Source organism: Patella vulgata, chromosome 5 (genome assembly GCF_932274485.2).
Source record: "Patella vulgata chromosome 5, xgPatVulg1.2, whole genome shotgun sequence".
Classification (NCBI taxonomy): domain Eukaryota; kingdom Metazoa; phylum Mollusca; class Gastropoda; family Patellidae; genus Patella; species Patella vulgata.
Genome location: NC_065883.2, coordinates 67,620,622 through 67,885,035, shown reverse-complemented (window position 1 = coordinate 67,885,035; position 264,414 = coordinate 67,620,622). Strand labels below are relative to the sequence as shown.

General features: G+C 35.7%; 11 protein-coding genes across 19 annotated transcripts; 6 read left to right on the top strand and 5 right to left on the bottom strand.

Annotated features, from left to right (window-relative positions):
* Positions 1-4,939: 4,939 nt before the first annotated feature.
* On the bottom strand, positions 4,940-10,358 carry LOC126821357 (heat shock protein HSP 90-beta). The gene is made up of 6 exons (XM_050549767.1): positions 10,128-10,358; positions 7,549-8,071; positions 6,843-7,057; positions 6,314-6,538; positions 5,578-5,934; positions 4,940-5,107 (listed from the first exon to the last, which is right to left on the bottom strand). Exons 2-6 carry the CDS (start codon positions 8,069-8,071, stop codon positions 4,940-4,942), a joined length of 1,488 nt encoding a protein of 495 aa, XP_050405724.1. The 5' UTR covers positions 10,128-10,358.
* A 3,888-nt stretch (positions 10,359-14,246) lies between these two features.
* LOC126822019 (cytochrome P450 2U1) lies at positions 14,247-19,871 on the bottom strand. The gene is made up of 7 exons (XM_050550735.2): positions 19,863-19,871; positions 19,538-19,664; positions 18,496-18,646; positions 17,546-17,688; positions 16,755-16,851; positions 16,128-16,334; positions 14,247-14,801 (listed from the first exon to the last, which is right to left on the bottom strand). Exons 3-7 carry the CDS (start codon positions 18,635-18,637, stop codon positions 14,620-14,622), a joined length of 771 nt encoding a protein of 256 aa, XP_050406692.1. The 5' UTR covers positions 18,638-18,646; positions 19,538-19,664; positions 19,863-19,871; the 3' UTR covers positions 14,247-14,619.
* Positions 19,872-33,414: 13,543 nt separating this feature from the next.
* Positions 33,415-43,916, top strand: LOC126822018 (proton-coupled folate transporter). The gene is made up of 4 exons (XM_050550734.2): positions 33,415-34,811; positions 38,666-38,749; positions 41,882-42,038; positions 43,572-43,916. Exons 1-4 carry the CDS (start codon positions 33,680-33,682, stop codon positions 43,753-43,755), a joined length of 1,557 nt encoding a protein of 518 aa, XP_050406691.1. The 5' UTR covers positions 33,415-33,679; the 3' UTR covers positions 43,756-43,916.
* Positions 43,917-62,620: 18,704 nt separating this feature from the next.
* Positions 62,621-120,085, top strand: LOC126821879 (E3 ubiquitin-protein ligase HECTD1). Of its 5 annotated transcripts, none has more exons than XM_050550462.2 (43): positions 62,621-63,212; positions 74,189-74,423; positions 75,244-75,471; positions 77,013-77,338; positions 77,777-77,988; positions 78,612-78,688; positions 79,427-79,525; positions 80,208-80,331; positions 80,783-80,981; positions 81,672-81,813; positions 82,101-82,271; positions 85,122-85,347; positions 85,677-85,852; positions 86,352-86,519; positions 87,487-87,624; positions 88,414-88,560; positions 89,587-89,681; positions 91,053-91,067; positions 93,030-93,141; positions 93,253-93,387; positions 93,693-93,835; positions 94,227-94,370; positions 94,905-94,985; positions 95,824-95,922; positions 96,615-96,778; positions 97,459-97,596; positions 98,394-98,578; positions 99,452-99,580; positions 100,868-101,354; positions 102,044-102,336; positions 104,346-104,508; positions 105,666-105,754; positions 106,287-106,417; positions 106,841-106,901; positions 107,284-107,449; positions 107,837-108,047; positions 109,077-109,275; positions 110,477-110,614; positions 111,380-111,969; positions 112,393-112,471; positions 114,545-114,638; positions 115,336-115,486; positions 116,277-120,085. In XM_050550462.2, the coding sequence occupies exons 1-43, from the start codon at positions 63,073-63,075 to the stop codon at positions 116,557-116,559; spliced, it is 7,383 nt and encodes a 2,460-aa protein (XP_050406419.1). In that variant the 5' UTR covers positions 62,621-63,072; the 3' UTR covers positions 116,560-120,085. The 5 variants fall into 5 exon arrangements, with proteins under 5 accessions (XP_050406419.1, XP_050406416.1, XP_050406415.1 ...); XM_050550459.2 differs by having other exon boundaries at positions 97,459-97,629; positions 104,358-104,508; XM_050550458.2 differs by having other exon boundaries at positions 97,459-97,629.
* A 3,187-nt stretch (positions 120,086-123,272) lies between these two features.
* On the bottom strand, positions 123,273-177,268 carry LOC126821881 (uncharacterized). 4 transcript variants are annotated; one of them, XM_050550466.2, is made up of 6 exons: positions 177,213-177,268; positions 159,493-159,719; positions 154,544-154,576; positions 139,647-139,949; positions 125,606-125,738; positions 123,273-124,763 (listed from the first exon to the last, which is right to left on the bottom strand). In XM_050550466.2, exons 2-6 carry the CDS (start codon positions 159,674-159,676, stop codon positions 124,244-124,246), a joined length of 1,173 nt encoding a protein of 390 aa, XP_050406423.1. In that variant the 5' UTR covers positions 159,677-159,719; positions 177,213-177,268; the 3' UTR covers positions 123,273-124,243. The 4 variants fall into 4 exon arrangements, with proteins under 4 accessions (XP_050406423.1, XP_050406421.1, XP_050406420.1 ...); XM_050550464.2 differs by lacking the exon at positions 177,213-177,268 and adding an exon at positions 174,503-174,822; XM_050550463.2 differs by lacking the exon at positions 177,213-177,268 and adding an exon at positions 166,767-167,111.
* Positions 177,269-179,203: 1,935 nt separating this feature from the next.
* Positions 179,204-192,325, bottom strand: LOC126821882 (retinol dehydrogenase 12). Its single transcript, XM_050550468.2, has 7 exons — positions 192,145-192,325; positions 190,275-190,393; positions 188,962-189,117; positions 186,531-186,635; positions 185,472-185,681; positions 184,133-184,340; positions 179,204-183,100 (listed from the first exon to the last, which is right to left on the bottom strand). The coding sequence occupies exons 1-7, from the start codon at positions 192,255-192,257 to the stop codon at positions 182,971-182,973; spliced, it is 1,041 nt and encodes a 346-aa protein (XP_050406425.1). The 5' UTR covers positions 192,258-192,325; the 3' UTR covers positions 179,204-182,970.
* Positions 192,326-195,900: 3,575 nt separating this feature from the next.
* On the top strand, positions 195,901-212,372 carry LOC130010291 (retinol dehydrogenase 13-like). Its single transcript, XM_050550479.2, has 8 exons — positions 195,901-196,003; positions 204,392-204,497; positions 205,058-205,176; positions 206,247-206,402; positions 207,582-207,686; positions 208,652-208,861; positions 209,440-209,647; positions 211,156-212,372. Exons 1-8 carry the CDS (start codon positions 195,964-195,966, stop codon positions 211,250-211,252), a joined length of 1,041 nt encoding a protein of 346 aa, XP_050406436.1. The 5' UTR covers positions 195,901-195,963; the 3' UTR covers positions 211,253-212,372.
* A 1,510-nt stretch (positions 212,373-213,882) lies between these two features.
* LOC126821886 (retinol dehydrogenase 13) lies at positions 213,883-224,057 on the top strand. 2 transcript variants are annotated; one of them, XM_056101394.1, is made up of 8 exons: positions 213,883-214,035; positions 216,945-217,050; positions 217,954-218,072; positions 219,236-219,391; positions 219,806-219,910; positions 220,515-220,724; positions 222,044-222,251; positions 222,800-224,057. In XM_056101394.1, exons 2-8 carry the CDS (start codon positions 216,977-216,979, stop codon positions 222,894-222,896), a joined length of 969 nt encoding a protein of 322 aa, XP_055957369.1. In that variant the 5' UTR covers positions 213,883-214,035; positions 216,945-216,976; the 3' UTR covers positions 222,897-224,057. The 2 variants fall into 2 exon arrangements, with proteins under 2 accessions (XP_055957369.1, XP_050406429.1); XM_050550472.2 differs by lacking the exon at positions 213,883-214,035 and adding an exon at positions 215,222-215,302.
* A 2,058-nt stretch (positions 224,058-226,115) lies between these two features.
* Positions 226,116-238,393, top strand: LOC126821885 (nonsense-mediated mRNA decay factor SMG9). The gene is made up of 13 exons (XM_050550470.2): positions 226,116-226,273; positions 227,025-227,111; positions 228,364-228,571; positions 229,343-229,437; positions 230,060-230,172; positions 230,959-231,070; positions 231,517-231,612; positions 232,222-232,307; positions 233,478-233,578; positions 233,918-234,025; positions 234,764-234,877; positions 235,528-235,660; positions 236,212-238,393. The coding sequence occupies exons 1-13, from the start codon at positions 226,202-226,204 to the stop codon at positions 236,288-236,290; spliced, it is 1,404 nt and encodes a 467-aa protein (XP_050406427.1). The 5' UTR covers positions 226,116-226,201; the 3' UTR covers positions 236,291-238,393.
* Positions 238,394-238,998: 605 nt separating this feature from the next.
* Positions 238,999-244,675, bottom strand: LOC126821887 (RRP15-like protein). The gene is made up of 5 exons (XM_050550482.2): positions 244,517-244,675; positions 241,418-241,641; positions 240,897-240,982; positions 240,135-240,330; positions 238,999-239,213 (listed from the first exon to the last, which is right to left on the bottom strand). Exons 1-5 carry the CDS (start codon positions 244,605-244,607, stop codon positions 239,061-239,063), a joined length of 750 nt encoding a protein of 249 aa, XP_050406439.1. The 5' UTR covers positions 244,608-244,675; the 3' UTR covers positions 238,999-239,060.
* A 2,908-nt stretch (positions 244,676-247,583) lies between these two features.
* LOC126821883 (DDB1- and CUL4-associated factor 4) lies at positions 247,584-253,322 on the top strand. Its single transcript, XM_050550469.2, has 4 exons — positions 247,584-248,407; positions 251,106-251,267; positions 252,327-252,441; positions 252,915-253,322. Exons 1-4 carry the CDS (start codon positions 247,649-247,651, stop codon positions 253,106-253,108), a joined length of 1,230 nt encoding a protein of 409 aa, XP_050406426.2. The 5' UTR covers positions 247,584-247,648; the 3' UTR covers positions 253,109-253,322.
* The last annotated feature ends 11,092 nt before the right edge of the window (positions 253,323-264,414 follow it).

Here is a 264,414-nt window from a genome sequence, read left to right as displayed (position 1 = left end):
CAGACACAAATTTAGGCTTTGTCAAACACAGACCCCCATGTATCTGTTATTTTGTCTGGCACAGTTTTGTGTCTTATTTCTTATATTGATATCTTTAATACATGTCCGACATAAAGTTATTTCCAGGCCTGCAAGGAAGCTAACTTAATATAAGTAAATTGAAAGGGTGGCTGAGATGCGATGATGATATAGGGCAAAAATGTTCCAATACTGCATTGAACTTTTTTTTGCAATGGCGGTATTTTTCTGTTACTGCTTTGGGGGTCGTCACCCTTAAATATAGTATTAAATTCTAGTATTATTCATCATTATATTGCTGTTGTCTGTGCCACATGGATTAAAAATAACAATTTTACTTACATTTAATATTCTAAAATTATATTAGAATTTCAAAAAGTATTAATATATCCCCATCCAGATCACACATCCCCACCCCCAAAAAAAAGAGTGATGGATTTATTTAATTTTCAGTGTATAATGCATGAGTGAAATTTTAGTCCAAGTATAAGTTAGACCAAACAAAAAGTTTTCCATTTGTAGTTTTAAAATGAAATTGGGTTGAACGTCCTACTTTTATGCACCAACTAGGCTAATGAAGTCAGGCATACACCATACAGTGTGATGTGAGGAAAATTTGCTCAGATAGCAGCATTTCTTACTCTTATTTTGAATTTTAACTGTCAAGGGATCTTTTACAAGCACTCCAATGTGCACACAGGACCCATTTGTAGTATTTAAAGTCTGAGCAAAATTTTGATTTTTAATCCATGTGGTGGAGATGGTATATTTATTGTACATTTTACATAATTATTTATAATTTATCTGTACATTTTTCATAAACTGTGTGAATAAAAGAAAGTCATTTGACAAGTAAAAAAAGTGATCCTTTAATTATTTTAGTAAAATGTGGTCCCAAGTTGAGATCTAAGTTGAGATGGATGGTGCAACTATCAAAGGATATGCCTAGATGTCCGGATGTTTGCAACTCAGATCTTTTAAAATTGTCTGACGATTTCAAGAACTTAGGGGTTTTTAATTCAAAGCATCAGGATTTTCTGGTGTTCCTCCTGTCAGTAGTGCAGGATTGAGGGCCTGGCAAGGGACAATGTATAGTCATTCAGATGGAACAATAACCAGATCCTGTGTACACATTGATGTGCATGTTAAAGATCCCTTGGCAGTTGGAATTCAATATAAGAGCAGGCTGCGGGCAAAATTTCCCCTCATAGCACACTGGCATATGCCAGTCTTCCTTAGCCCAGTTGGAGCAGAGGGACAATAGACACCCCCCCCCCCCATTTCATTTTTTTAATTCAATGGAGGGGGTGAAAACCCTATCCAAAGAAAAATCCTTAACATTAAATCCCATTCCATTTTGGCTCAGTAAAATGCTGCCTCGCTAACCAGGTTTCGGGTTTGCTCGCCTCCTGTTAGTGGTGCAGGACGGAGGAAAAAGAACCATGTCTTAATTGTATGGGTGGGACCAAAAAAAAAACAACCAAGGTCCTGTGTACACATTGGCATGCACATAAAAGAACAGTTGTAGGCTGTGGCTGTTCAGGCAAAGCTTCTCTCACACAGGGTCTTCATCAGATCAGTATTCGAGAGTGAAAAATAGGGTTTTAGTCCAATTGATAAACCAGGTCATTTTGGGACTAAAACAAATCAATTTTCAGGGACAGATTAAGGATGCATTGGAGACAACATCATGCCTTGTGTCAAATTTCCTCAGCAGGAACCTGGCGAACACTCCTGCAAAATATCCTGGATCCTCCCCCGATCTTATTTCAATAATTTGTTTGCACATAGTGCACATAGGGGATTGTAGCTAGAGAAAACCCCACGAGGTTGGACAGGCTACCTTACTCATGTACAAGCAGACAAGTGAAGCCACGCCACATGTCTGAAATGACAAACCTTATTTATGATCCAACCCTCTTTAAACCATGCGGCCACCCAAACTAAATATCCACCCAAACTAAATATCGAATATGCCCTTATCCCTTTGCTTTAACAGGGTCATGATACTGCATAATTTCCCTATTTTACCTTTTCCCCAGGAGCACGAACGGCAAATAAGTTACAGAGAAAATTTAATTTCTTGCCATTCCATCAATACCTTCATTAGTTTTAAAGGCCACACATCAATCCTAGTTGAGGAAAAAAACCCTCAAATTTCGTTTATTTCTTTGGAGAGCAGACTTAAGTACCACATTCTGAAACGCTTTGAAATTTAAATGGCAAGGTCTCCTTGATTATGTATAAAAAAAAAAAACCCTAACGAACTAAAAATTAATTCCATTTTGGCTTAATTCCGATTACGAAAAAATAAACACAAGATACAACTCTATATTTTACTATTTTTTATTCTTTTGTTATCTAGAACTTTTAAATATTACAGACAATATTGATTTGACTTTTGAAAACATTCAAAAAAGGAACTTGTACAAAAAAAAAAAATGAATTTTTCACATACAATGAATGTTAAGTTTTAACACAAGACTCATATGATTATGATCTTATATACAATGGATGGGTCTTATCCATATAGGGACAAAGATGAAGAAAGCAAATTGTTAAATAACGCTTGTTTCTGCGTAGAATTAATTTTTAATTTATATTAACAATATGTTTTAAATATTTAATCAACTTCTTCCATTCGTGAGGCATCATCATTGTCACCTTCTAATGGAGGCATGTCCTCGGTACCGGCTTCCATACCAACATCACCAGAACCATCTTCATCCATATCAATACCTGAAAAATAAAAATCACAACCATTTTAAAACCAGACCAGAGAAATTGGGCTTAAAGTCTTTTTGAGACTTTTGTAAAAATTCATTTTCATGCATAATCTTTAGAAATGTGAAGAACCCAGAGATTAAGCAGGCGGCCCTGACAAACCTGCCCAGGCTTACTTCATTTGTTGATTTTTAATTCAGAGCCCATGTTAACTTTAAACCATTTCCCCCTTCCCCATTTTACAATAATTATAACCTGACTTATTCAAAAAGTTATTTAGATAATAATTTATGACTGTGTAACTACGCCTACTGTATCAAGAGTTTATTAAAAGACATATGTTAATATCAACAGCAGGAGAGACTAAAGTTACGAACTTGGACGATATGATACAATAAATCAATTCTACTTACCTAAACCCAGTTTGACCATTCTGTGTATTCTGTTGGCATGAGATGTGGGATCCTCCAGTGTGAAACCAGAAGCCAATAGAGATGTTTCAAATAATAATAAACATAAGTCCTTTACACTTTTATCATTTTTATCAGCATCAGCCTTTTCTTTTAGTGTTTTGATAATGGGATGATCGGGGTTAATTTCTAAATGTTTCTTGGCGGCCATGTATCCCATGGTGCTCGTGTCTCGTAGTGCCTGTGCCTTCATGATTCGTTCCATGTTTGCCGACCAACCATATTGACTGGTTACAATACAACATGGTGATGATACCAAACGATTTGACACAACAACCTGTATAAATAGAAATACATTTTAAAATCAAAATCTTTAAAAAAACCAGGTTAAAGTCGAAGTGATATCCTAGCTGTTCAAAGGATGCAAAACTGAGGTCCACAGTGTACTCAAACAGTACTTTCAGACCTTGCAGGCAGACACTGACATTGCAACTCTCGACCATAGAAATGATTACAAGCTTGCTCTTTAAATATCCTAAGTAATCTGTTGGTGGGCCTATTCTATGTAAGCAAAAAGACCAAGGCAACATTTACTCATCTACATTCTATAAAATCTTGAAATTATTTAAATATCCTAAGTAATCTGTTGGTGGGCCTATTCCATTTAGAGAGAGAAATGGGGTTTAACGTCCACTCGACACAAACTAGGTCATTTTGGGACTAACATATGGTTTTTAATTATATTTCAATAATTTGCTTGCGCATAGGGGTCTTTAGCAGTGGGAGGAAACCGGGGGACCCGGAGAAAACCCACGAGGTTGGACAGGCGACCCTACTCCTTGTCACGTACAATCGGGGATTCGAAACCACGCCAGTCGACTCAATGACAGACTTCATGATACAGCGCATGCACGCTAACCATTCAGCCATCCACCCCACCCCCATTCCATTTAAGTAAAAAGACCAAGGCAATATTTACTCATCTACATTCTATAAAATCCTGAAATTATTTTATTCAGTCAAAAGTTTCTTGTAAAATCTTGAACTATTTGAACAAGTTTTTCTACATACCTTTTCAACCTTCTTGTCAAGAATTTCTTTGATAACTTTGCATAATCCTTCAAAGTTAGCCTTTGCTTCCTCAAATCGTTTCTTTTCCTCCTCATCTTCGGGTAGTTCAAGACCTTCCTTTGTGACACAGACCAATGTTTTACCATCATATTCTTTCAATTGTTGAATAGCGTACTCATCAATGGGATCAATCATGTAAATAACCTCGAATCCCCTCTTTCGTACTCGTTCAACAAACGCAGAGTTCTGTACAGCATCCTTGGTTTCACCTGTAAATCAACATTCATTTATCTTAATATCTTCACGTATAATAATTTGAGAGATATTTAACGCCCTCGCAAACTATATATAGTTATGTTGAATCTCTAGATAAGTATTAGTCCAAAAATAGTTAAATTCTGTTCTGTCTTAACATTCCGCTTAGTTTTGCAACAACAAATTTGGCTAATCATATTTTCTGCAATTAGGGTGCTACAAAATGTTTCCTTGACAGCAGGCTACAGTGTACTACATTATCAATTGAATGCCAATGTGAACATATGACCTTGTCTTTTTTGTCCCCTTCTAAATGGCTGTAGGCTGTTCCTTGCAAGGCCTATTGTTTACACAACTAAAGGGAAACCACACCAGAAAATCTTGAGAAACATTCACAGCATTTAGCAGAATCTAGGAACCTCCAGATTAGTGAGCCAACAGCATCTAAAAGTTAATTCGAATTAAGGACGAAGAGACTTACCAGTAATGTAGTAGATGGATTTTTGATTTTCTTTCATTCTGGAGACGTATTCTTTCAGAGAGGTCATTTCATCACCTGAGCTTGAAGTGTAATAACGTAATAAATCAGCTAACTTCTTCCTGTTTGTAGAATCTTCATGGATACCAAGCTGTAACACAAAAATAATTTGATCAGATTCTTCTTCATCAAAATTTAAAGAAACATTTATAAGAGTGAGCAAAAGGGAGATAACTTGTCTTTTCCTCAGAATACAAGGACCAAGACAATCACTTTGCCTATATTGGTTACCCATACACCACCCATTTTGTATGTCAAACCGTTGCTTTTGTGTTTAGAATCTCTGACAGTTGTTAGTACATGCATCTTTTGTCCAGTTTTGGTAAATATATTCAATTTAGTGAAAAGTCTACAGAATTGACTTCATACTAGACAGATATTACTTCAAGACATTACAATATGATCAGAACCGCCTACTGAACAGTTGGACGTTCTGCATGAACTGAGCCAATGAAGATAAAACACTGAAATCTCTCCACATAGTTAACATTTCAGATTAATGGAGACAGACTTATAGTCTCAAAATGGTATAGAATAAATATATTAAATATCACAACCTACCTTCAAGTTTTTGCTGAATTGTTCGTAGAATTTCTTGAAATTGTCTTGATCTGCAGCAATATCGTCAAACAGTTCCATGGCTTTTTTCACCAGATTTTTACGAATAACTTTCAGGATTTTACTTTGTTGCAACATTTCACGAGAAATATTTAGAGGTAAATCCTCAGAGTCTACAACACCACGGATAAAGTTCAAATATTCAGGAATAATTTCATCACAATTGTCCATAATAAAAACACGTCTAACGTATAACTTTATATTATTCTTCTTTTTCTTGTTCTCGAACATATCGAAGGGAGCTCGTTTAGGTAGATATAACAGAGCACGGAACTCAAGTTGACCCTCAACTGAAAAATGCTGAAAAATAGAAAAATTATTGTTAAGTCAATGGAAATGAAATTTAACATCCTACTGTTTTGCTCAGACTGGGCTAATTTAGACGGGCATACCCCATACAGTGTGCTATGAGGGAAATTTTGCCCAGACAGCCCCTACTGTTTTTCATACCATCCTAACGACCATACTTGTCCCTTGTAAGGCCCTCTATACTTCAATCACATCGGAAAACAGCGAGCCAACATCTTACTATGTCCTCAATTCAATTGATCTTTCCAACAAAAGGTTAACTGAGGAAGATTAACCAAACAGGCAACCCTACCCCTCGTCAGATACAAGCTCGGAATCAAAACCATGCAACTTAATTCAGACCATTAGGCAAAACAAAAAGACTAGATACCTTAACAGCTAAATGATCTTCCCAATCATTGGTCAATGATTTATAAAATTCTGCGTATTCTTCTTGAGTAATATCATCTGGGTTCCTTGTCCACAAGGGTTTAGTTTTGTTTAATTCTTCATCTTCGGTATATTTTTCCTTGATTTTCTTTTTCTTCTTGTCTTTTCCTGCTTTCTCCTCGTCATCTTCATCTAAATCTTCTACTTTTGGTTTATCTTCTTCATTCTAAAAATAAACAAGACACCAGGATCAATAATATGTTCAACTTTTGCTTTATCCCCTATTCAAATTGATATATTTTCAGTTATTATTCTACTTTTACTTTATTATTTTAGTTATCAGGAAGATACTCTTCATTTATTATCGATCCAATTTGATATTGGAGGTCATCAATGGTTTTGCATGGACAAATGGATAATGGATGTTTCAATGCAGCAGGGGGATTTGACACATTCTATCGCTATCGGAGGGTGGGGCGGAGGAATGCTAGTCCTGAAATATATAATGTAACCAATCAGAAGATTCTCACCTTTTCTTCATCTTTGTCATCTTCCTTTTTCTCTTCCTCCTCTTCGTCGTCACTGACTTCCTTTTCTCGCTCCTTCTCTACTAATAATGTGATTGGATAGCCAATAAACTGACTGTGTTTCTTAATGACCTCTTTAATTCTACGTTCTTCTAAATATTCAGTCTGATCTTCCTTTAAATATAGAGTAATTCTTGTTCCACGAGTCACCTCACTATCTGTAAACAAAAAAACAAAAAAAATTATAAATGGTTAAATACCCATATCTGTCCACTTCTAGCAACATACTTATGCCAGGGACCTCTTCAAAGATTACAGTATGGGTTAGGTATATCAAAGTCAGATTTACTACAACTCCAAAATTTCCAGATATTTTGTGGAGAGCTCAATAAATTTTGACCCAGATAAATGGATGGCACATTTAAAATTCCTTCTCAGAGCATTTTTTGTTTGAAATACTTAAACACATAGGCTATCTGCCATCAACTGGCACATGTCTACTCCCACCACATACAAGCTTAATAACCACTACCAAGACTTAAGACACTTATGAAAAGTTTTGCAATCTATAGCGCTCAAGTTGCACTATGTCATTCAAACTTTTAATAAACAATACAGAAAAGCTAAAAACAATTTGAATCTTTTATCTACTTTATCCTCGAAATATTTTAATTTTCAGTTTCCATGAATAATGTTATAGTTTACTTACTTTCAACATGTTTAACAGTAAAAGATCCACCAGCACAGGATTCCCATAAATAGGCTTCATCATCGTTATTCTTTGACAAAACTACTACTTTATCAGCTACCAGGTAGGCGGAGTAGAAACCTACACCAAATTGACCAATCATAGAAATATCAGCACCAGCTTGAAGAGCTTCCATGAAAGCCTTGGTTCCAGATTTGGCAATGGTACCCAAGTTGTTGACCAAGTCTGCTTTGGTCATACCAATACCAGTATCTTCAATTGTTAGAGTTTTGTTGTCTCGGTCAGGAATGATGCGGATTTTAAGATCTTTACCGCTGTCAAGCTTTGATGGATCAGTTAATCCTTCATATCTGATTTTATCCAGGGCATCAGAAGAATTGGAGATCAATTCTCTGAGGAAAATCTCTTTGTTCGAATAAAATGTGTTGATGATCAAGCTCATCAACTGAGCGATTTCAGCCTGGAAAGCGAATGTTTCCACCTCTCCCTCATCTGCCGCTGGTGGGGGCTGATTCTCCGGCATCTAAAAATCAGAAACAAATTGAAATGATAAAGGGTTTCATGTGCCTGTTCTGCACTAGCTGAACTAATAAAGACAGTAATCAAATAGAATTGTACGCCTTTGACATTATAAAGTTTCTGTCATTAAGTCACAAGAGCAAGAAGTTATTTTTATCTGGGAAAAAGATTCTCTATTAAAAATTGACTTGTCGAGGCAAATCACTTAAGTGGGCGTGACATCCAGATAGATAAGAGCTGAAATGGTTCTAGATGAGTGGACATATGGGATGGGAAGGGGCGTTTTTGTTGGTTATTTTAAAAATAATCAATGTCAAAACAACAAGGACAAACCCCTGTATAGCCTTATTTTCGAAAGTAAAATGTGAGAAATCCAACGATTGAATTGAAAATTTGTCTCGCTTTCAAATTAACTAAAATATAGGATTAACTGAAAGGAATTCTTGCTACAATATAAGAAAATTAAAATAACCATTATGGAGCATCATGGACATAAGAACCATTCGATTGCAATCAGCGTGAAAAATTATTCTCTAATGTCAACCTTGAGAGCCTAAAATTGCTACAACTTTTTGATTCCATGATCGATTTTGAGTATTCGGGTGTCGTTTTGTTTCTTTTTCCAGGATACACCCATTGTAGGGCGACCCACCATAAATAAATATCTCCAAATATCTCGACAATTACGCTACAATATTTATATATATGCCAAGCCTCAAATCAGTTTCACACAATTATAGTCACTAAATAAACGATCATGTTGTACTTAATAAGCTATGACCATTAATCATCTATAAATAATAGACTGAAAACTGGTTCCAAGTGTCGTCCATAACATCCAGACACTTTTGAGTAAAAGATAGGTTATGTGCCCTTGTTTTGAAATTAGTCTCGCTTAACCAGTCTATCGACCATTCTACGTCTGATTGACAGGTCGGGATAATCAAGACTACTTTTTTACGAAACATAACAGAAAGCTAGAACAAGAAATTGAATTTAGAAATAAGCACTTTAGACAACTCAACAATAGTTTTAAGAAACTTGTAAATGTAAAATGAAACTACTGCTAGTATCATGTTCCTGCTAAAGAAAGGATTCAGAGATAGTATTTGTACTAAACCAAAAGAAGCCGCTCTTAAAGGTACAGTTAATGATAAAGCAATTTAAAAAATAAAACAAACGTAATTTCTAAAGCTGCTGTAATAACCAAAAAGCTAAATTTTACTGCTATTCAAAATCGTCAATAGATTTTTTACGTCTGTAATAGTTGATATATTTGTAGAGAATTGCACTTGCCATGGCTATTTATCGACTCAAAGAGAGTGCAGGGTAGTCATAAATCGGTTCGAGACGCGCAACTGAAGCGTGCACATTTAGCCGTGTCGAGACCAACTTTCTGTAGAGTGCACGGGTCACCCTATCCATTGCAATGTTAAATAAAAACAAAAAAATTCCATCACAATTTTTTTTGTCTGGTACCTTACAGTACCTAATTCCTGCCATCCCGAACAAATTTACTACTACAGGACATTCAATAACGTATCACAGTTTTTTTTTTTTTTATTACAACATTCAAGTATGGAAAAGTCGGTTTGATAAATCTTGACAATGATCCCAATTTAAAACACGACACTCTTCGTCTTAGAAGTCATATATGCTCAACGTTAGAATAATCGAGAACCGGTTTCGCTTTCGGCTTGGGAACTTCCGTGATTTCAATTCGGGAACATTCTTGTCTGTAAAATAATCAATACGTGAATTTTGTCGCCTAGAATAAATTAACAAAGTCAATAACCACAATTCCTGGCGCAAACGAAGGAATGATTTGAAAAGCGAGCAAGATTTCTCTTAAATTGTGTTTTTCTCTAGCAGACGACGCATAAAATTGAAGCCAGACACGTCTCAGTCAGTCCACAAAGCACGTGTTTAGAAGAGCGAGTCAAATAAAACAAATTCAAACCATAAAAAAAACGATAGAATTTTTTGAACCTTCCTAAAACTTAAGAATGAAGACTAAAGATTTAATTGCTGGTTAATTTTAATTTGGAATCAATACATACCTTGTAAAAATTTAGGTTTTTAGTTGTTAGTCGCTGTTGCAAATGTTCTCAAAAGCCGCTTGTCTGAGGAGAGAAAGAGCGTAGGTATGAATTTAATAAGACGGTGTAGCGGAACTATTTTTGGAATAAAATTAAATAAACGAAAAGTCACAAATAATATCAACAACGTTTTCCAATATATGCGTCTGTGTCTCGCTTCGAGGTTGCTATCGGTTTGCAAATTACTTCGATGTAAGAAATGTACTTGAATTTATAGACCGAACTATTTCCAGAAGGAGGAGTGAGCCGCTATAAAATAAGAGTAAACTAGTTCCTTCCAGAACATTCTCCGGATGTGACGTCAGTTCTAGAACTCTCTGTCAGTAGTCCTCGTTGTCTAGTCATTTTGTTTTTGAACATTACAATGCGGGGATTCCCATTGCCCGCTTCCAATGGTGGAGGTTGAGGTTCATTTAGGGTACGACAACATATTCGGGATTCAGCGGATGAAGAATATGCCACTTTGTATTATTGCATGACCCACTTTCCAATATATACACAATATAACATACTATTTTATTATATAAATAATATTTTAGCTTAATCTCTAAAAATTATGTGCCTCTGTTTCACCCTGAGAGCTCCCACAGTTGCGAATAATTCAAATTCCGCTGGGTTTCTCCGAAATAGCTACGAACTACAAGTCGATATTTTGTTCTCGGGGTGAATAAACTAAATTCAATTGGATAGAACGTGTAAACAGGAACATGTTTATTCACATTCGTGCTTTGCTGTAAGTAGCGACACGTAATTTCTCGAATTCTCCAGTTAATAATAATGATATAGATCTCTATATGTACGGTAGTCTAAATTTAGGAAAATAAAGATTTGTTGTCGACCTAATTATTCTGCTCATAGTCCTTAATTAATAATCATGATGTATTTTAAGGCCAATTTTAAGGGCATTTTTTGGGCGAGTAAGTATAATAAATAAAGTAATTCGAACACAATGCGCTAGACGAAAATTTTTAAAAAATGAGCTCTTCATTTTTCGAGAATCTGAAAACTAATATATTCCCGTACAATCAAAGGTTATAATCATATGTTTGGTTAACCAGGGCCATGCAGGGAGTATTTTATAATTAATTACAGGATGTTTCAGTCTATTAGATGTGATGTATTAGGCCTATTGTCATATTTCTTTAATGTAACTCGATCAATGCTACATTGCATCTGTTCAGATGTAATACCCTTATAAGGATTTATATAGCCATAGATATGCAACAGTAGATTAATTAACGATAATTTGATTGATAGACATCTCATGATGTTTAGGCTACATCCCATCTGTAATACCCTTATCAGGATTTATAGCCATACATATACAATAGCTAGATTAATTAACGATATAAATTATCGTTAGACATCAAATCCCATTATCAATTCACAGCGTCTTCCTAACTTGTCGAAGCATGTTAATTGTGTGGGCAGTAATACCGGATATACTTGTATGTACACAAAATACAGTTTTATTGCATCGAAACGCCCTTTGAGGATACAAAATACCATGTATACGGTACAAAGGATATGAACAAACACATGTCAATTCAAACGTATATATAGTGGCCTATCGCTATCATTCATTATTTTATACAAAACAAATTAATTTAAATCAAATTTCTGTTAAAAGTAAAAACGAAATTAAATAAAAATCAAACTGAAAATTGAAATAATATTACAAAGTCAAAGTCAAATCCAATTGAAAAGTAAAACGAAATCAAAATCAAAATTAATTTCTTATTAAAAATGAAAAGAAATGGAAGTAGAATGTGAAATGAAAAGTAAAATGAAAATTCTTCGTATCCTATAAAGATAATCATGCATACAATACATATTGAGGGGAGCCACTGCGGCTTGCAGTGAGTAAGACGCTGGCTCCACAGTTTGAAAGTCTTGGATTCGCTCCCGATGGTGGCCGAGAAAGTTCCTCGGGATTTTCCGGCATGGTGTCTATGGTTTCAGTGGTGTAGGACGTAGGGCGTGTTGACAAGGACACCTGTCTAGACGTTCGAATGAGACCCTGTGAACACATTGGTCTACAGGTAAAAGAAACCTAGACAGTTGGAATTCTATATATACAGTAATATAGACCGTAGCACCACTGAGGGCGCATGTTCCTGAAGCGAGTTTTAAAAAAGTGATCAAACTTTCTATTGAAGATGCGGAGGGGGTGGGGTGGCCGAATAGTTAGCGCGTGCACCTTGTATCATTAGGTCTGTCATTGAGTCCACTGGCGTGGTTTGGATTCCCCGGCTGTACGTGACAAGGGGTATAATAGGGTCGCCTGTCCAACCTCTTGGGGTTTCTCCTGGCCCTCCGTTTTCCCCTCACTGCTAAAGACCCTTACGCGGAAACGAACTATTGAAATAAAATTGAACCATATGTTAGTCCCGAAATGACCTAGTGTGTGTGTCGAGTGGACGTACAACCCCATTTCTCCCCCCTCCCCCGTAGCACCAATGTGTGGACAAATTTTCCCTATCTCTTTTTCTATAATTTTTCACCCGTGTAACCCAAGTTACTCTCAAAAAGTAGTGTAGGTAGATAAGAAGATAAATTCAGATGGGACGAAAAACGATGTCCTGTGTACACGTTGGCGTGCATGTAAAAGAACTCTTTACAATTGGAATTCCGAATAAAGGTAGACTGTAGCGCCGCTGTCACGGCAACGTTTCCCTCATAGCATCCAAACGACTTGACATATTTTCCTTTTGAGACACGCTTTTGACGCGTGAACTTGAATTTCAGAAAATAAATTACCCCCCCCCCCACCAAAAAAAAGAAGAATAAAAAAGCACTACTTCACGACATACACGTTGAACCCCTGTATTAAGACCAATTGTATGGATTTGGCCTCAAAATTGTGGATGGTCTTTCTATTGAGTGACATTGTTAGGAGCAGATCGAGACAATCCATGTAGATTTGTTAAAGTAAAACGAGGGGAGAAATAGAGTTTAACGCCAATTCGACACATGAACTAGGTCATTTTGAAACTAACATGGTTCGATTTAATCTTGCGTGTATTAGTCTGGCTATCATTTGATTCAAATTGATTTCAATAATTCGATCACTTGCGGTTAGGGTTCTTTAGCAATGGGAGGAATCCGGAGAAAATCCACGATGTTGGACAATCGGAAAATCGAAACCACGCCACTTGACTCAATGACAGACCTTATGATTTAAAGCGTGCTAAACCAACCGTTCCCATCCGCCACCCTAAAGAAAAACAGAGCCAAATCTATTTGTGAAGGCCAGCTCAATTTTTGTCAAGGTCGCTGAAATGTAAATATAAGGTTAAAACTCGTGATTGTTGGCGAGATTGTAGGTTAGGTTTAGGGTAAGTATTGGAGCTAGGTCCATTATTAGGGTTAGGGTTGGAATTACCGCTAGTCCTGTTTACATCTCGTGACCTACGAAGAAAAATTGAATTGGCCTTATCATTTAGCACTAAACGAAAAACAGTGTTTATTACCGTTGTATTTTATATACAGCACTGGGTTTGCGATTTCTTATAAAACAACACGTTCCCATAAACCACCATATTAAAAACAGCGTATAAATATATCGTGTGACAACTATGAATGACAGTTAATACTAGACAGTGTTATAACTAATAGGTTATATAGTGTTACATCACTTATATACGGTTGACTGACGGATTGTCAAAAATTTACATTCTTTATCCATCAACGACAAACAGTAGGAGCGCAGGAGACTGTCTGACGGTTCTGACTTTCTGATTCACCAAAATAATGCACAATCCCATTGCAGCATGCACACCCTGCAGCCTAAAGATTGGGACATATTATTCAGTTACAACAAGAGTGGTATTGAGCCTTTAACAATTTCCCCTTCTTCTTCCAGGTTAGGAACCGAATTCAGATTTAAATCAAGTTGGTTCCTCGAAAAACTAAACGGTGACGCCATATTCTTATCTTGACAGCATGCGCAATAAATACATGTACCATCGGTGTAGACTGGAATAACCAGACGCTAGTGACTGTCATTCGATTGCGGAGACTTCGGACGTATTTCGCCGAACATAACTGATTCAAAATTATAGTAAAAAACAGAAACGATTGAACCTAAATAAGTTTATATACATTCGTATTACATTATTATATGCGTTGCGACCCATTTGTGTCCATTTCTAGGTCTCAAATATTCGAGATTTAATACATATTGATACTGCAGTTTATATTGATTTTTCTTAATGTCTTGCTCGAAACATCTAAATACATCTACACTCTCCCGCACAGACATGCATATTTATGAAATCATCACTCCATGGCTCTAGTCAAATATTATGCGCATTTAAATAATGAATGGTATGTCAACATCAAAGGGTGACGCCACACCTGTATTTCAAATAGATTGAATTACATACATTTCTATACAAGGGAAAATAATCAGAGCAGATTTTATAAACTCTGGCGACCACTCGAGTATCTTTTATCGAGGTACGGCAATGATGTCATATTGTTCTGGTTGCATTGTCACTCCCGTCTGCTTTCCTTCCAAAGACGGCGATTTTCGTCCGTCCGGAACTTTAAACTGGTAGCGTGGCAACAGATTGGCAGCAAACAGGAATAGCTCCATGTAGCTCAGAGATTCTCCCATGCACGCTCTTACACCTGCAATACAAAACATGATTACATTTTCTCATATATATATTTGAGTTTTGTTAAAATTGAGTGGCCTTACCGGTGCAGCTATATAGTCTTGAGGGTCCCCCCCCCCCACCACACACACACACACACGCCCTCCCACCATTTTCTCTTTTGTATTATGACCGCTTTACGTCAGTGTTCAGGATTCTGAATCCCTTGCAAAATGGAATACCGTGGAAGTTGGGAATCTCTATAACGAATAACAGTCCAAAAATGATTCAGTTTCGTTGTTCGTATTTACAAAGATACGGGGGAGCCGGTGTGGCTCAGTAAGTAAGGCGTTGGCTCGCTAACCAGGAACTGTCGGGTCCACTGACGTTATTGGTCTCGATAGTCCCTCGTAATTTTCCGGCGTGATTTCCCTCCACTAACCCCTGGGTCCATTCACGGGAGAGACACATAGTCAAATGACCAATCAAAAATAGAAAGCGAGTGGGCAAAGGGAAGTAATTCGAATTTTGTTGATACTAAGACGAACAAATCGTTGTTGTAAACTTTGTCAGAATACTTTAGGACATCTCTCCTTTGAATGGACCCTGGGGTTAGTGGAGTAGAACTGAACAATATCACCAGGGGATACGGAGGATGAAAGAACTATTGACAACTGGAATTCGAAACAAAAGTAGGCCGTTGCGCCACTGCCAGGTCAAAATTATAGCACACTGTATGGTGTATGCCCGTCTTCATCATACTAATTGCATGACAAACGAGGCTATCAACACGAATACAATGTAAACAATACTGTTTGAAAAAGAACAATATTTTCACCGTTTTTAATACCTTAAATCACTGTCCAAAGTTTTAGGGAAGACCCCAGATTAAACGAAGGGCTGCCATGTTGCTGTATTTGGGATAGATTCGATTAAACGGGAAGAATAGACACACCGCCTCAAAATCTCAAGTATCAGACGCCAACCCAGCAATGGCCAGAGAGGGATTCCTCGACCCATTGCTTCAGGAATATGGTCTTCATTAGCCGGCCTAAAACTCATTTCATTTCCTTTATCTACCACAATATCATGCGAAATCAGATTTAAAAAATGCCTATTTTGTACAGGTTAATATGAATGAGTATTATCCAACTCATTGGGGTCGAATGGTTCAACGCGTGCGTGTTAGATCATGAGTCAACTGGCTTGCAATCATCGCTTGTATGTGACAAGGAGTAGGGTCGTCTGTCCCACCTCGTGGGTTTTCTCCGGGTATTCCGGTTTCCTCCCACAGCTAAAGACCCTTACGCGCAAGTAATTTATCGAGATAAAAATTGAACCACCTCTCTCCAACTCTCACCTCCTCCAAACGGCATAAACGCCCGGTGTTTGATCATTTTACCATCCGGTCCAATCCATCGATCCGGATTAAATTCTTCCGGATTATCCCAGTAATCTGTATCAAAATGAGCTGATTTAATGTGGCACAGGACCATGGTATCCTTTTCCAGGGTGTAACCGTTTATCTTGAATTCTTCACTTACAGCTCGTGGTGGGGTTGTGGGTGCTGAAAATATATACAAATATCTTCTCTACTAATATTTGTGACTGTCGTTTGTCTGTTTGTCTGTCTGTCTGTCTGTTCGGGGTTCGCGGCTACACTAGGTCTGCCCCGAGTCTGAAATTTGGGGTATAGGGGTAGCTCGGACCGGGGAGTAACATAGGCCAGAGAGAGAGAGAGAGAGTAAAGTCCACTCAACACTAGCAACTAGGACATTCGGGACTAACATATGGTTCAATTTTATTTCAATAATTCGCCCAGAGGACCCGGAGAAAACCCACGAGATTGGACAAGCGACCGTACTCCTTGATGATCTTGAATGACTGAATGACAGACCTTATGACCTAAACCCCCATCTCTAAAATGAACATCAGATCAAAATGGTTTAATTCCGTGCAGTTTCATCCGAGTAAATTTATATTTTACCTATACAAACTACACGAAGTACTTCATTCAGGAATGCCATGAGATAGACCAGATCAACTTTATCCGTTAGATTAACCAGTCTTCCATCTCCGGCTACCTGCAAGACATAAAGAAATGGATCGGGTTAATTTCCTAGGGTTATAATGAACACGCGGCGCGAGAAATTTTGTTCGGATAGCGAAACTACGGCCTACTCCTATTTCGAGTTCCAACTACCAAGCGTTTTTTTAAGTGCACACCAACGTGTACACGGGACCTTCGTCCTGCATCGTTGACAAGTAGAAACCACGCTGAGGAATTCGGAGGTAGGTCTACTTTCTCGCCAACGCGGAATCGAACCCTGTACATCCTGGTTAGTGACCTAGGCTAGCATCTTTAGACACTGAGCCACCGCAGCTCCCCAGGAATAAAGGAAATACTGTTATATCTTGGTTCGCCGGGTTAATGCCGATCTGGATGAAGTAAGAAATATAACACCAATTGGAATAGATGCTGGAATATCTGGGTTAATGAAGTCGGGCATACGCCATATCGTGTGCTTTGAGAGAAACATTGTAGCACTATATACGGCTTACTCTTATATCAAACTGTCACGAGTTCTTTTACGTACATGCCAATGAGTACACGGGACTTCGGCATTTCGTACCATCTGAACGTCTAGAGTAAGTCCCTTGGTAAAGTCTTTGACCTTTTTTGAAGAACGTCGCCCAAAACAAGAAGATGAGTGGCGCTGGGCCCAGTTCCTGGTTTTAAGATTCGACCTATTTAACTAAAGTTATTTATAGACTGACCTGCATGATGTTCTGATAACACTTCTCTTGTATCTGAGGATAACGTATCCAGTATAACATTACCCACCATAGAGAGGTCGCAGTTGTTTCTGATCCAGCTAAAAACAGATCTACTGTTACCCGAAACACATCTTTCTCACTCACTGAAACAAAAAAATACATTTTTCAAATTCAACTGTAAGCAAATAGGCTGTGTAGGCCTATCTCATAGGCGCATCCCAGGCTATATAGGCCTATCTTACAGGAGCATCCCAGGTTGTGTAGGCCTATCTATAAGAGCTTCCCAGATTGTGTAAGCCTATCTTACAGAACATTCCACAATCTCTAGGCCGTTCTTAACAACCCTGCCGATATTCTGTATAATAAGGATTAAGGAACGTCTCCTTCAAATTGTAAATATAAACTGACAAGGACTGAATTAAATTAAACTGTTGATCAAAACTAGACTATGAATGGTCGTGAACTTTGCATTGTCTCCAACCAGGCGTGCAAACAATTTTCCGGAAACAGATCATAGTATCCTGTCACGGGAGGAAGCCATGGTCTCTGGATATCATTTTCACTAAACGCCAACGGAAGTCTTGTTGAGCTGATCGACTAGAAATCCACATGTACATAAATAATAGTAAAATCTAAAAGTTAAGGTCCCCTGCAGATCTCCGTAAATTGGATTAGGACGCGTGATTGTTGGCGAGATTGTGGGTTAAGGTTAGCGCTAGGCCTGTTAACATCTCAAGACCTTTGACCAAATCTGCAGGGGGCCTTAACATTTAGAACTAACCCCAATAAATAACACTTTGTAACAGTGATACTAATACTAATACTACTGCACTACTACTACTACTAATACTACTACACTACACTACTACTACTTACCACTACTTGCTAGATAGAGGTTCACTTCCATTTCATTTCAGTAGACAAGTTATAAATACACGCATTATACATACCTTTAAATGCTTGCGTTTCATCTTGACAAACTTTTAGATACATGTCAATAAAATCACGTGTTAATGTTGGATCAAAACTCTGGCGATGTTCTTCAATCTTTTTTAAAACAAATTTCTGGATTTCTTTATCATTATGAATCATTTTCTGAGCCTTTAAATACAGTGATATAATAAAAAATTGTTATCAAAATATAGTTACATCCACCCGTTCATACAATTCTATGGATAAACAGGTCCGGATCATTGCAAACAAAATGACGATGACAGTAAAGCGCTGGTGTCGAATTTTCAGTGTGGTTTCCAAAGTTAGTGGTGCAGCACGGATGGTTTGGGAAGGAAATGGCGTCTAGTAGCATTCTGCACACAGAGATCCATCTACTTCATACGTCGAGAATAGATCTCTGACCTAAATGGCCACCATATCCAAAAATTAGTAAACTGTTTTGTAATGCGGTTCTACCCTGTTTCACATCTGTCACACACACAAAGACTAAATAAAATTTTCCAATTTTATTAAATGGAAGTATAATAACTACTTAACAAAATTCTTGAATTATACATATAGTGTTTTCGACTAAAATCGTCAGAAGTGTGAATGCCATGCACTTGTATGAATGACATGCTGTGGAATGATACCATCTTTTGGAAGTGTCAATGAAATGAGCACCTCGGTGTTGTTGAAAGTGGTTCTAAAGTGAACACTTTGCTTGAAGTGTTCATAGAAAGAAGAAGTGTGTTAGAAATGAACACTTCAGAGGAAGTGAACACTTCATTTCGGTACGGGGTCGGGCTATCTTAATGATATGGAATGAACTTGTAATCTCCTCATCGGAACATATTATTTTCGTGAAATAGTTGAGACGTCTATACCATTCGATGTTAAACTATCTACCGGTTTGTTTCTCCGTAATTTGGCCATGAGCGGAAAAAAGTTCTCTGGATCGGAAACCCCACCATTTTCAAACAGGAAATTAAACTCGGGATGGCTATTTATAATCGAACCTGAAATACTATTCGATGTTATTAATGTTAAACCACCTACCGGTTTGTTGCTCCGTAAATTGGCGATAAATGGGAAGAAGTTCTCTGGAACGGCAACTCCGGCATTCTTGAACAGGAAATCGAGGTGATCCAACAGGAGATTGAACTCGGGATCGTCATGGTCGAACCTGAAAAAATTAAACCCTCTTTACAGTTTTCAGGGGCGAAGTGAAGGGGGCGTAACCACACCGAATATGATATAAGAAATGGACTTTTGTATTGCTTGTACCGAGAACAATTTAAGAAAATGGACTTAACTTGTACGGAACACAATTTAAGCGAATGCACTCACCAAACACTGAACATAATTGAAGAAATGTACTTACCTTGTACCGAACACAATTATGAAAACGAACCCACCTTGTGCGAAGCACATTTTAACAAGATGGGGTCACCTTGTATCGAACATAATTTAAGAAAATGAACTCAACACAATTCAAGAAAAAATGGAATTGTCTTGTACTGCACACAATTTAAAACAATGGACTCACCTTGCACAGAACACAATTTAATAAAATGGACTACTCACCTTGTACCGAACACTATGGTACAGATAATATTGGATACAGCTTTAGCTAAGAAAGGTTTCGGGTCAAAGGCCCGCCCTTTCATTTCGTCAATTTTTTCAGCCATAATTATACACTCCTCCTGAATCCTTTCCTCCAGACTTTTCTTTCCAACCCCAAAATCTCTTAAAGTCACCAAGGTAAATCGTCTCATGTTTTTCCATGTTTCTCCATTGCTCCAGAAGACACCTGGTAAAATTATTACGTTCGCTCGTTAGTTTGGGTTAAAGTTAACTTACGCCAATTTATTTATGATATAAAATCGCGTCCGGATAATGGTAATTACTATTTTTGGACACGAAAAGCTGACTTACGCTTTACTATTTACAGAAGTAATGAGAGTAGCTTTCAGGCGAGTAATTTGCACCTGAATTTGATTTGCATCTGAATTTGATTATCTCCCTTTATTCGAATATTTCTTAGGATCTTAAATAACGTTAAACGTTGCTGTTTGGGGACTTAACGATCAGATGTAGTAATGGGCCGCGGAGGTACCGGATAGCGCGGGGTCAATATGCTAATTTAGTAATGTACAGATGAGAAAGTAAAGATACTAATGTAGTAATGGACCGTGGAGGACAAGATACTATATATATATAATGTACAGACGGGGGAGGGGGGGGGGGGTAGTAGTAGTAATGGGCATAGGGGAGGTCGTGATGCTTTTGGTATGCGTTGTGACCCATTTGTGTCCATTTCTAGGTGCTGAAAAATAACAATTTAGCTCCTTTAACAGAACTCACCTGATTTATTGAAGATTTTATCGATGATATACAGCCAGTTTGGTCTGTTAGATACACAGTGTCCTTGATCTATCAAAACCTCTCTGATAGTCTTGTATCCACAAACAACCACCAACTTCACTGAACCAACAGAATACATAACAACATCCCCGTACTTCGCACGATTTTTCAAAAATACCTTCCATAAATCTACTACTCCAGCTAATTGGGGCATATTACCCAGGATAGGAAACGCAAAAGGCCCAGGAGGAAGCTTGATGTGTCTTCTGTTGAACTGTCGATATGCCCAGTAGATCCCCAAGAAAGAAGCACCAAACACAAGAGCTGTTCGCACATTGGCTTGCTGTTTGATATCGCTCATATCCAAATGAAAGTTCTTCAAACTTATGTCCAACGCCGGCATTTTCATTTTAATCTGCTGCCGTATTATTTTATAATACTAAATCTTATCAACTGAAAAAACAATTTTCATAAATCGTTTCCTTTAAAGGCTCAATACCACTCTTGTTGTAACCGAATAATATGTCCCAATCTTTATTCTGGTCAACAAATTGTACTATTTTAGAATATTTCAATTAATTGATGTTACAAATTTCATCTTAACACACCTTATTTAGAAATTTTGAAAGATTCAACATAATGGTTTGAAACGTCTAACGTAAACCTTTTCAAATGAAACTTCGATTTAAAAATATTTTCGAACCCTCTGGACAAGTAAAATAGGATGTAATGGATAATTTACACAACAAGGAAGGGACACAAGGCGTCTTGTCGTTTGGATGGGACACAAAACAGACGCCAATCCGTATACTCGTTGGCGCGCACGTAAAAGAACCCATATCATTGGGAATCCCACGACACAGCAGTGTACCATCTTTAACACACTCTTCGCAGTGCCACTTTAAATGAAATAATATGGGGAGAGGGGGAGAAATGGGGTTTAACGTCCACTCGACACAAACTAACTCATTTCGGGACTAACATATGGTTCAATTTTATTTCAATAAGTCGCTAATTGCGCGTAAGGGTCTTTGAGAATGGGAGGAAATCGGCGGACCCGGAGAAAACCCACGTACAAACGGGGGAATCAAAACCACGCCAGTAGTTGGCTCAAACACAGAACTTATGATACAGCGCGCACGCGCTAACCATTCGGCCATCCAATCCCCCAACCCAATAATAACTCCGCAATTTTCATTGTCCCTATAGCTCCCTCATCTTTACCTAAATTTTATACACTGGAACTCTACGTCTACTTAAATATCGTTTATGAGAAGTGGTAGAACTGTCAGGTGTTCTAATAAACGTAATAAACATACCTTGGCTTGTACATAACACCCGTCGTTGACAGGAGCAATAGTCTGGAATAATTACTAGAGAGAATATTTAAAGCTGTCCACCTTTGTCTGTGTGTTCTGCTATTTTACTAAAGCAACAATACATCAGCCGTGTTGCTCTCTCAGCGTGTGTGTTAAAACTGGCAAGCTGTGTTGTTATGTGTTTTATATATTTGACCTGTTAATCTGGTGTCCTATATAGTGACCCCTGTGTGTGTATGTATAGCCTATATCGGTACAGTTGTTGATCTAGTGTATTGCGTATGCACTAACGTTGATGTGTAATCTCTTTTTTAACCCTTGTGGGAACCGCGGTGGCTCGGTGAGTAATACACTAGCCCGGAGTAGCCTTGTTAGTGGTGCTGGACGGAAGACAGACCTGACAAGGACAGTTGTCTAGTCGTTCAGACTGCACGAAAAACTGTGGGCCTGTGTACACATTGGCGTGCACGTAAAAGAACCATTGACAGTTTAATACGATATACGATATAAGAGTAGGCTTTAACGCCGGTGTCCAGTCAAAATGCCCGTCTTCATTAGCCCAGTCGGCGCAGATATGTAGGACATTAAACACCATTTCTTTACCCATGCACACAGGACCCGCGACATAGCGAGGGTGAGTCCCCCCACTCCCAACCCCCGACACGGAAATGTTTGAAAGATACATGTTCTCTAGCGTCATTTTGGTGTATTTCTGGGGTAATTAAGGGTCACTTTTACTAAAACTGGATTCAAACGGATGTGGGCCCGAATAGTCTACCCTGACGGTGACGAGAGCCTCAGACGGATCGGGATCCACGACGTGAAGACACGAGAGGCTGGCTTATAGTTTTTGATTCACCAACTTTTCAATTTTTCCAAAAACAGTGGTCTCACAGAATTCGATTCTAATCCTGTAACCACCACGCCACTGTACCCACATTAAAACATTAAAAAAGTCACGGATTTTCTTCTTCTTTACGATTAAGTTAGCTGTATGTTTTTTTATATTAATTTATACCATTAATTACAAAAACAATTACTAGGCATACCTGCGGGCCCCTCTAGGCACCGAGCCCCTGGACAAGTGTCCCAGCTGCCCCCCCCCACTCTCTCTCACAGAACCTATTGTTATATGTATTGCTTTGTTGTTATTGCTATTGGTTAGTGTTTAACGTCTACTTCTACAATAAAATATATCGCAGTTACGTTACAGTTTACTTTTTTGCGGACATGCTACACTGTTAGAAATAAATGTTAATTTACCGTAAGAATGGGAAAAATATTTACGTAGTTGTATGTTATTTTACAAATGTATGTTTTATTACACCAAACAGGAGTGATAGTACAAATAGTCGTAAAAAAACATATTATACAGGTGATTTTACCGTGAAATAATATATTTTTACATACGTAACGTCAAAATACAGTAATGTTCAGTGTATTCAAACCATAGGAAGATGTACCGTAAACCACCAGGTAAACTGTCAGAAAAGTATGTAAAATTACAGTAGTACAAGGGTTTTTTGTACCTCAATTATCGGTATATTTTACAACATATACTACTTTTACCAAGTCTAATGTATTTTTACCGAGTTTCAAGTATGTTTATCGAGTTTCATGTCTTTTTGACAATAAGTGCCGATGGAATCAAGGACATATTCAAAATCCTGTAAAAATACATATAATGTAATAAAATTGAACTGAAAGTAACGCAGCAAGCGTGTAACTTTACAGATTTTACGTTTGTTCACATTATTATGTAATTTACTTTTAGGTAAGAAATATAAGTAAAATTACAGCAGTTAAAGAATTTGTTTTTACCTTAAAATATTGAACGGAAAATAACATAGCCAGCATGTCATTTTACAGACTTACGTTTATTCACGTTATTTTGTAAATTTACTTATTCGGTAAATTTACTATCTCTTATTGTATTTTAGTATTCCATAGAAACGAAACATTCCTAATAAGTATCTTCTTATGGTATTCATTTCAATTTATTAACCATAATATGGACAATCACATCTTGTAAATTTAGTATATTGCATGTCAGGTATATCTAGTTTCCATTATTTATAAGATCTATAAAGTGTATTGATATTTAGCGTACGTTAATCAGTTTGTAAGTATTTTCTTAAATGCATAAAAAAAAAATGTTTTGAATTTCTGGCCGTAGGTTGTATTATCTCGTTTTCAAGTTCACTTGAAGAAGGTAAATTAAACCGATTGGCCTGACTGTCTGTAAAGCAGAGTTATAATGCCTGCAAATAGATAGTACCGCGAGCTTACATCTGAAAGCCTGGAACCATGCTCTCGTCTACCAAACAGGATTATCGATATTCAATATATATTGAAGTGATATTAATACGAAATATTTTACACCGGGGCTATTGCTCGAATCTTGCATGTAAAATTACCAATATTAGTATTTTTAACAAAAGTGTAAATTAACAGTGTGATGTATTTTTACAAGAAATGTAAATTAACATTGTGATGTATTTTTACAAGAAATGTAAATTAACAGATATGTCCTTCTACAGTAAATTGTTAAATAACTAATGGTGTAATTTTACCTATGATTTAGGGGCAACTTTTGCTGCCCGTAATTTTACTGTAAAATAACCAAAATATTTCTAACAGTGTAATCCGGTGTCCTATATAATGACCCGTAGAGTTTTATTAAGTAATCTCTGTTTATGAGTAACGCGGTTCTCCTGCACTGTGCAATATGGTTGAAAAGACGTTATTATCTCTCTCCGTCCTAGGTTTTCATACTATTCTTTTAAAATTACATGACGTATAAATCAAACAAATGGAAAAACAAAAATTGTCACCATAAGACGCCAAAATATCAAAAATAATTTTTTTTCACCACTATATTCGTTTATTTTATCAAAAAACCCAAATCACGTTGAACTGGATTCCAACGGAACTTTTTGTGTACACTTGGAAGCTCACCATCACTGTAGCATTCTACAGGCCCTGAACAGGCCCTGCTTACCTGATAGGGACCGAATACCCTGGCGGTGATGAGAGTCTCAAACGGAACAAGGACGGATTGGGACCCCACAGCGAGAAGGTCCGGACAATTGACATAGATTTTAATTTACCAAAATGTAAACAGACAGAATCCTATACTCGCGTCACCAGGTACCCACATTGAGACAAGTTACCGGTTTTCTTCTACTTTACGATCAAGTGAAAGTGTATTATTTGGTATTAGATTATACCACAATTTTCTTTAAACATTATGGCATACCTCCAGAGCTCCTCTATAGCTACCGGGCCCCTGGACAAGTGTCCCGGCTGAAACAGGCCCTTCCATGGAATCAACAGAATACATTTTACAGAATGCAGTTGACAAAATACATTTTAACAGAATACATTTTACGGAACACATTTAACCAGAATACATTTTATAGAATACAGTTTACAGAAGGGATTTTTCAGAATACATTTTACGGAATGGATTTTACAGAATACATTTTACGGAATGGATTTTACAGAATACATTTTACGGAATGGATTTTTCAGAATACATTTTACGGAAAGGATTTTACAGAATACATTTTACGGAATGGATTTTACAGAATACTTTTTAAAGAACTGATTTTACAGAATACATTTTAACAACATACATTTTACAGAATACATTTTAACAACATACATTTTACAGAATACATTTTAACAACATACATTTTACAGAATACATTTTAACAACATACATTTTACAGAATACATTTTACGGAATGGATTTTACAGAATACATTTTAACAGCATACATTTTAAAGAATTCATTTTAACAAACAGGCTAAATAGGCTAAGATGGGTAAAATAAACAAAATAGAAATAATAAAATAGGCAGCTCAAGTTTGGATAATGTCAATCTTTAAAAAGCCTGGAATTTTTATGTTTAAAACTGGTGAAGGTCATGTGATCGTAAGTACAGCCTGTTTTAGTCTTCTGTTGTAAATACAGCAGACGAGCATCACAGAAGGAAACATACCGACAAGAATCAACTTGATTTATTTCAAGAAGATCGCGCAGCTTTTCTGTAATTTTCTGAAACGAATTGTAAAAGAAAAAATGACTAATTTTATTTATTAGTACTTGGGGCGGTAGTGAGTAAGTTGAATGTATACGTCTTCATTATAGAGTTATGTCTAAAAATTAAGGTCAACTGCAGATTTGGTCAAAGGTCACGAGATGTAAACAGGTTTAGCACTAGCACTTACCCCTAAACCTAGTCCTACCCCTTACCCAAACCCACAATCATGCCAACAACCACTTGTCCTAGCCCTGTTAACACTTGCGACCTTGACATATTATACAGTTAGCTCTAATGATTGGTGTAGAAAAAGAGGATGTTGCAATTGTCGGCGAATCAATTTGGAGACTGTTAAAGGACGATGACACATAAATCAGGTAGTTTTTATCTGACTGTTAAAGTCGCTGGTCGTCATTCGCATTTTTCGGAAAATATATACATACGGGCTTGATGTTAGGGGGAGGGGGCAGAACCTGAAATGCCTAAAAACTGAAAATAATTCGGGTTATAGACGGTGGCGCCGGTCGACTGCGAGAGGCGAAAGAGCGGAGCTTACCGTCTAGCCCCATTCCCCCCGCCAACAAAAGAAAATATTTTTGGTATTTCAGCCCGTACGTGAATACAGCAAGTGGCCTAGCTATTATAGCCTAACTTAGGTGGCTGATTCGAAATGTGATCAACCAATCAATCGTTTAATGTCTGCTATTTAACCCCAGCTTGTGAATACAGCAACTTCAATGTAGTCCAATATAGCCTACCTGACACGAGGAACTTTCTCGGCTAACACCGAGACCACATGGTTAACGAGTCAGCGTCTACTGGTGTATAAAACAAGATTTGTTTAAAATATACTTACCATGATATGCTTATAATCGTTTACCCCCATATTAGGCAAGGACGCACACGTGACAGTCAGCAACTTTCGACCATTGATAAAATTGGAAAGGAAACATTCCTGAAAAGGTAAAATTTAATGAACAAAATACTATAAATCTTTGTTAACTGTGAACTATTTTGCACTAAATATGTTCTTCGTCCAGGTCCGTCAGAATGAAATTTCATACGGAGGAGGGTGTGTGGGGCAAAAAGCCCCCCAAAAAACACGTATTTGCTTCAGTCCGCATCTCCCCTCCGGTTCCGACGCCCCTGTCACCATTTAATAGATGGGTGGCGTGACTTAAATAGAATACCATGTGCACTTCACTTGGAATATTCTGCAAGTAGGCCTATAGTTTGTGACAAAATATCAAATCCTATAAAAGTACACGTTAAAGGGACAATAACACTCTTGCTGGGTTGACAGCTCCAGAAAATAAAAAAAATAGCCTTATTCTAAGTATTAGATGTGTTAGTGTCCTACCTGTTGTGTAAATTATCCATTAAATCCTATTTTACTTGTCCAGAGGGTTCAAAAATATTTTTAAATCCAAGTCACATTTGAAAAGCTTTACGTCAGGCTTTTCAAATCATTTAGTTGAATTTTTTAAATTAGGCGTGTTAAGATGAAATTTGTATCATCAATTAATTGGAATATTGTAAAATAGTACAATTTGTTGATCAGAATAGAGATTGGGACATATTATTCAGTTACAACAAGAGTGGTATTGAGCCTTTAAGGTGACGTTTCGGCAGGTCTTAACGATCGCTGGTGCAAATTTTAGTCTTCTTTGCAAGTTGTTGTAGATAAACATGCTCCACTTAAGACGAGGTCCGTTGTTATGCGACCTGATACCATGTGGTTTGATGATTCACTTCAACAATTGAAACCTGAATGTAGATCCGCGGAGAAGTATTGGCGAAAATCTGGGCTGGAAGTTCATCACCAAATATTCAGGAAAACGAAGCCAGTATAGCAATGCTATGGCATATGCTTTAACTCCACTTTTAAAAGAGAAGATTAACAATGCTACCGGTAGTAAAGAAATATTCAACATCTGCAAAGGTCTCACTAAAAATTCATTTTCAGACACTATCATGCTATAAAACGAACCAACTGCCCGATATCTTTACCAGCTACTTTGCAGAGAAGATTGAGAAAATAAGACCGGGTTAAATCCAGAAAGCCCCGGCAAAATCATGGGAATTGGATGTATTACCTACATGGCTTTTCAGGAAATTTTCCTGTGCAAGTACAACATTTATGTCCTTGGCCAATGATACAATAAACAGCCCAGAATTTCCCGCAGTATTTAACACAGCTTATTTGAAACCACTCCTGAAAAAACCGAACCCTGATCGAGATATACTGAAAAATCAAATTTATCTTTCATTTCTAAAGTTATTGAAAATATCATTGTGGATTACCTAAAAGACCACATGAATCTACATAATCTACTAGAAACATACCAGTCTGCTTACAGAAATCTGCACTGTACAGAGACAGCAAAAACAAGGGTTCACAATGAATCCTTCGAGCGATGGGCAAAAACATGCTATTCTATTCGTATTACCGCATTCGACACCATAGATCACCAACGTCTCTTGCAGCGCTTCTTAAAGCAAAGGATAAAGCTATCTTGATTCGTCACTGGAGCTAAGCAGATCCTACCTAACTTGTAGGTCGCAATTAGAGTGTGTTGGGGGTGCAAAATCCCAACCAACCAGTACTATAGTATGGGGTTCCCCAAGGATCAGTCCTCGGTCCAATTCTTTTCACAATATACACGCTGATGTTATTATTGTTATCAGGGAATGTGATGCCAATTTTAACCTCTTTGCTGATGATACCCAGTTGTATCTTAGAGGCCCACTTTGCGACGTCCCAGAGAAAAAACACCAACTGGAAAACTGCATTGAAAAATTCAGCGTGTGGATGCATGAAAACTACTTTAAACTTAATTCAGACAAAAGAGAATTTCTTTCGATCTCTAGACCGAGCATACAAAACTCCACAGCAGATTCCAACAACAGTCAAATATCTATTGGAGATTGTGTAATTCCTGTTGTCGAATCAACTAGAAATATAGGTGTTATCTTCGATTCGTGCATGAACTTAAACATATTTCTTCTGTAACCAAATCCTGTTTCCTTCAGCTGCGCCAAATAAGTAAAATTCGAAAATATCTTGATGTGGATTCAACCAAAACTCTTGTCAATGCCTCCATAACTTCTCGTCTCAACTATTGTAACTCTCTACTTTACGGTCTCCCAACAACTTCATTAAATCGTCTACAGAAGATTCAAAACACAGCTGCCCGAATTATTACTAAACCCAAACTTCATGATCATATTTCACCAATTCTAAGGAAGCTTCATTGGCTACCTGTGAGGAAACGCGTAGAATTTAAGATTTTACTGTTGGCATACAAGTGTCTTCATGCCACAGCTCCGAGCTATCTCCAGGACTTAATTCAAATAAAATCCCATCAAAGAACAACCAAGTCGTCAAATATACAAGAACTTGATTTTCCGAGAACAAATCTCGTATCGTGTGGTGGTAAGGCTTTCTCTGTAGCAGCACCAGTCCCGTGGAACAAGCTACCTCAATATGTGAAACAAGAAAAACTATAATTACTACAATGGGCTTCTCTATACATTCACGAGGAGAGGGGGGGGGGGGTCAGGTGGTCTTGAAATCACAAGATCTGTCATTGAGTCAAGTGGTGTGGTCCCTTGTACATGACAAGAAGTAGAGTTACCTGTCGAACCTTGTGGGTTTTCTTCGAGTCCTCCGGTTTCCTCCCACAGCTAAAGGAGAGAGAGAGAGAGAGGGAGAGAGAGAGGGGTTTAACGTCTACTCGACACGAACTAGGTCATTTCGGGACTAATATATGATTCAATTTTATTTCAATAATTCGCATGCGCGTAGGGGTCTTTAGCAGTGGGAGGAAACCCAGAGAAAAACCACGAAGTTGGACACCCAACCCTACTCCTTGTCACGTACAACCGGGGAATCAATCGAAACCAGTTGACTCAATGACAGACATTATGATACAGCGCGCACGTGCTAACCATTCGGCCATCCAAACCCCTACCCCGTATGCACAAAGAAAAAAATGTTAGGTAATCTCCGTCTTATCTTTGGCACGTGGATGGTTTACCCGCTATTGACTATCTGTGTAATGAATGTCACCTGTGGAAGCAAAACGACATTTTTCATCTTCAATCACGATGTTGAATTGTGCTTCTGACTCTGCACCGCCATACTTATTGCAACTCCCTTTTGGCTGAAATACGGCCCATTGGAATTATTTTCAGAATCATGATTAAAATCTCAAAACTGGATAAAAATGAAACAATCTAATTAAAACACAGATCCTATTTCGTTTCGTTTTTATAGTTCCAAATTTCGTTTTACTTGTCTTTACTACACTTCATGTAGTGTAGGCCATCGAAAGTATAAAAAAACGAAACGAAATATAGATCTGTATTTTAATCAGATTGGAAATGAAATGAAATGATATGGGGTTTAACGTCCTACTGTTCTGCTCCTAACCTGAGCTAATGAAGACGGGCATACGCCATACAGTGTGCTATGGGGGAAATTTTGCCCGGGCAGCGGCGCTACGGCCTACTCTTATATCGAATTCCAACTGCCAAGGGATCTTTTACGTGCACGCCAATGTGTACACGGGACTGGATAAACTCCTTGTGTTTTCTTATTGTCAAAGACGAATCTGATTAAAACACAGATCATGTTTCATTTAGTTTTTCATTGTTAAAATTTGGATTTACTTGTCTTTATTGTACTAGGATCTGGAAGAGCCTGGAATTGTTGTTTTATAACCCGCGATCTGGTTCATGTGAGGGATTAGCCAATGAAACGGTCTATTACGGCGAGTCCTTGGCGTACGTGGAAAGGAACACTGAGTACCTCACTAGAAACATTAACGCAGATTGGTTAAAAGTTCAAAAGCCGTTCGTATGACCCCCCCCCCCCCCCCGACGTATTCTAGAAAACCACATTTGTTTTTCCGAGGTTATATTAGCCGTGTCTGAACTTCAAAACCGTAAAACATTGTGAAAAATGAAGTGGATACTTCGCGTTTTATCTTTGTGTATATATTGAGATATGCATAGGTCATTTCGAGACTAACAATTAATTGGTTCAATTTTATTTCAATAATTCACTTGCGGCTAGGGATCTTTAGCAGTGGGAGAAAACTGTGGGACCCGTAGAAAACACTAGGCCTACTCATTGTCGCGTACAAGCTGGGAATCGAAACCACGCCATTTGACTCAATAACCGACCTTAGATCTGCAGCGCAAGCGTTCGACCATTTGGAGGAGGGCACCAACATCAAATCCTTGCCTATTCTTACCTTGTATTGTGGAAAACCTATTTCTTCCACCCAGTTAGCCACATCTTTATAATCCCATTGAAGACATCCAGGTATATTAGCTATATGATCAGCTTCAATGGATGCCGCGTTCATTAATTAAAATAAGTTAATTCAATGTCTATTTAAAATGTATCTGACCAAAACTTGTACCTGGCATCGAGTTCCTTCACTCAATCACTGTAGTTCCTTTCGTTATGTAAATCTTCTATGACGTTTCCCAATTATTTATCTGCAAATGACGTCATTTATTTGTCAGTATATATATACGTTATCCTGATTGAAATTTTCTGATGCACACTTCCATGTCTGACATTCGTTTGAAGCAGGTGTTCAAAACTTCTTGACTAATTGAATTGTCTGCATTGATATGCAGTGCCGGGTATTAAGTAAATTATGGCAATGATGTCATTTGAATAGCTTTTTTTGGTTTTTGGTTTTTAAAGGCGTACGTAGCCTATTTCAATTTTTTTTATAACGTAGCCCATTTCAATGCCACGTTTCCTTCTTGGAGCCATTGTGGGTAAGGCGGGACAGTGTCTAAAATTTTATTTTAAAAACACAGGTCCTATGTGTACACATTAATTGTTGTGAACGTACAAGAACATTTTATCGTAAAAGGCGGAGGTGCCGTTATCCGGACAAGATTTCCCCCATGTCGCCTTCATTAGACCGGTTGGACGTTAAACCCCATTTCATTTCATATTTCCTTTGAAAATCGTGTTTCGATTTCGTGAACTTATTGACCAAGTCACAGTAGACTGATGCCTAGTTGATATACATAGTTGATAGGCTACAGCAATTAGGTTGCAGTTCTTTTACGTGCACGCCAACGTGTACATGGGACCTCGATTTTATGGTGAATTAAAAACTATAAGTCACCTGCCAAGGCCTTCGCGCCGTGGGGTCCCGATCTGTTCTTGATCGGTTTGAGGCTCTCATCACCGTCACGGTATCCCGTCCCTAGCAGGTAAGCAGGGCCAGGTCGGGGCCCGTAGAAAGCTACAGTGATGGTGAGCTATCAAGTGTGCACAAAAAGTTCCGTTGGAATCCAGTTCAACGTGATTTGGGGTATTGAAAAAATAAACGAATACTTATGTAAAAAAACAAAAACTGTTTGATATTTTGGCGTCTGATGGTCTTGCTTATTAGGCTACATCAGTGAAACTAAAACGTAGTTCATGTTTGTGGTATGCCATATGTTGTATTAAATCTCAGTGTCTGTGTTTTAGCAAAATGAAATCCAGTTTCCCCAAGATATATACGCCAAAATGAAGCTGGAGTTGCTTGTACCGGGGCCTTGATAGGGCTTTGTGCGTAGCACCCGGCCGTCTAAACGCTGTTCCTTCTCCGGTTCTGCTCCATGCACTGTTGCTAAAGGGAAACCACACATGAAAATTTTCGGGATTTTCCTCGGCCATCATCTGGATCGAATCATGGACGGCCGAGTGGCCTCAATGAGCTAGCGCCTTACTCGTTGTTCAACCGAATTTGAGGCTTTAATTTTATTGTTAAAATTATGGATGTGGTGTTTTATTTTCTTAAAGACGTGATTAGAATACGGACTATCCAGAGCTGGTGGCTTGGTGAGGTTCATGGTAAAATTCTTCGGATGGGACGAAAAACCAAGGTTCGCGTGCACGTTGGTGTAGGCACTTACAATAAAAAGAACGTTTGAAAGTGGGGATGGGATAACAGAAAAGTGGGCGAAAACGCCGTTATCTGGTCAAAGTTCCTTCACGGCACACTGCATGGTACATTTCCGTCAATAAGTTTCAGTTTAGTCTAGAAAGAGAGCTACTAATATTTAAAGGGAAGTAACTCCATTTAGTTGGACATGTGTCTGTAGAGTTATCTTCCCAGTGGCGCTGATATCAAAGGCAATCCCGTCGGTCAAAACAATCCGTTTTATTATCAATTGAAATGACCTAAGACTGATGCGATTTCGAGGGAAGATAAAATAAATATGACTCATAGCCAAATTCAAGGAGTTATAAATTAAAAGGGATAAATGTTTCCTGTCGACATTTTGGTGGAGTGAAATATCGTGGCCCCACAGAAGAAATTCGACAGTGAAAAGTGAACTTTTTTAGTTTTTACAGCGTGAGTTAGCGTCTCGCTTCTGACTTCTGTTTTCAGAAATTCAAGGCCAGGAACAACATTATTGACTTTTTATACCACCAACAGCATGGCGCAGGCAGGAGTAGAAACAGAGCCAAAGTGTCAAAAGTGTTGGCATTATTTTGACACGATCCAGAAATATTTTGTGGAGGTGGCACTATTTTTCTTCTTCTTGTCACGACACATGACACTTCCTCTTTTCCAGGAATATGTTTCAGAGGAAATCCACAAACAGCATCATGTAAAATTCCTGGAAATGGCTTTGGAAATGAACCAGGCGAATCTTAGTATGTCAATCAAAGAAGCGGAACATGACAGTGCATTGTCCATCTTGGGACTTCAAATTGCGGAAGGTCTGCCGGCTGTTATTACTGTGATTATACTTGGTGCCGTTAGTGATAGAACGGGTCGTCGACGAATCATGCTGTGGTTGCCATGTTTGGGGAGTGTCTTGTATTGTTTGATTTACGTTCTTTTAATGTACACTGGCTGGAACCTCGATGGATTGTTCATGGCTTCCGCGTTTAGGGGACTAAGTGGTAGTATGACAGCATTTTTAGCAGGTGCTACTTACTTCGGTATCAATTCAGTCAAACCCCACGAGAGAGTTTCACGCTTAGCCATCCAAGAATTTCTGAATGGAGGCGCGTATGCCATTGCTAATATCATGGTTGGGTTTTGGGTAAAGGACAGTGGATTTTTAGAGCCATATTGGTTTGCGTTGATCTGCAGCATGATTGCTTTGTTGATCTCGTATTTTCTCATCCAGGAAATTCCGCAAAATCGAGATTCTCCCAACAGACGACGTGACACTGGAAACTGTCTGAAGGACACATTTACTCCCATAATGAAATATTTCAAGTGTGGGCAAAATAAGCCTTTAATCAAAATATGGCTGGCTACGCTGGCCTTCCAGTCCTACGCACTTGTGCATATTGGGCAAGAGAACACAATGGTTATGTTTTTGGGTGGTCAGAAATATTTACACCAAACTCATTTGGAAGTAACTGGATTAAGCGTATCAATAGGGGTGTTCCTTTCCGTCATTATGGTTGTAGCTGCCTTGGCGACGGCATTGACACCAGCTCTGTTTAAAAGATTCCTCTCGGACACAACCATCATCATTCTTGGTTTCCTGTCAAAAGCACTTGGAACACTGTGGATTGCTGTTGTTCAAAATGAGACAGTTTTATACTTTGGTAAGATTTTATTTTCTCGAAACCGTTTTACCTGTTTGTACTTGACAAAATGACAGTCCCTAATAAACTAATCTATTATGTAATATTTATGACCGACTAATCCATATCAATATTTATGACTGTCATTTGTTTGTTTGTTTAGGGTTGGCGGGTACACTAGGGCTGTTCCAAGTTGGCAAGGCTGAAATTTGATGTATAGGGGTAGCTCGGACCGGGGAGTAACATACATTTAGGGTGGCGTTGACCTACCGCTTTCGGCTTCGGAGGTTATAGACACAAAAAGTGCAGCGGCAGCTCCATGTCATCTACTAGTACCCTGATACATGTATTTTAAACTTTGTGCCGGACATGTAGGCCTACATGTAGTAGGCTAATTTAATAAAATCAGTAAAAAAGACAAATCAATGTCGGACAAAATGACAAGCACCATAGGTTTTGTGTCTTGACAAAGTCTCAATTTGTGCCTGACATTATCTGTGACAGGTACCTTATTTCCAGACTTAAATATGTAGACGAATATCTGGTATGATTATAGTTTCATGTACAGTACATACACCCATTGCCACACTAAGCAAGCTCATAAAACATATTCAATTGAAATGGGGGGGGGGATGTCCGAATGGTTAGCACGCGCACGCTGTATCATACGGTGGGTTTTCTCTGGGTCCTCCGGTTTCCTCCCACTGCAAAAGACCCCTACGAGCATGCAAATTATTGAAGTAAAAGTGAACCATGTGTTAGTCCCGAAATGACCTAGTTTATGTCGAGTGGACGTTAAACCCTCTCTCTCCCTCTCTCTCAATTGCAATGATGTTTAATCCTGGAGAAATTGTCATTGAAATAAGCACACACTGTATTCTACTGTCTGTCACTGTGTGACAACAGATACCTGTAGTAGAATTAACTGTGCCAAATTTTTATTTACTTATTTCTGCTGGTAGCGGGCAGTGTAAATGACATTAGTATGTTTATTTCTATAAGTCCAGGTCAGTCACAAGTCAACATGTACCGGTACATGTGAAACAAAAGCAGGAGTTACATGTACATGTAAATGTATTACTATTAGGCAATACATCTCCTCCTATTTCCAGGTAATATTGTCACTCCTGCACAGATATAAATACATTCATATCACATAATATCACACCTGTTAAATTATGACAATTCTAAGGAGGGGGCCACAGGATGTTTAGCCTTAAAGGAGAATAACAATGACTATACTTTTTTATATTTTTTATTCATTACCTAATTTTAATTTGATTCAAACATGCATCCTGATTTGTTAATTTAAGATCAATAAAATTGCATTTCATGTTTTACATTGTTCTAATTAATTCACACTAAAGCGAGAATTTCAAATTTTCTAAGAAAGTCAAAACATAATTATTTCTATGTCTTTTGCTCAATAGGTTATCAAATCACTATTATACGATCATGGGCATTATTCCCACCCTTAAAAATCTATGACACAGGAAATAACAACACAATTACCTCCCCTGTTTTGCTATTGACAACATTGGGCAGCCATTTTTCAACGTTGGAATTTGAAGTTAAAAATGATATTTTTGCCAATTTCTCAGCTGGCTATAGCGAATTATAGGATTAAGGATTATTCTTTAACAAGGTAGGACTGTTTATGGATACCATCTATTTTAAGGCTTTATTTTAATACATTTTAAAAATATAACTTGAAAATTTGCAATTTCCGCTTTAAAATAAAAAATAAAACAGTAATAGTTAAAATTCTCCTTTAATTCTTGTCTTTACTAAATCCTCAAACTCAGATCATTTTACTTACCTGTGCATGCATACCTGGAGTGTTACAAATTACCTTTTCTTTTGTTAAAGGAAATTTACATAAACCAGACATCGCCTATTAAATTAACAAAAATCTTTTTAACTAGATGAATAAGTACAAGTATATGTAGGTACACTGTCTTGGTTAAATAAAAATCTTCCTGACCTACATTTATTTGCTGATTAAAAATAAACAGATATTAAATACTGTTGCTCTCTGCTCAAAATGTTACATGGCATGTGGAGAGAGAGAAATGGGGTTTAACGTTCACTGACGTCACTCAACACAAACTAGGTCATTTTGGGACTGATCTATGGTTCCATTTTATATCAAGAATTCATTTGCGTGTATAGAAAACAGGAGTGTGCGGAGAAAACCCACAAGGTTGGACATGCGACCCTACTCCTTGTCATGTACACCACTAGACTCCATGTCAGTGGAAGAATGTTAGTTTGATATAAATTAGACCAACCTCACTAACCAGGAGGTCTTAGGATTTTGCAGCCAGGTTTCCCCTTGTCAGTGCTTGGTGTAGGAGGAGGGCCTATCAAGGAATAGTGTCTGGTCATTTAGATGAGGTCCTGTGTACGCTTATGTTTTCATTTGATTTGAAAGGTACATGTACATGTAGCTGGGAACAATTTCCCACATACCACACTGTATGGCAATGACTGTCTTGATTAGCCCAATCTGATTAAAACACAAATCCTATTTGGTTTTTTGGTTTTTATAGTTCAAAATTTCGTTTTACTACTAGTCTTTACTACACTAGGATCTGGAAGAGATGTTATACAGAACTGTGGGTATCCTATTAGAAACATCCACGATGATAGGTTAATGAAATGTCTGACATAAAGAGTCAAAAGCCGCTTATATGACCCCTGACTCAACCTTCAATACAACTGGTCAGATCTTAATGTACATGTGGTAGAGGCCATGAAAAGTATAAAAAAGCGAAATGAAATATAGATCTGTATTTTAATCAGATTGTGATTAGCCCAGTTGGAGCAGAAAAGCATGATGTTAATCCTCCCGATTTTATTATTCTTCTACCATCATGTATTCCGGGACTATTCAGTTTGGTTTGTCTGCATGGCTTTCCAACCTTTTAGAACAGCTACAGCTATTAATTCAGATAGACTGTTCAAACTTGGTTTAGACATTTGTTAGGTGAGTTTTCTGGTATGGCTAAGCAGAGATAAACAATTTGATTTGTCGATGCGTTAGAATATAATAACTTTTGTTCTAATGGAGAGTGATGGAACTTGGCATATAGTTTCATGACAGTTATCCGCTCAGCGACCACCGCTACAATAGTACAAGGTTGGAGACTATGGGGGGAAATAAAATATGCATAATAAAAAATACCTTATACTGTACCTACGTGTACATGTAAGATGCAAAATACAAATAGAAACATAAACATGATAACGTTAATGTTAAAGTCAAATGTTTTTTAAAATAAATTCCACTTTTACAAACAACATACACATGATGTACAATGTAGGCTAACCTACATGTATTCACATACATTTCAACAAAGCAACCTTGACAATGGGCTAACCTATTCACATATACACTATAACAAAGTAACCTTGACAATTTACATTTCTTGAGGTCAATGGTCATAAGGTTACATGCAAAATTATTAAAATGAATGCTCCCAAGAAGGAATGGTTGAGGAAATTCTTTCATATTTTCACAGAACTGGAAGAATTCAAAATTTATGTCATAAATTCGAAACTTGACCATCAATTAACGACATGAAAGTGACATCCTCTTGAGGTTGTACGTCTTGCCGTCGCCCCTTTGTGTCGTAGTCAATACGATGTTTGCGGAGACCAAAAAGATGAGTAGCGCTTGGGGTCCAGTTCTTGGACAAAAAATAACATTGATAATTCTACAGTGCACAAGCAGCACTGGACTGGTGAGAAAATTGACAGACATTGGTGATGACAATATGACCACTACAGTGTTTGTAAGGGGTTATATAAAATATATATTATTTTGTGATGTTTTTGTATATTTCTGAGATTTTATATTTATGATTTTTCAGCTATTCTACTGTTGGCATTTGAACTTCTACCATTTCCAATGTTACGATCGTTGGTATCACGTGATATAGCTCCCGCTGATCAAGGTAAAGTATACTGATCTCTTAAGCATGATCATCCTGATTTTTTTTGATCGGGAAATTACTTTTCACTGTAGGAGGAGAAATGACTAGAACTCTGTCAATTCCATTAAATCATGTACTTTGTATTTGTAGATGATAATCTGATAAAAGAGAGTGAGAGAAATGGGGTTTCACTTCCACTTGACCCAACCTATACCATTTCGGGACTAAGATATTGTTTGATTTTATTTCCATATTCTTTATAAAAAAACTCTTTTTGGCAGTGGGAGGAACCTGGAGGACCCAGAGAATACCCATGAGGTTGGACAGGTGACCCTTCTCCTTGTCACATTCATAGACACCAGTTGACTCAATGACATACCTTATCATCTAAAATGCACACATTAGACCATTTGCAGGGATGAGCCCGCGCCGGGCGCTTGCACCTGGCACTATTTTTTGCTGCCAATCACATAGAAAAAATCGAAGAAAGCCGCCCAGTCGTATTTAAACCCCTTCGTCCTTCTCTGTACACAAACTCAGTGCTCGAAATTTACCACTGCAAACGGCAAAGCCATGGTAAAAGCCGACGTAAATCATGTCTGCCATGGCATAATTTATTTTTGTGTGCCGTAGTAGACCCTATCATCCCAAATTAGTTTAAAGAAAGAAGTATTGGTATTTTGTTTATTTATATTTAGAAGTTGTGTAGGTCTATTTATTTTACAATTCTACAGTCTTTAAATTTGTGTACTTGCCGTAAAAAGGTCACCTAGACCAATTTACGGCACTCCAATGTTAAAGGTTTGGATGTCGTAAATGGTGTCATACTTTCAGATTTACGATCAATTTTTAATGTACTCATGCTACAGTCCATTTTATTTACACTTACCACAAAAAAATAAATTAGGCGGCAGATGCTCTGAAAATACACCAAGAAGGGTTTAATTTTCATAAAAGACCACGGCCCCCAGCCCCTTCCCCTCCCCAATTTTTTTTTTCCTTGCACTGCTCGCAAGCTATTTTTTCCCCCACTCAGAAAATCCTGGGGACATCCCTGCATTTAGTCACCCAGTTCTATAGATAAAGGCCAGGTCTATACATATAGATAAAGTCAGAATTGAAATGACACATTCAGCCAAAAATAAAACTAAAATCAGTAAACAAGCTGACTATCACTTAATCTTTCAAAAAAAAAAAATCGAAACTGAAGATCTTGTCCTATTCACAACACAGCATATAAAATGAATTCACTACTTTATTCAATTGTTGTCATATATTTGGCACAGTAAAGCCCACAAAGGGCCTGACAAACACATCTGTCTAGTCGTTTGGATGGGACAAAAAACTGAGGCCAGTGTACACATTGGCGTGCACGTAAAAGATCCCTTGACATTTGGAATTCAATATAAGAGCAGGCCGTAGTGCCGCTGTCCGGGCAAAATTTACCTCATAGCGCACTGTATGGCGTATGCCCGTCTTCATTAGCCCAGTTCGCAGCAGAACTGTAAGATGTTAAACCCTATTTCATTTCCATTTGGTGCTGGCATTCCATTTCATTTTAATACTTTGTTTTGACCACATTTAAAGATTGAACTCCTATAATATTAATAATATTCTTGGTTTTGAAATGCTGTGTTTTGTCATACTGTACATGTATATTACCGGTCTTTATACATGTCTATTCCATGTTTGATTAATATACAATGAATACACTTAATGCTGATATAACATAAAATACCTTATGACCTTATTCAGAGATTTAACTCCTTTAATAATAATGATATTTATTAATATTCTTGGTTTTGAAATGTTGTGTGTAGTATATTACTGGTGGTTATACGTATATTGCATGTTTTGTTATATACAATGTATAGATATTACTGTGATCTATTATATAAATAACTCATGTATATTGATTATATAAGCCAGGTGGATCATGTCAATGCCAGTAATCAGATCAGTAATGGCTGATTAAACTATTGATTTTTATTTCTTTCTTCCCAAGTGGAGAAAAATGTCTGTTTGCACTACTATTTTGATCATTAATAGTTTTAATATTTATTTTGTTTTATCAGTGTATAAAGTCTACAGTATAGATTCTATACTATAATATTACAATTGATGTAGAAATGAAATAAAATGGGCTTTAACAATCAGATAGGAAATGTTGGAAATTTTGTCCATACAGTCGTGTTTCTACCGTTAGATCTATTTGATAAGGCCAACTTCAAGTTTGGTCATCAAAGGTCACGAGATGTAAACGTGCTTGCTCTGATCCCAACCCTAACACTAACCCTGGACCTAGCCATAATGCTTAGTAGTTACCCTAATCCTAACCCACATGTACAATCTTGCCAGCAATCACGTGCCCTAACCTTATTTACATCTCAGTGGATGGTCTGGTGGTTTAACGCATGCGTATGAAAACACAAGGTCTCTCATTGAGTCAAGTGGCATGGTTGTGATAAGGAGTAGGGTCGCCTGAAATAAAATTTAACTGTATGTTAGTCCTGAAATGACCTGGTTTGTGTGAGTGGACGTTAAACCACATTTCTCTCTAGAGCTCTAGAGCTCTCTATTCAACTCTCACCTCCTCCAAATAGCATAAATGCCTGATGTTCAATCATTTTACCATCCAGTCCAATCCATCGATCCCATTTCTCACTCTCTCTTAGTCAAATTCTAACTGCCGAGGGTTCTTTACACAGGACTTTAGTTTTTTGTGGTACCGTGCTAGACACTGATCCTTGTTGAACCCTCCATCCTGCACCACTGGCACTTTCAAGGGAATAGAGGTCACGGTGGCTGAGTGACGAAAAAAACGAGGTCCCGTGTACATGTACATATTGGCGTGCACATAAAAGATCCCTTGACAGTTGGAATTTGATGTAAAAGTAGGCCGTAGTGCTGCTGTCCTGGCAAAATTTCCCACATAGCACACTGCATAGCCTATGCCCGTCTTCATTAGCCCAGTTCGGAGCAGAACAGTAGGACGTTAAACCCATTTCATTTCCTTTCATTTCTCAATGAAATAACAGGCTGGAATTTTCTCTGTGTTATGAATCCTGGTGTGGTAATATTGAGCCATATCTACAATAAAGACAATAATGGCATTTCACTGTCGGTCAAACTATTTTCTTATGTATTTTTCAGGTAGTTTATTTGCCCTGATGCACTGTGGTGAGAGTTTGATATTTTTTCTCGGACCATTGATGTTTACAGCGATATACGCTGGCACACTACATTATTATAGAGCGACGGTGTTAATAGTTTCTATTATACTACTAGTTTTACCAGTATCGTTTACATTGTAAGTATAAACTTTATAGATCTAGTCTTACCAGTATCGTTTACATTGTAAGTATAAATCTTATAGATATAGGGAGGGTAATGGAACAGTATCTATTATATTACTAGTCTTACATGTATCGTTTACATTGTCAGTATAAACTTAATAGATATAGGGAGGGTAATGGAACAGTATCTATTATATTAGTTTTACCTCTGTCATGTACATGGTAAGTATAAACTTAATAGATATAGGGAGGGTAATGGAACAGTATCTATTATATTAGTTTTACCTCTGTCATGTACATGGTAAGTATAAACTTAATAGATATAGGGAGGGTAATGGAACAGTATCTATTATATTAGTTTTACCTCTGTCATGTACATGGTAAGTATAAACTTAATAGATATAGGGAGGGCAATGGAGAACAGTATCTATTGTATTACTAGTTTTACCTCTGTCCTTTACATTGTAAGACTAAAACCACCCCTGGTTAATCAAGACAAAAGCATCATATGGTTGCAGACAAAAGTGTGGCCATTCCCATGAATGCAAAACCCACCCGATCGTTAAGGGAAATCCGCGCTTCAAGTTCGTGGCATCATGTGCGAGTCGTACCTCACTAAAAATCCTGATGTCATTGCTATTGATTTGTATGCCCACAAAGAAGACAAATGTTTTCACCGGAAAAGGATCAAACTGTTTAATTACATGTAGCTCTTCAAGTTTGACTTTAAAAAAAAATACTTACCGACCAGTATCCTTGATTGTGGCTTGGGTATGGTGAAACAAAGTTATTTTTAAGGTCAGCATAAGTATGAATGTGATGTAGATATATATAGATATCGGGAGGGTATTGGAACAACAGTCATTGTACAAATGGGATCTTAATAGTCAAGTGATAGGACACTTCCCTCTTGGGCTAGTATTCAGGTATGTGTCGAGAGGAACTTTCAAGATTCATCAAGCCCAGTTCTCACATGTCAAGGGTGGAGCCAACAAGGAAAGTATGTTAGCTGTCATTCGGATAGGGCAAAAACACTTCTAGTGTATTTTTTGGCGTGTACGTCAAAGACCCCTTTGATGAAGAGTGGGTAGAAATGGGCTGAACTAGGCAAACTTCCCTGACAGCACATTGCATGGCATGTGCCCTCCTTTATTATTAGCCAGGTTGGCACAGCAATAATATGCGTTAAATCCCCAGTTCATTTCTCTAGCCTTTCTTGATTGGCCGAGAAAGTTCATCCAGATTTTCCGGCGCTGTTCTCCCTTGTCAGTGATGCAGGACAGAGGACCTGACGAGGACAGTTATCTAGTCATTTGGATGAGATTATGGCATGCATGTAAAAGATCCTCTGGGAGTTGGAAGTCGATAAAAGAGTAGGCTGTAGCGCCGCTGTCCAGGCAAAATTTCCCTCATAGCACACTGTATGGTGTATGCCCATCTTCATTAGCCCAGTATAGGAGCAGATCAGTAGGACGTTATACCTGATTTAATTTCAGTTCTTGATTAACCTTATATAGGTTATAGATGGATATCTTTTATTTTATTAGGGGATTGAAGTTCCTGGCATACAAGAAACCCGAAGATTATGAACCAATGGAAGAATCGCAGGCTGAAAGCAACATAGGAGGTGAACAACGCCTTGAAACACGAGAACCGTCAGAAATTTCTAGTCTTGCAAACGAACCAATATCATTCATTCAACTAAGTGCCAATAATACCAGCACAGCCTAATCACAGCCTTTGATGTTTTTATAATTAATGTTCAAACTTTTATAAAATACCTTGGTGGTCATATCAAATGCTTATTCCAGTATTCTTAGTCATTATTCGAATTATCTATAAAATATCTTATTGGTCACATTGAATACTGAATCCAGTATTCTTAATCATTATTCGTATGCTATTGAAATATTAAATTAAATCGAAATAATCAGTTTATGAACCATTTTTGATTGAGATTTTTGAAAACTGCAGTTCTTTCAAATCCATATATTTTCTTGTATCTGTTTTAAACCTTAGTTGGAGACAAAAATAATACTAAAAAATATATTCAAAAAGACTTGAATATATATTCGAATTGACATTGAGTAACAAATACTAAAAATGTATTCGAATAGCCTTGAATAAATATTCAAATTGGAATATTCAAATGTTTGTGTGAGCACTCATATAACAAATTTGATGTAATGTACATGCATTGCACTCAAAATTGAACATAAATTGTAATTAATGTAAGTATCAAAATTTTTATGTAAAAAAAGGATATGGTAATAATGCACGGGTGTTGAAAAGTTTGAGTACGACTTGGATATTAATTTAATTCTGCACTACTGGCTCAATCTGTTACAACGAACCTCAGTTACAGAATGAACCAAAACTGTTGGCGACATGAACTGTCATAGAGCAAAATCCATCAGACTGGGTTGATATCTGGGAATTTATTTACTTATACTATTCACCGCTCCTGTGAGATTACTGTATAAATATCAAAATATAGATATATGGGCATGCTATCAAATTATTTTATAAAATTTTTTTTTTAATCCACAAGGCACCAAAACTACTTACATTTCACATCAGTCATAAAATCATTGTTAAGTTTTACATGAAATTCATGCTCAAGTTTTGAATACTATCCAAATGGTACAGCGGCATTCTACAGGCCACCTATCCTGCGTATTGTAGGCTGATCCTCGGTGCATCGTCTGTCAATCATTGTCAAGAATCATGATACACTGATAATCCACGGTCATTGTTTGTATTTTAGAGGAGAGCCGAAAAAAGCTCCCCTTAATCAACAAATTGAAAAAATCGCTCCCCTAAAAAAGCTCTCCCCGTTTCGATAAGAAATTAAGGAGAGTGATCTGATATTAAGGAGAGAGATTAGATGTATGTATGGGAAATTATTCTGAAGATCAATAACTGCATATTAGGGCGGTCATTCCTGGTGTCATAAATGATAATAAACCCCCCCATAACTTTGTAAAGGAGAGCGATTTTCAATTTTAAGGAGAGGGAGAAAAACCTCCTCTCAGTCAATGTTCAGGTGAGCGGCAAGTGCTCAAGAGCGATCGTTCGCCTTAAAAAATAATGACTGAATCCACAGATTATGTACAGAAAATGGTCGGCCTGTATGATTCGGTTGTACTTTACTGAATCTAGTCTTTTAATGACCAAAACATTTTACATACATTTAAATTTAAATTTTACAAATAATGACATTTTTATGGCATAATGTATTTTATTAACGTTAATTATAATACTTAAAAGAAATGGCTGTCTAGTCTCTAGCCATTGAATAAATATTGTCGGTTTGTTTTGATTTGGTGAGTGATTGAAAGGTTTAATGACACACCTATATCAAATAATTGTTGGAAAAATATCTCTTTTGAAAATCTATTGGAATCTGAAGTGAAGCCAATTTGAAAAATGTGTGTGGTAGTGTAAGTTTGTTTAACGTCTGCTTCCACTGAAATGATATCGCAGACAAAATATAACATTAAAACAAACCAGCCAATTATACACATGTACCCATGGTAACAGAACATCAAAGGGGAATAATTCAATTATTATATAAAGCATTTTGAATCTCCTGTGATATTCTAACAGTATTATATTCAATCAGAAGATTTATATTGATTTCTACAAATCCATTCCTTTTATATTCTGTACATTTTATAAATATATAATTATAAATTACAGTGGCGTGCAGAGAGTGGGATGACAGACAACTCCGAGCATCCATTTCAGGGGGACATCCAACTAAACAGTGAAATTACAGTTGTTAACATTGTTGTACCAGCTGCCCTACTTATTTGAACAAAAAGCTAATTTCATCAAACTGCCTTACTTAAATTGAACAAAAAGCTAATTTCACCAAACTGAGTGCCCTACTTAATTTGAATAAAAAGCAAATTTCGCCAGTTCTTAGATATTTAAAATGTCTTCCCTTCTCACATTTCTAAGTTCTAGGCTTTGTACTTAAATAATAGAGACTTCGTGAAAATATTCAAGAATTATTGTTAAAACATGACCGTTTAATTCAACACTAACAAAAAATATATATTTTATTACATCATTCCCCTAGTGACGTCATGAGCCTATGACTTCATGGGACTGACATGAATACTATACTAAAATGATTGATATACTGAAATAAATGAATTATAGGAAGAAATAAGGATTTCTGTCACGGGCAATGCAATCAAGGAGTTGGACCAGAACAGTACACTGTAACCCGGATATCATTTAATCTTGTGTATATAGGGTTATTTTAAAAGATTTGTACGAAAAATTAAACAAAGATTTGATAATAAATGAACATGAAAGATATTAGTGCTAGATACACAAGATTAAATGATACCCGGGTTACAGTGTCACCAAATCTCTGCGCGTCACTGATGAATTATAAATTGTAACCAATATATCCAGTTATTAGTCTAAAACTTGGCTTTCAATACAAATATATCCAATTATTATTAGTCTAAAACTTGGCTTTCAAAATGTTTGTGCTTGTTAAAAAATGTTTATTGTTTGATTAGTAAATGTTTTGTGCATGTTAAAAAATGTTTGCTGTTAGTTTTTGTGCCCGTTTACGTGTAAGTGAAATTTGGTGTGTGACGTTTTGTATTCACTGCCTTTATACATGTATATATATATTATATGTTTTTAACTTTTATTTATACATGTATTAATTATATATAATCCTAAACGTTTCAAACTTGATTGAAACAGTATTTTGATTACAGAAGAAACTTATTTTTCAGAGATACTTTTATTTTTTCTCTGAAGACATTTGTTGACATATGTCTGATATATTGGTGTAAATCTGTTGTGTTACCATGGCGCCCTGTCAGCATGGATTTATTTCATAAAGTATGATTATCTGTGCTGAAATAAACTTAAACTTAGTGTAATATTTTAGTGATCCGATGGTTGTACTTTGACTCAATTTGAGTCTCATACTATGATGAATTTGAGTAAAATTACTATGGTGAATTAGAGTCTCATATTATGATGAATTTGAGTATCATACTATGATGAATTTGAGTCTCACACTATGATGAATTTGAGGTCTCATATTTAACTGATGAATTTGAGTGTTAAACTGGGGGTGGTTTGAGTTTCATACATTGAATGATGAATTTGAGTCTTGTGCTTTGACTGATAGTTTTGAGTGTTAAGCTTGGATGATGGTTGTGAGTCTTTTACTCCGAGTGATGAATTTGAGTCTTGTACTTTGACTGATAGTTTTGAGTGTTATACTGGAGGTGATCTGAGTTTTTCGTACTTTAACTGATGAATTTGAGTCTTGTATTTTGACTGACGAATTTGAGTTTTGTACTTTGACTGATGAATTTTTGTCTTGCACTTTGATTGAAGAATTTGAGTCTTGTACTTCGACTGATGAATTTGAGTCTCATACTTTAAATGATTCAATTTGAGTCTCATACATTGATGAATTTGGATGTTAAACTGGGGATGGTTTGAATATCATACTCTTGTATGTATGTGAGTGTTGAATGTTTAACTATGCGAGTGTAGAGTTCTGAGTTAGAATGAAGTAATGGAATATTTTTAGTGCTAAACGTAGATAGAATGTTAAATTATTATCAATTTATGTGAATAAATCAAGTAACACATTATAAATAGCTGATAGAAGATGGAAAATACTCAGTTGAAAGCGTATTTATATCTCGGACTAGCTTGCCATACGAAACCAGTGGCTTTTAACATGAATATTGAGATTTTTATACATGTATATACCATCACTACTGTCTTCACCATGTGGATTACAAATCAGAATTTTTCAATTTGAAACTTCGAATATTGACAGCCTTAACTTATCTCTATATTCACTTCCCACCCAGAGTACCAGGTGTTCGTTGTAGTCTAGAAGAAACTTGAGCATTTAGAAAAAAATGGTCACAAGGAAAGCATGTCTAGTCCTTCGGATGGAATGAAAAACCATGTACACATTGTATACCAGTATTATTTTCTGATTTTGCTCGCCTTTCTCTATGGATAAGTTGAAGATAGTAGTGTATACAAGAAAAAATGAAATTTTCAATCCATGTGTTAGATGTGGACAGTAGAATTTTTTATGTAATTTAGCTGTTTATAGTTTATTTATAAATGTTTATTGTATAGTGGACTATAGTATAACTTCATTGATTGGCATTTAGTAACTGAACATATTAACACATGGTACAATTTTATGTATACACAATTACTGTACCTTGTGTTGGACTATAGTACTTTATGTATAAACTTTTATTTCATAGTGGACTCTAGTAATTTATGTTTAAATATTATTTGATGAATGCAATCTTATTAAAACACAGATCCTATTTCGTTTTGTTTTTTTATGGTTAAAAATTTTGTTTTATTTGTCTGTACTACACTAGGATCTAGAGGAGTTGTTATATAACCTGCGTTCTGGAAGGCGTGAAGGATTAGCCTATGAAACCATCTTTTATGGTGACTTCTTGGCTTCGATGCACGGAACTGTGAGTAAGCCACTAGAAACGTCACTGCTGATTGATTAATCAATGTCTGACGTCATAGGGTCAAAAGCAGTTCGTACAACCTCTGGCGCGACCTTTTACTACAACCGGTCAGATCTTCATGTAGTGTGGGCCATCGAAAGTATAAAAAAACGAAACGAAATATACATCTGTATATTAATCAGATTGATTTGATGACAGACTATAAAACTTTATTTATAAATATTATTGGATAATGGATTATAATAATTTGATGGTTTATTTTATTTACATATTATTTATTTATCTGTATGGATAAATAAAAATCATAATACCCACTCTATAATTATTCCTAGATTGTATTTATATTGTATATGTTATATCATTCAAAGACAATAATTGTGAATATGGAAGAAAATATTTATAAATATGGAAGAAAATATTTGTTTAATATGGAAGAAAATATTTGTGAATTTTGAAGAAATATTTGTGAATATGGAATAATTAGTTTATAAATATAGTTTAGCTCAATATTGATCTGAGAGAGAGGATAGTAACAATAGTGTTATGAGTGAAAATTTAAATTTTATGATCTGCAAATTAATGCTCAAAGCATACAGCAACCATGACTTATGATTGGTCAATTTATATTCATTAAGTTAGAAAAAGGAATATACGTATTATATACAGTAGCGTATCTATTGAGAGAGATTGCATTTTTCAGCGACGTTAAAACCCCATTTCTCTCTCTATCTCTTTGCATTTTTGAGCTGATTTTATGCTAAAGTTATTAAAAAGAAAATGGGTGTTACAGGGGGTGCAATTCAGCACTATTTTCCACAGATAACCGCTACTGGTATACAAAGTTTAAACTGATAATAATAACTATTTTATTTTATTTTTTTATTATAAGAAAATATAGGAACATATTATTTACCAAGAAAAATTTTATTTTTATTTTAAATAGCATTTGGTTGTGATTTTTCTTGTTGTTTTTTTTTTTTCTGCGTTAGTCCAATATGTGATGGCTCAGAGAATTTAATTTTAGAATCTTTATAGATAAATTTACTTGTTTTTGTATTGAGATCTTTCGTATTTATATATTTTGTCATTTGTTTCATATCGATGAAACCGAACTTTAATCAAATGTTTTTATGCTCAAAAGTGTTTTTGTCTCGTAGATATATTTTGGAGTTTATTTCATTTCCTCCGTTAGATATAGCTATCTATACTAATATATGTGACTGTCGTTTGTCTGTCTTTTTGTTCAGTGTTGGTGGCTACACTAGGGCTGCCCCGAGGATGAAATTTGGTGAATAGGGGTAGTTCAGACCGGGGAGTAATATGGACTAAGTGACGTTGGACTACCGCTTTTGGTTTTGGAGTAATATTACTTTCAACCTGTGCAGTGCAGGGTCATCCGCCAGTCATTTTAAAGTAACATTGTGGGATTCTTAACATTCTGCTCCTCTAAATTTTAATAGTCGATGTGTACAAATTTTATTCCTGTGAAAATAGTATGTGTGCAAAAGATATTTTTGCAAATGTCAGCTTGAATTTGTTTTTAAGGACTTTTTATCAGTCTTATTCTTTTGCCCAAACGGTATTGGCCCAAAAAAATGGGTCATGTGGCTTTTTTTCAAGGATGTAGCAGTAACCAAGAACCAGAACATTTTGTGTGCACATTTCATACAGGCAATTTTAATAGATTCCGGGTTTTAGTTAAAAAGAAAATGGCATGATACATGTGGACTCGAATCAAGGCTATGTAATGTTATAAAATGACCTATTGACTCCATGACCTATTTGGTTGATAGTTGTGACCTGTATAATTGTATAATATGATTAGTTCTTATATAAGAAGAATTAGAATTGATAAGTTAATGTGACTTGTAAACATACACAAGTTGACATATTACTACATACTACACAACTATTTTGAGGGAGGGTGGGAGGCGAGTTGGTTTGGGTTCCAGAAATTTTGTCTGAATATCCCCAGACACCAATTTAGCCAAATATACCCAAAATTAATCCTTGATTGGTCATTAGTGATTGAGCGCAATAGAAAAAAACACATAATGCAATATGTTACGAAAGAATTGTCCCTATTGAGTCCATGATCTGATATGTGCAGATACGTTTCGATATGTTCAACACAATTGCTACGACTGACCTCAATATATAATAAGACCTGAAAGGATCACCACCATTACTCCACGATTAAAACCACGATTTCAATGGTGGCGTGAATCATGATAGTGAGTTCCCAGCATAAGATTAAGAGAACACTTGTTGAAATGTTGTGCTATATATGTACAAACCACTGATTGGTTTCCATATAAATTGTGTTTTGTGTTGGGTTTTTTTTTACCTGAAATTAAGTTTTATAGTTTTTTCGTATGATGTGAATATGTTGATAATATTATTGAAGTTTTATAGATAGAAATACTAGTCTAGATTCTAGATGATTCCAGATTAAATTAAACCCATCGTTTTATAGATAGAAATACTAGTCTAGATTCTAGATGATTCTGGATTGAATTAAACCCATCGTTTTTTTTAAATCAACAGTAATAAAGAAGTGAAATAATTGCTCAAATTTTGATGACTAACTTATCCGAATATTAGATCTAATACTTATCATTTTCTTTGATAAACTGATTGACTATTTGACAGTAAGATGCCTGCTGAGTCAAACCTTGTCTTGTTGAACTTCAAAGGACCATGATGAACAAGGTTATTTTCAGATGTCATACTTAAAGATTATCTGAACACATGCAGCCTAATAGATTGAAAGTAGAAAAGATTGTTATTCTACAGTTATCTTTCAAGTTAAAAAAAATCAAAATTAGTATTTTCAGTTCTGAATTTAATCAAAAGTATTTTGCATTCTTAAATTTCTTGGACATTTTGTAATAAACACATAGTAAGTGGTGTGTGAATAGCATTAATGGCTTATTTAAAATTTGTTTAATTTAGATCAAAGTTTTACTCTGATGAAGCAAGTGCATAATATTGGGGAGTGGAAGCTACCTCATAAACCTTAACCTCAGCTTCATGTTGAGGGTTTGGATGGCCGAATGGTTAGCAACTGTGCATTGTATCATAAGTTCTGTCACTGTGTCAATTGGCGTGGTTTCGATTCCAATGTTGTAAGGAGTAGGGTCGCCTGTCCAATCTTGTGGGTTTTCTTCAGGTCCTTCAGTTTCCTCCAACTTTTAAAGATCCCTACATGCAACGAATTATTGAAACAAAATGGAACCATGTGGTAGTCCTGAAATGACCTAGTTTGTGTCAGTGGACTTAACCTCTCTCTCTCTCTATCTCTCTCTCTTTCAGCTTCATGTTAATTTTTGAAAGACTTTTTATATGTACAAGTCTTTATTAAGCTCAGTAATTTATTGAATTACATAGAATAATGTCTGGTCTATTTCCGTCTCAGTTCAATCTGATTAAAACACAGATCCTATTTCGTTTCATTTTTTATAGATTCAAAATTTCATTTTACTTGTATTTACTACACTAGGATCTAGAAAAGTTGTTATATAAGCTGCGTTCTGGTTGATGTCAGGGATGAGCCAATGACAGGGTCTGTTGCAGCGAGTTCTTGACATGTGTTGCTGGGTATCGCTTGATAATCCTAATCCAAAATGAGAAGTAGCTCGATATTAAACAATAATTGTATTCAATAGAATAGTGTCTAGTGTATATCCAATTCAATTCCTTTTGTTTGATCAAGACAAGAGAATCCTATTAACAGATTACAATTACTTTTGTTTGATCTATCCTATATACAGGTCACAATTCTATAGAATACAATTAATGTTATTACTGGGCGATGTTTCGACTAGACTTCTCTAGTCTTGATCAATCCTTGTGGAAACGTCACTATATTAGCATTCCATAAAACTGAGACCTGAGTATTTCAAGGATAATGTCGGTTATGACAATATTTACTTATATTATTGATGAAAACGATTATAAATTATTGTTAATGGGTGAGTTTCTCTCCAGGTAATTAGTACACGATTATTGATCTAGTATTTATTCTGTCACGAGCTATGTATCATCGTGTTATTATTAGTTGAAACACATATTGTGTCAAAGGTTATTTCAAATATTAATACCGACAAATTAGCATCATGAAATTAAGTATCTGTGGGTCATTTGTACTTTTTGGAAAATACAGTATTAAATTTTCACGGCTTAAAGTTACAATTTCATATTTTTAAGTTATATTTTTAAAATGTATTAAAATAAAGCCCTAAAATAGATGGTATCTATTATAAACAGTCCTACCTTGTTAAAGAATAATCCTATTAATCCTATAATTCACTATTGCCAGTTGAGAAATTGGCAAAAATATCATTTTTAACTTCAAATTCAAACGTTTGAAGATGGCTATTCCATGGTGGGGAATAGGAAATCAAGGGAGGTAATTGGGGGTAATTGTGTTATTATTTCCGGTGTAAAGATTTTTAAGTGTGAGAAAGATAACCTATGATCGTATAATAGTGAGTTGACAACTTATTGAGCAAAAGACATAGAAATAATTATGTTTTGACTTTCTTAGAAAATATGAAATTGTAACTTTAATCCACGCAATTATGTATTGAAATTGATGAAAATAACAAAATCAAAATATCAATGGTAGATAATCTCCCGGATTGGATTCTATTAGATTAAAAAGAGGCCAATCAAAAGATTTTAGCAAAGATTATAGGTAATATAAGGCTTGATCTCGCTTTAACTCTGTACATCTTATCAAGGCCTTCACGTAATACTCTGCATAACTCGGCACTAATTTCAATTGGATTAAAAGAGGCCAATCAAAAGATTTTAGCATAGATTATAGGTGATGGTATCTTCAAATGAAGGCTTCATCTTTCTTTAACTCCGTACATCTTATCAAGGTCTTCATGTAATACACTGCATATTTCGGCACTAATTTTGATTGGGTATTCACCCAGCTTGAGAGCCTATTAGCTTCCTCGATCATTGCAAATACCAAGTCTCGCACTTTCCAGCTAAAATGTCTACCTGTGATAATCCAGTTGCAAAGTTCAAAGTTTGTTCAATGTCAGGTTTCCATGGAGGTCGCTATATTTGATTTGAGGGTGTTAGTGTCACAACTTTTGATTTGACGCTACTGTTCACGTGTCTATAAAATGAAGCTATAAGTTCAGGAATTGCAAAGTAATCTAGCAACGTCCAGATGTTGTAAAACTCCAGTCGTTGTAAAACTCCAGTCGTTGCTTCAGGAACATGAGGTGATGGTGGATTTTGTTTATGTTCTGTTTAAATTGTCTGCAGTGAATGCCAAATATATTATTTCCAAGGAACCATTATCTAATTGAACCCCTTTTGGACTGATTAAACTTTGACAATATTATAGTTTGAAAAGGATTATCAATCGTTCGAATGACAAACCAGGATACTAAAATATTTCTGATTAATATCAATGTTTTGTTTTATATTTAGTCTGTTGACTGATATTGTGGACTGTTAAGAGTTATCTCCCACAGCATTCCTAGTTACCAAGGTGATAGTTTTATACTTTAGTTTGCCATATTTGTGTTTATATTTTGAATTTATTGTATCATAATGTTTAATTTTTATACCATAGTATATCTCTCTTCTCGTGAATCTGAATGGAAGGTGAAGGTGAATGGAAGCGAGAACAAGAATTGAAATCAATGTACCCTGTTTATGCCATATATATGTCATATATACTGTACCCTTACGAAATTAGAATTTCAAATTTAAAACACACTAAATAGAGTAAAATTTATATTTTTTTGGTGAAAAACACAGAGGTATATTTTAAAGATTGCATAATACTTAAACTTGTTGTATTCTTAGGTAAACAAAATACATCATGGATTAACCAGGAGGGAAGGGATTGAGTAAAGTAGAAGTGTATTTGAGGGGGTGGGTGAGGATGTCCTGTAATGCTCTGGGTAATTGTGTAGAAGGGTCAACATTTCTTTTTATGTTTTTCTTGTAAATCATGCATTGTTTTGTGTGAAACCTGTATCATTTCAGGCCCATCACTGTGGAAGCTTACGTCTGGCCTCTGGATCCATTTACTTGATTTAATATTTGTTTATTTCTTGCAATGTCTGTGTAGTTTGTCTTATCGGTTTTGTTTGTGTGTAGTGCTGTCCTCCTGCATTTACTATTATGTATGTATATATGGTTTTATATAGATGAAATAAAATGAAATGGGATTTAACATCCTACTGTTCTGCTCCGGTTGGACTTTATTTTATATTTTTGATGTATATAATTAAAATGGTTATATGTATATGTAGATTTAATATATTGTATTTATTTTGATATTTTTGTGAATATTAGTAATATATTATTATAGAGTATATTTTGTTTTATAATTTAGTATCATTTAATATTAAGGGGAGACAAGCCACATGGCTTCACAAATAAAAGATAATCTGATATCAACAATTTCCATTCATTCATCTGTTGATAATATTCTCCGAGTGTGAATAAATATCTGGATATTTTAGGAGCAGGAACTAATCACTGCTCATCTTGTTGTTATTTTTGGGGGACGAATCTTTTCGAAAAAATTATGATCATGCTTGTTCCTTGAACAATTGTGCATTGATTGACAATTCCAAGATGTCTGCTATGATGTCTTGCTCGGTCCTTGGTCCATATAGTACTTTTTAATTATCTGTATATTTTTAATCTTTAAGTTAACATTTAGTAACAGGATAGAGTACGTAATAAACTATAACACATCACATATTTATAGAAATCAGATAATAATATAGAGAAAATACTCCTCAAAATTATATGCTGTTTTCCATAAATATGTGTTGCAGTGTAGGCTATATCTTATATTTTTAGCTGTTTATATAATTTTTTTTTTTGATAATTCTTTGTTTTCTAAGTTCATCTTTATTTTACGCTTTGTAATAATTAAGCTTTCTCTTTAAACATTTTAAAAATACCAAGTTAACCCTTTAACACTTGAAATGTCTGAAACCTGCTGTAGCTACTGCTCCTAGTGACACAAAGTCTTTGGTTCACAGCTGTCAATTAATTAATGACTTTATAGTAAGGTCATAAACGACACACACACAGGCTAGAGAGAGTAGTAGTTTCACTCAGCTGGTTTCGAAAATGTGCCTACAAACTCAACTTTTCCCTAATTGTTTCAGGGAACCTGGGGAAAGTGGGTTAATGGGTTAAAAATAAAATAAAGAGCTTTCTAATTCTATTACCAGCTAAACTATTATTTAAAAGCTGCTTCTTTATTTAATTTTGCTTTCAAAAAATAATTTCTTAATTTGTTTTAAGATTATATTTCGTTATCAGATAGAGATTGAAAACCTAGGAAATGTTATAATAATTTAGGCTTAAGTGGTGCTGAGTGTCATGTGTGAGACAGAATATGCTTACTATTAGAACATCTTATAACATCTCTCAATTATTTGAAGAAAATTTCACATGGATACCTGTGTACTGTTGTGTTTGAATTTTGTGTACATCCTCAATATTTGTGCCAAGATATTTTTTGGAGAAGAATTCACTGTCAAAATGAAGCTTAATGTATATAATCTAACTCATAATAAACATAACACTCTTAAATTCTTGTATGTTCTTTATGAGTTTCCCAGGACCAATTATGAGTTTCCCAGGACCAATTATAACTTTCTCAGGACCAGTTATTAATGTCCCAGTGCCAACTATAACTTGGACAAACTTTCCCAGTGCCGATTATTACTTTCCCAGAACCAATTATTACTTTACTCAATGCCAGTTATTACTGTCTCAGGGCCAATTATAACATTCTCAATGCAAATTATTACTGTTCCAGGTCCAAATATAACTTTAATAATTTTAAATTTAAGACCATTACTTGGTGTAGGGGGGTTAGATGGTCGAATGGTTACAGTGTGCACGTTGTATCATAAGGTCTGTCATTAAGTCAACTGCCGTGGTTTCAATTTCCTGGTTGTATGTGAGTAGGGTCGCCTGTCCAACGCTGTGGGTTTTCTCCGGTTTCCTCTCACTGCTAAAGACCCCTACTCGCATGCGAATTATTGAAATAAAATTGAACCATAATTTAGTCCCGGAATTACCCAGATTGTGTTAAATGGAGGTTAAACTCCTCTCTCTCTCTCTTGGTTTGCCACTTATCACCTTGAGATTGAGATTAAGATTAATGTGTAACAGGGCTGTCTAATTGTCTTTTAATCTAACTGATTGATTGAATGCTAAAATAGAACTAATCTTTGATTACAATCTACATCTATTAGAAATTCTACATTGTCTATGAACGGTCCCTAAAAAAAAGTAATAACATAGTTATGTATTCTAGTTATCTATTTTTCAAAACAGATTTAAATCTTTTTTTTTTAAATTCCAATGTATCAGATTTGTGTTAGATGTAGTTCATTTACTTTTTTTATGCTAAAATTTCAGGCTTGTCCTAGTTTGAAATATTGATATGTACCATAAAATGTAATTGAAATGTAATGGCCATTACATGAATTTTGGAATGTAATTAATTACATTTCCATTACTCATTATTTTTTAATTTTCCATTACAAGACCATTAATTAAAAAATATAATAATTACATTCCATTACCATTACCCCAGTCCTGGGCAATATTTTCCTTGCCTGCCCTTTAGATGATAATCATGATATACTATTCGAAAAAAGTAGGGGATATTTGATTTTGGGGGCATAATACTAAAATATGCAAATGACTACGAAAAAAGTCACTATAGAACCTTAACAGAAGAAACATTTCCAGTTACATGTGACGCCCAAACGCACCAATAGCTACCGCATGGAATGCAGGTGATGCTTGGGATCATCATGGGGGTCCAACCCAAGATTTGCACGACTCTGACTTTGAATGTTATAGTCATTGTGGCATTGAATTCCAGGGTGGAAACATCAGTTTAATTGTTTTAGTGACCAGAAAACAAATGAAAGGTTACGTGCCCTTGGCATGCTACAGATCGCACAACACAGGCGGTTGTGGCGCGGACGATGAATGTTTCTCAGTCTGTCATAAGCAGGCTATGGTCCAGATACCGTGATACACAATCTGTACAGGACAGACCACGCTCAGGTCGATAACTCAAGCCCAGGATCGATTTATCCGTACCTTGGCCTTGAGAAATCGTGTCATCACAGCAAATCAGATCAGCGCTCGTCTTCAAACAGACACTGGTGTGAGAGTGAGTGGCCAGACGATTCGGAGTCGACTGCATAGGGGTCACCTTCGCGCCCGACGTCCTCGCATGATCCCTTGTTTGAGAGATCATCACATTCAGGCAAGACGTCGTTGGTGTAGGGATCGTCAACACTGGGATAATCGACGCTGGAGCAATGTGATGTTTTCAGATGAGTCAAGGTTCACTGTTGATTTTTTGGACAGACATAGGAGGGTGTGGCGTCGTCGAAACGAGCGCTTCCAAGACGTTAACGTCATCAGACATGATCGATTTGGGGGGGGTTCTGTTATGGTGTGGGGAGGCATCACTGTTGCTGGAAGAACGGCTTTACATGTTGTTGCAGGGCGTGTTACAGGCCAGCACTACCGGGACAACATCTTGGCAGTCCATGTTGTGCCGTTCGCACGACGTCATGGCCGCCGTTTCATCTTCCAGGATGACAACGCAAGATGTCACAGGGCCAGGATCGTTACAGGTTACCTCCAACAACAGAAAATCACCACATTACCTTGGCCAGCACTGAGTCCCAACCTCTCCCCCATCGAGCATGTCTGGGACATGCTTGGACAGAGGTTACGTCAACGTCAACAACGTCCTGCCAATGTCCAAGAACTTGCTGCTGCGTTGCAACAGGAATGGGACAATCTGGACCAAAATGACCTTAGACGTCTCATTAGGAGTATGCCACGTCGGATCAATGCTTGTTTGGCAAACAGAGGAGGATTTACCCGTTACTGACTTGGTTGTGATTCTGTGGTAACTTTGCTGTTTGACCCCAGGTATCATTTTACCCTTATAATGGTCAGTCTGCGCCTTACTTAGTCTAACGATCATTTGGAATAAATCGATGAATGTGAACTTCATTTCATTTTGTCATTTGTTTCTTCGTCAGTTTTATTAGGTGACTTTAATAACACTTAAAAATCAATATCCCCTACTTTTTTTGAATAGTATATATATGTGAACAAGGTTCTTCTTTGCTCATGCTGGGAATCAAATCCGGAAAATATCAACATATCAAATCCAATCATGGACCCTTAAATCTATTACAAGCTCCATGGTCCATTAAAAAACCATACGGTCTGTCATTTAGTCAACTGGCGGGGTTTCAATTCCCCAGTTGTACGTGACAAGGAGTAGGGTCGCCTGTACAACCTCGTGGGTTTTCTCAGGGTCCTCCGGTTTCCTCCCACTGCTAAAGACCCCTACGCGCAAGCGAATGATTGAAATAAAATTGAACCATGTGTTAGTCCTGAAATGACCTAGTTTGTGTCGAGTGGACGTTAAACCCCATTTCTCTCTCCAATAAAAAAACAACAAGAACTCAAAATCCAATCATGGACCCTAAAATCTATTACAAAGTGCATGATCGAATAAAAACAACAAGAACCCAAAATAGATCTACTAGTCACTTTAAACAAATTGACTGATTTATGCTGTCATCTTTGACAGGGGAATCTTGGAAAATAAATCAATGCCTACTTTCTACGTTGTGCATGGTTGATCGGTCAAATTGAGACAGTACATATTGTTTTTGTTTGTTTGAATAAAAAGGTCAGATTAAGTCCACCAATGATTTTAGTATGTTTCAGGTAAACATGTCCTGTGGATAAAAACATAAAATATTTCAGGTGACTGTACAGTCAGATGTTTATCATACAAACCATGACAATTCAACAATATCAAACATTCCAGTCTCATTCTTTCCTATTAATCACTTGATGGTAGAGATCACTCACGCTTTTAAGCGAAATGAAATGGGGTTTAACGTCCTACTGTTCTGCTCTGACTGATGGGCATATACGTCGTACACAGGGCCGTAACTAGCTTAGAGGAATGAGGGGGCGGGAAGTGTTTCCAGGGGTGCTTTAAAATTGCCAGACAATGTATATCTATTTTTATTATGGTCGACAATTTTTTTATGGGTCTGGTCATACAGTGTGCTATGAGGGAAATTTTGCCACACAGCAGCACCACAGCCTCTTATATCTAATTCTAATTGTCAAGGGGTCTTTTCCTTGCATGGGACCTCAGTTTTCTTTCCCATCTGAATGACTGACAGCTGTCCTCGTTAAGCCCTCTGTCCTGCACCACTGACAAGGGAAACCACACCAGAAAATCCTGATGAACTTTCCCGGCCAACACCGGGAGCGAACCCGCGACCCCCAGCCTAGTGAGCCAGCACCTTACTCACTAAGCCACCGTGGCTAACACTCTGTGTGTACCAAGTACTTTATAATATAAGCCAGCATTCTCCCATGTGGACATTACCTCACTCTGCAAGCATCAAATCTGATTGACTTGGAAACTTTAAAATTAATGTGTATACTTTTTCATTCTAAGCTAGCCATATCCAAACTCCATGAGCCAATATTCCTCCTTTGTGACTGATGCTAAGATTCTGTTATTTCTGTTGCTAGCCAGGACATACTCCAAATCACGTACTTCGCTACTTCCTACTCCAAATTCGCAGCGCCTGTCTTAGGACTTGGGACGGACTTCCTTTGAATCCAGTAAAAAACGAAAATATAAGATGGCATCGAGAGTTTTTCATGTTAATAAATGTCTAATTAATAGTTAACATTTCAGACCTAAAGAAAGACATGCAACAGGCAGATTTAGCTCTTGCATAATGTATGTTTAATACAGGTACAGGTTCTAAGTTGTTTTAATTGATTTCAAAGGGAACCACAGTGCTAGACAAAAGTCTACAATATTGCGGTTAGATACATATCTGGCCCCCGGTTTTACAAAGCATTCTCAGACTTAGGTGAAGAATCTACTCAACTATCAAGCACTGTTTATGTGAAATTCTTTAATCCAGAAACACAAAACTTTGCACATAGTTTCTTATTAATGTATTTGATACAAATGTACATTAAAACAACAAAAGTTTTATAAAGGGTATATTTTAGTAAAAATAAGGCCAACAATTTTGAGTAAATTCTTAAGTCTGAAAATGTTTTGTGAAACCCAGGCCAGTATTATAAACTGTTTCTTGGGTTAAAACCCTAACCCATTCATACCTGTATTATAAACCCCATCTCAGGTAAAAAGATACCTGTATAATAAACCGTTTCTCAGGTAAAATTGAGGTAAAATCAGAAATACATAATATATAAGCAGATCAATAATTAATATCTTATCTATGTACAGGTAGGCTCAATCCATGTAATCGCTGCAGCAGCAGCTGTTGTGTTAAATCTTAAAGGATATCATACAGACTAATTATCGTAATGTGATTAATTGAAGCTGTCAAAAATTTTAACGGCTTACAATTCTGATGGAAGATTTACTTTTTTCATCTCTTGGTGTAATATGTGATTACAAGTAAACTTCGTGGCAGACTTGTCTTAGGTCAATTAGTATGTGACATGCAAGGGTCAAAGGGTCAAAGGATATGGGTTTTCTGTAGACTGATGTAATACCTGAACAGTAAATATCCTTATATCATTCATATCACATGGGTTCAACATATAAGGATCGCTACAGATTTAGAAAGTATTTAATTTTCTGTTTTGATTTTATTACATCATCCTAAACCATATGTTGCCTATTTTAAATTCTCCTGTAGCCTATAGCAGGAAATTATTCTGAATAACTTGAAGAGTTCAATATGAAATGAAATGGGGTTTAACATCCTTCTTTTATGCTCCCCCGGGCTAATTCAAAGATATATTTCGATCCCTGCATTGGCCGAGAAAGTTCATCCAGATTTTCCGACGTGGTTTCCCCTTGTCAGTGATGCAGGACGGAGGACCTGACAAGGACAGCTGTCTAGTCTTTTGGATGAGACGAAAAAACGAGGTCCGGTGTATATATTGGAATGCATGTAAAAGATCCCCTGGCAGTTGGAATTCGATATAAGAGTAGGCGATAGTGCCGCTGCCCGGGCAAAATTTCCCTCATAGCACACTGTATGGTGTATGCCCGTCTTCATTAGCCCTGTATAGGAGCAGAACAGTAGGACATTAAACCCCATTTCAATTCATTTCATTTCGAAGATATATACGCTACGCCATGCATTGTGCTATGAGGGAAATTTCCCCGAAGAGCTGCACTACAGCTTACTCTTATTTCGAAATTGCAACTGTCTAGGGTTCTTTATCATGTGCGCCAGCCAGTGTGTACACTGTACACAGCACTTTCAGTTTCCGTTCCATCCGAAAGACTACACAGTTGCTTGCCAGACCCTCTGTCCTGCACCACTGTCTGACGAGGGGAAACCAGGTCAGAAAATCTTGAGAAACTTTCTCATCCAACACCAGGATCATAGCATTGTTGGGATGTAAAGTGTTGCACTTTGAGCTCTGGCAGGTTGCAGTCGTGAGTTCCACCTCTGTGGCTTGGAAATGGGGACACCTCCTCTAACCTTGTGGATTAAAATTACTCTGGGTACTCCAGTTTTCACTGCAGGAATAAACCCATGTGCATGCACTGAATTGACTCAAATAATGGTTCGTCTGCTATATCAACCAGAGTGCAAGCGGACGTTAAATCCCAAATTAATAAAAACAATCACTGAATTGTTGTCTGAAACTTCTGGCCCACCACAAGTCACTACATCAGCACTTATATTGTGACTTAACCAGTAAATCCATTGAGGTTTAAAGTTAATACAAGAGACTTCTATTATTTCTTTCTCGGTGCAGTTGGGGAAGAAAAAGTATACGATGTTGTTATATTCTATTGATACTGAAATATTTCATTTGCATTTCTGTTCATAGAGCTGATCTCATCGTCGGAATATCCCTACTTTCGTTTGCGTATTAACCTTGACCTTCAAGAGTTTAATGATCTCAATATCCGTGTCGAGGTTATCCAGCTGTAACTGTTTAATTGCGTTGCCATTATATTTCCAGACGGTCCGAGACTACAACGATAACGAGGCTTGATTGCTCGGCGAATCTATGGAAATCTAAGCAGCCACAAAACAGCTGCTTTTCTTTGTTATTTTTTAAACCAATTACTGTAGACGTGGAATCATAAATAAGAGGAATTCGCACCTTAGATTTCCTCGGGCCAGACCGTTGGGTCAGCTCTGTGCCCCAAAATATCCAGAGGAAGGTCGCAGTAACTGTGTGAACTTCCGACTTAGTACACGCAACAGAAATTATTGGATGACTTAGCCAACACACGAGACGAGGTGAATAATAGCAAAGATCAGTCGCGTTTAAAATAAGAATGTACTTTATTTATTTTATAAAAATGGTGTTTTTATGATGGGGTTAGAAATATAGGTCAAATTTACAAGGAATGATAAAATATTGGACATCAGAAAGAAGAAATATTGAGAGAAATTAGCTGTTGTTTTGGTTGGTTTGAGAAAACGGTAAATCCAACATGGCCGACGTTGATCCAGAAACACTTTTAGAATGGCTTCAGATGGGCCAAGGAGATGAAAGGGATATGCAATTGATTGCCCTTGAACAATTATGTATGTTGCTTCTGATGTCAGACAACGTGGACAGGTGTTTTGAGAGGTAATTATGTTTATCAATGATTTTACTGCGTATTATCTTAGACAAATCACATTCACAAATACTAGAAATTATAGATGATTTGATTAAGCTTTAGTAGAGCTATTATTTTATTCTAACAAAATAGGTTTTTGTTTCAGCATTTGACATGACAGTTGTTACATCATATCCAGTCAGTAGATAATTAGTCATACTTTCATTTTATAACTTAGTCACTACATGTATGTTCATCGTATCCACATGTTGGATGACATGTAAAAAAAAAAAAAAAAATAATGTCATGAGAGATGTACATTGTACTGTACAATGTACACTATGACTTGGATAATGGTGTAATACTAGCCCCAATGACGTCTTCACTGGAAGAAAACAAGGACTTATCTTCAGAATATAGTTCTATTAATATATTATAGTATTAGTATTACAACATCACAATCCTTAATTAGCATATCAGCTTTTTCATGGAACATAATGCTGTTATTGATATTACATAGATGTTAATATTAACAGGCCTACTGTAGTTATTATTATTAGTACATGTAGGCCTACATGTACATGTAGCATCGGTTGGTTTAAACCTGTTACTGTATTAATTAACATTATGAATTCAATGAAATAGTTCACAAACGATACTTGATTATAATACGTACATGTATGTAATTCATGTACATATCAGATTCATTACATGTACTGGTACAAGCAGCTTATCTGCACTCAGATATTCAATAGACAAATGGCATATCAACGAGCCAAATTTACAAATTGGCATTTATAGGCTAATTACATATATATACGAACACACGTCACCCAGCATGCCCCACGTTCTCTGTTTATGATCAACCGTTCTTCGACCAAGAATTGTAATACATGTACTTGAAGTTTAATAAGAAAACGAAACTATGGATTTGACCCTTTGTCGACTTCATTGATCGGCTGATGATGCACCTAACAGACATCTGCAATGTGTATTCCCAGGCTAATGGTAACTGCCAATTAACCATTCGATAGCAGCTATCCAGGCCTGGTAATATTTAATGATTTTACATGAACCTTTCCAAATTTTGAAATTATATAGCTGACATTTTGAGCTTTTGTGTTAGAGTCGGAAATGTATTAAAAAAATCACTAAAAAACACTAAAAATAAACAGATTTGTATCGTAATGTATAAATGAAATCTGTTTTAATAAACATCATACTTTTTTACACAAATCTGTACCACAAATAAAATGAAATGTGATTGTACATGTAACTGACAAAGTCTGATTCTGTGCCTGACTATATATGTCAGTGACATGTGCCGTACATGTATTTCCAGGCTTGGGAGTATCTATTTTGTTTTCCAACCGATATTTACATGTAAGAGGTTTTATACATGTAATTGTAGAAATGTTGAATGAATATAATTGATTATGCTTCTAACTAAAAGTGCAGATGTGTTATTGGAAAGTGAATGGTCTGGATTTGCATTTCATTAATTGTTTTTTCCTCTTAAATATTGAATGAGGAAATATTTTGATCTGTAATATGATAGACCTAGGATTATAATGTGTAACCAGAGTTTACAGTAGCTCGTTTAACTTTCATTATCTTTTTCCCTAAGAATTTAAAGTTACATGTACATGTACTTCATTACTTGTATTCAAAATGTCAGGTTCACTGAACATTGAAAATCAAATAAATGATAATGAAATGAAATGGGGTTTAAAGTCCTACTGGGCTAATAAAGAAAGGCATACACCATACAGTTTACTATGAGAGTAAATTTTGCCTGGACAGCGGCGGTGCAGCCTACTCTTATATCAAATTCCAACTCTCCAAGGATCTTTTACATGTACGTGCATATCAATGTGTACACAGGACCTCAGTTTTTCGTACCATCCAAACAACTTCAAATATACATGTTGTACAATGTACCTTGCCAGGTCCTGTGTCCAGAACCACGCCTGAAAAATCCTGATAAACGTTCTTGGCTGACACAGGGATCGAACATGGGACCTCCAGGATAGCGAGCTAACGTCCTACTCATGGAGTATATCAAATAGGAAATGAACAAGAGTACCTTAGAGGGTTCATAAGGAGGAAGCTTACTGATTATACTACTGTGTGTAAATAATCTAGCTCATTATTTGATCAATGTTATTCTAACTAATACACATTTTGATTTGGTTGAAATATCAAATTATGTTATTCCGAAATGGCTGGACACCTGTTTGAGATGTAAGTCTGGACATATCACAGTCTTTGTTAGACACAAATTATCACATGTTTTTATTATACATGTAAGATATACGTTGTGTAATAATTTATGCCTGACAGAGTCTGTGACAGATGCCTTGTGTCCAGGCATACATTGTGTGATAATTTGTACTGGACCAAGTCTGTGACATTTACCTTATGTCCAGACTTGTTCAATCAGATGGCACATGTAATTTTTATGAATTGCCTAGTAAACTGACTTGTACATATATTTAACTGCAGTTTCACGGTGACTCGGCATGTAAAGAGTTGGCTTACTAAACAGGTGTTCCGGGGTTTTTCTATCCCGCTGTTTAGGGAAAAGTTTATTAGAGTTTTTTGGTAGGGTTTCAGTTGTGATGGACAGTGGTCCTGGCAATGAATGATATTTAGTCGTTCAAATGGGACGAAAAACTGAGTTCCTGTGTGTACACGTATGCGTGTACATGTATGTAAACGTTATTGTCCATTCTAAATTTCCCTCATCGCACACAGCAAAGTGTAAGCCTGTATTCATTAGATTAGATCAGTTAATGTATTTAACTTAATTTGATGTGTGCTGTTTGAAACCATATTGAGTTCAGTGGGCCCAAATTAATCCTCTCTCTGTGAAACAGGAAATCAGGTGGTCTAAAGAACACACTTTAGATCATATACATGTACAGTCATTGATACAAGCCTTGTGGTTTCAGCCCCAGACATATCACATGGAGTAGTGTTGCCTCTCTAACCTCTTGGCTCTCTCTCTCTCTCTCTGTGAAAGAGTGGGTGTACATGTAGATTAATATGAAACTGAAAGAAGTAAATAAATGTGGCACTTGTACATGTATTTAATATCCATTGATGTTTTTCAGGTTACAAAAATGTATTTTTAGTCTTTCTGGTTAAATACCCCCTTAGCTGTTGTTAATGTTCATTAATATCCATTTCACCTACATTTATTCCTCTTATTGATGACATGTAGAATATGGATGGTTTGATAAAGAGGATGACCCAGAAATGTAAATATAGGTCACCATAAATAAACCTTATTAGTTAGAGACAGAGAGGATGACTTCAGGCCTTTGTTGTTTTATAGATCTAGTTACTATCTTTAGAGTCTTTCATAAAGAGTTTGGTTTCATGTTAAAAATAACATCTCTATGATTTCTTCTAGTGTATACAATTTATTAGTTAGTGTAATCAGGCCATTTGAAATATACATAAATAAATCAGTATTTGAAATAAATATCTCTGATAAATCAGTGTTTATAAATTATACAGAGATGAAAGTAATTAGAGAAAAATCAAAAATATCTTACAGATCAATGTATAATCAGATCGGAATTTACTGGTAATAACAGGTATTGGGTGCAGATAATTTCTTTCACATATATTTTGATTATGTATTTATGATGATTAATATTGAATATTAAATTAATTTTTTTTAACTACATGTACTTGTATTTATATCAAGATTTACCACATTATTTAAAAATAAAAGTATAGCCTTAGTCTACAAATAGATATGAGTCAGTCAGTTAAAATTTTAAAATTACATCTTTTAGAATACGGATCTATGTGTAATAACAATCATAAGGCTACAGTAATTTAATTTTTGGACCAGAAACTGGTTCCCTATTGCTACTCATCCTGTTGTTGATCTTCTTTGTGGGGGCAACGCTACATGTATTAAAAAACCCCACTAAAACTCTGCCAATTCATTTACGCTTGCCATAAAACTTGGCAGACTTGTTCCATGAATAATATAATTTTTGATTAGACATAACAATTCCAAAATGGCGGCAATGACGTACTATGTTAGTTCTTTTGGGTTTTGACCAATAAATGGTCCATTAAGTCCTTTTTTGTGTTTGAAATTTCAAAACCTAAAAACTAAAAATAGATTATTTTCCCCTCCAAAGAAATTGAAAAAGAAAAAATACATGTAAAATGTAGTTGAAACTGGTTTGGCCTGTGTATCACTTTGATGTATGTATGTTTAATTTTCAACTTTTATTTGATTTAAACGAATGAATGAGTTAGTATTGATTTTAATTAGTGGTTAATTATATATTTATTGTGTGTCAGGTGGTCGTCTATATTATTGTTGTGATACCATGTCAACCAGTGAACATAGACAACCATATATAGTTCATGTGGTCATGTTCAACAATCACGATTAAAATATATTTCCTCAACAGTAAAGAGAGGTAATACAGGCCTAGCTTGTTCCTCAATCCTTTTCTGAGAATTACAATGTAAATATTGTTAAATAAAAAAAAAAACAGTGGAGATCCTAAATGTACAGGACATACAAAATGAAATGTAGATTAATGTCCTATTTTTCTGAAACATCCAGGCTAATGAAGGTGGGCCTACATTCTACATGTACACAATGGAGTGTGCTACATGTAGGAATGAATTTTGCCCGAAGAGTGGGGGATACGGTCTATTCTTATATCAAATTCCAACTGTCGAGGCTTTTACTCCCACACCAACGAATACCAGGCACAGATCTATTGATAGAAAATCGGTTGAAGGGGGTTTGGGAATTAATTTAGTCATGTGACTTCTTTAATTCATTGTAGGCTTATTTTGAAATTGGAGTGTTTAAATACATTATGTATACTTTCAGAGTTTGATGTCTCAAATTTATAACCCAATTAAATCAATACAGAAAATAAAGCCATATTGCTAATGTTATTGTTTGTATTGTCCATTTATATCCTTTTCCTGGCCAGTCACACAATGTTAATTTATGTTTGGACAGATGTCTTTCAGGGTCATAAGCCACATAACACAGTACACAGTCAGAAAAATGTGAGGGTTATTCTCACTTGAACATTTATATTTACAGTACCCTACTTCACAGTAATACAATAAACTTATTCAAAAATACAAATCTGTAACAAAAATTCATTTACATCCTAAAAGTAGTAGTACCAGGTTTTCTAGAAAGGTACATGTACTAAGCATGAGTGTACATGTGCATGTGCCTTCTAAAGAATACTGCATGTACGTATACCACGAAATCAACTGATATGTTGCACTTAGATTTTAGAAACCCTAAGCTACTTGTATTTGATAATATAGAAGGCAAAATCAGGAAGTATGGCTCTTTGTTATGGTGTGGGATGTGTGTTGCTGAATAGTTTATGTAGATCATGAGTTTTCTCCGGCTTCTTATATTCCTCTCGCTACTAATAAAAAAAAAAAAAACTTGTGTGCTACTAGCAAATTATTGAAATAAGATTGTACATGTACCATGTTTAGTCCCACACTTACATACATGTATGTATCTATTTTGTGTGGAGTGGAATTAAAACCCCATCTTGATCCGTTCGGGGATCACGTGGCTAAGTGGGCAAGACGCTGGCTCGCTAGCCTGGAGGTCGGGTGTTCGATCCCTGTATTGGCCGAGAAAGTTTATCCAGATTTTCCGGCGTCGTTTCCCCATGTCAGTGATGCAGGACGTAGGGCCTGACAAGGACAGCTGTCTAGTCGTTCGGATGGTATGGAAAACTGAGGTCCCGTGTACATATTGGCGTGCACGTAAAAGATCCCTTGGCAGTTGGAATTCAATATAAGAGTAGGCCGTAGCGCTGCTGCCCGGGCAAAATTTCCCTCAGAGCACACTGTATGGCGTATGCCCGTCTTCATTAGCCCAGTTTAGGAGCAAAACAGTAGGACGTTAAACCCCATTTCATTTCATTTCATTTTCTGTGGAAGGATTGAGTGATTTTGAATCCTTCCCCATCCCTCTCCTGTAACACATAATCCATATTGATTGATTTATTATTAAAATGGTACTGCCATGGCAATATTCCCTGTGTAAACATACATATCTACATGTACCATGAAATGATCATATACCAAATGTTGACTATAGGCCTATACCTTATTTATGCATGGCAAGAAGGTTTGACTCCCTAACCTGCAATCATGCAAATTACAGTAGTTTCAAGATGACCTAGTTTGTGTTAAGTGGATGTTCGACCCCATCATCATCCACATTAATCTGCCATTGGGATGGTTGTAAAATTATAAACACTATCTAAGTTCATTAGGATCTACATGTATTGCTAATAATAACATCCATTATTATACAGACTACATGTAGGCCCTACCTGAATTAAATTACAGGTAAATGTAACAGGTAGTTAGTGGCATGTCTCTGATTGGTCATCATAATGTCAGGTCAGAATTTATTTCTTCTTGATAATGATCAGAGAATCCTAAACGAGATGTAAGCTCAGTTATAAATATAAACCGTAATTGTATTCCACAGAACTGTGTCTTACGTATTTCCTGTCGTAACAAATGAAATTAAAACAAGTTACATACATCTAATTACAATCTGATTAAAACACAGATCCTATTTTGTTTTGTTTTTTATAATTCAAAATTTCATTTTACTTGTCTTTACTACACAAGGATCTGGAAGAGTTTTTATACAATGTATAACCTGCATTCTGGATGATGTGAGGGATTAGCCAATGAAATGGTCTGTTAAGGCGAGTTTTTGGCGTGAGGTACACGGAACTGTGGGTAACCCACTAGAAACATCAGTGCTGATTGGTTAATCAAATGTCTGACATCATGGGGCCAAAAGCTGCTCATATTACCTCTCACGCAACCTTCCACTACAACCGACCTTTACGTAGTAGAGGCCATCAAAAGTATAAAAAAAATGAAACGAAATAAAGATCTGTATTTTTATCTGATTGTAATGGCAAAATTTCCGTAAAACATAACGATATGCGTATGCCCTGAGACACCTGGGTTGGCACTTTTAGCACAACCTGTTCAGACAACCAAGGTGGACCAGCTTTTTAAAAAGGCTTTTCTATAACACAGATTATACATGTATGGTTGGGTTTTTAAACTGGTTAATTTAGCTACCATATTAATTCAGTAACAACAATGGCAAATTTAATATAAATGTATGAATAGATCACCATTTACCACTATGATTCAGTTCTTTCATATGAAGTAAATAAAATTTAATGAATAAACCAGTTTTTAAAACGTCCCTGAGTTATGTATATATAATATAATAGATGGCCTATTAAAGTCTGTATTAAGGGGCTGTACATGTACTTTGCACTATGATACATGGTACAATGAACATGTACATCAAATCTGTATCCAGGAATGGGATGAAACGACCCTATATTAGGGGGATGAAATGACCCATGTAAATTTGGGATGAAACAGCCCGGATGAAACAGCTCAGGATGAAACGGTCGCATAGGCGTACGAGCTGGGGGGGCTGGGGGGGGGGCGGCCGCCCCCCCATTTTGGGCACCAAATGCTGGGAAAATTTGGGCACACAATTGTATTTTGTAAAAGTTGTATAAAAAAAGATATTGTGTTCTTGAATGTGTCCAATTTAACAGCGAATTTATTATTATTATGTAACATACTAAGAAGCTAACTACATTTTTGGGGCACCATCCACCACGGCCCCCCCCCCCCCCCCCAGTCAAAAATTTCCCCGTACGCCTATGAACGGTCGTGGGATGAAAAGACCTACTCCCTCCTGGGATTTCAACTCACTATTAAGACCACTTTATATCAGTCCAGTAACTGTACTTCAAAAACAATTCTGATGGATATACATGTACATGTGTAGTAACTAATTTTTATAATCTACATGTACAGTATTGAAAAGAAATTCACCGGGAAATATTCTGACATTTTAAATTACCTAATTGCCAAGAGATAACTTGTATGAAGTGAACTAATTCCCATGCACTTTTGTCTGCACACCATATTAAAGGTCAGATTCTTTACTGCATTGTTAGGCACTGGTTGCCGTGGTAATGGTTCGTTACTAAAAGTCTAAACAACTTGTTTTCATCATATAACATTTCTAGGAAGGTTGCCAATTAGAAGTTTAACTATAAATAAATATATCAAGTAAAAATGAATATACCTGTATTATAAATCATTTCTCAGGAAAAAAAAGTACCTGTATTATAAATCGTTTCTCAGGTAAAAATATACTTGTATAAAAATCGTTTCTCACTTAAAAACATAGCTGTATATAAATCGTTTCTCAGGTAAAAACATACCTGTATATAATTTAATATAAACTGTTCTCAGGTAAAAATATCCTGTACCTTGTGAACTTGTACCTATATATGTACATTGTATTTAAACCGTTTCTCCAGTTGATTGTTTTTTAATTTAGCGAAGTATATGATATGATGTATAAACTGAAAATTCGATAAATATACATACATACATGTACATATAAGCTATAACAAAGGTGTTATTATCTACTGTCTTCTCACATATACATGTACTTAGAGCATTGATCGCAAATTTCTGTTTTATTTTTGGGCTTTCCTAAGACCACCTCAAATTATATTTCATATTTTGTGAGAACATGAGGCTGTTGTTGTTTATATAGACTTAAGTACTTTTTTATGACTTAGTTTTATTGTCGTTGTTAAGTATGTTATATATGTTAATGGTTTATAGAGTATAAAACAGATGGGTTGTTTTCATACACACACTTATTGTAATCTAGATTTCAAGTGTCAGACATTACATTATTTTCATGCCAATCAATTGCTTTAAATGGTTATAAAAGTGACTGGAGTCGGATAGTCTGAGATTGGTACATGTACATGTACATGTGGGAGGGCATGTAACAGAACCCCAAACCAGGGCTTACACTTTAAAATCTTGCCAACCATTGAATATTGGTTGTATTTTATTTTTATCAGATTAGTAAGATATATTTCCAAAGATTATTTTTAGCATTATACAAGTGTTTTTCAACATAAAAACTATATAAAGGTTACATGTAAATTCTTTTAAATTCTAATTTTATGACATACAATGAGTAATTTAAAGTGACTGATATGTAAATTCTACAGCCATCTAATTCCACTGCCATTCAATCAAGACAGTTGAATATGGCTGAATTCTATGCCTAGTGCCTATTTCCTGTATCTTTCGCTAATTCTCAGACTGGCACATGCCTGTCCTTTCGACTCGCTTCGAGTAGCATCCTACTTTTCTGCAGTGACTGGACTAATGAAGACAGGCATACATGTACATGTTCACCACTTTTCATCCCATCCAAATGACTATAACACTGTCCTTTGCCAGACTCTCTGTCCTAAACCATTGACATGTAAAATATGTGTATATAGACTATACATGTATATAGTGGTGATGATTAAAGTATTAATATTTTATATAAAAGTTTCCTGGATGAATCACATCATTAAATTGATTATATAATTAAATTTTTAAAGGAAGTATTTATTATATAGCATAGCAGGATGTAAATATGTTTAATATTTAAAGTAGTAGCAATATTGTTATTAATTTATAAAAACAAATTTATAAAAACAGTCTTTGTTACATTTATAAAAACATAACCACATCCAGTCTTTGTTACATTTATAAAAACAAAACCACATCCAGTCTTTGTAAACCATGTCCAGTCTTTTGTTTAATTTATAAAAAACAAAGCACATCCAGTAAATTTTTAAAAAAAAACCCACATCCAGTAAATTTATAAAAACAAAACTACATTCAGTAAATTTATATAAAAAAACACATCCAGTAAATTTATGAAAAAAAACACATCCACTATCCAGTAAATTTATGAAAAAAAACACATTCACTATCCAGTAAATTTATGAAAAAAAACACATCCACTATCCAGTAAATTTATGAAAAAAACCACATCCAGTAAATTTATGAAAAAAAAAAACACCCAGTAAATTTATGAAAAAAACCACATCCAGTAAATTTATGAAAAAAAACCCACATCCAGTAAATTTATAAAAACAAAACCACATCCAGTAAATTTATAAAAACAAAACCACATTCAGTCTTTTCATAGAGCTGGAATGTACTTAATTAATGTCATCTACAAACATATTGAATCGTAACTAACCATCACATTTCTTATTACAAAATTTGAAAACTCTAAATCTTACATGTAAATTGATCAGCTAACAAAACAATGTTTGTTTATAGGAAGTGACATTACACAATATACAGAGAGAGATAAGGAATGGGTAATATTCAAGAACATTGCAAGTGCCGAAGTTTGAGCTTGAAATAAATATAGTACATTTTCAACAATTACATGTAGTAATATAATTTAAAGCTGATTAATGACAACAGATTATTCTGGTGAACATGTATATAGAATTATTTTACCTTTAATCTATTACTAGTTAGTTTTGATCCTACCTGTAAATTAATTATAAGCTTGGGATCTGATACACATAACTTGTTATACCACTACTGTTACTGTAGATAAAACACCTGGATCATTCATATACATGTACATATACATAAAAGACTTACAGTTACTTCATGTATAATAAATAATAGGCTGATTATTAATTACATACCTGCACATTCACAGACCTTTATTACAGGTACTGCACATCAGCTATTAATGTCTACTATGTACATCAAAGTTAAATAGCTGGTGATGGGAGTAACCCAGGGCTTTTGTTTCAGTTATATTTACAAGTCAAGAAAGACTGACAGTGAAATTGATCACTCAATAGTCAAGGTCATAAAGCATCTGTCATAGTCATTGTCAGGCCCCTGATCTGTTTTTAGTGTCCTGAAAATACTCCGATTACGTTAACGACAAAAAAGGAATAAAAACATTGTCTGACAACTTAGGTGTATGTTTGTTTTGTTGCCTGGCAACTTATGTTTAACATATTTAATAAAGAAATCAATATACAATTTGTATTTAATGTACTTTCAGTTGTCCACCAAGAACTTTTCTACCAGCTTTATGTCGGATATTTCTAGATGAATGTGCCCCAGATAATGTATTAGAAGTTACAGCTCGTGCCATTACATACTATCTTGATGTCTCGGCCGAATGTACCAGGCGTATTGTTGCCGTCGATGGCGCCATCAAAGCTCTGTGTAACAGATTGGTGGTGGCAGAAATGTCCTCTAGAACAAGCAAAGACTTAGCTGAACAATGCATCAAGGTAAACTCAATAATCGTATATTAGTTGCAGATAAATTACTGTTTTGAACTTTCATATAATTTGAGAGATCATCATCAGGGCTGGAAAATTTCTCCAATTTATAGCGATGTGAAAATTTTGAGGATATTTTTTGCAATAATCCCATTTAAAATTATTTAACTGTCAGATAAGCCGCGAGATTATATACGATTGATATTTCGATTCTGTTTTCTCAATTAAATGTTAAATATTGTAACCAATTTGAGTAGATTCTAGCATGGATAAAGCCCTGGAAAATATTTTTCAAAATGCAAACAACATTGTATATCTGATTTTCAAATCCTGATTCGCCATTTGCAATTTCACAAAAATATCAAATTTTTCAAGGCTTAATACATCATGTATTTGCTAAATATGTAAACAGATTGATTATTTAACATTTAATGAAGAAAGATTCATCTTTCACAATAATGTAGTTTGCAGTGGGCGTCCTTGATGAAGGAATTCCCAATCCATCGATAGTAAAAACTGTTCCATGTGACCTTATCGATGGTAAGAGAACCTTATTTTGACATATCGGGATTAAATTCCATTTCAACCACAAAAACTAACGTTTGTCAACACACTAGTTTGTAATGAATGAACAGGAAAACAATGCTGTAAGTAAAGTTAAACAATGAGGTCACATGAGACCGTCTGCTCTATGGTGCCACTTATAAATTTTGCCCCCATATCTCTAGCAAGGATGCCCATTGATCCCTATTATTTAAAATGGCGCATCTAGACTTTAATCCACACTCTGTATCATTCTTTTTGATCAAAGTTTTTTTTATTTGTGCAGGTGATGGAATTAATCTGTACAAGAGAATCAGGAGCTGTTTTTGAAGCAGGCGGATTAAACTGTGTTTTGACTTTCATACGAGAACATGGATCACAAGTCCATAAAGATACTCTTCATTCTTCCATGTCAGTTGTATCGAGATTATGTGGTAAAATGGAACCGCAGGATGCAGCGCTTGAGAATTGCGTGGAATCGCTTTCAACCCTTCTCGAACATGATGATTCATATGTAAGATTTTAATTTGCTTTCCCTTCACTTCTTTTTACACTTCGTAATCATAAATTGATGAATAATATATAGGAGAGAATTGTACATATCTATAATTAATGTAGTGGATTCTGTGAACTGACAAGATTAAAACTTGGATAATAGCCAAACATTTAGAATAAACATTGTTGCCAATGGAATCAATTTGAACTTAATATATTTAAAGAGAAATAGAAAGAGCGAAGGTATAACAAAACGAAACTAAATTTATCTATTTTACTCAGATTGTACTTCTATGATTCATTAGATAAATAACAACCCCAATCTTTATATTTTAATTTTCTATATCTACATCATATTTATTTAGACTTCTTTTAGACCCATGCTTAACTTTATTTTAATATTTTATCTTATTTCTGATGTAAAGTTCCATTTTAAATTACATATTTATGTATTTGATACTAATAATTATTTTATTGTAAAGCGCCTTGGAACATTTTATGAAAAGGGCACTATATAAATCTATGATAATAATAATTTATACTGTTGAATATCTTTGACATGATTCTACTACCAAATTATGAATAATAACTTTCGGAGTAGAACCAAACCAATTTGAATTTCTGTTATTCATGTACACCTGTAAAACTGTCCTTCTTATTTCCTTTGGGAGAAAGAGGAAGGTTGAATGGCCGAATAGTTAGCACATGCGCGTTGTATCATAAGGTCTGTCATTGAGTCAACTGGCAGGGTTTTGACGGGTCTTCCGGTTTCCTCCCACTACTAAAGACCCCTACACGAAAGCGAATTATTGAAATAAAATTGAACTGTGTTAGTCCCAAAATGACCTATTTTGTGTCGAGTGGAGGTTAAACCCGATTTCTCTCTCTCTATCCAACTCTCTATCTCTCTCTCTCTCACTTTTTTGAGGAAGACTTATTTAAAAACCATAATTACTTGGTTGTGCTGTTCAAAAGCTTTTTGTTTTTGAAGTTTTAAACAAGCTATCTTTTACGTGATTCAAGTGGTTATTTATTTACCAAGACCCTGAAGAACCGAAAATCAAATTGGCATGGCCTAATTTCCTTCTTTTAATAGAAACAAACAATTTAGATTCAAAGTAGATCAGTTGATGAATTTGATGACTTTTGCTTTTCAATCTGATTAAAATACAGATCTATATTTCGTTTCGTATTTTTATACTTTCGATGGCCTACACTACATGAAGATCTGACCTGTTGTAGCGATGGGTCGCGTCAAGAGGTCATACGAGCAGGTTTGGACCCTATGAAGTCAGACATTTGATTATCCAATCAGCATTGATGCTATTAGTGGATTACCCACAGTTCCGTGTTAAACATGCCTAAAGCTTGCCGTAACAGACCGTTCCATTGGCTAATTTCTCACACCATTCATAACACGTCAATGATATACATGTACTCTTCAAGTTCCTGGTTCAGTAAAGACAAATAAAACGAAATAGGATCTGTGTTTTAATCAGATTGTTTGCTTTTTAAAATGTATTGTTCTGAAATATGAAATCATTTTTATTTTCTTCCCAGGTATCTGACGGAGCTCTAAGATGTTTTGCATCTTTAGCTGATCGTTTTACACGAAGAGGAATCGATCCAGCCCCGCTAGCAAAACACGGTCTGATATTGGAATTAACGCAACGACTACATCAAGTTGGTGACGTGAGTCACAATGTTTCCATAACCAGTACCCCAGGATCATCCAGTATGTCGGCTGATTCTAAATCTAGTCCCAGTATCTCAACAGTTATAAGCCTATTGTCTACGTTATGTCGCGGATCACCTGGTATAACCCATGATTTGCTCCGGTCGGATTTACCCGATGCTATCGAGAGTGGATTACGAGGGGATGAAAGGTAAGTGAAATTGTTAGATGAGTCAGTAATGAATGAAATGAGGATTTAAATGTCTACTTTTCTCCACCAACCGTTCCATTACTAGTCCTGCTATAAAAGTGATTAATAAGTTGGTAGCCTCCTTTCATTTGAGAGGGGGGTTGGGTGGCAGAATGGTTAACATGTGAACATTTCATCATAAGGTCTTGCATTGAGTCAAGTGGTTTCGATTCCCCGGCAAGGAGTAGGGTTGTCTGTCCAACGTCTTGGGTTTTCTCTAGTCCCGAAATGAACTAGTTTGTGTCGAGTGGAGGTTAAACCCCCATTTCTCTCTCCCTTTGATTTGAGCTATTGGTTACATGAGTTATTCATTGGTGGTCAAAATTAGATAATTTTTATTTGTAGATGCTGCTTAGATACAATGAGACTGGTTGATCTATCATTATATTTTATTTGTAGATGTTGCTTGGATACAATGAGACTGGTTGATCTGCTGTTAGTTTTATTGTTTGAGGGACGTAAAGCTCTACCTAAGACAGGTGTGTGTAGTATAACCAGTCGTCTACCTGGATTACGACGAACAGATAGCGCTGGTGAACGTTCACACAGACAGTTGATAGACTGTATACGTAGTAAAGATACAGACGCACTTATAGATGCCATCGATAACGGTAGGTTTATTACTTGTTAAAACCATATTTAAGTATTTATTCGTTATTTTTATACGCCCACATTTTCATGTGGACGTACATTGTCGTCGCCCCGTTCAAACATCCGCCCACAATTTGTTTGTGGACACTCTACAGGTCACAATCTTTGTCCGATTTTTGATGAAACTTGTCTTTGCTGTTGCATCTCATGTGGTTGTCCTCACCTGCAATAGTCAGCTGGTTATTATTCAGCTGGCAATTACCCCTCTCGTAATAATCTTTTCTATTTTGGTAAAAAGCAAATCAAATTTCATAATTATGATGGTGAAATATAATTTTAGGGTTTGGTAAATATGGCAATCTGTAGCCAAGTTGGCAAATTAAATGTAAAGGGGTTTAACGTCCTACTTTTCTGCACCAGCTGGGTTGATGAAGACGGACATACACCATACTGTGTGCTACATGTATGAGAAAAACTTTGCCCAGATAAAGCCTATGCTTGTAATGATTACCAACCGTAGTAGGGATATCTTTCAACATACTACCAATAATATACACAAGACAAGACATTTTAATTTGATAGATGCTTGCCCATGTTAGGAATATGATTTGTTTGATTTATCTTATTTATTTGTTTTTTCTAGGATTTGAAGTCAATTTTATGGATGATGTAGGACAAACTTTATTAAACTGGGCTTCAGCTTTTGGTACCCAAGAAATGGTGAGTAACGAATGTTCTGTTTGAGATGAAATCTGCTGGAGTTCATCGATGATGAGTGTAGATGAAGTAAACGCGACTATATCTGTTGTTGGAAAAATAACACACTTCCATTGTACTAGCTACAACATTTTTCAAATAAGTTTTTACGAATTAGGCCAAGAATAAATAGAGTTGGTCGAAAAAATGTTTTTGTTTTTTTTCCTGTGGTGTTTTTGTTATCTTTTTCCTAGCTTATCTATCTATTTCCTAGTAGGCCTAAGGTTTTTGAAAATAATACCAAAATTCAGTATTGGAATTTGTCTAGAGAAAATCTGCCAAGAACGAGTTAAAGGACCTGGGGAAATGAAAGAGAAAAGTTTATGGTCGGCAATGGTCGTTTAGGTAACCTTAAACAGTGAAAGCTTTAACTTCTGCAGAAGAAGTATCTACTTATGGAGAGGTTGGATGGCTGATTGGTTAGCGTGCGAGCGCTGTATCATAAAGTCTGTCATTGAGTCAACTGGCGTGGTTTTCGAATCCCTGGTTGTACGTGACAAGGAGTAGGGTCGCCTGTCCAACCTCGTGGGTTCTCTCTGGGTCCTCCGGTTTCCTCCCACTGCTAAAGACCCCTATGCGGAAGTGAATTATTGAAATAAAATTAAAACCATATTAAACCCCATTTCTCTCTCTCTCTCTCTCTATCTACTTATGGTTATGAAACTATGGTTGCTGATTGGTTGTTTTTTTTATCTATCTTAGGTTGAGTTTTTATGTGAGAGGGGAGCCGATGTAAATCGTGGATTACGATCTTCATCGTTACATTATGCTGCTTGTTTTGGTCGACCACAGATTGTCAAGGTATAGTTATTATCTTTTCTTGAAAATTATTATAAGAACTTTTACAATTCCATTCCAAAGATGAAAAAACAGATTGAATTCCATTAGTCCATTACTTTTAATTGACATCGAATATCTATTATTATAAATCTGTTTTAAATGACCTTTACTATTATATATGGCAGATGCTTGCATATTACAGTATTTATGTGTCAATTAGTCAGTTGAGATTAAAGACCCCTTTATCTCTATTGGTAGCTGTGTGTTTAATTATAAATATGAAAACTTTCTTAATCAACACTTATATTATAGTGAGCAGGGTGGTCTAGTGGTTAAACTGTGCGCGGGAAAGCACTAGGTCTGTCATTGAGTCAAGTGGCATGGTTTCGATTCCCTTCTGGTTCATAAAAAGGATTAGGGTCTCCTGTACAACCTCATTGGTTTTCTCTGGATCCTCCAATTTCCTCTTACAGCTAAGGACCCCTTTGCGGAACCATATGTTAGTCCCAAAATGACCTAGTTTGTATCGAGTGGATGTTAAACTCTCTGTCTCTCTCTCTATGGTTAGTGAGCCAGTGCATTACTTACTGAGTCATGATGGGTCCCACATTAAAACAAAAATACTACCTTCAAGAATATATGTCATTTTGATGATCTACCTTTTTAAAGTGAATAACCATATGGCCCTTTCTTTCACTTTCAGACATTATTACGATATGGAGCTAACCCTGATTTACGTGACGAGGATGGTAAAACACCGTTAGATAAAGCAAGAGAACGGGGAGATGAAGGACATCGAGAAGTGATTCAGATTCTACAATCACCAGGTAATATTGTCATTTATACAGATAGAAAATAATATTAAATATGTTTACCGATTGGATAGCAGGGCTGTTTTAACAGCATTAAAGGCACTCGGGCATAGAGTGTACTGAGGCCCTACTTGGCGATTATAATGTCTGCATTGAGTCGTTGAGGTGGGTGGGGGAGGGAAGTTGATGGTTAGCGCGTGCGCGTAGTATCGTACGGTCTTCCATTGAGTCAACAGGTGTGGTTTCGATTCCCTGGTTGTATGTGACAGGGAGTAGGGTCGCCTGTCTAACGAAGTTTTTTCTGTGTCCTCCATTTCAGACCCACTGCTAAAAACCTCTATGCGCAAACGAATTATTAAAATTAAATTGAACTATGTGTTAGTCCTGAAATGTCATGGTTTGTGTTCAGTGCATGTTAAACTCCATTGCTCTGTGTATAATTATAATTTATGTTGTTATGATAAAGGTGAATGGATGGTACCTGTACACAGAGAAACATCAACAGCTGAAGTGGAAACTAAAGAGAAGAAAGAAGAAGTCAGTGAACCAGAAAAAGTAGAAGTTGTCGAAGCTAAAGGTGATCCAGAGGTAGCACCTCTCTATGTTAGAAGATTATTACCTACCTTTACACAGGTGTATCACAGTTCTATGTTGGCTTCAGTCAGGTAAATTTTTATTCTCACATTACAATTTAACCACGTTACTCTTTGAAATTTCTGACATGCGGATTTCCGATGGTCGAATTCAAAATGGTCTGCAGAGGATATTGATTTATCATGGAGGCATGACAATAGATAATCATCTGTATTTGCGATGGGATGTGCATATGAATATTCATTGTTGAACCAGCATTTGGTGATAGGTTGTCTCTATGACTACACTCATAACAACCCCCAAGTAAGTAGCTACACGTATGCATACATCCTAAGATATGTTGCGTCTCTATGACTACACTCATAACAACTCCAAGTAAGTAGCTACATGTATGCATACATCGTAGGATATGTTGCGTCTCTATGACTACACTCATAACAATCTCCAAGTAAGTAGCTACATGTATGCATACATCGTAAGATATGATGCACTGAAAGCTCAAACTCTTGCACTCGACAATGTTAGAATTAATGGGGTTGATTTCTTGGACATAACTAAAACTGGTTCCAGAAAATTCATTTTTATTCTTCAATAATCTTGGAAAGTTGCATAGATCAAAATTCACACTAAGTCATTCTTTTGGTCTTCAAAATACTTTCGGTGGGTCTTCTAAATTGACAAAATTGTAATTGAGTGAAATGGAAGGCTTATAAATACAGCTATCTTTTCCTGCAGAATTAAATATATGTTTTTATTTATAGGAAAGCTACCCTGTCATTGATGAGAAAGATGTTACATTATATGAGTGAACCTTTACTATATGATATGTGTAACCCAGAGTTTATTAGCCCAAACTTCGCCTCAAGTTTAACAGAAGTTTTATCAACAGTATTAGATACAGAGGTAAATATTATAAATATCACATTCGAAATCACATTTAAATTATTATAAATATCACATTCAAAATACATGTATTATAAATATTATATTCAAAATATTATAAATATTCATAATATTATAAATATCACATTCAAAATATTATAAATATCACATTCAAATATTATAAATATCTCATTCAAAATATTATAAATACATGTATCACATTCGAGTATTATAAATATCACATTCAAAATATTATAAATATCACATTCAAAATCAGAATCTAATCTTTAAATGTGTTTTTATTACAGGATGATGATGATGGCCATCATACCGTGTTGTTAATCATGCAAGATCTTATGATCAAAGGACAGAATATATTTTTAGAACATTTTGCTAGACTTGGATTATATGGCCGTGTCTTGTCTCTGGCAGGTCCTGTCATAGATGAGGAAGAAGGAGCAAAAGCCAAAGAAGAAAAGGTAAATATGCCAAGGAAATGTAAATGTTATGCAAAACATGTCTTTTAAATAGTCTTATGCAGACAGTCCTGAGACCATCTAGAAAAAAGAGCTAAATTTTGGATGTTTATGTTTGGCCCGGTTCACTGATTTTTAATTGCCTGGAATGCTAATCTAAACAATATGTCCAACTTGAGTGGCATTATTGCTGATATAAAAAGTCCAGTTAGATAAGTGTTGATAGCTATAAACCTGCCATTGTGAGTATCAAATGACAACATTTTAATTTCTAAAATAAAAAGCTCTTTTTTATATAAATCATATTTATTATCGATGATGAGGTTGATAGATAACAGCTTAACACTATTATATACAAATTACTCAATATAACACTTGAAGAATAGCCTAAAAGTATGTAATACAAGGTTGTGGTCTCTTTAGAGGTAAATTTAATATCTGATTGACTTTAAATTAATATCCGTGTTTACAAAGAATCCTATTGATTTTCACCAAATTCCGATAATTACTGCCAGAGTTACATATATCGCCCTATATCACTTTGAAAAATCTGGTGGACGCTCTAGGGGCTAAAGTTAATATCCGATTGACTTTAAATATATACACAGTCTTTAAGGTCATCAGACGAAGAAGCCTGTTGATTTTCAACGATTTCTGATAATGGCTGCCAGATAGTTATCAACTGATTGATTTTATATTCATACACCGTGTTTACGCCTATATATAATAGTTTCGATTGACTTTAGATTGATACACAGAGTTTAAGGTCTTGAGACGAACAAGTATATTGATTTTCAATGATTTTTGATAACTTGAACAGCTAAATACATGACATTAAGTGTTTTGTATATACGTTAGCATGGGCCAAACAAATTCCAATGATTTTCTGATAATTACATCACGAGTTATTACTCTTAATCAGATTTTAGTGTATTGTAAATATTTCATTACCGACAAATATCTCTGTTCCTTTTGATATCCACGCAAATCAGACCTAATTTCCCGTCTTATGACCCCCAATTTTACGAGAAATCACGTTTTTATCTTGTCCGATTATATGTTTATATCCCAAAGTTCTGGGTTCCAGTCGATACTTCGGACCGTGTCAGCCTGGATTATGATACCTGATTGTACGAAAAACTTGTTTTTAAAGCTTGTTCTCTGTCCATCTCTTGCAAAATGTTGGCGTCTCTTGCATGGCAACGCCTGTTTCCAAATATATTTCATATTCAAGCTGTATATTAAATAACAAATAGATTGTTTTGGGGTAACCTCTCCCTGTATTTAAAAAATCCGTAAATGTTCATATTTTTGAACGAACATAAGATATTTTTGGATAAAATTTTCTTTAATAATAATTGATAAGTTTGTAAATAGTATTGTACCTTGTAGTCACATATAATACATGTACGATGGCTCAATAGGCCCTTTTCTATGGAAATAAATATGCATAGATGAATGTAAAATGCCACTGGCAAGAGTTATACAAAGATAATGTGCTCAACAACGCTTATTTTACTTATGCATATTAATCTCCCCAGGAAAAAGGTCCAAAATCATTTAATTGGATAACATCAAATTGGTCAATGTCAAAGTATATGAGTAAAATAGTGTAAGATATTTTATAGCCTGGCTTAGAGAAGTTGCTGTAGATATTACATCTCATTAAATAAGCATATTATTACCGGTACTTTATGTAATATTTGAATCCATTTTTATACGCTGACATTTTCATGTGGACGTATATTGTCGTCGGCTCTGTCCTTCCGTCCGGACGTCCACAATTGTTTGTGAACACTCTTCAGGTCACAATTTTTATCCAATTTCAATGAAACTTGAAATATAGGTTAATCCCCCTAAGATCTCGGTTCCTTTCGATATTGGCATGTACCGGACTGTAACTTCATGGATTATGGCCCCCGATTGTACGAAATATTACGTTTTGAGCTCGTGAACAGTGCAGAGGTCACAATTTTTAGCCGATTTGGTTTAAATTTGAAATTTATGTTTGTATACCCTGGCTAAAACAAGATGCTACATCTAATTAAATAAGCTAATTATTACTTTATGTAATATTTGAATCAATTTTATTTTCATGATATAATTATTATATTAAATTGTTATTAAATTTGTTTATTTCTACATTCAATTTGATTATTTTCTTTTATTCTCTTATTCATTTTTAATTTTAATTTCAATTGAAAATCCCACAGAACCTGATTTCCAAATCATCTAGCTTTTATATTCTAAATATAGAGCAGTGTAATATGACACTTATACACTGCACCATCTAAATAGATAATAATTGGGTGACAATTAATTATCTTTGAGAAGTTGATGACAAGATTCTCTTCAACAAACTTCCATTATCTTTGAGGTCAAATTCCTAAACATGAAGAAATCAGGCTGATTTCTAGTTGGTCTTAAGAGTGCAGAGCAATTATGAGAGATTTTCTCCAAACATGGTATGGCAAGACTGACATCATAGATCCTTGGTAGTTGATCAGCTAGAAAATTGGCCCCTTATCTAAAATACCCTGGGTCAAGAAGCGCGATCATGAGTTTTCATGCACGATCTGTGTTTTTACCATAACTTCAGTAGGAAATATTGAAATAGATTTCTGTCCTCCCATCTTCTCCCAATTTTGTTTCTGAAGCATATCTCCTAAACTGTTCTCAAGATATTTTTACATAACTTTGTACACACATCAACCTATTATTGTAGTTGTTCTTTTCTCAGATTTGATCGTTTTTGTTGTTTTATGATACAATGACACATGAAATTGATGACTGAGACTTCTTTTTTGGATGTCATTAGATTATTCATTAATTCATTATTTTGATATTTAACAGAGTGAGGATTCCTCATTAGAAGATGGTAAAGATATCGTTCAGGGTCGTCCGTATCATTGGAGAGATTGGTGTATAGTACGGGGTAGAGATTGTCTATATTTATGGAGTGATGCTGCAGCGGTTGAATTATCTAACGGAAGTAATGGATGGTTTAGATTTATATTAGACAGTAAACTGGCCACTATGTATTCTAGTGGTAGCCCTGAAGGTGGATCTGATAGCTCAGGTATATGTAGCTTTCATTATTCTGGTTTTCTATTTAAAGACTCCGAAGGCCTCCACTACGAAGATCTGATTGGTTGTGGTGGGTGGCTTTTGACCTTATGACGTCAAACATTTGATTAACCAATCAGCATTGAAGTGTCTAGTGGGTAGACTCAGTTCCGCACACCAAGAACTCGCTGCAACAGAAATGAGCATGTCAGTGTCGATTAGCTGTGAATCCTCACTCTCTCTTAAAGGTTACAATCTATGATTTTGGAGTAAGTGTCAAAAAATCAGTATGTATGTTTGGTTGATGTAACGCTAAACTAGATATCTATCTTGTCTTTCTAGAAAATCGTGGAGAATTTTTAGAGAAATTGCAGCGAGCGAAATCCCAGATAAAAGTTGGTTTAGCGAGTCAGCCGATTTTATCTCATCCTAGTTCTACGAGATTAGTTATAGGTAACTGGTCGTTGTCGTGTAAAAAAGAAGGTGAATTACATATACATAACTCAGACGGACAACAGGTAAGAGGCTGTTTATTTTATATAAGTTACTAGCTGTGTCCATTTTTGTTTCCCCCCTTGTCAGTGGTGCCTAGCAAGGAACATCATCTAATTATTCAAATGAAAAACCAAGGTCTCCATTTACACGTTGGGGTGTATGTAAAAGCGAACCCTGGACTGCTGAAATTCGAAATATGTGTAGGCCATAGCACTGCTGCCTGGACAAAATTTCCTGACAAGGACAGCTGTCTAGTCGTTCGGATGGGATGAAAACCGAGGTCCTGTCTACATATTGGCGTGCACGTAAAAGATTCCTTGGCAGTTGGCATTCGATATAAGAGTAGAACATAGTGGCGCTGTCCAGGCAAAATTTCCCACATGGCACACTGCGTGGCATATGCCCGTCTTCATTAGCCCAGTCGGAGCAAAACAGTAAGACGTTAAACCCCATTTCATTGCATTTAAAGAGGTCTAGCCATCTTTTAATAATTGTCATATGATTTTCATTCTTGTTTTTCAGCAAGCGACCATATTAAAGGAAGATTTACCAGGTTTTATTTTCGAATCAAATCGTGGAACAAAACATTCCTTTACAGCTGAAACATCTCTAGGACCAGAATTTGCCGCTGGATGGGCTGGAAAAAAGAGTAAAAAATTAAAATCAAAAGTAGATGCTATACGAACGAAGGTAAGGAAATCTTACGTCAACCATTATGGTTTACACATTAAAGAATGTAGAGAGTTTCGTTTTTAAATCGGCGAGTAAAGCGTGGACTCACTAACCAAGATATCCAGGATTACTTAGAAAGCTTTGTTTCCCGTTATCATGGTGTATGCCCATCTTCAGCGGGTTGGGTGGCCAAATGGTTAACAACGGTGCGTTGCATCAGAAGGCCTGTCATGGTTTCGATTCCCCACTTGTACGTGACAAGGAGTAGGGTCACCTGTCTAACCTTGTGGGTTTTCTCCGGGTCCTACACACAGTGACTTATTGAAATAAAATTGAACCATGTTAGTCCCGAAATGACCTAGTTTGTGTGGATTGGACATTAAACCCCATCTCTCTCTCTCTCTCTCTCTCTCTCTCTCTCTCTCTCTCTTTGGATGCTCATCTTCATTGACCCATTTGTGATTACCATAAATATCAGCAGAAATCAGTGCACTAAAAATATCTCTTAAATACATAATAAGGGTTTTCTCTGGGGTCGAATATTGCCCACACTCTTTAATGAAAAGATGAAAACAAACCAATCATAAATAAGTTGAACGAGTGTTTTATATCAATTTATATCAACTGATCGTTTGAATGATAATCTCTTTTACATAATGTGTGGGAATGTACATACTTCCAACTCCTTGAAAAATAGGGGGGTTGGATGGCCGAATGGTTAGCATGTGTGCGCTGCACGCTGTATCATAAGGCCTGTCATTGAGTCAACTGGCGTGGTTTCGAATCCCCGGTTGTACGGAATAGGGTCGCCTGTCCAACCTGTAAGTCCCAAATGACCTAGTTTGTGTCGAGTGGACTTTAAACCCCATTTCTCTCTCTGTCACCCTTGAAAAATAAATGACAGAATGATAAAGATGTGAAATATAATTTGTAGGAAATATAATGGATGGAATAATACAGTGATGTGAAATATATTTTTTTTCAGGTACGAAGTGTAGCAAGAGATTTATATGAAGATTATTTCCGGGAAGCCGAGGCCAAACCACGAGGCGTAGTAGCGAAATTATTTACAATAGTCCAACAATTAGAAGCAGCTTGTGCTAAACATATCAGTCAGATCAAGGTAGAAACTTACATCATTGCCTTTAAAGATGCGCCTTGGACCTTTAAGATTCTAGCGAGATCATTTCTCTTGTGCCAGGAGTTGGTGAACAAGTAGTAGAGAAACTTGAGCCTTTTAGATTTTGGGATCAGGCCCAGGAACTGGTAACAGGATTTTAGATAAGTTCAAGCGAGCTTATTTAACTGGGGCTAGAGTTTGGTGAACAAGTAGTAGAGCAACTTGAGCCTTTCAGATTTTGGGATCAGGCCCAGGAACTGGTAACAGGATTTTAAATAAATAATTTTAAAGTTATTTTGTGAGGAGCTTTTGTGTTCTAGTAGTAGAGCAATTTGGGCCTTTGAGGATTTTGGGCCCAAGAACTAGTAATTCTATTTCATTAAGTTCTAGTAAGGTCATTTTTCGTGTGTACAGAGGTCTGGTGGAGCATGTTGTAGATTATAACTTTATAAGGCCTATCTTTTTACAAGGAGTAGGGTTGTCTGAACTACCTCATGGGCTTTTCATCCCACAGTCTGGTTCATCGAGATTTTCTGGTGTGGTTGGCATGCACGTAAAAGATCTCTTGGCAGTTGGGATTTGATATAAGAGTAGGCCGCTGCCCAGTCAAAATATCCCTCATAGCACACTGTGTGGCGTGTGCACGTCTTCATTAACCCAGTCGGTGCAGAACAGTAGGACGTTATACCCCATTTCATTTCCTTTGAGAGATCAGCTTTCACAGTAAGTGTTATTGGACATCTATGTGCCATTAATCCATTTATTTTTACACGATATTGATTTCTTCTTTAGGGTGCCGATGATGAAATGGTGTGGGCGCAGGAGATGAAGAATGCTTTAAATGAATTAGTGACTTTATTAAAAGACGAACATACGATATCATCATTTGAATTATACAGTAGCGGTCTTGTTCAAACTCTACTTAATATACTTAATAATGTAAGTACAGTAAGGCTATTGGTCAAATTGGGTTGATGTGTGCGCTTAAGGTCATATGGTTTGTGGGGGGATGGATGGCCAAGTGGTTAGCGTGTGCGCATTGCATCATAAGGTTTTTCATTGAGTCAAGTGGAGTGGTTTTTCGATTCCCCCGCTTGTACATGACTAGGAGTAGGGTCAACTGTCAAATCTCGTAGGTTTTCTACGGGTCCTCTGGTTTCCTCCCACTGCAAGCACATTATTGAAATAAAATTGAACCATATGTTAGTCCCGAAATGGTCTGCCATTGAGTCAAGTAGTATGGTTTGGATTCTCCGCTTGTACCTGTCAGGGGGGTTGGATGGCTGAATGGTTAGCGTGCACGCGATATATCATAAAGTCTGTCATTGAGTCGACTGGCGTGGTTTCGAATCCCCGGTTGTACGTGACAAGGAGTAGGGTCGCCTGTCCAACCTCATGGGTTTTCTCCGGGTCCTCAGGTTTCCTCCCACTGCCAAAGATCCCTACGCGCAAGCGAATTATTGAAATAAAATTAAACCATATGTTAGTCCCGAAATGACCTAGTTTGTGTCGAGTGGACGTTAAACCCCATTTCTCTCTCTCTCTGTGTACCTGTCAAGGGATATTGGTTGCTTGTCCAACCTTGTGTGTTTTCTCCAGTTTCCCCTCACTGCTAAAGGCCCCTATGAGCAAGCGAATTATTGAAAAAAAATTTAATGTCCACAATTGGGTCACTAGAAGTCGTGAACTTCTGAAAAAAAAAGAGTTAGTGAGCTGCCTTTGCTTTCAATATTAACAAACATCAACAAAAAATATTAATGATTTATTACATTGCAAAAGGAAAATTTATACAATTACCACTCTGAAGCACATGTCTAATCGTATGTGTTTGTTCTCCTTGGTTTTCTTCTACTGCTAATGTGTGTTATGTTAAATGGACTTTAAACCCCATTTCTCTCATACCAAACACTCCGTTAAACAGGAAATATAAATTTTACAGGAATATTTTTAAAATGTATTTTACAGAATATAAATACTGAAATTCCCTGTTCTAAAGAAAATAAAAGAAGATTACGTGAAAGAATTAATATTTTTAAATCTGTGTTTCAAGAAAAGGAGAGGTGAGTGAAATTAATAAGTTAAACATTTACATTTCATCCCAGATCTTATGTATACATCATTATAATTTTAGAAATGAACACTTTACAAAAGGAAGGATGGATTGAAAAATACTTTTCACAACTACAAACATACTAGGGGGTTGGATGGCCAAATGGTTAGTGCGTGTGGCATATGCGTTGTATCACAAGGTGTGTCATTGAGTCAACTGGCGTGGTTTTGATTTCCTAGTTTCCTCCCATTCCTAATAACCCGTATGCGCAAGAGAATTAATTAAATAAACTTGAACCATATGTTAGTCCCAAAATGACCTAGTTTTTGTCGAGTGGACGTTATACCCCATCTCTTTCTCTCTCTCACTACAATACTACTATGAACAGGTGTGGACATAATGTTACAGACTTTGTCAAGTACAAATTATCGCCAAACATATATTATAATAAAAACGCTGTGTGATAATTTATGTCTGACAAAGGCTGTAACAGGGGCCTTTTGTCCTGGCTTGGCTATGAACTTGGGGCCTGTTTCACGAAATCTTAGTAGATACTTCAATTTTGATTGGCTAAGCATTAAAATCAATCTAATATAATCCCATCAAATTACTAAAATTTGAATTTGATCTTAGTTAAAATTTCGAGAAACAGGACCGAGGATTGTGGAATTGTGACATACATCAATCAATGCACAATTTTCTAAAGAAAAAGCCTGTCAAGTTTCATGGCAGACGTTATAGCTTTTTGTCAAGATCATCATCGCAACAAGAAGACAACAATTGCTAAATGTATGTAATGTGATGGAAAAATGAATTAGAGTTGATGAATTTCTATTTGATTGAAGGGGAATTACTGTTTTGGATTTGGGCCCTTTTTTTTTAGAATTTTGGTTTTTAACTAAATGTAAGGCTTTTTAACATACATATACCACAGTACATAACTTTTGTTCTTGTGAAGGGGGGTCACGATGGCTAAGTGGGTAAGATGCTGGCATGCTAGCCTGGAGGTCGGGTCTTTGATCCCTGCATTCTCTGAGAAAGTTCATCCAGATTTTCTGGCGTGGTTCCTCCCTTGTCAGTGGTGCAAGACGGAGGGCCTGACAAGGACAGTCGCCTAGTCATTCAGATGGGATGAAAACTGAGGTCCCGTGTACACATTGGCATGTACGTAAAAGATCCCTTGACAGTTGGAATTCGTTATAAGAGTAGGCCGTAGCGCCGCTGTCCAGGCAAAATTTCCTGCATAGCACACTGTATGCCCGTCTTCATTAGCCCAATTCGGAGCAGAACAGTAGGACATTAAACCCCATTTCATTTCTTTTCATTTGTTTTTGTGAAATAGAAACCAGTTTATATTTTTTTTTTTTTTTTTTTTATTAAGTCTCTCTGAGGAGGGGTAAGTTGTCATAACTAATAAAATATCAATATTCATATTTCTGATTATCTTTTTTGAGAATGTTTTCTATGTAAAATGTGCCCTATATATCTAGTTCTTATTGAGTCCATATTATCTGTTTTAATATCTATAAGCTATAATTAATGCATAGTGTTAAACTAATTTCAAATTTGTATAGACAATGTTTATCTAACTCTGGGTTTTGCGGGATTAATTTGGTTTCTGCTCTTCACGTGAAATGGGTTTTAGTCATCTGGGGAAATCGTTTCAAAGACTGAAAACATTTTTTCAGGTGGGAAGATAAATATTTTGTCACTTCGAATAGATTTCAATGTCTTTCTGAGTAAACATCTAATTTTCTGTGTATTTCATTTTGATTGCTACGATAGAGATGGTTTCGATTCCCTGCTTGTACGTAACAAGGAGTAGGGTCACCTGTCCAACCTCATGAGTTTTCTCCAGGTCCTCCGGTTTCTACCCACTGCTAAAGACCCCTGCGCGCAAGCGAATTAATGAAATAAAATTGAACAATATGTTAGTCCCAAAATGACCTAGTTTTTGTTGAGTGGATGTTAAACCCCATATCTCTCTCCCTATAATGCCCTGGATCTCTCTCGCTCTCTCTCTCTCTCTTTCTGTGAGGGCAATGTACAAAACTCATTGTGAAAAAAATAGTTCTTCTCTTAAAGATGCATTATGTAAGAGTTAAATCTGCCTGTTACAGGTTTTTATTTTGGCTTCAAATGTTATATAAATCATTATTTAGACATTTATTCACATGACAAGCCTTACAATCAACTCTCTAGTTCATCGGATGGCACAGACATAAATGGATTAAAATACAATTGTCATTTAATTTTAAAATTGAGAAGCAAGACTGAGTATTGATTAACAAGTAATGTTGCTACTATAATAAACAATCTATGTAAAAACTTCCAAACAGTGATAATGTCGCTCAGAATAAAGTAATTTGAATAAAATTTTCAATGTATTGATTTTAAATTATCTATTTTTGAACTATTAATATTATAGCAAGAACGGCCAACTCTTTATCTAAATCTTACATAATGCATCTTTAATTTATGTCTGGGAACTGGTGTTGTCCGTATTTACAAGTACATGTACCCAAGTCCTAAAGGATTAAATCAGAATGCTTATCCATGGCAACTGAAATATATTTAAATCATAGACTTTAACAGATTTTTTATTATTATTTAGCTTTTTATAATATATTTACGGTTAAATACAGCTATAACAGTTAACTATCTATATCATACATCTTTATATTATATTTGCTATATAAATTTTAATATATTCTTATTTGATTAGTTTTTCAATACTTTTGTTAATCAAATTGATTTCTGGTATTCCTTAATACTTGATGTGAATTATAATTAATGGAATATGATCATTAAAATAATTTTCAGTGTTAATTTTAGAAATGATTTTATAAATGACTTTATAAATGACTTTATAAATGATTTTCAGTGTTAATTTTAGAAATGATTTTATTAATGAATTTATAAATGATTTTCAGTGTTAATTTTGGACATGATTTTAATGACAAAAAATTGATTTTAAAATTTGTTTACAAGTTGATGAAGATGTATGGCCTCTAAAAATTTGGTTATTTTATTTGGATGAAAATTGGTTTGGAAAAGATTACAGAAGGCCTACAAAATTTTCAAGATTTTAATTAATTAAAACTATGGTATCTAAGTGTATTAGAATATAGAAAGCCTTTTCATGATTTTAATTAAAACTGTTTTTTAAAAAGTGTATTTAAAGACAGATATTGACAAAAGGCCCTTTCTATGTTTTTAATCACAACTATGGTTTGAAATGTGTAATTTGGACAATAATGAGATTAGGATAGTATACATTTAAAGCTTTGTGTTCAGGTAGGATATATAGTTGTCTATCTTATTGTGGTATTAATGAAAAATATTTTCTATGTTATAGAGGTGTATCACCAGCGATACAGATGACTCGTAAACTAATAGCAGCATTAGAATCTATAGAGAAATTACCTGTACATAATTACGATCTACCTGGATCAGGCTATGGACTTCAGGTAAAATATCTTTTGTTTTTATACATGCATTGTTGGAATTAAATTCATCTGATAATTACTGGCGGATATAAAGAGACTGTTGTTTCAATTTTTACGAATTTTTTGTTATAGATATTAACAAGGAAACTGAGGTTCCGATTAGAACGTGCATCAGGGGAAAGCACTCTGATTGATAGAACAGGTAGAAGCTTGAAGATGGAACCATTAGCATCTGTAGCTGATCTTGAGAAATATTTACTTAAAATGGTAAGATGATTGTTTATTTCATAGTTTCTCCTGTTTTATTAAACTCATTTCAGAAAATATTTTAAAAAATCTATGGTTTAATTCACACTAATATGTACTCATGTTGATTATGTAACATTTCATTAAGAAAAGAAATATGTTGTGTACACACTGCCGTGCACGTAAAAGAACCCCTGACAGTTGAAATTTGTAGCACACTGTACGGCGTATGGCTATCTTCATTAGCCGGCTTGGTGTAGAAATGTAGGACTTTAAACCCCATTTCATTTCATTTTTAATATTTTGTAATTTTTTTTAAATTTTAGGTAGCTAAACAGTGGTATGATTATGAACGTAATACGTTTAACTTTGTAAAGCAATTGAAGGAACAAGATGCCACCATGACTTTCGCACATCAGAGTGATTTTGATGATAATGGTCTGATTTACTGGATAGGTACAAACGGCAGGTGGGTGTACCTTCAGTTTATTGTACCATTGGGCCATCATTAATGTCATTATGATGTATTGCTATTTTCACTTTATTTTACCTTTAGTTGTTTTGTATTGCTATTTTCACTTGATTATACCTTCAGTTGTTTAAGGCCCTCATTATTTTATATTGCTACTTTCACTTTATTATACCTTCAGTTGTTTAAGGCCATCAATATTTGTTATTGCTACTTTCAATTTGAATATCTGACTTTCTGGCCGAAACTTAGATCATTCTATTAAAAGGTGGACTTTAATATCAACTGACTGTATTTAAGCCAAAAAAGAAAGCAGACTTTCAAATATCTCTGTTATCATCTTGATTAACTGTCATGTTAGATTTTAATATAACTATGATTATTACTACAGGACTACGACAGATTGGGTAAATCCTGCCCAGTATGGTTTAGTGATGGTGACGTCATCAGAAGGTCGTAATCTGCCGTATGGTAAACTAGAAGATATACTGAGTCGAGAGAGTGCTGCGTTAAACTGTCATACAAACGATGATAAGTAAGTTATGCCTCACATTTTGTATTGCTGTATTAGTTTGATAATGTCGACGGAATACTTCTCCAAACGTCACACAAATATATTAGTAGCTGTTTGGTATAGTTTATTACTCTATACAGTTACTCAATACGTCCGTGCCTTAAAAGGATTAGAATTGTTATAGTAGTCGGGGCAGCAAGGGGACAAGACTCTTGACCACGAGAACCCAAGTTCCAAATACCTGCATGAACCCTGAAAAATCTTTGAAATTTTCAAGCCCTGCATCTCGATTCAGGGACAGTGACAAGTAAAGTGTAATGCCACTGTCAGCCCCCCCCCCCCAAGCTTTTTCACAATTCAATCTACACATGACTATAGGAAAAAAAATAAAGATGTCAGTCTGAATATGACCAAAGTATTTCGGTTGATTGAGAATAGTAATTGTTTAGAAGGATCAGTTATCAGTTGAACTTTGACTCCACAAATTTAGGTACATGTATGTGTTATATTCTCACATCTAGATTGAAATGTAACGATAATGTATTATGTTTTCAGGAAAGCGTGGTTTGCGATTGATCTCGGTGTATGGATTATACCCACAGCCTATACACTACGACATGCCAGAGGTTACGGAAAGTAAGTAAACCTTATTTTACATAGGGTCCTCTGTGGTTACCATGGTTATGACTCAGGACTAAATTCTTCCTGGTTCTCAGCAGAAGAACAATATTTAAGCCTTAGTGAAATAGTAAGGGCACTGGACTTTTGACTAGAATATCCAGGATTCTCCAGATTGTTCCAGACTGGTGCACTCTTGTCAGTGGTAGCATCTTAAACATACATTATGCAAGAGCTAAATCTGCCTATTGCAGGTCTTTCTTTAGGTCTGAAATGTTATCTAAATTATTAATTAGATATTAATTAATTTATCCAGGCCATAATCAACTCTCAATGGCAAAGGATTTCTCCGATATTAAATAGATTAGAACGGTTCGGCTATATTTTGATTTAATTTAAAAATGGAGGAATGAGACTTAGCTTCGAACAACCAGATGGTGGTTGAAATTATTGTACAAGTCTTGTAAAATCTTCAAAGGCTAATATCTTCGGTCGCAATAGAGTAATTTGAATGAAATTTTCAAATTATTCATTTTACATTATCTATTTTCGAACTATTATAGCAAGAATGACTAGCTCTTTATCTAAATCTTACATAATGTATCTTTAATGATTGAAAAATAGTGTTGCCTATTCGTTTAGACAAGTCGAAAAAAAAACAAACCTGAGATCCATCTATGTACATGGTGTCCATGTGAAAGAACACTTTTACGGTTGCAGTTGGATTTCGATGAAGTGGAGATAAACCTGTCCAGGCAAAATTTTCCTTATAGCACACTGTATGATGTTGCCAGTCTTATTATATCAATTGGTGCAGAAGAGTAGAATATTAAAGAATATGTCATTTCATTTTCAGATCTGCTTTAAGAAACTGGCAGTTTCAGGTATCTACTGATGGTTTAACATGGACAACTATTAAAGAACATTCAGATGATAGTTCTCTTAATGAACCAGGGTAGGTTGTCATCTTATATAATCTTGGGGGTGGATGGTGGTGGGGGATAGTGGTGTAATCTCGGGGGGTGGGGGGATGGGTGATCTAGTGATGTAATCTAGGGGTGGTTGGTGATATAGTGGTGTAATCTTGGGGGGTGGGTGGATTGGTGATCTAGTGATGTAATCTCGGGGTGGATGAGTGATCTAGTGATGTAATCTCGGGGTGGATGAGTGATCTAGTGATGTAATCTCGGGGTGGATGAGTGATCTAGTGATGTAATCTCGGGGTGGATGAGTGATCTAGTGATGTAATCTCGGGGTGGATGAGTGATCTAGTGATGTAATCACCGGATGGATGGGTGATCTAATGATGTAATCTCCAGCTGGATGGGTGATAGCTTGATAGGTCGTCTAGTTGAGAGATCTCTGGTTTGGTTGGATGGTAATCCAGTGGTGTAATCTCGGGGTGATCTTGTGTAATCTCAGCTGGGTGGGTGATCTTGTTCTGTTATCTCAACTGGGTGGGTGATCTATAGGTGTAATCTCATGGTGGGTGGGTGATTTAGTGGTGTAATCCCATTGTGGGTGTTGATTTGATGTTAAATCTCGTGTTAATAATTTTTCCAGTTTTCTAATAAAAGATAAAACTGAAATTTAACTATCTAATAGTTTTTTATAATAAAACATAATTTATTATTTTGTTTTTCTCAGATCTACGGCCACCTGGGTTTTAGATCCCTCTAAAGATGAGACACAGGGATGGAGACATATACGCTTACAACAGACGGGTAAAAACGCTAGTGGACAGACACATTATTTATCATTATCTGGTCTGGAGATTTATGGTACAGTTTCAGGTGTTTGTGATGATATAGGTGAGGACATGAAAATGATGTTCTGTTAGAATAATTCGATGTTTTGGTTATTTTAATTGTTGTTTTGTTATTACTCGAGAACCTCGTTGAGACCTTGGATAAAACTAACCCTAGTTCTACCTCATTGGCACTTGTCAAGAACAAAACAAAATTCTCATTAAAGATATTTTTCAGCATAAAATCTTAAGGAAAACTGCTTTTACACATAAGCTGTAAATAATTATATTTATTGGCATGTGGATTGTATTGACTGACAGGTTAAATTTATCTGCCAGTCAGTCAGCATTGGTACATTCGAGAGAGACAAACTAGGTCATTTCGGGACTAACATATGGTTCAATTTTATTTCAAAAATTTGCTTGCGCGTAGTGGCCGTTAGCAGTGGGAGGAAACCTGAGGACCCGGAGAAAGCCCAGGATGTTGGACAGGCGACCCTACTCCATGTCACGTAGAACAGGGGTATCAAAACTCCGCCAGTTGACTCAATGACAGACCTTATGATACAAAGTGCACGCGCTTACCATTCGACCATGGAACCCCCCTTCAAAACAAGAGCCCTGTTGCAGATGTAGCCATAAAACATAACCACATGTGAGTCTCAAAAATCACCAAAGTGTTGTGTTTACGGGATGACAAGTCCCATTCCTTTCCGTCAATTATTTTTCATGTTCTTTTTTTAGGCAAAGCTGCTCGTGAAGCAGAAGCAACAATCAGACGTCAGAGACGACTTTTACGAACACATGTGTTGAAACAGATGTTACCAGGAGCTCGTGTAGTTAGAGGAATGGATTGGAAATGGCGAGATCAGGACGGAAACGGTGAAGGTCTTGTTACTGGAGAATTACATAATGGTAGTGTATTAGTTGACATTATGGTATTTATATATATCATAGCGACAACTATCACTTCCTGCAGATAAATTCATTATCAGATAAATAACCGCTTCATTTATGCTAAATACACAAGATTAAATGATACCAGGTTTACAGTGCAATCAATCGCTTGCCATGGATAAATTTATTGTGTTATGAGAGAATTAAACAACCGCTTGCCATGGATAAAATAATTGAGTTATCAGAAAACTTATCTCTTTCTACGGATAAATTTATTGAGTTGTCAGATAAATACCCACTTCCCACGGATAAATTAATTGAATTATCAGTTGAACAGCCGCTTCCTGCGGATAAATTAATTGAGTTATCAGATGGACAGCCGCTTCTCAAGGATAAATTATCTCTTGTCTACAGATAAATACTCCTTTCTGACACTCTTTCAATCTCTTCCCTCCCTTTTTTTCCAAGTGGATGAAATTATCGTCAGTTTATGTTGTTTTTTTCGTGTGTTGTAGCTATTTCTTAAAATTGTGATTAATTTGCAGTCAAATTTAGAAACTTTTAAGTTTTCATTACTTGGATCACACTCCACCCCACTCAATGAATCTGTTGCTGTCTAGAATTTCTCAAACGGCCCATGTCACAGCGGTAGTTTCAGGCAGTCTTGGTAGTACATGATTTAAAAAAAATACTCATTTGGCAGGATTTTTCATTTTTACCTGTAATTTAAATGTAATGATAAGTTTTTAAAGTATAATTTAATATTAATTTTGATCTTACAGGTTGGGTTGATGTGACGTGGGATAATGGAGGATCTAACTCTTATCGCATGGGTGCGGAGGGAAAATACGACTTAGCTTTAGCCCCTTCTCACGACCCAGAGAAATTACGGTTTTATAAACCGGAGCAGGGAGCTGTTGGAGGTTTAAAGGGGAGAGCAGGAGCCTCGGTCTCTGATAAAGTCAAGGTTTGTAGTTTAAACAAATTTCTTTTTATTTACTTAAGCTGCTGATTGTCATTAGGATTTTGAATCATTTTCAAACTATAATATTGTGAAAGTTGAATATCTTTATGGAATATTACTCCCGAAATGTTTAATTTTTGCCGTATTTGCCAAAATATGATGAATTAAAAGGCTGAATAAAGTGAGGGTTAAAACTTATTAAATATTCAAGAAAAAGTAGGCGCTTTAAAATTGGAGTAGGATCGTTATGCTCGTACCTCATCTATTGTATTGGTTGGTAGTGATTGAAGTTATATTATAAGTGAGTGTATTCACCTCCCCCTTCCCTGTATCATAGGTCAGTGTATTCATATCCCCGTACTCAATATTATTGGTCAGTGTATCCCTTCTCTTTATTATAGGTCAGTGTTTTCTCCCCCCCCCCCCCTTCTATATCATAGGCCAGTGTTTTCTCCTCCCCCTTCTATATTATAGGCCATTGTTTTCTCCTCCCCCTTCTATATCATAGGCCAGTGTTTTCTCCTCCCCCTTCTATATTATAGGCCATTGTTTTCTCCTCCCCCTTCTATATTATAGGCCAGTGTTTTCTCCTCTATTATTCGACGGTATATTCACCTCCTACATCTCTGTATTATAGGTCAGTGTATTGACCCCAGCCCCTCCCATTTTCTGTATTATTTAACAGTTAATTCACCTCCTACATTTCTGTATTATAGGTCAGTGTATTGACCCCACCCCCTCCCGTCCTCTATATGTTCAGCAGTGTATTATCACTTCCCACATCTCTGTATTATAGGTCAGTGTATTGACCCCACCCCCTCCCGTCCTCTATATGTTCAGCAGTGTATTATCACTTCCCACATCTCTGTATTATAGGTCAGTGTATTGACAAGTCGTAAGAGCAGCTCAACACCTAGTCTAAGTGACGTCAGTGAAACTAAAGCATCGGTTGCCAGCACGGAACAAGCTTCGTCGGCTGAAAATCTCACCTCATCTATCAAAGCTGTAAGTTGTTTGTTTTGTCATTCAATTCTGTTTAATTGTTTGTTTTGTCATTCAATTATGTTTAATTGTTTTGTCCTTCAATACGTATTCAGTTTATTTGTTTTATCCTTCAATACAAATTTAGTTTAATTGTTTTGTCCTTCATTATGTGGAAGTTGGATGACCGAATGGTTAGCATGTGCACATTGTATCATAAGGTCTGTCATTGAGTCAACTGGTGTGGTGTTGATTCCCCGGTTGTACATGATAATAAGTAGGGTCGCCTGTTCAACCTCATGGGTCTTTTCCGCATCCTCCGGTTTCCTTCAACTGCTAAAGACCCCTACGCGCAAGCAAATTATTGAAATAAAATTAAACCATGTGTTAGTCCCAAAATTACCTAGTTTGTGTCGACTGGAGGTTAAAAAACCCAATCTCTCTCTCTCTCTCTCTCTCTCTCTCTCTCTCTCTCTCCCTCCCTTCATTATGCATTCAGTTTTGATGGTTTTGTCCTTCATTATGTATTCAGTTTGATTGAGGTAGATCATTTGATTACCAAGGTCAATCGGAAACTTGTTGATCAAAAAAGGGAATTTTGTCACATGCCCACATCCACTGCCCTCTAACTAAGATGAAATCATTTGTGTAAATTGTTCATTACGCTCAACATTTGTACTTGGCAGGTAGAAAACATAGCAAATGTTTACAGTGTAATTTGTGCAATTTGTCAAAGTACTAAAATTGATACCTTTGTTGGCCACGAAACCCATGTCAGTTGTTGTCCAGGCAAAGTTTCCCTCATAGCACACTGCATGGTGTATGCCTATCTTCATTAACCTGGTAGTTTCATTTCATTATCAGGGAAAACCCATATCAATATTGATCTAAAGTGCATGCGTTAACCCAGTAGCTCTCAACCTTTTTTTGCCATTGGGACACCTTATTTGGAACGCATGAAAAAATAGATGCACACCTGGCTAAATATATATGAAAAATATTTGAATTTTGCAAAATAAAAACATGGTAAGTCAGAATGCATACAACCATAGACAGAGACTACACATAGACGCATAGATTGAATGACTCAAATTAAATAAAGAAAAACACAGCTATGAACTTATCAATAGACACCAGTGGGATCACTAGGTTTTTCGCATTTTATAGTTCAAAATATCACGGCAAACTTAGGAAGATCTCACGGCACACCTGGTTGAGAATCACTGCATTAAACCATTAAATTCCCCAACCCAACTCTGATCAGCAGTTAGAGATAGGTTAATAAAGATATCTATGTTTGTTATTTTTTAGGCGGCGGAATCTGTAGCCGAAAGTATTTTAAATCGAGTGATGGTAACAGTTGATCCAGCTGATGATTCAGACGGAACAGTTACAAGTGGTAGTGAACCTGTTATAGTTCTGCATCGCGGTAACGAAGAATTATCACGAGACAGCCATTTTGGTTTGATGGATTTAGTTAGTGGTGTTGAAAACATGGATTTAGGATCCGTCCCAGAACCAATCCGAGGAGCCGAAGGTGGAGTCCGACCTCCTCATCTAGATAATAAAACAAGATCGGAAGCGAGGAAGAATGACGCCCAGACGAGAAGCTCCCCGACAAATTTAATGAGTGCTAGTGTGCCTAATTTACCTACCAGTATGGAACAGACAGTCAGTCTGCTGGATACATTCGCAGCGGCTGTAGCCAGACGTAATCTGGGAACTAATAACGGGAATAATATTGTACGGAATGCCAATGCTAGCAGTTTAGTGCGTTTAGCTTTATCCAATTCTCCTAGTAAGTAATAAATTATATATTAAATACAATCCCTGTCGTCAATTTTATAACTATGAAGTAGCAGATTATGTAATCTTTAATGATATGTTGATTGAAGGCTAGCCAGTTTAGCTGTCCATGTTGTTAACTCGGAGTGTGACAGTAAATAAACATTAAACACGGAGGGGATCGGGATATATACTGGCTCGAGGACAATTCGTCCCAAGACAATTCGTCCCTGAACAATTCATTCCCGGACAATTCTTATCAGGACCTTTAGTCCCATAGGACTATTCGGCCCCGGACAATTCGGCCCCATGGACAATTTGTCCCCCGGACTATTCTTCCCTTAGGACAATTCGTCCCTAAGGACGATTTGTCCCTGAACACCACTACTGGTAGTTCCATTATCAAAAAGACCCCTACTCGCAAGTGAATTGTTGAAATAAAATTGAATCATATGTTAGATTGAGTAGATGTTAAACTCTCTCTCTCTCTCTCTCTCTCTCTCTCTCTCTCACTCTCTCTCTCTCATTTGATGTGGCTATTAGATATTCATAAGGTCAGATCAAAGTAAGATCGAAGAAAATAAGAGTAATTTTGATTGTTGTTCTCTGGAGAACAAAAGATTAAATTTATTAAGTGCAGCACAGATAATTTTTCCAATGTTTTTTTTTTTTTTTTAATATTATCTATTTATTTTATTTTAGATAATTTATTAAGTGCTGCACAGAGTTATCCTAGTTTAACCAATTCAACAAATGCTACATCTAACACCCTGACCACCACTCAGACCATGGCTAATGTCACATCACTGAGTCAAGCCTTGACCAGAAGTCTCACCTCAACATCTAGTGAAAGCGACAATGAGTTTCTTGAAACGTGTCGTGCGTCGACTTTACTTGGTGAATTAGAAGATGATGAAGAATTACCTGAACCTGATGATGAAGATGATGAGAATGAGGATGAGAATGAAGATGATGAAGATTATGATAATGTGATGGTGAGTGGATGTTTATCTGATTTATCTAAACAAAGGGAGCCACGGTGGCTAAGGGGGTAAGATGCTGGCTCAATAGCCTGGAGGTCGTATGTTCGATCTCTGCATTGGCCAAGAAAGTTAATCGGGATTTTCCGACGTGGTTTCCGCTTGCCAGTGGTGCAGGATGGAGGGCCTGACAAGGACAGCTGTCTTGTCGTTCAGATGGGACGAAAAACCGAGGGCCTGTGTACATTGATGTGCATGTAAAAGATTCCTTGGCAAAATTTCCCTCATAGCACACTGTATGGCATGTATGCCTGTCTTCATTAGCCCAGTAGGAGAAGGACGTTAAACCCCATTTCATTTCATATCTAAACAACTTGGGGGGAGGGGGCATGGTGGATGGTCTAGTGGGTTAACACATGAAATCACAAGGTCTGTCATTGAGTCAAGTGGCATGGTTTCGATTCCCCAATTTAAACATGACAAGGGGTAGGGTCGTCTGTCCAACCTTGTGGGTTTTCTCCGGTTTTACTCCCACTGTTAAAAACCTGTATGTGCAAGTGAATTATTAAAATAAAATTAAACCATATGTTAGTCCCAAAATGACCTTTATTGTGACGAGTGGATGTTAAACCCCACTTCTCTCCCTCTCTTTAGCTGTAATTTTGCCAATCTAGATTGACTAGCAGTGAAATAGACAGGTGTAAATTTTACTTGTCAGTCAGCAATTCATATTTTGTGAAATAAGGAATTTATTTCTTACCTGTGAGAGAGCTGACTCACTAATCAGGAGTTCTGGGGTTTGATCCGGTGTTAGCTGAGAGAGTTTCTCAGATTTTTCAGTGTGGTTTACCCATCTTCATTAGCCCGGATAAAGCAGAAAGGCCGGATGTTAAACCCAGCTTTATTTCATTTTATACTTCTATTAGTTTTTAGCACCTTTATTTTAATCACCTTTACACCTTGTTAGTGTCATTTTTTTTCCTGAAACCCACATTCTATAATATGATCCCACAGTCACCATCTTACATAATGTATCTTAAACATACCTAATAATAACATCCCACCTCCAGCCACTATTAATTACAACTGTCGATCCTTTTCTTATTAGGCTGCAGTTTACCATAACCTAATTAAAACCATTTACATAAGGCAACGAAAAAAAAAATTCTGTTTCTCAGTAACTACTGCATCACTTAAAAAGATAACATGCCCCGTTTTTATTTTAGAAAATAAAGATTAAAACCAGTTTCATTCATTATTGCACATTCATTATGGCCCGCACACATTCATTATCGCATGCACAATCATTTTTCCCCAGTTTAAATGAAACTGGAAATGTACCGAAGGCTCAGTTATTAAGTACACACCTCTGCTACTGGCAATCACAAATGATACTGGATAATCATACGTTTCTACATGTGATGATTTGAAATGTGACATTTGTGATAAGTCAATTAGTCACATGATCCTGTAACAAAATAAAAACTCCCACATCAGATAGTGTTAAACATACATTATGCAAGAGCTAAATCTGCCAATTGCAGGTCTTTCTTTGGGCCTGAAATGTTATCTAAATTATTAATTAGACATTAATTAACTTAGCCAGACCATAATCAACTCTCGATGGCATCGCTAGCCTGTGATATTTACTGGATTAGAAACCGGTCTGCTGCTTCTGATTAAATCAAAAAATGGATAATTAAGACTTATGTTTTTTATCATACAGACTTTAGTAATGATGATTGAGGCTAGGCCGAAAATTCAATCGCTAAATACTTGGTTTAGGGTGGATCAATTTGACTGAAATTTCAGCAAATTCCCGTTAAATTATCTAGTTTTTAACTATTATAGTGAGAACTGCCAGCTCTTTATCTGATCTTCCATAATGTATCTTTAAGGATTGTCTAAGAACCAAATTATTTTTTTTTGTGTGGCCTGATAATAAGATCCTACCCGTTTGTTACCATTAGTTATCAGAGCATGTTATCGTGCATGATTTGATGTGAAACCTGATTTTATTCCAGATCTCGTTACAGGAGGAAGAAGAGATGGAGTCAAGAGATCGTCGAACCTGGGATGACGAACTTGTCTTGAAGCGACAATTCTCAGCCCTTATACCTGCCTTTGATCCCCGACCTGGTCGAACCAACGTAAATCAAACTCAAGATTTTGATATGCCCGCACCAGGTATGTTTATTTATCTTGTTACTAAGCACCATACCGAACTACAAGCTGCGAATCACGATATTTGACAATTCTGATTTGTTGAATTCTTTTTTATAATTCTTAAACATGCATTATGCAAGAGCTAAATCTGCCTATTCTAGGTCTTCTTTTAGGCCTGAAATGTTATATAAATTATTAATTAGACATTAATTAACTTATCAAGACCATAATCAACTCTCGATGGCATCGTTAGGCTGCAATATTTACTGGATTTGAATACATTTTGTGATGGATAATTTAAATGGATAATCAGGACCTTGTTTGTTATCATACCAACTTCAGTAATGAGGAACGAGACTAGCCTAGATTTCAATGGCTAATATCTCGGTTCAGAGTGAAGCAATTTGACTAAAAATTTCAGCATATTTTTTAACTGTAATTGGCTAGAACTCTCAGCTCTTTATGTAATCTTACCTAATGCCCCTATAAATTTGACAGATTTCTGATACAAAAGCTTTTATTACTGGATTATTAGTCTGATTAATAAATAGTCACTTTAGTCTTTTGAACAAAGCCTTGTTTGAAATTTTAAAACATACAAATTAAAATTAAAAGCTTTTGCGAAGAACAACAACGTCTATTTTATTTATTGTTTTATTTATTGTTTTTGTAATTTTAATTGAAATTGATTTTCTCAGAAAAACAAACATTCAAATTGGTATTGCTTAAGTGATGACTTACAATAAGACCACCATGTGGACCACTTTATAGTTATAAAGGGGCCATGGTGGCTCAGTGAATAAAGCGCTAGTTCGGTAACCAGGAGGTCAGGGATTCGATCCCTGTGTTGGCTGACAAAGGTCACCAGAATTTTCCAGCTTGGTTTCCCATTGTCAGTGGTGTAGAATGGAGGACGTAACAAGGACATCATCTAGCCCTCTGAATGGGACAAAAAAGGGAGTATACATTAGCGTGAATGAAAAAGAACCCTTGACAGTTGCAATTCGAAATCAAGAGTAGACTGTAGTGCCACTGTTCCTAAAGAATTTCCCAAACAGCACAGTTCATAACGTAGATCCATGTTCATTATCCCAGTTGGTGCAGAAAAGTAGGACGTTAATCCCGATTTCATTTCATTTATAGATTTAAATCTTTAATAATTGTTCTAACTGTTACAGGAAGTGAAGAATGTTCTTCACCAGAAGTAAAAGAAACAGTATCTCAACCAAGATTAATATTATCATTACGATCTCCATGTCTACCTGGGGTACGTACATTATATGTAAAAGTACATAGAAATATATTTAAGAATTGGGTTAATGGTAAAAATGTCATATTTGAAAAAGTGTCTTGCTAATCAGAGGTAACATAATACATCAACAATTGACCACCTAGAAAATTTTGAAATATATTTAAGAATTGGGAAATGTCGAAGCCTGGATATAAGGTAACTGTCACAGACTTTGTCAAGTACAAATTTTCACACAATGTATATATTGTAAAAAAAAAAATGGGGGAGTTGGGTGGCAGAGTTGTTAACATGTGCGCGTTGCATCATAAGGTATGTTATTGAGTCGAGTGGCGTGGTTTTTATTCCCCGCTTGTATGTGACAAGGAGTATGGTCGTCTGTCTAACTTCTTGGGTTTCCTCCCACTACTGAAGACCCCTATGCGCAAGCAATTGACTGAAACAAAATTGAACCATATGTTAGTCCCGAAATGACCTAGTTTGTGTCGCGTGAACGTTAAACCCCATTTCTCTCTCTCTCACTTACTTAATTCTGTGAATTATATTTTAGATGAATGATGAAGAATTCCAGTTAACAGATGGTAATGCTTGTATATTTAAATATATCCAGACTTTATTATTACAAGGTTCCAGTAGCGGACGAACAGAACGTTTACGTCGGGTCTGGGAACCTACTTATACGTAAGTTTTACTCATTTCAGACACAATCGAATTATTCACAACTTAGTCCTTGCTAATCCTCACCCATCAAAAGAAGTGGGGTTGGATGGCAATCAAAAGATTTTACCCAATAATAATAAATTGTATCTGCTCTGTGAGAAGCTTAGGTAAATTATTGTGATGTGCGAGTAGAAATGTTACGATACAAATAATTGAGTTTTTCAAGAGTGATCCCGACTGAGACATAAATGATATGTCACACATTGGATAACATTGGAACCATTTGAAATCAAAATGGAGGGGGAGGATTATCTTGGATGAGTTTAGATTTGAAGTATGCCTTCAATTGTAGAAAAATGTGTCATTTCTGATTCAGTGTACAGCTTTAATTTGTTTATTTATTATTTGAAGAATGATATTAAATGTCCGTTCCACATATTACAGGATTGTGTATAGAGAATTAAAGGAAGATGGTGAAAAAGATTCAGAAACTCAGAGCATTCGAGTAAGTATGACCATCATTTTATGTTAACATGATATTCATGACCTTAGTGGATATATGAGTTACAGATGTGTTCACTTCTGTTGTCATGGTAAAGAGTGCAGTCTGTCTTCTATTCATACAAAGCTATATAATGAGGATCCAACGTCGTGGGGTTTTCTCAGGGTCCTCTGATTTCCTCCCACTGCTAAAGACCCCTAAACGCAAGCATATTATTGCAATCAAATTGAACCATGTGTTAGTCCCAAAATGATAGTTTGTGTGGAGTGGAGTTAAACACCATTTCAATTCATCATATCTTTGTAAATACTGAACATTTCTAGACTGATATTTGTTTAAATCCCTTTTAGAGAATATTGTAGTTATTATACTTTATTTATTCTAGTCGTCCCAGAGCATGGAGAAATATGTGAATTGGCGAAATGCATTAGGTGATCGTGATGCTGCGAGGAGTATGGACCAATCAACCTGTAGTGTAGAGCATGTATTACAATTATTACAGAGATTATATGCTATAGCACAGGAACAAACAACACCTAGTAAACGTAATGGTTAGTATCTTAATCCTCTGTGAGCCCACTCCTATCTGATATTAGAATATACTGGAACCTCACTAATAGGTGGTTCCCAGTTTTAACAAAGTAATGGTTAGTATTTTAATGCTCTGTGGGCCCCCTCCTATCTGATATTAGAGTGGTATTACATTATATACTGGAAGCTCATTAATAGGTGGTTCCCAGTTTAAATAAAGCAATGTTTAGTAGCATAATCCTCTGTGGGCCCCCTCCTATCTGAGTTGTTTTACATAATACACCAGGACCTCACTAAAATGTAATTGTTAGTAGTATAATCCTCTATGGGCCCCCTCCTTTCAGATACTTGAGTGATAAAACATTACGCATAAGCAACCTATAATATTTTTGTAATGTTTATTTCAGATGGAAGTGATGTACTGTTGAACATTCCAATAGATGAATTTATCAGTAAAAAAATCACCAATAAGGTTGTTCAACAGATTCAAGATCCGTTAGTTTTAGCCAGTCATTCCCTACCTGAGTGGTGTGAACATCTAACACGATGGTGTCCGATGGTATTCCCATTCGATACACGACAGCTCTACTTTATCTGTACAGCTTTCGGAACATCAAGGTATTTATATTAAATCTTTTACCTGTACTGCTAAATAAGCATACATGTAATAAGTGAGCGTTTAGGGCTTTGTAATCTCACCCAGAATGTTCCCGATTTGAATCCCGATGTTGGACCAGGCCTCGAGTTCACAAAGCATTCTCAGACTTAAGTTATGAATTTACTCAAAATTGTTTGCCTTGTCTTAACTAAAATATAGTCCTTTATACAACTTTTGTTGTTTTAATGTATCAAATACATTAATAAGAAACTATGTACAAAGGTTTGTGTTTCTGGATCAAAAATGTTTCTCAAAGAGTTATTGAAAGTTGAGTAAATTCTTAACCTAAGCCTAAGAATGCTTTGCTAACTTGGGACCAGAATAACCTTCAGTATTTTTAAAGTCTGGCTTTTACTTATCATGTACCATATCTTAGTCCCCAAATGATCCATTTATTTCGCTAGAATCCCAGTCTACTTAATAGAACTTTTGCGAGATACGGTTACAGGTTCTATATAAAAAAAACGTTTGAAGCCAAAAGTGTGACAGGCTCATTTATCAAGTACGCAACCCTGATAAATGTTACTTACAATCTTAAATGATACTGGATAATCATACATTCCTATAAACAACACGATGAGACAACTGAAGAGCCTTGAAATGTGATGTTTGTGGCAAGGCAATTAGCCACATGATCCTTTTACAAAATAATTTAAAAAGTTAATAATTTCGGGACTAACATATGGTTCAATTTTATTTCAATAATTGCTTGCAGTAGAGCTCTTTAGCAGTGGGAGAAAACCCGAGGACCCATAGAAAACCCGAGGTTGGACAGGCGGCCCTACTCCTTGTCACATGCAACCGAGGAATTGAAACTACGCCAGTTGACTCAATGACAGACCTTATGATACAATTCGCACATGCCAACCAATCGGCCCCCCACCCCCTATAACATCAGATTTTTGTTCTGGATATTTTTCAGAAATCCAGCGTATTTTTTTTTTTTGTATGCCCTTATTTTTTATTTTTATTTATTTGTATATTACCAGGTCTATAGTATGGTTACAGAATAAACGTGATGCATCAATAGATCGTATCAGAAGTCCCGTACCACGTCGAGATGAAGGACATGAGTTCCGCGTGGGTCGATTAAAACATGAACGTGTTAAAGTACCACGAGGTGATGAGTTATTAGGTTGGGCTATGCAAGTCATGAAACATCATGGAAAGAGAAAGGCTGTACTTGAGGTTCGTAGTTTTATCACAGACATGGGGTTAATTACATTGCAATGCGACATTAGATTACAATTACATTTGTCATACTAAACTTAGGGTGCCTGTCTACAGTTAGATCCACTTGAGAACACACACTAAGCTAGTTGACCAACATTTTAAGTCCTAAATTGACGATTTTAGTCGATAATACTAAGTATTCTTTGAGAATTTAAAGATGTATTTATTCTGCTTGAATTTATTGGAATTGAATAGGTTTATTTAGTCTTTGTGTGTGAAATGGAGTAGTACCGCATTACAAAACAGTATGCTTATTTTTGGATATGGCAGCCATTCAGAACAGAGATTTATTCTCGAATTATGAAGTAGATGAATCTCTGTACAGGATGTTACTTTTATATTTGTATGATTACAATTACATTATGATATACACCATTCATTACATGCCATAGGAGAAGGTAGTACTAAGTAGATGTCTTCACCAGTGGCAGAGTGTACAGAACATGAAAAATGTGCTTAGTCGTAGGGATGGGAGAAAAAAATCAAGGTCCATCCATGTACATATTGGCATGCATGTCAAAGAACCCTTATCAGTTTGAATTCAAAGAAAAATAAACAGAAATACTGTTCTCTCCCTCGCATTGCACACATAAACATAAAAATTAATATTATTGTATATTCACTATGTAAGACTAGAGCTAAATCTGCCTATTGTAGATCTTTCTTTAGGCCTGAAATGTTATATAAACTATTAATTAGACATTTATTAACAAAACAAGACCATAATCGACTCTCGATGGCATCAGATACTCAAGATTTTAACTAGATTAAAACAGTTCGCCATTTAAAAATTTAATTTAAAAATGGGAAAGTGAGGCTAAGTCCCGATTATACCAATGCCCTGGTTACCACTGTGCACACATCTTGTAAAAACTACAAACAATGATAACTTGGCTGAGAATGAAGTAATTTGAATGAAATTTTCAATATTTTCTTTTTTTATCATCTATTTTTGAATTATGATAGCTAGAATGATCAACTCTTTATTAAACTCTTAAATAATGTATCTTTAATATGAATATTATTGTATGTTGCTATAAATATTATTGTATGTTAATACGACAATGCTTGAAGTATTGTGTTGTGAAGACATTAATAACCATTTCATTCCATTCACCATTAATTTCTGATGAAACATGTTTTTTTGTTATTCTAGATTGAGTTCCAGAGTGAAGAAGGAACAGGTTTAGGCCCAACTTTAGAATTTTACGCCCTTGTTGCAGCTGAATTACAGAAGAAATCTCTTGGTCTCTGGTTGTGTGATGACACCATTCCTGATAAATATGAACGAGAGGTACGAACAAATATGTCTTTCTCATAAAACAATTTGACTAGAACAGTTGACTAGAACAGTGTGTCGAGTTATTTGGATGTGATGAAAATTTAGTATTGCATGTATAAGGATCCATTGACAGTTTAAAGTTAGAGATGAATAGAGAGTTCTCTACCCATAGTGTGTAATATATAAGGTTTTCACTATATTAACATGGGTGTAGTCAGTAGATACCAACATCAGTTTTAGTGTATAATATATAAGTATAATAGTGTATATTATAAAAGGTTCTCTCTATAACATTTATATAGTCAATGGATACCAACATCAGTATTATATAAAAGGTTCTATCTATAATATGTGTGTAGTCAATGGATATCTACATCAGTATTATATTGGAGCTGTTTTTATACAAGATATTTAATGGTGCTATTTATGTTGTATTTAGTGCAGTATTTAATGATGACACTGACAATTAATTAAGGATATATAAGCGTCATGCCATATAATCATGAATGTAGATGGTGGATACATTGGTGTTATGCACACTTCAATATTATGACTTATTTACTGAGTGACGTTTCAACTTGTCTTCTGTAGCCTTTATCAAGCGAAATATTCAGACTAGAGAAGCCTAGTTTAAAACATCGCTCAGTAATAAGCAGTATGTATTCCAAAGAATTGTGACCTGTATATTCCAGTTCAATTACCAAATGCCATAGAAATGCTAAAGTAAAAATAATGACCTTTACTTGCCCACCTTATAATTTGTAAATTTTATTTCAGATTGATATTGGTCATGGTGTTAAACCACAAGGATATTACGTTCAGAGAATCGGGGGACTATTCCCAGCCCCGTTACAGCAGGAAAGTCCGGACATGGAACGTGTGGAAAGACATTTCCATTTCCTCGGAACTCTTCTAGCAAAATGTTTACAAGATAACCGCCTTATTGATCTGCCTCTGTCTCGTCCCTTTCTTAAATTACTGTGTCTTGGAGACGTTGGACAAAATATAACGAAACAGAACCGGGATCTTTCTCATCGCGGTCTGAGTGGCATGTTAGAATCGTGGCACAGCGAATCAAGCGATATGATCACAAGTATCGAGGAATCAGAGAAAGAGATGAGAATGGATCGATCTCGCATCAGCATGACTCAGGCGTGGTATCATGGCGTCCTCACAGACGAAGATTTTGAATTGGTGGATCAGCATAGAGCTACGTTTTTACGACAACTACGAGAATTGGCCGCTAAGAAACAGAGAATATTGAAAGACCGAAGTATATCCGAAGATCAGAAGAATATTTTATTAGAAGAATTATGTTTACCTGGTACGGATGATCACCCCATGCTCGTTAGATTGGAGGATTTGGGGTATGTTCATTTCTTATATATATACCAGTTAAATTAGAAATGAAATGAAATGGGGTTTAACTTCCTACTATTATGCTCCTATACTGGGCTAATGAAGACGGGCATACCCGATACAGTGTGCTATGAGGGAAATTTTGCCCGGTCAGCGGCACAATGGCCTACTCTTATATCAAATTCCAACTGCCAAGGGATCTTTTACATGGACGCCAATGTATACACAGGACCTCAGTTTTTCGATTCAACTGAACGACTAGACAGCTGTCCCTGTCAGGTCCTCCGTCCTGCACCACTGACATGGGGAAACCACAGCGGAAAATCCCAATGAACTTTCATTCATCCAATGATCTTTTTAAGATCTTTTTGTGTAGTGAAATGAATTTTCCCAATTTTATTTTAATCCATTTTTTTTTTCTTTTTGTATAGTTTAACATTCCAGTTTAACCCATCATCTAAAGTTTATGGTTTTATGTCACATGATCTCAAAATAAATGGAGAAAACGAGGTAATTATCAGTTTTATTATTATTATCACTAGATCTGCTGGTTCATTCATATTTACCAGTTGTGACTGACTGACACTGTTCATTGACCAGCTTTAGAAATTACAAAATGAAATGAAATGAAATGTGGTTTAACGTCCTACTGTTCTGCTCTGACTGGGCTAATGAAGACGATCATATGCCATACAGTGTACTGTGAGGGACGTTTTGCCCGGACAGCGGTGCTAAGGCCCACTCATATCGAATTCCAATTGCCAAAGGATCTTTTACGTGCACACCAATGTGTACACAGGACCTCGGTTTTTCGTCCCATCCAAAGGACTTGTCAGTCAATTAAAATGCCATAGAATTAGAATTGTAAAGAATCAATGCTTAAATCACAATAAATACTATTAAATTTATAGTTTCTATATGTAGAAAGACCTTTAAAACAAATAAACAAAAATGGAAAAATCCTAGAAATTAAAGTCACCTTATGAAACTGACGAAGAAACAAATGACAAAATGAAATGAAGTTTACATTCATCGTTTTATTCCAAATGATCGTTAGACTAAGTAAGGCACAGACTGACCATTATAAGGGTAAAATGATACCCGGGGTCAAACAGCAAAGTTACCACAGCATCACAACCAAGTCAGTAACGGGTAAATCCTCCTCTGTTTGCCAAACAAGCATTGATCCGACGTGGCATACTCCTAATGAGACGTCTAAGGTCATTTTGGTCCAGATTGTCCCATTCCTGTTGCAACGCAGCAGCAAGTTCTTGGACATTGGCAGGACGTTGTTGATGTTGACGTAACCTCTGTCCAAGCATGTCCCAGACATGCTCGATGGGGGAGAGGTCGGGACTCAGTGCTGGCCAAGGTAATGTGGTGATGTTCTGTTGTTGGAGGTAACCTGTAACGATCCTGGCCCTGTGACATCTTGCGTTGTCGATCATGTCTGATGACGTTAACGTCTTGGAAGCGCTCGTTTCGACGACGCCACACCCTCCTACGTCTGTCCAAAAAATCAACAGTGAACCTTGACTCATCTGAAAACATCACATTGCTCCAGCGTCGATTATCCCAGTGTTGACGATCCCTACACCAACGACGTCTTGCCTGAATGTGATGATCTCTCAAACAAGGGATCACGCGAGGACGTCGGGCGCGAAGGTGACCCCTATGCAGTCGATTCCGAATCGTCTGGCCACTCACTCTCACACCAGTGTCTGTTTGAAGACGAGCGCTGATCTGATTTGCTGTGATGACACGTTTTCTCAAGGCCAAGGTACGGATAAATCGATCCTGGGCTTGAGTTGTCGCCCTTGGTCGACCTGAGCGTGGTCTGTCCTGTACAGATTGTGTATCACGGTATCTGGACCATAGCCTGCTTATGACAGACTGAGAAACATTCATCGTCCGCGCCACAACCGCCTGTGTTGTGCCGATCTGTAGCATGCCAAGGGCACGTAACCTTTCATTTTGGGTAAGCCGACGCATATCAAAATTTGTTTTCTGGTCACTAAAACAATTAAACTGATGTTTCCACCCTGGAATTCAATGCCACAATGACTGTAACATTCAAAGTCAGAGTCGTGCAAATCTTGGGTTGGACCCCCATGATGATCCCAAGCATCACCTGCATTCCATGCGGTAGCTATTGGTGCGTTTGGGCGTCACATGTAACTGGAAATGTTTCTTCTGTTAGGTTCTAAAGTGACTTTTTTCGTAGTCATTTGCATATTTTAGTATTATGCCCCCAAAATCAAATATCCCCTACTTTTTTTGAATAGTATATTTTACTAATTATGTCAAAAAAAATTGACCAGCTGGTAAGATATTGAAATGAAACCTTGGTTTAAACTAAGAGGGAACTTGATTTCGAGTCAGCAACACAAGAGTTGCAATGGATTGACTTAAGCTTAAATATTTGGTGACTTTCTCGAAATACATTTAATTATTTAGACGACTTTGATTTTTATAAAATTGAGTTGTATTTTTTTTTTTTTTTTGTATAACTTTGACCATATGTATGAAAATCAATGTTTATTGTGAATATTGAGAATAAAATAATAATTATTGTTTTTGCAGGAAGTAACTCTGGATAATATTGAGGAATATATTGATCTAGTCACAGATTTCTGTCTCTCTAGTGGTATTAGACGACAAATGGAGGCTTTTAAAGGTAAAAAGATATTTTTTAAATAACTACTAAAAAATAAAAAACTATCTGAAAAATGATAATGTTAAAGTCATAGATAAATAGATATACAGGAATTTTTAATGACAATAAAATATATAATAATCTGCCAAACAGAGACTAGTCTTGGGTGTAAATTAGTTTACAATATCTGGCCCAACATTATTTCTGTCAGGGGTAAAATGGTTGTGTATAGACTACAGAATAATGGACTCACAACACTTCAATGTGGGGATGTATGTCTTTCAAGGAAAGCTTTTTGGATGTGTAGCTTTTAAGACCAAATGTTCATATTAGTAACAAAGGGGCCACAGTGGCTCAGTGAGTAAGACGTTGGCTCACTAACCTGGAGGTCACATGTTCAATCCCAGTGAACTTTCATTTTTAACACATACATACAATGTCCTAGAGTTGTGCCTGTGTAAACAAAAAGAACCCTTGACAGTTTAAATTCCAAGGCGAGTAGAGCAAACATCGCTGTCAGACAAAAATCTTACCCTCACAATGAACACGTAACCATAAGAAATAAAATGAATTTGTTAGTCTCAACTATGTATGTTGTTCTTAAGATTGTAAATCACATTCAATTCTGAGTAAAAAAAAATGTCCATATCAGCTTTCTTTTCTAACAACTTAAATAGTTTATAGTAAAATTAATATTTTTGAATTGTGTATTTTATAGCTGGATTTGATGTAGTTTTACCGTTAGCAAAGTTACATGCCTTCAGTGCTGGAGAGTTATCTACTATGTTATGTGGTGAACAGGCTCCCACGTGGACTAAAGAAGATATTATCAACTATACCGACCCTAAGTTAGGTTACACACGAGAAAGGTAAGTCGTCTATCAGCATTTTATAACTATTCAACACTACCTTAAAAGAAATGAAATGAAATAGGTTTAACTTCCTACTTTTCTGCTCCAACTGGGCAGACTTCATACAATGTGCTGTGAGGGAAATTTTGCCTGGGCAGCGGCACTATAGACTATTTTTTTATCGAATTCCAACTGCCAATGGATCTTTTACGTGGATGCCAATGTATACACAGGACCTCAGTTTTTTGTACTATCCGAACGACTAGACAGCTGTGGATATCCAACTAGAAACATCAACGCTGATGGGTTAATCAAATGTCTGACATCATAGGGTCAAAAGCCGCTCTTATGACCCCTGACGCGATCAGATCTTCATGTAGTGTGGGGGGTTGGATGGCTGAATGGTTAGCGTGCGCGCGCTGTATCATACCGTCTGTCATTGAGTCGACTGGCGTGGTTTCGAATCCCCGGTTGTACGTGACAAGGAGTAGGGTCGCCTGTCCAACCCCGTGGGTTTTCTCCGGGTCCTCCGGTTTCCTCCCACTGCTAAAGACCCCTATGCGCAAGCGAATTATTGAAATAAAATTGAACCATGTGTTAGTCCCGAAATGACCTAGTTTGTGTCGAGTGGACGTTAAACCCCATTTCTCTCTCTCTCTTTCATGTAGTGTGGACCATCGAAAGTATAAAAAAATAAACGAAATGAAATATAGATCTGTTATTTAATCAGATTGTGTTTGCAAGGGATGAAAAAGATTTCAAATGATGCTCCAAGACTTTAAAACTTAATGTTTTCCTTTTATTTCAGTCCTGGATTTCAGAGATTGGTCAATGTTTTAGTAAGTCTTTCACCAGATCAACGAAAAGCTTTTCTACAGTTTGCTACTGGATGTTCTTCCCTGCCACCAGGGGGACTTGCTAACCTTCATCCCAGATTAACAGTCGTTCGTAAAGTAGACGGAAACGACAGTAGTTACCCTTCCGTTAATACCTGTGTTCATTATCTTAAACTTCCCGAATATTCATCAGAAGATATTTTACAAGAAAGACTTTTAGCAGCGACGAAGGAGAAGGGTTTCCATCTAAATTAAATGGAAGAAATATCTTCAAGCGTCCAGACATCTAGCTGACGAGAAGTTAGACGTCTTTTCTCTCATTGACCATCCATAGAAGTTGCAGACTTCTAGTTGAAATGGAATACGATTTTTTGCAAGCAATTAAAGAGATAAGTTATTTGCCGTGATAATTTAAGACTTTTAGAGTTAATAAAACTCTGATTTTAAGGAAATTTCCGATTGATGTCCGATTTCGTCATTATGACAAGTTTCAAATAAAGTTTACGATCAATCTTCGAGATATTTGAACTATATTTGACAACTTGTTTAGGAGACGGAACATGAAATCAGTTGATGTAAAGTTGACGTAAAGGTCGATTATAAGACCTAATTGTGATACAAGCCTGTGCCCTATATGCGGCACATTTGATTTAAGATATTCGATAACTGTGCCACTTTTTAAGTTATATTTGCATTTAAATGCGTATATATATATATATAATAATAATAATATTGGACTATGTTTTTTTTTCTATTGATACATAATTATGCTGCCTATATAAAGATGTTATAAATAATGTTTGTACTTATTTATCTGTTCTGAGTGGTTTTAAATATTATTGGGTTTTTGATTGCAAATTAGGTGTGATTTTACTGCAAATGACTTTTTTTGTTTTGTTCTCTCTTGGAGAATTCATGCTTTAGGCTAATATTATCATGTCTTTATTTATTTGTCTTGTCTTCGTAATATTTTGTATCCGTCTGAACGGTTGTGTTATTAATCTCATAAATCTTTATGGTATTAATAATTGAAAGTATTCTTAAAGTCTCTGGGCGTAACTTGAATTTTCCAGATGTAACTTCCCACCGCTTAATGCATGCTAAAATGTACTCAAATTGATTTTTTATTTTCTTATTTAAAGATACATTATTTGAGATGGCATTTCTCACTATAATAGTTAAAAACTAAATAATGTAAAGAGAATTTACTGAAAATTTCAGTCAAATTGATCCACTCTGAACCGAGAATTTAGGAATTGATTTTTGGGCCTAGCCTCGATCATCATTACTGAAGTCGATTTGATAAAATACATAGTCTGGATTATCCATTTCTTGATTTAATTATGAATGAGCGTAGAACAGCAAGTCGGATCCTAATATTGCAGGCTAGGGATGACATCGAGAGTTGATTATGGTCTGGATATGTTAATTAATGGCTAATTAATAATTTTTAAAGACCTGCTAAGTCAGATATAGCTCTTGCATAATGTATGTTTAATTAATCATTTTAAGTACATTTGAGCAATTTGAACGGCAGATAATCTCACTGCTCATCAATAGATGGTAGCGAACATTATAGGTGACACTGGGTTTCGACAATATCAAATGTAAATACTAAACGGAGCGAAACGGAACCGTTTTTGGATTCATCAATCTCTCAGATGATGTGCACAAGACATTTTATTTATTAAAAATGTTGATAACTTAGGCCTTGCAGGTATATTTCAATCATTGTAATAATTTAAGAATTTGTAGAAGCTTTGTTTATTTTAAAGGTACTGTACACATAGATGGATATGAAATATCTATTTGTTTAAATATAGTTGTTGAATATTAGCCGTGTAACAGGTGTTTGCGTTGAAATTATACATATAAGGACTTGGCTTTGTCAATACTCGCGGTACAATAGGATGTCACTATAGCACAGTTTACTACACACGTGCAGAGGTTCTGTGATGCCTGGTGCCCCCAAGACTCAAGTACTAGTACTCAGTAAGAAAGGATGATATTTTAAATATGTCTGAACAGAAGAAATAAACTGTTACGTAAGGGCAGCCAGCTTGCTTGTACAGCAAAGTTGACAGCTGTAATTTCAAATTTAAACAAATTTGATTGGATGTCCCCTTTGAAATGTACGCCCAGGGCCACACCCGCCTCTCTGCATGCCACTCCTTATATAGTGTTATGTTAGGACACTTGTGTAGATTATACAGTGTTTATAGTGAAGTCCTTGTGTATATTACCAATCTGTAAATTCTGCTTTTGTTAAATAAATCAACTATGTATCATGTGACGGTTAACAATCCCATTCATAAAATTCAAATTATATCATTTTTATACCCTTTGTTTTTTACATTTAATTGTATTCATTTCTTGAAACTTCAATACATTTTTCCTTCATTTGTGGACTTTGTCTAAATTGAGGAACATTATTTCATTATGTCTATTTTTAGGGGGTTGGGGAGGAGATAAGGTTGGTTGGGGAGTTGAGTTTTTTTTCTATACGGAAATTCATGTCATGATTTCTGGGATAGAGTTGATAAAACTTGTAATGTCCTAATACGGAGCCTGGGAATTTCGAACCCACACAACTGGCTTAAAAATAGACTATATACATTACACCACAAGTTTTCAAAACATTATCCAGAGTTATCCACCCTTTTGATTAGGTTGTCGTAGGGTTAGTTAAAGGTGAAATTTTCCAGTGTGACAAACAGTAATCTAAAGGGGAAGATAACTCTTGTATTAGCTTCATTTCCCAATCTCTTTTATAGATTTTATACACATATATTTTATAGATGTTTCTATTCATTTTCATTATTCTTACAGGTTATCATATTACAATTAAAGTCATTGAATTCAACTGCTTAAATAAGAGTTATGCCCCTTTATTGTCTGGAAAAAATGTCTGACAAGAAAAATTTGGAAATGGCTACAATGTTCTATATGCTGACCAGAGTTGAGCCATTTTTGGACAGATATTTGAGCTGATATTTTCCATCGAGTTTCACAATATTTTAATTTGCGAGGGACTCTAAATCCCCCAAATTACGATCAATGGCTTTAAAGAAGTAAGGCTGTATAATATATTAAAGGAGGATGGCAGACTACAATCCCAGCAATCCCAATATTATTGAATGTCCCTAGAACTGTTTTTCTATGCAGTGATTATTTCTGTGAAGACTATGTAAATCTAATGATAACGGGACATTTCTGTCGACACATCAATTTATCTGTTTACATGTTGGCATGGCGATATATATATGTATATGATTTTCTTTGTCAGGAAAATTGTTGAATTAGGATTAGGAAATATAATTTAATGATAATGTCATTTCATTGGCTGAAAACTCATTAACGATTTATTTAGCCAATAGAATAACAATATCATCAGTAGTTTTTGCACAAAGTTTTTCATTCATCAGTTTGTAAATAAAATTGATGTGTGGACATAAAGACCCGGGCCCATTCACAAAAACTTAAGATAAAGTATGTTAAGAATGCTGTCTTTTCAGTGGCTAATAAAAGCCAAAGGATTTTTACAATAAACCAATGGAAAGACTTCATCTTTAATATATTTTAGATTTAATTTTTCCTGAATAAGCCCAGTGTTTATAACTAGATATATATTTAATAATGTTTGTGTGTGAGAATATATATGTATATGTGAAGTGTGAATGAGAACAAGAGTGACGATACTAGGATTTTAGACAAACCTAGATAAAAATCGTAAATAATATCTATATATGTTCTTTTAGCTAAATAAAGAACTTAAAAATAATAGTTAGACTTGGTTTTTTTTGTTTAGTCTTTCCAAAGTTACAGAAGCCACGGTGGATCAGTGATTATAAGGTCCCAGGTTTGATTGATCTCTGTGGTGGCTGAGAAAGTTCCTCTGGGTTTCTCCAGTGGTGCAGGACAGAGGGTTTGTCAATGAAAATGAAATGGGGTTTAATGTCCTACTGTTTTGCATCAACCTGGCTAATGAAGCCAGGGCATACGCCATGCATTGTGCTATAAGGGAAATTTTGTCTCTAGACATGCAGGACAGAAAATCTTCCGAGGAAAAGCTAGTCATTAGAAATATTCAGACGGAACGGAAAATCAAGGTATTATGGATACCATTGGCAGCTTTTCGAAGATTCCCAGACAGAAATCAAGAAAAATGGAATAAAATAAGGTTTAACATCTGAATCATGTTAGTCCCAAAATGACCCAGCTTGTGTCAGTGGACATTTAACCCCATTTCTCTCTCTCCCTTATTCACTGGGCTGCCTGGTAGCACACTGCATGGGATATATACCCATCTTGATTAGCATAGTTTGTAAAGAAAAGTAAGATGTTAAAACACGGTTCATTTTCTTCAATTCTCACTGTTGATTAAGAAATATCATGGATTTTCAGACTGTTCCCCTAGGCATTCGGATGTGATAAAATACTAAGCACCTGTGTATTGACAAGTTACAGAGAGACACACACGCAAACTAGGTCATTTTGGGACTAACATATGGTTTAATTTTATTTCAATAATTTGCTTGCGCATAGGGGTCTTTAGCAGTGGGAGGACCCAGAGGAAACCCACGAGGTTGGAATGTACTTTAGATCATAAGATCTATCTTGAGTCAAGTGGCATGGTTTCGATCCCACACTTATACATGACAAGGAGTAACCTTGTGGGTCCCCTGCTTTCTCCCACTGCTAAAGACCCCTACATGCAAGCAAATTATTGAAATGAAAGTGTAGCCTACCATGTGTTATTCCCCAAATGAACGTTAAACCCCATTTCTCTCTCTCTATATATAACTTCATTTCACCAATCTAGTCAAAGTTATTTTTATCGGAAAAGTGAAAAGATACATGGATTCAAAGATAGGTTGCCAGGCAACGAAACATACGCCCACAGCAGCTATATCGTCCGGGCAGTCAACTTCTTTCGGTAATGAAACATTTATAATACACTAAAATCTGATTAAGAGTAACAACTCATGAAGTAATTATCAGAAAACCATTAGAATTTGTTTGGTTTTTATAAAGTTCTGCCCCATGCTAATGTTTAGTATACAAAACTTTTAATATCTTGGATGAAGTCAACTCTAGCAGTAATTATCGGAAATCGCTGAAAACCAATAGGCTTCTTCGTCTCATGACCTTAAACACTGTGTATAAATTTAAAGTCAATCGGATATTAACTTTGGCCTTTAGAGCGTCCACAAGATTTTTTGAAGTGATCAAGGGCCATAACTCTGGCAGTAATTATTGAAAATCGCTGAAATTGAATAGACGTCTTTGTCTCATGACCTTAAACACTGTGTATAAATTTAAAGTCAATCGGATATTAACTTTAGCCTCTAGAGCGTCCATAAGATTTTTCAAAGTGATCAAGGGCCATAACTCTGGCAGTAATTATCTGAAATCACTGAAAATCAATAGGCTTCATCGTCTCATGACCTTAAACACTGTGTATAAATTTAAAGTCAATTGGATATTAACTTTGACCTGTAGAGCGTCCACAAGATTTTTTAAAGTGATCAAGGGCCATAACTCTGGCGGTAATTATCGGGAATCGCTGAAAATCAATACGCTTCTTCGTCTCATGACCTTAAACACTGTGTATAAATTTCAAGTCAATCAGATATTAACTTTGGCCTGTAGAGCATCCACAAGATTTTTTGAAGTGATCAAGGGCCATAACTCTGGCAATAATTATCGTAAATCGCTGAAAATCAATAGGCTTCTTCGTCTCATGACCTTAAACACTGTGTATAAATTTAAAGTCAATCGGATATTAACTTTGGCCTTTAGAGCGTCCACAAGATTTTTTGAAGTGATCAAGGGCTATAACTCTGGCAGTAATTATCAGAAATCGCTGAAAATCAATAGGCTTCTTCGTCTCATGACCTTAAACACTGTGTATTAATTTAAAGTCAATCGGATATTAACTTTAGCCTCTAGAGCGTCCACAAGCAATGTGGGCGTATAAAAACCAAGGACATGGGCAACTGGATATGCAACAGAAAAAAACAAGATATTTTAATAATAATTTTATATTTATTGATAAATATTAAATAATTATGCACAATTCTTACATCAATATAATAATAATAATAATATATATACATCATACAATAGTCATAACAAACTAACAGACCAATCTTACCTCAGGATATAAGCAAGATACCCTTTTTCTAAGTAAATTATTTGGTACCCCACATAGCTAAATAATTCAATTTGAAAATATAAAATATGGAAGCCAATTTCAAATTGTTTGTGATGCAACTGTTATTAAACCAGGACAGAGCCTAATCATTCATGTATATATGCCTGTCTTCATACAGAAAGTAGGACATTCAACCCCATTTCATTTATTCATTGTTAAACCAGGGATTTTAATTTTGCCTAATTTAGAATTATTACATACTTTTACACATGAAAACTGTTTTAAGGTTAAATTCTTCGAAATTCTAAATTAGGAAAGTTATCCAGCCATTTAAATTCACTGCTATTCAGTCAAAACCAATGACTGGACATACAACAGGCAATTCTAATTTAGGAAAGTTAGTCCGCTGTTTAAAATTCACCACCATTCAGTAAAAACCAGTGATTGAAATGAGAGTCTGATAAATGTTACTGGACAAGGAACAGGTAATTCTAATTTATCGCACCTGACAGGCTACTGTCGGCTACCAATGACTAGATCACTGTCGGCTACCGATGACTAGATCACTGTCGGCTACCAATGACTAGATGAGATATAATAATTAATACTGACCGACATATTGGGAAGACATTTTTGAATTAATAACATAATTAAATTTAACTGTTACTGAGAAAGTGCCAAGAAATATGAATAAACATAATACTTAGGCAATATGTACAGGACTGCAGTACAATACTTATGATACCTTGACTGTGTTAGTGGACCTTGTGTCTTATTACCTTGACTGTGTTAGTGGACCTTGTGTTTGTTATAATACCTTGACTATGTACAATACTTATATCATTTTATGAAACAAGTCCTGATACCTTGACTGTGTTAGTGGACCTTGTGTCGTATTACTCTGACTGTTAGTGGGCTATTTGTGTGTCTTAAAATACTTTGACTATGTTAGTGAACCATATGTTATAATACCATGACTGTATTATAAGGCTGCTATTAGCATACTTTATCAACATAGCTACCAGTGACTAGATGAGATCTGCTAGTTAATACTGACAGAGATAGGAAGACATTTTTAAATTAATCACATAAAATTAACTGTCAACAGAAAAACATTTTCAAAATGATGTCAACTAAAATTTTCACTGAGAAAGTGCTAAGAAATATACATAAGGAATAATATTTACGGCATTATGTTTGGCAATCATGTATATGTACATAACTTATGCGATAAACCAAACACAAATATCTTGACTGCCTTAGTGGACTATGCATTATGATACATTGACTTGTGGATTGTGTAGTGTGTATGATTGCTAGACTGTATTACTGGCTGATATGTTATGATACCATGACAATGTAAGTGGACCTTGTGTTATAATACCTTAACTGAGTTATTATATTTCGAATATGTTAATTGAATTTGTGTTATGATACTTTGACCGTGTTAGTGGACATTGTATGTCAGACTCATGAATATTCAATAGACTTGTATAACCCACATGCAGTGAGAGAGCATCTCGGTCCTTATGTTGAAGATTATCACTTTTATGTATGTAACCATGAAAAACCAACCTCGTCTGATAACTTAATAAAGAATATATAATTATAGTTAGCCTTCATTTAACATTGTGTTATAATACCTTGACTATGTTAGTGGACCATATGTTATGATACTTTGACTGTGTTAGCTGGTTTATTTTTATAATAATGTGTTAAATTTATGATTTAAGATAGAAATTCTGGAGATATAGGTAGCACCACTTTAATCACAATCAAATATCACTTGTCTCTCTTGGATTTCCTTAAAATTTTTAGGAAAGGAAATCTGCGTTTTTTCTTTTTTCTTGGTAACGATGCATCGATAATGCTCTCTGTTCCCTCGTAAGCTGGGTTAATAAACCCTGTTTCTAGCGTCCCTTTGAAACCCGTCGTCGAAAGACTTAAAGGAGGAAGATTAAAATCTTGGTCCAACTCCTCCGTAAAACTCTGTTCACAGAATGTGTCCTTAGAAATATTCACATTAACCTCCGGTAGAGTGTTCGGTAAAACGTACAACGGATCCTCACCAAAACTTTGATGCTGAAGGTCAATAATTTGATTATTTGATAAAGGTGAAATATCACCAAGTTTGTGATTCTCAGATATGAATATTTCGTTATCGTTCGGCACGAACATCACAGATTTTTCGATATCCAACGTTTTCGAGTTTTTTCCATTTTTCCATTTTTCTTTTTTCTTGGCTTTACGATGTAAATAATTATAGTCGATGTACATCTGTGTATCCAGGCAATATTTACAACTGAAAATAAAAAAAATTGAAATATTATTATTGGCTGAAAACATGCTTTGACATAAAACAGTCTATGTGCGTCCAGCATGATCGATCTTATCTGTTGATCCGGGGTGTTGGAATAGTTGAATGGCTGAATGGTTAGCGTGTGCGCATTGTATCATAAGGTCTGTCACTGAGTCAGCTGGCATGGTTTCAATTCCCTGGTTGTACATGACAAGAAGTAGGGTCGCCTGTTCAACCTCGTGGGTTTTCTCTGGGTCCTCCGGTTTCCTCCCACTGCTAATTAAAGACCCTACACGCAAGCGAGTTATTGAAATAAAATTGAACCATATGTTAGTCCCAAAATGACCTAGTTTGTGTCGAGTGGGCATTAAACCCCATTTCTCTCTCTCTGTGGATCCTATCTATGATCCAAAGCCTGAAAGCCAACCAATACTGGTGTTTTTGTTTTTTTGTGTTTTTGAAACAACCAACCAACAATTGTCAGACACAGCACAGAGACATGTGTCTGTGTACAAACAATTTGCAGGCAACGATTCAGGGACTGCCACTGCTGATTATGTGACTAGTTAAAATGACATATCCATAGAGACAAAAATCTAGTTAAGACAATTCAACCAATTTGAAAAATCACATGATGATTTAGCTTGTACTAATTGGTAAAAATAAAAATTGTTCCACAAGAGATTGCTTGCTGTTGTAAACACAACAATTGATGTACAATTCTATCTGCAAAATTATACTGATTATGTTTTATTGAAACATACATGTCACTCCAAAGCTATGTATTTAAATTTAATCTAGACAGAAACTGCCCCAAAGTGCAAAAGAAAACAATGTGTGATTACCTGTATTTACGATATAGTTTATAGACAACGATGGCACCAATAATAATCAGAGTTGCTAGAGAAAATGCTACACCTGTCGCTATCCAATTTCTACCTTGATAACTCACATTTCTACCTGTGTAACTCACATTTTCTGAAATTACAAAATTATACATTTCAAATTAAAAGACTGCAGGAATATTATCAAATTGAGTGACTCATAAAGGTAAAATTCATTCCCACCACATTATGTTGAATATGATTTTTTATAAAATTAATTACATTTGATTTTCTTGAGGAAATTGATAATTTTTCTTTAAGAGTAAAATTCTGTAATCTGTAAACGACTTTAGATGAGATTGTACCGTTAAGTATAGTATTTCTAATCATCATCTCCATCTACAATATTTAATAAACCTTCAATCTTTTAAAGCAGCTGATTGTTATTTGAGGGATTCTTAATATCGTGAAAGTTGAATCCCTAAAGGGTATTGGTCCAAAATTGGTTCCGTTCCGTTCAGTATTTACTCAGATATGATGAAACATTCAGAATCCACTGCAGATGCCAGACCAGTTCCAGCTATTAGGTACAATTATTTGATGGACGTCTATTTAATCAGAGTGAATCCAAGCCAGTAGATTATATATCATTGATATATAATTTAGGTTTTGTTTTCTTAATCAAATTTTAGCCCATGGACCTTATAATGTATTATAAGGTCCATGGTTAGCCTATATAATAAATTTGAGTGCACTTTAGCGTGGATTAAGCCTTTGAAAAAATTAGATATTGTTCAAAAGATGCAGGATCAGGATCAGAGACTTCAAACTTTCAAAAGTAAAAATAAAAAAATACATAATGCTTTAAGAGTTTTGTACAGGTAATATAGACAGGGCAAGTTGTAGAAAGAGAGAGAGAGAGAGATGGGGTTTAACGTCCGCTCGAAACACACTCTGTCATTTTGGGACTAACATATGGTTTAATTTTATTTCAATAATTCGCTTGCGCGTAGGGGTCTTTAGCAGTGGGAGGAAACCGGAGGACCCGGAGAAAATGTAGAAAATGCAGGGCTCAATTTTGGGAGGCCTGAAGTTACAAAATATGAATAACTTTAACTAGGCTTATATTTATTCATATTTAAGGCCAACTATGCTTTACTTCACAATTAGTAATTGATTAATACTTGAAAATAGACACACCTGGCAGCCCTGCCGCCAGATTGAATGGAAATTATTTTAAGATGGTGAGGTGTGGTACTCCTTTCTAGTGCGGGGTCCAATTCGGGGAAATTGGTCAAATGTTGCAAAAACCGGCCTTGTATATAGGTAAATTGACCACTGAGTCTCAAGATAATTTGGTCCATTTTTAACACAGGCGATCAAGACAGATGGCATATGGCCTAGATTGAAACAGGGATGTATGTCAGACATTTTGGGGTTAACAGAGGCCAGAATAGAATTAGGTCATCCAACTTGGAACCTATATATGGTACATAAAGCTTGTGTATATATTAAAACAACAGTAATATATACACAACAATCACTTGATTTTCAAATCTTTAACATGTGTTTGGTTCAAAATGGCCTAAATGATCATAGAAAACACATATAATAACCAGACCCATAGATAGCGGAGGGGGTGGGTGTAGGCAAGAGGGGCACCTTAGTCGTTGGCTTCGTTTTGTTTTCAATAGAAAGGGCGCCCTATAGGGGAACCGATTCTTTCCCCAATGGACAAAGGCACCATTGGGTGGGCCGATTGTTTCCAGGGGAAGCTACCGGGCCTGATAACCTCTAATATATATATATTCATATTTTGTAGAATGACAGACGACTATTAACCTGACAAATTATTTCTTCTGTGTTCTGTAAAATGTCAAGACTGGTCCATTTATAATAAATATGATACCAACAAATAATGGTCATTATTATCTAGGATTCAATATTTTCTAACTAATTTTACGTTTACTTTAGAAATAAGATGTAGGTTATGTCCCTTTATAAGAGACTTTATAGGTTTATCGTCCATCTGCACTGCACCAACTGGGCTAATGAAAGAAATGGGGTTTAAAGTCCACCCGACACATAGGGTCTGTCATTGAGTCAAGTGGCATGGTTTCGATCGCCCTCTTGTAGGGTCGCCTGTCCAACCTTGTGGGTTTTCTCTGGGTCCTCCCGTTTCCTCACACAGCTAAAGACCCCTACACGCAAGCGAACTAATGAAATAAAATTGAACCATGTTAGTCCCAAAATGACCTAGTTTGTGTTGAGTGGGCTTTAAACCTGATTTCTCTCTCTCTCTCTTCTTCCAGGTAGTGATACCTCAAACAAGAAAGGTTTAGAAATGAAATGTGGTTTATCATCCAACTGTTCTGTACCTACCAGGCTAATGAAGACGGACATACAGAATTTGTTCTGACAACTGCATTAAACTCAACTAGTATCTCAATTTCTAACTGCTAAGGGATCTTCGTTGGTGAGCCTGCATGTTGCACACTGAGTCATCATGGCTCCAGGATTCAAAGACCAATAAATATATGAGAGAGAGAGAGAGAGAGAGAGAGAGAGAGAGAGGGGGGGGTTTAAAGTCAACTTGACACAAACTTGGTCATTTCGGGACTAACATGTGGTTAACACATGGACCCGGAGAAAACCCATTAGGTTGGACAACCGACCCTATTCTTGACTCGGTGACAGACCTTATGATCTAAACAACTTGTGTTAAACCATTCGGCCACCCAATTCCATTCTCAATAAATATGACAGAGAGAGAGAGAGAGAGAGAGAGAGAGAGAGAGAGAGAAATGGGGTTTAATGTCCGCTCGACACATACTAGGCCATTTCGGGACTAACACATGGTTCAATTTTATTTCAATAATTCGCTTGCGCGTAGGGGCCTTTAGCAGTGGGAGGAAACCGGGGGACCCGGAGAAAACCCACGAGGTTGGACAGGCGACCCTACTCCTTGTCACGTACAACCAGGGAATCAAAACCCCGCCAGTTGACTCAATGACAGACCGTATGATACAGCGCAGTGCGCACGTGCTAACCATTCGGCCATCCAACCCCCCATATGACAGAGAAATGGGAAGTGATTGACAACTGACTGTTCATTTAAACTAGTCTCCATGTATGGTGTCGTGTTGAAGTATCATCAAGTCTGTCTGGACTAAAATATGGCAGAGAGACTGAATGTGATTGATGTCTGACTGTTCATATAAACCAGTCTCCCCGTCTGGTGTCGTGTTGAAGTATCATCAAGTCCGTCTGGACTAAAATATAACAAACTTGCCGTTAATTAGCGTTTCTTCAACAACCAGATCAATATAACAACAATGACAAACATCCCTTCGTATTAATGGTCGTGAATATTGGAGGGTCAACATCTGGCTCTTGTCTCATTCTTCCACTCCACGTTTTTAATAACATCTTGTCACTTCTCTCTCAATTCATACCCCAGTCATCGTGGACTTTACCCCAATTATTTCCATCGTGCAAATATCTCATTTGAAATTTCTAAAACCGAGATCGTATCAGTTGTGGCAAGTCATTAATTTCTCAACTTCAACAAGATTTTTATTTCTGATAGTCTGAATAAATGTTGTGATTTCTTTTATCCCTAGTGTCTGAGTCACGAACGGAAAAGATTTCTTTTTTTTTTTCCAGGTCATAATTCACAATATATTGACAGATTTTCTAAATCTCAAGAGATCAGATTTATAAATTTCAAAAACACAAAATCATTAAAGGCACAACATGGCAATTCATTGATATATATCTGAAAAGTCACAAAAAGAAATGAAAGTAGGTTAGAATTTAACGTCCTACTGTTCTATCTGGGCTAATGAAGACGGGTATACACCATACAGAGAGAAAGAGAATTGGGTTTAACATCCACTTGATACAAACCAGGTCATTTTGGGACTAACATATGGTTCGATTTTATTTCAATAATTTACTTCCGTGCATAGGTCATTAGCAGTGGGGTCATTACCTGGAGAAAACCCACGAGGTTGGTCAGTTGACTCAATGACAGACCTTATGATATAACACGCACCCGCTAACCATTTGACCATCAACCCCCCCACCCCCCACAACCAGGATTGAACTACCTACGGGTCTCCCACTTAGTGAACCAACACATTACACACTGAACCACAGTTGTTTATGGTATTCAGTTTTATTCTGACGGGCCTGACAAGGACAGCTGTCTAGTCGTTCGGATGGAACGAAAACCGAGATCCCGTGTACACATTGGCGTGCACGTAAAAGATCCCTTGGCAGTTGGAAGTTGATATAAGAGTAGGCCGTAGCGCCGCTGTCCGGGCAAAAATTCCCTCATAACACACTGTGTGGCGTATGCCCATCTTCATTAGCCCAGTTCAGATCAGAACAGTAGGAAGTTAAACCCCATTTCATTTCATTTCATTTATTCTGACATGTTGGGGCTTTAATAATGAAATAGAAGATGATAAATGGGAGATCAACATAAACAAGAAACAGATAAATCTTTTATCTTGTCTCATTATGTATAATGAGAAATTATGAAAACCAGAGAGAGAGAGAGAGAGAGAGAGAGAGACTAGGTCATTATGTGACTAATACATGGTTTCTTCAAATCTCCAGTTATTACAACTCCTCCAACATAATATTAGAGAGGGAGACAGAGAGAGTTTAAGTTCATTTGACACAAACTAGGTCATTACGGGACTAACACATGAATTCGCATCCGTGTAGTGGTGTGAGGAAACCGGAGGACACAAGAAAACCCAGGAGGTTGGAAAAGAAATCCTTCTTCTCGTTACATAAAAGCTTGGGATCGAACCCTTGCCATTTGTCTCAGTGGCAGACCTTATGATCTAAAGCATACACAATAGACCACTCGACCACCCAACCCTGTTATACAAACATATTGTTTTAGCTGTAGACTGACTGTTATATTCAAACACAGAGAACAGAGTATAAACTAACTATTTCATTTGTTCAACCTAAAAAAATCAAAGTGTTATATTTGATTAATGGTTTTAGCTTTATAACTGTTAAAAGAAATAAAAAACAAACTTTTCACCGTTTATCTTGGGAATATAATCAAATAAATATTGATGGATGAATCACAAGTTTCTTGTTTTATTAGATGGTTTAAAGAATAAAATGGTGTGTTTTAGTTGAATATTAAAGATACATTAGTTAAGAGTTTAATAAAGAGTTGGTCATTCTTGCTATAATAATTCAAAAATAGATGATAAAAAAGAAAATATTGAAAATTTCAGTCAAAATACTTTATTCTGAACAGAGTTGTCACTGTTGGAAGTTTGGACTAGAAATAGGCATCAACTGTGTCCGCACCGTCTACAATAATTGAAGTTGCTTGTTTTTTTTACATGTTTAAAAGAATAAAATGGTGTGATTTAGTTAATGAATAAATGTTGAATATTAAGTTATTTTGGTGAATGATTGGGCAAGTCAAAAAAGAAGTTTTCTATTATCTATTAGTTGTTTTTTACTTAAAAGGAGGGGGGGGGTAAACTGATCTAACATGTTCACTTTAGATCATAAGGTCTGTCATTGATTCAAGTGGTGTGGTTTCGATCCCAAGCTTGTATGTGAAATGGAGTATGTTTGCCTGCCCAACCTTGTAGGTGTTCTCTAAGGGGTTCTCTGGTTTTCTCCATATGTTAGTCCCAAAATTACCTAATTTGTGTTCAATAAATCCTGATTTATTACACATTTTATTATTCCTGGTTGTTTGAAGCCTCAAATGAAATGGGGTTTAACATCCTAGGGTTCTGCTCCGACTAGGCTAAAGAAGACAGGCATTCGCCAGACAGTGGTGCTATGACCTACTCTTATATCGAATTACAACTGTCAAGGGATCTTTTCTGTGCACACCAATGCGTTCACGGGACCTCATTTATTCATCCCATCTGAACGACTAGACAGCTGTCCTTGTCAGGCCCTCCGTCCTGAATTACTGACATGGGAAAACCACGCCCCAAAACTCCCGATGAACTTTCTCAGCCAACACATGGAGTGAACCCGCAACCTCCAAGCTATCGATAATTACTGGAGTTAAAACATATTATATTGAATCTTGAAAACCTCCACAATACTCAAATACAATGTTTGAAAACTCTAATTGTTATATTGTTTGGTTACCGAAATAAACGTTTATTTACAATAAGTGAAGCTTTATAGAAATATAAACAATGGACACTATTCATGAATATTGCAAGTACCGTAGAGCTTGAACCGTTAGAATCCATATGTATATTCAACAATTATAAGTAGCCTATGACTAAAAGCTGATTTATGGCTGTTTAAGTCTGACAAATATTTCACGATATGATCAACATTAAATCAAGGGAAGTTAATACAGGGTAAATATAATACATATAAATCACTATTCAACATGAGTGAATATCTTCTGATCTCAACAACACGTCACAATCTCTCTAATGATACATCGAGAAATAACAAAATTTATTCCACATTGACGCTTCAACATGTGTTAATATTTGCTTATCTCGAAAATACACTAATGAAACGTCTTCTCCAGTCTCATCACTGATGAAACTTTCACCAGGATGACTGTGGACATTAATCAAAGCCATATCATCGTCCAATCGTCTATTCCGTATCATCTTATCTCCACCAATCGACATTCTACTTTTATTGATTTATTTCACATGGCGACATGTTTTATGATGCCATTAGTAATTATTAAGAGAGTAAATATGGTCATTAAGGGGAAGTAATCCAGTTAGTAGAAATTCTAAGAGGATTGGAGTAATCAACCTTGGGATGTACATGTTAAAATGTGTTGAAGACAACTTAACAAATACTACATCAAGATGTAAATGCTCTAGGTCAGTGTTTCCCAACCAATGTTAATCTCAGCTTATAGTCCCATCCAGACAACTAGACACTGTTCCTGCATACGGGCATTTAAATTAGTCAAGGAGTAGGGTCGTCTGTCTAATCTCATGGGTTTTCACCCATTATTGTCCAACTGAGGTACTATCTCAGCCAACACTGGATCGATCCCAGGACTTCCTGGCTGAATAACCAGTGCTTTACTCACTGAGTCACTGTGGCTCCGTTCGTTAAAGGGACAATAACACTCTTGCTGGCTTGACAGCTCCAGAAAATAAAAAATAGCCTTATTCTAAGTACTAGATGTGTTAGTGTCTTACCAGTTATGTAAATTATCCATTAAATCATATTTTACTTGTCCAGAGGGTTCAAAAATATTTTTAAATCCATGTCACATTTGAAAAGCTTTACGTCAGGCTTTTCAAATCATTTAGTTGAATTTTTCCAATTTTTTAAATTAGGTGTGTTAAGATGAAATTTGTATCATCAATTAATTGGAATATTGTAAAATTGTGCAATTTGTTGACCAGAATAAAGATTGGGACATATTATTCAGTTACAACAAGAGTGGTATTAAGCCTTTAACATCACGCATGGAATGCTAGAGACATGAATTTTGCTGGACAGCATCAATACCCCCCTGGTCCTTCAATTCATCAAATGTCAAACCTCAGCCTCAGTGGGTTTTTTATATGCAAAATGTATGGAAATTGTTGGGTTTTTTTTTTGTCCTATCCAAAAGACTAGGCAACACTATACTCTGTGTGCCAAGGGGATTAGTAGATGAATAAATAAACTTATAGAAAGAACACAGAAACACAATAATACTGATATTGATGAAAGCTGATACCCAAAAACATGATGATAGGGAATTCTAATATTAATATAAAATTCACAGCATCTCTTCAGGACAAGATGTCAGTCTCAAGGGAAATTAAATAATTCCATTGAGTAATCAATGATGAGTTCAAACCATGTTCTGTAACCTAATTATAGACGACCGGTAATCTTCTCATTACGACACCGTGCCATTTATTCCTGGTAGAAAATTTCAACAACTCTCAAGGGAATATGAATATTCTAATAGACCATGGAGAGGAAAATTTCACAACAGAACATTTAATGCACAATATAAGGTGTCAACATGCAAGCTGTTAACCATACTAGGGGGTTGGATGGCCGAATGGTTAGCATGTGCACTGTATCATGAGGTCTGTCATTGAGTCAGCTGGGGTGGTTTCGATTCCCCGGTTGTAGGTGACAAGGAGTAGGGTCGCCTGTCCAACCTCAAGGGTTTTCTCCGGGTCCTCTGGTTTCCTCCCACTGTTAAAGACCCGTACACGCAAGCAAATTATTGAAATAAAATTGAACCATATGATAGTCCCAAAATGACCTGGTTGTGTCAAGTGGATGTTAAACTCTCTCTCTCTCTCTCTCTCTCTCTCTCTTTCTCTTTGTCAACCATATTGGGACTGGTTTGGGAGCTACGGTGGCTCAGTGATTAATGTGCTAGTTCACAAACCAGGAGATCCTGGGTTCGATCCCAGTATTGGCCCAGAAACTTCCTCACAATTTCTAGCCTGGTTTTCTCTTGTTAGTGGAGCAGAACAGAGTGCATGACAATAAAAAATGTCTAGACATTCAGATGTGATGAAAACCATAGGTCCGCCCTTGTAATAATTACCCTACACGTAAAAGAACCCTTAAGAGCTTAAATTTGATGAAGAGTTGGCGGTAATGCTGCTGTTTGGGCAGAATTTCCCTCATTGCATACTGCATGGCATATGCCCATCTTCCTTAGCCTGGGAGCCACGGAGGCTAAGTCTGTAAGATGCTGGCTCAATTATAATCTTGTGGGTTCTCCCCAGGGATGGGATTTCGCCTGTATATTATCCAAACACCCAAAATTGTCTGACCGGGAATATGCCCAATTGGACATCAAGACATGATGAATAGGCCTTATATTCAAAATTCCAAAATTAATATAGTGTACTGAGTGTATAACTACCACTCCCCCCAGTTTCCTGCCACTGCTGAAGACCCCTACAGGCAAGAGGATTATTGAAATAAGTGTTTGCCTAGTTTACATCAAGTATATGTTAAATTCCACTTTTCTCTCTATCTCAAGTGAACTTTTACCATGTTCGTCTGATATAAGAAAGAAGCTAAAATAAGTAAGTTTATTGGCTATTTCATTTTTGTCATAAAATCGTATCTGACTGGATCAGGAATTAACAGTGACTGACTGTTCGGCGTCTTTTCTCAGACCAAAAACAAAATTAATCTGATTGTTTTTATTTCACGGAAGCCATTAAGAGATGTCAAACGTGGACATTTGATCAATTTCCATTAAGCAGAAGAAAAAGATATTTATTGTGGCTTCTGGCATCCATTAACATTAGTGATTGTTAATTACATCTCACTATCAAACTAAACTAATTATTTCATCTTCTTCTCTCTGTTAATAAATCAACTCTATAATCACAGAATTTCTTACAATCAAAATATTTACTTTCCTAGAGAGGGTGTAGGATTAGGGTTGTATAAAAGAGAGAGAGAGAGAGAGAGAGAGAGAGAGATGGGGTTTGATGTCCACTCGACACAAACTAAGTCATTTCGGGACTAACACATGGTTCAATTTTATTTCAATAATTCGTTTGCACATAGGAGTCTTTAGCAGTGGGAGGAAACGGGAGGACCCGGAGAAAACCCATGCGGTTAGACAGGCGACCCTACTCCTTGTCATGTACAACTGGGGAATCAAAACCACACCAGTTGATTCAATGACAGACCTTATGATACAGTGCGCACATGCTAACCATTCGGCCATCCAAACTCCCGGGTTGCATGAGTCTGTAATTAAACATGGGCCCTTCCATCAAAACGATTACTACATAAAAGCGGGGATTAACAGTCACTCAACAGAAACTAGGTCATTTTAGGACTAACTTATGGTTTAATTTTATTTTAATAGTTTGTTTGTATGTTAGGGATCTTTAATTAACAGTGAGACCCAGGTGAGGTTGGACAGGTGACCCTACTCCTTGTCACGTACAAGCGGGGAATCAAAACCATGCCACTTGACTCAATGATAATCCTTACGATTTAAGGCATTAAACCCAATCCCCCTGACTCCATGACAGACCTTATGATTTAAAGCATACGTGTTAGACCACTTGACCCACCACAGGTTCACTCCCTAGTATTTGCCGAGAAAGTTCCTCAGGATTTTCCGGTGCGGTTTCCCCTTGTCAATAATGCAGGACGGAGGACCCGAGAAGGACAGTGTCTAGCTGTTTGGATGGAACATAAAAAACAAGCTCCTGTGAACGCAATGGCTTGCACATAAAAAAGAACCAATGACAGTTCGAATTCAAAATAGGAGTAGGTTGTAGCAACCTAAACTATATTGCGTAAGCCTGTCTTCATTACCCCAGTCGATGCAAAAAAGAAGGACTTAAACCCCATTTCATTCATTTCTATTGTCCCACGCAACTGCTGACATTTTTATCTGCAATTAATTTTGGGGCTTCCCCTAAATATTGCCTAATGCATCTATACCTGTCACTTCAATGGCCTTCAGAGACGAGAATTACATACTCAAGAATATCAGTGTTTTTAATACAAAATACAGTCAATTTTATTGTCAGTCAAATATTGGAAATGGCATGTGACAGGTCCATACATAAATTTCGCTTTTTACAGCCAAAAATGACGATTATTTTAAAATCAATCATTGCGAAATAAATATTTATGTTAAACCTACTATTGATTTTTCTCTGCGGAAATTGTTCCCGTATAATGAAAATCATTGTAGTACTCGACAGGAAACCATTCTGATATCGGTAATTATATAAAACCTTGGTACTATTATCTAAAAATAGCCGAAGTCCTTCAGCACAGACTCTCGGTGACAAAATAAAAGATTCCGAAAAACTTACGGAAATGGAAATTTTATCAAATTTTCATTTGGAATTAATGTAAATAGACATTTCTATCGGCTTTCACTGTTACCATACTTTAAATCTTAGTTCATTTCCAGGTATTTTTTTTCTTAATTTAATCAAATTCTTAAAAAATTCCCAATTTTCAGCTAAATCAAATGAACACTGCGTTATCTGAGAGATTGTTATTAAAATCTTCTTGAAGAAATACAAGTAGTGTGTAAGGCCATATCAATTTGAATTTCTCTTCTTCAGGAACAGATTTTAAAAATTCTGCCTCCAGTTATTCCAAAAGCTCATTTAATAACAAAACGCAACTAGTTTGCTCCTCTCAAAAGCTTTCAGGATGGGGGAGGGGGCGGGGTGAGAGATGTGGGCGAGTGGGGGTCTCGTAAGCTCTGTCACTGAATCAAGTGCATGGTTTTGATTTCCTACTTGTACGTGACAAAGTGTAGAGTCACCTGTCCAGCCTTGTGGATTTTCTCCAACTCCTATGGTTTATACTCACTATTAAAGACCCCTGGGCGCAAGCAAATTATTGAAATAAAATAGAACCATATGATAGTCCCAAAATGTCCTTGGACTTTAAACTCTCTCTCTCTCTCTCTCTCTCTCTCTCTCTCTCTCTCTCTCTCTTCTCTCTCTCTATTTATTTTATTTTAGATAATTTATTAAGTGTAGCACAGATAACTTTTCCAATGTTTTTTTTATTCTATTTATTTTATTTTAGATAATTTATTAAGTGCTGCACAGAGTTATCCTAGTTTAACCAATTCAACAAATGCTACATCTAACACCCTGACTACCAAAGCAAAACATCCGACACAAGAATTGAGTGAGTTATTTATTGATCCAGCTCCTGAAAAACTAAAAATTAAATTGCCTTGGTCTAAAGTACAGGTTTTTTCATAAAATAGATTTTTCAAAGCTTGTTAAAAACATTTCTCACTTGAAATGACAACTAAAGAAATAATCGAAGTTGATAAAGAACCAAACATCTAAAAAAGATTTTTTTAAACAGGTTATCAAGAAAAAAATAAGTTTGTCGTCAATACTTTGAACTGGGGAATCAAAATGAAGATAAATTTTTCACACATTTTTTAAACTTAGTAAAAAAAAAAGCAAGGATGAATAGAAAATTTAATAGCATGAATTTTTCTTTCTATTTTTTCTCCAATATTTCAAGAGTCTTATAGTCAACTGGCACGCAAATATTTTTTGTGTTTTCCACTTTATGCTAATATCATTTCCCCAGCACAAATGAACAGAAGATGTATTTAACCTTAGAACTAGAAGGTGTATTTAACCATAGAAATAGAATACCAAATTTATTTTCTGTTCTTCAGGAATACCTTATTTCTTCTTAAAAGACTTATTTAAAAACCAAAAGTAGTTGGTTTTGCTGTTCAAGAGTGTTTAGTTCCAAACATTTCAGTTTTGAAATTATGAAAAAAACATATTTCACATTTCGAGCACGTGTACATTAGCCCAGTAGGTGCGTAAAAGTAGGATGTTAAACCCCATTTCATTACATCATTTAAGTGGCTATTTATTTATCAGGGAGTCACAGTGGCCCAGTCGGTACGACGTTGGATTGCAAACCTGAAGTTCCAGTGTTCGATCCCTGTGTTGGCCGAGAAAGTTCTTTAGGATTTCCCACATGGTTGATCCTCCTTGTCAGTGGTGCAGGGAGAGAGAGAGAGAGAGAAATGGGGTTTAACGTCCACTCGACACAAACTAGGTCATTTCGGGACTAACATATTGTTTAATTTTATTTACATAATTCGCTTGCGCGTAGGGGTCTTTAGCAGTGGGAGGAAACCGGAGGACCCGGAGAAAACCCACGAGGTTGGACAGGCGACCCTACTCCTTGCCACGTACAACCGGGGATTCGAAACCACGCCAGTCGACTCAATGACAGACTTTATGATACAGCGCGCTCACGCTAACCATTCAGCCATCCACCCCCCCCCCCCAGTGGTGCAGGACCGAGGGCCTGGCAAGGGACAACATATAGTTATTTGGATAGGACGAAAAACTGAGGTCCCATGTACACATTGGTGTGCACGTTAAAGATCCCTTGGCAGTTGGTATTTGATATAAGAGTAGGTTGTAGCACGACTGTCCGGGCAAAATTTCCCCCATAGCACACTGTATGGCAAATGCCCATTTTCATTAGCCCAGTGGAAGCAGAACAGTAGGATGTTAAACCCCATTTCATATAGTTTTATTTATTAATCAAGACCCCTGAAGAACAGAAAATCAATTTCTTGTGGCCTAAGACTGAAAAATAAACTCAGTTTTAAAACTCAGGTTGGGTTTAACAAAGTAATGAATGAATACCTTTTTTACAGATTCTAACCTCTAGTTTATTTAATCCATTTTTTCGTTCAATATGTAAAGAGTCTTATCGTTTCAACTTTCACAAAGATATTTTTACATTTTTTTTACAGGTTGTTACGATTGATTTTTTTTCTGTTTCGAATGTTTGAGTAAATAAAAGACTGGTGCCATGGACAAACAGAACAAACAAGTCTGTGTTAGATGACAGACATTGACTGATTGATTGACAGCTTGTAACAAACACTTGCCATCGATATGCTTTACATTTTATGTTTTTTAATAAAAAAAAGTGAAAAAAATACAAAATTAAAACGAAATCGAGAAAATGAATTATTTCTTGGAATATCTTTTATGTACACTGTTTTAATAGAAGACACAAATATTGTAATTGCTTTCTTGAATATCTGCCATTACGGAAGATGTGTAAACACATTTTTTTTTGGCATCACTGAAATAGAAAGCACGCCAGTTGACTCCATGACAGAGCTTATGATACAGACCTATTCCGCCATCCAACCCCCCAAACCCTGAGGAACTGAAAGTTCAATTTGTTGGCCCTAAATCTTAAATAGTGCATAATTGTGCATTATTTCAATAATTTGCATTGCCAGTAGGTGTCTTTAATCTGAGGTTAGACAATTGATTCTACTCCCTGTCATGTACATGGTAGGAATTAAAACCACACCACTTTATTCAATGACAGACCTTATAATCTAAAGTGTATGAGTAAGACTATTTGGCCACCAAACCCGCTTATAGTTTCAGTGTTCATATTAATAACTGTTTCCTGTAAACTTTGTTAGCGCTTTGAGCAAACAGTACTGTTTGGAGTCTAGCACTTTATAAGAGCCCTTATTATTATTATTATTATTATAGTAAAGAATAATTGATGATTTACTTACCAGATTTTGAAGATTGTGGTGTGAATGTCGTATTAATGTTGATCAGATACTCGGATAAATTCCCTGTAGATAATTCTTCCGTTACATTCACCAACACCACATCATCTGTTACAGTTACATCTGGTGGTGTTGTAACATCTGTTGACACAGGTGATGTCAGTGACAGTGACGTGGGTGACAACACAGTAGACAAAATAGACTCATCATACAGTGATTCAGTGGTGTTAATATCAATGTCAGTGACATTGGTGACGGAGCTGTCCGTTGTTACATCTATAGCACTGAAATTTTCTTCTTGGGTTGCTTTAATAAAAATATAAAAAAAACATATAACTATCAGTTTCAGCTCTGTTTATGATAAATAAACAAATCATGTAAGTCAGAGCCAGAGCTTTCACTGGTCAGTTTTAATGTATTTTATTTGCCAGGGCTTCCACTTCAAATTTTTTCCAGAGGGTTAATAGCTTATTTAATGGAGCTAAATCGCTAACATTTGGGACCTAGAAATTGACAAAAGTGGGTCGCAACGCATATAATTCTGTAATATGAACGTATATAAACTGATTTACATTCAATGGTTTCCGTTTTTACTCCAATTTCAAATCAGTTATGTTCGGCGTAATAAGCCAGCAGTCTCAAGCGAGTGCAAATTTCTAGTGTCTGGTTATTCCAGTCTACATCCGCCGTTTGATTTGGCTCAATGTGTCTAGCCTCGTCCCTCGAGTCTCTTGATACAACTGGGGCTGAAGCGCATTATGGTACACGATTCATGTACCAATGGTAAAATGTTTATTTTGTCTTAAATAGTGGATATCAAAAGCCCATCTTTTTCCGGTAAGATCACAACATGAATGTTGATTTAATTTGACAAATAATTCGTGTTTTCAATGTTGAAGATTTTGGATGATACTGAGTTAGAGACTTAGCTACTTTAAAGATACATTATGTAAGATTTCGATAAAGAGCTGGCCGTTCTTGCTATAATAGTTAAAAAATAAATAATGCTAAATAATATATTGAAAATTTCATTCAAATTACTTTATTCTGAGCGAAGTTATCACTGTTTGCAGTTTTGACAATATATGGCATTAATTGTTTATTATTGTAACAACAGTACTTGTTATTCAAGATTTTGCCTTGCTTCTCCATTTTTAAATTAAATATTTAAATGGTCTAAGCGTTCTAATCTACTCTTCCATAATGCATCTTTAACTATGATCACCAATTAAATTAGATGATAATTTTTAGTATTATCCCAATTTTGTTTACATAATTATCTAAGTTTATCTATTGTGTTTTTCTGGTGCGATATAGCCCAGTTGGTGCTAATGTGTCATTCAACAATATTTCATTTTATTTCATTTCTTTTGCATTTTAAGATACTGCTAATGCAACCCTCGCACTGGTGAATGATTGAAATAAAATTGAACCAAATGTTAGTCCCAAAAGGACCTGGTTTGAGTCAAGTGGACATTAAACCCCATTTCTCTCTCTCTCTTTCTATATGCTCTTGCAATACTCTGTTAAAATATATAAAAGAAAACAAAAAAACACTCTTAAAATTTATCTTTTTATGACATCTTTTTAACCTACTCCTGATATTAATATTTCCTTCTTTATGACGACTTTCAATATGTCGTTGCTATTCTGTTTTAAAATTTCATAAAAACAATAAAAACAACAGTCATCCTACGAACTCATGTTTTAAATTATCATAAATTTAGAATCCCCCCCCCACCCCTATTATTGAATATTTCGCAGTCTAAATAAAGTACAATCTATCTTTTTAACCCATTCCTGTAATTAATGTTTCCTTCTTTATGACGACTTTCTATACATCCTCGCTACTCAGTTAAAATTTCATCCCGCTAACTCATGTTTTAAATTATCATATATTGAGAATTCCCCCCTCGTTATTGACTATTTCCCAGTCTAAATAACATGACAATCTAATAAAGTATCGTAGCTTTAGTAATAATATCATTTTATCCTCGTTATAGACTCCGACCGTTCCAGGTCTAAGAACACCACTATGTTAAAAGCCAGTCGTAAATCAATCGTATGACGATCTTAATTCAAGCAAATGGAAAGTAAATCTCTTGAGATCTCTCTCCTTTTAATAGTTGACATGATTTTCCTATTCCGCTATTTCTTTCCGATTTATTCATTCTTGGTTCTGTGTTCGTATCCAGGGTTCTCGTCAATCATTATGGGTCTTAAGTGACTGTCGGAGAAATTAACTCGCTGATAAAAGTATAATTTCAAAGAATTTCACTTTAAAATATAATAAATAGTGTTAATTTTTTTTGTGACAAAATAATTTTTGGGAAAATTGGGATAATTCTAAAAACTGTCATATTTCTTTTTTTTTAAAAATGAAATGAAATGGGGTTTAACGTCCTAATGTTCTGCTCCGATTGGGCTAATGAAGATGGGCATGCGCCATACAGTGTGCTTGCTATGAGGGAAATTTTGTCTGGCCAGCAGTGCTACGGCATACTCTTATATCGAATTCCAACTGTCAAGGGATCTTTAACATCCACGTGGTCAGTGTGTACTTGGGACCTCGGTTTTTCATCCCATCCGAACGACTATGTGTTGTCCCTTGCCAGGCCCTCGGTTCTGCACCACTGACAAGGGGAAACCACGCCAGAAAATCCTGATGAACTTTCTCGGCCAACACCAGAAAACTGAGGTTTTTTAATAAAACACAACAAAAATAGACCAACTTGAAATATTTTGAAGTCACAGTCCTTCCATAATGCATCATTTTGATCAAATTAATTCACGGTTGGCTTCATTTCAGAGCCAATCAACACTTATTATGTCAAAGACGAAAAAAATATCTCGTCATTTTCTTTCGACACCCATCACCATTAGTCTGGTAGATTTTCAACACATGTAGTACAAGACAGGAAATGAAAAAGTTATAAATTTTTCAAATAAAATCAGATCTGTCTAGAAATTTTGTAAAATATGTTCAAGTTCATCGCAGATTTGACTGATTTACGGGGAAATGAACGTTAAACTTACGTTATTTTCCGGATAAAACTTTCGTCTGGTAATTTTATTACATGTCTGGAAGATTTTGCAGGAAATGAAAATAATTGATTTTTAAAAATACTGCCAATAAATATCCTGTCTCACTACAGATTAATTTTTTTTGTAGATTTTGATGTCTTGTTTCAATTGGAACGAGCTTGAAGCGCCATAATAGTCTCAATTTCTCTGGAGTTATAGTTGCTAAAATCATATTACATTAAGTTTTTAATTAATTTTAACTCATTTTTAATTAATCTTCAACTCAATTTCTATTTAACTTTAACTTGATTTCTATTTATATTTAACTTTAACTCAATTTTTAATTACTGGTTATTTTAACACAATTTTTAATTACTAGGTATTTTTAATTAATGGTAATTATAACTCAATTTTCAATTTTAATGGTAATTTTAACTCAATTTTTAATTACTGGTAATTTCAACTCAATTTTTAATTACTGGTAATTTAATTTCTAATTTATTTTAACTCAATTTCTAATTTATTTTAAAGATCCATATGGCAAGCAAATTATTGAGTATCGAAATGACCTAGACCTAGTTTGTGTCGAGTTGATTTTAATCTCTCTCTCTCTCCCTCCCTCTCTCCCTCACTACCTATCACTCTCTCTCTCATGGTCAATTGAGGTATTTTGAATTGTGGCAAACTAGTGGACAATATTATGAAAGTTCAATCTTAGTAATCGTCCAAATGTAGATATAAGAAACAAACCAGTACCACCTATAAGTGTTAGGGAAAATCTTTTTAAGTTTTCTTTTTAACCTGATTGATTCCAAGCCGGGAGATCATCTACCACAAATATTTTGTTTCTGTTTTCTTAATTAAATGTTAAATAATTAATTCGAGTATATTTTCCCATAGATTAAATCATGACAAATTTGGTGTTGTCGGAACAAGTTTCATTATGTCTAGAATAAACCATGGTTTCCAGTTAGCTTCATCAAGTTGCAGCAGTTAATGCAGTCAACGAACGACTGACTACAGTCAAAAAAGTATTATCCAGATGTCCATAAAAAGAGAAGAAGAGAACACAAGTAGCAATAAAACCCCTCCATATGGAGCAAAAAGAGTGAGTTAGGGAGTGTGTGAGTGAGTCTTGAGCATAAGGGTTCTTTAACAGTGGGAGAAAACCCAAGAAGCTAGACAGATGACCCTTATGCCACTTAACTCAATGACAAACCTTATGACTTTATGTTAAACCATTTGACCACCCAACCTCCCTGACCATCAGAGAATTGAAAGATTAGGTGTTATTAATCATGATAGTTTGACTAAAGCCATAATTCATTTCCTAGTTGCCTGATGGTTGAACTATCCCATAAGACCTACTGTCATCTATCAACTCTATCATCTAGGGTAAGATAAACACCTTTTGTAAACAATATTGTACCAGTTTACACTTATAGCTGGTTCAGATGCTTAAGTTGAACTGGTTTAAAAACCCTGGGGATCTTAAACCAGTTTAACTTTGTCGCCTGAACACCAGTGTGGGGCAAATAAACCAGTTTAAAAACCCCAGCTCGCAACCCATCTCCAGCTTGCTTTGAGCATGCACAGTATGCAGTAAGTTGCATTCCTGGGAAAATGTCCGGGTCAGGCAGTGCCAGTGTTATCAAAAGCATGCAAGAATAAAGAATATGAAGCTATCCATGCGTAGTTAACTCTAACCTCTAACTTTTAGTACGTATGAATGCAACACAACCCTGTCTTAAAACCCCCAGCGATTTTGAACTGGTTTAAAAATAAGCATCTGAACGGTATATTAGTTCTTGTATATGGTGTCATATAATTCTGTATAAAAATTAAATTTTGAATTAAGGCACCAGTACGATGTGTGTCTGTCTGTAAAATGTCTATATGTTTGTCTCTATTTGTATATATTTTTTATAGCGCTTGTTATATAACTGCTATCGTCCCGTCATTAATTGTTTTATTCCTTCTGTACATATATATAAATATCTAATAATCCTTTCAATTCTTTTCACTAATCACCTTGTAAATAATTCACTTTGAATATATAACATGTAATTGTCTGCGATATCACTTCGGTGCAAGCAGACAATAAATAAAGCAAAATGAAATGAAATGAAATGGGCTTTAACGTCCTACTGTTCTGCTCAGACTGGGCTAATGAAGGTCAGAGTTAAATAAAGCTATTTCCCACAATAAGGTACCTCTCAGACACAAATCTACATTTTGTCAGGCACAATCTCTCTGGGGTCATTTTCTTATTCCTCCTAGTCATTAATAAATGACATTGTGTACACCATGGTGCTGGGGAAGAAATGGTAATAGTTTGGAGGTGTAAATTTTCTCTTGAGACTTCAAATGATTCTTCAATTCTTTAATATATCGGAGCATAAATAATATCGTTATACAGTACTAACAGGCCAGTTACTGCACTTAGTAAGATATCCTAACTAGTGACTGCCTTCAATATACAAATTTTAGGAAAATCAGATAAAAGTCGATAGATGAGAGAGAGGGAGAGAAATGGGGTTTAACGTCCACTCGACACAAACTATGTCATTTCGGGACTAACATATGATTTAATTTTATTTCAATAATTCGCTTGCGTGTAGGGGTCTTTAGCAGTGGGAGGAAACCGGAGGACCTGGAGAAAACCCACGAAGTTGGACAGGCGACCCTACTCCTTGTCACACACAACCAGGGATTCGGAACCACGCCAGTTGACTCAATGACAGGCCGTATGATACAGCACGCACGTGCTAACCATTCGGCCACCCAATCCCCCGTCGATAGATGAACTATGCACAAAGGATTAAACAATATAATAAATCAATGGGATTAACATCGCTACCCAATGACGACTTGAAAAGTGATGACAGGTTAAGTTGATCTTAAAGTGGTTGATTTAAGAAACATTAATCATCTTTGCGATTGGCAGATTATCACACCATTATAATAGTGCAAGATAAAATTTATTTTCAGCACATGTACGTTTTGTTTCCTTTTAAAAAATTATTTTACGTTTCTGTTTTGTTTGAATTACATTTAGAGCAACACATGTATAATATTTTCAGTTGTTCGGATCTCAAAGTGACCTGCATGTTCCCCTGGATGCCATATTGTATCATTAAATCTGATGCCGTTTATTTTCTTTTTATAATATGGTAATTTTTACAAATTGCTCCAATCATCAAATGTTTAGATTGAAAATCAAATGAATCCAATACCCCTAAAATAAACTTCTTATTTCAACAAATTCATCTTGAGAATTGATGAGGATTGACCTTGTGGAAGCCATGTTGACCTCTGGCTAGTCAATGTTTTAATTAGTTCCAACCAGACAGTCATTGTATTAATCAAAACTCGCTATTAGTCATCAGTTGATTAACTGCAATTAAAGAGGCATTTCATTCAAAGCAAAATATTGATTGATTTTTAATGGGCACTAATGATAGCTCAGTAAGCTAGACGCTGGCTTGCTAACTGAGAACGTTCCTCAGGATTTTCGGGCATGGTTTCCCTTGTCTAGGGGACCTCACAAGAACAGTGTCTAGTTGTTGGGATGGGGCAAAAACCAAGATCCTGAGTACACACTGGCATGCACGTAAAAGATCCCTTGGAATTTTATGAGTAGGCCATAGCACCAATGTCTGGGCAAATTTCCCTCATAGCGTGTGTTAATCTTCATTTCATTTCGTCACCAATCATAAAAGAGAAGTTCCACTCAAAATAAATTACTGAATATCAACTATGATAAAAGAGACATTACACAAAAATTAAATTATTGATTTTACATCATTAATAAACGAGACATTTTACCCAAAATAAACTATTGATTTTCAGCTTTAATAAAGGAAATATTTCACTCAAAAAAAATTAGTTATTGTCAACCATAATAAAAGTGAAATTGCTCTCAAAATAAGTTATTGACTGTCAATATGATAAAAGGGACATTCCACTCAAAAAAAATTATTGATTTTCATCATTAATAAAGTAAACATTCCACCAAAACTAAATTATTGATTTTCAACTTTAATAAAGGAGACATTTCACTCAAAATAAATTAGTTATTGTCAATATGATAAAAGAGACATTCCACCCAAAATAAATTATTGATTTTTCGGATTTAATAAAAGATAAATTCAACCCAAAATAAATGATTAATTATCAACTACAATGAGAGATTTTCCATTTAAACTAAATTAATTACTGTCAGATATAATAAAAAAAAGACATTCCACTCAAAATAGATCATTAACTGTCAATAATAACAAAATAGATTTTACACTCGAACTAAATTAGTTACTGTCAAATACAATCGAACTAAATTAGTTACTGTCAAATATAATCGAACTAAATTAGTTACTGTCAAATACAATTAAAGGGATATTCTATTTAAATTATGGTCTCGGGATATCATCCAATATACCTGGATAACTGCACAACACAATATAGAAAGAACACAGATACATATATTCCCCAAGATAATACAAACAAACCAATAAAATCATAATTTAAACATACATGTACATTATACAAGAGCTAAATCTGCCTATTACAGGTTATTCTTTAGGCCAGAAATGTTATCTAAATTATCAATTAGACATTAATTAACTATGCCATCGCAAGCCTGCAATATTTAGCGGATTGAAATACATTTTTTTGAAAAATAATTAAACATACTGACTTTAGTAATGATGATCGAGGCTACCCTAAAATTCAAAATCTATGATCTCAGCATATTCTATTTACTTTATCTATTTTTTAACCATTATAGCGAGAACTGTCAACTTTTTTTTTCTAATCTCCCATAATGCCCGTTTAACTAAGAGTCACTGGTTATTATTTGAGATATTGAATCCCTTGCGAACTACAATATTGTAAAACTTTTAAAATGGTTCAATTCTGTTCTGTATTTACAAAGAAATAAACAAGCCAGTGCCACCTACAAGTGTTGGGTAAGATCTTTTGATGGGCCTCTTTTTAATGCGATTGAATCTAAGTCAGACGATTATCCACCTCTCTTTAAGACCCTCTATTATAACGGCAGGAAAATTTTATTGTCAGAATAAGGATATACCATATGTTAGCCTATGGACAGTATTAAAACCCACATTCTCTCTCTCAATCAACACATAATCTAGTTCCATTTACATTGGACGGCTGGGTGGTCTACTGGTTTAACATGTACACGGAAAATCACAAGGCTGTCAATGAGTAGGGTCGCTGGTCCAACCTCATGAGTTTTTTCCAGGTTCTCCAGTTTCCTCCCACAGTTAAAAATCTCTACCCCTATTCCTGAAATGGTCTAGTATGTGTGTGTCGCTCTCTCTCTTCTCTCTCTCTTCCTTCTCTCTCTCTCTTCCTTCTCTCTCTCTCTTCTCTCTCTCTCTCTCTTCCTTCTCCTCTCTCTTCCTTCTCCTCTCTCTCTCTCTCTCTCTCTCTCTCTCTCTCAATTTGTTAAGATTCTAAATCAAAAAAGGGAAGAATAAGCCTTGGAAGAACAGACTGAAGCCATAAAAGGTGATAGTTATAGCCTCTAACTTAAAATTAATTCCTGTTGTAGTATGAAAAAATTTAACATAAAAGAAGAAAACTGATTGAAAGAGAAAAAAACGACTCACGTACAGATATCTTGAGAGAAAAACTCTTTAGAAATTTCATTCTGCTTCATGGGGGTAAAAATCAAAGCACAATTTTTCTTTATTCTCTGTAAGAATAACGATTTCATCTTCCTGCATTATCAGTAGCCTTACTCAGTTATCCAACAATGGCAAGTTGAAAGTGTGATATCTTGACAGACAGGATCCACAAGGTCTTAGTGTTCACAATATCAGGATGTGTACTCGACTAGATTCTGTGATATCTTGACAGACAGGATCCACATGGTCTTAGTGTCCACAATATCAGGATGTTTACTCGCATAGATTCTGTCATATCTTGAAAGGCCGGATCCACATGGTCTTATTTTCGACAAAATCAAAAGATTTTAGTTGGGGACCGCTCAGTTCAAGTAGAGAGAGAGAGAGAGAGAGAGAGAGAGAGAGAGAGAGAGAAATGGGGTTTAATGTCCACTCGGCACAAACTAGGTCATATCGGGACTAACATATTGTTCAATTTTATTTTAACAATTCCCTTGCGAATAGGGGTCTTTAGCAGTGGGAGGAAACAGGAGGACTTGTAGAAAATTCGCGAGGTTGGACAGGTGACCCTACTCCTTGTCATGTATAACCGGGGCATTGAAACCACAGTAGTTGACTCAGTGACAGACCGTACGATTCAATGCGCACGCACTAACCATTGGGCCATCCATCCTCCTCAGTTTAATTAGAATCTATGATATTTTTAACTGAAGGTTCGATATGGTCTTATTGTCGAGGGTATCCATTCAGTTCATAAGAAAATTTGATATTTTTAATTGCAGGTTCCACACGGTCCTTTTGTCAAGGGTATCCAGTCAGTTCTAGTAGAATCTATGGTATTTTTAATTGCAGGTTCCACATGGTCTTATAGTCGAGGGTATCCATTCAGTTCAAGTAGACTCTATGATATTTTTAACTGCAGGTTCAACATGGTCTAAATATCGAGGGTATCCATTCGGTTCAAATAGAACGTATGATATTTTTAACTGCAGGTTCCACATGGTCTAATTGTCAAGGGTAACCATTCAGTTCAAGTAGAACCTATGATGGTCTAAATATCGAGGGTATCCATTCGGTTCAAATAGAACGTATGATATTTTTAACTGCAGGTTCCACATGGTCTAATTGTCAAGGGTAACCATTCAGTTCAAGTAGAACCTATGATATTTTTAACTGCAGGATTCACATGGTCTAATTGTCAAGGGTAACCATTCAGTTCAAGTAGAACCTATGATATTTTTAACTGCAGGTTCCACATGGTCTAATTGTCAAGGGTAACCATTCAGTTCAAGTAGAACCTATGATATTTTTAACTGCAGGTTCCACATGGTCTAATTGAGAGGGAGGAAACAGTAGGAGGGGAATGATTAAATTAATCAACCATCTGTTTAATTATGTTAAAAGGGTGACCTGCAGAGACGCGACCACCAGAGTATAAAGACAATCCTCTATCATCAAAGGTTAGTTGTCTGCGATATCACTCTAGGTGGATGCAGACTTTAGGTCCCATGAACAAACGATCAAACATCAAAGGTTAGCAGTAATCTTCACCTCTGTGTAAACTAATGAGAATAATTGAGTGTTAATTCATGGTGGACCACCATGCCACGAGTCAGTAATGGTCAGTTCACAGCAAGGTTCTTGTTTTAGTAATATTTGCAGGTTTTGACTGACTGACAGGGAAATATACTGGCTGGCTTTATAACCATTTTTAAAGAATGGATTTGAAGGGTATTTAAAGTCTTTACTTTAATCATTTTCAAAACATTAATCATGAATCTACTTTCTATGTGAGGAGACACAGTAGCTAAGTGAGTAAGACGCTGGCTCGCTAGTCTGGAGGTCGTGGGCTCTATCCTGGTGTTGGCTGAGAAAGTTCATCGAGATTTTCTGGCGTGGTTTCCCATTGTCAGTGGTGCAGGACAGAGGGCCTGACAAGAACAGCTGTTTAGTCATTTGGATGGGACAAAAAAATGAGGTTCCATGTACACATTAGCATGCACGTAAAAGATCCCTTGGCTGTTGGAATTCGATATAAGAGTGGGCTGTAGCAAGACTGTCCAAGCAAAATTTCCCTCATAGCACAGGGTATGGCAAATGCCCATCTTCATTAACCCAGTCGGTGTAGGATGTTAAGCCCCATTTCTGTCTATGCATTTATGACCTATTCTTCTTAAAATTCAAACGTCAAGGGTTCTTTTAAATGCACACTAATATATACATGGATAGACCCCGATTTTGTGTCCCATCCGAAAAACTAGATATACCTTCTATTACTAATTTACAAAGGGCTTTGATACAGATAGTGTGAATTCAAAACATTTAGCTAGAATTTGTGTTGTTTTTTTAAAATCGTGATACAAGTGATGAAATCATCAATTATCACATGAAAGTTTTTTAAAATTGAATATCATCCATCTTGACATAAAATTTACATAACTTAGATGACAAGCACGCAACAGAATGTTATAAAAACAAATCTGGTTATGAATAAATGATTTTAATCGCACGACCAACAATCCCTTCAACAATAAAATACTTAAAAAATATTTTATAATAATAATATCGTCATTTATAAAGCGTGTTAATACTGAAGAAAACAGTTTCTAAGGCGCTGAAATGTATAAAATCCAATATTGGTTTTGATTTTTACTTTTTAATTTAAATTTGTATGCTGTACAATTCACATAAAGGGTGTTGAAGAAATTGATGAATTAAAGATTGTTAACTCTGTTAAAAAATTTAACAATTAAAGACCCAATATGTCAAATAATTTAAATTTGTATGCTGCACGCTTCGCATAAAAAGTGTTGAAGAAATTGATGAATGTTAACTCTGTTAAAAATTTACCAATTACCGGTAAAGGCCCAATATGCCAGTGAATTTGTCCAGATATCAGTATTTCATGTAATCTTTTCAATTGCATCTATCGAAGGATCTTTTAAAGCTAGAATGAAGGTAAATTCATTTACTAAGTTCTGGATAGTATACATAACTAGAAAGACATGTTTCAATGAAAATCCGAGAGGGTGGGGGTGGGGGGATATCTTTTCATGTTTAATGGATTATTTCATCTCTAATACCCTCCAAGCTTGTTGACATTTCTAACAAAATCGTCAGACGTATTGAAAACAGCATGAACGGTCAACTTTACTCTGACCACTGTCCACTATCGTGTAAACATTGCTTCTAACAAGTATTTTAGTATTCACTAACACCACCACCTAACCTAAACACAAAACGTTTTCCGTTATCTCAAAAGTCGGATAGTTCAGAGTCTGGACATTTGTAGGAAATATTAGAGATTTGGTTTTAAGCTTAGAACAGACATACCAGTCCTGTAGACCTTAAAATTCCCCACGTATCTTTTCTAGCAAACAAAAATATTTTACCAGTAAATATAGAATGACAAGACCAGACTAAATGATGGATGGCTGGGTCAGTTGGGGTCACTGTCCCCTCAGAGGTTTAAAAGGGACCAATTATTTAGGACAGTTGTTCTCAACCTTTTTTTGCCTATGGCACACCTTGGAACACATGAAAAAATAGTGGCACACCTGGCTAAATATATATGAAAAATATCTGAATTTTGTATAAATAAAAACATGGCATGTCATAGACGGCATACAACCGTAGACACAGACTAGTCATAGAAACATAGAATGACTCAAACTAAATAAAGAAAAACACAGCTATGAACTTGTAAGTAGACACCAGTGAATACTCAATAGGGATCATATGTTTTTCTGCATTTTCTTAGTGTGCCTTTCAAAATTTTGTGGCACACTTAGGAAGATCTCGCAGCACACCTGTGTGCCGTGAAACACTGGTTGAGAATCACTGATTTAGCATTTTACTTTTTCTTGTTGCAAGGAATGTCTTTTTTGTGATTTTATGAAATTGTTAAAGTTTAATACAATTGAAGAATCTGTTAACACTAACCACATTTATATGACAATGGACCAAGCTATATGATCAAATTTTTGTTTCGAAACCTTAAAGTCCTGATGTGTTCTTTTACGGCTGTAGAATCACAGGCAGACTACAATATTGTGAAAGAAGAATCTCTAATAGGAATATCAGTCCAAAAATGGATTAATTCCATTCAGAATTTAAAAAGATATGTGGATTGAAGCTTAATCGATCTATGCTACTCGCTTTGTTGTCCACGAAAATTTATTGGTAGGTCTTTTTTAAGTCTGATTGAATCCAAGCCAGGACATATCTAGCATTGGTTTTTTTAATTTTCTTAAAATATTGTTAAATAACCAATCTGAGTGGATTAATAAGCCATGATTTTGATATTTTAGCAAAAAATGTCAATTGTGCATCGGCAGATTTAGCTTTAACATAATGTATCTTTAATATATCGTATGGCTCTATTTTTTTAAACCTTGAAATAGATGAAAATGGGTCTAAATACATATTAATGTAATAGGAATGTATGTAAAGATTTATATTCAATGTTTGAAAAAAATATTGTAATTTCTAATCAATTATGTTTGGTAAAATATGTGAACAGTTCAAATTGAACGGCAGTCGTTTGCACCTTGCATTCTACCATTTTTTATAAATTATTATTTTGTCGTTTGTGAATCAGCCTTTACTATAATTACTTCCACATTGTCTTGTAGGATATGTTTTTATTTGTTCATTACAAATGGCACCGGAAACCACAGAATACATGACTCATGTACTGATTATAAAATGTTGTGTCTTAAATATTGGATATTAGGATGCTATAGTTTCATGGCAAGATAACAACATCAGTATTGATTAAAATTCACCAATATTGAAATCTAATTCGTGTTTTTAACTTCAAATATTATGGAAAAGATTGAGTTAGAGATTTAGCTCCTTTAACATATAAATTCAACAATTTTATTTTCAACCCAAACCACAGAGGTTTAGTCAGTCTAAGAAATAAACACAATTTGTTCAGTACAAATATTTAAAGGAGCTAAATCGCTAACATTTGGGACCTAGAAATTGACAAAAGTGGGTCGCAACGCATATAATACTGTAATATAAATGTATATAAACTGATTTACATTCAATGGTTTCCGTTTTTACTCCAATTTCAAATCAGTTATGTTCGGCGAAATAAGCCAGCAGTCTCAAGCGAGTGCAAATTTCTAGCGTCTGGTTATTCCAGTCTACATTCGCCGATTGATACAACTGGGGCTGAAGCACATTATGGTACACGATTCGTGTACCAATGGTAAAATGTTCATTTTATTGGATATCAAAAGCCCATCTTTTTCCGGTAAGATCACAACATGAATGTTGATTTAATTTGACAAATAAATCGTGTTTTCAATGTTGAAGATTTTGGATGATATTGAGTTAGAGACTTAGCTACTTTAAAAGTACACACACAAGATTTATGTGTCCAACAAGTAAAACACATTGTTTTTTTATGTCAGTGAACAATTTTTTTTCTTATTAAATAGTCAGAGATAAAGTAGATTGCGAGATCTTGATATATTTGTAAGATTAATCATTTTTTTTACGAAAAAACCCCATTAGATTTCAAAACTCAAGTTAAGCAGGAGGAAAAAAAAAAGACATCAGGTCTTATGTAGATTATATATCACGACAAGAGATTACAATAAAAACACAATCAAATATACTAAACTTATTTAAGTAGCTAAGTCTCAAAATCTATACCAACCAAAGTCTTCGACATTGAAAACACAAATTATTTGTCAATTTAAATCAACATTGATGTTGTGATCTTACCGGAAAAAGGTGGGTTTCTGATATCCAAAATAAACATTTTACCATTGGTAAATGAATCGTGTACCATAATGAGTTTCAGTGCCATTTGTAACAAGGGACTCGAAGGACGAGGCTAGACATATTCCACAAGTCATGTCAAACGGTGATCACATATTCATATTACATTATTATATGCATTGTGACCCCTTTGTGTCATTTTCTAGGTCCAAAATATTAGCGAATTAGCTCCTTTAAATAAAACTGCTGAATATCATGTGTGGGATTTTTAATCCCTTGTGAAAAACTATATTGTGAAAGTTGAATCTCTAAAAATAATATCAGGTAAAAAATGGTTCAATTTCATTTAGGAAAAATATAGATATGATGAGTTGAAATTTTGTCAACATTGGAATGACTCATGGAAAATTAGATATTTTCCGAAAATTGCATGCAAAGTTCAATGAGAAAATATTTTTCAACAAAAAATGAACAAAATTGAATTACCTGTAGTGGTTTCGATCTCGCCAAGACATAATTCTGGAAAAAAAATTAATTTTATATTTAAATTTTGCTGAACACAGATTTGGCAGACAAGTGAACATACGCTCGCTTCCCTATGTGCGATCTTCACATCATCAACCTAATGTAAATACTGTCGAAGTCATTTTTAACACATTTGACAAAGGACACATAACACTGTGTACAAAAATTTCATTTGAAGTAGCCCCATTTACATTCTATGTTTGATCAACTGAACAAATCAGGACGTCCTTGTGTAATATTTCTCATTAGACAGTCACCTGAGGTTTAAATAATAACCAATTAGGGAGAAAGAGAGAGAGAGAAAAATTGGGTTTAACATCCACTCGGGACTAACGCATAGTTCAATTTTATTTGAATAATTCGCTTGCGCGTAGGGGGTCTTTAGCAGTGGGGGGAACTGAAGGACCTGAAGAAAATCCACAAGGTTGGACAGGCGATTCTACTCCTTGTCACGTACAACCGGGGAATCGAAACCATGCCAGTTGACTCAATGACAGACCTTATGATACAGCGCGCGCATATGAACCATTCAGATATCCAACCCCCACCTTAACCACTTAGGGCAGTTAATCATGTTTACCGAATTTATTTTCAAAAATGACTTCGGCAATTTTTGATTTAGTCTGATAAGATATTAACCTATACAATGTAATTATGTTGGTTTTCTACCTCTACAGACACAAAATGATTTGTAGCGAATGTTGCTTGGCAGCTCCAGACAGTGAGAGGGATGAAACTATCTGTGAAATTAGTTTTTTAAAAAATGAAGCATTTTAAAGTAGGGCCTAAATTTGAAGTAAAAATATATCAATAAGCCCACAACGGATATTAATATGCGAATGAATATGATTGTGGAGTCAGTGAAATCTGATCAAAAAAATAATACTTCATTTGATGTTTGGAATAAAATCTTGGCACTTCTATACTATGAAACCAGGTATATCTCATTGAAGTGCGCTACATCTTACATTAACAAAACTAGGAGAATTTTCTCATTAATCTGAATTCTTCCACAGGTAAGGCCAAACTAAACTAATAGTTTAGTTCATTAAATAAAATGAAATGAAATAGGGTTTAACGTCCTACTCCTATGCTGGGCTTATGAAGACGAGCATACGCCATACAGTGTGCTATGAGGGAAATTTTGCCCGAGCAGTGGCACTATCGCCTACTCTTATATCGAATTCAAACTGCCAAGGGATCTTTTACGTGCATTCCAATGTATACACGGGACCTCAGTTTTTCATATCATCCGAAGGACTAGACAGCTGTCCTTGTCAGGCCCTCTGTCCTGCATCACTGACAAGTGGGGAACCACGCTGGAAAATATGGATGAACTTTCTTGGTCAATGCAGGGATCGGACAGGCTAGCGAGCCAGTGTCTTACCCACTTAGCCAGTGATCCCCTAGTTCATTAAATAAATAAATAAACACTTGAGTCGTGTGAATAATTGTTTTGTTTAAAACTTAAAAATGTGGAACTAAATGTTTTTAAGAGGAGCAAACAAGTACTATATTGTTTTTAAATTACTTTTTATCCTGTCTAGAAAAATGTAGTGTCAACATTTTATTTAGGGACCCTTCATAGACAAAGTGGAATTCCTAATAGATGTATTAATTCTATTTTAGCATTCAATCAATCAGTTAGATTAAAAGACAATTAGACAGCCCTGTTACACATTAATCTTAATGTAGCAAACCAAGCAATGGTCTTCAAGTTAAGATCGTGAAAGTTATATTTGGCCCTTGAACAGTAATATATATAGAGAGAAATGGGGTTTAATGTCCACTCGACACAAACTAGGTCATTTCGGGACTAACAGAATGGTTCAATTTTATTTCAATAATTCACTTGCTCGTAGGGATCTTTAGCAGTGGTAGGAAACCAGAGGACCCGGAGGAAACCACGGCAGTTGACTCAATGACAGACTTTTATCATACAACATGCACGTGCTAACCATTCGGCCATCCAGCCCCATGTTACCGAAAAACAACAGTTGAAATTGTTGTGGCTTACATACAGCACAACAGGTAACATTACATGATTACAACCAGTACACTTTTGGTCTAAAACATTTGTCTATAAACAACAACAGACTGGGACTAAATGATCCATTTATCAGATTGTTGGAAGGAAGATCTGGAGGTATTGCCTGTATCATCAGATTAATTTTTAAGGCCAAACCAAATTAATTTTTTATCATTTAGTTCTTCAGGGTCTTGATAAATAAATAGCCACCCAAGTCCCATAGACAATTTTTTGTTTAAAGATGGGTTCCCGCGTACAAACTGGGTGATTTAATGGTATATATATTGACCAAAAACATATTCAAACTAATTAATTTGTCATAATTTTGCTTCAAATTCTTCTCAAACATTGTAATTGCGAAGGAATGCCCTGCTATTAAAATTTGATCAAACCAGGTCATGTTTACGTCACGTCTTGGGAGTCAGAGGAGAATTCATTGCATACATAAGATGATGTTGTCTTTAATCGCTTACTATTTATTACAAATATCGAATCCTAATTAAATTCTCGAATTATCCACTACCCGCGTCTTTTTCCGTCATTTTTATCTCAGAAAGTATTGTATGTCTAACTCTTCATAAAGTTTATCAACTTGTACACCAAGCGCTCAATGTTCTCTTGTGACCTTTGACATCACGGCTGTTGATTAGCGGAACCCTTACATTTTTGTCCTGTATACGCTCCATGAGTGTTTTTCGGGGAATCCAGTATTTTTCTAGTAAGATTGGATATCTTATATATACCAAAATTGCCGTACTTTTATTGGAAATAACCACCCAATAAATACTTTTCTGGGAACCAATCTTTAATATTTCAAATATATATATATAAAAAAAAAGAGTTGTCAACTTTTTAGAAGAGCAATCATGTATTTTTGTTTTTAGATTAGCTTTTTTCTCCAAGAAATAGGATCAAAATTTAAAGGAGCTAAATCGCTAATATTTGGGACCTAGAAATTGACTCAAATGGGTCGCAACGCATATAATAATGTAATCATTTACATTCAATTGCTTCCGTTTTGATTCTAATTTCAAATCAGTTAGGTCCAGCGAAATACAGCATGAGTCTCAACCGAATAGAAATTTCTATCTAGCGTCTGGTTATTCCAGTCTATTGCGCATGCTCTCCAGATAAGTTATGGCGTCGCCGTTTGACATGAGTTGTGGAATATGTCTAGCCTCGCCTTTGTGGTCACTTGTTACAAATGACGATGAAACGCACTATGGTACACGAATCGTGTACCAATGGTAAAATGTTTATTTTGTCTTAAATATTGGATATCAGAAGCCTACATTCTCCCAGTAAGATAACAACATCAATGTTGATTTGAATTGACAAATAATTCGTGTTTTTAACGTGTAAGACTTTGGATGATATTGAGTTAGAGACTTAGCTACACTTTAAATAGGCGTTTCCGAAGAAAAATAATTTAAATTAGTCTGCCTTAAATATGGTATTACAACCAGAACATTTTTGGTCTAATAGTAAGTACAGGAGGACCGCACCACATATATACAATTACACAAGACAACCAGACAGGACACAATATACACAAGACAACCATATACAGGACACAATATATACAAGACAACCATACAGATAGGACACAATATACATAAGACAATAATTACACAAGACAACCAGACAGGACACAATATACACAAGACAACCATACAGGACACAATATACACAAGACAACCATACAGGACACAATATATACAAGACAACCATACAGATAGGACACAATATACATAAGACAATAATTACACAAGACAACCAGACAGGACACAATATACACAAGACAACCATACAGGACACAATATACACAAGACAACCATACAGGACACAATATACACAAGACAACCATACAGATAGGACACAATATACATAGACAATAATACATAGAGAGAGAGAGAGAGAGAGAGAGAGAGAGAGAGAAATGAGGTTTAAAGTTCACTCGACACAAACTAGGTCATTTCGGGAATAACATACGGTTTAATTTTTTTATTTCAATAATTCGCTTGTGCGTAGGGGTCTTTAGCAGTGGGAGGAAACCGGAGGACCCGGAGAAAACCCACGAGGTTGGACAGGCGACCTTACTCCTTGTCACGTACAACCGGGGAATCGAAACCCTGCCAGTTGACTCAATGACAGACCCTATGATACCCCCCCCCCCCCCGGCCAACCATACAGAGAGGACACAATATACACTGTCACTTCAAACAATAAACGTATAGAAGAGATCAAGTGGGGGGGGGGGGGTAGCTGTACATAAAACATTTGTCTATAAACAATGCTTGGCCTTTATTCCCCATTTATCACATCGTTTAAAGTAAGAACTCAAGGTATCAGATTAATTTATAAGGACAAACCAATCTATCTTTTAGCGGGGTGGGGGTGGGGATAAATAGCCACCCAATTCTCATAAAACCATGTAAAAATTGCTTAACATTTTAAAACCTTTTCAGAAAAGCAAACAAGTACTTTCTCCTCTGTCAAGGAAAACAGAAGCTATATTTAAAATTAAATTGGTCTAACCTAAACACAACCAGTACAACCAGGAAATTTTTGGTCTAAAACATTTGTCTATAAACAACAACGACTGGGACTAAATGATTCATTTATCAGATTATCTGAAGGAAGATCTCTAGTTGCCTGTATCATCAGATTAATTTATAAGGACAAACAAAATTAAATTGGTCGAACCTAAACTCAGCAATACAACCAGGAAATTTTTGGTCTAAAACATTTGCCTATAAACAACAATGACTCGGACTAAATGATTCATTTATCAGATTGTCTGAAGGAAGATCTCTAGTTGCCTGTATCATCAGATTAATTTATCAGTTTATTTATAAGACAGATATATATATATACATACCTGTGTACGTTTTCCAGCTGTTACAGCTCTCTCGTAATTGTTGTATATCATCTGCCTGGAACCAGACGGGAAAATCAGGCGGTTTTAAACGCAGACAAAGATGGTTTAACAGAGTATCAGGACATTCGGTGCCATCGTTATTATCATCTGTACAGTTTGTAGAACCATCGAGTGGTTTATCCATTTCTCTTCGTTCAAACCATTTTACGTCATATCACTTTTACAACCTATAAATATATCAGATTGGACAAATATTTGAAATTTTCTATAAAATATTACAGATTTTCTATTAAATATTATAGATTTTCTATAAAATATCACAGCTTTTCTATAAAATATCATAGATTTTCTATAAATATCACAGATTTTCTATAAAATATCACAGCTTTTCTATAAAATATCACAGCTTTTCTATAAAATATTACAGCTTTTCTATAGAATATCACAGATTTTCTATAAAATATTACAGATTTTCTATAAAATATGAAATGAAATTAAATGGGGTTTAACACCCTACTGCTCTGCACTAGTGAAGATGGGCATACACCATGTAGAGAAATTTTGTCCCCTACAGCAGAGCTATGACCTCCCCTTATTCAAATTCCAAATGCTATAGACCACAGGTTTTTTTGTCCCGTCCAAATAACTAGTCACCCCTCCTTGTCAGGTCCTTCATGCAGAATGACTGACAAGGTGAAACCACAAAGGAAAATCTAGAGAAACTTTCTCAGTCAACACCGGGATCAAACTTGGGCCTTTCTGGTTAGCCAGCTAGTGTCTTACTCAAAGAGCCACCATGGCTCCCCAGTCCCCACAGATAATAAAGTTTTTAAAATGGATATAGAAAAATTTTGAACCTGATCCTAGATATTCAAGAAGAAACGCCGAAAAATCTTCATTAACTCAAATCTTTCAAAGAATAAATTTTAAAATATTCCCGAGGCAACAGAGCTGACAAGACTGTATAAAAGATGGATGATTTTAAGAGTGAGTGAGAGAGAAATAGGGTATAACCTACTACGTCCACTCGACACAAACTAGGTCATTTCGAGACTAACATATGGTTCAATTTTATTTCAATAATTCACTTGCGCGTAGGGGGTCTTTAGTAGTGGGAAGAAATCGGAGCACCCTGAGAAAACCCACAACAGGCGAGGATGCTGTACGTTCCGCTTATAAACTTGAACAAAAAAAAAACCCACAACAATATGAGGAAAAAGAAATGTGGTTTAATGTCTTGTCAACACAATACATTGTTCAGATTGAGACTAACACAATTTATTTTTCTATGTTCATATGTACAATGCACAATATTATGTGTACTTTTCATTGAATAATACATGTACCCATCAGCCAATATCACCTTTTCTGATTGGTGCTAAGATTTAGTTATTTTTGTTGATTATGTTTTTCATCCAGTACATATACATCAAATCACCTATTTCACCAAAAATTTTTGAAAAAAAAATTGAGGGAGTGGGGGAGCCCTTCATGTCCAAACCTTAGTAGAAAATCCTAATGCCGCCACTGGTTACTCTAATATTGCACAATCTAGAGTGAGAAGAAAGAAACAGTAATTGATAGATATGTTTATCTATCTAGATATCTGACGATGGTATAATAGGTAAGTAAAGTGATATATTATTTTGTTTAAAAGTCAAAAGTTAATTGACTATAGTATAAAATGTTATAACATGTTCATGTTAAATATCCACATGTAATCTCTAAATGTCAAATATCTTACTTCTACAAAACACTCATATATCTTCAAAAAACAACTTTGTAGGATATGTTACAAAATGTTACATTGATTTTTTTTAACAATTTTATAATTCTTAGATCTGAAAAACACTGGTGGCAAACAACAAAACAAAACAACTACAGTATACCACTGCACAAAGTAAAACAATCACTGTACATCAAAAACATCCACTGTACATCAAAAACATCCACAGTGTACAAAATGAAATGAAATGGGGGTTTAATTAACATCCTACCTTTCTGCTACGACTGGGCTAATTAAGACAGGCAGTGTACAAAACAAAATATCTACAGTACAAAGTAAACAATCTATCATATTCTTGAAGCAATGGCCTGAGAAATCCCTCTCAAGGATTGACTTCTGATACTCGAGATTTTGAGGGAGTGTGTCTATTCTTCCTGTTCAATCAAATCTATCCCCAAGCACAGCAACAGGCCAGCCCGTCGTTTAATCTGGGGTCTTCCCTAAAACTTTGGACAGTGATTTAAGGTATTAAAAACGGTGGAAGTATTGTTCGTCTCCAAACAGTATTGTTTACATTGTATCCGTGTTGATAGCCTCGTTTGTCATGCAATTATTTTTTCAGCAATATTCTGCTATATACTGGTTAATTGGGTGTAATATTTCGTGAGTCATGACGTAACGTTATGTAAACATATTTGGTCCAGTTTGGAGCTCTGTTTAAAGCTGAATGATTTTGTTATGCAGTTAGCTATTGGTTGTTAATCGGACTATTGACCTGTCATAAGTTGGAACAGAAATTTGCTTCCATTACAGCAGTGTTAAGTGGGATTAGGTCTAATCAAACGAAACACTGCGATGAGTATGACAATCTACAGTGATCATGAGTTTCTAAATTTCGACCGTATCAAATGTTAATATTTCAGTATCAAAATACTCGCTAATTATGGGGTATTTATTTCCAATCTGCTTCTAAAACTAATACTAAAATTTGACTGAATATTTCAATAAATTAAAAATTTACCTACAGTATGTACGACTGGCACATAAAACCTAATCTCTTCCGTTTGAAATTTCAACTTATTTAATCTGATGAAGTATTAACATTTTCTGTCCCAGTTTTTGTTTGTAAATTAGAGGAAGGTGTGCAAATATTTCCATAATGAAATCCTCATAACACACTCTGCTAAACTATTTCAATAGGTCAAAGGTCAAAATAAATCCCATTTCTATACAGGAATGTGAATTTTTAAAGGAATGTGAATTTTTAAATTCACATTCCTGTATAGAAATGGGATTTTGTTTTGTTTTTTTTTAAAAAGGAAGTCATTATTTCTTAAATTTGCAACTGCACTGATGAAAAGGCACACAGTTGAATCAGAAAAACTGAAACTACTGTAAAATAAAAACAAAAACCCACATTTATGGAAAACAGCCACCAGTGTAATTAAGTATTTTAAAGCGACGTTTCAAAGAGTATTCTCTCAATGTTATCAAGCTAATACAGCTATACAGATATGAAGGGAAATATAGAGACAAATTTTAACAAAAAAATTAAATTAAATGAAATTGGGTTTAACGTCCTACTGTCTGCTCCAACTGGGCTAATGAAGATGGGCATACGCCATACTTTGTACTATGAGGGGAAATTTTGCCCGGACAGCGGCACTATGGCCTACTCTTCTATTGAATTCCAATTGCCAAGGTACCTTTACGTGCAAGCCAATTTATGCACAGGACCTCATAGGACTTTGGTTTTTCTTAACATCCGAACGACTAGACAGCTGTCCTGTGCCACTGACAAGGTGCAACCACATCTGAAACTTCCGATGAAGTTTCTCTTCCAATGCAGGGATCGAACATGAGACATAGAGACTAGCAAGTCAGCGTCTTACCCACTTAGCCGCCGTGGCTCCCCCAAATAACCAAAGCCATACATGACAACAAGATCAATACGTTAAAATATACCTTCAAAAGATAAGGGAATACTTCCTTTAATTTAGTTTACATAACACAGTAAGATAAATATAATTCAGAGGAATGCAGTTACATTGTTCTGTAAGTTGTCTCTTTTTGAGAAAGTAAGGAAACCTAAGATTTATTAAATATGTTAATTTGTTTGTACCTAATGTTATAAAGTTATTTGGGCATCTGCTGTAAAATGAAATAACTATGAAATAAGCTTTGTAATGAGCTTATCTGTTTCATGGAGAGAAAATGATTTGATTTCCTCATAACGAAGGTTCTCATGCAGGTTGAAATTAACGAAGACATGTATGGCTAGTCTTTATCCAGAGTCACTGATCCAGGGCTGCGAGGAGTCAAAATTTTGGGTTTAACTAGTACGAGTTAAAAATTAAAGAACTATAACTAGTTTAAAAAAGTTAAAAAGTCAAAATTATAATAAAACAAAAACACACCGTAAATATGTTTACAAATTTAAATTATTAAAGTAGCTAAGTCTCTGTACCAGACTAGACATATTCCACAAGTCATGTCAAACGGTGACAACATATTCTTATCTGGACAACATGTGCAATAAATACTATTGGTGTAGACTGGAATATCCAGACACTAGAGATTGTCATTCAATTGAGACTTCTAGTGTATTTTGCCAAACATAAATGATTAGAAATTACAGTTAAAGAGAAACGATTGAATGTAAATCTGTTTATATACATTCACATTACATTATTTTATGCATTGCGACCCGTTTGTGTCAAATTCTAGGTCCCAAATATTAGCAATTTAGCTACTTTAATGTTTATATAACCTTCTACACGTTTTTCCAATATGACAGTATACAGAATTGTCCAATATTTTTTAATCATATTTATTATTTTCATGCAAGAAGACGATTGCAGATGACGTTTCTTTACAAAAAGCCATTCGTCTCTGTTCATAAGTTGAAAATAATCGTACTGAACTCACAAAAAGCTAGATTTCCTTGTTAAAACTTCAACTTAACTTGTTAAAAAAAAAATTAGCAAATTAAATTTTTTTAACTAGTTAACTACACCCAGAATTGCACTGATCATGATTCCAGTAACTAAGCATAAAAATATGATAATGAAAGTACTTTTGATGAATTCAGTGAGTGCAAAAACATAGACACTTACATCAAGCTTCTATCACACTGTGAAGCTGCAATTGAACAAATCCCATACGCCAGGAGCAGGTCGAAAATAAGGTGAGGTCAGGCGAGTCCGCTCTTATTTGAAAGAGAACATCAAAAACTACATACATGCCAATTTTCATGCTTTTGTCAAAAAGTGACCTATTACTTAAAATATCAATCTAAGTGATCTGACTAAATACTGTAGAGTCCCAAATGAGAGAGAGAGAGAGAGAGAAAGAGAGAGAGAGAGAGAGAGATATGGTCCAGTTTAATTTCAACAATTCACTTGCATATAGGGGTCTTAAACCAGGGGACCTAGAGAAAACCCATGGAGATGGACAGGCGACCCTACTCCTTGTCACATACAACCAGGTTCAAATATGGGGAATTTGGCTGAAATAAAATGAAATGAAATGGGGTTTAACGTCCTAATGTTCTGCTCCGACTGGGCTAATGAAGACAGGGAATTTGACTGACATTGTAGACTAGACTAGACCCTACCTGTCATTTGGATAGGGCATTGACTTGACTATAGAGTAAGATCAGATATTAAATGTGTTAAGTTCCATATCCCCTGGGATGTTTGTTTCAATCAGATCATTTGGCAGCATGACTCTAATAGAATGTTGATGAAAGGTTTGAGTCTAGATAAGAGAAAGTCTACCATCTATATGATCAGTGATAATAATTCCTGTTAGAAAACATGTCTAATTATATCTCAGTCAATATTATCTTTAATAAACAGTTAACTAATTTACTGACAGCCATGTAAAATAAACCAAAAACTCTATTTTCTGGTGTGCTATTTGAATGGTTACAGATGAACTAATTTACTGACCACCATGTAAAATAAAACCAAAAACTCTATTTTCTGGCGTGCTATTTGAATGATTACAGATGAACTAATTTACTGAACACCATGTAAAATAAACTAAAAACTCTATTTTCTGGCGTGCTATTTTAATGATTACAGATGAACTAATTTACTGACCACCATGTAAAATAAAACCAAAAACTCTATTTTTGGGTGTGCTATTTGAATGATTACAGATGAACTAATTTACTGACAGCTGGTGTGCTATTTGAATGATTACACATGAACTCATTTACTAACAGACACATAAAATAAACCAAAAACTCTATTTTTGGTTGTGCTATTTGAATGATTACAGATGAACTAATTTACTAATAGCCATGTAAAATATACCAAAAACTCTAATTTCTCTGGTGTGCTATTTGAATGATCACAGATGAAATGGAATGGAGTATTCCTGGAATCTACATATTACATAACCAATTGATTTAAATATCATTCAATAAACCACTATAACAAGTTTCAGAGCATCACCTAAATAAACAATGTGAAATACTTCTGACAAAGAAGAACAGTGCCTATTTTCAATATCATAATATCCTACATATATATTTACAGAGCTCACTTAACATCATATATTTACAGAGCTCACCTAATATCAGATAATAACAGAGCTCACTTAATATCAGATATTTACAGAGCTCACCTAAAATCATAAATCTACAAAGCTCACCTAATATCAGATATTTACAGAGCTCACTTAATATCAGATAATTACAGAGCTCACCTAAAATCATATAGAGTTCACCTATTATCACCTCACCTAATATTAGATATTTACTGAGCTCACCTAGTATTGTGTATTTATGGAGCTCACCTAATATCACTTAATTATATCCTACAATTTTCATAAAAACTGATTTATTATAAGATTCATCCATCCAGTTTTTTACAGAAACATTTTCTAATTTCGTATGTCATTTATTAAAATCAGTGGATTTTAAAGAACACCACTTTTTATTTCATTAAATCATCGAAAAATCCAAAATGACATCAGTAGATATCATTACATATTTTATTGTATCGTAAAACGCTCACAAGAGTCAGAAAACAACATCAAAAATGTGCATAACAGAGATATGAAAACACATGCATAATATGTAAGATTTTATTGTATGAAAAGAAAAAAAACAGTAGATGCCAACAAGACAGTAAATACATAAACATTATGTGACAATAACATAATAACTATTAGAAAACTGTATTTACATGGAAAAACTAAACACCTATCACTCCAAATACAAAATAAAAACCTAGATCACTTAATGACTAGTATAATATTATATTTACTTGCAAAACTAAGCAAAACCTCCAAAAACACAAACTAGATCACCCAATATCATAAAACCCAATAGTATCTAAAACACTTGTCACCCAAAACAAAAAAACCTTATCACTTTATGATATAATAACCAATAAAATTCTATATTTATTTATTTATATACAGGACTATAAGCAAAACACTCATCACCCATAAGCACCCCCAACCACAATCTATATCTATATAATATGTACTAATAAAGACAATTAATATGATTTAAAGAAACTTAACAACATACCTGTTACTGATCTCACAACAAGTTTAAAACACGTAAAAAAACCCACTGAACTACATCCTGATTATCAGGCTTTAGCATGTAATATATCTGTGAAACACACAGCGTTCACACACACCAAGCATACAAATAGCTTTCTACCACTTTCTACTGAAAACCATGAGTAAACACCGAACGGCACAATTCAAACTGCTACCACACGACCAACGACTTCTACTCCACATGAGCTTTGTGTGCTGGGCTAACAGTCAAATGTCCCTCGCTGTTTAAAGACGCCTCCAGCCAGGCAATTAGTTGCTGCTAGCCTGAGCTTAATCCAATTTACCAAATGGTTTTACTGTGGCTGTCTTTAAGACATTTGATACACACTGATAGCTAGAGACTGAACATGAATTTATTGAAGGATATTTAAGTAGAAAATGATGGTGAACTTTGTGTATTTGTATTGAGTGTTCAGTTTTATAAATATATAGAGAAATAGGAGAGAGAGAGAGAGAGAGAGAGAGATGGGGTTTAACATCCACTGGACGACACAAACTAGGTCATTTCAGGACTAACATATAATGACCCCCTTCGCGCAAGAAACCGGAGGACCTAAAGAAATACAAGCTAGGTGGGACAGGCATTATGCAAGAGCTAAATCTGCCTATTGCAGGTCTTTATTTAGACCTGAAACGTTATATATATAAACTATTAATTAGATATTTATTAACATGAAAAGACCATAATCAACTCTTGATGCCATTGGATGGGTCTGATTTTAAGCAAATTAGAACGGTTCGGCCACTTAATGATTTACTGTAAAATTGGTGCAGTGAGGCTTAGTCTCAAAATCAAACAACCAGTCTGGTGGACTGGTTACAAATCAGTGTACACATCTTGTAAGCAAATTGAATGAAATTTTCAATACATGTATATTCATTTTTCATTATCTATTTTTGAACTAATATAGCAAGGATGACCAGCTCTTTATCTAAATTTTACATAATGTGTCTTTAAACAGTCATAGAATTGATTAAAGACATCTGCCAATCTTTCAATTGTTCAGTCAATGTTGATATCAATATCACACAGATTTTTTAAAGTTAGGATAGGTGGGTGTGTGCCTCATGTAGTGCTATCCCCCTGTATTTTGTTTCAATGAGAAATGAGGGTAAGCTGTCCTTATTAATTTATGCACTCCAGTGTTACTGTGACTAGATGTTCTGCTCTACAGATTTCCAAAACATATGTACTAAATTCTTGTCTGTCAGCCAAATTTTAAAACTTGGTTTGTCATAAACATATAATAAAAATATCTTTGAAGTAAAAAAAACTTTCTGAAACAGCATACAGCATCTGGCTGTAGGGATGCAAGAAGTGGAATGTATCCTTTGAAAATATATTAACACGCACCAGTTTAAGAAATTTAAAAAGGAGTTTTATAGTTAAATACTTTGTAATTTTTTTTTTTTTTTTAACAGTGAAATACCTTTCAAATTTTATTTTTTTACAGTGAAATACCTAATTTCTTTTTACAGTGAAATACCTTTCATCAAATATTTCTATAGAAATTTTTATAAATTATTTTAACTCTGTGATTTTACGTAAAGACAGTCTATTTTGATTAATGGGAGACACTACTCTAACAGTGCTATCAACATCAAATTTTCAGGGATTGTTCAAATAGCACTATTAGAAGTGAATTATTTTAAAATGCATATTGTTCAGTAGTACCTCCCCTTAATCAGCAAGTGAACATGATAAAGCAATGAAAACAATCACCCAAAATTGCTATCTGCTGTAGCAATGGAAACAATCACCCAATATTGCTAGCAATGAAAACAATCACCAATAATTGCTAGGCACTGTAATGAAAACAATCACCCAATATTGCTATCTGCTGTTGCAATGGTTAATGTTGCTGATCATTATATGCATATTTCGAAAAAAATATCTAAGTCTTCACGACTTATCAAAATCTGAAATGACGATCTGCGGCTTTATTGAGCGGACATTATTTATATCAAACCTTGTTTCAGGACGAAACTTTGTCACAGACTTTTGAAATGAATTGAAATGGGGTTTAACTTCTTACTTTTCTGCACCAAACGAGCTAATAAAGACTGGCATATGCAATGTGCTATGATGGAAATTTTGCCAGGGCAGCAGCCTACTCTTATTTCAAATTCCAACTGTCAAAGGAACTTTTACTTGGCACACATGTGTACACAGGACCTCGGCTTTTTGTCCCATCCAAAGGACTGGACACTGTCACTGCACCACTGACAAGGGAGAACGACGCCACTGGCTTACTAATGTCAGCAGCACTACAGCCTACTCTTATATCGAATTCCAACTGCCAAGGTATTATTTAGGTGCACGCCAATGTGTACACAGGACCTCAGTTTTACGTCCCACCTGAATGACTAGAAAGCTGTCAAAAACAGTATATTAGATAGCTGTCCTTGTCAGGCTCCTCGGTCCTGCACGACTGACAGACAATGAACTGAAGCACAACAAACTGTCAGATGTAAAATAAACCTTCTAGATAAAACCATTCTTCCATAAATACAAAATAAAAACACGAAACAAAAACACACACAAACCGTTTCACAAAAATGCGATAACATTTTGATTATAAATACAACAAAATGTAAAGAAGTAAGGCACCACCTTTGTTTTCATTTTGAAACAAATTGGGATATAACAGTAGGTTTAAACCAAGCTGAAGATAAAAACACAAGTTGATGATTGTCAGCTGAGTTCTAGTACTTAACGATATCAAGTCTGATAAATCCTGGTGTTTATATTCACCACAATGTTTGTATCTGTTTGTAGTTTAAATAGTTATCACATGCTGTTTATTCTATTAAACAATACGCTAGATGTTCTTTATAGTTTATCCAATTAATATCCCAGCTTTTTCAATTTACCAGTTCAGGGACGGAATTTTTGCAGGAGGGGATTTCCCAGGGTCATGAGGCAATGTATCTTTTTTTAGGGGGGGGGAGGGAGGAGAGGGTCTTTCAAAGCTCAAAACCCACCACCTTCAGAATTTATGAGATATACATGGTCTCTATCATCTTTTTCACCCATATATGCTGAGCTTTTGAAAAAGAAAAAATACAACACCCTGTTTGACATCAATTTTTATTATGAATTAATAGGATCACATTGTGATTCAATTTTATTGATGTAAAGTATCAGTTGTGATATCACATATGTCCTCAGCATTAATTCGTGCTTAGAATGCCCATCCCATCCCACCATCTGATGATAAAAGATAAAGCACACGACCATGGACCCCCCCCACCCCCCATTCTCTTGCAGTTATTGTTTTCATTCATTATCTAGATTATCGCTTCATTCAATCTTCCAGCTTGTGATTCAATTGATTTATTCAATATCTCAATTTTTAGGGATTCATTTAATAACCCATTTAGTTATTCATTTATATCCCAGATATGGATTCGTTTAATATCCCAGTGATTCATTTAATATACCATATCCCAGTTATAAATTCGTTTAATATCCCAGTTAGTGATTCGTTTAATATACCAGTGATTCATTTAATATACCAGTGATTCATTTAATATACCATATCCCAGTTAGTGATTCGTTTAATATCCCAGTTATAGATTCATTTAATAACCCAGTTGTAGGCTCATTTAATATACCAGCTAGTGATTCATTTTATATTCTGGTTATAGACTCATTTAATATACCAGCTAGTGATTCATTTTATATTCTGGTTATAGATTTATTGAATATCCCAGCTAGTGATTCATTTTATATTCCAGTTATAGATTAATATACCAGCTAGTGAGTCATTTAATATCCCAGTTATAGATTAATATACCAGCTAGTGAGTCATTTAATATCCCAGTTATAGATTCATTTAATATCCCAGTTATATCCCAGTTATAGATTCATTTAATATCCCAGTTAGTTATATTCATTTAATATCCTAGTTATCAGACTATTCCGCAGCCATCAACCCGACAGATTGTCACATAGAAACAATATTGCTATACTTATCACTACTTTTCTCTCTGTAGATACACTATGAACTAGACCACAGATGACCTTGTTTCTGGTGCCTAGTGTATATAGGTAGAATAGTTAAGGATACAGTATGAATTAGACCATAGACCACCTTGTTAACTGGTATATATGGTGTATACCTCATGTGTGGTAGATAAGGCACCATGTGAAACTATGACAATAATGTCAATAATTTATACCACATGGTAACATTATTACAACCTAAATATTTCTATAGTAACACCTTCACTCTATAGTCTATACCTATACAAAATGAAATGGGGTTTAACATCCTACTGTTCTATTGCAAACTATTGAAATAAAATTGTACCATATGTTAGTCACGAAATCTCCTAGTTTTTGTTTTCATGTTGAGTGGACTTTAATAGGGCACACAAATGGGCACCCACAATAGACTATACTCCCCATCTACTGCACCACTTCCCCCACAATAGACAATACTCCCCATCGACTGTACCACTTCCCCCTCAATAGACTACACTCCCAACCTACTGCACCACTTCTCCCACAATAGACTATACTCCCCATCTACTGTACCACTTCTCCCACAATAGACTACACTCCCCATCTACTGTACCACTTCTGCCACAATAAAAAATACTCCCCATCGGCTGTACCACCTCCCTCACAATAGACTATACTCCCCATAGATTATACTACTTCCCCCACAATAGACTATACTCCCATCCTCTGTACCACTTCCCCCTCAATAGACTATACTCCCCATCGACTGTACCACTTCTCCCACAATAGACTACACTCCCCATCTACTGTACCACTTCTGCCACAATAAACAATACTCCCCATCGGCTGTACCACTTCCCCCACAATAGACTATACTCCCCATAGATTATACTACTTCCCCCACAATAGACTATACTCCCATCCTCTGTACCACTTCCCCCTCAATAGACTATACTCCCCATCGACTGTACTACTTCTCCCTTAATAGACTATACTACCCATCGACTGTACCACTTACCCCTTAATAGACTACACTCCCCATCGACTGTACCACTTCCCCCACAAAAGACTATACTCCCCATCGACTGTACTACTTCTCCCTTAATAGACTATACTACCCATCGACTGTACCACTTCCCCCTCAATAGACTACACTCCCCATCGACTGTACGACTTCCCCCACAAAAGACTTTACTCCCCATCAACTGTACTACTTCTCCCTTAATAGACTATACTACCCATCGACTGTACCACTTACCCCTCAATAGACTACACTCCCCATCGACTGTACCAATTCCCACTCAACTGACTATACTATCCATAGATTGTTTCACTTCCCTCTCAATAGACTATACTCCCCATCGATTGTCCCTCTTCCACTTTATATGATGGTAAAGATAATAGACTATACTCCACACCGATCATACCACATCCCCTACCTATGGTAAAGATAATAGACTATACTCCCTACCTACTGCACCACTTCCCCCACACATAATGGTAAAGACAAAATGCACTGTAAGAGAACATAAATTTGGGTGATTTTGAAATAGAACTGAGACCTTATTTACGAAAGCTTAAACTAAAATAGTTTAATGATGCAAACATTTTATTGGTTGAGAGTTAAAAATCCTAGTCCAAATTTTAGCTCTTAGCTAATGAAAAGGCTGCATTCTTGATTTATTTTAGTTCTTGTAAATATGACCCCTATACTTTCAACTAGAATCAAACAGATCCAAACATTATGATGAACCACTTAAAATTCCCCAGGAGTCTATTTACCATTATTCTGTCATTTTCAATTGCTTTCCAAAAATAGAGCTTTTATACAATTAAATTACAAAACCACCTTTAATGTCAATATCTTATAATCTAAATGTTAAAAAGGAAAAAGTTTGATAGGTTATTACAGTAAATAATGATTGTCTCTAGTTACAGATCAACACGGTATAAAACAACACAATGGCACTCTCTCGATGGGCTGTAAATAAAAACGGTGTTATACATCTGAAAGCACTTACAATTTAATTTAAAGATACATTATCTGTCTATTGCAATACTTTTTTCTAGCTTCAAATGATATATCTAATAGTAAATACAGGGGGACTGCAACACACACAAACAATTACACAAAACAAATTTACGGACAAGACACAATACGCAGAAATTACAAACAAACATATATATCAGATTAAGTGAATGGATCCGGGGGCTAGCCGTAAGCGTCCGCTGTGCTGTACAGTTCCAGGCCTATAGTGATACAGACTTCACTCAAAAATGAAAACTCACAATTTGAAGGAATATTTCTCAAACGTTGCATAATACTAGTACGGGTCATGATCTGCTATATGCCACGTGAAATATAAATGTAAACTCATTGAAGGAGAAATACCTATACAAGTAACCATATCGGTGATATTTAGTAAAATAAACAAATACAACTAAATGGTCTATGTTATAGTGAGAAACATAAGCGTTCGAAAGAATTCAGGTGTATTAATTACAATGTTAGGGCATAAGTCCTTTTTTTTATAAAACAGTGAAAATCAATACTAAAAACAAGGAAGAAATAAAAAATTAACTTTTAAGATCATCGGACAAGGAGTAGGGTCGCCTGTCCGGCCTCATGGGTTTTCTATGCGTCCTCTGGATTTATCCCACTGAACCATATGTTAGTCCCAAAATGACCTAGTTTGTGTCAAGGGGACGTTAAACCCCATTTTTCTCTCTCCCTCTACGCCATAGAATCTGTTAACATTAAAATGGACATCATTCAATAATTAGACTGACAATTGATACTTTATTTGTAATGGCAATGGTAACAACTTGTTACAATTTCAAACATTCATAACTTGGCTCAGAATAAAGTAATTTGATGTAGATTTTCAATATATTCATTTTCCATTATCTATTTTTGAACTATTATAGCAAGAACAGCCAGCTCTTTATCTAAATCTTACATAATGTATCTTTAAAACTAAAACACTGTACAAAGTAGGAATATAATTTTGCCAATATTTATATAAATTCAAGAATGGATTGGAATGTAGTCTAAAAATTTACTTCGGTTATTATGACACTAACAATAAATCTTATTACTATGGTTACAGATGCAATGCGAGGATGACAGATGTTGTCAGAATGGCAGAATTTGCTCCTAATTCAAACTGCTGGTGTGTCTTTTACGTGCACTCTGGTGGGTACACAGGTGGACCTTTTTTTTGTACCATCCAAACAACTAGACAACACTTGCCTGATCAGCCCTACACCCTCGAAAGTGAGAATTAAGTCAAAAAATCCTCAAGTTTTATCTTGGCCTACATCAGGATCCAAAACCATGACATCCATGACAGTATAATGCTGTACTGCTCGACTACCACAAACCTCATGTGAATTCAAGAAGCTCCAAATAAATGAGCAATGAATCCCAAGAAACACTTCAATGAAGCCCCCGAAATGACATGGGAGCCACAGTGGCTCAGAAAGGCACTGGCTTGAAAACCAGGTGATGTCCAGGAAACTTTGCCCAGACAGCAGCACCATAGACGACTCTTATGTTTAATTCCAACTGTCAAGGGGTCTTTTACCTGCATGCCAACCTCAGTTTTTCATCCCATCAAAGTGACTAGACACTACTCTTTGCGAGACCCTCCATTGTGCACCACTGACAAGGGGGAAACACGCTGGAAAATCTCAGGGAATTTTAACCACAAAAAAATCTTAATTACCATTTTCTTCCATAATAAACAATCCCAAGAAGGGCGGAAGAGTCCCTATAACAGTACAGACAAGTTTGGATCTCGTTGATGCATCTGAGGAAAAACAGGAACCATTCCTTGAAGATAAATCAAAGTAAAAAATCCCTGATAACGAACTTGACAAGACTGTGTGGATATAAAAAGGATTTATCCAGGACGCGTTTCAAGCGTTTGCCTTTCATAAGAATTACATAACTTCATGTAGTAATAATCTATAGATCTCTGAAATAAACACAAAACTTTACAAAGTTATAACTTTCTGTATATATTTCCCCATCAAGAAACAGCATAATTCCACACAAAATTTTGTAGTTCAGATGTTTTCTCACTTTGATGTTGTAGCGGATAAAAATGACGAACACAAAGACAATTTGTTTACTTTTAGAGTCAGGTGCAGATAGATTTGTTTTGAAAATAAAGTGTGTCTCTCCTTTTAAAACCAACTTGTTGTTAAACTTGGGCCTGAGTATAGTTGTAAAGCAGTTGGGCTTTGATCATCTGCCCTCCTGCCCCCCCTCCCCCCAAAAAAAACAATCACCCAAAAATCAACACATAATCCTAACAAAAAAAACAAACAAAAAACTACCATAAAAACAATCACAAGAAAAACAACCATAAAAACAATCATAAGATAAAAACAACCATAAATACAATCCTTAAAAAAATGATATAAAACAATCATAACAAAAACAATTATAAAGCAAATCATAACAAAAACAAACATACCGATAACAAAACAATCATTACATAAACTCAACAGGAAGGCCACTTTAAGACGTTTAGTAAAAACAATATTGACATTAAGATGTTAGAGAAAAACTGTAGTCGAAGATGCTATGTTGTTGACAAGAGATTACATTAGTCTCTCATCTAACTAATCCTTCTACATTTCTAACACACACACAAAACACGAAATCATCTCATAAAATCATTAATATATACCTTTACAAAAAAAATAATATTCAAAACTAAAATAAAATACTGCCAAAGATGTGGAAAATCTCATTACTTATCTTTTATAGTATTGTATAAAGTTTTTCTATAAAATTTACCGGTAACTGATTTGTGTAAACTCACTTGTCCACAAGATCGAATACCATGACAACGTAAGATGCATTTTGACGTCATCTGCTTGATTACCATGCAGCTCATTGCTGACACTTTCAAACCCAACATTAAGTGTGTTTTAATGGTTAAGAGAGAGAGAGAAAGAAATGGGGTTTAACGTCCACTCGACACAAACTAGGTCATTTCGGGACTAACATATGCTTTAATTTTATTTCAATAATTTGCTTGCGCGTAGGGGTCTTTAGCAGTGGGAGGAAACCGGAGGACCTGGAGAAAACCCACGAGGTTGGACAGGCGATCCTACAACCATGTACAACCCAGGATTCGAAATGACGCTAGTTGACTCAATGACAGGCTTTATGATACAGCGCGCACATGCTAACCATTCGGCCATCCACCCCCCCCCCTAGTTTAATGGTTGAGGGCGAGACGTTAAGTAATATATTGTCATTGTATGAGTGTGTTAGCACGAGGGCTATATTAATATATTAAGCAACTTAAAAGACAGACACTATCCAGCACATGCATTTCAATGAAATACGTCACGACGACGGTCCAATATTTCAACTAGTATAAACAATGTAAGCTTGGCACATTGCCCATACCATTATTTGAAATAATGGTACAACATCAAAGGACGACATCACATCTGTACTTTAAATAGACATATTTAACAGAAATAAAATATTAAATCACACAGATTAGATATACATGTAAATATAGGGATCCTGTTTAAATGCTGTATTTTGGAGGTTTAAAGATCTAGATGTGTAAGTTTCATTTGGTTGTTATCTAATACTTAGGGAATCCATTATTTTTATGACCAACTTTCCTATTCTTATACAGGAAGAAATGTAGACTAAATTCTCCCCTTCACATTGACATTGTAGTATTGTATATATCACTGTTTAAATGAAACCAGGGGATCACGTGGCTAGCCTGGAGGTCGGGTGTTCGATCCCTGCATTGGCCGAGAAAGTGCATCCAGATTTTCCGGCGTGGTTCCCCCTTGTCAGTGGTGCAGGACATAGGGCCTGACAAGGACAGCTGTCTAGTCCTTCGGATGAAACGAAAAAACAAGGTCCCGTGTATACATTGGAATGCACGTAAAAGATCCATTGGCAGTTGGAATTCGATATAAGAGTAGGCGATAGTGCCGCTGCCCGGGCAAAATTTCCCTCAAAGCACACTGTATGGTGTATGCCAGACTTCATTAGCCCAGCATAGGAGCAGAACAGTAGGACGTTAAACCTCATTCCATTTTAAATTAAACCTGTTCATGGCCTCTTTTTAATCTCTTTGAATCCAAACTAAGTTCTCCTGTTGGTCAGTTTCGCTGCCAGTCAGTCAAAAAAGGTCAATATGTCTGAAACGAAAGGCCCCAGACTTCAGTTAAGAATTTACTCAACTTTCAATCAGTGTTTATGAGAAATATCTTTGATCCAGAAACATAAAACTTTGCACATAGTTTCTGATTGATGTATTGGATACATTAAAACAACAAAAGTTTTTAAAGGGCTATAGTTTAGTTAAAATAAGGCAAACAATGCTTTGTGAACTTGGGGCCTGGTCAAGTAATACGATGTATAAAATATACTTAATTTTAACTTACCTCTAAAATCTTCAGGTATACTTTTCCATTACACACTCTTTCTTTCGTGTTGAGGCAATATATCAAATGACAAGGCAACACTTCTCTTGACAGCCCTGGCTTCATCATCACCCATGACAGACGAGAACAAGCATGTTTCGAACCCGAGACATTTCTGACTGACTGCTCGACTACTACAATTTCTGCACCAAACCATCACAGATCCTGTCCCAGACTACCACGGACACTGCCAGACTATTCCAGTCCCTCCCTTTGACCCTGCCTAACACGGACACTGTCAGACTATTACAATCCCTCCCCTTGACCCTGCCCAAGACTATCACAGTCCCTCCCTGTGACCCGGCCCCAGACTATCAGTCTCTCCCTTTGACCCTTCCCCAGACTATCACAGTTCCTGCCCCAGACTACCAAGGAAACTATCATAATCTTTTCAATTATCCCTGCCCCAGACTACCAAGGATACTGACCAAATTATCACAGTTCCCTCCCTTTGACCCTGCCTACCACAGACACTGGTCAGACTATCACAGTCCTCCCTGTGACCCTGCCCAAGTCTACCATGGATACTGCCCTGACTATCACAGTCCCGCCCCATCCTACCATGGATACTGTCCAGACTCACTGCCAGGGTATATGTACATAAATATAAATTATTCAGGGTAATAACTAGTTTATGTTCCCCTAGAAAACCTAATATCACTTTATTGAGCTCCCTCAGCTTGCAATTGCAATTTATTTACACAAAAAGGACTGAAAAGGGAAATGTCTTTGGTTCACACAAAAAAACATATTAACTAATATTAACACATATTATATCAATTTCAAAATTAGCCGACACTGAATTTAAAACAAATCCATTCTGCTTCGCTCCAATCACACATAACTTTTAAGTTCAACACGAAATGTGATAATTATAATACTGGTAATATGGTTTTTGTTAAAACATCTGTAGAATATTTGTGAACGTTTATAAGTAATCAGGGTGTATTTTATTTTTGTCACCTAGATTTTTTTGTATAGCATGTATTTGTGATGATTGATCCGATACAGGTGTTAATAATAACTATAATAATAATAATATTCTTTATAAAGAATATGTGGTATATGGAATATTCTCCACACAAAATATGTACCGTAGGTTTATAAATGGAGTATTCTCTACACAAAATATGTACTAAGTTTAAAGGAGCTAAGTCTCTAACTCAATATTTTTCATAATATTCGAAAACATGAATTAGAATTCAATATAGATTAATCTCAATGAATATTTATGTTGTTATCTTGCCGTGAAACTATAGAATTTTAATATCCAATATTTAAGACACAACATTTTATAATCAGTACGGACGAGTCGTGTACTCTGGTTTCGGGTGCCATTTTGTAATAACACAATGCAGAAGTAATTAGTAAAGGCCGATTCACAACAACAAAATAATTAATTATAAAACGTGTAGAACGCACAGTTAAAGCGACTGGCGTTCAATTTGAACTATTCACATATTTCACCGATTTTTTTCAAAAATTGAATATAAATCTTTACATACATTCATAACATTAATATGTGCTTTTAGAACCATTTTTGTCTATTTCAAGGTTAAAAAAACTAGAGCCATACGCCCTTTAAAATACACAGCAAACACAGGTTTAAATCTTGATCTTATTTATCCACATATAAAAAGTCTTCTTTATCTGAACAAGTAAACAGATAACAGCACAACAGCCTACTCTTATTTTCAATTCCATCAGTCAAGGGTTCTTTTAAATCCACAGGACTTCAATTTTATCATACTATCAGAAAGACTAGACAGAATTTTTGCCAGTGTCCCTGTCCTCCTCCAAGCAAAAACCACATTTAATCCAGAGGAACTCCTGGTTAGTGAACGAACGCCTTACTCACTGAGCCCCCACACCTACCAGCACCCTTTATCGAATTCCAGCTGTAAAGGGACCTTGGTTTATTTCCTCACAGAATTACAGAAAATACACAAATATCAAATAAAATTATTTTATCAAAAAGACAATTCAATTAAATGAACATTTTCATCAAACAGATGATCAATGAAATTATCTGAATTTTTTTTTATAAAACTAAAAGTACTATGATATTAATCTCAACTAAATCATACGATTTTGATAAAAGGACTACGATAGTAATCTCAAGTAAATCATGAGTTTGATAAAAGTAGGCAGTCTACATTCTATTGTCACACAAATTATTCAAATTACTCATAATTTACTATAATAATCTGAAGTAAATTATATAATTCTAATAAAAGGAGTGAATTATCTAAGTTTTTATTATTATTAATCTGAGATAATTATATGATTCTGATAAAAGAGGCCAATCAAACTCTTAATCTCACACAAATTATTCAGATTTTTCATAATTCATTCTAAGATACATCATGTATATATAATACATTTGAAAATAAAAATAATCAACACAACCTTCCATTTTTCTTAGCTACTATAAATATTCTAATTTAAATTGCGTAGTCATTATTACGATCTATCTACATGAAATAAAAACAATTCTACAAATATTTTTAGATTCTACAATAACCTCAGTTCTTGTATCACAACTCAAGATATATAGTTATAGTATTGATAAATCATTCATTCATAAAATCTTGCAATCAATAATATTATGTTTTATAAAGGCAGTGTCCCAGGTTTTAAAGGCAGGGTCCCAAGTTTTAAAGATGCAGTCCCAGATTTCACAGGGAACCCTTTACGTGTGCAAATTCAAGACAAAATGTATGTGAAAAACCCAAATAGCCTGTCTATCATAAAATACTAGGTCATTTGCAAGCCTTAGCTAGATAGGCTTAATTGGATAACTTCACTTATTTCTACTGTTTGTTTTTTTTTTAGAATATTTTATATTCAGATATCTGAATGAGATTGAGGAACAGGCTTAGCTTATGTAACACTCCTCTTCCTAATTCTACTGTTGAATTGAGACACTCTCTTACCATCATCATAGCTTTCACATCTGGCCGGATGATTTAGTAAATCAAATATAGTAAATTTATCTGGGATAACTGCTTTAAATTACATACTGATAAATTCAACAATCAGAGTTTTTTTCTGTATATTACCCACAACCAACAAACATATACATTACAATACACATATAATAATAATAATAAATAAGGCCATAAACTGGACAGGGAATGGAGTGATTCATTAGGTGGCTGTCATATAAATTACCAATAGAGAGAGAGAGAAATGGGGTTTAACGTCCACTCGACACAAACTAGGTCATTTCGGGATTAACATACGGTTTAATTTTATTTACATAATTCGCTTGCGTGTAGGGGTCTTTAGCAGTGGGAGGAAACCGGAGGACCCGGAGAAAACCCACGAGGTTGGACAGGCGACCCTTCTCCTTGTCACGTAAAACCGGGGATTCGAAACCACGCCAGTCGACTCAATGACAGACTTTATGATACAGCGCGCGCACGCTAACCATTCAGCCATCCAACCCCCTGGAAAGGATCAGTATGTTGTCATCTTTTTCTTAAATGTTCACTCGATCTATAGACTCCATCTAGTCTATTTAGAAATATCAGTGTTATCATGTCATCGCCATATCAAACTTATACCCCGGAATATGATTTGGAGTTACAGATATTATTGCTATATTTATTTCTGAATCTTTTTGAGACAGAAATTCTACAATATACCTGTTCAATTTTCAGGTGACATGTATATGGAGTGTATCAATTTAAAATTCAGGATTTTACAAAACAATAATACACGTATTTATCTTAAATTTAAGTATGAAAAGAAAGAATGCAGGGATTTGTAATTACATGGTAGGCCTGTCAGAATCGGGGGAGCACCACCCCAATAATTACACGACAGGCCTGTCATAATCTGGGAAGCACCACCAGATTAATTTTCAAATATGGCTTCCTTAGTTAATAATTATCCCTAGGAAAAGCCTTTAGAAATTTTTTCCCTGCAGCTCCCCTCCCAACCCCATACAAATTTCGTTTGGAAGGGCCTGCATGGGTAGTTTAGTTTTAAAATTAAGTATGAAAAGAAAGAATGCAGGGATTTGTAATTACATGGTAGGCCTGTCAGAATCGGGGGAGCACCACCCCAATAATTACACGACAGGCCTGTCATAATCTGGGAAGCACCACCAGATTAATTTGCAAATATGGCTTCCTTAGTTAATAATTATCCCTAGGAAAAGCCTTTAGAAATTTTTTCCCTGCAGCTCCCCTCCCAACCCCATACAAATTTCGTTCGGAAGGGCCTGCATGGGTAGTTTAGTTTTAAAATTAAGGCTAATTGTATGTTTTTTTACACGTTCAAAATCTATAAAGCATAGTGTACATTAAGTAGGTTTATTCAAGAATGCCCCAAGACCATGGAATGATTAGCATAAATGCAGTATCAAAAAAAAAGAAAGAAACAATATTTACAAATGCAAAAGCAGAAAATATCAAAAGAAAAATATATTTGTATAAAAAAAATCTCAATAAAGTAACAGCATTAATTCTAATTCAAATCTATTTATTCTAATTCAAACAATATTTGGGCAGTAAAATAATCTAAGAGATTTTATGTTTCATCTAAATCAAATAAATATTTGATTTTTCAAGCCATAGCAAAAAGTAGGCTGTACCAGTTAACGAAACCAGTTGAAATTCTAATTCCTCTGGGACAACAAAATCCAATTTGTGGTCTTGTTCACCTTTGATTTTCCAAGCCATAGCAAAAAGTAGACTATACCAGTTAAAGTTCTAATTCCTCCTGGGACATCAAATTTAAATTTGAGGTCTAGTTGACCTTCTAGTGGTATTTTAAATAATTTTGATATCAGTGACTAAATTGCTTGAAATAAATGACTAAATGTGTGACTATCATACTAATAATTAAAAGTATATACCCATAACAGAAAATAAATGCCACTTAAAGATTATACATGTATACACGCATAGCAGCAGAAGAGAAACAATTTCCTTTTCTATATAAATTTTTGTTTTTAATAATAAAGGCTGAATTAAGCATCCTTTTTATATGGTATCATGTGACAGTCTATATATAACTATTCTGGAAGACTAAACGTACATCGAGAACAACTCTATAATATTCTACAATATCTATAGAGTAATGGAATCTACAATATTCAACAATATCTATATTTACTTCAGTATTTACAATATAATCTCTGAACACAACAGAGGCAATATGGTTATAAAACTAAATAAAAACCACCATAATTTATAGTTTATGTAAGTTATATTGAGACAAATATCACCTTTGAGTTACGCTAGGTTTCCGCTAGTCCACGATCTGCTATTTGTAGATATGATCAACACGATTGCTACAACTGATATATGATAAGACATGAGAGAATCAACACAGTTACTCGAGAATTAAAACCACGATTTCAATCACAGCACGAAGCGTGATAGTGGGAACCTAGCATTATCATCACCTCTGTCTTATCAACAAAGTAACAAAAATATTTTACAAAAACTTAGTCTATAACAGCCAAAAATTTCATCATTTACATATTAAAGAATTGTTGCTCAAATTCAAAAATCTTGAATTCGATAATTTTGATGATGAAATAATGACTGAAGACATTTTTTATAGCGTAAACATTACAATTTGGCAATGGAATTTGATTTAATAGAATAAAAATGTTGACCAATAAAGTTTCACCAAGAAATGGACATTTAGGGTTTGTTATTACATAAAATATTGAAAGTGTATTATCAACTGTGTAAAATGTTTATAATTCTGTTTCAAGGATGATCTTCTTCTGTTGTTTCATGTTCGTCCAGATGAGAGATTGTTTATATAGCTTCTCTCCAGCTTCCAGATTACACACAGAATCTTCTAATTTACATTCGGCTAAATCTCTACAAAATACAACAAATAAACTATAGTCTTATACTCTCCATAAAACATAACTACTATAGTCTTATAATCTCTATAAAACATAGTCTTATAATCCCTATAATAAACTATAGCCTTATAATCTCTATAAAACATAGTCTTATAATCCCTATAATAAACTATAGCCTTATAATCTCTATAAAACATAGTCTTATAATCCCTATAATAAACTATAGCCTTATAATCTCTATAAAACATAGTCTTATAATCCCTATAATAAACTATAGCCTTATAATCTCTATAAAACATAGTCTTATAATCCCTATAAACTATAGCCTTATAATCTCTATAAAACATAACAACTATAGTCTTATAATCTCTACTAAACATAACTATAGTCTTATAATCTCTATGAAATACAACAAGTCAACTATAGCAGATAAAACATTGATTTCGGTTCCCAGATATAATAAATTGTATGGAAAATACTCTTTGCCAGTTCATGGTGCATATTTATGGAATGAGTTTCCTCAACAGATGCACTCGACAATTCTATTTTCAAGTGTTAAAACAACACTAACTAAAGATACATCTGTTTACCAAATATTTGTGTAAGAACAAATAGATGACCTCACTGTGAAGTGCTAAGAAATGACCAGTGGACATAATTTAGTGCTATATAAGATGATTTATTATTGTTAAATATAATAAGTCAACTGTAGTCTTAAAGAGAAATGAAACATTGTTTAACTTCCTACTTTTCTGCGCCATCATATGCAGTGTGATATGATGGAAAATTTACATGGACAGAGATGTTTCTGCCTACAATTTTATAATTCTTAAGGGTTCAAATGACCTTACTTTTTATCCTATTCGAATGACTAGACTGTTCCTTGCCTGGCCTTCATATCCTGTACCAGTGACAAGGGTAAACCAGAGGTACTTTCTCTGCCATTATCAGTATCGATCCAGTGATGTCCCGATTGGTCAGCCAGCACATACTCACTGAACCACTCGATTTAAGAATAAAAATAAGATAATACAGTATGACTTACTTATACAATTTTCCTGTATCCTTGGCAACCGATTCAGCAGACGTACAAAATATAGCGGTTTGAGCTCCATCCTCCGGTAGTTTCATCAAAAAATACATCGGTAGATAAAATGCAAATGAGAGGAAAGAGTTTGTTCGGAACGGCATGTGACGATGAGCGTTAGAATTAACAATCCCAGGATTCACAACATAAACATTAACATCCGAATCTGTAATAAAGACGTCATTTTGTCAAATATCAAAGTGGGTGCATTAAAAGGGAAATGAAATGGGGTTTAGAACGTCCTACTGTTCTGCTCTGACTGGGCTAATGAAGACGGGCATACGCTATACAGTGTGCTATGAGGGAAATTTTGCCTGGGCAGCATCTCTATGGCTTACTCTTTTATCGAATTCCAACTGCCAGGGGATCTTTTATGTGCATGTCAATGTATACACGGATCCTCAGTTTTTCGTCCCATCTGAACGACTAGACAGTTGTTCTTGTCAGGCCCTCCGTCCTACACCACTGACCAGGGGAAACCACATTTGAAAATCTAGATGAACTTACACGACCAATGCGCATTAAAAGGGAAGTAACAACAGTTAGAGACAAGAACAATGGATGTGTACAGTGGTGTTCAGTCTAATAAATCAAAACAAAACAGAAATTTGAAATTGTAATTAATATTGTTATCATTTTAAGTCTCTAACATAACCCTAAAGTTTCTTCTCTAATTCATCTCTATCATGGTGAAAAATGAATTCTCCCTAGAAATGTTTTCACGGACAACCTTTTATATACTCATGGACCCTGTTGGTTCATTTTACAAATCTAACGAGACAGCCCACATATGTATTTTCTTTGATCAGTCACATTTCCCATATTCAGAGTGTTTAGCCTTAAAGTGTGTGCCTTTGTCACATTTCCAATATTCAAAGCTTTAGGCCTTAGGTGTGTGCAATTATCACATTTCCCATATTCAGAGCATTTTGGCCTTGGGTGTTTGCCTTTGTTACATTTCCAATATTCAGAGCGTTAGGCCTTAGAGTGTGTGCCTTTGTCACATTTCCCATATTCAGAGCATTTGACCTTAAGGTTTGTGCCTTTGTCACATTTCCCATATTTCCAGCTTTATGCCTTAAGGTTTGTGCCTTTCATAAACCCTAACATGGGTTTTCTTAATATCTATTCTGATCAGAAACCTCAACCCATAACCAGATGGTCAACATTCCTATTAATATGATTCTGATATGAGCTACTGAAATCCACTGTCGGAATATCAGCAAAAAAATACAGATTTACTTGATATTTTCCTGCGCACCCCCAGACTTCGCGAACCCATAATTAAAGCACTAACCTTTCAGTCTTTCTGCTAGGTGCACAGAATATAACGTAAGAGCAAATTTACTCTGTGCATATGCTTTCCCCGGGGAATAATCTTTAACTAGGTTGATATCGTCATAATTTACTTCTCCCAGATTATACGCAGCAGCTGTCGTATTAATTATTCTAGCGCCCTCTGTCTTCACCAACACATCTAATAATAACTCTGTCAACAGGAAAGTTCCTGTAAAATAATGCATGTGTTATTTTAATCAATTCTAATCAAAAGACAATACCCTTGACATTGATAGACAACCAATCAAATGTTTTGATAACCAAAGCCATTCCAAACATTTTCATCAATTTTCTGTATCAAGGGTTTTTATTGGTAGGTTGATTACTGAACACAAGTTATAAAGAAATGTCTTTGGTTAGACAAAGATGAAGCAGAATATACAACAGTTACACATTTTGAAACCCAGAATAAAAGTCATCCAGTACTGTTTTTGTAAACTTGCTGAAATGAAATGAAATGGGGTCCTACTGTTCTGCACCAACTGGGCTAATGAAGACGTGTTACGCTATACAGTGTGCTATTAGGAAAATTTTGCCTGACAGTGGTGCTACAGCCTACTCATATATTGATTTCGAACTGCCAAGGGATCTGTCACGTACATGCCAATGTTTACACAGAACCTCGGTTTTTTGTCCCATCCGAATGACTAGACAGCTGTCCTTGTCAGGCCCTCGTCCTGCACAGACAAGGGGAAACCACGCCGGAAAGTGATGAAATGAATCAAGATTTACGTTCCTACTTGTCTCTATCAACTATTCATTGAATCCCAAGTCAAGGTTTCTTTTTTTGCCCATCCGAATAACTAGACATTTTTGTGTGCCAGGACTCCATACTGCACCACCAACAAGGGGAAACCAGGATGGAAAATCATGAGAAACTTGACAAATTTTACCTCTTTAAGTGGGAGTGGATTATACAACTTTTGATAAATAAAGACAGTCCAAATATATTTTGCAGATAGGTGGATGTTTTTTTAAAAAAGTGTTATTTCATAACTTTTTTAAAAGTAACACATACCTAGATAATTCACTCCAAATTGCATTTCAAAATTTTCTTCAGTTTCCATAAATGGCATCATCATAACACCAGCGTTGTTGACCAGCAGATCTAGTCGTGATTCCTCTGTGGTAAATAAAATATATATATATCATCAGGAAAAGATAACTAGCACATGAAAAAGATAATCGGGGGTAGACCACTATTAATTTCCCCATTTACATGTACACTTCACTGTTGATTCTGTCCCTTTGCCGGCTTCAACTTTTCCTCAAATCTTCGTTGGGCTGAATGCTTTTCACTACAGACAGAGCAACAAATGGTCATGTTTGCTCTAGATTTTGTATAAGGTCGACCAATGAAATTTTGAGATACATAAACCTGAAGTAGCATACTAAAACCATGCTACTACCGGTATCACTGTTATCAACATCTTATCTCTGTTATCCTTCCGTCTCTAAAGCATGAATATTTACCAAAACCCTCTTTTCTCATTCTAGACCAAATATTCAATAAAAATGGCTATGCAAAAGGGGAGAAAAGAGAGATAGAGAATTTCTGCAAATAGACAAACTGCAATTTGTGGATTTGCGAGATGGTGAAATTTAATGGTAGTCTGCCTCCCTTTAATCTGAGAACAAATAACAGGAAAAAAATATATCATTTCTTGGTCACATGGCATAAAAAATCGTTCACAAAGAACACAAACCAGCGGCTGCCAGGCAGGATACGCCCACATTTTCGAGAGATGGATAGAGAACAAGCTAACAAGAAAGTGATTTTTCCTACAATCAAGGGCCATAATTCAGGAAATTACAATTCGATATGCACGAATATCGAAAGGAACTGAGATCTTTGTGTTATAAACTTACATTTCAAGTTTCAATAAAATCGGAAAGAAATTGTGACCTCTATAGGGTCCACAACCTTGATATACCATGTTTTTTACGCTATTTGAGAACGAACGGCGGCCATTTTGTCTGTCAATTTTGGGCCGATTTTCACGAAATACGAATTCAGTCGTCCTTAGGGTGTAACGTTGATATTATAATAAGGTTTTTTAAATCGGATAAAAATTATGACCTCTATAGGGTCCACAAGCTAAAAACGTGATTTTTCGTACAATCAGGGGCCATAATTCAGGAAGTTATTGTCCGATATGCGCGAATATCGAAAGGAACCGAGATCTTTGTGTTATAAACTTACATTTCAAGTTTCAACAAGTTTCTTTGGGTTATAAGCATACATTTCAAGTTTAAATCAAATCGGATAAAAATTGTGACCTCTACAGTGTTCAAAAGCTAAAAACGTGTTTTTTCGTACAATCAGGCGCCATAATCCATGAAGTTACAGTCCGATACATGCCAATATCGAAAGGAACCGAGATCTTAGGGTGATAAACCTATATTTCAAGTTTCATTGAAATCGGATAAAAATTGTGACCTGTAGACTGTTCACAAACAATTGTGGATGGACGGACAGGGGTGACGACAATATACGTCCACATGAAAATGTGGGCGTATAAAAATTCTTGGTCATTGGACAATTTGGATATTGTGTTGTGTTTTGGTTACAGTTGTACTGAACAGTCTAATAGTCAAACTGTTGATATTATTTATTATATTTGATTCAACTTAAATGATAAATTTTTAAACTGTTTTTGGCTATATTTTCTTGATTTGTTTGTTTATTTCTGAATATCAGTTGATTTCATGGAAGTAAATAATTCACAGATTAAATTCCATTAGTTTTTAATTTGACATTGATTAACAAATAGTAAAAAATCAGTTCAAATAACCTTGAAAAATTACTTGAATTTGACCCCTAGACAATATGACATCTGTTTAATATTCATGTGATTTTAATTAAAATATCAATAATTATTTCACAGATGAGCAAACAGATCAAATTCCATTAGTTTAAATTCATCCATATTGAATACTAAAAGATGAATTTGAATAACTTGAAAAAGATAGGTTGCCAGCAGCTAAATCATCCTGGCAGTCGAATATTTATTTTTCCATCCAGGAAGTCGAATATTTATTTTTCTTGGGTAATGGGAGCATTTACATGACACTGATATCAATTTCACTTTTTTGAGTAGTTTTAATAAAGCTTATAAGTTTCTTGAGGTGTGTTCTACTAATTCAGATAAATTATATACAGGTTTGATAACTTTTGTCATTAGAGCACTCACAAAGTTCTACAAGGTGAAACAAGGGCCATAGAAGTAATTAACAGAAATCATTGAAACAAAATAAGCTTCTTTGTCTCACCAATGTAAACAACATATATAAATTTTAAAACGATCGGATGATAAATGTAGTCTGTAGATTGTTCACAAGTAATTGTGGACGATGGACAGAGGTCACAATAATATACGATCATATCTCTATGGGGGGTGTATAAAAACGTATTCAAATTTTTCATTTCTGTATAACAAAACACTTACTTTCTTTGAACTCTTTCACAAATTCTCTGATGGACACAAAAGATGCTAAATTTAACTTCATTAACACAATATTCTCGTTTCTACTTTCCTTTTTAATGCTGGCCAAAGCCTCTTCTCCTGCTGTTAAATTTCTACAAGCTATTATAACTCGAGCTCCTGAAATAAATATGGATACTAACTACATGTGATTGCATAGAGAACAGGCCTTATGATTCTACAGTGTGTGCAAAACCATCTGCCTTAAATATAAAAATAAATCACAGTAAATTAAAAGTAACTATGGAAATAAAGCAAAATATAAATTAGTGTGGATGCGTTGTCAACATTTGAGAATAATAGGTCACTGGCTAGATTATTCGGTCTTTTACATTATCATAAACAAAGTCTAAAGGGAGGTAACTATTCCTAAAACAAAATGTTGACGCCCCCATGAAATTAATTTTAGCATGCCATTTCAGAAAATCCATTGGATTGCATCGCCAGTTCAATATCCAACATTCCTAATTTTTCTTATTGTAAAATTTCTCTCTTCATGGGCCATATTTATGTTTTTTAATTAATCCTAATTCGTCGTCACGATTCAGGTTGGTTTATAATAATGAAAGAATTATGGGGGTGCTCGATTGTCATTCCGGAACGCCCTGAATTGACAGAATTGCAAACTCCAAGTTACACATGTGTCCTAGACCCTCCGTACGTTGAAGACTATGCGGTTCTGGTTGACCAAGACTAAATTAAATTTCAAACTACATGTACATGTACAATATTTAAGAAACAAGTCATTGTTAGGAAGAATTATTCAAGTGTAAATAGCCAAGTGTATATGCACAAAAGTAAGCACACATGTACATGTATAAGCATTACTAGGACTAGATTAAGACTCTAAGAGTAAAAATTATATTGTGAATTCCACTCCATAAAGTTGTTAGGTAAGGTAACAATACTGACACCAGCCTTATAGCAGAATATGCTAAAGTGATATTTAGTTTTAAAAAAATATAAGAGAATTATATACATGTATATCTGAAAATAAAAGCACTTAACCATAAAGCTGCACTACTTTTATTGTTTGACAGTAAACAATGAAAAAAATAAAAGGCATTGCGACACAAACTGATTTCAACACTGGTTTAATTAAATATCATGCATGTAAAAATTCGCTTGGCAGTTGGAATTACATAAAAGTAGGCCATGGCTCTGCTGTCTGGGCAAAATTTCCCTCATAGCACACTGTGTGGTGTATGCCCATCTTCATTAACCCAGTCGGAGCAGAACAATAGGACGTTAAACTTCATTTCATATATAATACCGACCTTTACAAGCCAGATCCAATGCTATAGGTCTGCCTATTCCACAGTTAGCACCAGTAACAATGGCTGTTTTACCTTTCAAATCAGCCGTACCCTGACATTTTGGTCCTCGTAAATATTGTCTAAAAAAATATTTAAAAAAATAGGAGTTTAATGGACCATGAATATTATTATTATTATTATTGTAGTAGTATTTCTATAGCACACAACGGCCACATAAATGTGCTCATATGCACTTTACAAAGACATATTATAGAGCATGACAATATGAAATTTGCATAATAAAATGAGATAACAAAGAGCATACATGATAAAATATATTTAAATAAAAATTGTTATTTAGATACAATTACATGTAATTAGAACTGAGCGTGTTGTTCGAGAAATTAATTGTGCCACAGAGTTTTGGACCTTTTGAAGTTTATCAATGAGTTTAAGTTTTAAGGCCTGGGAGAAGGGCGGTACAATTATCATGGTCCATGCAATTATCGAGGCTTGGAGTTTTAAATGAACTGATTAAAGATATATAGTTGCATCTGTTTTGTGTGACATCACCAAATGGAGGCAGTGACAGAGCTTGGCTGACGTAAATAATGTAATTTTTGGAAACAAGTGGTTACATGTATGATATTGTTTTGGGGGAGTATTTATACAAATTGAAACAATCAGATTGAAGAAAAATATATCCGAGTGAATCAGCAGTGTATAGATTGCCTGACATTGTGAATAGTTGAAAAAAAAAAAAAAAATACCCAAAAAGCGATTACATGTAAAATCGAGGGTTCAACAGGCATTGCATTCCTGTTTTTTTTTTGTTTTTTTAATTGTATTGTTGTAAACGTAAGCTGGTTCACCATGTGCCATAATGGATCAGTCTGTTTATTAAATGACGTTTATTGGTCTAGGAGAAATCTGCATGTGCAGAGGTTTTTTAATAAAAGACTGTGTGTGCTCTGTTCCGGCCCTTACTTATTCTATCGTCTTGGATTAGAGTGACATATCTTGACAATATTCAAGCATAGAGAGAAAAATGGGGTTTAAGGTCCTCTCGACACAAACTAAGTCATTGTGGGAGTAACACATGGTTCAATTTTATTTCAATAATTAACTTGCGTGTCAGGGTCTTTAGCAGTGGGAGGAAAGCGGAGGACCTGGATAAAAAAACAAGGTTGGAGGGGCGACCCTACTACTTGTCACGTTCGAAACCCCGCCAGTTGACATAATGACAGACCTTGATACAGCGCGCACATGCTAACCATTCAGCCGTCCAAACCCCCAAAAAATTGTATTTGGATTGTAGAAGTAGATTGCATTTATATTTAGTTATATTCTTTTATCCTGTACTGCATGTTTACCTAGCTGCTACTTTGGCCATCGTAGCCTGTACGTGGATGGGTATTTATAACAATAAGTGATATATAAGTAGCCTAGTCTATTTTTACAACAGTATAAAATACTGTTAAATTCCAACTCCTGTGCTTCAACAGGTTTTTTTTTCTAAGAAAAATCAATTGAAAAGGTGTGCCCCCACCCTTCACCTTTTTCAAGGTATCCTCCACTGTGTTTTCAAACAATTTTTGCCCTTATTAATATAGTATTATAATAACTTATTTATTTATTTATTTTATCCATTTGTTGAACATCATATATATAATATCTTTATTTATAAATGTCTTTAAATGTATGATTGACCCTTTTTTCTATAATTTTTCTGCCCCAATGGATTGGCCAAGACTTGGGTGACACGTCAATGAAAAAAAAACCCTTCGCCGACAAGCATGAATGAATTATGAAAAGGGGGATTGACGACTGACAATAAATAATGGCGACGGAAGAAATAATTTTATGTAGGCTACTGGCCTATTTATAATACCTTATGGCATAAACGACACCACATACAATAGCGATGATAATCGGATACCAAGATGCAAAGACGGCGTCTGGATCGGGAAATCCTTCGGGTAGTAAATTAGGTTGCCTTGACATTTTAACTTTGAAAAACTTTTCTAAAACTAAAACGTCCGACTTCACTTGCAAATTTTTTCTTCAGCAACTAAGGGGAGGCTACTCTTACGATTTATTCTTGAATTACCGGTCTCTTTTACCCGAAGAATCTCGCACTCTCGAATGTTATTATCTGTCTGTATCTGTGTGGGTACATCGAATTTACCACTACGTATTGTTTAATGGTCGAGAGCGAGACAAAGTAATATATTGTAACAACATGAGGGCCGTGAGGCCCGAATGTTTTTACAATATATTACGCAATGTCTTAAGCTGGAGACCATTAAACAACATAAAATACAGACACTTGCACGTGCTTTGCAATGAATTAAATACGTCACTCGAGTTCAATATTTTACCAAGTTAAGCTTGGCACATTGCTCGTACGATTATTTGAAATAATGGTACTCCAACATCAAAGGATGACGTCACATCTGTATTTTAATGGCACTTAATCGACGGATGAGGAGGAGCGCTTAATAAAACTAATCACTGTGGAGGCGGGCTTTGAATGTTTCCACAGATGGCGATGTTACTTGATTATCAGAAAGTTTATTCCAGTCTATCACAGTTCTGATAAAAAAAATGAGTGGTTGTGAGTGACCGTTTTCGCGACGTTTACTGTGAAGCACTTGGCATTGGAAGTAGCAGAGTTTTCAACAATGTTTATTGTATTAAAGTTTGTGAATGTTTTAGGTGTTATCCGACGCTTATTTCTAATGGGTTTTAAATATTTATCAGGAGGTATGGCTGGTACCAGCCCCTCAACCACCTTAAAGAGGAATGTGAGCCTCAAATCTTTCCGACGTTCTTGAAGTAATGGGAGTTCTAGGTTTTTTAACAGCTGTGTGACGTGGCCTGGGGTCCTTGTCCTGTAGTCTCTTGTGATGAACCTAGCTACCTTTCTCTGGATCATTTCAAGTTTGTCGATGTCGGACTTGAGGAAGGGATCCCAAATGATGGCTCCGTATTCCAGTGTTGATTGGACAAGAGCGATGTAGGCTGATTTCCTGGTTCTTGGAGGACAGTGGTAGAGGTTTCGACGAATGAATCCTAACATCGAGCTGGCCCTTTTGCATATGTTATCGATGTGGGTTCCCCACTTCAAGTCAGAAGATATAGTCAGTCCCAAGTACGGGTTGTTATTGACTTCCTGGAGGAAGATACCGTCTAGTTGGTAAAAGTGTGAAGATTTTGGTTTGACACGTAGTACATATCATTTTTTAGCGTTGAAACGCATACCCCATGACTGGGCCCAGATTTCAAGGTTCTGTAGGTCATGCTGAAGGGTTATGTGGTCCTTAGTGTTGCGGATTACCCTATACAATAGGCAGTCGTCAGCAAAGAGACGTATTGTTGATTTAACAGCATCTGGCATGTCATTCACATGGCAAAGGAATAATAGGGGACCTAGTACAGTCCCTTGGGGCACTCCGGATTCAACTGGCAGAGCTCTGGAGTGCTCACCTTCAACTACGACCGTCATCAGCTTTTTACAGAGGAATGATTGGATCCATGTATGAAGTTGACCCCGGATTCCATATGCACTCAGCTTGTGTAGAAGTTCGTTATGTGGGACAGTATCAAACGTCTTGGAGAAATCTAGAATGATGACATCCGTCTGCAGGCCTCTATCTAGATTGGATGAGAGGTCGTCTATGGTGGTTGCTAGCTGCGTTTCACACGAGTAACCAACCAAAAAGCCATGGTTGAAGTCTGTGAGGATCTTGTGACAATGTGTTCAAGTATCTGATGTTAGAGATACTGGCCTATAGTTTTCTGGTAAATGACGGTCTCCCTTTTTGAAGACAGGGGCGATGTTAGCGTTTAACCAGTCACTAGGTAGAACAGCTGTATCAAGTGATCTCTGGAAGATACGGAAGATTCCTAAGGCTAGCTGAGTAGAACACTCCTTGAGTACCATGTTTGGTATGGCATCGGGGCCTGCCGCTTTGGCAGTCTGTATGTTAGCGAGCAGTTTTCTGACCCCCCTCTTCACCAATCATAATATCTGGAATGCTTGTCTTAATTGTTTTTGGGTAGGCGGCATGATGGTGGAAGCAATCCTTGTGAATACCGAGCTGAATTGGTCTACTAGTGCCTCAGCCTTGGATTTTCCATCAGATAGCAAGTGACCTTTGCTCTTTAATGGGGAGACACCGATGTTGTCTTGTTTCTTCGACTTCACGTATTTCCAGAATGGTTTCGTGTTGTTATTCTGTAGTCCGGTCTGGATGGTTTCATTGATGTATGACCATTCTGCTTGCCTGAATGCGCGCTTGCATTCCCTTTGGTAATGTGTGTAATTACTCCAGATCTTAGTTTTACGTGCTTGGTGATGCAGGCGTTTTTTTTTCCGTAGCATACGTTTTAATTGTCGATTTAGCCATGGGGGAGTGTTTAGTCGTCTTGCGGACCTAGTCGGGATGTTTACCTCTATGGCCTGATGTAAGGATGACTTGAAGAAGTTTCACAGATGCTCAGCACCTGAGTTTTGGTGGTACAATGAAACAATCTTACTCGATATTTCTTGGCAGTGTCTTCTCAATTTGTCCCAGTTGGCCTTCTTGAATTGGTGGTACTTTCTAGGTTTTTGACTGTTGTAGTGAGGCTTCACAGACAGGTCAATCAGATCTTGGTGGACTTGGCGAGAAGTTGTCGGAGTGACGGCTAGCGATGGCCAGTCAATGTCAGGGCAATTGAAGTCTCCGCATAATATAACGTGACGATTCTTGGTCCTTGACACCAACTCCAGGGCTTTGTCGAGTTCTTGAAGCTGGGTGCTATCACGTTGAGGCATGTAAAAACATCCGATGTAGAGTTCTTTTCTGCCTTTGAGCTGAATCTTGACCCATTCTAATTCGCATTTGTTGACGAATACAGGTTGTTCAATAGATATCAGGTCTTCATGGACTAGTACAAAGACTCCTCCACCAAGTGAACTTCTATCATTACGGTAGGCTTTGTAGTGGTTTGGGAAGATCTCACACGACTTGATGGCATCCTGGGATGGGTTTAGTCCAGGTTTGACACCTTTCAGCCATGATTCAGTGCCACATATAATGTCTGGTTTAAGATATCAAACACGCTGTAATTCGTTGAACTTCAGCTTCAACTAGGTCTCAAATGTGTACGGTTTTCGTGCCCCCTCTGATAATAGAAAATAAAATAATTACTAAATTGAATATCACATAATTAGAGTAAGTATGAAATGGCCAGTGTGCATAATATGTCCATCTTGCAAATTAGTTATGGAATTGACAATTAAATTGACTTTATTTGAGATTAGTGTCATCATCATGATGATGAATGATAATTCATTGCATTGTCATAATAATTAAATAATCTACTAATTACATGGCAAGGGATAGTCGCAGATGGCACTACTAATTAACTACCGCACCGGTATATCAAAATATCCCTCATATCACACTGTATATGACAGTCTTCATTATCCCACTTTGCGCAGAACAGTAGAGCGTTAATTAATTTCATATTCAGTTCATATAATATTATTATTGGCAGGGCTACTTTAATTGAAATCTAGGCTATAAATAGCAATAAACTATAACACTGTATAGGTATGACAGAACAATTACTGATTTATAAATAGCTTTAACCATATCACAGCTGTACAGGGTTATAAAAGTCTTAATCAGAGGGCAGTTACTGGGACAAGACGCTTGCCATGACACTCAGTGGGACACAAACACTTTTCTTTATAATCTGTAAGTTGGTTATTAATATTAATAATAATATCTATATTGTAGAAAATGTTATACTAAACAGTAGGCCTACTAATGAAATACCAGTAATAATACTTTATTCACAGCTATGTGTGTACATGTTTAGGCCTATACGGGTAATTATCTCGTGAGTGTGCATTCATGGTATCAGAGTTCCGAATTATTGAACCATCTCGAAGCGATACATTTTTGACTTTGTTTCGACAACTAGTATCTTCTACGTCCTATGTTATGCAGTCTTTAGAATTTTAAGACAAAAGGGGCTTTTAGTGGAACTTGTTTTACAAAATCTCAACACCGTAACGGTATTGTATAGTCAAAAAATATTTTAAATTAACCAGAAAACGCAAAAACATTCAACTTTCTGAAAAGAAGATGGGGATTACACTTCAAAAATAATATTTCTTTTTATATCGTCATAATTTCTTTGCTGTAATTTGTAGTTTATACCACTTACCTCAAATCGCTCCACATTTTGTAATTGTATTAAAGTGTAGCGCAATAAAAACATGATTATGTATTTGATTTCTTGATTCAGTAACACAGACCGATCAAATAATATTTCTGTCCGCTTATAAAATGGTTCTTTAACTTTAAAAAAAAGTAGCAATGAGAGATTTTACACTCAGTGACGTTGTTGAATTCCCGTGACGGTGATATTTTTAAATTGGTGGCTTTATATAATAAACAATAACCTTATATTAGACATTATAAAAAAAAGTATGTTTACATAACAGTTTGCTACTTTACACAAAAATATATGCAATAGCCATTTTGATAAACCTTTCAAGAACACGTAATTTATTGAACATTTTATTTTATTCCAGACACAATCAAAACTCGTTGAATATTTGATCGATATTACCGGGAGCACATTAAAATCTTGATAAAATACTGATTTAACACTAATTAATTATACGGTTGGCATAAAAACCATGCGGTTGGAAATAAAATGTATGGGAAGTAAATGAAATATACGGGTGGTAAATAAAACACACGGTTGGAAATGAAATACACATATATGGTTAGTAAATGAAATATACGGGTATCAAGTAAAACACACGGTTGGAAATGAAATATATTGGTAGCACACCCGTAACTAAAATTGGTCGACCATAAAAAATTTTCGCCCCATGTGAAAAAAATCATCTGTATATTTGATATCGGATTCTCAGTGTTTACGGATTTTATCCAGATTTCTGGATTTTTTACCTTTTTCAGATCTTTAAAAGAGGACTATTTTGAGGTTTTCTGCTCAAATTTACTTCGAATGAGGGGTCTTGCATGAAAATTGACTGATTTCTTCGGTGTGAAAGGGAGAAAGACGATTGACGAGGCTGCCCAGAGTGCAGGAAATAGCGTTTCCGGCAGTTCAATTTTGAAAATTTTTCTCGACCCCCCCCTCCCTAAATATACATTGTCCGTCATTTTTACAGCACCCCTGAGAACACTTTCCACTTCCACCCACCGCTCCCACCCTGTTGCTCTGAGCTATTTACGGCCCTGATTGGTAGTAAATGAAATATATGGTAAGAGATCAAATATACAGGTTGACAATGAAATATATGGGTAGTCCGGGTGGGCGGATCAGACAGACAGGCAGGCCCATTTCAATAGAACCTGCCTTTTTCGCTCTACATGAATGAAATTGGATTAGGTTTGTAGTTTATCTTATTTGTGATCAACACAGTACAAATAAATGCGTTTTACAATGTTCCAGGTTTAGTAAGATACACACTTTCATAGAATATGAAACTTCTCACATTTATGCTACTCCAATCTATACAAAATGTCAGTTTCTCTATCTTTCGCTTCGCTACAAACGAAGACGTCTGTTGACACTATCACCCTTCAATTAACAAATGACCATTAGAAAGGGATTCGGATTCTGTATTTTCCATTAAAGCACAAGCAATCTACTCGAATTTTAAGTTTATTGTATAAAACGAATGGCGAATAACTATCTTTATCGTTCTAGGATGTTTGCCATCCGAGTGGAGAATATCCACTCCGGTGAAATATTTGTGGAACTACAAGTTATTCTACATAATTATGTTGATAAGATAAGATTTAATTTCAGCGTTGGTGAACCAAACCTCAACACCGTATCGGTTTCTCAACACCGTAACAAAACTTAATGTTACGGAGTTGAGCGTTACGGTGTTGAGAACCATGGAGTTTATGATGTTTTGAGCCAAGAGCGCATGTGTGAGGTATCGGTACACCATTTCAAATTCAAATATATACATTGTTTCTGATCAAATCGACTACAAATGCAAGAAAACCACGCAAGCAAAATCAGAACTTTGATTGGATTTACCTTTAACTCTATAATATTCACAGAGCTGTTTTCAAGCTGGACAGGCCAGACTGACAGAGATGGTTGGTGGCACGTGGTGAAGTGACCCTCGCCTCAGTAGATAAGTTATATTGCGGGAAAACTATCAGTGTTACGGTGTTGAGCATTTTGATAGTGACAATTTAAAATTTGAATTTTAAAGATTCTACAACCATACCTAACGACTCTGTTGTATACCGAATCTGACAATAGTCCTAGTAGATGCTTATGCGCCCTGATTAGCATGATTATCTTTTTGATCAATATAGTAAAGAACAATTTGAAAAATACATGTAGTGTTAGTGACATTGAAAAGCATACCCACAGGGCCCCAACTCTCCCATGTCTGATCTTATAAAATGTATAAACTATTAAATAAATCCAAATTCTTATCCGAATTTTCTGTAAAAATAAAGGGGAGTTACATGAAATATTTTTAAATTTTAAAATTAAAGAAAAAAACCAGAAAAAAATCGAGTGACACAAAAACATTCAACTTTGCACACCCATGAAAATCACCCATACATGAGTATGAAAATATGAAAACAGAAGTAGGGCCTTCCGGCCAGTGGACGAAATAATGACTGTCACACTGTCACAATACTGGTAGGCCTACTAGAAAAACATTCGCACATGGGCGACAAAACAATGAAGGACAAATATGGCCAAATTTGCTTATACTCAGCCAAATTAAAAACTTGACACTCGGGATTTTTGGGACTAGATTTGTAATATTTGGTTTAAGGCAACTATTTTAGTGTTATGTTGTGCACAGCCGACCTTGACATCAACAGAAAGCAAGAATACGTCTCGCCGAAAGTCCTTGACATTGATAACGTTCGTGATGTCACAGTAGGCCTACCCCCCAAAATGAAATTCACAGACTTGGAGAACAATCGGAATAAAGTGTTTAGTAACGGTTGTGGCCTCCTCTAGCGTCTCGTACTGCCACACAAGTCTTCTCATAGATCTCAGAACATTAGTAAACACTACCCGAGGAAGACGTCGCTACTGCTTAGCAAGAGCATGTTGAAGGTCCTGCAACGTCAGTGGTGGATTCACTTGCTGAGGAACACTTCGACCTAGTTCGTCCCAGATGTGTTCAATTGGATTAAGGTCGGGGCTAAGCGACGGCCAATCCAGGACATGGACACCGGCATTTCTTAAAAAATTCTGGTTAGCAATTGCTGTATGGGGTCAAGCATTGTCTTGTTGAAACGTTAGCCCAGGCCCATGTCTCTGCATAAACGGAAGAAGAACAGGTTGCAAAATCTGATCCCTGTAGCCTACTGGACAGCATTTAAGTTCCCTTGGACAACAACGAGAGGAGAACGTCCACGTGCACAAAAAAAAAACCCAAACCATGACGCTGCCGCCACCAAATCGGTCAACTTCTCTGACGCATACTTGAGCGTAACGTTCACCTCGTCTGCGGTACACCTGGACCCTGCAAATCTCAAAGTGAATCGAGATTCGTCACTAAAGACAACCGAATTCCACTGTCTTTGAGTAAATCTTATGTGTCTTGTGGCCCACACAAGTCGGTTACGACGATGGAGAGGTGTCAATATTGGTCCATTATGGGGCCTCCGAGCTCGAAGACCAGCAGCCTGCAAGCGATTTCGAACAGTTTGTGCAGTTACCCTTCCACCAAACATCTCTCTACTTGTGGAGGTTGCAGTGACAACTCTGTTTCTAAGATGACATAATCGTATTGCTTGATCTTCCTGGAGTGGCGTCACACGTGGCGCTCCCGCCCTTGGGCAGTCGGCAATAGTTCCAGTTTGAAGCACTCTCATTCTAAGATTAATTATTGTCTGGCGTGAACAATTAAAGGCTCTTGACTTACCAGAAAAAAAAATTTGTTGAAATTCATCAGTGTCAATTTTTTATTTGGCTGAGTATATTAATGTATAGTAGGGCCTAATTATAAGTAGGCCTACATAACACTCATTATTATTCTTTACATTCAGCATATTAATTTTTAGTGTAGCCTACCATCATTAATAATTCAATTGAGAATTTAAACAAATATAGTAACTTCTTTAAAAATCATTCTCAAAGAAAGACAATATATGTACAAATCTAAATTCAACTGCATTAAGACAACCAGTTTTAAAGATTCTTTGACAGTGTGGCACAATAGGTTTCATGTATATGGATCTTCTGGAATTCATTAAATTTCTAGTTTTTGTACATTGAGGCTGGGCATACGGAGTGAACCTATTTGACGTTCTTTACAGAATAATACAAATTTAAATACAATACAAACTTGCTCTTGTCATTTACATTATTGTGGTTATAATTTAGGAGCCCCATAAAAAAATGATGATTAAACATACATTATGCAAGAGCTAAATCTGCCTATTGCAGGTCTTTCTTTTAGGCCTGAAATGTTTTTTTAAATTATTACTTAGGTATTAATTAAAGATACATTAAGGGAGATTTTTATAGAGAGTTGACCATTCTTGCTATAGCAGTTCAAAAGTAGACGATGAAAGAAGAATATATTGAAAATTTCAGTCAAATTACTTTATTCTGAACAAAGTTAAATCATCGTTGTAATATTTGACTAGAAATGGTAGTCGAATATATCTTCACCTTGGCCGATCGTTTGATTGACAGGCGTTAACTCCACCTACATAATCTTGATTATCAAGTAACGTTTTCAATGGCCTGAGACGGGGTTGCAGTTCAATTCGTATCACATTTATTTTTACTACAAATTAAAAATAAGACTTTTATTATAGATAAGAAGCGAAAGTTTGAAAGGAATGGACCAAATCAATGAGTCATAATTATAGCCGACTTCTTGTTAGCCTGCGTGTACTCTTGTATACTGTAAGGTGACTACGTGACTCCCGAAGCAGACAAATAATATATACTGAAATAGGAAACACTACAGTGATCCAATGGGGCTGCAATTCAACTGGGGTGATGTTAGCTGCGATGTTTATCAATTTCCATAATTTTTCTGTAAACGCAAGTGACAAAAGAGCGTATAATACCAACATCCAAACTCTCATTTTAACCACAACTGAACATAATATATCAAGGCCGTATATATCGAACTTTCAATCAAATTGACTGACACGCGGCATCGCTCAACAGCGGCCTCGCTTCGTACACTCTATCATTTAGCCTCGATCTAACTGATGACGTCAACGTAACAGTTAATAATCTCCGCATGGGGCGCCATTTTTGATTTAATCAATCAGTGAAATCCTATTTAAATCCAAGCTGTAGCCGAGCCATCCGTGTGTCTACAGAGTTGATTCTGGGCTTGTTGTTTAAATAAAGATCAAATTTATAATTTCTATAACATCTGAAGCCTAAATTAAGACTTGCAATAATCAGATTTAGCTCTTGCATAATGTATGTTTAAAGATGTAAGAGCTAAACCTTCCTCTTGCAGGGTTTTTTTTTTGCCTCAAATGTTATATAAATTTGTTATTAAGCCATTTATTCACACAGTAAGTCTATAATCAATCTCTAGCCAATCGGATGGCTGAGATTTAAAGATGTAAAAGCTAAATCTTCCTCTTGCAGGGTTTTTTTGGCCTCAAATGTTATATAAATTTGTTATTTAGCCATTTATTCACACAACAAGTCTATAATCAAATCTCTAGACAATCGGATGGCTGAGATTTAAATGGATTTGAACACCCACAAGATTTGAAAATAGATACTTGTGACTTAGTCTCGGTTGTCATTACCGTTGCTAGGATAATAAACTATCTACGCTACCTTTTCTAACAGACATAACTTCGTCCAGAATAAAGTAATTTGAATGAAATTTGCAGTGTATTCATTTTTCATTATCTATTTTAAACTATTATAACAAGAATGGCCAGCTCTTTATATAAATCTTACATAATGCGTATATAAATCATAGACTACATGTAGTAGTCACATTAAATAAAAAAAAAGCTGAGTCATGGACTACATGAAGTAGTCACATCTTAAACAGCTTGTAGGCCAACTGTTTACAGTTTATGTTTTATTCTAAACTTCTTCTATCATAAATTTGAAGACAACGAACAATTCTTTGTTTAAGAAAATATTAGCTATGATATATATATCTGGAGGTATGCTCAACACCCGCCTTTTAACATCTACCATAACCCCCTGCCACCCAAAGCTTCAGTAGCGTACAGAGGTTTGGTGATGCCTGGAGCTTACTCCTATTTTGCATGCACCCAAGACCCAAGTTTAGGGCCTAGTTCTAAGAAATTAAGTACCTGTATTTCAAAGCAGATGAAATAAACTTTTAATTGAAACTAGGACAGCTTTGTATAACAAAGTTAACAACAAAGTAGCTTGTTGCCATTGCTGTAGCACCATAGGTCTTTTGTCTAACGCGGAGAGCGGACATGCACTAAAACCGGTCGCCACATTCTACATACGACCCATGCACCTTTTCTTACTACATATTTCTGTAGCCTTGTGATCGTCTAGAATTTGTATCTAGCTGTCTTTACTTCTGCTTCACGTTGTGTATTTACTTCTTACAGTTTCTTGAGACGTTTGTCTTACCAGGAATAACAATGCAATAGTTCGCGTCTACATGTTTTATATATATATAGCTGAATACAGGTATACAAGCATAGCACAAATAACAATACTAGCTAAAACCATTTGTCCTCCCTAGCCAGCCTCGCGGCTGTCTAAGAACTCAGATGGAATCTCTCTGGAATCTAATGGAAGTCTAACTTAAAACTTTACTATGATTTCTTTTATAAGATTCCTGCATATCACGCACAGAAAGCCTGTTTATGGCCCTGAACCTGTGCAATTAACGATATGGTTGGTTACTTTAAGTCAAATGATGTAATTAGAATAATTCCACTCACGTGTAATTCTGGTGGTAAATTATTGACACATGTTTTGGTTAAATAGCTCTTTTTATGTGTCCTCCTCTTCCCCCCACCCTTTCTTCTTAAGAGACTGCTGTTTAACAGGGATAAGAGTATAGATTGTTATGTGACTTTTATTGTCCAGAATGCTTTAGTCTCCAATTAAGCTGACATTGTTATCCACATGACCTATGTATCAAAGTCCTAATAGTGATGAAAGAGGCATTATCACTTTATGAACAATGAAATAAATCAGATTAAAGGGGCATGGTCACTTTATAAAATAAATGTGATTTATTTCATATAATCAGGCTTATTTAACTGTCCATAAAATTGCCAAACCAAACCCTTGTCGAAATTAGAGCAGTGTATTTTGCATGGGGGTTGGGTTGATGAGTTAGTTGTATTTTACGTCCGCATCCACCGAGGTGGGTGGCCAAATAATCTATTGTAAGTTAGGGAGTTTGGGTGGTCGAATGTTTAACACAGACGTGTTGCATGGTTTCTATTCCTCACGTGTACATGACATGGAGTAGGGTTGCCTGGTAAACCTTGTGGGTTTTCTCCTGGTCCTCCATTTTTCTCCCACTGCTAAAGACCCCTACACACAAGCGAATTAATGAAATAAAAATTGAACCACATGTTAGTCCCAAAATGACCTAGTTTGTGTTGAGTTAACATTAAACCCAATTTCTCTCTCTATTGCATGTTTAGATCATAAGGTCTGTCATTGAGTCAAGTGGCGTGGTTTCGAATCCCTGCTTGTATGTGACGAGGAGGAGGGTCGACTGTCCAACCTCATGGGGTTTCTCCAGGTACTCTGGTTTCCTCCCACTGCTGAAGACCCATGCGTGCAAGTGAATTATTGAAATAAAATTGAACCATGTGTTAGTCCCGAAAATGATCTCCCCCTCTCTCTCTCTCTCTCTCTCTCTCTCATACAGCAGACAATGTCATAATTATAGGTGTATGTAAATGAATCAAAAATAAGATTTTTGTGGTCAGGGCAACCGCCCCATGGACCTGTGTACATGTATTGAGTAAAATGAAAGTTATAAAATAAAATGTTTTGGTGTAAATTAATGTACATGTATTGATGGTGGTGCAACTGCTGTCATGGACTGACGTACATGTATTGATGGTAAATAATGACATTTTTTTGTTTTTTTGTTACAGTTTTGGTGTTGGTATGGTACCTATTCAACACCATGGCTCAAATACCATCGTATCCGTATTATCTGAGTCTCACAGCAGTTGGTGTGGTGTCAATATTTACTGTCAAGTAAGTTTTTAACACATTTATTGTTGTTAGCACGGCACTTATTATAGCAATTACAGCTAATTTACATCATTCTACCTGGCACTACTTGTAGCAATTACAGCTGGTTTACGTCATTCTACCTGGCACTACTTGTAGCAATTACAGCTGGTTCACATCGTTATACCCGGCACTACTTGTAGCAATTACATCTGGTTTACGTCATTCTACCTGGCACTACTTGTAGCAATTACAGCTGGTTTACATCATTCTACCTGGCACTACTTGTAGTAATTACAGCTGGTTCACATGGTTATACCCGGCACTACTTGTAGCAATTACATCTGGTTTACGTCAGAACACTTACTCCCCCAAACAATCTCTAGTCATTCGGACGGGGCAAACAATTGAGGTCCTGTGTACACTTTGTTTTTCAAGTGTGTGTAAAATAGCTTTATTTTATGTCCACAGACATGGTGTACAAGTAACACACAACACTACTTGTAGCAATTGCCTGTCTTCATTGGCCCGCTTGGTGCAGAAAAGTAGGACTTTAGACCTCATTTAATTTATTTCGATTTCAGAGATTATATGTCTGGTGGTAAATATAGAGGTAAAGAAAGAATTCCAGGTAAAACTGTTATAGTTACAGGTGCTAATACAGGTATTGGAAAAGAAACGGCCTTGGAACTTGCTAAACGAGGTAAAATATAGAATCAATTCATATTAAATACCCAGACTATTAGAGTACAATAATGATGAGCATCCGTAAAACTATAGGGGGTTGGGTGGCCAAATAGTCTAATGCATGTGGTTTAGATCAGATAAGGTCTCTTATTGACTACAGTCAGCAGGTCACCTGCCTAACCTCATGGGTTTACTATGGGTCCTTAAATTTCCTTCCACTACTGAACAAGCAAGTTATTGAGAAAACAAAGTGTGCGATGTTAGTCCTGAAATGACCTTGTTTGTGCCGAGTGGATGTTAAACCCCATTTCTCTAGATGCCTTTTGGGGTAGCATGGAAATATCGAAACTGAAAGTTTATATTTCTGTGAAAAAGATCCACAGAGATTCAGATAATTGTACAGTATTTTAAAGGGTTTTCAACAGGTTTTCAACACAGTTTGTGACATATTCCTGAAGCACTGGCCCGAGAAATCCCTCTCTGGCCATTGCTGGATTGGCTTCCGATACTTGAGCTTTTGAGGGAGTGTGTCTATTCTTCCTGTTCATTCAAATCTATCCCAAGTACAGCAACATGACAGCCCTTCATTTAAAGGTATTAAAAACTGCGAAAGTATTGTTCTTCTCCAAGCAGTATTGATTACATTGTATCTGTTTTGATAGCCTCGTTTGTCACGCAATTAGTTTTTCTGCAATATTCTGCTATGCACGGGTTACTTGGGCATAATAAAATCGTGGGTCATGATGTAACGTTATGTAAACATATTTGGTCTAATTTGGAGCACCGTTTTAAGCGTAATGATATTGTTAATCGGACTATTGACCAGGTTAAGCAGAGTGATAAACAATTCAAAAGATAAATGCAGACATGGAAATAATGGTTTTAGTTGTACCTGACAAAATATCAGTCACTAAGCTAACATTTTGAACTTTGTGCCGTACGTGTATTAAAGATACCAATAAACGCACAGAAAAACCCCAACAAGTTTTGTTTCTAACAAATGACGGGCACTCACAGAAATGTGCCAAACAAAGCCTGAAATGTACTAGTAATTTATGATCGAGTGCCTTGTATTTATTTTAATAGGTGCTAAGTTGATATTAGCATGTCGTGATATGGGTCGATGTGAAAAGGCTCGCGATGAGATCATTAATGAATCAGCCAATAGGAACATTCATTGTAGAAAACTGGATTTGGCGTCAATGAAATCGATCAGAGAATTTGCAGAAAAAATTAACAAAGGTTTGTCAAGAGTTTTATTTATCTTTTTAAATATCAAATTCTGAATATAAATTGTGCAAAATGTCTGACTGTAGCTTAAAGTAGCTAAGTCTCTAACTCAATATCATCCAACTAAACTTATTAAAGTAGCTAAGTCTCAAAATCTATATCAACCAAAGTCTTCGACATTGAAAACACGATTTATTTGTCAAATTAAATCAACATTCATGTTGTGATCTTACCGGAAAAAGATGGGCTTTTGATATCCAATATTTAAGACAAAATAAACATTTTACCATTGGTACACGAATTGTGTACCATAATGCGCTTCAGCCCCAGTTGTATCAAGAGACTCGAGGGACGAGACTAGACACATTGCACCAAATCAAACGGCGTATGTAGACTGGAATAACCAGACGCTTTAAATTTGCACTCGCTTGAGACTGCTGGCTTATTTCGCCGAACATAACTGATTTGAAATTGGAGTAAAAACGGAAACCATTGAATGTAAATCAGTTTATATACATTCATATTACAGTATTATATGCGTTGCGATCCACTTTTGTCAATTTCTAGGTCCCAAATGTTAGCGATTTAGCTCCTTTAAAGGAGTTAATGACTGACAGACTGTAGTTCAGAGAAAATAATGACTGACTATAATACTCCCAAAAGAATAATAACCTGACTTACTATACCTCAGAGCAGTTAATGGGTGACTTCCTATATCCTAGATGAGTTAATGACTGACTGACTATACCTCCGAGGAGTTAATGACTGACTGATAATGACCCAGAGGAGTTATAATGACTAACAACATCCCAGGGAAGTTAATGACTTAATGAGTCCCAAATATTAATTTTTTTCTTCTGTCAAATTAAATTCTAGAATATTTTTTTCATTTATTAGAAAAATAAATAAAGACGTTTGAATCATTTGTAGGTAAAAATCATTTCCTATTTAGTGCAAATGGGTAGTAAAATAAGTAAAATTCACCATTTAGCCCGAATCAGTACACGCTATTGAGCCAATAATTGACGCTGTGTGATGTGACATCACGTGTTGAAACAGTCATCTGTTACAGAGATATTAGAAGATCTCTGTGAAACAGATTGGCAACTGATGGGAATATTATTAGGGGTCTGACATTCAGCTCACTATATAATGCAGACAGATAACGGAATACTGAATTTGTATTTTTAGAGGAAGCACATCTTGATATCTTGATCAATAATGCTGGGATAATGAAATGTCCAAAAATGTTGACAGAAGAAGGATTTGAAATGCAGTTAGGAGTGAATCATTTAGGTAAAGTATTATGTTAGAATAAAAAAAGCTTTCCTACGATGTTTAGATGGGATGAAAAGCCGAGGCCCTGAGTACATACATGTTGGGGTTCATGTAAGAGATGAGAATTTGAAGCGAGTTGGCCATGGCCTGGCCGTGTTTTCTGGACACAAACACATATCTTTAGCAGATGAATAATTGTAGATTTGATCGCCCAGTCCAACCTTATCGAGTGAATGGTGGTACTTGATTTGTCTTCAGATTACCTATTGTACTTGTAATGGCAAGAAACTGATTTTTAAAGCTCATTTTGATATTTTATTTCAAGATCTACTTAAAAGTCGCTGATCTTGATTTTAAGGAATTGTAGTATTGTGCATGTTGAATCTTTAAAAGGGATATCAGTCCAGAAATAGTTCATTTCCGTTCCATATTTTAAAAAGATATGATGCATTGCTCACTACCGTTAGGTCCTGGATTCAATCCTGGTGTTAGTCAAAAGGTTTCAAATCCAAACAAGAGTTAGAAGTAGTGTATGCCAATTTTCATTGGCCGAAAAGTAGGATGTTGCTGATTTTATTCCCTGTCTACTCGGCGGTCACGGTGGGTAAGATGCTGGCTCGCTAGTCTGGACATCAGGTGTTCGATCCCTGCATTGACCGAGAAAGTTCATCCAGATTTTCCCGGCGTTTTTCCCCCTGATACAGGACGGGAGGGCCTGACAAGGACAGCTGTCTAGTCGTTCGGATGGTACGAAAAACCGAGGCCGTAGTGTTGCTGTCCGGGCAAAATTTCCCTCATAGTACACTGTACGGCGTATGCCCGTCTTTATTAGCCCAGTTTGGAGCAGAATAATAGGACGTTAAACCCCATTTCATTTCATTTTCCTGTCTACCCATGCTTATTCTTTAACACTGTATGAGCAGAAACAATGCATTGTCTTGCTGCCCATAAATAATAAATTTTTATATAATTTTTTTTTTCAGGTCATTTTTTGTTGACGAATTTATTGTTGGATAAACTGAAGGAGTCTGCACCATCTCGTATAATTAACGTGTCAAGTTTAGCTCATCTCTGGGCTACCGTTAACTTTGATGATTTAAACAGCGAGAAGAAGTATGATGGTGGTGCCGCATATGGACAAAGTAAATTAGCCAATATTCTCTTTACAAAAGAACTGGCCAGAAAATTAAAAGGTTAGTGTTAGTTGTGATAAATGAAATGAAATGGGGTTTATAATGTCCTACTGTTCTAGCTGCTGTTAGTTTTAATATGGATGCAGGAAGACTGTACAACAAAATACAGATAGAATGATCATCCTTCACACGACCCAAGTATTGACAAAATCTCGTCAGTAAAGGAATATCTAATGTTAATGGTCAACGGAAAAGCTTCGTAAATTTTTTAAGTAATGCATGGAATTGTCAAAATATCCTTTTCATAAGTATAACACAATCCCGAATGTCAATGTTACCTGCCAGTCTGCCACAGGGTTGCCCAGTGCTTGCCTCATGGGTGGGGGTTTTTTTTTGGTAATCCAGTATTTTTCCAGCAAGATTGGGCATCTATATTCTATACCAAATTTTGCCATACTTTTATTGGAAATAACCACCCGATAAATACTTTCGTGAGAATCTATCTTTAATTATTACTGAAAATGGCCTTAATTAGATTGGTGGTAAGAATATATATTTTTTTAAAAAATATAATTGAACTTTTTGTTTTGTATTTTATTTTAAAATAATATTCAACTTTAAATTTTTTATATTTACAGGTACTGGCGTTACAGTGAATGCATTACATCCTGGCGTAGTAGACACCGAATTGATGCGCCATATTCCATTGGCCAATTCATCCATATCTAAATTCATCTTTTTTCCTATTTCATACACTTTATTTAAAACACCAAAACTGGGAGCTCAAACAACTATACATGTTGCCCTTGACCCCAGTATAGATGACATTACAGGAAAATATTTCAGGTATGAAGCTTAAATTCTTTTTTGAGGTGACAGTTGGAATTTGACTGTAGCGCCGTTGACCAAACAAAATTTTCCTAATAGCCCATCTTTATTAGCCCCGTTGGTGCAGAAAAGTAGGACGTTAAGTCCATTTCATTTTTATACGCCCATATTTTCATGTGGACGTATATTGTCGTTGCCCCTGTCCGACCGGACGTCCATCCATCCACAATTTGTTGGTGGACAGTCTACAGGTCACAATTCTTATCCGATTTTGACGAAAATTGAAATATAGGTTTATCTCCAAAAGATCTCGGTTCCTTTCGATATTGGCATGTATCGGATCGATACTTCATGGATTATGGCCCCTGTTTGTATGGAAAATCATGTTTTTAGCTTGTGGATCCTATAGAGGTCATAATTTTTATCTGATTTAAAAAAACGTATTATTATATCATCATTACACCCTAAGGATGGCTGAGTTCGAATTTTGTGTAAATCGGCCCAAAATTGACAGACAAAATGGCCGCTGTTCGTTCCCAAATAGCGTAAAAATATGGTATATCAAGGATGTGGACTCTATAGAGGTCACAATTTTTATCCGATTTTGTTGAAACTTGAAATGTAAGTTTATAACCCAAAGATCTCGGTTCCTGTCGATATTTGCACATATCGAATTGTAATTTCCTGAATTATGGCCCTTGATTGTAGGAAAAATCACTTTCTTTTTAGCTTGTTCTCTATCCATTTCTCAAAAATGTGGGCGTATCCAGCCTGGCAGCCGCTGGGTTTTTTTTTTTTAAATTTTCATGGCTTAATCCACACTCGATCTCAAATTGAATATTTAAATATTTAACGTTTAATTAAGAAAACCAAAACCAGAATATCAATGATAGATAATCTCCTGGCTTGTAGAATTAAAATATCGACCATTAAAGATACATTATGGGAGATAAGATAAAGAGATGGCAGTTCTCGCTATAATAGTTAAAAACTAGATAGTGACAGTGTAAAGGTAATTTGCTTTAATTTTCAGTCAAATTGATCCACTATGAGCCGAGAAAGAAGCGGGTGAAATTTTTGCATAGTCTCGGTCATCATTACTAAAATCATTAATATAAACAGCATAGTCTCGATTATCCACTTTTTCTGATTTAATTATCAATAGCCGTTAGCGGCATATAGGAATCTAATCCAGCCAACATCGAAGGCTAGCCTTGACTTCGAGAGTTTATTATGGTCTGGATAAGTTAATTAATGTCTAATTGATAATTTAGATAACATTTCAGGCCTAAAGAAAGACTTGTAATAAGCAGATTTTGCTCTTGCATAATGCATGTTTAAAAGATTTTACCAATGTCCTGTATATTTTGAAGTCGATGCCAAATGTGGTCAAATTTTCAATTTATCATATCTTCGTTAATATTGAACAGAATTGAACCATTTTTGGATTGATATTCCTTTTAGATATTCCCCAATCTTTCAAATAGAGATTAATTTTGAAATATTTATCTGGTTGTAAATTTCAGTGATTGTGTAGAAAAAGATGTTACTGCTGAAGCTGAAAATGAAGAAATTGCCAGAAGACTTTGGTTAGTTAGTGAGAAATGGACGCGATTAACATAATCGGTGATTCAGTACTGAAATTTTTTTATGTCATTAGGTCATTATATCGTTAATTCTTTGTCAGTTATTTTCTTGAAGACGACATCAGGTTCAGTATTCTGTCAGGAATTTAGTGGGAGCCTTTATTTATAACAAAGATTTATTTATTTACTTTATATAAGTTGATATTATTACAAAATCAGGCAAAAACACAACAAACTCAGGAGAAGTTACAACAAAATCAGGCTTAGTTATTACAAAATTGGTCCAAGTGCTGACAATTTTGTTGCATCATCAATATTATTTTGACATGTTTACTGGGCAGATTTCTTTTACAACATGTCGATATCAAGACAAATTCCTCTGAAATTACAACAAAATCAGGCAAAGTTAGAACATTATCTGGCTAAGTTACGACAACATCAAGCTACACTTTGCCAAGTTAATTTACAACAAAACCAGACGAAGTCACAACAAAATCAGGCTAAGCCATTAAAAAAACTAACAATCATTTTGTTGTATCATCACCATTATTTTGTTGTGTGTACTGGGAGCATTTATTTTATTTATTTACATCCTGTAAAGTAATACAGTTTAAATCGGCTGAACATATATTGTAGTGCTGGAGTTATTTAAATAAAGAATAATTTATTCTGAAATATGATGGATTCTATGCAATTATGTATAATTTTATTTTATTTTGTAAGCTTGTACATCCCTTGAGGTTCGACTTCCTTTAATTTCATTTAGTATAAGATTGAACTTATATATGTACATCCATTATGAGGTTTCTACTTTCATTTTTTGTGTGATTTGTGGCACATTATTAATCAGGGGTGTGGTGACTGTGAGTTTGCCAGTATAAATACTAATACATCACCTAATTTTTGGACCACACATATAATTTTTGGCCCTACTGCTGACTATCATAAGAATTTTATATTTTGCACAGAATTATGCTAATAAATGACATTCTTGAAGAAATTTAGAAAGGAAAATATACAAGTTTTCAAAATGTCAATCAGAATCTTGGGAGGTACATGATTTCATATACAAAACTCTTATCAATGATCTGTGTTATCTATGCATTTGTTATAGGTGCTATAGAATTAGTCGAATGGTTTTTAGTATATATGTATATTGTTTGTATATGACATCATATAGATTAATAAACTTGTTTGTTAATGAATACAGAAATTTATTTGTACTCAAACTGCCAATAGAAATACACAGACATTTTGAAATCTTTTTGATGATTTATCAATTTGAAAGTATATCCTGTCAGGTCTGTCTTTACTAGAGATAGAAAATGGAGAGAAAGAGAGAGAAATGGGGTTTAACTTCCTCTCGACACAAACTAGGTCATTTCGGGACTAACATATGGTTCAATTTTAATTCAATAAATTGTTTGCGCACAGGGGTCTTTAGCATTGGGAATAAACCATAGGAACCCGGAGAAAACCCACGAGGTTGGACAGGAGACCCTTCTCCTTGTCACGTACAACCGGTGAATCGAAACCATGCCAGTTGACTCAATGACAGACCTTATGATTCAACACGCACACGCTAACCATTCGGCCATCCAACTTCCCCCCCCCCCTCCCCAACCCCTTGATAGAAATCAAAGACAGAATAAACAGTACAGATGCAAAGTGATTTTTTATTATTAAATTAAGAAAACAAAATAAAAATATCAACTTGGATAATCTCCCAGGTTGTATTGAATAGGATTAAAAAGTGGCTCATCAGTGAAAATCATAGTTGGCACTGACTTGTGATGACTGTATCCGATACCATCTGCACAGGATGCAGAGTGTTTCAAAATTTCAATTCATTTTATTATTGCAAAAACTGAATGGAATTGAAACCATTATTTAGAGATTCAACTTTCACAGTGTTTTTTTTTTCAAGGGAATAAAAATCCCTCAAATGAGGATCCGAGAAATTTATTTTATTCTTGGTTACGTGTAATTAAGACTTGGAGGTCACATGTAGCATAGATTGTTAGTAGGCCTACAATTTCAATGGTTGAGCTTTTTGAGCAAGGAAGGCCAGATGTCGCTTGGTCTGTGGTGGAGAGCGTTCAGCCCAATGAAACGGTTGGAGCTGGACAAAAAGACTTGAGTTAATAGTGAAGTCAATATGGGAGATAAATGGTGGTCTGCATCCAAACAAATCACTGGAAAATTACCTCCCTTATTTATAGCTCTTTATTATTAAAGTTAGTAAAATCCAAAAAATAAAACGAAAGTATTAATTCGTTGAACCACTCGGCAAACCCCAATCTGTTTCACAGAGAATTACGAGTTTCGTATAATATTTCTGTCATAGATGACTGCCTTAACACGTGCTGTCACAGCACGCGGTGTGAATCATTGGCTGAATGGCGCGTGCATTGTTTACATAAGACATAACTGCTTCGGAGAGAATGCTGCATTTTAGTCATTTTAATACCCATTTACACTAAATCGGAAATAATTTTTAACTACAAATACGTCAAACGCCTTTATTTATTTTTCCAATATATACAAAAAATGTTTTAGAATTTAATTTGTCGCAGGAAAAAAGTTAATATTTCTAGCTCATTAAGAAACATCAATGTCATCCTTATCAGTGATTGTCGCGGCCAAGCAAATATTCACTGCGGATCAGTGTGGGCAAACCCTTGTAGGGTGCTGGAATCTGTTGAGGTTTGCCGAGTGTCGTTGAACTTCAGCTTCAAGGTCTCAAATGTGCACGGTTTTCGTGCCCCCTCAGATAATAGAAAATAAAATAATTACTAAATTGAATATCACATAATTAAAGTAAGTATGAAATGTCCATCGTGCATAATATGTCCATCTTGCAAATTAGTTATGGAATTGACAGTTAAATTGATTTAATTTGAGATTAGTGTCATGATGTATGATAATTCATTGCATTTCATTCATAATTAATAATTAAAAGATCTGCAAATTACATGAGCCATATATTCATAACAACAGCCAACAGGGTTTGAAATTCAGTTCAGGACTGGCAAGGGATAATCGCTCGAATGGAACTGATAAAGGAGGTCGTGTGTGCATGTAAAAGATCCCTTGGCAGTTGGAATTTGATATACGAGTAGACCATAGCACTACTAACTATATCAAAATATCCCTCATAGCACACTGTATAGTGTATGGCATATGGCAGTCTTCATTAGCCCACTTTGAGCAGAACAGTAGGGCGTTAATTCATTTCATATTCAGTTCATAATCATATATTAGATAACAAACCTTAATCTCTCAACCCTCCGTGTTTTGAGATAAGACATGAGGCCATTACCTACAACGTAGCATATGCGGGAGCGATTCGCACCCGGCATTTGTAAACAAAATTGACAATATTTTTAATAAAAACAACGATTGATTATTGTTATTTATAATATTTCTGCCAGACCCAACTACAATTAAGCATATAATCCTACCTGAAACGGGTACAAATCGTCGTTTTTAAAATCGAGGCGTTAAGCCGTTACTAAGACCGCCATCTTTTTAAACGATACGCTGTCATCATGAAGGCGGGGCTAAATATAAGATTTTTATAACAGCCAATCAATAGGGCAATCTAAAGCTCTGTAACTATGAATGGATTTCGATGGCGGTAAATGTCAAAGAAAAACAACGCTTCATTAATTTAAACGCGAATATTTGGAGTTAGGCGACAGTTGTGCCACTACATTGGCCTCTGTAAGATTACTTAATCAAAATAGCAAAAACTTATCTTATTTTAAAGATGTTACATGCATTAATAAAGAAATTGAGTTTGCCACTTGGAACTAAAGGCATCCAATCGTAGCTAAAAACAAACACATCAGTATATCTCAACGTTTTTAGCTACATTCTCGTAGCTAAATCATATATATACATTATTATTGGTATTCAATGCTGGGCTATGGCTATAGTTACTTTAATTGAAATCTAGGCTATAAATAGCTTTAACCATATCACAGCTGTACAGGGTTATAACAGTCTTAATCAGAGGGCAGTTACTGGGACAAGATGCTTGCCATGACACTCAGTGGGACACAAACACTTTTCTTTATAATCTGTAAGTTGGTTATTAATATTAATAATAATATACTAATGAAATACCAGTAATAATACTTTATTCACAGCTATGTGTGTACATGTTTAGGCCTATACATGAGTATGAAAATATGAAAACAGAAGTAGGGCCTTCCAGCCAGTGGGGTGACTGCATGCCTACAAGACTCTAGTACAGGACTTAGTTCTAAGAAAATAGAGAATGGAAGACGTCTTAAGTACCTGTATTTCAAAGCAGATGAAATAAACTTTTAATTGAAATCAGACAGCTTTGTAAATTGTAAAACAAACTTAACAATGGAGATGCTCTTTGCCATTGCCCTTCTCTGCCCCCCCCTCCCTCTCTCTCTCTCTCTCTCTCTCTCTCTCTGCCTGGTAATAGAGTAGGGACTGCAGTTAAAAGAAATAAGAGTATACTTTTAGATTGTTATGTGACTTTTATCCTTCAGAATTATTTAGTCTCCAAGCTGACATTGTAATCCACATGACCTATTTATCAAAGTCCAAATATTGATGAAAGAGGCATTATCACTTTATAAACAATAAAATAAATCTGATTAAAGGGGAATGATCACTTTATAAAATAAATGTGATTTATTTCATATAATCTGGCTTATTTAACTGCCCATAAAATTGCCAAGCACTGAGTCAAGTGGCATGGATTTAAATCATAAGGTCTGTCATTAGGTCAAGTGGCATTGATTTGATTCTACACCAGGATGTGACGAGGGGTGGGGTTGTTTGCTTTCTTGCCACTGTTAAAGATCCCAATGCGGAAACAAGTTATTGAAATAAAATTATGCCATGTTAGTCCCAAAATGACCTAGTTTGTGTTGAGTGGACGTTAAACGCCATTTTTTTTCTCTCTCCCATGGAAATGAAATGAAATGAAATGGGGTTTAATGTCCTACTGTTCTGCTCCTATACTGGGCTAATGAAGACGGGCATACGCCATACAGTGTGCTATGAGGGAAATTTGCCCGGGCAGCGGCACTATCGCCTACTCTTATATCGAATTCCAACTGCCAGGGGATCTTTTACATGCATTCCAATATATACACGGGACCTCGGTTTTTCGTATCATCCGAAGGACTAGACATCTCTCCCATGGAAACTGCAGTATCGTGAAGGGATATCAGTCCAGAAATAGTTCTGTTCTGTTCTGTATTTTAAAAAAAAATAATTGCTCACTACCAGGAAGTACCGGTACTGGATTCGATCCTCGTGTTATTCAAGGTTTCAAATCGAAATAAAAGGTGTAGTGAATTCCCATTTTCATTAGCAGAAAAGTAGGATGTTACCGATATCATTTCTGCATTTCTTTCATCAAGTAACTCAGTCACTTCAATTACAGCAAGCAATGTCATAATTATAGGTGTATGTAAATGGATCCTATCTAAGAATTTTGCGGTCAGGGCAACTGCCCCCATGGACCCGCATACCTTTATTGATAGTGGCACAACGAAGGTATAAAATAAAATGTTTTCACTTGTTTTGGTGTAATTAATCAAACTAAGTAATTTTGCCGCCAGGGCAACTGTCCCAGGGAGCTGTGTACATATATTGATGGTGGTGCAACTGCTGTCATGGACTGACGTACATGTATTGATGGTAAATAATGACATTTTTTTGTTTTTTTGTTACAGTTTTGGTGGTTGTATGGTACCTGTTCAACACCATGGCTCAAATACCAACGTATCCGTATTATCTGAGTCTCACAGCAATTGGTGCGTTGTCAATATTTACTGTCAAGTAAGTTTTTAACACATTTATTGTTGTTAGCACGGCACTAATTATAGCAATTACAGCTGGTTTACGTCATTCTACCTGGCACTACTTGTAGCAGTTACAGCTGGTTCACATCATTCTACCTGGCACTACTTGTAGCAATTACAGCTGGTTTACATCATTCTACCTGGCACTACTTATAGCAATTACAGCTGGTTTACATGGTTATACCTGGCACTACTTGTAGCAATTACAGCTGGTTTACGTTATTCATCATTATACCCGGCACTACTTGTAGCAATTACAGCTGGTTTACGTCATTCATCATTATACCCGGCACTACTTGTAGTAGCAATTACAGCTGGTTTACGTCATTCATCATTATACCCGGCACTACTTGTTGTAGCAATTACAGCTGGTTTACGTCATTCATCATTATACCTGGCACTACTTGTAGCAATTACAGCTGGTTCACATCATTATACCTGGCACTACTTGTAGCAATTACAGCTGGTTCACATCATTATACCCGGCACTACTTGTAGCAGTTACAGCTGGTTCACAACATTATACCCGGCACTACTTGTAGCAATTACAGCTGGTTTACGTCATTCTACCCAGCACTACTTGTAGCAGTTACAGCTGGTTCACATCATTATACCCGGCACTACTTGTAGCAATTACTTACTCCCCCCAAACAGTGTCTAGTCATTCGGATGGGGCAAACAGTCGAGGTCCTGTGTACACTTTGGGGTGCAAGTGTGTGTAAAAATAGCTTTATTTTATGTCCACTTCCACCGAGGTGATATCGTAGACAAGACGTGTAAGTAATACACAACACTACTTGTAGCAATTGCCTGTCTTCATTACCCCGGTTGGTGCAGAAAAGTAGGACGTTAGACCTCATTTAATTTATTTCGATTTCAGAGATTATATGTCTGGTGGTAAATATAGAGGTAAAGAAAGAATTCCAGGTAAAACTGTTATAGTTACAGGTGCTAATACAGGTATTGGAAAAGAAACGGCCTTGGAACTTGCTAAACGAGGTAAAATATAGAATCCATTCATAATGAATACCCAGACTATTAGAGTACAATAATGATGGGATATACATAAAACTATAGGTGGTTGGTTGACCAAATGGTCTAATGCATGTGCTTTAAATATGATAAGGTCTCTCATTGACTTGGCAGTTGGAATTCGATATAAGAGTAGGCTGTATCGCCGCTGCCCGGGCAAAATTTCTCTCATAACCTATTGACTATAAGTCACTTCGTCTGCCTACCGACGAACAGTAGGACTTTATTTAAACCCCATTTCATTTCATTTCTCTCATTGACTACAGTGAGCGGGCCGCCTGCCTAACTTCATGGGTTTACTATGGGTCCTTAAATTTCCTTTTACTAAAGATGCCTACCCACAAGCAAATTATTAGTCTCAAAATGACCGGTTTTGTGTTGAGTGGATGTTAAACCCTGTTTCATTTGGGGGTAACATGGAACACATATCAAGACTGAAACTTTGTATTTCTATGAAAAAGTTCCACAGAGATTTAGATAATTGTACAGTATTTTAAAGGGTTTTCAATGGGTTTTCAACACCTTTTGATGGTGTTACCTTCAGGCCAAATTTATTTGTAAAAAAAAGCCATGTGTATGACTAAAAATTAACTGAAATTAATCAGTTATCAGAATTTATTAATTTATCTACATTATCTGCTTAGGCAAAGGATAAAAAGCTTTGATTCTTATTGAGCGAGATGGATGAAACATAATGTATAGTTTCATTAATTTATATAATTACATCGATCTCTTCACTAAGTTTGAGAATGAGCATTTTCTGCTCAGGTTAAGCAGAGTGATAAACAATTCTAATGGCTGATACTTTATAAAAAGATAAATGTGGACCTGGAAATAATGGTTTTAGTCATACCAGACAAAATATCAGACAAAAACAAAATAGTAGCTAACATGTTGAACTTTGTGCCGTTCTTGTTGTCTTGTATTAAAGATACCAATAAACACACAGAAAACCCCCCAAAAAAATTTTGTTCCCAACATATGACAGGCATGCAAGGAATTGTACCCAACAAGGCCTGAAATGTACTAGTAATTTATGATCGAGTGCCTTGTATTTATTTGGACTTAAATCAATTGATATCAGCTTCGCTGTTTTTAGATTCTTTTAACAAAAGTTACTTTTTTTATAGGTGCTAAGTTAATATTAGCATGTCGTGATATGGGTCGATGTGAAAAGGCCCGCGATGAGATCATTAATGAATCGGCCAATAGGAACATTCATTGTAGAAAACTGGATTTGGCGTCGATGAAATCGATCAGAGAATTTGCAGAAAAAATCAACAAAGGTTTGTCAAGAGTTTTATTTATCTTTTTAGATATCAAATTCTGAATATAAATTGCGCAAAAAGTCTGACTGTAGCTTAAAGGATTTAATGACTGACTGCAGTATACTATACCCAAGAAGAGTTAATGACTGACTGTATCTGAGGGGAGTTAATAACTGACTGATTATACCTCAAAGAAGATAATGACGAACTGTAGCTGAAAAGGATTAATGACTGACTAGCTCTACATGTAGCTCAAAGAAGCAAATAGAGTTAAAGGAATTAATGACTGACTATAGCTCTTTATGGATTCTGCGTGGCTATAGCTCAAAGGTGTTAGATTTTACACACAACTGATGGGAATATTAGAGGGTCTGATATTTGGCTCACTATTTAATGCAGGCAGATAATGGAATACTGATTTTGTATTTTTAGAAGAAGCACATCTGGATATCTTGATCAATAATGCTGGGATCATGAGGTGTCCGAAAATGTTGACAGAAGATGGATTTGAAATGCAGTTAGGAGTGAATCATTTAGGTAAAGTATTATGTTAGAATAAAAGAGCTTTCCTACGATGTTTTAAAAACCGAGGCCCCGAGTACATGTTGGGGTTTATGTAAAAGAACACTTAGCAGTGAGAATTTGAAGAGTAAGCTGGACACGAAAGCATATTTTATAGCAGATAAATAGTTGTAGATTGATCATCCAGGCCAACCTTATCCAGTGAATGGTGGGATTGGATACATCTTCAGGTTACCTATTGCACTTGAAACGGCAAGAAACTCATTTTTAAAGCTCATTTAGATATTTTGTTTCAAGATTTATTTAAAAGCCGCTGATCATTATATTAGGGATTTGTAGTATTGTATATGTTGAATCTTTAAAATGAATATCAGTACAGAAATAGTTCAATTCCGTTCCATATTTTAAAAAGATATGATGCATTGCTCACAACCAGGAGGTCCTGGATTCAATCCTGGTGTTAGTCAAAAGGTTTCAAATCGAAATAAGAGTTTGAAGTGGTGTATGCCAATTTTCATTAGCAGAAAAGTAGGATTCTTTAACACTGTAGGTGGCGTGGAAACAATACATAGTCTTGCTGCCCTTAAATAATGAATTTTTATATGATTTTTCTTTTCAGGCCATTTTTTGTTGACTAATTTATTGTTAGATAAACTGAAGGAGTCTGCACCATCTCGTATAATTAACGTATCAAGTTTAGCTCACGTCCGAGGTACCATTAACTTTGATGATTTAAACAGCGAGAAGAAGTATGATGCTGGGGCAGCATACGGACAAAGTAAATTAGCCAATATCCTCTTTACGAAAGAAATGGCCAGAAAATTAAAAGGTTAGTGTTAGTTGTGATAAATGAGAGGAGAGGGAGGGAGAAATGGGGTTTAACGTCCACTCGACACAAACTAGGTCATTTCGGGACTAACATATGGTTCAATTTTATTTCAATAATTCGCTTGCGCGTAGGTTTCTTTAGCAGTGGGAGGAAACCACCCGGAGAAACCCACAAGGTTTGACAGGCGACGACTACTCCTTGTCACATACAACCAAGGAATGGAAACCATGCCAATTGACTCAATGACAGACCTTATGATACAGCACGCATGTGCTAACAATTCGGCCATCCAACTCCCCTTTCTGATAAAAGAAATGAAATGGGGTTTATAATGTCCTACTGTTCTAGCTGCTGTTAGTTTTAATATGGATGCAGGAAGACTGTACAACAAAATACAGATAGAATGATCATCCTTCACACAACCCAAGTATTGATAAAATCCAGTCAGTAAAGGAATATCTAATGTTAAAGGTCACCAGAAAAGCTTCGTAAATTTTTTAAGTAATGCATGGAATTGTCAACATATCCTTTTCATAAGTATGACACGACCCCAAATGTCAATGTTACCTGCCCCAGGATTGCCAGTTAGAGATACCCTGACATTTTTGCCCAATGCTTGCCTCATGGGTGGTTTTTTTTTTGGTAATCCAGTATTTTTCCAGCAAGATTGGGCATCTATATTTTATACCAAATTTTGCCATACTTTTATTGGAAATAACCCCCCGGTAAATACTTTCGTGAGAATCTATCTTTAATTATTACTGAAAATGGGGGGATCACGTGGCTAAGTGGGTAAGACGCTAGCTCGCTAGCCTGGAGGTCGGGTGTTCGATCCCTGCATTGGCCGAGAAAGTTCATCCAGATTTTCCGGCGTGGTTCTCCCTTGTCAGTGATGCAGGACGGAGGGGCTGACAAGGAAAGCTGTCTAGTCGTTCGGATGGGACGAAAAACCGAGGTCCCTTGTACACATTGGCGTGCACGTAAAAGATCCCTTGGCAGTTGGAATTCGATATAAGAGTAGGCCGTAGTGCCGCTGTCCGGGCAAAATTTTCCTCATAGCACACTGTATGGCGTATGCCTGTCTTCATTAGCCCAGGTTAGGAGCAGAACAGTAGGACGTTAAACCCCATTTCATTTCATTTCATTTACTGAAAATGGTAATCTCAGAACCAGTTTTTTTTGTGTTTTTGTTTTTTTAATTTGGCCTTAATTAGATTGGTGGTAAAAATATATATATTTTTTTTTTAAATATAATTGAACTTTTTGTTTTGTATTTTATATTAAAATAATATTTAACTTTAAATTTTTTATATTTACAGGTACTGGCGTTACAGTGAATGCATTACATCCTGGCGTAGTAGACACCGAATTGATTCGACATATTCCATTGGCCAATTCATCCATATCTAAATTCTTTTTTTTTCCTATTTCATACACTTTATTTAAAACACCAAAACAGGGAGCTCAGACAACTATACATGTTGCCCTTGACCCCAGTATAGATGACATCACAGGAAAGTATTTCAGGTATGAAGCTTAGATTCTTTTTTGAGGCGATCTGGGGTTCGATCGGGATCTTCCAGCATGGTTTTCCCTTGTAAATGATGCAGGACAGAGGATCTGGCAAGAAACCTAGTTTTTGTTGAGTGGAGTTAAACTCTCTGTCTCTCTCTCAGCTTGGACAAGGAGTAGGGTCGCCTGTCCAACCTCGTGGGTTTTCTCCGGGTCCTCCGGTTTCCTCCCACTGCTAAAGACCCCTATGCGCAAGCGAATTATTGAAATAAAATTAAACCATATGTTAGTCCCGAAATGACCTAGTTGTGTCGAGTGGACGTTAAACCCCATTTCTCTCTCTCTCTCTCTCAGCTTGGATTCCATTGAATTAACAAGGCGACCATCAAAAGATTTTAGCAATGTCCTGTTTGTGCTAAATGATGACAGATTTTCAGTTCATCATATCTTCGTTAATATTAAACAGAATTGAACCATTTTTGGATTGATATTCCTTTTAGATATTCCCCAATCTTTCAAATGAGAGATTAATATTGAAATATTTATCTGGTTGTAAATTTCAGCGATTGTGTAGAAAAAGATGTTACTGCTGAAGCTGAAAATGAAGAAATTGCCAGAAGACTTTGGTTAGTTAGTGAGAAATGGACACGATTAACATAATCTGTGATTTAGTACTGAATTTTTTTTATATCATTAGGTCATTATATCGTTAATTCTTGAAGACGATATCAGGTTCAGTATTCTGTCAGGAATTTAGTGAAAGCCTTTATTGATAACAAAGTTTTATTTATTTACTTTATAAAAGTTGATATCATTACAAAATCAGGCAAAAACACAACAAACTTAGGGGAAGTCACAACAAAATCGGGCTAAGTTATTACAAAATTGGTCCAAGTGCTGATAATTTTGTTGCATCATCAGTATTATTTTGACATGTTTACTGGGAAGATTTCTTTTACAACATGTCGATATCAAGACAAATTCCTCTGAAATTACAACAAAATCAGGCAAAGTTACAACATAATCTGGCTAAGTTACGACAACATCAAGCTACACTTTGCCAAAGTTAATTTACAACAAAACCAGACGAAGTCACAACAAAATCAGGCTAAGCCATTAAAAAAACTAACAATCATTTTGTTGTATCATCACCATTATTTTGTTGTGTGTACTGGGAGCATTTATTTTATTTATTTACTTCCTGTAAAGTAATACAGTTTAAATCGGCTGAACATATATTGTAGTGCTGGAGTTATGTAAATAAAGAATAATTTATTCTGAAATATGATGGATTCTATGCAATTATGTATAATTTTATTTTATTTTGTAAGCTTGTACATCCCTTGAGGTTCGACTTCCTTTAATTTCATTTAGTATAAGATTGAACTTATATATGTACATCCATTATGAGGTTTCTACTTTCATTTTTTGTGTGATTTGTGGCACATTATTAATCAGGGGTGTGGTGACTGTGAGTTTGCCAGTATAAATACTAATACATCACCAAATTTTTGAACCACACATATAATTTTTGGCCCTACTGCTGACTATCATAAGAATTCTTTATTTTGCACAGAATTATGCTAATAAATGACATTCTTGAAGAAATTTAGAAAGGAAAATATACGAGTTTTCAAAATGTCAATCAGAATCTTGGGAGGTACATGATTTCATATACAAAACTCTTATCAATGATCTGTATTATCTATGCATTTGTTATAGGTGCTATAGAATTAGTGGAATGGTTTTTAGTATATATGTATATTGTTTGTATATGACATCATATAGATTAATAAACTTATTTGTTAATGAAAACAGAAACTTATTTGTTCTCGAACTGCCAGTAGAATACACAGACATTTTGAAATGTTTTTGATGATTTATCAATTTGAAAGTATAACCTGTCAGGTCTGTCTTTACTAGAGATAGAAAATGGAGAGAGAGAAATGGGATTTAAAGACCCCTCGACACAAACATATGGTTCAATTTTAATTCAATAAATTGTTTGTGCACAGGCATCTTTAGCAGTGGGAATAAACCATAGGACCTGGAGAAAACCCATGAGGTTGGTCAGGTGACCCTACTCCTTGTCACGTACAACCGAGGAATCAAAACCATGCCAATTGACTCAATGACAGACTTTATGATTCAACGTGCACACACTAACCATTCGACCATCCATACCCTCAATAGAAAAAGGTGTTTAATGTTAATTCACCACAAACTAGGTAATGTCAGGACTAATATATGGTACAACTTTATTTCAATAATTCGCTTGTGTTTAGGTGTCTGTTGCAGTGGTCACTCGACCACCCCAACCCTGCTTCTTGATAGTGATAACCACACATCAAATCAAAGACAGAATAAACAGTACAAACGCAAAGTGGTTCTTCATTATTAAATAATTAAGAAAACAAAAAAAAAATATCAACTTTGATAATCTCCCAGGTTGTATTGAATAGGATTAAAAAGTGGCTCATCAGTGAAAATCGTAGTTGGCACTGACTTGTGATGACTGTATTCGATACCATCTGCACAGGATGCAGAGTTGAAAATTTTCAATTCATTTTATTTTTGCAAAAACTGAATGGAATTGAAACCATTATTTAGAGATTCAACTTTCACAGTGTTTTTGTTTTCAAGGGAATAAAAATCCCGCAAATGAGGATCCGAGAAATTTATTTTATTCTTTGTTACGTGTAAGACTTCTTTCTTTTGGAGGTCACATGTAGCATGGATTGTTAGTAGGTCCACTGGTATCTTCTACTACACAATTTCAATGGTCGAGCAAGGCAAGGTCTGTGGTGGAGAGCATTTAGCCCAACGAAACGGTTGGAGCTGGACAAAAAGGCTGAGTTAATATTTGGGATCTAGCAATGGACACAAATGGGTCGCAACTCATATAATAATGTAATATGAATGTTTTTACTGTGATTTCTAATCAGTTATGTTCGGCGAAATATGCCAGAAGTCTCAATCGAATGGCAATCTCTAGCGTCTGGTTATTCCAGTCTAAACCAATAGCAGTTATTGCGCATGCACTCCAGATAAGAATATGGCGTCACCGTTTGACATGACTTGTTGAATATGCTTAGCCTCATTTTTCAAGTCCCTTGTTACAAATGGCGCTGAAATGCATTATGGTTAGATGTTTATTTTGTTTTAAATATTGGATATCAGAAGCCCATATTTTTCCGGTAAGATCACAACATCTATGTTGATTTAAAGGAGCTAAATCGCTAACATTTGGGACCTAGAAATTCACAAAAGTTGGTCGCAACGCATATAATACTGTAATATGAATGTATATAAACTGATTTACATTTAATGGTTTTCGTTTTTACTCCAATTTCAAATCAGTTATGTTCGGCGAAATAAGTCAGCAATCTCAATCGAGTGCAAATTTTCTAGCGTCTAGTTATTCTAGTCTACATAACTCCATTTGATTTGGTGCAATGTGTCTAGCCTTGTCCCTCGAGTCTCTCAATACAACTGGGGCTGAAGCGCATTATGGTACACGATTCGTGTACCAATGTTAAAAAAATTATTTTATCTTAAATATCGGATATCAGAAGCTCATCTTTTCCCGGTAAGTTTACATCATCAATGTTGATTTAATTTGACCAATAATTCGTTTTTTCGATGTCGAAGATTTTGGAGGATTTTGAGTTACGGACTTAGGTCCTTTAAATTGGCAAATAAATCGCGTTTTGAATGTTGAAGATTTTGGATGATATGGAGTTAGAGACTTAGCTACTTTAACAGTGAAGTCAGTATGGGGGATAAATGGTGGTCTGCATCCAAACAAATCACTGGTAAATTACCTCCCTTACTTTTAGCTCTTAAATTATTAAAGCTAGGAAAATCAAAAAATAAAACGAAAGTATTTCCAGAAACATTATTTCCTAATTTACAGAGAAAATTTTTGAATAGGAAAGCAATAGATAAATTATCTGTGTGTGAGTATGTCCGACCCGTTAGACAGAGATAGAAGTGGAAGAAGAAGACGCAGACGAGATAATAAACCAATTAGAAAGGTAAAACGATGAGAACGCCGAATGAGTTTAATTAAGAAAAAACATCTCTATTTGATTAGCCTAGTTCAGCTCTGACGTAAATTTCATTACACTCGACCTGTACTCCTGTAGGCCCTATAAGCTCAGGAACTGGCCTATCGGCGCCTTGTGGAAATTTTTACTCTCCAGTAAATTTTACTGCTATATAAACCGTTGCGTGTCACTGTGTCAGCCCTGTGATCGCCTGTACATTGTAAAGGAACATTTTAGTGAGAAAATAAAACCTTGCTTACCTCACTAGAGTCAGTATGTGCAAGACAACATGCTGTTAAAAATATGTCCCCTACTGCTAAGTCGAGATATGAAGATGTAATGAAAGTTAGGAACCAGATAACTAAGGAAAAAAATTGGAATCCTTAAAAAAAACTAGAATCTATCTGGGGTAGGCAAAGCAATAATCAGATAATCTATAGTTTTACCAAATACTGGTTGACTGATTTTATAAAATAGAAATTGTCCTTTATAGGGAGAGAGAGAAAAATGGGGTTTAACTTCCACTCAACACAAACTAGGTCATTTTGGGACTAACATATGGTTCAATTTTATCGCAATAATTTGCTAGTGCGTAGGATGTTTAGCAATGGGAAAATCCACAACTGACCTTATGATACAATGCACACACGCTAACCATTTGACCATTCAACCCTCCTCCTTTATAAGAACAGCTGGGCAACATGCAATAAGAATTTAACATATTATTATAATATTTCAGGAACGTGATTCTAGAGAACATGATCCGTCACCAACATCCAGTAAACCACCGATTATCCTGGGTCTGGCTAAACCATCACAAGATCCGGTGAGTATTAAAAACCTGTCGAATCCATAGAATTAGAATAATTCATAATCAATTAAATTTATAGAATAATTTATAATCAATATGATGTGTTAAATGTCGTGATTTGAGGGACAGCTTCTAATAACAAGTGGGGAGGTTGGATGGCCGAATGGTTAGCACGTGCGTGTGCTGTATCATAAGGTCTGTCATTGAGTCAACTGGCATAGTTTCGAATCCCCGGTTTTACGCAACAAGGAGTAGGATCGCCTGTCCAACCTTGTGGGTTTTCTCCAGGTCCTCTGGTTTCCTCCCACTGCCAAAAACCCCTACACGCAAGCAAATTATTGAAATAAAATTAAACCATGTTAGTCCTGAAATGACCTAGTTTGTGTCAAGTGGACGTTAAACCCCATTTCTCTTTCTCTCTGTAATAACAAGTGTCAGTTTATTCCGCAGCTTTGGAGCTTGATAAGAAAAAGACCATTCTCCATATGAAGAAGGCTTTAACCATATCAATGTATTGCAGAAGGATGAATAGAGATACATCGATTCAACAAGATATTGTGCAAATGCTGTTGTCAATGTAATGAAATAACAATAAACCATGTGTTAGTCCCGTATTGATAATAACCTAGTTTTGTTAAGTGTATGTTAAAACCCAAGTCTACCTCTCTCTATTGAAGTCATGTGGTGTGGTTTTGATCCTGTACTTGTACATGCTTCCTCCTAATGCTAAAGACTCCTATTGCATCAGCATATATGGATATAAAATTGTACCATACAATGAATATTAATCCTGAAATTAAAGATGCATTATGGTAGATGAGATTAAGAGGTGCCTGTTCTAACTAAAATGGTTAAAAACTAGATAATGTAAAGGCAATTTGTTGAAAATTTCAGTCAAATTGATCCACTATGAACCGAGAATTAAGCGACTGAAATTTTGACCTAGCCTAGATTATCATTACTAAAGTCTGTACGATAAAAAAACATAGTCTCGATCATCAATTTCATGATTAAATTATGAATGGAAGTCGAGCAGCAAATGGGATCATAATCCAGTAAATATCGCAGGCTAGCGATGCCATCGAGAGTCGATTATGATCTGGATAAGTTAATTAATGTCTAATTAATAATTTAGATAATATTTCAGGCCTAAAGAAAGACCTGCAGTTGGCAGATTTAGCTCTTGTATAATCTATGTTTAATCCTGAAATTAACTAGTTATTGTCGAGTGGATGTTAAACACTGTTTCTATCTCTCTCTATTGAAGGGTGCATCAAGTAATAACTCCAGTCCATCAGCCGGTTCAGGAATTGCTAGTAAATTACCAGATAAACCCATCGTAGTACTACGCTCTCGAGATGACAACAGACCAGTGCCATCTACCAATCAGTCGTCAAATACATTGTCAACAGGGGAGATAAATACCCCACCACACATAACTAGACAACCATCAGTTGGACACCTAGTATTTGAAGGTTACAAAATTATTGATTATGATAATATAACTAGTCCAGTATGAAATCGCAATCTGTTTCACAGGGTATTAATTCTAATATCTCTGTAATAGATGACCGCCTTCAACACGTGGCGTCAATCATTGGCTCAATGGCGTGTGCATTGTTTACATAAGAGGTTACTGATTCGAGCAGAATGGCGCTTTTACTCATTTTAATACCCACTTACACTAAAATAGGAAATAATTTTTACCTACTAATACTTCAAACATCTTTATTTATTTTTCTAACACATAAAAAAGTAAAAGTGTTTTAGAATTTAATTTGTCTGAGGAAAAAAGTTAATATTTGTGGCTCATTAAGTCGCATCGATGTCATCCTTATCAGTGATTGTCGCGACCTAGCAAATATTCACTGCTAATTTGTGTGATGAAATGGGTGTGAGAGTCACAGTGGCCCAATAACCAGGAGATCCAAAGGTCGACTCAGTTTTTGGCTGAGAAAATACCTTGTCACTGGGACATAGGAGCATGCACGGCTTGCACGCATGCCAAGGAGTACGGTAGCCTGTCCAACCTGGTGGCTTTTCTGATCCGGATCCTCGGGTTACCTCACACTGCTAAAGTCCCCTATGCTCCAACAAATTATTGAAATCACAACTTGGACCATATGTTATTGCCAAAATGACGTAGTTTGTGTCAATTGGGCGTTAAACCCTATATTTCTCCCTCCTTTTGGGGATTCAACTTTCAGCAGCTTTAGAAATCTATTTGGTATTGTTTATATTTTCAGCGTCATCACAGAATCGTCTAGTAGCTCCACCAGAAATGAAACACAGTATAAAATTAGTAGATGAGACATTACGCTGGTGTGATAATGCTATGGAGGTATTTGTATTTGTTTATTGAATAAAGCACGTTATATAACCTGTCCCATTCTCAGACTTAAGTTAAGAATTTACTCAAAATTGTTCGCCTTATTTTAACTAAAATATAGCCCTTTATAAAACTTTTGTTGTTTTAATGTATCAAATACATCAATAAGAAACTATGTGCAAAGTTTTGTGTTTCTGGATCAAATTTATTGTGCATAAACAGTGATTGAAAGTTGAGTAAGTTCTTAACTCAAGTCTGTGAGTGCTTTGTGTGCTTGGGCGCAGACCAATTTAGAATGTTCATATAATATTCATATAAAGTAGGGGACTTTTGAAATAGTCTGTCAGTCACACCTTTTAGAACACAATAACTTTGCTTCTACTTTAGGTAGAATGAGGAAGTCAAGAGGTACATATCTTGACAATGTCGAGCATTTTCTGCCTAGGCTAAGCAGAGATACCTAAGCAATTTGATTTGAGTAAGATCAGGGTTCATTCATCAGCTCAGGATAAGCAGAGTGATATGGAACTTTATCGATTGCTCAGAGCTTTATAAAAAGTAATTAATTTATTTTAGGATATGAGGCTCACAGTTGCCTTGTTACAATTGTTATATGTTTTGTTGTATATTTTAGATGTTGTTGGACCAGACAGATTATTTAGTTATTGGTGCTATTGGTCTACAAGGTAGTGGAAAGTCCACGATATTATCTTTATTAGGTGGTAACTCCCCTCAGGATACATACAGGTATGTAATAACATAAATAGAACCTGTCAGAATTTAATTGCATGAAACTAATTGGTGAGTATGTAACTGGCTTGCTAGCCTGTTCACAAGACATTCTCAGACTGTCACAATTTATTTGCATGAAACTAGTGACTTTGTGAATATGTCACTGGCTCACTGACCTTGTGTTTCCTCGTCAGTTTTGCGAGATGCAGATGAGATAAAAAAAAAACAAGGTCCACTTGTGAACCCATTGGCGTGCACGGAAAAGAACCCTTGACAAATTGAATTCACAGACAATTATGCTGAAATGTTGCTGTTCAGGCAAAATCTCATAAAGTCCATTATTTGTTTTAGCAGACAACACTCTCACAGTGTCCGTATATGATGAATTGTAATATTTTTGTTTTTGTAGAAATTATCTATTTATATTTTATAGAAATAATATATATTTTATAGAAATAATGTATTTATGTTTTTATAGAAATTATACATTTATGTTTTATAGAAATAATATATTTATGATTTATAGAAATTATATATTTATGTTTTATAGAAATAATGTATTTATGTTTCATAGAAATAATATATTTACATTTTATAGAAATAATATATTTATGTTTTATAGAAATTATATATTTATATTTATTCAGCACTTTATAAATAGATTATTATTATTTATATTTTTAAAAAATTATACTTTATGTTTAAAGAAATTATACATTTTTATTTTACAGAAATTATACTTTATGTTTATAGATATTATATATTTATGTTTTATAGAAATCATATATTTATATTTTATAGAAATTATATATTTCAACCCCAAACTAAAGAAACAAAAGAAGAAGGAAGCCATCAAACAAATGGTATAGATATGTTTGTGTCGTCGGAGAGAATTATATTATTAGATGCACAGGTAATATTCTCTCATGAAGAAGCCTGTTGATTTCCAATAATTTATGTCAGAGTTATTGTCCTTGATCAATTTTAAAATCTCATAGACACTCTAATATCTAATTGACTTTAAATTTATACGCATTGTTAATGTTGATGAGTGAAAAATGTCTATCAATGACTCAGTTTAAATTATTATCTGATTATTAGCACATGTTCTGTATAATAAATCTTATCTCAATCAAGAACTGGAAGCTAAATCAAATTTTAATTATTTCTGATAATTATCTCATGGATTGTGACTCTAAGTCAAATTTTAATTATTTCTGATAATTACCTCATGGATTGTGACTCTAAATCAGATTTTATTGTCTTGGAAGATTTAGTTATCATGGGAGTGGTTATAGTGCCTGGCAACCTATCTTTTGAAAATTGCATTTCATGTTTCACATGTTATTTTGTTTGCAGCCTGTAATGAGTGCATCATTACTGGACAATCTGATACGACATGATAAAAAATATCCAACGGAATATAGTTCGGCAGAATATTGTATCGAAATGCAGGTAAGTTATATAGGTATAGTAAATAGCTCAGGAATGGTTACCATTGTTTCTATTCGTTAATGGGAGGTTGGATAGCTGAATGGTTAGCACGTGTGTGCTGTATCATAAGGTCTGTCATTGAGTCAACTGGCGTGGTTTCCGATTCCCCGGGTTGTATGTGACAAGGAATAGGGTTGCCTTCCAACCTCGTGGGTTATCTCCAGGTCCTCTGGTTTCCTATCACTGTGAATTATTGAAATAAAATTGAACCATGTGTTAGCCACAAAATGACCTAGTTTGTGTCGAGTGGATGTTAAACAATATGTGACTTGCTCTGTTTGGATTAAACAATATTTTATTTCGATTACGACATGACAAAATACAATACTGGATTTAAAAACAAGCTGGGAGCTTATATAAATTCATCTCCAAATTCAACCGGAAACTTTCAATAATGGTACGTCAAGAACAGTGGAAATCAAGGAGGTTTAGTTTTTATTTTTTGAAATAAAGCAAGCGACACAGCAGTTTTTGAGAAAAAGGATAATTTTTTTATATGGCCTTATCGGTTTTAGATTTTCGTCTGATTAACTATTTTAGAATTGAAGTATTTTACATTTATGTTTGCAGTCATTACAGATAGCAACATTTCTATTTACTGTTTGTAATGTAGTCTTGGTCGTACAAGACTGGTTTACTGATGTTAATTTCCTAAGGTAAGTAAACTGGACTGGATAACCTCTGTGTTATTTATGACATCAGTAGTCATAGAAACTTATGATTCAAAGATTTGCTGAAGCACCAACTTTATAAAATGGAACATGACACCAATTTGACAAATTTGCTACAAATCAAAAATAGGTGGAAAAACCCCAAAATAATCCACCTGAAGATTGCACATGATACATATAGTTAATTTCACCTAAACACAAAGATAGTGGCTTAAACATGCATTATGCAAGAGCAAAATCTGCTTATTATAAGTCTTTCTTTAGGCCTGAAGTGTTATCTAAATTATCAATTAGACATTAATTAACTTATCCAGACCATAATAAACTCTCGATGTCAAGGCTAGCCTTCGATGTTGGCTGGATTAGATTCCTATATGCCGCTAACGGCCAGTGATAATTAAATCAATAAAAGTGGATAATCGAGACTATGCTGTTTATATTAATGATTTTAGTAATGATGACCGAGACTATGCAAAAATTTCACCCACTTCTTTCTCGGCTCATAGTGGATCAATTTGACTGAAATTTTCATCAAATTACCTTTACACTATCTAGTTTTTAACTATTATAGCGAGAACTGCCATCTCTTTATCTTATCTCCCATAATGTATCTTTAATAAACAAAATAAAATAAAGATGGGCAGGTAGGAATTAACCCCAGACAGTTGCATTTCCATCCAATCTTCTTGGAATTCTAACAGCCAAGGGTTCTTTTATGGGATGATGGCAGCTTACACTTTTGTCCCATCTGGACAACTAGATGCTATCCCTTGCCAGGCATTTGACAATGGAAGACCAGGCAACTGATGAGGGGAGACCAGGCAACTGATGACGGGAAACCAGGCAACTGACAAGGGAAGACTAGGTAACTGACAAGAGGAGACCAGGCAACTGATGAGGGGAAATTTGGCCAGAAAATCTGGAGATACTTCTCAGTCTCAACCACCATCCATATCAAACCCAGTTACTTTTTGGTTAATGAGCGAGCACCTTATTCAATGAGCCAATGTGGCTTCTAATGTCTTAGTACAGCAGAGTACAATTATCATGCAGAACTCGGTAAGGACAGCGTCTTACCCAATTAGCCACCATGGCTCCAATTATCAAGGACGAATTATTGTTCCAAATGCTGAGTACAAACATGTTTTATTGCAGGTTTTTACAGAATGCGGAGATGTTGAAACCTCCGACGCCATCTTCTAGTCATGATGGTGGTTCGAGTCAGGATGATACACCTGATTATTATCCTAATGTCGGTATGGTCAAATTTACTTTCAATAAACTTTTATAATCAGTCGTAGACGCAGTCACTGAGTCAGGTGTGGGTGACCAAGTTTTCTGAAGTGTTACCTAGTTTTCAAATCTATCATAATTCAAATGTCATGGTTTCGTACTCATATTTTTACATGACAAGGAGTTGCCTAACCTTGTGTGTTGTCAAGAGGTATTGAATTTCCCCCCAGACCGGCAGCAAGAAACGCTTAGAATTTGTATGTGCTGGACCAGAAGCTAGGCTTTAAATCCTGTTTCTCTCTGTGTGTCTGTTAATAGTTACCGTACAGTAAATTTATCAGGCGTATGTTGGTTGATTTCAGTTTTTGTACAGAATAAGGGCAGTGTAGAAGATTTTGGTTTAGAATCATATAAAGCCATGCAACAGACGTTATTACGAGTATTTGAAAATTCTCGATTGAAATCACAAGGTAAGTTGATATCTCTTTCATGACTGACTCTGAAGGGATGCATATATTGCAAAAAAGTGCAAAAGACCCTTTTTGTGCAGACAGCATTTCAATGGACCTAAAAAATACAATATTCAATTTATCCTTATACTTAGATTTGTGGTATTGTATATTATATGATGTGTCTCTGGTATTGTATATTATTGGAGTGTGTCTTGTTTATAGTGAGTGTATCTTGCATATTATGGGGGGTTGGATGGCTGAATGGTTAGCACGTGCGCGCTGCACCATAAAGTCTGTCATTGAGTCAACTGGTGTGGTTTCGATTCCCCGGTTGTACGTGACAAGGAGTAGGGTCGCCTGTCCAACCTCGTGGGTTTTCTCCGGGTCCTCTGGTTTCCTCCCACTGCTAAAGACCCCTAGGCGCAAGCAAATTATTGAAATAAAATTAAACCATATGTTAATCCCGAAATAACCTAGTTTGTGTCAAGTGGATGTTAAACCCCATTTCTCTCTCTCTTGTATATTATATGATGTGTATCTTGTATTTTATATTATAGGTTGTGTATCTTGTATTGTATATGATAGGGAGTGTATCTTGTATATTATGGGTTGTGTATCTTATATTGTATATTATAGGGAGTGTATCTTATATTGTATATTATAGGAAGTGTATCTTGTATATTATGGGGAGTGTATCGTGTATATTATAGGTTGTGTATCTTGTATGTTATAGGTTGTGTATCTTGTATATTATAGGTTGTGTATCACTAGCTACAGGTGGGTTGTTACCTGGAATCAATAACAGAACAGTAGAAACTGATTTTAATCTGTTTATTCTACCTACCATGGAATATTATAAAAATGAACAAGGTTTGTTTCAAGATATATATATATATATTCCTTTTTTGCCCAAAATTCTTTCCTTTCGTGCCCAAAATTCTTTGCTAACACTGATGGCTATCTGGCAACAAGAGAGTAAAAAAATACTTGACCCATTGGATCTTTTGAGTAACTAACTACCTTTTGTACTGAATGCAAAGATCTGAAGAAGGTATACCCGAAGAATTGTATTAAATTACTTTCATTCCAATATTTGTCCATATTTTGAAAATGTTTTTGGTTGTTGAACATCCAAACTATGCGCTTTTTTGATGGACGTCCTTTTAATCTGGGGGCTTGGATGGCCGAATGGTTAGCGCGTTGTATCATAAGGTTTGTCATTGAGTCAGCTGGCATGGTTTCAATTCCCGGGTTGTATGTGACAAGGAGTAGTGTCACCTGTCCAACCTCATGGGTTTTCTCCGGGTCCTCTGGTTTCCTCCCACTGCTAAAGACCCCTACGCACAAGCGAATTATTGAAATAAATGTTAGTCCCAAAATGACCTAGTTTGTGTCGAGTGGACCTTAAAGTTAAACTCCATTTCTCTCTCTCTAAGTCAGAGATTATCATTCATTGATGCACAAAGGCTTTAATAAAATTGTAAATTTGGTGAAATATAGAGCTCCAGTTTTTATTTCAGATTCGATTCTAAGTTTCCTTCCAGAATATCGAGGCTACCCAAGTTTTAACTCTTTAATAAAATGTTTACGGAATCAGTTATTTTCTATACCCAGAACACCACTGACTCATGCTAATTTATCTGAGAAAAACTGGTATGTATTAAATCAATAAAATTATTATGTTTATTACAGCGAACAATTTATATCCACTCTAGTTGTGTATTTCCTCATTCCTGAGTTTATTAGTTTCTTTATTTTGTGTCTTCTTGGCAGAAACCAGTTTATGACTCAGAGTGTGCAATTGTAGTGCGATTTATAAATCTGCACTTCTGAAACATTTTAACGGGTTTAAGTAGATTTTTCGTACCCCAAAAAAAAAATGTTCAGCAAATTGAGGTTATACATGTTGTACTGTGAAGCTGATTTGGTCAAAATCACATATTTCAGAGGTGGCCATTTTTTAATCCAAAATGGCTGCTGAAAAAAAGCTCAGATCATGTACGTGGCCCCACTCTTATTTGAAAATGAACATCCAAAACTACTTATATGAAGGTTTTCATGCTTTTGTCTAAATGGGAACAAATTTACACCTAAGCAACCTAACTATGACAAAGTGAATGGTAATTCCCGGCGGTTATCAACAGAGGGCCAAACTATTTCTGTGCCCTTTTGCTGTGATATTATTTGTATTTTATTTGTTCAAGGTTTCATTATGCTGCACGGACATGGGAATCCGTGAGAAAATCACAATTATTGGCTGATTATAACCGACTTCTGCCGTGATGGACATAAGATGTACAGGGATGTAAAGATAAGGCTCGATTCAGAGAGGATACAAATCCTTTTTGATGAAAGTAAATTTCACGGGAGATGAAGTCTGAAGATTTGGATCATGGTCTTGGAATATGGTCAAGAAGATAAGAATTGATGAAATGGATATTGATGATATAAGAAATTGTGGTGTATACCGACCTGTGGAGAGCTTTAGAAATCCGCTTGACTTAAACTCTGTTGACCACTTACATTAAAGATACATTATGTAAGATTTAGATAAAGAGCTAGCCATTCTTGCTATAATAGTTCGAAAATAGATAATGCAAAATGAATATGTTGAAAATTTCATTCAAATTACTCTATTGCGAGCGAACATATTAGCCTTTGAAGGTTTGACAAGACGTGTGTAATAATAGTAACCACCGTCTCATTCTCCATTTTGAAATTAAATTAAAATATGACTGAACTGTTCAAATCTACTTAATATCAGAGATATTTGATCGCAACAAGAGTTATTATGGTCTCGTCATGTTAATTAATGTCCAATTAATAATTTATATTAATTCAGGCCTAAAGAAAGACCTACAATAGGTAGATTTAGCTCTTGCATACTGTATTTTTAACTGTACTGCACTTGCAGTAAATAAGAGTTTGGGTAACCTTAAAGCAGATTTCTTGCTTCCGTCAGAATAGAAGTGAAACTGACAAGTTGGAGAACGACCCTGTCAATAAATCTACATACCATAAAATAAGAAGTTCGAAGAATACACCATTAAAGCAAAATAAATATGGGGATATTGATGACATGTTAACAAAATATGTCAAAGCAAATGTTGAGCACTTGGCAAAACTGGCAAAATTATTTGGGGAGTACCAAGTGAATTCTAATTGTTAAGACTTAATGTATTGTGCTTAAATTGGTGCTGGCTAATAATTATGAACCTTGACTGCTAGCTATTGGTTGAAAATTCAAGTTATATTTTATTCAACATTTAGTTTTTATACGCCCACATTTTCATGTGGACGTATATTGTCGTCGTCGCCCCTGTCAGTCCGTCCGTCCACAATTGTTTGTGAACAGTCTACAGGTCCCAATTTTTATCCGATTTCAATGAAACTTGAAATATAGGTTTATCACCCTAGATCTCGGTTCCTTTCGATATTGGCAACTATCGGAATGTAACTTCATGGATTATGGCCCCTGATTGTACGAAAAATCACGTTTTTGGCTTGTGAACACTGTAGAGGTCACAATTTTTATCCGATTTTGTTGAAACTTGAAATGTAAGTTTATAACCCAAAGATCTCGGTTCCTTTCGATATTCGCGCATATCGGACCGTAACTTCCTGAATTATGGCCCCTGATTGTACGTAAACACGTGTTTTTTGGCTTGTGGACCCTATAGAGGTCATAATTTTTATCCGATTTAAAAAAACGTATTATTATATCACCGTTACACCCTAAGGACGGCTGAGTTCAAATCTCGTGAAAATCGGCCCAAAACTGACAGACAAAATGGCCGCCCCTCGTTCTCAAATTGCATAAAAATATGGTATATCAAGGTTGTGGACCCTATAGAGGTCACAATTTTTATCCGATTTTGTTGAAACTTGAAATGTAAGTTTATAACTCAAAGATCTTGGTTCCTTTCGATATTTGCGCATATAGAATTGTAATTTCCTGAATTATGACCCTTGATTGTAGGAAAAATCACTTTCGTTTTAGCTTGTTTTCTATCCATTTCTCGAAAATGTGGGTGTATCCTGCCTGGCAGCCGCTGGTTTGTTGGAAAAAAGGTAGCTATCTATTCACCAAGAGGAAATCACTCTAGAGTCTGTAGAAGCAGCTATGTGCTCAGGGTGATCTAGCCTGGAATCTTAACGTATTTTTTTTGTTTATCCCACATAAAGTTATCAACGATTGTTATCTATCTAAATATTGACAGTAAAGTAAGAAATTAACGAATCAAGTTTGGTTCAATACATCATTTAAATATTGTAAACAAAGTGTATGACAGATGTCCATGTATTTGTTGTCATTAATGAAATAATCAGTGAATAATAAAATGTTGAATCTATCCCCCAACCAACCTCCGTTAATTAAGATAATATCCCTTGGAATTGAAATGGGGTGTAGTGTAATACTTCATAGTATGGGTTTTCAAAAATACTCTAATTATCCGGCGTGCAAAATGACCAATGGGATAGATCCAGTTTTGGTCATATTCCATAGCCCTCAGTCCCGACCGGCATATACGGCCGACATGGAACCCATGCATGATACTATGAGGAAAATTTCATGCTAAAGAGTATTCTTATTTCGAATTTTAAAGGGTTCTTTTACATGCACGCCAACCATTGTGAACATGGGACCCCTGTTTTTCATCCTATTGAAATGACTTGGTTCTCCGTACTGCACCACTGCCAGAAGAAACAATGCCAGAAAATCTTCATGAACTTTCTCAGGGATCTTTATTATGCTGCCAATGTCAATTCTTATGTATTTAACGATTTTTTTGATTTATCGATAATAACAGCACAAACATCAAGGGCAGATAATTTGAGTATGTGTCTTCCCCATGGATGAACTCAGGGGTTAGTGGAGTTGAATGGAATAAGACTACTGGGGATACCAAGGATGGGCTCACATCCAATCCATAATATATCACTTTAGTATTCATTGATGAGTTGAAAAAGAATTTAACAATGATTTGAAAAAGACTATGTACACATTTATTAATACATATATACATAATAATAACATCAATATGGATGCCTGTCAATCATCGGGTACTTCCTCCCCATCACTCCCCTCTTTATCCCAATCTTTCATCGTAGCTCCCATCATAAAATCATCGCGTAAAATACTCCATTTTGAGTCTTCTTCTTCCTCAACCGAGTCTTCTATATTTTCATTCGTCTCTCGTTGTTTCTGAAGCAGACAAAAATCCGGAGTAATAAAATATATTATCTGGGGCAAGAAATTTATGATTAATGAGCTGTGGGAACAAATGAATGATAGTTGGAATATTGCAGTGTTTACATGCAGGATTTAATGTGATCTGAACGAAAGTAATGATGTTTAATGGTATGTGACAGGGCTTAATGTCTTGTACATCCAGTACTTCGATCATTTTGAGACTAAACCGTAGTAATTTTTGTATGTCCACATTTTCATGTGGATGTATATTGTCGCGGTCCATGTTTGTTTGTGGACACTCTACAGATCGCAATTTTTATCTGATTTTGACGAAACTTGCAATATAGGTTAATCTCTTAAAGATCTTGGTTCCTGTCAATATTTGTGCATATCAGACTGTAACTTACGGGATTATGGCCCCCGATTGTACGAAAAATCACGTTTTTGTTTTAGCTTGTTCTCTATCCATCTCTTGCAAAATGTGGGCATATTTTGCATGGCAACTGCTTGTTATTTCTATGGTTAGGATTTTTCACCTTCGCTTTCTTGGCTTTCCATGTCGGCTTTTTAGGCATCACTGAAAGGCCGGACTCAAAAATGTATATTAAAAATGAATTGATCTTTTTTGAAATGGCTTCTGACAAGAACATAACTGGGATACTTGATTGTTCCGGAATTGTATTCTCTCAATCCCAAAATCATTGACAATCGAGTGAAAAGGGGGCTTTCAGACTACAACGCATGCGTCAACTGCACAAAAAAAATTTCTTAACCAACCATGCCCGCTGAAAGATATTCATCATTTGAATAACGTTACGATTCCACTCATACCACCACCTTCGTTGTCAGTGCTGACAGAACGTTCCAGACTGACAATCTAGCATCCCCAATCAGTTGATCAGCAATGATAATCACCTGCCATTAATAATTTACCTGCTTATTTATGTTTTTTGTGTTTTTACTGTCTTCTGATTTACTGGCTGTTCCTTTTAAAATATCTAAAAACTTTCCTTTCGTCATCGATTCCACAACCTTATCTTTGCGTCTTTCTGATGATCCCGCCTCTACCAACTGATCATCCAATAATTTCTGTTGTTTTCTGACAGCGTTAAATAGTTGAACTATACCCCTGTTAAATAAAATAAACCCAAGTTTGCTATGAAATTTAATGTTCTACTTTCCTGCACAAGCCAGGCTTCTAAAGTCGGCCATACGCTATGCAGTGTGTTATAAGGGGAAATTTGGCCAGAAAGTAGCATTTCCACCTACAGGTTGCCGAATTCCAGCTGTCAAAGTTTCTTTTTAGACAAGCTGATTCGTATTCAACTTTTTAAAAATGTATTCCTTCTAGGGATATGAAATGAAATGGGGTTTAATGCCTGGCCAATGAAGATGGGTTTGCGCCATCCAGTGTCCTGGCAAGCAGCACTATGCCCTTGCCTTACTTTGATTGTTAATGTGATGGCAACTATACATGGGACCTCAGTATTTATCCTGTCTGAATAACCAGACACCTTTTCTGTCCTGCACCTCTGACATGGGGGAAACTGAACTAGAAAATACCCAAAAATATATCCCGGCCAGGATCGAACAACAGACCTGATTAGTGAGCTAGCACCATATTCACCGAGCCACCATTAATTATAAAAAGGAGTATTCACACACTTTTTAATTTAAATCCTACATTTGACTAACCTGGTTGCTATTCTTTGTAAAACCTTTTCTGTTGTTCTCTCTAGTGGTTGTGGTTTCATTCTTCCTCTATTTTCCCATTCTTTTTTCTACAAATACAAAAATCATTCTACAGACCACAAATATAAGCAAATGAAACGTGGTTTAACGTCTTGCTTTTTCTGCACCGACCGGGATAATGTGGACTGCCATACAGTGTGCTATGAGAGAAATATTGCCCTGATAGCAGTGCTACTACCTACTCTTATATCGAAGTCTGTCAGAGGTTCTTTTACAAACACAGGACCTCCATTACTCATTGAGCTAACATGTACATGGGTCCTCAATTTTCATCCCATCCGAACAAATTGACACTTTACATAGATATCATTGAAATAATTATACAATCTAACCACTGTTTAAGCGCTTTCTTAAATTCCACCCAGATTACTGCCCTTAATTGTTAATTGATTGACGTATTAACTCATGACATCAATCCAAGGGACGACCACGAACATTGTCTGTGACAAGTGCCTTACACTTACCTTTGCTTGTCGAGTAACTTGATCAATGTAGATTTTTTTTTTGTCAACTTCATCTTTTTCACCGCCTTCTTTTAGTTTACGCTTTCTCTCTATCTGTTTATCTGTCATTCCTTTAGCAAGGATGACGTTCTTCTTACTCGGCACCTGCTTACCCAGAATCCTTGCCATGGCATCAGCCATTCCTGATTTTTTGTTACCATCATCACTTAATTCTTGGTCTGAAGCTATATTGAAAGAGAGAGTTAAAGAAATAGGGTTTAACGTCACCAACTAGGTAATTTCAGGACTAACATGTTTATATTTTATTTCAATAATTTGCATATGCATAGAAGTCTTTAGCAGTGGAAGAAAAACAGAGGATCCAGAAGCAATTACCTATAAGTTTGGACAGGCAACCTACTCCTTACAAACAGACCTTACAAACTAAATTGCATGCATAAAAACATTCGGCCACCGGAATCCCTATACCCGCGTAATATTCAAAGAGAACTGAATATATCATATATGACTCATGAGTGGAAAAGCTAGTCCAAACATCTTCCCTGTCAAAGCTATCTCCGCAGAATCTACATGATGTCTGGGTAAATTTTGACACATGCTTTCTGTTAATTAAATTAACCATGGCATAGGGTACGGATCTACATGTTAAGACCTAATCATTTCTATAATGATGAGATCTCATTGGCTCACTAAACTCATTTGAAATACAGACCATTTATTTACTGTCTGATTCATCGTAAATTTTAAACGGATTTCTTCGATTATGAACAAACTACTTAACTTTGGTTATTATAAACTTACCTGTGTGTTTGTAATGAACTCCCGTTCGATAAAATCCATTGCACAACTAATTATCACAACGATGAGAACAATTTCTCTCTTGAAAAATTTGAAAATTTACTTGTAATATCGACAGAGTCGATGTCAACAATGTCTTCGTGACGTATTGGTCGAATCCAATATACCTGTTGTTGGGGTTGGTTAACATTGAAAGATAGTTTGACAGCGCGATCATTTTGATCGTATATGGGTTTGGGTGACGAAAAATATCAATTGAAGGCAATTACATAGGAGATTTATATGGAAACCATTGATCGCCAGTCTATCAAATTTTCTTCACAATTAAAATATCACTGATTGCACGGATACTCGTAAAAATAAAGTCATGAATAAACTATAAATATCCTATCTTCTTTATGTTATAAATAATTTAACAAGGATCATGAAGCTTACCTCCGAATTCTCTGAGTGTATTTTTAATTTTATACGCATTCTTTCGATCGAATAATAACCGCTTCAGTAACATCTTTAAGCGTGTTGCGGCAGCCCTCAGCGTGTCTATTGCCGTATTGGGTGCCCGGGTGGGTATATAATGCTACTAAGCCCGTATGACCCCGTAAGAAGCGGAACATTAATTCTCGATTCGACAGTTTTGACCGAAGTGTGATAAAGCCCGTAAAACGAATGTATAGTTGTGTTTGTGCGGCATGCGTGTTCAAAAGTAAATAATCCCATCCGAGTCGCTAATCAAATAATTAGAACAAAATATTTCAAAAAGTAAAGCTATAAAATTTGCAGAGATTTTACTAGAATGTAAAAGACGGTAACTAAATACAGGAATGCGGGTAGTTATGTGTGCGAACGCTCAAACTCAATGCCAATTGTCGTAGGTATCCAGACCACTCGGACCAAAGACTACTCGGACTAAGACCAGTCGGACCAAAACAAGACCAGTCGGACCAATTAAATTATATTATAAGGCTAGACAATATGCTATTTATTTATTATTAAATCACAATACAAAGAAGCAAATAATTCTTATACGGAATTCTTATATTTAGAGTTGTTTGGTTCAATTTTGTGTACGTAAATAAATCAACGATTAGTTTTAAAATTAATTAATAATGGTGCCAAAAAAAAAATATCAATCTAATTTTTCTTTACTCTTGCAATGAGACTCGGTATGTCCAGACTTTTGACAGTTTCTACATATACGGGTATACTGTTCTTGTCTGATAGCCTAATTTTACTTTTTCCACATTCGCGGTATCCCCAGTGGTTTCATTCCGTTCTACCCCACTAACCAAGTTATCCGCCCTTGATGCGTTAATATAAACAGCACATAATAATACGAAGACCGGACGTTTATATGCCCCTTTTTAAACGTGACTACAAGTGTGGTTCTCGATATTTTGCGATTTGGAATACAATTATCAATTTATTCAAACAACACGTTATTATTAGTTCGAGTAGTCATATTAAAACACACACAATTATCAATTTATTCAAATAACACTTTATTATTGGTTCGAGTAGTCATATTAAAATAAACACAATTATCAATTTATTAAAATAACACTTTATTATTGGTTCGAGTAATTATATTAAAACAAACGCAATTATCAATTTATTAAAACAACATTTTATTATTGGTCCGAGTCGTCTTTCTGTTGGGTCCGAATAGTCTTTCTGTATGGTCCGAGTAGTCTATTTGTTTGGGCTGAGTGGTCTATCACTTGGTCCGACTGGTCTTGAACCGAGTGATCTTTGGTCCGAGTGGTCATGGATTCTTGTCGTAATTGTACTTGAATTTCCTATGCTGTCACCCCTAATACGAAATGATATCTTCCGCAGAGTGACGTAACCATCTTCCATATTGGTATTTTTCTCTGGGAAAAGTTTGTGATATTTCAATTTTTCAAGAGAGAACTTGTTTTCATCGTTGTGATAATTAGTTGTGCAATGGATTTTATCGAACGGGAGTTCATTACAAACACACAGGTAAGTTTATAATAACCAACGTTAAGTAGTTTGTTCATAATCGAAGAAATCCGTTTAAAATTTACGATGAATCAGACAGTAGACACCAATAATGAGACCTATTCATATTTAGATAAATTATATCAAGCCAACAAAATATCTTGCTAAAAATAAATAATAGTAATAACATAGATGATCTAGTACACTAAACACATGTGACAACTTCGCACTGCATGGAATCTGATTCAGAATGGTTATCCCACATCCAGTGCCACGCTATTTTTTATGGAGAGTACAAGCTGGTCGGCATTATAGCACTACTCTGAGTAGACATATTACCATCAGAAACGTCTTCACTCTCAACATCGGCTTCAGAACCCGAATCCAAGTCTGATAAATTTTCTTCTTTTTGCACGTGTACTTTCGCCATGTTGTTGACTAGGTTGAATAAAATTATAACTGTATTACTATTTATAAAAAGAAGCGAATATATTTTACAAAATTATTTTAAATATGAACCAGATTTCCAAAATTACGAATTCAAAATATTTATTGTTTACACAAATTCAATTTCTCAGAGATGCACATGTCCGTAAAAATATATGATGTAATATTGTACGTATTTGTTTCGTTTGTAATCAGGTCATGACATTTTTTACATGGTGAAGGAGAGATAACTCTAATATATTTTTCTACTTCCACTTTTTTTTTCCTAGTACAGGTTTGATACTTTGCCTTTTTTTTTTCATTTGATTTAGATACATGAATTTTACAATTTTAAGGACACTAAAAACAAAAAGATGTCTTTTGTGATAGATATCTGGCACAAACAATTCTGATAGTGATAAATCGATGCTAAATTGGCAATTTCTAATTTTCGTCAAAAATTCGACAAATTTTACTTATTTTTGCCGTTTACGGTATTGATTGAATAAAAGGAAAAATGAATGAAATTAGGTTTTAACGTCCTACTGTTCTGTTCATTCTGGGTTAATCTATATTGGCATACGCCATACAGTGTGCAATGAGGGAAATTTTGCCTAGGCAGCATCACAAGCTATGGCCTACTCTTATATCCAATTCCAACTGCCAAGGGATCTTTTACGTGCATGCCAATGTGTACACGGAACCTCGGTTTTTCGTCCCATCCAAACAACTAGACAGCTGTCCTTGTCACTCAGGCCTTCCTTCCTGCACCACTGATAAGGGGAAACCATGCTGTAAAATCCTGATGAACTTTCTCGGCCAGCGAGCCAGCGTCTTACCCAGTTAAATAAAAGGAAATGAAATGGGGTTTAAGTGCAGTACCAGGAGAGTAAATTTTGCCCAAACCAACAGGACCTTGATATTTGATCCCATCTGACCGACTAGAGACTGTTCCTTGCCAGACCATCCGTCCTGAACAACTGATCTCCTGATGAGCCAATGCATAACTCCCTATGTCACCTTGGCTCCCATGTCACTTTGACACTTCGGGACATTAAACCAGTACCTATTCCATCCAAAATTTGCTCACAATCTAATAGGCCCACATGGATAGTACATGTACTGTATAGTGCAAGGCAAAGACTGAACAATAATTCCGTTCTTTTCTTTATTATTTCAAGTTACATAATATCATTGTTTATGATGATGTGATCGCCATTCATCAAGGTGTTAATTTATATTATTTATTTGTATTTATCACATAGACATGGGCAGAAAGAAACCTAGAGGCAAAAAAGAAACGAAAAAAAATAACAAATCCCCAAATAGATCATCAAATGATTTAGATTCAGAACCAACCACATCCAAGATCAATGAGGATTCCAGCACAACTGAGGTAAGGTCATGCCGAAACACCAGCACATCAGGTGGACAGTCAAACCATGAGACTAGCACATCAGGTGGAAGGTCAGGTTGGGACCCCAGCACATCAGGTGGGAGGTCAAACCATGACAGCAGCACATCAGGTGGAAGGTCAAATCATGACCACAGCACATCGGGTAGGAGATCAGGTCGAGACAACAGCACATCAGGTAGAAAGTCAGGTCGTTATGCCAGCACATCAGGTGGAAGGTCAGACCGTGACACAAGCGCATCTAGGGTACGATCAGGCTGTGGTTCCAGTGATGACAAGAAAGATACAAATCAATCCAAACAAAATAAAAGGTCGAACTATGGAAGGAAAAAATCTGAAAGCCATGAATATCAGGAACAAGAATCAAATCAGTCACACAAAAGGGGTAGAAGAAGAAGAAAGGGAAAGAACTGGAGATCACAGACTGATGTTGAGATCCCAACAACAGCATCAACATCAAATACAGATTCATCATCAGATCAATGTGATATCCTTTTGTCAATTATCAGCTGTAAAAATCATACATTAATCCATCACATCAATATTTATATAAAAATCATGTACATTAACCCACCATACCAATATTTATATAAAAATCATACATTAGCTCCTGATCATAGCTCCTGATCATCACTGCAATATTTGGGCACATTTTTGAATACCTCAAATATTACAACTGACATAAATTTGAATAGGGTACGAGAATTAAATATGAAAAATAATGAGGTGCACATATTTTTTATTATGTACGAATTTGAATATTTTGTTGACACGTAATTTTTGTGTGTGGTCTAAAACGGCCTGCTTCAATAAAGATAAGAGTTATTTCCCTTTATTTTCGGGAAAAATGTCCGACAAGAAAAATTTTGAAATCCCTTCACTGCCTCAAGGTACATGTATGAGATCTGTAGTCTTGGATTCCAAGCCAATATCAAGACTGCTCCTCCATTAAAATCAATTTATATCAGTCCAGCAACTCAGGATTTCACTGTACCCCTAAGTCAGTCAGTTTGGTTGGGTTTTTTTTTTCAGTTTCAGTAAAAAAGATTTTATTTCAATTGGATGAAAAGTGATCAGGCATAGCCTATATCACCCCTAGCCTCATGCAAAGAATATGAAATATATTATAAACAGATCTGCTATGTACATTTTGGAATAGTTTAACCACATGTTTTTTTTTAACCCTGACGTTAACCCTAGCCATTTATAATTAGCACGTATTTAACTTGTCTTCTGTGTGGTCTAGTGGTTTAACGCAGGCACGTAAAATCATGAGGTCTTTCATTGAGTCAAGTGGGAGGGTTTTGATTCCCTGCTTGTATATGACAAGGAGTCCAATTTCATGGGTTTTCTCAGGGTCCTCCAGTTTCCTCCCACTGCTAAAGACCCATACACACAAGCGAATTATTGAAATAAAATTGAACCATGTCTTACTCCCAAAATGTCCTTGTTTGTGTCTAGTGTGCACGTTAAACTCCATTTCTCTGTCCACCAGTAAATCGCATTCCTATAAATATAAATATTGTTTTTGTTGTATTTTATTTCCTTAACACTGCAAACATATTCCAGGTTTTTATTATGACAGTATTAAGAAACGCTACTATAAGATTCTAGAAAATAGTAACATTCAGATGGCTATTACAAAAGAATCTATTGCCAAGGCAGAAGCTGAGCAGAAAAGGCTGAAAGATATTAAAAATCTGAAAGAGAAAAACATAAAGCAAAGTGACGAGGTCATCTATGGTTTAATCGATTTGTTGTTTAAATCGCGACAAGGTGACATCAGCCATCAGAAATTCAAGACAACATTTCTCAAGAATCATGCAACCAATTTATCTTTGACGGATTCTATTCGTGTTTTTCACAATCCTGTCCATGGCCACGAATGTTTGGAGCACATGTTGAAGATGATCTCGAGTCCTGACAGCGATAAACTTTTGTGTTTATGGACGGTGAAGGACACAATCGTACAACAATTACATTTGGTTGAAGTCGAAGAAAAACCGCGGACGAATAATAAACATTCGTTGTCTGTGGAACTCGGGAAAAGACATGTGATACATTCCTGGCACAAAATTACCAACGTCTGCTGGGCGCCATTTCAAAAATATCCTGGACGAAAAAACATTTTGTATACGACGAATTGTCATCACACAGGACAGGCTTTAGTGTATATACGTGATCTAGATGTGGCTGTCAGTGATGATATCGCGTTGTTTGATTTCCGTGTTGGGTCTCAAGCGACGTGGACGTGTGCTTGGAATAAACAGACTGAGAAGTTTTCTGTTGGTGCTGAGAAGACTTGTCTGTTGATTGATGTAGCTACTAGAAGACTCTGGGAGTTAAATACTTTAAATAGTGATCCACTGGCTCAGACATTTTCTTCTAATGTAAGTAGGGTATATGGTTTTAAAGATGGAAAGTGTGGGAGAAATGGGGTTTAATGCTGTATTCGTTACCGCTTGGAAATATGGTGTTTCCCACTAGGAAATAGTAAATACCATACTTGTCGTGTTTGGGTGCACAAGTGGGAAAATTAACATGGCTGTCATTATCCCTTCAAGGATTATTAAAACCCCTAATCACCATTTGTGAAATTGAAGGAATATCAGTCCAAAGACGTTTCAGTTCGGTTCAGTATTTACAAAGATATGATGAATTGAAAATTTATCATCATTCGGAAAACGATATAAACAGGCCAGTGTAACCCTTAAGTATTGGTCAATCTTTTGATGGACTTCTTTTAAATCCAATTGAATTCAAGCTAGGAAATATCTACATATACCAATTCATCATACATTTAGCCGTGAAAAATTAGATAAAGTCTATTGTCGATGAGCGGCATGGTCAATTAGCTTAGCACATGCCTAATGAATTGTTACAGTATGTAGACATTTTAAATTCAAAGAAACATATGACGTTAGTCCCGAAAAGACCTAGTGTGTGCCGAGTGGGCGTTAAATCACAGTTACTGGAACATTTTTATTGATATAGACTGCGTACCGTCCTAAAACCTGAACTGCCGTACGGTACAATAACAAGTTAGTACAAAATGTATCCCGATATGTAAAATTCTATAAATCACATATTCAGATAGATATGCGAATCCACAACAAACATATAACTACAAAAATAGTATAATTACCGTTCAAAACGTTCAACTTTGTAACTTTGGCTGCCATCATGTTACGTCAGTAAAAATCACGACTTCCGACCCAGTTTTTGTAGTTACGAACGCTATTTACCAATTCGTTAGTCATATTTTCCATAAAACCAAGGAGTAACGAATACAGCATAAGTTCTTTCAACGGAAACTACAATGTAGATCATTTCAGGTCTATCTAATGATTCAATTTGAGTTTGGTAATTCGCTTTCGCATAGTGGTCTTTAGCAGTGGGAGAAAACCGGAGGACCTGTAGAAAACCCACGAGGTTGAGCAAGATACCTTTCTTGTAACGTAAAAGCTTGGGATCAAAAACACGCCTCAGACCTTTTGGTAGTGAAAGTCGCCCAACCAGATTGTACATTTTCTTCTCATTATCTACTTTTTTCCACAGCTTAATGTATGCTATTGATGATTTAATATTTAATTGAGATAGAAAATTTAAAATATGAATGGTAGATTCAATCAGATTAGGGTGAGAGAGGCCAATCAAAAGATATTTACCTTACACTTATAGGTGATGCTGGCTTGTTTGTGTTATTGGCAAAAGATGTTAAATGTTTCTAGCATATTAGAATATCCCTAAAATCTCGGGGGGGGGGGGGGGGTAAAGTGCATGTTGTATCATTAGGTCTGTCATGAGTCAACTAGCATGATTTTTATTCCCCGGTTGTACATGTACGTGTCAAGGAGTAGGGTTGCCTGTCCAACCTTGTGTGTTTTCTCTGGGTCCTTTCGTTAGTCGTTACCTCCCGCTGCTAAAGACCCCTACGCATCCTTTGCAAACTACAATATTGTGAAAAATGAATCTCGGATAGTAATATCAGTCCAAAACTATAATATTGTGAAAATGTGAAAAATGAGCAGCTATATATACTTTATTAAGAACAAGGAAGATTTTTGCCAACCTACTTAAAAAATAAAGCTGTTTTAAAGACTTAAACATACATTATGCAAGAGCTAAATCTGATTATTGCAAGTCTTTATTTAGGCTTCAGATGTCATAGAAATTATAAACTAGATCTTTATTTACTCAACAAGCACAAAATCAACTCTGTAGACCCACGGATGGCTTGGATTTAAACAGGATTTCATTGATTGATTAAATTTTTAAATGCCGTCGTAAGCTGAGATTAACCGTTACGTTGAGGTCATACTCCGGGAAATTTTTGATTGAGGCTGAATGATAGAGTGTCGGTCAATTTGATTGAAAGTTCGATATATACATGTACGGCCTTGATATTATGTTTATTTGTAGTTAAAATGAGAGTTTGGATGTCGGTATTATATTGAAAAATTATGGAAATTGATAAACATCGCAGCTAACATCACCCCAGTTGAATTGCAGCCCATGCAGCCCCATTGGATCAATGTTTCCTATTTCAATTTGTCTGCTTCGGGAGTACACGCAGGCTAACAAGATTGAAGAAGTCGGCTATAATTATGCCTCATTGATTTGGTCCATTCCTTTAAAACTTTCGCTTCTTATCTATATAATAAAAGTCCTATTTTTAATTTGTAGTAAAAATAAATGTGATACGAATTGAAAACGTTACTTGATAATCAAGATTATGTAGGTGGAGTTAACGCTTGTCAATCAAACGGCCTGCATTCTCGTAGACGGTGAAGAGGGATTTGACTCCTATTTCTAGTCAAAAATTACAATGGTGATAACTTTGGTCAGAATAAAGTAATTTGACTGACATTTTCAATATATTCTTCTTTTATCATCTATTTTTGAACTGTTATAGCAAGAATGGCCAACTCTCTATTAAAATCTCCCATAATGTATCTTTAACCTGTAGTTGTAATTTCAGTCATGGAGAGAACACAACAAAAAAGTCAGTAGTACTACATAATACTACAAATACATATGGGCACCTGATAAAATATTTTGTATATTATGTAATTGCACTTTTTGCAGAATTTACTGTATAATGGTACTAGAAAAGGTCAGATCCTGTCACATGACCTACGAAGTTCATCAACTCGACCAATCCGCTGTATGTCGCATAAATCTAGCATATCTCATCTTTTACTCTCGTATGATGAGAATTCTATCTACGCTAGTGATTTTACTGGACAGGTAAAAACAGGTCCGGGTTTCACAAAGCATTCTCAGACTTAAGTTAAGAATTTACTCAATTTTCAATCACTGATTATGAGAAATATCTCTGATCCAGAAACACAAAACTTTGCACATAGTTTCTTATTGATGTATTTGATACATAAAAACAACCAAAGTTTTATAAATGGCTATATTTTAGTTAAAATAAGGCGAACAGTTTTGAGTAAATTCTTAACTTAAGTCTGAGAATACTTTATGAACTTGGAGCCAGAATGGAGTTTAAAATCTTGTAAACACATGCCATTTTGAGACGAATATATGATTGATTTTTTTCAATCATCATCTGTGCAAGGATAAAAAGGTATATCCATTTACATGTATTATGTATTCTTTATCAAATTCCAACTCTTAACTGTTCTTTAATGTTATGTTTTACTGTAGTTACATTGTACAAGTGTGGTATACAAGATAATGTTATATTTTACTGTTTATTATGGTTACAAGTGTGGTATACAAGATAATACATGTTATATTTTACTGTGTATTATAGTTATGTGTGTTGTATACGAGATAATACATGTTATATTTTACTGTGTATTATAGTTATGCATGTTGTATACAAGATAATACATGTTATATTTTACTGTGTATTATAGTTATGTGTGTTGTATACGAGATAATACATGTTATATTTTACTGTGTATTATAGTTATGCGTGTTGTATACGAGATAATACATGTTATATTTTACTGTGTATTATAGTTATGCGTGTTGTATATGAGATTATACATGTTATATTTTACTGTGTATTATAGTTATGCGTGTTGTATACGAGATAATACATGTTATATTTTACTGTGTATTATAGTTATGCGTGTTGTATACGAGATAATACATGTTATATTTTACTGTGTATTATAGTTATGCATGTTGTATATGAGATAATACATGTTATATTTTACTGTGTATTATAGTTATGTGTGTTGTATACGAGATAATACATGTTATATTTTACTGTTTAGTATAGTTAAGCTTGTATACAAGATAAAACATGTTATATTTTACCGTTTATTATAGTTAAGAGTATGGGATACAAGGAAAAATGCTGTTGTTATGGAATATAGGGGTTTATACAATGAGTATAAAAGAATACCATTTCATATTGATGAGTCTAATACGATTATTTATGGAGGTAATATATCTTTACTACGTTAAGCCAATACTAAACTTAGCTCCAATTAGCTCCACTTGAGAACTTGAGAAGTATGATGTAGATAGTCTGTGGGTGCAGAATGCATTAAACGGTTTCATTTTATTTATTCATGTGGCTGAATTACCAACAATTTGTAATTTCTATGATTATGTGTGCAATGTGAAAGGAGGAATTTTGCCAAGTTAGAGAGAAGTCATTGCAGGACTAACATATTGTTCAATTTTATTATTTTATTTCAATAAAGCGCTTGCATGTATGGGTCTTTAGCAGAGGGAGGAAAGCGGAGGACCCAGAGAAAACCCATGAAATTACGTACCAGCTGGGAATTTACAAACCTTTATGATCTAACAAGCGCACATTAAACTAGTTATACACCTCACCCCATGAGTAGTTCTAGTCTCAAACATGGTTTGTTTTTTATCTGTGAATTGTATTTGTTTGTTTATTTTCAGCCGGTCAAGATGGCTACACTAAAATTTGGTGCGTGAAAACTGGAAAAATGTTGCTGAATCTTCCTCCTCCCTGCTCTGTTTCACTTGATACCATACCTGCTCTACAATTCTCAACAAGATGGGCAAATAAACCTGGTAATTCTGGACTACTGATGGGACTGGGTGATAAAATCTACATGTATTCAAACTCTTAGCCAGTTTTTGGGTTTTCAGGCTGAGGAGCTTCCAAAAAATAGAAGATAGAGACTTTGATTAAGCTTCCGTTTTCAAGAGACTATGGACAGTATCAATGCATTGTGACAACTTCCACAGTTTTTGTATGGATTTCTCAACGTACCACATTAATTTGGTTGCCCAATACACTTGTTTGTGGAATCAGTAAATCGTCAGTTATAAAACTAGTACTCTGTTTCCATGGAAACACAAAAATTATGAAATCCAAGAGATTTCCACTTAACGCAAAGTAGGTAATTTGGGACTAACATGTGGTTCAATTTTATTTCAATAATTCGTTTGCACGTAGGTGTCTTTAGCAGTGGGAGGACACCGGAGGACCCGGAGAAAAGCCACGAGGTTGGACAGGCGACCCTACTCATTGTCACGTACAACCGGGGAATCAAAACCACACCATTTGACTCAATTTTGGTTAGAATATTGAATTAGGTTGAGGTTGGTACAATATTTTATAAAGGTATCTTGATCAGTTTATAACTTCAATCAGCGTGGGATAAATAATGTACAATAAACTTGCTAATATTAGACTGTATGGATGTGAATGAGGGAATATGTGATATATTGTTTAATACACATTATTTGTTCTAATTATCATTATTGATACATGGTGAAAGAATGTGATGGGAATAATAAAATTCTATAAATGCTACAAATAGCTCTTTACTTTATTGTCTCACGCCTTTTGAAGAAAGCAGGGGTCAAGGTGGCTAAGTGGGTAAGACGCTGGCCTGCTAGCCTGGAGGTTGGGTGTTCAATCCCTGCATTGGCCGAGAAAGTTCATCCAGATCCTCTGACGTGGTTTCCCCTTGTTGGTGATGCAGGACGGAGGGCTTGAGACGGACAGCTGTCTAGTCATTCGGATGGGACGGAAAACTGAGGTCCCGTGTACACATTGGCATGCATGTAAAAGATCCTGTGACAGTTGGAATTTGATATAAGAGTAGGCCGTAGTACCGCTGTCCGGGCAAAATTTCCCTCATAGGACACTGTATGGCATATGCCCCTCTTTATTATCCCAGTTCGGAGCAAAACAGTAGGACGTTAAACCCCATTTCATCTCATTTCATTTCGAAGAAAGCAGGGGACTATACAAACGGGTTTGTCCGTCTGCTTGTCCATCACACTCTTGGAACTCAATAACTTTGCTTTTAATTCAGCTAGAATGTTCAAACTTGGTGTAGGTGTTTATTAGGTGAATGCCTTGATGGAGTGCGAAGATGATTTGATTCACAAGCAGTGTATAGTTTCACTGAGTTTGATCTTAACATTTTATGCTTAGATTAAGCACAGATAATCAGTTTGATTACGCACAATACTTTTAAAAAAGATAAATGTGCAATTAATTAATATTTGTCGTCTGTTTATATTAGGGATTTCGATGGGGGACATCATTCTAACTGTTGGCTTGTTGATATGGAGTTTGTTTAATGGAGAGAGAAATGAAGTTTAACGTCCCCTCAACACAAACTATGTCATTTCCCGACTAACATGTTCCAATTTGATTCTTTGATATTTAACTTCATAAATAAAGCATGGTTTTTAATATGCACTCAACACTGACTAGGTCATACCAGGACTGATATGTTATTTATTTATTTTAACTAATTCGCTTGTGTGTAGGGATCTTGACTAGTAGGGAGAAATCAAAGGACCTGGGGAAAACCCTTGAAGTTAGACAGATGTCCTTACTCCTTGTCACATAAAGCCTGAAATCAAAACCATGCCCGATTTACAGTCAAACCTAAATTTACCTAAGATCGTAGCATTTATTGCAAAGCAGACCAGACTTCTTACGCTTGCTATTCTTTCTTTTCTTACGCCCAAAGTTTCTCCTTTGGATGAAATTCACCTTGGGCGCTTCCCTGCAAAGGCATTGTGTCTTACCCAAAAAAGCTGGATCAAGCCTATTTTGTGACTTCCTCTGGCAAGTTTCTTGAGAAACACGGTCTACGATAATACCCTTGGTGAAATTGGACATAAAACTCTAGGAACCAACGAACCATGCCAATTGATTCAATCACAGACTTAGTTATCTAAAACACACATGTTAGATCTCTCGGCCTTCCAAACCCCATAAAAACCCAAAAACATATTTCAAATTTATTTATTACAATAGAAATTTGTCTTCAGTATTTTTTTTTTTTACAAGCATCAGAAATATTAATACAAAGGAGTTGATGAAAATACAAAATAATTTTTAAATTTTAGGTTTTATTAGTAGCAGAAAAAAAACTTGTGATCTTTGAATTATTAAAAAAAAAAGGAATATCCAGAAAAATAAATATAGAATTTTGATGTTTTTATGAAAAAAAGGGATTAAGCAAGTTCTACTCCAAGCTTCATCAAGTGGTCATGAATGACTGATTTCAGTTAGGCCCCACCAATTGATTCATCTTTCTTCCGCAAAAAGATTTATTTAAAAGAGAGAGAGAGGGAGGAGAGAAATGGGGTTTAATGTCCACTGGACACAAATTAGGTCATTTTGGGACTAACATATGGTTTAATTTTATTTCAATAATTCGCTTCCGCATAGGGGTCTTTAGCCGTGGGAGGAAACCGGAGAACCTGGAAAAAACCTACGAGGTTGACCAGGTGACCCTACACCTTGTCACACACAACCTTTATTTAAAAACAAAAGTACTTGGTTGTGCTGTTCAAAAGCTATTAGTTCCAAATTTTAAGTTTGGAAATATTAAACAAAAGATCTTTCTCATGATTTAAGTGGCTATTTATTTACAAAGACCCTGAAGAACAAAAAGAAAAACTGATTTGGCCTTACAAGCTATCAAAAAGAAGAGAAGAAAACAAGAGTTATCTCCCCCAACACATTATTTTAAAACCAAATTTCTCCTTATTCAATAACAAATTATGTGCATAAGAATTAAATATATAAATATATATAGTGTATTGTAAAATTAATTTATTCTTTGTAATAAAGGACTTGATAATTCACTTATTTTTGAAAAAGTTTACAAAAAAGCCTCTGAATTATCTCCCCTTACAAATGTTTTTTTCCCTTCTGGAGATTCAATTTCCGATTTTTCCCCATCTAAGTACTCGGCTAATGAAGCTGTATGGGGTTTATCATTCTGCTGTTCAGAATCAACTGGACAGACATATATGATGAATGTAGCCTATATTACATAATGTTTCACAATAATGAGTTACTATCCATGCATTTAAGCACAAAATGATCATTTTGAGTTAATATACATGCATTTAAATACAAAATGATCATTTTGGACATACAGAAGTAATATCAGGATGCCTAGTCATTTGGATTGTATGGAAAAATATACTCAGACTCACACATTGTCATGATACCTGTCACTACCTATATAGCTAGATGGTATCAAGTGTTCATATCACTCATCACTACCCTGAATAATACCTATAGCTAGATGGTGCCAAGTGGACAGAATACCCTACCTCACCCATGAAACCCATCAATACATATTGCTCCACAATATCAAGTGGTATAAGGTGTTCTAGAAAGTTAGCATACCCTGCCTATTACACAGAGACTTTCAGATATAAAATAATTTTTGTAAAAGAAAAAACGCAATGATTATTATTTAACTTCACAGCCAACACCGGGAGCGGACCCAAGACCCCATGGTTAGTGAGCCAGTGTCTTACTCACTGAACCACTGCGCCTCCCCAATAGAAAATGAAGAGAGAGAGAAATCGGGTTGAACTTCGACTCGACAAAAGCTAGGTCATTTCAGGACTAACATGGTTCAATTTTTTTTTACTAATTTGTTTGCACATAGGGGTTATTAGCAGTGTGACAGACAATTCTACATACAAATGGAAATTCAAATCCAAGCCACTTGACTCATTTGACATTGCAATGAGCACACGTTAACCATACGGCCACCCAAACCCGCCATAAAAATGAAGAAGGAGTGATTATTATTGAACATTATCCAATACACACATTATATACAAGCCATTTATTCAAAGTATTAAAAGCTGACTAGATGAAATGACAGGATGGTTAACACAATTTTATGGATACACAATTACTGAGTTTAATACTAAGCCACGTTTCCACAAGTATACTCTCATCTTTATCAAGCAAATATGTTAATATGTTCAATTACTAAATGCCAATCAAAGAAGGCAATGATAGTTGTGTGTGGTGAGATCATCCTGCACTAACCAGCATTACAAACAAATAAATATTTACAAAACATCAAAATGTTCATGTTAATAAAATCAAAACAGCATGAAATCATAAATATTTACAAAATATCAACATTTTCATTTTCATATAGAATCACAAATAAATATATCGACATGGCACAAAGTTTTCTAATTAAAACTAAAACAACTAAACCTAGGCACAAATCAAGAAATTTGGGTACCGCCTGAAATATCTATGTACATTTTATCTATATTTTATTTTACAATTACTAAACCAGGGCTTTTGTTTCACTTGACTGACTGGCAGTGAATTTGACGGTTAGGAGAACTTACCTATCAGTCAATTTACATGCCTGAGAGTGGTTTAATAGGGAGTGGGGTTTAATATAGGCTATGCCAGTTCCTTAATCCCTATTCTGATACAAATCTGAATAAAAATATTGCATACCGGTATACAAAAAAAAAAATACATGGCATCAAATTTGAATTTCAAAGAATTTAACCTTAGAGCACAATACATACATACAGTTAAATTTAATACATGCCATTAAAATAGGATCTCAAAAAGAATTTAACCATTACGTGTAAAAACGCTTAAACCTATTTTTGAAAAATGGGTAAATGCTAAAAACTATCATATTATTTGGATGAAACAGCTTGGTAGTCTGGTTTGAACAAAATATATCTAAAATTGTCTGGCTGGCAAAATTTGAAGTTACAGCCCTGTAGGACAATTACAATTTAATATTTGAACATAATATATGGCTACCCTGCTTTGTAAAATGATTTTAAGTAAATGATGCTCAATATGATCTTATTTACAAGTTATAAAATGATATAATTTATTCAAGAATATAAATATCTCTTCATTTATTACACAGAGAGGTGACCTCACAAATATCACTATGATTTTAATGATCTATAAATATGTCCCTTATTTATATATAAATGTTTTTGAGGGATCTACGGAGATGCTCGAATGTTAATCCAGCAAGTTACGAATTGACAGAATTGCAAATCCATCGACACAGAATTCAGTTCTGTCAACTTGTGTTGATATTTTTTGATATCAAAAAAGACTGGTAGGTGATTCTCTATATCCCTTGTTGATCTAAAAGAGTATGTTTTGAGGATAGAGTCATTATAGTTATATCCCTTGTTGATCTAAAGTATGTTTTTGAGGATAGAGCCATTATTCGTTATATCCCTTGTTGATCTAAAAAAGTACGTTTTAAGGATAGAGTCATTATTCCTTATATCCCTTGGTGATCTAAAAGGGTATGTTTTTGGGAATGTATATAAAATGAAATGAGATGAGTATGAGATGATCATAAATGTGTATCTGTAAAGACTGTCTGTTCTCTGGTATAACTGTATGTTGGTCCACTGATACTCTCATCATCATACTGAAATAAACAAATTATTCACTATTAATTTATATACCAGAATATGGGGATTGTAGTAGTTGCAGGTTCAATTCCTGGTTCCCTGATGATAAACTGTTGTTAATGTAAAAAGAAACATAGTTGATAATTTTGTGAGCAAGCACAATGCAAAAGAACAGATGAACAACATTAAAAATAAACGACACTTAGAAATGTTTTTGTGAGAGAAAAAAAAAAGAAACTTATCGCCAGATTAAAGACATTACTACCAAATTATATTTGTATTGCAATTGGTGAGCACTGGGTACAGTTTTAATGAATTAACACAGGGGTTGGGAAGTTATAATAAATGATACATATAGGAGTCATGGGGCTATAATAATTATATACAGGGATCGTGAAGTTATAATAACTTCTACACAAGAATTGTGGGGTTATAAAAATAAAAAAATAGCAGTAGGGAAGTTCTAATAAATAAACACAGAAGTGGAGTTATTCTAAAATATACAAAGGAAATGTGGGGTTATATTAAAATATAGACAAGAGAAATGGAGTTACGATAACATATACACAGGGGTGGGGTTATGATAAAATATACACAGAAGTAGGGTTATGATAAATTATACACAGGAGTTGTGGGGCTATAATAAATTATACACAGGAGTTGTGACAGTATAATAAATTATACACAGCAGTTGTGGGGTTATAATAAATTATACACAGGAGTTGTGACAGTATAATACATTATACACAGCAGTTGTGACAGTATAATAAATTATACACAAGAGTCGTGTACTTATAAAAAAAATTATATATACCTATTGGAGTTGTGAAGTTATAATGAGAGATATACAAAGGAGAAGTTAGAGTTATAATAAAATATGCATTATATGTTCCTATTATAATTATTGTCTAATGGTTTCTAATTTCATTATGTTCTAATTTAATTATTGTCTAATGGTTTCTAATTTCATTATGTTCCTAATATAAATATGTCTAATTGTTTCTAATTTCATTATGTTCCTAATATAAATATGTCTAATTGTTTCTAATTTCATTATGTTCCTAATATAAATATGTCTAATTGTTTCTAATTGCATTATGTTCCTAATATAAATATGTCTAATTGTTTCTAATTTCATTATGTTTCTAATATAATATTGTCTAATTATTTCTAATTAATGCCCTATAAAAAATAAAATACAAACTTCTTCAAATAATATAAACCAAACGACCAGCAATTATCTTAAAAAAACAAAAAAAAACAATACAAAACTGAAAATTAATCTTAGATCAACTTTTTTAAAGCTATTTAAAATATTAAATGTTTGTTTTAATTGTTCGTTTTCCGATTTCTAATAACTGATATTTTCAAATCAAAACATTATCCTTATATTTTTGTTTTTTTTATGGTGAAACACGTCATCAGTTGTAACTTAATAAACCATTTTTTCTGTTGGTTTGTTTTCAAATCAATATATTATATTTTCCTTTTTTGTTTAGTTTGTCGAGACACAAATTTAAACCGGAAATGATTTCATTAGTTTTAAATGAACACAAATAAACATGGCCCCGAGTTCACAAAGCATTCTCAGACTTAAGTCAAAAATTTATTCAACTTTCAATCACTGTTCAAGAGAAATATGTTTGATCCAGAAACACAAAACTTTGCACATATAGTTTCTTATTTATGTATTTGATACATTAAAACAACAAAAGTTTTATAAAGGGCTTTATTTTAGTTAAAATAAGACAAACAATTTTGAGTAAATTCTTGACTTAAAGATACATTCCCGCGTACAAACTGGGTGATTTGATGATATATTTGGAGTAAAAACATATTCAAACTAATTAATTTATCATAATTTTGCTTCAAATCCTTCCCAAAACATTAAAATTGCCAAGGAATATCCCTGCTATAATAAAATCGACCAAAAAAGGTCATGTTTGTGTCACGTGACTTACCTCTCTTGGTACCTATAGAAACTGGGGCGAAGTCGGAGGAGAATTCATTGTATACACAAGACGATGTTGTCTTTAATCGCTGACTATTTATTACAAATATCAAATCCTAATTAAATTCTCGGATTATCCACTGCCCGCGTCTTTATCCGTGATTTTTATCTCAGAAAGTGTTGTATGTCTAACTCTTCAAAACATTTATTAACATGTACATCAAGCGCTCAATCTCCGCGTGCAACCCTGACGTCACACGTGCAGATATTCCTAATCGTCGGGCTGTCGATTAGGGGATCCCTGACATTTTTGTCCGGTATACGCCCCATGAGGGTTTTTCAGGCAATCCAGTATTTTTCTAATAAGATTGGATATTTGTACTTTCAAATCAGATTAAAACACAGATCCTATTTCGTTTTTATAGTTCAAAATTTCGATTGACTTGTCTTTACTACACTAGAATCTGGAAGAGTTGTTATCAATGAACAGTTCTGAATGGTGTGAGAGATTAGCCAATGAAACCGTCTGTTACGGCAAGCTTTAGGCGTGTTTTGCACCAAACTGTGGGTAATCCACTAGTAACATCAATGCTGAGTGGTTAATCAAATGTCTGACGTCATAGGCTCAAAAGCCGCTCATATGACCTCTGACGCGACCTATCGCTACAACCGGTTAGATCTTCATGTAGTGTAGGCCATCAAAAGTATTAAAAAACAAAACGAAATATAGATCTGTATTTTAATCAGCTTGTCTAATTTCCATATATTCAAAAATTACCATACTTTTATTGGAAATAACCACCCGATAAACACTTTTCTGGTAACGTATCTTTAAGTCTGAGAATGCTTTGTGAACTTGGGGCCTGTTCAAATAACTTTGGTAAACTATTCAAAATTCGAATATTTGTGCAAGAACTATGTGCCTCAATAAAAAAAAGAAACTATTCTTACCAGACCACTATCAAAATTCTTCTCATAAAGAAAATCATCGTCATCATCGTCATCTTTTATAAAAGACAGATCAGACTCTTTATCAAAGGGAGATAATGCAACACGATTGGAGAATGCTGGGTTGATAACTCCCGGTCCAGGACCCTGATACACTTGTTGATTAGGTATTTCCTACAATTAACAAATACAAAAATTAAACCTTAAAATAACTAAATCGCTTTGATTTCTTTCAAAACAAATTTGGAAGACAACATAATTTACATATATATAGATATCTCCAATGTTACGATTTAATTTTGTATCGACCAATAATTAAAAATAACAAGCCTTCAAACTATATCCAAAACATGAAGAAATGTTTTCTTGATCCCTCCACCAACAGATTAATACTGTGAAAACCTGATAGTCAATTTCAAATAGTGACGATCCTATTACTCCTTTGAGAAATTATTCCTCTGACAAAAGTGTTCGCAGTCCCTCTGATGTACTCTCTCCCCCACCCCTCCCCCCAAAGAGATCCATCTTCTGTGTACTGTTCAGGTTGCCCATAAATAAAAGGAGAAAGCGGATATGTCCGCACAAAACAATCAAATTAACCCTATTTAGTCAGCGCAGGAGGACTGCACTATGTATGCAAAACAAAACCAACAAGACAAACCTGTGGACAAAACAAACTACACAGCCATTGCAACAAATAAACAACAAATATCAATTCAAATGAATGGATCCGGAGGCCAGACAAATAAACCTGTCCAAACCAGTCTCAAAATTACTAATTGACGAGACATTAAACTCCAGTCCAACCAGAGAGAGAAATGAGGCTTAACGACCACTTGACACAAACTAGGTCATTTTGGGACTAACATATGGTTTAATTTTATTTCAATAATTTGCTTCCGTATAGGGTCTTTAGCAGTGGGAGGAAATCAGAGGACCCGGTGAAAACCCACGAGGTTAGACAGGCAACCCTACTCCTTGTCACGTACAACTGGAGAATGGAAACTACGCCAGTTGACTCAATGACAGGCCTTATTGTACAGCATGCGCTAACCATTCTGCCATCTACCCCCCTCAGTCCAAACCAACCACCACGTGTATAATTTGAACAAATCAAGGTAAACATTTTCAATTCCAACTACAAACTTACCGTTTCATGGACAAAAGGGTAGCCACTATTGGGATCAACGACGTAGGCCAACGAAGAAGGTGGTTTTGGTTGTCTCGAATGCAATGGACGTCTCTCACGAACATACGGCAAATCACTTCCACAACATCGTACACAGAGTATAATTATAATAAATAATATTAGCAATCCTAGAATGCACAGGATAACGATAAACCACACTTCTTGATAAAATGGAACGACAGTTGACGTCTGCTTGTCTGGAGTTGGAGTAGTAGTTGCCGTCGTTCCTGAAAATAGACAAGAAATAATTTTCAAACCATCAATATTCTAATGACAGTCATTGGTGACACACAGAACTCAAACGTCAGTTGAGCTTTAATTTTTACTAATGGTGATTTTTATAAACATCAGTTAGTTATTAGTGGTGAATACTGTAAACACCAGGTAGTTATTAGTGGTGAATACTGTAAACACCAGTTAGTTACTAGTGGTGAATACGGTAAACAGCAGAAAGTTACTAGTGGTGAATACTGTAAACACCAGATAGTTATTAGTGGTGACTACTGTAAACACCAGTTAGATATAGTGGTGAATACTGTTAACACTAGCTTACTAATTGTAAATTATACACTGTTACAGTTCAAATCATGAAAAAGGTAGAGTTTGGTATTAGGGGTTTCATTACAGTCATATTTGTCAGTGTTGACTGACTGGCAGTGAAAATGACCAGTTGAAGAACTCATCAGTTTACAAGCCATTAATTTAGAATGTCAAAGATTTGAACCTTAATACGCAATAAATATAGTTACATTTATAGTTTTCAAGTGAATCTACAAGAAATACAGTTAAATCTAAAGTTATCTTGCTAACCCAAGGTAAAGAAACTATGCCAAAAATTGACCTGCTGCCAAAATTTTGAAACCATAGTCCTGATTGTATCAATGTTAGACATGCTATATTATAATATTACCTATATTTCAGATTATATTGATAATGTTCTATGAAGATTATGATATTATTACCTATATTTCCTACAGCTTCAGGATCAAAAACAATAGTTGGTGTTTCAGCTTCACCAGATTCTGTTTTTGCTCGTACTATAAAATTTATCTCTACAATATAAGGTAACATAATTACATTAATATATCAAACTTAACCCTTGGTTTATACACTAGGTTCCTGTGACGGTTGGATGTAAGCATGGAAGAGAGCCTACCACTTATACTACGAGACCTAAACTATCAATCCCTAAACCTTTTGCTGGGTAGGGTTCTTTAGCAGTGGGAGGAAACTGAAGGACCCAGAGAAAACCCACGAGGTTAGACAGGCGTCCCTACTCCTTGCCACGTACAACCGGTGAATCAAAACCAAGCCAGTTGACTCAATAACTGACCTCATGATACAGCGCACACACAGTCACGCACTAAACATTCGGCTATCCAACACCCATAGGCTAATGAAGACAGGCATACACCATGCAGTGTGGTATTTGGGAAGTTTCCTTCTACACTTTGTCAAATTACAACATTTATATCGATGGCAACATGTACATGGGACCTCAGTTTTCTGTTCTATCCATATGATTAGACACTTTTCTTTGCCAGACTCTCCTTCCTGCATTACTGACAAGTGGGAATCATGCTAATACCCGGATAGCCTACTAACTTTTTTGTTTCATACATAGACACTCTTTCCTAGCT

Excerpts from the sequence above, each read along its gene's own strand:
- LOC126821357 (XM_050549767.1), bottom strand. The coding sequence starts at position 8,071 with ATGCCGGAGAATCAGCCCCCACCAGCGGCAGATGAGGGAGAGGTGGAA. Across the intron at positions 5,935-6,313 it reads AAGATCATTTAGCTGTTAAG|CATTTTTCAGTTGAGGGTCA; the intron begins GTATCTAGTCTT and ends TCTATTTTTCAG. Across the intron at positions 5,108-5,577 it reads AATTCAGCAAAAACTTGAAG|CTTGGTATCCATGAAGATTC; the intron begins GTAGGTTGTGAT and ends TTTGTGTTACAG.
- LOC126821885 (XM_050550470.2), top strand. The coding sequence starts at position 226,202 with ATGTCCGACCCGTTAGACAGAGATAGAAGTGGAAGAAGAAGACGCAGA. Across the intron at positions 230,173-230,958 it reads TCCCCTCAGGATACATACAG|AAATTATATATTTCAACCCC; the intron begins GTATGTAATAAC and ends TATATTTTATAG. Across the intron at positions 234,026-234,763 it reads TTCTCGATTGAAATCACAAG|GTTGTGTATCACTAGCTACA; the intron begins GTAAGTTGATAT and ends TGTATATTATAG.
- LOC126821879 (XM_050550458.2), top strand. The coding sequence starts at position 63,073 with ATGGCCGACGTTGATCCAGAAACACTTTTAGAATGGCTTCAGATGGGC. Across the intron at positions 108,048-109,076 it reads ACAGCTTTCGGAACATCAAG|GTCTATAGTATGGTTACAGA; the intron begins GTATTTATATTA and ends GTATATTACCAG. Across the intron at positions 115,487-116,276 it reads TTAGGTTACACACGAGAAAG|TCCTGGATTTCAGAGATTGG; the intron begins GTAAGTCGTCTA and ends CTTTTATTTCAG.
- LOC126822019 (XM_050550735.2), bottom strand. The coding sequence starts at position 18,637 with ATGATTCATAATGATAAAGAAATCCAGAAATTTGTTTTAAAAAAGATT. Across the intron at positions 16,852-17,545 it reads GTTATCAGAACATCATGCAG|GTAGCCGGAGATGGAAGACT; the intron begins GTCAGTCTATAA and ends TATGTCTTGCAG. Across the intron at positions 16,335-16,754 it reads ACTTCGTGTAGTTTGTATAG|CACCCACAACCCCACCACGA; the intron begins GTAAAATATAAA and ends ATATATTTTCAG.
- LOC126821887 (XM_050550482.2), bottom strand. The coding sequence starts at position 244,607 with ATGGCGAAAGTACACGTGCAAAAAGAAGAAAATTTATCAGACTTGGAT. Across the intron at positions 241,642-244,516 it reads GAGTGAAGACGTTTCTGATG|CTTCAGACCAAGAATTAAGT; the intron begins GTAATATGTCTA and ends CTTTCAATATAG. Across the intron at positions 239,214-240,134 it reads CAAAAAACATAAATAAGCAG|AAACAACGAGAGACGAATGA; the intron begins GTAAATTATTAA and ends TGTCTGCTTCAG.
- LOC130010291 (XM_050550479.2), top strand. The coding sequence starts at position 195,964 with ATGACACTCAGTGGGACACAAACACTTTTCTTTATAATCT. Across the intron at positions 196,004-204,391 it reads AACACTTTTCTTTATAATCT|TTTTGGTGTTGGTATGGTAC; the intron begins GTAAGTTGGTTA and ends TTTTTGTTACAG. Across the intron at positions 209,648-211,155 it reads ATTACAGGAAAATATTTCAG|TGATTGTGTAGAAAAAGATG; the intron begins GTATGAAGCTTA and ends TGTAAATTTCAG.
- LOC126821883 (XM_050550469.2), top strand. The coding sequence starts at position 247,649 with ATGGCTATTACAAAAGAATCTATTGCCAAGGCAGAAGCTGAGCAGAAA. Across the intron at positions 248,408-251,105 it reads CTCAGACATTTTCTTCTAAT|AATTTACTGTATAATGGTAC; the intron begins GTAAGTAGGGTA and ends CACTTTTTGCAG. Across the intron at positions 252,442-252,914 it reads TAATACGATTATTTATGGAG|CCGGTCAAGATGGCTACACT; the intron begins GTAATATATCTT and ends GTTTATTTTCAG.
- LOC126821886 (XM_050550472.2), top strand. The coding sequence starts at position 215,254 with ATGCTTGCCATGACACTCAGTGGGACACAAACACTTTTCTTTATAATC. Across the intron at positions 215,303-216,944 it reads AACACTTTTCTTTATAATCT|TTTTGGTGGTTGTATGGTAC; the intron begins GTAAGTTGGTTA and ends TTTTTGTTACAG. Across the intron at positions 217,051-217,953 it reads TTGTCAATATTTACTGTCAA|AGATTATATGTCTGGTGGTA; the intron begins GTAAGTTTTTAA and ends TTTCGATTTCAG.
- LOC126822018 (XM_050550734.2), top strand. The coding sequence starts at position 33,680 with ATGGCGCAGGCAGGAGTAGAAACAGAGCCAAAGTGTCAAAAGTGTTGG. Across the intron at positions 34,812-38,665 it reads TGAGACAGTTTTATACTTTG|CTATTCTACTGTTGGCATTT; the intron begins GTAAGATTTTAT and ends ATGATTTTTCAG. Across the intron at positions 38,750-41,881 it reads TATAGCTCCCGCTGATCAAG|GTAGTTTATTTGCCCTGATG; the intron begins GTAAAGTATACT and ends TGTATTTTTCAG.
- LOC126821882 (XM_050550468.2), bottom strand. The coding sequence starts at position 192,257 with ATGTCAAGGCAACCTAATTTACTACCCGAAGGATTTCCCGATCCAGAC. Across the intron at positions 184,341-185,471 it reads CCTAGCAGAAAGACTGAAAG|ATTCGGATGTTAATGTTTAT; the intron begins GTTAGTGCTTTA and ends TCTTTATTACAG. Across the intron at positions 183,101-184,132 it reads GATACAGGAAAATTGTATAA|AGATTTAGCCGAATGTAAAT; the intron begins GTAAGTCATACT and ends TGTATTTTGTAG.
- LOC126821881 (XM_050550466.2), bottom strand. The coding sequence starts at position 159,676 with ATGGATAAACCACTCGATGGTTCTACAAACTGTACAGATGATAATAAC. Across the intron at positions 154,577-159,492 it reads CAGCTGGAAAACGTACACAG|AATTATGTCTTGGCGAGATC; the intron begins GTATGTATATAT and ends TTTTTTTTCCAG. Across the intron at positions 139,950-154,543 it reads CGAGATCGAAACCACTACAG|CAACCCAAGAAGAAAATTTC; the intron begins GTAATTCAATTT and ends TTTTTATTAAAG.